Source organism: Cheilinus undulatus, linkage group 8 (assembly GCF_018320785.1).
Source record: "Cheilinus undulatus linkage group 8, ASM1832078v1, whole genome shotgun sequence".
NCBI lineage: Eukaryota > Metazoa > Chordata > Actinopteri > Labriformes > Labridae > Cheilinus > Cheilinus undulatus.
The window spans coordinates 32,048,487-32,275,640 of record NC_054872.1 but is presented as its reverse complement, the minus strand read 5'-3'; the positions used below and the strand labels follow the sequence as shown (position 1 = coordinate 32,275,640).

General features: G+C 39.4%; 13 protein-coding genes across 19 annotated transcripts; 7 read left to right on the top strand and 6 right to left on the bottom strand.

Moving 5' to 3' along the window:
• Positions 1 to 1,654: 1,654 nt before the first annotated feature.
• On the top strand, positions 1,655 to 11,034 carry si:ch1073-90m23.1 (rap1 GTPase-activating protein 2). Its single transcript, XM_041793144.1, has 19 exons — positions 1,655 to 2,026; positions 2,152 to 2,184; positions 2,313 to 2,403; positions 2,596 to 2,631; positions 2,719 to 2,766; positions 2,955 to 3,152; positions 5,023 to 5,120; positions 5,614 to 5,692; positions 6,878 to 6,931; positions 7,015 to 7,098; positions 7,195 to 7,295; positions 7,380 to 7,509; positions 7,598 to 7,759; positions 8,491 to 8,562; positions 9,883 to 9,969; positions 10,060 to 10,215; positions 10,300 to 10,383; positions 10,470 to 10,489; positions 10,564 to 11,034. Exons 1-19 carry the CDS (start codon positions 1,956 to 1,958, stop codon positions 10,652 to 10,654), a joined length of 1,695 nt encoding a protein of 564 aa, XP_041649078.1. The 5' UTR covers positions 1,655 to 1,955; the 3' UTR covers positions 10,655 to 11,034.
• A 2,274-nt stretch (positions 11,035 to 13,308) lies between these two features.
• On the top strand, positions 13,309 to 17,097 carry LOC121513408 (glutathione S-transferase kappa 1-like). Its single transcript, XM_041793150.1, has 7 exons — positions 13,309 to 13,766; positions 13,857 to 13,938; positions 15,697 to 15,825; positions 16,000 to 16,145; positions 16,233 to 16,349; positions 16,444 to 16,537; positions 16,822 to 17,097. Exons 1-7 carry the CDS (start codon positions 13,698 to 13,700, stop codon positions 16,869 to 16,871), a joined length of 687 nt encoding a protein of 228 aa, XP_041649084.1. The 5' UTR covers positions 13,309 to 13,697; the 3' UTR covers positions 16,872 to 17,097.
• A 6,044-nt stretch (positions 17,098 to 23,141) lies between these two features.
• styk1b (serine/threonine/tyrosine kinase 1b) lies at positions 23,142 to 30,147 on the top strand. The gene is made up of 10 exons (XM_041793146.1): positions 23,142 to 23,228; positions 24,070 to 24,125; positions 24,256 to 24,426; positions 25,781 to 26,113; positions 26,216 to 26,397; positions 26,520 to 26,594; positions 28,758 to 28,966; positions 29,120 to 29,160; positions 29,586 to 29,682; positions 29,793 to 30,147. Exons 2-10 carry the CDS (start codon positions 24,071 to 24,073, stop codon positions 29,983 to 29,985), a joined length of 1,356 nt encoding a protein of 451 aa, XP_041649080.1. The 5' UTR covers positions 23,142 to 23,228; position 24,070; the 3' UTR covers positions 29,986 to 30,147.
• A 1,241-nt stretch (positions 30,148 to 31,388) lies between these two features.
• phc1 (polyhomeotic homolog 1) lies at positions 31,389 to 40,593 on the bottom strand. Of its 2 annotated transcripts, none has more exons than XM_041794399.1 (14): positions 40,441 to 40,593; positions 39,453 to 39,574; positions 39,208 to 39,318; positions 38,311 to 38,388; positions 38,069 to 38,215; positions 37,780 to 37,944; positions 36,918 to 37,664; positions 35,759 to 35,894; positions 35,468 to 35,646; positions 33,734 to 33,797; positions 33,561 to 33,648; positions 33,223 to 33,388; positions 32,210 to 32,441; positions 31,389 to 32,128 (listed from the first exon to the last, which is right to left on the bottom strand). In XM_041794399.1, the coding sequence occupies exons 2-14, from the start codon at positions 39,567 to 39,569 to the stop codon at positions 31,977 to 31,979; spliced, it is 2,382 nt and encodes a 793-aa protein (XP_041650333.1). In that variant the 5' UTR covers positions 39,570 to 39,574; positions 40,441 to 40,593; the 3' UTR covers positions 31,389 to 31,976. The 2 variants fall into 2 exon arrangements, with proteins under 2 accessions (XP_041650333.1, XP_041650334.1); XM_041794400.1 differs by having other exon boundaries at positions 38,323 to 38,388; positions 40,441 to 40,592.
• Positions 40,594 to 44,767: 4,174 nt separating this feature from the next.
• Positions 44,768 to 51,522, bottom strand: m6pr (mannose-6-phosphate receptor (cation dependent)). Its single transcript, XM_041794083.1, has 7 exons — positions 51,220 to 51,522; positions 48,539 to 48,711; positions 48,235 to 48,404; positions 47,978 to 48,087; positions 46,010 to 46,140; positions 45,796 to 45,922; positions 44,768 to 45,705 (listed from the first exon to the last, which is right to left on the bottom strand). Exons 1-7 carry the CDS (start codon positions 51,223 to 51,225, stop codon positions 45,583 to 45,585), a joined length of 840 nt encoding a protein of 279 aa, XP_041650017.1. The 5' UTR covers positions 51,226 to 51,522; the 3' UTR covers positions 44,768 to 45,582.
• Positions 51,523 to 51,655: 133 nt separating this feature from the next.
• Positions 51,656 to 75,435, top strand: arhgef5 (Rho guanine nucleotide exchange factor (GEF) 5). Of its 3 annotated transcripts, none has more exons than XM_041793187.1 (16): positions 51,664 to 51,765; positions 56,202 to 56,835; positions 61,519 to 64,896; positions 65,399 to 65,447; positions 65,714 to 65,763; positions 66,896 to 67,260; positions 68,722 to 68,882; positions 69,208 to 69,360; positions 69,535 to 69,664; positions 69,757 to 69,831; positions 69,921 to 70,010; positions 71,693 to 71,835; positions 73,821 to 73,964; positions 74,058 to 74,128; positions 74,493 to 74,597; positions 74,724 to 75,435. In XM_041793187.1, exons 3-16 carry the CDS (start codon positions 61,539 to 61,541, stop codon positions 74,864 to 74,866), a joined length of 5,037 nt encoding a protein of 1,678 aa, XP_041649121.1. In that variant the 5' UTR covers positions 51,664 to 51,765; positions 56,202 to 56,835; positions 61,519 to 61,538; the 3' UTR covers positions 74,867 to 75,435. The 3 variants fall into 3 exon arrangements, 2 of the variants coding, with proteins under 2 accessions (XP_041649121.1, XP_041649122.1); XM_041793188.1 differs by having other exon boundaries at positions 51,665 to 51,765; positions 61,519 to 64,266; XR_005992203.1 differs by lacking the exons at positions 74,058 to 74,128; positions 74,493 to 74,597; positions 74,724 to 75,435 and having other exon boundaries at positions 51,656 to 51,765; positions 71,693 to 72,096; positions 73,821 to 73,951.
• Positions 75,436 to 75,819: 384 nt separating this feature from the next.
• Positions 75,820 to 79,505, top strand: zgc:92606 (uncharacterized protein LOC100000242 homolog). Its single transcript, XM_041792545.1, has 5 exons — positions 75,820 to 76,019; positions 77,151 to 77,240; positions 77,462 to 77,540; positions 78,594 to 78,712; positions 78,985 to 79,505. Exons 2-5 carry the CDS (start codon positions 77,151 to 77,153, stop codon positions 79,048 to 79,050), a joined length of 354 nt encoding a protein of 117 aa, XP_041648479.1. The 5' UTR covers positions 75,820 to 76,019; the 3' UTR covers positions 79,051 to 79,505.
• Positions 79,506 to 79,899: 394 nt separating this feature from the next.
• On the top strand, positions 79,900 to 89,623 carry si:dkey-26c10.5 (uncharacterized protein LOC563797 homolog). 2 transcript variants are annotated; one of them, XM_041792676.1, is made up of 7 exons: positions 79,900 to 80,095; positions 80,291 to 80,395; positions 84,780 to 84,884; positions 85,138 to 85,257; positions 86,755 to 86,906; positions 86,992 to 87,089; positions 88,974 to 89,623. In XM_041792676.1, the coding sequence occupies exons 1-7, from the start codon at positions 80,005 to 80,007 to the stop codon at positions 89,098 to 89,100; spliced, it is 798 nt and encodes a 265-aa protein (XP_041648610.1). In that variant the 5' UTR covers positions 79,900 to 80,004; the 3' UTR covers positions 89,101 to 89,623. The 2 variants fall into 2 exon arrangements, with proteins under 2 accessions (XP_041648610.1, XP_041648611.1); XM_041792677.1 differs by lacking the exons at positions 79,900 to 80,095; positions 80,291 to 80,395 and adding an exon at positions 84,504 to 84,690.
• Positions 89,624 to 89,728: 105 nt separating this feature from the next.
• On the bottom strand, positions 89,729 to 100,090 carry trpv6 (transient receptor potential cation channel, subfamily V, member 6). The gene is made up of 16 exons (XM_041794150.1): positions 99,960 to 100,090; positions 99,748 to 99,845; positions 99,422 to 99,544; positions 97,543 to 97,683; positions 97,257 to 97,355; positions 96,958 to 97,133; positions 96,692 to 96,838; positions 96,512 to 96,591; positions 96,291 to 96,426; positions 94,047 to 94,133; positions 93,888 to 93,964; positions 93,627 to 93,792; positions 91,886 to 91,952; positions 91,489 to 91,757; positions 91,297 to 91,403; positions 89,729 to 89,987 (listed from the first exon to the last, which is right to left on the bottom strand). The coding sequence occupies exons 1-16, from the start codon at positions 100,088 to 100,090 to the stop codon at positions 89,729 to 89,731; spliced, it is 2,163 nt and encodes a 720-aa protein (XP_041650084.1).
• Positions 100,091 to 106,387: 6,297 nt separating this feature from the next.
• On the bottom strand, positions 106,388 to 140,879 carry ephb6 (eph receptor B6). Its single transcript, XM_041794149.1, has 17 exons — positions 140,457 to 140,879; positions 138,198 to 138,367; positions 137,810 to 138,105; positions 115,111 to 115,266; positions 114,461 to 114,732; positions 113,936 to 114,017; positions 112,663 to 112,787; positions 112,410 to 112,572; positions 111,093 to 111,207; positions 110,960 to 111,015; positions 110,375 to 110,491; positions 110,042 to 110,289; positions 109,722 to 109,940; positions 109,470 to 109,619; positions 108,750 to 108,934; positions 108,480 to 108,638; positions 106,388 to 107,618 (listed from the first exon to the last, which is right to left on the bottom strand). The coding sequence occupies exons 1-17, from the start codon at positions 140,568 to 140,570 to the stop codon at positions 107,513 to 107,515; spliced, it is 2,733 nt and encodes a 910-aa protein (XP_041650083.1). The 5' UTR covers positions 140,571 to 140,879; the 3' UTR covers positions 106,388 to 107,512.
• A 35,170-nt stretch (positions 140,880 to 176,049) lies between these two features.
• Positions 176,050 to 192,444, bottom strand: slc2a3b (solute carrier family 2 member 3b). 2 transcript variants are annotated; one of them, XM_041793859.1, is made up of 11 exons: positions 192,220 to 192,444; positions 191,496 to 191,651; positions 186,395 to 186,499; positions 185,816 to 185,976; positions 183,642 to 183,882; positions 181,562 to 181,724; positions 181,248 to 181,435; positions 179,656 to 179,760; positions 178,532 to 178,633; positions 178,211 to 178,414; positions 176,050 to 178,123 (listed from the first exon to the last, which is right to left on the bottom strand). In XM_041793859.1, exons 2-11 carry the CDS (start codon positions 191,517 to 191,519, stop codon positions 177,863 to 177,865), a joined length of 1,554 nt encoding a protein of 517 aa, XP_041649793.1. In that variant the 5' UTR covers positions 191,520 to 191,651; positions 192,220 to 192,444; the 3' UTR covers positions 176,050 to 177,862. The 2 variants fall into 2 exon arrangements, with proteins under 2 accessions (XP_041649793.1, XP_041649794.1); XM_041793860.1 differs by lacking the exon at positions 192,220 to 192,444 and adding an exon at positions 191,793 to 191,841.
• Positions 192,445 to 203,476: 11,032 nt separating this feature from the next.
• On the bottom strand, positions 203,477 to 205,924 carry LOC121513788 (cytochrome c oxidase subunit 6B1). Its single transcript, XM_041793756.1, has 4 exons — positions 205,774 to 205,924; positions 205,096 to 205,234; positions 204,281 to 204,381; positions 203,477 to 203,782 (listed from the first exon to the last, which is right to left on the bottom strand). Exons 2-4 carry the CDS (start codon positions 205,199 to 205,201, stop codon positions 203,729 to 203,731), a joined length of 261 nt encoding a protein of 86 aa, XP_041649690.1. The 5' UTR covers positions 205,202 to 205,234; positions 205,774 to 205,924; the 3' UTR covers positions 203,477 to 203,728.
• A 4,642-nt stretch (positions 205,925 to 210,566) lies between these two features.
• On the top strand, positions 210,567 to 224,717 carry rasip1 (Ras interacting protein 1). 2 transcript variants are annotated; one of them, XM_041793524.1, is made up of 16 exons: positions 210,567 to 210,823; positions 211,522 to 211,643; positions 211,945 to 212,396; positions 212,569 to 212,829; positions 212,902 to 213,143; positions 213,221 to 213,385; positions 213,875 to 214,079; positions 214,177 to 214,475; positions 214,580 to 214,741; positions 219,287 to 219,327; positions 219,626 to 219,780; positions 219,925 to 220,037; positions 222,231 to 222,519; positions 222,888 to 223,051; positions 223,984 to 224,125; positions 224,224 to 224,717. In XM_041793524.1, exons 2-16 carry the CDS (start codon positions 211,522 to 211,524, stop codon positions 224,400 to 224,402), a joined length of 2,991 nt encoding a protein of 996 aa, XP_041649458.1. In that variant the 5' UTR covers positions 210,567 to 210,823; the 3' UTR covers positions 224,403 to 224,717. The 2 variants fall into 2 exon arrangements, with proteins under 2 accessions (XP_041649458.1, XP_041649457.1); XM_041793523.1 differs by having other exon boundaries at positions 210,567 to 210,827.
• Positions 224,718 to 227,154: the final 2,437 nt, after the last annotated feature.

Genomic DNA, 227,154 nt, shown 5'->3' with positions numbered 1-227,154 from the left:
AGCACTTTTAAACAAAATTTCTCTCTCAATTAAATAAAAACATAGTCAGCAAGGTGCATGCGTTTATGGATGTCTGATGTCCTCAGCCAGGCTCTCTGATAAAGCAGCAAAGAGATAAGAGATACAACTTTGCCCAACAGGGGTGCCAAACTCAACACAAACTCAAAGTAGCTCACAGTAGCTTTAAAGTTGTAGTGTGTAAAGTTGTAAAAAATTAGCAACATTTAACAGTCAGTTCTAGATTGTGATGCTCATTTTTTGGTGGAAATTGTGGCAACCAGTGAAATTTTAAAAAATGTGTTTGTGTTATTTGGTTCCTTTTTGGTCCCATAGAAACATGCAGAAGGCAAAAATCCATGAACAAAAGGCTTATTCTGAGTTCATAAAAAATTGTATTCAGTGATTAAACACTGATTCAGATAGACCTATGTACAAATACAATTAATTTTTACTTAATTTGATCCATCAAATGCTACTAGGCTAAATATGACACACCTTTAAAGTTTCCTTGTGAATAATTCATTAACTCAAAATTACATAAATTTAAAAGATAAATTTATATAGACCTACATTCCAGGCAAAATTATGAATTAAATATTAAATATTACATTTATACAGCTTATAGTTTGAAATGCAATTTTTTTAGTAGAAAATATGGATTAATGTGTAAGGTTATCACAGCTCATAACTATAAACAGATGCAAATTTCTAGCTATGAACTGCCCTAAATAGATGACTATTTAAGACTATCATCATACTCTTCATAGAACACATTGAAATGATAGAATGAGGAAGCTATCTTACAGACCTTGATGACAGTGATTTTGCTCTGATTCATTAATTATTTTTGACCTAAGCATTTACTCAAATAATCATTGAAGAAGGGGCACATCCATCCATCCATCCACCCATCCATCCATCCATCCATCCATCTTAAGTTTGGCTTAGCTCAAACTTAGAACCTAATTGAATTTATTTTTTGCTCATCAGGCAGTAATATGTACTATTTTGCAGAAATTTAAATACAAATTTAGAAAAAAAATCTATACACATGCACAGTTTTACACTCTGTACCTTTAAAAACATTTAGAGCCAACATCATTTTAGAATGCAGTATTATTGATCTCAAAGTGTACTTATCATTCTGAATCCATAAAATTTGTTGAAAAATTTCACTTTTGCCCCCTAAAAAGTCTAAAACTGTCTGTTATTTGTTACAAAACATAGATATGATAACAGTAAGATTTTAGTCCAAAAGTAAAAAGCAAGAAGTGGGTTTGTGATACAGATTTATAAATGAAAATGCCAACATTTTTCAGAATAATTACAATGTCAAATAGTATTTTTCACACTGCAGTTTTTTTTTACTTTTTAAAACAGAATGCACAGTTAATGAAACTGAGTAGACTTCCTGTGTTTATTTTTCTCAACCTCTCCTTTGCACTCTCCTACTTAGTTCCCTTTTTCTCACTCTCTCTTTCCCTCTCCTCGGGCCTATTTCACCCTCCCCTGCTGTCTCTCCTCACCCTCACTGTGTGCACTGTCAATAATTGATGATCTCACTAACTCAAAGGGTAACAGGTCCGGGAGAAAATGTCTCACCCGTTTCCTTATTTATTTACAAGTCTATCTTTAAGTTCAGTGAGCCTGAGAATCCATCACGGATGTTTATTTGAGCACAAGGATCGATGGCCATGAAGCAGTGTTCGTCTTTTTTTTCTTCACACCTTGTTGCAGCTGCTACACCTGCGACCAGGAGCGGGTTAATGCTGCCTGTGTGTTTGACAGCAGGACAGAGGGAGGAAAGGGAAGCTTAAATGAGTGAGAGGCAGGGGGCAGAGAGGAAGAGGAGGAGGAGTGACAGAATGATAGAGTGAATTAATTCAACCTTAGCCAGCCCTGATTGACTCGGTCACAAACTGGCATGTACAAACACTCAGAGTGATAGCAGAGACATGGAGGGAGAAAAGAGGAATGACACGTCCTTCTCCAGGAAGAGAAGTTTCACTTTCGGGGCATATGGAGGGTGAGTGAAGACTGACTGTTTTAAATTTGAACTGGCATTTAACAGCTGGCTAAAAAAAAGGAACATTTTTTTTATTTAATCATGTCTATGTAAGTTTATTTCTTTTTTAACTTCCTTGTTTACAGTGTAGACAACTTCACATGCGATGACGAGGCCAGGTGAATTTTTTCTCTTTTATTGCAAGCAGCATTCAAGCTTTGTCATGCAAAAAAAAAAAAAAAAAAAAAAAATTCAGCAAAAGTGATTCATTGCTCAGTCCTTGATGCATTTTAACCTGTTGCTGCAGACCTGAATCTGTAGAGGAAAACATCCTGGGCATCCTGGACTCTCCTGCAGCAGAAAGCAAGCCTTTCCTCTCTGCCAGCAGCAACCAGAGGGTGGTATTATTATCATAATCATATCCAGCATGCACCTAACCCCTTTGAGTTTAATTCAATATTCTTAATGCGTTTCAATATCCTGCCTCTGTGAGAAGTCAAGTTGTAGCTGAAGTGTGTGTCATGTTCCTCTTCTTCTTCCTCTCCGTCTAACATTTGTGTCTGGCCCCTGCTGCCTGTTGTTCGTATCAGGACACTGAGCTGTTTGAAATCATCGAAAAGCTGCAGGTGAGTTACACACGCATTGATCCGTAGTAGTGTGTGTATGTGTGTTAAGGTAGTTTCTTATCATCAATACTCCCCTTTGTCCATCAGGGCAGCAGAATCGATGAGCAGCGGTGTGAGTTCCCTCTTCCTCTGAAGGTTGGTCTTCAGTCTGAAAATTAAAAAAGAGATGTGGAGCTTACTTGTTTCGCAGGTTTGATTCTGTGTTTATGTATGTGTGTTGACATTGACCTTTCCCAGAGCACCATGACATTTGTTTCTCCGAAAACAGAAACTACACAAACATAACTGCTTCACCATCAGGTGCTCCTTTGTGTCTGTTTTAGTCTCCAATTTTAACAATAGGTGGAGACCTGCCGCTCATCCTGCCTTCAGAGTCAGGGGGTTACTGGATAGACCCCCCACTGGAGAAGCTTGCAGATGCGAGTCCCACCTCATCCCACTCAGGCCCTGATCCAGAGAGCTATGACATCATGGAGAGAGACGCAGAGGCCAGAATCTACCATGAGTTCTTCCGCTCACGAGTGAGGAAACTTTAGAAAACCTATATGTCACCCTGTGGTCACAGTGTTTGTCTAATCTTTTTACTGATCTCTGCATGTATCACTACAGGAATGACCAAACTTTGCCACATCAATGACCCCTATATGACAGTAGTCTTTGGGAGGGACCCTACCCCATGATAAATTTCATATATTCTTTGTTCCTTCCTTACATAATGATGGAAAATTTAAAAAATAAACACTCAACTTCTTAATATCTTGAGGATCTCAAGGCGGAGAGCATATATGGGCACATCATGGCCATTCTTACTTATAGCTGCCTATTGTTCTGTAAATGCTGGCTACACTGATGAAATGTAGATTCCCTGGTGGTTTTCTGTGGTTACTGCTCTCTGGCAGTTGAATTAAGTCCAGTCTGATCACCTAGCAGTCTTAACTTGTTTGGACATTTTCCATTTTAAGAGAAGGCAGGTAGCTACATTTCAGTGGCAGACTGACTTTCATGCATAACAGAGTAGAACACATTGCAGCTGCCAGAGTGGTACGTGTTAATTTTTTCAAGTGGAAAGATTAGCATAGCTAAAAAACACATACTGTAGATTTCAAAATGCACACTAAAATGTTATTGCCACAAATAATGTAACAGTTTATTCTTATTTTTGCTACATTTACTTCTCTCTTCCCTCAAAGTTTCCTAGTTCCCTATCAACCCCAAAAGGGCTCAGGTCCCATCCAACATTTTCTTTCGCTTATCTTCGGTTGGGTCTGAGGTGTTCCCAGCTCAGATGAGTTGTGTAATCTCTCCCAATAAGCCCTGGGTCCACCCCAGGGTCTCCTCCCAGTTGAATGTGGCCTGAAGACCCCCACAGCGAGGCATCCAGGAGCCATCCTAATCAGATGCCTGAACCACATCAGTATGAGGGAGCTGTGGCTCTACTTTTGATCTCCATCTGGATGTCCGAGATCCTCACCCTTTCTTCAAGGCTGAGCCCAGCCACCCTCCTGAGGAATCTAGTCTCAACCGCTTGAACTCATTCTTTCCGTCAATATCCAAAGTTCATAACCATAGGTGGGAGCTGGAATAAAGATCGACCGTTAAATTGAGAGCTTTGCCCTCCGACTCTGCCCCCTCTTCACCACAATTGTTCAGTACATCTGCAGTACTGCTGACATTGCACCAATCTGCCTGTCCATCTCCAAGTCCATTCTACCCTCACTTGTGACCAAGACCCCGAGATATTTGATCCCCTTCACTTGAGGCAAGGACTCACTCCCCACCAAGAGAGCCCAGTCCACCATTTTCCAGTAGAGAACCACGGCCTTTGGATTTGGAGGTGCTGATTCTCATCCAAACGGCTTTGCACTCAGTGACAAACCACTCCAAAGCCTGCTGGAGGTCCCTAGCAGAAGCCAACAGAACCGCATCATCTGCAACAAACAAATATGAAATTCTATGGTCCCCAACCAGAGACCCTCCTCCGCCCAACCGCGCCTCAAGATTCTGTCCATGAATACAGAATTGGAGATAAGTGGCATCCCTGGAGGAGGCACACATGCACTGGGAAAATGCTCGACTTTGTGCTTACGATATGGACACCGCTCTCACTTTGGTCATACAGAGACCTGATGGCTCACCATCTCAGCCTCAGGACCTCATATTCGAGCAGTACCCCCCACATGGTTTTGGACATTAAAGATCCCTAAGTTAAACTAAAAGTCTCCTTTCTGATGGTCTGGTTTATTTTGTAGCTCATATTGTGGCATTAATTTACATTCTAGTCTGTTTCATGACCAGATAATATCTCTTTAGAGGAGATTTAACTAAAAAACTAAAGAATGTATCATCTCTCCTAATGTGGAGTTTGTGTTTTATCATCTTTTCCCTTTGTAGTATCATCACTCATTCACAGCAGTGGATCCAGCTCTGGGGCCTCTGGTTCTGTCTGTGTGTTTGGAGGAAGAGGAGAACAAGCTGCGGGTTATACTGAGGTTGAGAGCTCCACCCATTTTAACCAACTATAGGACTATTTTCAATGCATTCCTATCTCTTAGGCTTCAATAGAATTGTTCCCTAAATTCAAAAAGTGTGTTACTTCTGTGTTATTTCACTAGGCCTTTGTTAGATTGTGTGCAATATCTAGATAGAGGGTGGTTATACGCACACCATGTGGGTGCAGGGCAATTAAACAACAGTGTTTCTTACAGTTGTCCTTCCTTCCCATGTGCAGTATAACAAAAAGTTTATTAGTTGTGTGGAGAAAGTTTCTCTGCTCAGCTCAACTCAGTTTCTGACATGTGCACTGCACAAGGATTTATGTGACCTACCAATCAATATTAAAGCCAGGTGTGGTTAAGTATGGTAATTTTATGTCTTATAACATGTTTAAATGGGAGTCAGTACATCTAATTTGCATGTTTTTGTGTGCTGAATCTGTTAATTTGAAACAATGCACATAGTCTGACTGTGTCTCTTCTCTCTCAGGATGAAGGAGTGCTCTCTACATGGAGTTTTCTCTGTCTCTCTTTTCCCCAACATCCCATCTGCTGTGGAATTAGCAAAGGTATGAACTACTTACTCTGGTAATTATATCTGGTCATAATTATTGAGTGGCTGATGATGTTGATGCTGATTGAGATTTACAGTTTGGGCCAAGGAGATTGCACTCTGTCATTTGTGTATCAATTTAGGTTAGTCCGACAACTATTAGGTTGTTGCATACAGTGCACTCAGAAAGTATTCGGATCCCCTTTACTTTTTTCGATTTTGTTATGTTGCATCCTGATGCTACAATTGTTCAAATTGATTTTTTGAAAGCTACACACTTTTCTATAGAAGGCCTCACAGCTAAAAAAGAATACCAGAGCAAAAACCAAGTCTAAAGAAACTGCCTACAGAGCTCCAATACAGCACTGTTGCAAGGTAGAGGTCTGGAGAAGGCTCTGAAAACATTGCTGCTGCACTAAATGTCCCCAAGGGTACTCCATAATTCTCAAATGTAACAGATTTGGCACAAGTAGTTCTCTTCCAAGAGGTGGTCACCTGGCCAAACAGAGCAACCGTGGGAGAGAGATGTGACAAAGAGCTCAATGGTCGCTCTAACTGAGCTCCTGAATTCCTGTGTGGAGATGGGACAAAGTTCCAGAAGGACAACCATCACTGCAGCCCTCCACTGATCTGAGTTTTATGGCAGGGGGGCTAAACAGAAGCCTCTCCTCAGTGCAAAGCACATTAAAGCCTGCCTGGAATTTGCAAAAAATAAAGCACCTGGAGAGACCTGAAAATGTTTTTCCATTGACAGTCCCCATCCAACCTGACTGAGCTTGAGGGGATCTGCAAAGAAGAAAGGCAGAAAAAAAACAGGTGTGCAAAGCTTGTTGTGTCAGTATTCGAAGAGACTTGAGGCTGTGATTGCTGCCAAAGGTGCTCCAACTAAGTACTGAGTAAAGGGTCTGAACACTTATGTCAAAGTGATAGTCTTGTTAATGTTTTTGTAGAATATTCTGCAATTCTGTTTTCACTTTTTTATTTCATAAACTACTGTAGCATCAGGCTTCAACATAAAAAATGCAAGGGGTCTAATAGATTTAGTGGATTAAAAGGGCAATGTTTCCTTCTGATACAAATCAAAATAGAAGACAAAAGTAGCTTAGAACAGATAGAATCAAGTAAGTTTCTTGGTAAATGTCACTATTTTAAAAGATGTTAAATGATTAGTGTTAAAGACATGTTTCTGAATTCTCTCTAGATGCTCTGCGACAGAGTGACTGTCTCAAAGTTTGAAGTGGTCGGCTACCTCAAGGTAATGCTCCCAAAATGAATCAAACATTAGACAGCTTCTTTTTAACAATTCCTATCAAACCTCTCTCACATTTAAACCCCCAGGCTCCAGATCTCATAACTGCATTTGACGAACATCGAGTGTCTCAGAATTTCAAGTTTGGCATTTTGTACCAAAAGGAGGGACAGGTAAAAGTACCGGTCGAGATAATGTTCTGCATTCAGATCTGCCCTTAAAGGTCAAATCATAGCCTTTCCTCTCAGACCGAATCCATCTGTCTGTAGTTAACTGAAGAGGACATACTGTGTAACAACGAGGAGAGTGACCAGTTCAAAGACTTCCTCTCTATTCTTGGAGAGACGATTCAGCTGCAAGGCTTTACCAGGTAAGCTCCATCATAGTGATGAAACCTGGAGGAGCATGCACTGTGTAGCATCACAGATTTCCCTTCCTCACTCCCTTTTCTCAGATTTAGAGGAGGACTGGACGTGTGTCACGGTCAGACGGGAAGTGAAGCCGTCTACACTTCCTTTCATGGAAGAGAAATCATGTTTCATGTCGCAACTAAGCTGCCATTCACCGAGGGTGACCCACAGCAGGTCAGACAGTGTGAGGTCTATTTTAAGAATCAGCTCAGAGACTTGTTTCTTAAGCAAACATTGACACACTTTTTGTCGTCCTGCACAGTTACAAAGGAAAAGACACATCGGGAATGACATTGTAGCTTTGGTCTACCAGCAGGGCCAGACTCCCTTTCTGTCTGATGTTATCAAGTCTCACTTCCTGCACTGTTTCGTGGTGGTCCGCAGGATTCAGAGGGAGGAGGAGACAGAAGAAACTGCTTACCAGGTGATTCCTACAGTCACATTCAAAAAGATGGTGCAGGAAATGGATTCATCTAAATGGGATGCAGCCCCTGTTGATATTAGTGATACTACCTCTGCTTTTCCCACTGGTCTGAGCCAAAATACCCCAAAACATTTTTGGTTTACAGTTGTAAATTTAATCAAGTAAATTAACTGTACAACATTGTCTAGATGAGTGGTTCTTAATTGGTCTAGCCTTAGGGCCCACCAACACTTCCTTAATGAGAAACCTAGACCCTAATTTAGGAAAATGTTCAACCACAAGTTTATCTTGGATTGATTTGATGAAAATTGTTAGAACATCACATATACCTATATAAAGAAACAAGCATGGTTGAAGACAGATCATTGTAGACACCCTAAACGGATGTGCATGCATACAGTTGATTTTACTCCGTTTCCCATCATGCCATGTAAATTCTTGTTGACTTCTAGAGATCCCAAGAAATTGACAGTCATTATGGGGAAACCAGCTTTGTTATAGATGATAAGATAGTTAAGTCAAAATCTTAAGAAAGGTGCCAATATTTACTTTTTATCAGAGGGAAATGGAAGAAAAAACATATGGATGTATGTCAACTTACAGCTTCTGTACATCAAAGTCATTTGCCAGATTTTTTTTCAGACACACATTTGAGACCCCCTAAAAACTTTCACTGGTATAGATCATTTAAGTTTTGTTAGTCAGGTTCTGATATTTTCATCTTTTCACAGGTGTCGGTCACAGCCAGAGAGGATGTTCCTCCCTTTGGTCCGGTCCTCCCTGATCCTCCCATCTTCACAGATGTAAGAATATATAAATAATGTCTAAACACTGTGTTTATTTTTCTGAGAAACTTTATTGAATATGTTACAACTACCAAACTAGATGTTTAACCTCCTTCTTATTTGTCATTCTGTCAGTCACTAATGCAGTCGTGCAGTTTTCTTCTATTCTCAGTAGCTGGTTATATTTAATAACACAGAAATAGTACCACTGTGATAACTTCAACCATGGCTCAATGTCATTAAGTCTCCCTCTGAGCCTTTGTCAGTGGTTTAGCATGTTCACTGAGGTCTGTGAAACTGGTTAATCTAAATGGAACTAATTGAATTAGTTACAGTGCCTGTGCTTTCCCTACTTTGTTGTCTGAATGTCTGCTGAGAGAAGGGACTGAAATAGCATACTTTCACACTAAACATACTAAATGTTACATCATATTGAGAATGTCATGTGTCTGAAGTTGCCAGATATACAGCGCATTCAGAAAGTATTTAGACCCTTTCACTTTTTTCAGTTTTATGTTGCAGCCTGATGCTACAGTCAATTTTGAAAATACAAAAATCTGAAATATAGTATTGACATAGTAATCAGACCTTTTGCAGCAACTCTTGAAATTTAGCTCACGTGCCTTCCATCTCTCTTGATCTTTGCTGAGATGTTTCTACACCTTGATTGGAGTCCACCTGTGGTCAATAAAATTGATTGGACATGATTTGGAAAGGCACACACCTCTCTATAGAAGGCCTCGCAGCTGACAATGCATGTCAGAGCAAAAACCAAACCATGAGGTCAATGGAACTACCTGCAGAGCTCAGAGACAAGATTGTTGCAAGGCACAGATCTGCAGAAGGCTACCAGAAAAATCTGCTGCACTGAAGGTTCCCAAGAACACAGTGGTCCCCAAAATTCTCAAATAGAAAAAGATTAGCAAAACCAGGACTCTTTCAAGGCCTTAGTAAGAGAGTAGCTGCTCCACTTCCTTAGTGTGTCACATTTTGGAAGAATATGTATTAATTAGTTAGTAAATGTTTAAAATGCTTTATTTTCTCCCTTTTTTAAGTAAATAAAGGCTTCAGATCTGCTGAGCATAAGTATGTAGTGCAGAGACAGAGCTTTAAAACCATCCTGGGTTTTTAGCTCTTTTCTGCAGCAGTCTTTGATCGTTATTTTATGGTTATTGCGTGTCTGAAATTCCCCCTCATCTTTGATCTTCCAACCACTAGACTTTTTTTATCACCCCATCTATGCAGCCATCAGCGTTTGTATCCACATCATGCTAACCTGAGTACAAATCATTTACTGAGATGATTACAGCACTTTGTTTCATCTGTCCTGTCTCTAAGCAATCCCTGCTGAGAGAATTCCTTCTGACCAAACTCATCAATGCAGAGATTTCCTGCTACAAAGCTCAACGCTTCAGCCGACTGGAGGTAGAGGAGAAACTTTGTTATATTCATGTTTTTATTTGTGGAAATACAGCTTTGTGGTCTGATTTCTCTCCTGTTTCTCCACTCTTGAAGCTTCGCACCCGTTCGTCACTCCTGGAAAGCTTACAGACCGAACTCTCTACTCGTTCCCACTGCATGATGGGAGATCCATCACTGTCTGCTCTCCCATCTTCTGAGGGCGTGCGAGGATTGACTGAGGGGAGTGGAGGATTCATTGAGAACTTTAAGGTAAATGTTCCCTCCCTTTCCAGTTCAAAACTTGTTTTATTAATTTGATTTACACATTTATTTTTCTTTATATTCCATCATTAGAGAGCCATTAGAGTGCGGAGCCACTCCTTTGAGACTCTCGGGGTTCCCAGAAAGAATGCCGTCAGTGCATCACAGAGGCCAAAGGTAAAGGTTTACAAGATTAACTAATCTTTTTGAAGGATGCTTATTGAAAAGTTTTTCTGATGTATCTGTTTGTACTACTTTCACAGACAGAGAAAGATGGAGACAGGTAAGACTCAGTGAAACAGATTTATCTTAAATTATATGAAAACTTTTAAGACATTCTTTTTTCTGTTTGTATAGTGACAAATCTCCAGGACCTCTACCTGCGTTGTCTGACACTTCAGGAGCAGCTGAACCCAAAGAGCAAACTAGTCCTCAAGAGGAGACATAAAAGAAAACTCTATTTTATAGATTTTAGAGGTTAATATACTTAAAGACATTCCTAACCTATATGGAAACTTCATTATTATCCCTGTCGATGGGTTTAATGTAAAGAGAACATAAAAGTAAAGAGTATTTCTCAGAGTATAATTATTTTACTGTCATAGCATTGATATTATTTACATAAATGAGGATCTGTAAAATGTCTTTTTGTGAAATATAAAACTGCCAGGAAAGATTCAAATGTTTACACCTTTGTGTTTTTAACCAATAAAATACTGCTTTATTAAGGAAATAAAGAGAGAAAATAGAGTTTTGAAGAAGCGATGAGAGTTGATTTAAAATGAGCACATATGTAGGAAAGTATTTCTGTAGCTTTGAAAATGTTTTATTTTTACCAAACAAGATTTAAAAAATAAAGTAATAACTTTCTAAATACAGATGTTATTCCTAATGTAAAAAGAAGCAGAAAAGATTTGGGAATTCCAGCATCCCAGCTGGTGGCTGAGAAGATCAGGAGAGGAGGGCGGAACTTTCCTCCAAGTGGAGGAGGCCCAACCAAACCTGGGGGCGGGTGCTTAGGCCCCTGGTGAGGTCACTACATGTAAAATCTGAGAACCACTTATTTCAGCACACATTTTCTGAAAGGTGGAGAAAAAGAGGGGGAGAGGGAATGGATTTTTCTGATACTTGAGGGGATTGTGGACAGGCCAGGGACACATATTTGTGTAAGAAAAGCCTGAAAAAGTGATTTTTGCATAATATGTCCCCTTTAACATGTTTTACTTGTAAATTTGTCCAAATATTCTGGATAGATAAATCAATTAAATTTTCTTTTTTCTATACCATATCCACAAATTGCCACTGTTATGTCAATGTATGTGTAAAAAAATGTACAAAGAAAATCAGTATTTAATAAATATGTTTAAATGAAAGCATAAACAGATGCAAACAAAATTATCAGCCCCCCCTTTGAAAATATAATTTTTAAAGTTTTTCTCAAGTGCTGTTTTAAAGAATCAAGGAATGTTTATCACAGCTTTTCCAAACGTCCTAGTTTTACTTTGGATGCATACATTATTTTACATTGCACACAGAAAAAAATTATTTCATAAAAACTAACAGGGTCAAATGCTAATAATTGATGCTGATATTCAGTTGGGTGTCTTTTTTGCTGGATAACAGCCTGCAGTCGTTTGTTCTACTTTTCAACAAGTCTCAGACACGTGTCCTGAGGAATCCCATCACATTCTTCTTCTTTGGTGAATCTCTTAAGCACCGCCAGATTTGATGGTCTTCTGCCATAGACCTTGGTCTTCAGTTCATTCCCACAGATTTTCAATGGGATTCAAGTCCCTCTGACCAGGCCAGTCTATAACACTCTCTTTGGTCTTCTGGAGAAGCTCTTCACCAGGATTGATGAATGTTTTGAGTTGCCGTGTTGGAAGACAAAGCTATGACAGAGACCCAGTTTTGCTGCTGACTGCTTGAGGTTTTCTTCCAGGATCTAATATCTTTTCTTCATGGTTCCTTCCACATTTACAAGATTTCTATTTCCAGGTGCACTGAAGAATCCTCGCAGTATTATACTCTCATCTCTGTGTTTCATTGTGGGGTCGGAATTCTTTGAGTTATACGCGTCTCTATGGCCAAAAAGCTCTAGTTTGGTCTCATCTGACCAAAGGACATGCTTCCAGTGTACATAATCTTTCTCGAGGTTGTTCTTGGCATACTTCAGTCTGATCTGAAAGTGTTTCTTCTGCAGAAGGGAAGTTTTTCTGGGTCTGTAACCTCACAGTCCATTCCTGTGCAGGGCTCTGGGGACTGCCTTCTTTTAGACTACAATTCTTGACTTGGCTAAGTCATTCATTAGTGTCTTGACAGTTGTTGCGGAGTCTTTAGACACATCTGTTGCTAGTTTTCTTTCCAGAGTCATTGAAATCTTTCTTTCCCACCTCTGCCAGGCTTGTTCTAGACTGTGGCTGTCTTTGAATTTCTTGATGATATTTCTCACTCCAGTTCTTGACTCTTGGAAATGCTGTGATAACTTTGTATATCCTTCCCCTGCTTTGTGAGCATCAACAACTCTTTCTCTCAAGTCTAAACTGCTTTATTTTGTTTTTGTCAGGATGCTTTCTCAAGTGACAGCTCAAACCCTTACTCAAGTTTGTATACTGTGTGTAAACTGGAAGATAACCCTCAGTTTAACTTGATTTTACAAGTTTCGAGCCATACAAAGTTAAATCAAATCATTGCAAAACACTGATTTGTGCTATGAATCAACAAAAAGTTAGATTATAAAGTGGGATAATCATTTTGAGCCTAGCAGTTCTGTAAAGTAAATTGATGTAAGGAAGCCTCAAAAATAAAACTAGACTGTTTGGAAAATGTGTGGCAAAAAAATCATTGCTCTGTTAACCAGCACTTGGGAAATATTTAAATATGAACTTTTTGTAGCAGGGCTAATAATTTTGTCCTCATATGTCAATTATTTGTTCAACATTTTGTTCCCTTTATTTTTAATGTACTGCCTTTTTCTCCAGTCCAACAGGCGGCGCCAATCCGCTCCGTCGCCTCGACAACGGCTTGTAGTCTCGATGAAAACACACGTAAACAGGCGTAGAAGAAGAGAGACGATTTCCACCGCGTTGTTCCAGATGAGGGCAGTAATGTTTCTGTCATTCCAGTTAGACATTTTGTTTTAACCTATCCATGCGTTTTATAGCTCTCGCTAGCTGTAGCTAACAAACAGCTACATCTATTTCTACATAAACATCAGAGATACCAGCAAGCTAGTCCGGTCATTTTAGCCAAACTGAACCAACAGAAATATTTCCAAGGTGAATTTTTGTTTAAAAATTACTTTGACTAATCATTGCATGAAGAAGCTCCACGGTCAGGTCGGTTGAACTTTGGCACACTGAACTGTGAACTCAGACGGCTCGCAGCTAAAGGAGAAACTCAGTTTGTTCACTCAATACTGGCCAGCGAGGTAAAAATCACATCTGGTTTTATTACCCCTACTTCAAAGCTGTGACCTTGCACTATTGAAAATGACATCTAAGAAAGTGGTCGAGCTCTTCTACGACGTGGTCTCTCCGTACTCTTGGCTGGGCTTTGAGGTCAGTTTAGTTTGATATTAATCGACCTAAATAGCACTGTCACAGGCTTTGATTATACTGAAACTTAACACGGCTCGTTTCTGTTCACAGGTCATGTGCAGATACAGAAATGTGTGGAATATGGAGCTCAAACTGCGCCCTGCTTTTCTGGGTGGCATCATGCAGGGATCAGGTAAATAAACAGGTGGAGAGTGCATTTCATTAAGTGCAATGTATTATTACCCTTGCTTTACAAGAGTATATCCATTCTCTTCTTCCCCAAATCTTTCTGTCCTGCACCATAAATCACAGACTAAAGCTGAGTATTTGCTTTCAAGTTAAAGTTGAATTACAGGTTCAGATTATGTAATTGAAGGTTAACAACTACAGCCCATACAGGAAGTATTCAGACCCCCCCCATCATTTTTTTGTTTTTCAGCTTGCCTCGTTGCAGCCTGATGCTACAAACATTTAAATTCATTTTCCTCATTAATCTACATTCAGTACCCCAAGTGAAAACAGAATTGTTTGTAAATGTACTAAAAAGAAAAAACTGAAACATCACAGACATAAGTAGTCCGACCCTTTACTCAGCACTTAGCTGAAGCACCTTTAGCAGTGATTACAGCTCTGAGTCTTTTTTAAATATGATCCAACAAGCTTTGCACACCTGGATTGGGCGATTTTCTGCTGTTCTTCTTTGCAAATCCTCTCATGGGAATTGGGACTGTTAATGGACCTACAGCACAAAACAGAGGAATCAGCACTCAAAATGGTCCCTTTAAGTAGTTTTAGTACTAGGCAAGGCAGTGGCCACAACAGACACATTTTGACTCGCGGTATGATTCAAAATGTCCAGAGATTCTCAACAGGGTTCAAGTCAGGGCTCTGGCTGGCACACTGTAAGAAATTCAGTGTTGTCCCAAAGACACTCCTGTGTTGTCTTAGCTGTGTGCTCAGGGTCATTGTCATGCAGGAAGGTGAATCTTCGGCCTAGTCTGAGATCTTGAGCACTGCGGAACAGGTTTTCATCAAGGATATCTCTGTACTTTGCTATATTCAGCTTTCCCTCAACCTGACCAGTCTTCCAATCCCTGCTGCTGAAGAACACCCCCACAGCATGATGCTGCCATGACCATGCTTTACAGTTAGGACGGTATTGGGCAGGGGATAAGTGGTGCCTGGTGTCCAGACGTAACATTTCATTAACAGTGCAATCTTGATTTCATTAGACCAGAGGATCTTGTTTCTCACAGTCTGAGAGTCTGTCAGATGCTTTTTTTTGCAAACTCCAAGCTAGCTTTCATGTGTTTTGCACTGAGGAGAGACTTCTATTCAGCCACTCTGCCATAGGCCCAGATCAGTGGCGAGCTGCAGTGATGGTTTTCATTTTGGAACTTTGTCCCATCTCCACACAGGATCTCTGGAGCTCAGTCTGACCGCCAGATTCAAAATGGGAGGAATCTGAGCTAAATTTCAAGTCTTTTGCAAAATCTCTGAATACCTATGCCAGTGTGATATTTTGCGTTTGTAAAAATGTCTTAATTTTTTTCGATTTTGCCAGGATAGGGTAATGAGTTTAGATTTATAAGAATAAAGATGAGTTTCTTCAAATGTAGCATCAGGCTGCAACATAACAAATTAAAAAAAGTGGTCTGGATTCACTGTATGAGTGGCAGTTGCGGGTCATGTTACAAGTGAGATTTTCAAAATATTTAATACTGGGATGCTTTTAGAAACATATCTGTGTGATCTAATAGCATGCAGGACTTTTCCAGCATTTTTTGGCAAATAATAAACGTTCTCAATAGTCAGAGCCTGGGACTCCTGATTTTTGCTGTTATCAAAAAAGTTTGTCTTTAAACTAGTTTAATTCCCAGGTTAGGTATTGTGATAATCCTAGTTATATGTCCACAACCATCTCATCATGCTCTTTTTTCTGTTATGACAGGCAACAAGCCCCCTGGTTTGGTTCCAAACAAGTTCATGTACATGACCCAGGATCTGGCCCGCTTGGCAGAGTATTTTAATGTTCCTTTACAGACTCCATCTGACCCTGCTGATGTCATGTTCAGAAAAGGTAAAATAGATGCAGCTTTATTAAGTCCAAAGGAAATTCTGTACTATTATTAGTTGGCCTGTTATCCCTCTTGTGACTGTTGCTTTGCACCACATAATTCTTTGTAGGGTTTTTTTTTATCAAGCAGAACAATAATGCACTGAGTTTCAGCTGTTGTCTTTGTTCCTTTTCTAGGCTCCTTATCTGCGATGCGTTTTGTGGCAGCAGTACAGGAGAAGGAGAAAGGTGGGGACAAGAAGGTGGAGCGGGTGTCCCGGGAGCTGTGGAGAAGGATCTGGAGTGAGGACAAAGACATCACCGAACCTGCATCACTGTCAGAGGTACAAACTTCTGCTGACGAGTGGAGAATATCAAGAAGCACTTTCCATTTTTGTCAGAGTGTTCATATTTCTATTTTTTCTGTGCAGGCGGCGAAGAAGGCTGGATTGTCTGAAAATGAGATTAAAGAAGTGCTAAGTATGTACACCTCGAAGGAGATCAAAGACAAGCTGAAAAACTCCTCAGAAGAAGCACTTAATTATGGGGTCAGTTTAGTTCAATTCTCCTTGTAGATTCAGATGAGACATTAAAAAAAATGAAAATAGATTAAAAACAATCTCTCCTTCTGCCTCTCCCCAGGCATTTGGCTTCCCCATGATTGTGTGCCACGTAGATGGAAAGCCAGAGATGTTTTTTGGATCTGACAGATTTGAGCTGATGGCCCACTGCATCGGTAAGTAAGCTGTCATAGCGTTATAATACACTGTTAAAAATAATTTTGACACAGTATAATGCAAATGCACTTTGAATAACACTAGGTAAGACAAAAATATAGGCTTAAACCTGTGTACTGTATATTTTAGCAGGCATAGTGGACAGATTTAGCTTGTTGCTGCAGCAAAAGTATTCAAAAAGTTTTCACTGCAAGTTTCAATGGTTTGCTCAGCATCTTTGTAGGAGTTGTAGCTAAAACTGTCTGAGATTGTCACCCCACACTCATTATGTTCTCTGTTTCAGGTGAAAAGTGGCTGGGACCTCAGCCTGACAAGTCAACTGCAAAACTGTGAGAGAGAGAAAGAGGGAGAGAGTCGCATTCACTGCTGGTGTGCTTTCAGATTGTTACATTTACATCACATATTAACAGTGTCTTTGACTTTCCTTAATTCTTACAATTTTCATATCAGTGCTGTGCCTTGTGAAACCATTCAGCATATTTTCAGTATAACAAAAAGCTGTGTAAATAGTGTAACATACCAATAATGCACCTAATAAAAGGAAGATTGATCACTTGCAGCTAATTCAGTTTGTCATTTTTCTGTTGAAATCAAAGACTTGAAAAGGATTGTTGTTGCATCACAATATTTGAGAGCTTATAGTTGCTCTAACTGGTGGAAGGAGTTAACTATTTATATTGAGGCTTTCTCAAACTTTGACCCAAAAATAAATATTGCACAAAGCCAGTGAGTCCAGTTAATCAGTCCTCTTGCACCTCCACGAGGGTGACTAAAGTCTTAATAATTATTTAAATGATGGCCAAGACAAGAAGAAAAAACTCTCAAGTTCTTCTCAGGATGAATTGTTAAACTTTACTTCATCATCTGCTCATCATTGCATATTTACTTTTGCTCAATACTGGAGCATGCTCAAACTCATTAGCTGTACCATGTTTATTGAATCTGACCAGATGTGCTATATGCTATAAATGTTGTGGAGTTCTTAAAGACCCTGTAAAGTGAAAAGGAATCTGTATTTAGGTTTGTTGTATGACAGGTCACTGTGTTATGAACCCCTAAATGTCAACTAAAACACCTCTAAGTTTATCAAATTAAGCTTCAAAATCATGAAAAACTAGAAAAGCACCTGGAGAGCGCAGACCTCTGCCATTAGCCCTATCTCCCAATAGTGAAGAATCCTTTGAAAAATTCCTGGATCCAGACGGCGATCTGGATCACTCCCAAAATCTAATCAGTTCTTCCTTATGCCATTTCTGACATTACCTGAAAATTTCATCAAAATCCGTCCAGAAATTTTTGAGTTATGTTGCTAACAAACCCTGCCGATCACATAACCTCCTTGGTGGAGGTAATGAGGCAGTAAAATCTGCTCCAGGATGGTGAGGGCATGTCTGTTGAATAAGCTGAAGCCACGCCCACTCAGGAGAAATACAAACCTCTCAGATTTCAAAAATGTTACCACTACCACTGTAGCTGATAGATTTGGCAAATTTACTTAAAAATGAACAAAAAACCCAGCATTTAACTGACCGTTTTCTTTCAATAAAGGAAGTGACATCAGCTAACAAAAGACTGTACTGAGATAAACTGCTCTGTGAGTTTATATTGTAGTGTTAGAGGGGCAGGGTCATTCCCTGCTGTGGGTGCATGACATCATGAGCTCACATATTGGCCCCACCCACATGAAACCAAGCCTGGAAAGAGGTGAAAAACTTCCTAACAGTCCAAATCCAGAAGTCACTCACATGTAGATTTCAGTGTTTTCACATGTTAACAGCGACCATAGTCTAGAGTGTTAAGACAAAAAATTTGGATTTCACTTCACAGGGTCTTTAAAGTGATCCCAAACATGTCCAAATCTGTTTTTACCCAGAGAAACTAATTGCTTTATTCAGGATAATTGTGAGTTTCATTAGGTCGGCTATCTTACACAGAAACCTGAAAAACAGCAGATAATGGTTCTTTGTGTGCCAAAAGAAGTCTCAACTGTTTGTTTTTCTATGTCATTAAACCATACATGGCAAATATTATGTGTAAGATTAAACTTGGTGTCTGTCTTACTCTAGAGTTCAGTGGACAATTTGGTTTTTTAAACAATGCAGACAATAAATCTCATGATCTCACACTACTCACAATCTCATTACCCTACATCTTTTGTCATGACTGGGAGCAGCAGATGTTTGACTTTGTTCCTTAAGGAGCAAATTTGAAAAAAAAAAAAAAAGTGTTAAATTAGGATGATAACCAAGCAAAGTTAAATCTACCTAATACTAGTTTGTTAGCTTTTTCTTTAAGCATGCTGATAAAAGCGTTTGACTCAAAACAACTCTGTTTTCATGTTTACTTTATCATATATATCATAACAACTATCATTTTCTCCACATTAGCTATTTAGGTGACCTTAAATTATGTCTGCAGAATAATGACAGTAATAAATTGACTATTTCACTGTCTTAACTCTCAAGGACAGGAGACTCAAGTCTTTCCTGTCCTGGATTCTTCCCACAGTCCAAATACATGCGCTACATTAGCTGCAGTGGAAACTTAATGGCCCATAGGTTTTAATGTTAGTTTGTATTTGGCTGACTTTCTGTTTGCTTTGTAGGTGTAACCCTCTTCTCCTCTTATGTGAGCCTGGATCTGTTTTGCTTCACTGAGTAACCACATGATGTGGGAAAAGGTAGAGGAAAGTTGGATATGGCAATATTGAAGCATACAAAGTTCATCAACCACTAATCATCTTCTTCAAAAGTCAGATTGGTAATGTGTGACAAGGGGTTCATTTTATTAAAAAAAAACACTGATGATCATACCATCCTTATCATGCATATAGTGTAATGAAACTGCATTACTTGGGACCAGTGTACAATAATAATAATAATAATAATAATAATAATGATTCTAATAAACAACATACCTAAAAACATAATTCGAAACCATGTCTTTTTCAACCCTTGTTTGAAACCCTGTCAGTTATTTTAATAACTTTTTCTGCATAATAAATACCTGTACATTTTATACTTTTACACACTTTGTATGTATTTCATTTCTGAGAAATATTTTTTAATGACTGCTGATGTACTTAAGTCATTTACAGGGTTTGTTATTTTTTAATTTAAATGAGAACAGTTGGATCTCCCAAAACTGCATTATTCTAACTGAAAGAACGTTATTGCTCCTTTTTTAGTTTTAGTTAAGCCCACGGCCTCCCATAATGGGGGATAAAGGGGAGAGCTTTCTGGGGCCCATGTAGGCCAGCAAAATCATGGGCTACTGTAAAGTTAAACTATGATATCCATATTAAACTTCTACCCTGAATAATAATCACTCTTGTCAAAGCAACAAAAATGAGTTTTATTTATTTATGCTGTGGTACAATATAGCCTTTTTCAAAATGTAAACCCCTTTTCTTAAAACTGAATTACCTTTTTTATTCATAATGTTAACAATGTGGATGGGCACAGTGAACTAAGCCTTTAGTAAAGGAATGTCAGACTTCATAGCTACACCAATATATGTACAAGCATCACAATGCCCAGAAATAAAGTAGAAAAAAACTGAGAGACAGATATTTTAAAAATTGTGAAAAAGTGGCAAATAAGGGCGTACAACAGCAAAAAAAAAAAAAAAAAAAAAAAAGGTAATGTAGGAAAATAGTTTTAAATTAAATGTGGGTGAAACTGGGTTAAAAGGGGCAGGAGGTGGTTAAAGGGTGGCCAAAGGGGGCAAAAGCAGCAAAAATGGGTAGAGTGGCTAAAATACTGAAAAGTAGGACTGGGTTCAAAAAAATCGATCCTCCGATTCAGATCGATTCTTTTTTTTTTTTTTAATACGATATCGATCCATAAAATCCAAAGATCGATCTTTTAAAATATGCCTTTTCCCTCTCCTGTCGGCTCCTCGCACTACCAGTTTCAGACTTACGTCACTCATGCAGTCTGAAAGTTGACCTGCAATCGCTTCTAAAAGCATTTAGACTCTGATTCAAGGTTTAAATCTAGCGCCCAATTATTGAAATTTTGGGTATCTGGGAGCGTTATTATTACAAGCTTGATATCTCTTCCTCAAATGGAAACCTCTGCTGGTGCAGCGCAAGCAGCCGAGCTCTGCAGGTGACTCGATGGAGAGAGCTTAAACTGCCACTACGGATCGGACAGACTCACACACAATGGTGATTGTCTGGGATACGTTCAAGAAGAGCGAACCCAAACTATTTTGTGAACCCACCGTACACGTCGCTCTGTACAGTGTGCTTTATTTTATGACCCCTATCCCCCCCCGTTTCACAGCTGTGCAAATTATGCACGGCCCCACCGTTTACCAAAGGATGAAGCGCTCAGCCATTTAGAGAGATATGGGTCATAAACTCACATCTCATGTAGATTTTCTATAAAGTTAGCATAATATAACATTTTCAACAACATAAAATGCACATAATATGATAGATAACATGATGTGTGATTTAATTAGAGTGTAGGTGTCTATAGTACACACCTCACAGACAGCAGACAGAAGTGTTTGATGGATGGAGGGACAGATCAACATTAGAGCACCACACTGTATGCACTATAAATGTGACTGTTACTACTACTACCACATTATAAGCTTCAGTGTAATTATACATCATTGACTTAATCAACTTAGTTAAAAATGATTTATCAGATATACTTTTTTTTTATTATTCATTTAACAACAAGAGTTTCAACTTGGACATGCAAAAAGTGACTTAACTGTAAAAACAAACATGGTGGAGCCTGGCAGCTCTGCTCCACTCAAGGAACCTCCAGACTTAAAAGAGGATATCAGACTGCATTTTGGATTTAACACTACAAATACAGAGGCAAACTGGACAAAAAAGACCATATCCAGGATGTGCCACATAGAGGTAAAATAGTGATGTAAATACTACTAGTTTAGGGTCAATTTTTAATGCAAACCCTGACCATTTTAATAATGTGCCTAGTTGGAACTTTCTTTGTACTATTTCCAACTTAAGTTCTCTGAGAATCTCTTACATGTAGAAGCAACATAGGATTTTTTTACTGAAATATCCCTACATGAATTGATATCGAATTGAGAATAGAATCAAGAATGGAATCGAACCAGGGCCTTGACAATCAGAATTGAAATGATTCAGGAAATCAGTGGCAATACCCAGCCCTACTGAAAAGTAACAAAATTGTTTTTAAGTAGCAAAAAAGGGTGAAAAGAGGCAAGAATGGGTTAAAGGTAGCAAAGGGGACTAATAGCAGTACAAATTTGGTTAAAGGGGCAAAACAGCAAAAATGGATAAAAGTAGCAAAACAGAGTGACAAGCAAAATTGATTCAAAGTGGCAAACAGAGGAAAAATAGGCAAGAATGGGTTAAAATGTCAATAAAAAGTGGCAAAAAATGTCTAAACCTGGGAAAAAGTGCAAAAGATGGGCAAACAGCAGAAAAAAAGGGTTAAAAGTGGCAAAAAGAAGTGGCAGATAAGGGTGTAACAGTGGAAAACATGGTTAAAGTGGGGACACAGTGGTAAAATAGGTTAAAAGGGGTTAGAAAGTGCTAAAGAAAAAGGTCAAATGGACAAAAGCAGCAAAAAAATGGGTACAAGGTGGCAAGAAAAAAGTGAAAAGCACCAAAAGTGGCAAAAAAAGGGAGAAAAGAGGCAAGAATAGGTTAAAGTGGCTAAAGGGGTTACAAGTGGTAAAAATTTGGTTAAGGGGAAAAGCTTTAAAACAGGTGAAATGAGGAGAAGAGACCAAACTGGGTTAAAGTGGGGAAAAAAAGTTGCAAGAAAGGTTAAAAAGTGGCAAAATGGTCTAAAGTTGGCACAAAAAAAAGTAGGGAAAAGGTGAAAAGTGGCCAAAAATGGTCACAAAGGGCTAAAAGTGTCAAAGAGACGTGGCTGAAACTCCATCATCAGAACCCAATAATAGCTCAAGACACTTCTCAGCTCCAAAATGAGCTAACTGTTAGCCAGTATGCTAACACTAATACTACTGATCAAACACTCACACACTGACATCATCAATAAATCACAACAGGAGAGAGGGCCAGTCTCTGGGTTTTCCGGGGAATCAGTCTTTCTGTGGGCAGGCCTGCTTAATCCTAAAGCCAGTAACTGGAAAGAAAATGAAGATAATTGTCTGCTAAACACTCTGGGTAATGCAGAGCCTGTCGTACAAGTTCCTGAGTGGTGAAGACCAAACACGTGGAACAAAAGACTGAGAACTAAAAATGACAAGGAGCTGCAGGACCAGTTTTCCAACACAAAGAGGAGAAAGGCAGGGCCACAGCTATCCTACATATGTCGACTTAAGAGAAAAGGGAGACTGTGCTAAAGAGAGAGGCAGGGCCGGACTGTAGATTACAGCAGGTAGAAATGTGATGTATCACCTCTTTAACTAAGAAGGAGGAAGAGGTAAACAGAGGAGGCGAGGGATAAGGTGTAGGTGTGGAGGGTGGAGTCTAAGGAAACACAGAAGGTGGAACATAGGCAAATAGAGCAGAGCAGTGATCCCCTGAGCCTGAACCAATCGGCTGAGAAAAACAAGACAATGAAGATCTGAAGAGCTCAGCTGAACCCGGACTCCATATTCAACAGGGAGGATGTATAAAAAGAATCTGAGAGTGTGAAGGAGGGAAACATGAGCCTATAACCACTGGATTTTATTTGGGATAAAAGACACAACTGAAGAGCTGAGGTGAGTATTTAAATACAACATATCTTTTCAATAACAGGTCATTTTAAAGCCAGGAATATTGTAATGGCTGATGTGGACTGAGCTAATAAATCCTCTATGAACAAGTCTGGATCTTGTTAGACTGATATTTATGACATGGATTTTATTAGTTTGACTATACGAGCTGGTGCTGTTTTGCTGGTATATATCTGCCCTTTGGGTGTGTAGTACAACACCAGTGATTAAGTGTGGAAAAAATGCAGATGAACAAGTTTAGTTGCCTTGTAAGGATAACCATGTGGTATGAGATTTTCCCAGCTACACAGTAGTGTCATATCTGTTCCTATATGGTGTATTTAAAAAAGATAATGATCAAAAGTAAAATCAAAGGCCTCTCAGTTAAAATGGGCCTTTATCTATTTATATACAGTATTAGCAAGTCTTGGTTTAAATGCTCATGCAGTGTTATTTCATCCTAACGTTGACCGTTGGTTTCAGATCTGTGCTGTATAATTCAAACAATTGTTTAAGGTGTTTTCCTTTATTCCAGTTTGTTGCAGGAACAGTCTGGGTCACCTTTAAGACATGTTGGGCTCTGTTCTCAGTTACATGTTCGCTCAGACACCTCTATACTGGATATCTTGTAAAGAGTCATGTTACTATTTGTAGATCCAGCCAAAGAGACTTAATAGGTTTCAGCACAGCCACTGTCACGTGAACTGTTGTTTTTAATCACCCACGTCGATTTGTTTCTGCACCACAAGGACTGGCATTAGAGCTGTCAGCATGACGTAAATGTTGAATGAGGAAGAGGACAGTTCCTGACTGCTTCTATAATGGTATTTCTTTTTGAATCCAACAGAATGTCTTCTCTATCAGATGCAGACTCTCTCTGTAAGCATGGAGATACAATCTGTGGTAAGAGGAATTTGTTCAAACCATCAGATGATTTATCAGATGTGCATTTAAGCTGACAAATGACACACCAGATGCTTAAGTCCAGTGTACCTCAGTCATTGATGTCAAGATTGTGTGTACCTGCGTGCAGAGATCCGTGTATACGAGCAGGAAGTGATCATCGTGCCCATCCTGCTGCTGTCCAGCTTCCTGATTACACTGGTCTTCATTTTCCTGCTGCGCTTCTGTCCAGAGAGAGTCGATCGGATCCGTCCGCAGGCAAAAAAGTTGACCAACAGGAGGGTGCTGCATGGAATTGATGGTAAGACTGAGGAAGACAAAAATGTCCGAATCGTGATTAAACCATCCACATAGAGGATTTATGAGTGTCAACAGACAACCAGGAAGTCCAGTGAATTTATTTTACTTGGATTTTTTTGTTATCCCTCAAAGGTTTCGTTGATAACTATTTGGATCTTAGGCTTGGTTTGCTGAGCTTTCTGTATATTATTTGCTATATTTGTTTGACACTTCCACCTCTATCCACTGTCCTCCTTTCTAAAATAAAAGGCATAAAAACCCCTCAGCTTTTAAAGGAACACATTGAATTTATCAAATAGACACAAGTGTCTTCTATGTGTGTGTTGTATAAAGAAACAAAAGTTTTCCACTTTTCGGAGAAAATTTAAAGAATAGTTTCACGTGTGCTGCCATTTTTGTGCAATCCACATCTGTTGGACAGTACTCACCTCAGTCTACATTACAGGCACTTCTTCCTTATTGTCCTCTTTGCTAAACTGCACTTGGTTTTAGGATTGAAAAGGTTTTAGAATGACACTAACCTGGCAACCACTTATAGACAGCGTTTGGGAAAGGGCAGAGCCTTTGAAAAAACTCGAAGGATGATTGGATGAACGTTCTGTCTGTCACATATTTACGGGCCAATCAGAGCAACAAAACACGTGACGTAGCCACTGTCATGCTGCGCCCCTCCATAAAGCTGCATAACGCAAACCATGGCGACTGTAGACATTCCAAAAGATGAGTGAAGAAGAACAATGCAACCAGACAACATCACTACCCAAAATGCACTGCACAAAAATGGGAACTATTTCTAAGATTTTCTCCAAAATGAGCGCTGGTTGGGTTCAGATGGTAGAGCAGGCACCCATACGCAGAGGATACAGTCCTCAGCGCACACGTTTCCTGTCTCTCTTCAGTTGAATGGAGGCAAATAAAACCTGCCAGGGATGTCAAGTAGATAAATAGATTGATGCCTTAAGAAGAAACAATATTATAGAATTATATAATGAAAGGCTGATTCTCGGTGAGCTTGCCAGATGTCTAGTCACCCCAGTCTTCCTTCAGGGTTTAGCTGTTCTACAAAATCTTTCCAAAGTAACTTTTTGTTGTCATGTTAGCTATAACATTTTAATCAACTGATTTGAACACAAATACCTGATAATAGACTCTAAAAGTGCTTTTCATTTATATACACAGCTTACTAAAAGAAAAGTAGTCTTCATTTGAGCCAAATTTACCATAAAACTTTGCTCCATGTTTCTACCCATCAACCAGTTCCAGTCCTAGTTAACCTTCTCTCATGTAAATACCCTCATAAATCTCTCCAGTAACACTTATTAATCTCTATGTCTTCCTCTCTCTTTGGCCCACAGCTCCACCTGGTATCAATGTCCTGGAACATGAAAGCATCGCTCTGGATGTACCCAGTTCCTACTCCACCTTTAACCCCCCACACACTTACCCCTCCAAAAACTTCTCCACTCCTGTGGTTGCATCCATAACACGACCCAGCCCCCCTCAGCAGACCTTCCAGCCCAGTTTTACTCCTGTCGTCCAGCCCAGAGAGCTGCCTCGTCAGAGGCTGCCAGAGTCCTTTAACCTGGTCTCCCCTCTGCCTGCTGCCTTCTCCCTGCGCTCTGACTCCTCTGTGTCCCTCTACAGGGCTCGCATGGAGAACAGGAACGTGGTGCTGCGAGTCCTGAATGGTGAGAAAGTTCAATTTGAAGGACGATAGTTGATTAAAGCTCTTCAGTGTGTCTTCTGATCTACTTTTCCTATCTTATTTTGTCTTGTACTTGCTGCTATAGACTCTGCTGATGCCACAGAAAGGCATAACTTCCTGGGCTTTGCATCCTTCTTGGCCCAGCTGGGACCTCATCCCTTCTTACCAGAGCTTCTTGGTGTGGTCTCACTTCGAGCTCCCCTGGTTACAGTAGTAGAAGAGCTGGAGAACAGAGACCTGCTCAGCTACCTGTGGCGATGCAGACAGGTATAATTTATGATAGTCAGACATAAAATCATCCATGTAAAGCAGAAAAAAGCATGCATTAGGGTCAAAAGAATAATTGTGTTATCATCACAATGGTGCATTAATTTGTGTTTTTTTCATAGGAGAATGTGAATCCACCATGTGAGATGACAGACAGAAAAATATTCACTATGGCCAAACAGGTGGCCTCAGCTCTGGTTAGTATGCTGATTAAGATGTCCTCATCTTTGTGGACAATGTTTTGCTTGATTTTCTGTTTATAGTTTCCCTCCATCATACTCAATCTGACACCAAAATACTTAGCACAGCATAAAATCAAATATTCTATCATGTTCATGAGCCATTTTCTTATTAATTTTGGTTTGTTTACAGCTGTGCTAGCAACTCTAGTTGCTGTTCTCTGCCGAAGTAGCAGCATGCTAACATCCAAATGCATCAATCTCACTCTGCTCACATGCTAACCTGGAGCCACAATGGTGCCTTCACACCACTCTTATGATACCATTGACATCGGAAGTCAAGTTTTACTGAACACTTCAAATTCATGACTTCACCAGATCCATTTAAGGCAGTGTGAGAATTCCAGTGTAGCTTCATAACGTTAGCTAGTCAGCAGTTCATACAAAAAAGACTGAAGCTGATAGAAATGTCATCATTTCTTTGTTTTCTTTGGTGATAAATTTAAAGGTAAACCAGAGATAGGAATATGTACATTTACTGGCTAAATATCCTGAAAGTCACCAAGATACTACAAAACTACAAAAATGAAACTTCAAGCAAGATCAAAATGGTGGAAAAAACAAAAGATCTAATAATAGCACACCTATTTTCTGTTTTTTTTTTTTTTGCCATTATTAACAGACAGGAATGTACTGGAATGACACTGAAAAGAGTTACAGGTTGGACTTGAACCCAGGCTGACCACATACATGGGCATTGGCCTAACCCCCAGTCCACCTGAGCCACATAAATAACTATTTTAACGAATAATTTGACTATTCTGCTGACCACAAATGAGACTGCTTTGCTACCTTTGAACAAACTCCATATACTCTAAATCGTTGGTTCTCAACTGGTAGGTTGAAACCAAAAGTGAGACGAGGAGCTGTTTTCTGTGGGTCGTGAATGTGTGCCTGGAAAAACAGTAGCAAAAAAGTCTACAAAGCCCGGATGCCCTAGGAGAACAGAGAGGTGTCTAACTGCAGACTGTAGCTCTCAGATACCCCCTCTTGGAAATACGCACTATAACTTTCAAAAAAATCAGATGAAACTTTTGGTTAGAATAAGGGTGAGAATACCAAAAATTAAAAACCTGACAGGTAAAAACCTGATTACTAAACTTTTAAGAATGCTGAGTAAACAGTTTCAAGCTCTCCATGAAAACATTCTAACGTAGCAAATGAAGCTTATGTAGCTACATAAAGCAGCCATGTAACTGACGTGGCTAAAGCTAGATGGATGGATGACGTGAGGCTGCAGATTTCTAACCACCACCTGGATGACCGTTTGCTGCTACAGAGGAGACTGCCAAACATAATTTCATTGTGTTTTTACAATGCAATGACAATAAACAAACATCTATCTATCTATCTATCTATCTATCGCTCATGGATATCTATATGAACAAAGTTACAAAGCCAACATTAGGGATGTGAGCTATGTAGCTGTGTTATCTATGTAGCTTATCTGGTTACGTTAGCCTTAGTTACTTTGCTAAATCTAACCTAGCCACATTGGCTTATGACGTAATGTTAACTATGTAGCTAGCATATCAATGTTAGCTTTAGCTAAAGATAAAGTGAGCTACTGTTCGTGTATCTCCACCTTAAAGAGGTCTGTACATAATCTAATCCTAGACCTGTTAACTTTTTCACTGTTTTATTCAAGAAAAGTTGCTTAGTTGAGTTAAAAAAAAAAAAAAGGCAAATAATGGCTCTTATTTTCTGACACAGACAGCATGAGTAAATTTTGGTTGTTTTCTTGAGATCTTAAATTTTTTTGTGTGTCAACAAAACTGGTTTTCCCTGATTCCACAACATCCCCTAAAATGTACTCTTTATCACGGCTAAATGGAGTAAAATAATACATGGATGCATGTTCTAATAGTTTTTGTAATGATGACCTTTGTAAAAGTGTAAGGTCTACAGTTCATTTTTCATTAAATATATTTGAGTGGTTAGAAATGTTTGTAACTGCTCCATATCACTGGATGTGTCCCATCATTAAGGATGCACTGTCTTTAATAATACTTGAAAAATAATCTACAGATTTATTTCTTGTTGGTGTACTCTGAACTGAAAATAACTGCACAGGGCCATGTGTGCAAACCTGCAATGAAACTTGTCTTTTTGCCCATGTAGGAGTTCCTTCACAGCAAAGACCTTCTTCACGGGAACATTCGCGCCCGCAGTGTTTTGGTCAGTAAAGAGTGCACGGCCAAGCTTTGGGGTCTGCATGGGGTCTACACAAGAAAAGATCAGGGAACCACTCAGAAAGACGATCCCAGCATGAAGAAATGGCAGGCACCGGAGCTGTTGGCCCGGAGACCTGCCAGTCAGAGCAGCGATGTGTGAGTTTTACTGTTTACTTCTCTGTTATAGCATTAGTGCAACTCTTAATACACAGATTGTGAAGATCTGATCTGTGATACACAGATTCATGTTATTCTGAGGGTATAGTATTGAGGACTAACCATCACCCTCATCTGTGTGTCTCTCTCTAGCTGGTCTTTTGGAATCTTACTTTATGAAATGGCAACACTGGGTAAGTTGAAGTTGGCCTCATAAAACCCTTCAAATGTACTTTACTAGGTGGCTTTAAGTCTATAAGAATGAGCCTAAAAATGATTTCCAAAATTTCCATTATAATTTACTATGAACCAGTTTAATTCAATGTCATTGGCTGGTAGTGCACACCTTAAAAAGCAATTTAAGATAAAATAGCAATGCTGGTTTATTGGGACGTTTGTAGTTTTGTGATGCAGCTGCAGCTTAACAATATTTTTTTAAGTGGGTGTGGCCAAAAATCAAACATGTTTATCTGGCTGTTTTATCAAGATAAATCCTTTCTTTTCAACTATAGTTGAACATATGTGCAGTCTAAAATAAACCTACATTGCCATTTAAACTGCATATACCATACCTTGATAGAGGGATTAGCTATGCATTCAAATACTTTTCTGTCTCTAGGTGAAGCTCCTTTTGCAGAAGTCTCCGTAAATGAACTCCTGCAGTTTCATCAAAGAGGAAAAAGTCTGAAAAAACCTCCAAACTGTTCGAACACATTGTAAGTTTTGCTACATGCTTCACACAACACACCGAGCAAATCCAGCACGAGTCATAGCCCATCTGGAAAAGTGCATGCTTTAAAGCGGACTTTCCCTTATTTTTTCTCAGACACTCCATCATTAAGAGCTGCTGCCAGTGGAAGGATCAGGATCGACCTTCTCTGGCCGAGGTGAGCCGCAAACTGCTGTCAGGAGAGAAGGGTGCGTCCGATAAAGTCCTGAAGGGGTCGGGGCCAGTTAACATAGAGCAGTACCTGCAGGAAGCCGGATATGGAGAAACTAACAGCTACACTGTTTTCTGATCCCTGCCAGTAGCAACAAATTAAAATATAAATTGCACTATTTTCACTGACAACCCAATAGGGCACTTTGACATAATCAGTATCTTTCAGGTGCAATAAGTGCTTCAGGCACTGAAAATATTCTTGATGTTTGTCATATAATCTGTTTCAGTTTCACCTAAGAACAACTCATTCCTTCATCAATTCTTTAATATTTGAGGGTCAGTTAAGAAGAAATGATAAGATATGTAAACTTGACGAATTTACAATTGCTGCATCCTGAACTTGTAGCCAATACTGTCAATATATGATGGTTTACAGCCTTATGCCAATATATGTCAAGATATAATGTATATATTTCACAGAAAGCCTAAGCAACTATGCATTCATGCATTTTTAAAACATTTTGCTGTGATTAATTTCTGTTTTTTTTTTTTTTAATCTCAGCTTAGTTTTTCATATCTCAACATAACAAAGCTGGTTTCCTTGTGATGACAGGATCAAGCTGAATTCACACAAAACAACTTGAACCTTGAGTCCATTTACAGTGCTTAACAAATTTATTAGACCACCACCCAAAGTAAGGTTTATGCCACAGCTGCCCTAAATTAACAGCATTGGTAATGACCAAAATCATTTTTTATATTTCTGCAATGGTTAATACACCAATATGTAGAAGCTCTTTAACCAAAATTGTATTTTTAATGCAAAAAGATAATTATTATTGTTATCCATGAATTTTCAAATTTACGGATTTACAAAAAAACTGAAAAAATAGTAAAGCAATAATTATTTCTTGATTAATATGTCAAATTATAGTTATTTATTTGCATTCCTGAACAGAAAAATGAGTTTTAGTGGTTGAATGTTATGTTTGATTAACTTCTGACTTCTCAGAGAAGCCCTGTGAGCCAGCTCAAATTTGGGTGAATTCAGTTTGAAATCCCTCATTCCTATTCAAAATGGTAAAACATGGAGAGCTCACTGAAAATGAAAGAGTCCGCATTAAAGCACTTCATGATGCTGGATGGTCTTTGAGACAATTATGACAGGTGGTCTAATAAATTTGTTAAGCACTGTATGTTTTTACAGATTTGAGGATATGAACTAATAAGTTAATCTCAACAAGGAAATTACTCTTTTTAGGGAAACTCAGAAAATAAAATGTATGAATGCAAATCTGCTTAGGGTTTCTGTAGTTTTTACCACTTTTGTATGATTCTAAATAAGCAGGCTTTTGGAAATGAAGGGCACACATCTGAATGTAAGCTGTATTAACTGTCTAATCTTTGAGCTCAGTTTATATTGGCAAAATTCTCTGAGAGAAAAATCAGTTAAAATTGATTACAAAAATGTGAATAAAAATATCACAAATCGACCACTGATTCCTCTTTTCCATCTGACACACAAGCAAGCACTGTTCCTTTAACAGGTACCTTTTTATTGGTAGTACTGCATACATACAGAGCACTTCCTCTTGGCCCTTAAAAGAGCAAACCCTTTGAAATACCTATTTTCAGGTAGTCAGGTTGGTTAAAGCTACTAAAACTATATCTTATCCATGAAAAAATAACTTTGATTGTAGTACAAAATGGAAAGGGTACAAAACTAAACCTTTAACGACTGGCAAAAGGATCTAAATTAGACACTAGGCTTTATGTGATTGGAGCCTGGATTGAACATCTACAGTAAAAGAACTGCTAAAAGACTGAAACATATCAAAGTTAAAGCACCATTTGAAATCCAGCAAGAAGGCAACTTTTTTTTTTATCCCAGCAAGTGAGCTGTCCTAGTCAGGACACCTAGCACCCTTTACTGCACACTTGCAGGTTTGCACAGTTTCACAGGAGTATATATGAAAAAATTCTCTACTCACATTAACAGATAAAAAGACTAACAAACACTACTGACATGGATACGAACAGAAAACGTATACATACAACATGTTTTTGCACATTCAATGTCCATAAAGTAAACTCATCTCAGTCTTTAAAACATCCTGCCCTCTTTCATCACTCACGCAGCGAGTTGATGGAGGCACAGATCTTTAGAGCGGGACCAAGCTTGATATTCATGGTGGAGATGAGATGATCCTCTCGCAGGAGCAGCAGAGCCTGCCCGTCTATTTCCTGCGACAAGAACTGAGCAGCCAGCTCTTCACAGCCTAGATGAAACCAGACAGAATAATACAATTAAAACACATTTTAAAAGGGTGTTAAACTGTTCTCCTTGACTGAACACTGACCTTGAAGTGAAGAGATAAACCTGCACACTTCTTCCACACTCCAATGAGCAGGAGTTGTTGAGAGGAAGTTAGCACCCTCTAGTGGAGCTGGACTCTCAGAGGGAGGAGCGCTGTGTCCATCTCTTGAGCAGGAGTGTGATGAGCTTGGGGACAGTGAAGGAGACTCATCTTCTTCCTCATCTTCTTCTCCATCAGTGGACACATCATCCGAGCGGCTGGACTCAGAGTGGCACTGCACCAACAGAAGAACATATTTAAAAGAAAGTATTCACAAAGACTCTAGAAATTAGGTGCATTTGTTGATAGAGCTAACAAATAAATAAAAAAGGTATAAAGTGGGTATTCAGAACTTTTTTCTTTTATTTATAAGCATTTTTTGGGCTTTGTGCCTTTATTCCAACAGGATAGGACAGTGGATAGAGTCAGAAACAGGGGAGAGAGAGAGAGAGAGAGAAGGGAATGATGTATGGAAAAGTAGCCAAAGGCCAAACTGGAACCCAAATACATAGGGCAGGGATATAATGGCTTCATGGCTGCCACACATTCAAGCATCAGTCTGATGAGCCAGCTATTCAAATCCTTAAAATCCTGTAGGGTCCTAAATATTCATTCACACACGACTGTCCCTTGGCAGCCAATGTCAAGTTCAACAGCATTTCTTTTGACCGTGCCTTTCCCCCCTGGTGATACGCCTGGAGACCACCGGCATTTTTTGAGCCCATGGAACACAAACAGCATGACCAGGGGCTCGTGGCAACCCTACTACCACCCGGACGCTCTTAACAAGCTGCTCTGTTACAGTTTCAACAGCAGCTGACCATCATTGCAGGCTGATGAATAAAAATATATGCAATGTTTTTAACCGACCAGTAATTCTGGTAGAAACTATTACATCATTCAGCCAACTAAATGAGCATGTAACTGAAAGGAACATGTGAGCCTTTTCAGGACTTGTAGACAATTACCAAAGTACAGAATGTAATCAGTTTCAACCCTTTAACCTCAAAACTTACCTTTACAGGTAGATGCCTGCTTGACATCTTATTGCAGGTAACAGCTGAGCCTCCCCTGCGAGAGTGGCCCCTTCTCCGTGCAGCGCTGTCAGCTGAAGGTGGTGTGACCCCTGCACCACTTCTCCCTCTGCTCGTCCTATAATGTTGACTGCAGCTCACATTATACCTGAGGATCCAGGAGCAAAGTAAGAGCTATACTTATGTCTAGTCACAGTATGTAGAATATTTACTGTAGATATTCCCTTACTGAGTGTGGTACCCAGAGCTCGATGTAGCAGCAGTGTTTTTTTGGTTTGAAAGAATGTGCTTTGAATGCAAAAACTTCAAGTTAATCTTACCTCTTAGCACAAGTGTTTGAACAGAACCTCTTTGATCCTTTGAACTGGCTGGCTGGGGCGAGGCTTGAACAGTACTCACACTTCAACACTGAAAAGGAAATGATAAAACCATGTCAGAAATGTGGAAAAGACTGAACATTTTTGTTAAATATGGAAGAGATTCCAGCACTTACATGGGGTACCATTCTCTGAGCGGCCAACCAGGGCAAAATCTCTGTCTTTGAGGAGTCCAGCAACCTGTCATATCAAACACAAGCCTGCGGTGAGAAATGTTTACACATATAAACATAAAAGCCAAGCGTCATTCAAATTAACTGTAAAATAAGTTTCAACACTGTGCAGGTGCAGCCTATTTCTGGGGTCTCCCAGAGGAAGAATGTATAAACTTGCTTTGTGAACATTTCTATTGTGTTCAGCAAAGTCCATAATGTGCAGCTTCTATGCAGCTATGTAGTCTTATACAGCCCAATCTGTTCTTACCACAAGGAGTTTGTACTCCTAAACTTGCTAAGCATATGGCTAGGCCAGGCAGATCCATCTTGCAAAGCTTTCCAGCTAATATGTTTGCACCCTGTTTTAGAGGGGACAGAACAATCAGCATCTTTTGAGGAAAAGAGTGTTTTAGTTTTACTGCAAGCTGGTAAACAATGGCTGCTGGTTGAATTGACAAGTTAAGATGTAGCTATAGTGGCAGTTTTTTTTTTAAATCAGAACTGGTTGCGTTTTACATTTAAAGAACCACATTGAAAGCTTTTCAGGGTAGGAAAGATGTTTTTGCTCTTCTCCTGACCAGAGTCATCATAAGTTTGATTCACAAGCTGGCTCCACTGATAGTGAACAACCACAGCAGCAGCTTGTTGCTCTGATTTGCCTGTAATAAATGTGACAGAATTTTCATCCAACCACCCTTCAAGATTCTGCTCTTCCAAAACACAGGCAATGGGTGAATGCCCAGGTGGATGTGACTCTCCTGTACTTTTCAATAGAATCCAGTCTTGCTGCCTGCAACCATCTCTGGAAAAAACTTGTCTCCTTTTGACAAGCTACAGACCAAGAAACACTATTGATGCCCTCCACATTTTTGTTTTTGTGTGTTTGACATAATGACAGTTCGGTGCAGCCTGGAAAAGCCTGTCTACATTGAGGAGTTACAATCAAAGAATATAATGTGATGGAAACACGAGTTCCTGGTAAAAAAAAATAAAACAAGTAATCAGCCTAATCTAGCCAGTGCAACATGTGGAAAACACCCTTATCTGCCTAGAGTCCCACTACCCACCTAGGTAAGTCACTCGTTTTTAACTGAGGAAACTTTTCAATCAAACCAGCACTCCAAAAGGTTTATTTATTTAACAGTGTATCACCATTTTCTTTAATATGTGATAATGACCCTAATAAAAGCGAAAAGCTGTGAAAAAAGAGAAAAAGGTCTGCATTGCTATCTTTCCCAACATGCTTTGTGCAGCAGAGTGGCTGCTTGCAATACCTAATGATTGGGGATAAGTTTTCAATTTCATCAGACGTGCTGTAGGTGATAGTGAGTGTATATTCACCGTAAGATTTCCTTTCTCAGCTTTTGATAGAGGTTTATGAACTGCACTGGTTTATAGAAAAGAAAGAAACCAGCTTTAAGGGTGGAAACGGTTTTGTAAGTGCATCTTATGCCTGATGGATTCACACTGCAGGTCAAAGAAATCTGATCTTTGGGTCAGGTTTAGGGCACTTTGATATGTGAATTAAGTGAAATGAATGGAGGAGTCTAATACAGGCCACTGACAAACAAAAAAAACCCTCATAATTGTACAAAAAAAGTCTGAATTGAGCATTTAGGCTTGCAGTGTGAATCAAGCCATAAACACTGAATTTCAGGGTTAAATGTTTATGTTATTATTGCAAGCCTCACTTACAGGGAAGGGCTCAGCTCCCTCCTGGATGACAAAGCCTTCAATGAGGTGTGTGAGAACTTGAGGTTTGACCACCGCATGAGGAAGTGGTGCTCTGTCCTTGTCCCCGTGCCCGCCTCTTAACAAAGGCAGAGGCAGGGACAGGGTGGGAGGAGATGTGAAGGCAACTGCTGCAGGAGGAGCTAGCAAGGATGGGACCAAGGGAAACATTGAGAATCGAACAGGACTTCAATACAATTTCAAGTACTTATTTAAGTAACTTATAAATGACTTTGACAGAGCAGTCTGACATACCGGAGTCCTTCGTTGGGGCAGGAGATAAAGGAGGAGCGCAGTCTTTCATAGGTGCAGCGTCTGAGGATTCAGTTGCCATCTCATTTGAAGCATCACAGTCAGATTTTCTTTTCAGAGAGCCAATGGCAGGCTTTATCTAATTATGTGTGGGGTATAAGATAGACAACATTGTTACAATTCCTAGTAGTAGTATGGGAGGTTGTCAGGCCTCTCTCCTATGGAGTCATCTACCAGTCAGGGTCAAATGAGCAGAAACCCTTTCTACTTTTAAGCGTCAGCGTAAAACTTTCCTTTTTGATACAGCTTTGTTATAGGATAGCTCAAGCTTGGATCAGCTTGAAAGCAGCTGCAGCTGAGTTATTCTCCAATAGGCTTAGACTGCCAGGAGACCTGTCTCTTCCCCTCTTGGTCTACAAATGTATCATAAAATTGCAGATCATTTACTTAGATCTTCATGTAACACTTAAGTTTTATACTAAACTCCCCATTCCATTTAAATGCACCCAATGACCTAACAGGGGAGAAAAGCAGTTAAAAAGTTGCTGCAAACCCCTACCTTTGTGGTCTGTGTTATGTATTCCATCACATTTGTGCAGCCTAGAAGTCGCTTGAAATATACAATGAATGGAGTGAATTTTCAATCACGTTAGATATTGTAAAGTGTACATGGAGTAATGGTGCTGTGGACTCAGCACTTAATACTGGTATATTGTATATCACTGGTATAGCAGTATAGGACACAGCCAACCTTTTAGATTAAAAAAAAGAAGAGATATTAAGAGGCAGCTTACACATAAGATTTTACTGTGCTTTTACCTCAAAGACTGGAATTGTAGCCATTTTGTTTGAGGTTTTCTCAGTTTGTCACTTTCCATTTCTCTTTTTGCAAGGCAAGCTGATTCGCAGCAGATTTCAACATGAATCTGCTTCTGTTCAAGTGTTTTTCCCCTTGCAACTGCTACTTTGCTAAATGCTACAACATGCTTTGCTCATGGTGTATTAAAGTTAGATCTTTCTAAATAATAGGACAAAGAGTATTTATCTTAAAGTGTCACTCAAACTAATTTGCTGTAATTGGTGCTATCAGAATAAAGATTATTAATTGGAAATACATATTTTTTATGGTAGCACTTAAACAAAGAAGTCTCAGCAATCTTACCATAACACTGTTGTTAACTGTGTTTATGTTCCCTCCAGCCGCACCCTCCTGAGCAGAGATGCTTCGTGCTTGTGCCAGAGCCACAACCTGTGCGCTCCCTGCTAAGCCCTGCCTCGCTCCCACAAGCTGCACTGGGATGTGGGGAGTGTTGTGCCCCCCAGCTGTGATCTGGCTGTTGCTCGGTGGTGCTGGGAGAATGGGAGGAGGGTGACGAGGAGGGAGCTGCACAGGTAGGCGGTGTCCCTGAGCTGTCTTGGGCTGGATTGGTACAGGGCCTTTGTCTGTGGTAGGGCTGGCTTGTTGCAGCGGCTGGACCACCAGAGTCTGTGTGTTTACGCTGGCTTTAGGGGTCACCGAGCCGATTGGGTAGCCCTGGGTGGAAGTGGGAACATTGGAGGTGGGCACCAGTATCACTGGAGCAGCAGAGGAGGACAGGAGGAGCTGGGAAAGAGGGAGTGCTTGATTGGCATTGGAGGAAGGAGCTACAGATGCAGCAGAAGTAACAGAAATGGCAGCTTGGTTTCCAGTCTTTACAGTCATAGTGTTAGCGTTGGATTGCTGATTGAAGTTGCCTTTGGACATTTGCTGTTGCTGTTGTGGTTGTACTTGCTGCTGCTGACCTGTCTGAGCAAAAGCCTGTTGCTGCTGACCAAGAGGAAAGCTGGCGACATCTTTCTGTTCTGGATGTTCTGACTTGACAGCAATAGCTCTTGGAGAAGAGGTGCAGTGTAGGGCCAGATTCTGTACCTTTAGAGAGGAGTTATGAAACATGTTACATACAAGGGGAGGTGGAGTGGAGTAGCGCTGCATTACTTTATGTAGCTCAAACTTAATATAACAGGTAAGGTAATGGCTCTCAAACCTGGTCATTGTCAGACTGATTACTGGTGTTGGTAGCAGTCATTTCATGTTGTTGTTGCTGCTGTTGGGGCTGTGTTTGGGCGACAGTTGCAACAGTAGCAGTTGCTGTACCACCTTGCATAAATATGAGCTGAGAGGCGAGAGGAGCCCTGAGAGAGCGGTTTACCTATGAGCCAAACAAGAGTGATGATTAAGTAAATATCGATATCAATGTGCACAAAAAATACTTGACCATAAATGGCAACTTTTTAAATACAGTTGAGGTTAAGTGTGCACTTTTTAATACTCACCCTAAGATACATCTGCCCTTGTCCTGCAGAGTTTCCACCAAGCAACACCGACTGGTTAAGAGCAGCCGTTGTTGCTGCAGAGGTTGCTGGGCCATGGGGACGAGGACTGGTCATGGTTCCTCCTGCAGATGTAGTGCTAAGGTTGACCTGGCAGGGAAAGGCAGAAAAAGTCAAAATTTTCATTCAACTTATCAACTGGTTTAAAAACTAGCGGTGCAATGCGTATCTATAAAAGTGATTACCATAAAACTTACAGTGGTGGTCGCCTGGGACATGCTGTTACTTGGGGTGTTGGATTGTCGACTAGCTGCAAGGGTGGCCTGGTTTAAAAAAAAGTCAAGAGAAATTATCAATCACCACTGGAATAATTAAACAAAATAGACATTGACAAAAGAACGGTGCATCCAGGACCACAGGGAAAATTAAATCCATATTAAAAGACTAAAGCCAGGTGTACACTGTGTAATGTTCAGACGATTCAGATTAAATTTTTAGTTGCAGGACTCACTTGGAAGTCAGGCCAACTTTCAGCCTAATCATGCAAAATTTGTCAAGCAGTGTAAAAGGGGAAGCAACAGCCACCCAAGGCTCAAGTAGCTACTCCCCAACAAATGGATTTCTGGCATGTCAAGTATTTTGGCCAAAAAACTGCTCGCACTTGAACAGTAAGAACCACAAAGAATCCCCAAATTTGGACCTTTCTTGGCAAACTGTCAGACAGCCTCATAAATCATCATGATAACAATAATGATAATGAGTCTTCTCTATAATAGAAGAAATAAATTAGCTCGATGCAGCCTTTTACCATATCATGCTAGGGGTGCTAACATTAGCATAATCTGTGAAAGTATCAAACTCTGCAAAAGCTTCCCCACAAAGCTGCTTTTGCCAAACCAGAACACAGGCAGGATGAGCAACATCAGATCTGGCAGAGTTCATGTGATTAAAATAAAATATTGTTAAAATAAATGCAGAAAACTAAGTTAAAAATGAAAACTTCAAAAGCTACAAACTTTAAGATCTCATAGTCTTGTATTAAGGCCTTTGTAAAAGCATTCAATTTCACTGAATTGATTTATCAATTTTAAATTCTTTCTGAGACCCCGTGGTCACCCTGTAATTCTGGACTTATATGTTACCTGTTGCACAGCAGCTAAGTTGTGGAGTTGAGCATTGCTGATCTGTTGCTGCAGCATTAGCTGCTGAAAGTACTGAGCGGCATTGGGCTGTCTTTGAAGTGCTTGAAGAGCCTAAAGAAACAAACCAGCACAGATGAAACCCAAACACACAATTATCAATGCATTAAGTTTGAGACTAAAGACAAAAAACTTTGAATGGGACAATAAATTCAAGATTTCAAAGACAAAGATATTTTTTAAAATACCTGTACAGCTTGTCTTTCATACAGAGACATGTGGGCTATTTGGGGCGTGCGGGTGTTCCCACTTGTTTGAGGATTTCCATTGTTGGTGCTGGGGTTCTGGTCTTCCCCTGCTTCCATGTTTTCTGTCAAAAGCAAAAAGCCACACAATAAAGTAACTATGACACTTATGTCATATTTATTGTAAAACATCTAAATGGTAAATATAGTGCTATGAGGGGTAGCCAAATATGAAACAAAGGACATGTCATTTGGGCCACACAGGTAAAAAAAAAAAAAAAAAAAAAAAATTAAGATGTGAAGAAATCACATGAAAACTAAAATCAACATTAGCTACAAAAACAGCATTACAATCAAACTGCTGCAAGATGCATGCATCAAATTATAAATGTCCAATGGACTGAATAACAGTGTGATTTCCAGGTTAAAACTGACGAAGTCAGCCCTGTCTGTCCAGTGCTCGGACTGTTAAAACATGGGTACAGAGGGTTGTTCGTACCAGGCGCCATAAATCAAGTTTGACTTACACCATCTGGCGTTAACTTTATCTGAACACGAGCTTTGCGTTTTCTCACTATGCAAATTATCACCAAAATGAGGATTTAGTTTTCATTTGCAGCCCAGCTGTCAACATGATAGATGAAAGCGAGAGTGGGAACAACATGGAGGAATCCCATAAAGCACTGAGTAAGAAAAAGGCTAGCAGAAGCTAACTACAATAGACTTTGCTAGTTAGCCTATCTTTACCTAACAAAGTCAAGAACCGATTAGAACTGATTTGTTTTTTTTGTCTAACTTAAAAAATACATAAACATGAAATACAAGTGGAATAAGCCGCATTATTAAAGTAAAACTAAGGTTACGTGTTACTTATAGAAAATAATCCATCGTTAAACACAGACAGGCTAACTCAATAGCATTTCTACAAGAAAGCTAGCAACAAGCTGGCTAACACCTTTCTCGGTGTTGCTCGGTGTGCTTATGTGTTTACCTGTCGTTGAGGATTGTATCTTTTTCGCTGTGCAAAGCGGTCAGTTTGATGATACGATGTGTTAATTTTTCATGCAAGAAATGGTAAAACCCCTTTCAGGGTTTGCCTCCAACAGAACCCCCGCCCCTTCGGAGTCGATGTTCTTCTTCGTCGTTCTCACGCTGGTAGATAAAATCCAACGATAATGAGCCCTGCTGCCATCTATTGTATCAGAGAGGGATTGCACAGTCTACTCTTATTTGGATTAAATAAGCTGCAGGTTTTTCCATTTACAGAAAGCTGACTGATATGCAGGGGTTCAAAGTAACTCATTTTGTTTACTCAAATTACTGTTAATGAGTAGTGTTTTAGTGTAATTTCCTTATTTGAGTACGTTTTCAAATCAGTGCTTTTACGTCTGCTTCAATAAATTTTAACCAGAGTGACTGTACTTTTTATTTGTGTTCAATACTTTTTCCACTTCTGTTGACTACACAGTACCACATAGCAAGAGAAGGATTCCACATCACATCCCAAACAGCTGTTGTAAACAGCAGAAACTTGAATGTTGATATCTCAGAGTTAAACATTTCTCAGTTGATTTTAACTCCCCGAGTAATTTAAAGTCCCATTGAAGTGAAATCTAAACATTGTGTCTAAACACACTAGATATATTTTGATAAGGTTGCTGTAAACATATGTAAACACTGAGATCTATGTGTGACTAATTTTTTTATTTAGACCATTAGAAAGTTGTTCACCTCTTTCCTGGCTTGATTTTATTTAAGCAGGGAAAATATAAGAGCCCATGACATCACAAGTCTTGATGGGGAATTACCTGGTTTACCCAGGATAATGAACAGATTTCTCAAGTTCTCGCATATAGTACTAAAATTAATTAATCACGCAAAATCAAGCATTGTTACCTCTTAGGGTTATCACAAAAGAACCAATAATTACTCAACATAATGGAAAAACAGTAAAATAAGAAGTATGGATGCGTGTCTACAAAGGGGTACTGAGGATAAAACATGGGAATAGACTTTTCCTATGTTAGCAACCCAAGTGCAGGCCTGCCTAAAGAAATGGCTGAGTCCCTGAAAGACCCAAGAACAAGACCAATTTGAAGGACCCTCGAGTTTTGTTTGATAATATCAACCTATGAATCAGCCTCCTGGCTAACATTTGCCTCCTCTGTCAGCTTCAGATCATCTTTGAAATAGAATAAGGTTAAGTTACTATTGTAGTCACATGCTCTATCCAGCTGCCTCCCTTTCTTCTCCTTTTCCAGCAACCCAACTTTGGTTCAGGTCCTGGCACAGCCTAACCTTGCAAAGCAGATGGACTCGCCCATTTCAGTGTTTCTTACTGGCAAATCCATCTGGCATGTCAGTTTAGGCACGGCTATAGAGTCCAAATTATGAGCCTAGTAGTATAAGTTACTTGGGCTAGCTTATCACGTCAACACAAAAAATAAGGTCCAAACAATTAACAAAGAGAGGGTTTATATTATGAAGTAGTTCATGTTCTCTAAAGCAACTGGAACATGCATCTTTTTAGAGTTAATAAGTAATGTTAGATATTTATGTGTATGAAAATATTACCACTACTTCAATTTAGAATGGACTTTGCTTTTGCAAACCTTCTTGGGTCCCAGAAAGCTTTCCCCCTTTTCCCTCCTTATTGGCAGCCTTGTTTGAATGTCAATACACGGCAGATACAAAAAAGGTTAGAGAGATCTACCATTCTTATGAGTTTTATGCAGGAAACTAGGGCTGGGCGATTAATCGAAAATTTGATTCAATCGTAATATGGCCTGCTGCAATTTTCAAATAGAAGAAGTTGCAATATTTCTTTTGCCTGAAATTTGAGTCAAAATACAGGTTTAAAACTTTTTGCAGCAGCAGCAGCAGAGATGTCATGCATTACATATGCAATCATTCAAAACCCCTATTTTAGAATAGTCTACAAAAATCCTTATTTTTATTTTTTCTAAACATTTTTCTGATTAAATATGAGGATGACGTAAAAATTATCATTCCCTTCAAAACAATAATTCATATCCTATTTGCAATACGAGTCAAAATCCTTACAATTAGATATTTTTTCAAGATTTTTAAGGCCTAGTTTTATCTAATACTGTGTTGCTTAAAATATAGAATGATTTAGTGTTTGTGTTTGTTGTAAAATACATAAGATGATGAACTTAAGGAATTATCACATATCAAATTGCAAATGCAGGGGAAGAAATTGCAATTAGATTATTTTCCCAAATCGTTCATCCCTACAGTAAACTCTGTACAACCCCCCCGGTTGAAGACCAGAAAAAAAAAACCATCAACAGTGAACATATCAAATAGTTAACATGCAAAGTGAGTCCAGTAGATTACCTTGATTTAAGTCAATTCTGTGGTGTACTGACAAGTGACACACTAATGTTTCATGCAGTGATGCTATGAACATATACTCAGAACCTGGCCAATAGGAGATAACTTGGCAAAGAAAGACTTAGGTACAGTTCTTTATGATACAGTCCACTAAAGTCAATGCCATCCCATCTTCATCCACAGTATTTTCCTTTTAGCTATCAAACCCCATGTGATCACAATCAGTGGGATATTGTGTAGCTGGAGGAGGCATGGGTTTCTTTTTGTGTTCTGATTGTTCCGATGTGTTTTGGCTTCAACTGTTTCCCTACACCCCCTGCATTCAAACATGTTCACGTTTGACTTAGAACTGTTCAAGTTCTTTCAATCAAGCATATTATCACATGTTGAGAGAAATTTTACTATAAAATATACTATACAGTAAATATGCGTGCCCTTTAGTGCTTACCAAGTTCAACACATACATGAATGTCTTTAACAGTTTATTACTGATGGAACCAAAAACAAACAGAAGGGTTTGTGGCTTGAAATAATCCTTGAACTTAACTTTTTATATCAATTCAGAGGTCATTTAATATTTTAAAACCCCCAAGCAAGCATTTCATATTGGTTGTGACAAAAGAAAAAAAACAGGAAATAGCTGTAATAAACACACAAATAACCGATGTAGGAACAACCAAGCAAACAAACTTAAGCACTCACATTGATTATAATGTTGTAACTTGTTTCATAACAAACTTGTAACATCAATTTTCCACCAGGAATGACAAAAACAGCTTTAATCCTTAGCTTTTACAATATTACATTTCTAATAATATGACAAAATGCTGTTTATTGTCTTCAGAACTATAACATTTACAACCGTGATATTAAGCAGGTGTTTAGAAAAACAAGTGCTCTTGTTGCTGCTCTAGCTTCTTAAAGAAACAAAGCATCAGGCATGATAGGGCCCAGGTATTTGGTCAAAGTAAAGTACAATATCCTCTTTAGACCAGGAGTTCTCAAACTTTTCCAAGCTAGAGACCCCTAGAGAAAATTTTCCAAGGACCCCCCCCCCCCCAACCCTCATAACTGCCATTTGTACCCCTAGATTTAGATTTTAGACTCTTCAACCTAAATACATGCTCTTGTCCAATTTAGAGTGGCTTCTACTTTTTGCAATCCTTTGAGCAGCCAAATAAGAAGCTCTCTGTGCTTTTCTGAGGTTGTGGTCGGATAAAAGTGGTAGGACACAGAACACATTTTGGTCTTCCGTTGCTGTTCTCAATAAAACCAAACTCGAAATAGCGGTCATCATATTTTCTCAGTTTAGCTGGTTTGGGCCTAGAATCACGTGATGAAGTGGACACACTTAAATATTTATTCATTGTTGCTAGCTGGACCAAGTGTGTCCTGAGCAAGGTGACTGATGGATGATGAGTGACAGATTTACATGATATGTCACAATCATATCTGAGTTTTTATCTGCTCAAAGCAAACTTATGTGGGAGTCATTGGTTTAGTATGGTTGTTTAATGGCACTGTGGTACCTTAATGTATTTATTTGATTTTGAATGACAAGGCATTATTTTAATAATTTACTTTTAATTATTTCATGAACCCCCAAGATGGGGATCGCGGACCCCCAGGGGTACCCAGACCCCAGTTTGAGAACCCCTGCTTTAGACTATGACTGTGGTAGTACCAAGAAATGCGTGTGGTTTGGTTGGTTTTAATGTATAGGCAGACAGATCTGATTTGACCCCCTATAATAACATTCACTAATAATAGTGGTGAACATTGCTTTATGCTGTGAATAGTCATTCATTCTATGAAAATACAAGTACATATTCTGAATATACTATACCAAATCTTTTTCCTTTTATAAATAAGAATAGCAGGAATTTATACACAAATCTCTTCAAATCGCCTCTGTTAAGTTGTAATTAGAGACAAAAATGAGGAATTTATAGGAATTTTAATTTTAGTTGTATGTTTTTATTCAGACACCATTTTTATGGTGTCCCACAAACATTTTTGGCCAAACTAATACAAATGGCTGTAAAGCAACAACTTTTGCACTCAGATTAGTTGCTATATCAAATAATTATAAGCTATATAAGCAGAAGCCTTTTCCCTATAATGTCGGAGAAGGACAAGCATCCAAACAAAAATATAAATTCAGTCAAACTGTGGGTTTTGAAGAGATTTGTACTAGTTTAGCAAAGCTGTAAGTACTTAGAATTAAACCTTAGCAAACTGTCTAACTTTCTGAAAAGAAAAAAAATTTGCGGCAAAATTATGCATCAAAAAACATATGTTTCGTAACCTGAACTTTCAGTGCACACAATCAGTATTTCAGGAAAACAAATCACTGCATCCCGCACCAACTTCAAACAATTATTAGCAATAAATCATGAAGTTCATATCATGAAAAATCCAGGCTCTTAACCTCTCCTTTTTCTGCAAGACTTAAATGGAATAAATGTCACTCTTTGCTGTCACTGGTTAATCTTGTATTAACATCAGCTGTTAGATGTTTGACATCAAACAGCTGAATGAGTTGCATGGAGGAGACAGGCCTGTCAGCCACAGAAATAACATCCTCTCCAAAGTGACAGGCAGATCACACAGTAGTAATTCTAGGCACAAGTCTGGAAAATACACAAAGTGTTGACAGGTCCTGACCTTTAACCGGCACAAGATAAACAAGACTTGTGTCTGACTTCATCTAACCTGTAAAAGAGAAAGCTGCGTCACACAGTGTCATATCTGTCCTGTTCCTGGCATATTGAGGTCACATTGGAAGTAAGTGGTCATCTCTCTCCTCTGGCTCTTCTTCTAGTGGCTCTGTGGACACGCCCCTGTAGGCAGGGGCTTCCTCCCGACTTCGCGACCGACACACAAAGTCACAGCCGTCCTTTAGGAAAGGAGAGAGGCATGTTTATTTACACAAACAGACACAGTCTTGATCTTTTAATCCATTATTCACCAACTTCAGCCAACTTACTGCTGTCAGGTTACCAACTTCTACCCAGAAAGCATAATTTGGAAACTGCTCCATCCCTTTGGCTCCAACAATCAGTCTCTGATAGAGGAAACCTCCAATGAGGTAGACAGCCACAATACAAACCCCACTGAAAGAAGAGAGAGTTAATGAGCACAGATCAATTCTAATATTTTAACATGACATTTTTAAGTTGTTACAGCCAGTCTTTCCATACATGATGAGTATTATGGAGCCAGGGCTGAGCTTCGATTCCAAAGGTGGGCACACTGCACTGGAGTCCAGCTCAAAAAGGTAGAAACAGCCTTGTTCCCTCTCCCTGTCCTCCAGCACGGACGCCAGCTGGCCCTGGAAGTGAGGCAGAGCAGTAGATAGTTAATAAACACAGTCCTGAACACTCTGCAGCAGACTCAGAGGCAGCATTTAAGTTTCTAAAGTCACAGCTCCTACATGGTTTAACTGTAAACAAAGACAAAAACAAGTAGGGTGGACATATGTCTGTCCCGTAAATTCACCCGTTATTCTGCAAGCTCTCTTGTCAAATGTCAACTTCTATCATTGCTTAGTTTGTGAATTTATGATAAGACTCTGTGAAGTTCCCGCACTGGTTCTGATTAGGAAGTAATTGACTTGGTCAAACTTCCTTGTGCAGATCAGCTGTTTTAAAATCAGATTGTGGGTGAAAATAAATAAAGACAATGTATATTTCAAGGTGATTTTTTGTATTTATTTTGGGTATATGATCATTAAAATCAATGATAATTTCACTAACTAAGAACTGTCTTTTATATGCGACTAACTCAGGCTAAATTGCAAAGACTTTGTATTTCTTATTATTGTAGTAATATATCCTTTAGTTATTTTAAGATACTTCTGAGTATTGTTAAGTGAGTATGTTTTGGTGATAGTGGGGGGCCTCATATCAGAGTCTGCTTAGGGCCTCACTTTGGCCAGGGGCAGTCCTGGATCAAATTGTCCTTCAATGAGTAGATTACCTCAGAATCTCTGTATCATGATAACATCAGTATCATGGACAAAAGTGTATTGTAGTGGGTAATACACTAGAGTCCTCTTTGTTGCGATTATTCTTGCTTCACTAAGTGCTACAAGTATCCTCCTTTTTGGTGCTGTGGAAATGGCCACCCTAGAAACAAGTCAACAAACGATCATGGGGGAAAAGATTAGCTGCAATGCTGTTTTGACATCAAACCTGACCAAATATGGAAAAGAAAGTCAAAAATTTTAAAGACAGTAAAGAGTTTGATGTGCAGCAATAAAGAATAAAGGGAAAGCTAATCATATGGAAGAGTGATGTATACAGCGCTGTAACAGTGCCCTATGATTTGTTAATGAAGGTAGGTAGGCTTTGTTCACTGAATGCATTTTAGTTGTGACATTTGCATCTCTTTCTAATCAGATGGACTTTCTTTGCAAACAAGACTTGCATGATTTTGTCAGCTCAGCGGATAGAATAAGAATCATGGCAAATGACTCAAAAAGTTACTAATGACAAATTGTTCCTCTACGGCTCTTTTACGCTATTCTAACCAAGGAAACAGCAAATTCATAAAATAAGAATCAATAAACAGAACTTGAATAAGAATGTAAGAAATTCAAATGATGACCAGTCCTGTCTTTAGATTACATCAAGGCTTTAAGTTCTGCATAATATACAGCTTCAAGAGACAGGCGTGCTAGGTTACCTTAGAGAGCCACTGAACCAGGCTCCTTTGGTATCAAATTTCCAATCCAATTATGGTCACTTCTGACTCAAAAAAACTAACAACGCAGCAGCCAAAGGCCTACTCAGGGCTCCACAATTGTAAAAAATGCATGAAGTTATGGTAGGTGTGTCTATTATAAACAGTTAACCTTGAAACTGATCTGTCAAGTAAAAAAGCTGACCTTGATTCCCTTACACAGTCTGATACCCAGAAGTACACTGCATTGACTGATAATGTGGATGCTAATTCCAGAAGGTAAGGAAGAATAAAACTGTGACAACTTCAGGGGTTGTAAAATCTGTGTCATCATAGCATCAACAGCAGGGCAGAGGTTGAAGAAGTGGAACTCAAGATGCTTTCCTGCTTATCTGATCACTTTAAATACAAGACCCTGCCAACACAGCCTCACAGCCCATTTCATTAGTCTAAATACTTAGGAAGGGGTCATCTGTGTTTTTTACCACATCCATGTTCCTGTTGCAAGAGATCATGATAATAGCTCTCCTGTTTTCCTTTGAGCAGTGGGCATCATATTTTTCGCCATCTCCGTAGATTAGCATCACCCAGTCAGCTGCAACAGCAGTAAAGAGTAAAGTCAGACAATGCAAAGACAATGTTGTTCTAAAAACATATACAACAAAAACCCCATGCTCAAAACCGAAAAGTAGACATTTTTCTGGGGGGAAATAGTATATTATGATATTCTCAAGGGACTTACTTCCACCATAGGCCTGTGTTGCATTGTAAGAGCCAATAATTTTTGGTTTCTTATCTTTGGTCTTGTCATCCAACTGAACAACCCCGGCTCCCGGAACACCCCATGCGTCCCCGCAAAACTGGAACACATATGTGTAAGTCTCAGGTTCCCCCGAGGTCTGCACTGTGAAGCTATAAACATGAGAACAAATCATAGTTAGAGGAACATTTGTTTAAAATGATCGTGCTAGTTTTACACAGTGAAGCAGAGTCGATTTACGTGTGATAACAAGCTACCTAAAAACATATGTCATGTCACTGCTTACTTCCTCTCTGCAAGTGGCTCTAATCGGTTGAGGACTTTCCGTTCTGACTCAGAGTCCTTGTACAGTTTACAATTCTTGGCGCTGTCGGTGGTGTAAACCCCACACCAACACAGGAGCAGCTGAACAGCCAGGGTCCACACCAGGAAAGACCCTTCACTGTGTCTGTTCATCAGCTGGTAAAAAATAAAATATAAGAATGATTATTGACATCCTGTATCTAGGACAAGACAAGTATATCATTTATCTCGAGAGGCTATGTTCAAATGCACATACTTGCTTTGCATTAGAGAAGGATAAAAGGCAAAATGTATAAACTGTCCACCAACAGAGTTCCTCTCTATGTGATTCATAGCAAAGCACTTTTTAAGTGGTGGTACTAGGGATGCATGATGTTGGATTTTCGCTCATATCTAATAAGCTGATACTTCTAAGCTCATTCAGGCCGATACGGAAAAGCTATACCACCATATACTGTAATCCTTTTGTTCTAAAGAAAACCAAATCTAACATGTCAAAGTATTGAAATTTTACTCATTTTGGACAGTCAGTCTGTTTTAGAAATTAAAAAAAAACAAACAAAAAAAAAAAAAAACAATTTTCTGCCACAACAAACATTAAGGTTTTCTGAGTCTGGAAAGAGACAGCATTTAATTCTATGATATATACAAGGCTTTTTTCAAATATTTGCACTCTGTTATGAAAACTGAAAGTAATTTCTTTAGACTACATGAACATTACATGCAAATATAGCACTAACAGTTGCAGTAAAGCTAAGCTTCATCTGCTTTTGCAACAGCTACAACACTGTTACAACCTGCAGACAGACTGTGAGCTCTGTAGAGCACCAAACAAAATAAATCTCTTTAAAGATAATGCTGGGTAAAATCACCTTATAGTTTTCATCTTAATATCCTCAAGAGGATTTCATATCACATTCTAAGGGTTTGTTCTGAGCTGGGTAAAAACAAAACATTGGCTTATTTTGGGTTCTTTGCAAAGTCTATGTTTTGTACTAGAAAAAAAATTGCAAGGTATCCTATATCTGAAAAATGTAGTTCCATTGGATTTTTTTTTAAGTTAACAGCCTTGTTAACAGTCCATTTAACAAAAACATTGTGTCTGCCTCATTTAGCAGGTTGAATTCTTTCTTTGTACATTATGCTTGCCTATCGTGTTTTGGCTTTTTTGCCTTCTTTTTATTATAACTGGTGTGCTGTCTTGGCCAGATCTTCCTTGACAGAAGAAATCTTAATCTTAAGGGAATGCCTAGTTAAACAACATTCTTCTCAAGTGTAAAAAAAAACAAAAAGCTGTAGTTAAGACCAAAAACTCCAGTCCTTTGAAAGGAATGAGCATGAAAACAAGGGACCATCAAATTTGATGGTGCATTCAGACATTCAGTCAATGCATCTGCCATACATGTCAGCATAAATCTTTAATATTTAACTAAATAGACTGTCATGTGCAGATAACAATATCATGCACACAATGTTAGGCATCCCTAAGTGATACTGTGAAAACCCTTCCTTTATGATAGGCCCATTAAGAAGTTGACAAGGGATTTATCATGTATCATTTAGCTTATCCTAAATCACAGATTCAATTTTATGATCCTTTAATTGGAAAAAAAAAAAGCCTCAACTTTTCCTAATCGTCAAACAGAGTATCAACCCGTTTCAGTTGAATTTATATATGTGTAGCATAATCCACATTAGGTACTGGAGACAATATTTTTCACACTCTTAAAAATCGAAGAAAAAAAATCCTCAGAAATATGCGCAACATGTCTTTTTGTCCATTGATGCTTTAATCTTGTTGATTTTGAAATAGTAGGCAAAGCAGGAAGTTTAGGATCTGTTTAAGTAAGGCTTTATTTTTACAAGGTTTCAGCACCTGTGCCTCAAGGGACCCTGCTTTACTGCTAATAAACCAGAAACAGGCTGGCTTTTCTATCATACATTGTTATAATACTGTACGGTCAAAAAGCACAACCTCTTCCACAACACACTGTTATCCATATGGCTATTTTTATCTAAAATCTAATAAGTCCTAAATTCGCTGGTAGGAATTTGGGTTGCATATCGCTTGTTTGCTACCAACTTCAGCGGATCTTCAGTGACGTGTTAATCGGCGACTTGTCGTCATAGTAACAACCATTTTTTCATATGGAAAAGTGTTCTAACGAACGCTATTTGATTTGTGTTTTCATTAGAGGCATATCCGTTTACCATTTTTTCTTGATGTTTGAAAGTTGAAAAAGTCACATTTGCTGGACAGTCTCCGTCTTTTGCATGTGAATAAACCAGACAACACAGACGCACTCGAGAAGTCGTCAGTCAACGCGGTCACTCCTTTAACCGTAACACATGGTCATCGCTCCCTTATCAGGAAACACCACTGGGAGGCGTGTAACTCTTGAGAAACACATGTATGAGCAGGAAACACTCAAATTAAAGAACACAGACGCAGAGGAAGGCGACCAGATAGTTATGTTACTTGATATAACTTTATAAAGTTACACATTTAAAGGTTTCACGAAACGAGGGGTTAAGGGTGTGCATGAAAAAGGTCTGTTCATCCCGTGCAAGAGGCAATGTGTTTTCACAAGGAAACAGTGGAAAATAAACCCAGAAAGAGTTAAACAAAACTCTGGTATATTTCTTGGCATATTGTGTGCTTACCTTCATGACTTCCTGTACTGTAAATGAGTGGAAACGCTTCTTTGTGAGTTACACTCTACCATACAAACTGACAGTTGCTTCCTCGAGCTAACGTCGCTTCCTTGTTGACTTAATCAGCAGTAAAGCTTCTACTTTGTTGTACGGTGACGTATAATCTACCTGCACGACGTCTGGAGTTTGGAAAAACTAACGTTAGCTGGACCTTTTTCTGTTCTTCATTTTAACCCACTTTTCCCAGAAAACAGTGTATCAAGTGGGAGCATCCAGCAAGGATAGCAGCAAGCTAAGGACAGCAGCGGAGTGCGGAAGTGAAACCAAACATAAACGCGCGCATGTGACAAATGCGCTAATATCGCGCGGCCAATGAGCGCGAGCTGAGTCCGATTACACCCTCGTCAGCTGACCAGGGAAAGTTTAGTTAAAATATAGAGAGCTCGAAAATTCATGGCGATATTCGGCTTTAAATGTGCTTCCTAAGCGTCCATGTGTCTACAAAACCCCACATGTCTTTAGTACAACTGGATTCACCCATCTACACCCATTCACGTAAGTGTCGTATTTCAAAAACGTTAAATTTATAACTTTAAGTTTTTCTTTAAACCTATTGCCACTTTTGGATTAGCAAACTGAATTTAAATAAAATCAAGGGAAATTGCTGCGTCTGTTTTTGTGGCCAAAAAAGTATGGATTATTGCAATTTTAGCAAAATACACTAAGGGTTATAACGCAGGCCGTAAAACCAAGAGTGGTCAATTGCAGATTTTTTGGGGGGGTTGTCAATGCTAACTTTTAAACGTATCAAATGGGGTAAACTTTACTCAAAATTGCTATAAAACTCCTGCACGCCGTCCATTGGTACTGTTTCCATACAGAAATATCGACAATGAATTTGTGCAATTTAGACAGCTTGGCCTAGCTAGCCAAGGGGCACTTAGTTATTTTTTCTTGGGCCAGTGGATCCTTTGAAGTTTCCCAATATTCAATCATTTGATTGGCTTTTACAAATTCTATAAATTAAATGATATATGATCCATATTAGAACATGAAGCTGGTGTTTGACTTTGTTGTCTTCATAGTTTCAGCTCAAGGTGGTAGTGTCATTCTAATTCTGTAAACAAACATTTTGACAAGAACTTATTAATGTGTTTTAGTGACCAAATTGAGACAGCACTGCTAATGAGAAACATATTGGCAACCAAAATAACAATGATGCCTGGATATATAATGCCCCAATGGATTACAACTGAAAATAGCAGTACCAATAACATTTCAGCCAGGGCCACACAGAGGTCCCTGAGATCTGATTGGCCTCCCCAGAATCTTGAAAATGATTGTCTGTTTGCCTTGTCAGCCATTAACAGGCTATATAGGCATACTCAATTACTAAAAGCACACCGACTGGTTTTACTGACTATAATTCCCTCAAAACGTGGTATATAAAAATGGCCCCACCATCCTTATCTATTTCTGTATTTGGCCCTCTGTGAAAAATGTTTGGACACCCCTGATCTAAGCTTTGAGAAAAAGTTGATGCCAGAGTTTTACCATGTTCATGTCTTAAGTTGAGTTAATGTATGCTAGCCATTGTCAGGTATGGCAGATAGCATGCAAACAATACATCAGATAATATGCAAACAATAAGCACACATTTCATGGCAGTCAATTCAGCAGGTATTGAGATATTTCACTATAAACCACATTTGTGGACCTTGTGGTAGAAATCAAGATGACTTTACCTAAAAAATGCTTTACATGCTTTTGACTTAGGATCTGACAGGGTATCCCTAAGTCAGTAGGCTTAATTGAAGTGCTGTGTTAATGGAAAAACATTAAACAATTACCAGGCCAACAGACAGACATTTCAATATATCCATGTCCCGTAGAGTACAACTATCATACTGCAGCACTTAATTGCATCAAATCATACTTCTTAAAGTTCCTTTATTTGTAAGTGTGTTGCATGTGGGTTTTGCACTATAGAGTGGTGGGCTATTGATATTTGATCTATACTTAAAGATACACCAGAAGTTTGTAAAACATTATAACTGGTTTTCAGTGTAAAGGAGCTAAAAATGATATGAAAAGCAGTTTAAAAAATGGTGAAATGGCTTAAACCTAAAGGTATAAGACACTGTTTCAGGTGTAACTCGTACATGTCTATATGATTAATTTCCTGTTGTTTGACTTTGGAGGATTTTATTGATGACACCGTAGTTAATCATTTGAAAGGCCTTGGTAAGGTCTTTTTATCACCCAAGGTATTTCATCATTACCCTCTCAGACTCCATTTTACAATCCTTTGCCTACAGTTATGACCTAATCTTCTCTTTTCCTGTAAAGTTTATCAGTGTAAAACAAACTCAAGCCCTAAAAAGTGTCCTCTAACTTAATACATCAAGAAGTAGTAGTCTTCATAGTTTTAACTGTGATTGAATCATCATTTCCAGCAATGTTAGAGATTGCACAAACTTTGAGGAAAAATGCATAATCTTAAAAAGTATGTGGTCTTGTGTAACTATGTGTAATATGAGAAAATCATTTAGTTTTGTATTTTTAGTCATATTTATCATATATTTGTTTATACTTTATTTTAGTAATTTCACATTCAGACCTTACAAAGTAGAGGATTTGAATATTCAGTTGACTATTTTGGCTTTAACAGCACTTTTCAAGAGTCTACAACAACACAGAGCTTGTGTCTTCACAGTCATGCTTTCCTCATGTTTTCAATTTATCAGGAATTTCAGTACAAACAACCTTTAACCTGCAAATAATCTGACCAGATTGACTAACCTGAAACAATGGCTGTTCTTTTTATCATGAATTGGTTTGTACTCTCCTAAAGGAATCACAAAGTGACAAGATTAAAGGTTAAAAAGACTTTTATTGATGTATTCAGCCAAACTGTTCTCATTAACTTCAGTACTTAATTTGTGTATGCAAAACATTTTAAGCCTTTTGTTTCCATATAACGACAGTTTTGTCTTTAGGGAAATAAGTTTGACTTGGTGGAAGAACACATATTCAATTGAAAATCACTCTCAACCCCCATAAAAAATAAGATAAAAAATAAGGAAACAACTATATTTTCAAACATTTCTGTCTCATCTTTAAACATTTTTATTTTAAATTTTTTATATTTTTGGATATTTTGGTCTACATATTTCTTTAAACATCCATCCTACCCAGGAAATCAGTGATTTGACTTCAGTAAGTAACTTAATGCCAATACTACCTGATTATTATTACACTCTAATTTAGTGGGAACTGTGAATTTGTATGCAGTTGATAAAGGATTGCATAACTGCAGATCATCCTCCACCTTCAGCCTTGCCTGGTACTTGCTTTTGATCATTGTTTGTGCCATAAACCTGCTCTTGCAGAAGCTGTCTTTAGTGTTTACGATGCTAAATGTCTCTGTTACCTTCAGAGACCAGAATTTCTTATACTTCCTGTTAAAACATCTGCCTAGTTTTGGTCACTAGACTTAGTGCTTTGTTTAAATATGACACTAGGGTTTACACAGCCTTACGCTGTCATTAGCTTGTACATCTTCTGCAAATTAAATTGGATGTTGAGCATCATCAGGACCAATGTCGGAAAATCCTAACTTTAATAGCTGACTCTTCAGTATAGTCTCTGTAGTGACTATAAATCTGTCCACAGCAGAAGGTGGAAAAGCAAATCATTTTTCTGGTTTATGGTTCCGTGCCTCCCCTTAACTCCTGTGGGGCCCCCCTACTTAAGAATCTACCTATATCACCTGGAAATATTGGCCGTCAGTGGAGTTTAAGGTTGGACCGACAGCCTACGTTAGCGGAAGTCTTTTTCTTTATTTATCATCACTCCTTACACTTTAATGTTTGTTTTAAGGGATGTAATGTGTTAATTTGTTCATCCTCAAAGTTTAGATTGTGTGTTTTAAGGATGTAAGTTTTAGGTCTGAACTACGTTTAGATATGGATTTTGGCTGAAATTATTTTGTAAATATCAGTATATGGGATATTGGTAAAAATCCAATATTGTGCACCCCGAAATGTGAATAAACAGATGGGAACAGAAAATAATCTATAATTTAGTCATGGAATCAGTGTAAATGTCTTAAAGTAAAATGAATGAGCCTTGTTATGGCACTGTTGCAAAAATCTGCACAGACCCAGAGTGGAAAATGTGTCTGCTTGTGTTCACACATGCAGCCTTTCTGAGAAATTTCTGCAAGTTTTCTGGAGTTCTGTGCAAGCATGAATAATGATTATGATATGTTACACTGACTTGCCAAGACAAGTGTCTTCTGACAGCTATTTTAATACATCACAACTTGATAGTTCATTTTAAAAAAGGCACAAAAATTATGAAGAGGTAATGAGAAACAACAGTCTGAAACTTCTATTGGAAAACTACTGTTTCAAACACATTATTGGCCCTGGAGTATATTCCTTATGTTTAGTTTAGTTGCAGCTTTTGATATCACAACTCAAAGTGTGTTGGGCTATTTTACAAATGCTCATATTAGAAACTGTAGAAATTGAAATAAAGAAACTGAATGATTGAAGGCAAATCAAGCAAAACCTAAACCTTCCAAGCTTTTCAGTGAAACAAGGGAACAAATGAGTGTGAAAGTGCCAGGACTTGTTTCTTATATCAAGTGGTGTTGATCTCATAGTCACAGTACTCTGACCTACAATCTTAAGTCTCCTCAGTCAACGTGGGAACGCTGTCATTGTTTTACAAATCACTCACTGATCACTCTTGTAATCACCCTCCCTCTGGTTTCCTGCTCTGCCATTGCTCAATCTTGTATTTCTAAAATCTCCAGCATGTTTGAGAGAGTTTGTGTTTTCCCTTCTTCCCCCTCTTTACTAGCTCTCGGGGGAATGTAGGAAAGTTTTTATAGGCTTCAGTAAGCTCTCCACTTCTTGCGTGTGCTCTAAAATCTTCCCTCTCTGTTTCCCCTCCCCCTACTCTTTCTTGTGTTATCACAGCTCTTACCTTACCTGGCTGTGTGCTGTGCAGACACACCCAGCTACTCCATGTCAACCAATCGCAGCCCAGAGACAGAGACACTAAGGAGGTGTATTTCCTGTGTTTCGTGAGAGAAGAATGGGACAGGAGAAAGGAGAGAGTTGTGTACTTCTTTTTTTGTGTTTTTGCCAGGGGGGGTCCACTCAGGCGATCATCATAGGGGAGGGAAAGGGACTTCAATAGTGGAGACTAAATACTTTAACGTGATTTATCTGCCGTCAGTTCCCTGTTCACCTACAGCGACTGAGAGGAGAAGACAGAGAGAAAGGAGGAGGGGAAAGATAAGTGTCAATCTGTTCAGACTTGTTTGGGAATTTGAGGAAGGAGGGGACGTGGGGAGAGACAGAGAGAGAGGCAGCAAGAGGGAAAGTAAGGAGCGAGCAGGCGTAAACATTAAATTTCACCACAAGAGTTTACACATTGTTAGAAAAAAGAACAAGGAAGTTTGGATTTGGTGGAAAAAGGAGGGCATTTGATGTGTCATGTAGACAATGTGATACAGGGGATGAATTCTTGTGTGTTGTGCAATCCCATGCTTCTGAACTGAACTGAACCAGGGGAAGACTGCAGATCTCCCCAGGACACTACATTCAGGTGAGTGGCTTTGTAACACCATTGTTGGATTTCTGATTAACACACAGGTTAGGTAGATTTCTTCTGGTTTGGACATAGATTAAGTCTCAGCTTAGTTGTGGTTTGCGTGTTACATGCCGTGCCTATGTGTCACAGGCCCTCGCTTTCTGAAAGGCTTCTTTTGGTATGTGGTGCTTTGCAGGTCTGTGCTGCATTCTTGTTGAACTGTAAAAGGGTGTCACCTTTTTCTCTGGCATGCATCTTATTTTTCTGCTATTAAGTTACTGTACGACCGGATCAACCTTTAATTTAAACTCTGCCTTTAGCTCCAAAGTTCAAGTGTAACAATGAAACAAATAAGACAATTAAAAGACTGAAAAACAAATTGAAAACACAGCAAAAATGTGACTGTGATATACACTCATTAGCTACAACAGTAAGGCCACAAATGCAATCCAGTGCAACATTTCCACCAAAATTGACTCTTACAAAACTTCAACATTTATGTGGAATTTGACAAAAAGGTAATAATTCTGCTTTAGGGGAATTATTGGTGGCGCACTAGAGCAGTGATTCTTCACTGGTGTAGCCTCAGGACCCACCAACACCATCACAACCCAAATATCAGAACATTTTCCACCACTCAGATCAATATAATGAGAAATGTTTCAGTTTGGACCTTCAGTGAGACAAAACACATGACACAAGGCAAACATGTTTGAAAAGCTCCTCATTACTGAGGCCCTTACAGGACATACATGCCATACATTTAATGTTGCTCCATTTCCCATGATAACATGGTCATTTTGGTTGTTTGCTAGAGCAGTTGTTGTCAACTTCTTGAGCTACAGAACCCACCATCAACTTCTCAAGGAGAATTGCAACCCAAATTTTGGTGATGTTTTGGTCAGTCAGATGTTTTTAGTAAAAAGTAGTAGAGTGTGGGCCCTAATACAGAACAAAAGACAGTGAAACAGGGAAAACATGCATGTTTTTAGAGAGTCTCATAGACTATTTGGCACAATTTTTTCCCTAGACATACCACCGCAACCCACTGAAAAAGGGCCTCATGACTAGGGCTGAATGATTTGCAAGAATAATTTAATTGTGATCCCCCCCCCCCCAAATATTGCAACTGCAGTTTAATACAGTTACACAGTTTAATATTCTTGGGTTAATCGTATGTATTTTTCAACAAATTCAAGCAATAAATAATTCCATAAATAAGACCATGTGTATTAAATACAATGAAATCATTTTAGAAGAAACTAATCCATAGTAGCATGAATCTGAATATGGGGATGCTACAAGCTTTAAGCTATAAAGGAGGCAGCTGGAGTGGGGGAGGTCAGGCTGGCTACCAGCTGATTACAGCTGGGGTTTGACTTTCATGAAGTAACACCAGGCTTCATCAGTTTTAGATAAAATGAGCTTACTGTTTTTGCTTGGATTGCAAATGTTGTGTCATTTGCTTTGTTTAAGGGCATTATCATTTTTATGTCACTTATTTTGATTAAGAAAAATGTACACAAACGCAAAAAGGAGGATTTTTGTGAACCACTGTCAAAAAAAAGGCACTTCAATGTTTGCATGATGTGCATAAAATCTCTGCCGCTGCAAAGAAAAAAAAAAAAGATTAATTAAACTGCTATTTGGACACATTTCAAGTTAAAGTAATATTGCTATTTCTGCAATTTGAAAATTTGAGCAGGCCATATTGCGATTTTAATCTAATTTTCCCAGCCCTACTCGTGACCCACCAGTTGAGAACCACTGTTTTAGAGATCTTGGGAGGAATTAACTCATTATCATGTACAAACAACATTGTTATCAGAAAAACGAGGATTTGAATGCTTTAGACTCTCGAGAAAACTCTTAAAATTACTTGTTATCATGGGAAAATAAAGTAAAATCAGTTGAATGGATTTATACCCAATAAGGGTTTTCATATGTCAGTGCTGCTCACCGAAACCAGTGCCATAACCCACTTCTGGGTCATGATTGACAATTATTGTACTACTCATTTACTACTCATGCATGTGGCTAAATATAGAGGCCAAAACATTAGGAAACCCTTGAATTAAACACACTCCAGTACAACAAAACAAACTTTCTTTGACTTTGGTGATAAATATAAAAAAAATATCCCCCCCTTTCCTGATCTTGTTCCTAAAACTATTTTCACTAATTAGCCAGCTGATGAAATGTAGTGCAACATTTCTACCAAAAATTCTACTTTAAAAGTCTTTTTTTTTTCCTCAATTTTTGTTGATAAAGTCCAAAAGGAGATAATTCTACTCAGGATTTATTTCTTAAGTCTTTAGAAAAATAAAAAAATACAATCATAACCTTCCTTTAACATATTTACAAAATCTTGACAACTATACACCATCAAGCATAACAGCATGACCCTATTTGCAATGTAATGCAATCCTATATAACAGTTTACCATAAATTCTACTTTGTCACAGCTTTTTATTTACAGATTTTGTTATCATGGTCAAAAAGATGATCAGAATTCTACTTTACACTTATTTGGATATTGTCTTGGGTGGTTGCGTGCCACACAAGTGTTTTGAATTAGAGGTGTTCTATTTTGCCCTTTCCATTAACGTTTAAAAGGAGAACAAAATATTAGGAACACCTTCAATGGTCAGTGTTCCAATAGCAGACAACCAGCTGCTAGGACATAAATAATGAAATAAAGTAGAATGATCACCTTTCAGACCATGGCAACAAAATCTTAGACTGTAGCCGCAATGTGAAAGTAGAATTTATGCTAAATATGCCATATTTCATTGCAAAAGTCTGCATAAGTGGTAATGTTGTTATGGCTGATCATTGTATGTAACTAATGTTACTGCTGTCTTTGATTATCCTTAGTAGCTAGCTGCAGTATTTCACCTCTATTATTTATCAGCTCTTGATTTGTTTTTTAATATCTAGTATTGATATTGTAGTGGGAGATAGTAGTATACTAGAGCAGGAGTTCACAAACTTTTCAGAATAGCAGTTCCAGAGACAGGGGACCCTCACTCTACCTGAGGGTGGGTGAGGCATAGTTGAACACAGTTGTGCACATTCAGGAATAGTCATGTGTGGACTTGGGTTTTAAGGATTTTTTAAACATTACTTTGATTTCAGCATTAAAAAAAATCAACAACCATGGTTTTGTTTTAAATTGAACTGCTTTCATTTATATGTTTTACAAAAATTAGTAAAATTTCAAATTTTAAAACCATTTGAAATATTCATTGGTTTTTGGAATGCATCTCATGACCCCCTCACAGTGTCTTGTGACCCCCACTTTGGGAACCGTTGTACTTTAGTGCATTTAAAATGAAGAAGTATTCCTAATATTTTTACCACCATATAAGCATATATAAGGGGAGCAAAATATAATATTAGGATGGTTGAGGCTTTGAGAAAGTTGAGCTATCTGTAAAATCAAACAATACTGATACCTGTTTTAACATGACTGCAAAAAAATAGAACTTTTAGGCATCCAGTATTGGGTGTTTTCTTGTTTTTAATCAGCAAAGATTGCAGGCAAACTCCTGAGCATTGTTTGAATTTGACACATACAGTACTGTGCAGAACTTTCAGGCATTAACGGCCTGGACCACTTTGTCAAGAAACACACATGGTTTGTGGTCCTAATTGTTTTTATCTCTTTATTAGCAGTTATTATTCTCTCTTATTGCTGTTATATATATCTGGCGGTGTGGCTGTTCTGGGACCCCCCTGCTTATCCACAAACCTGTGTAGAAAACATCAAGTAGGAACAGCAGATGTTCCTGCCTTTCCTGCGCCTATAAGAAAAGCCTGAGGCTTGGCAAGAAGCAACAGAAAACCCCAGGGCAGAGCAGGCATCAGTAACAACAGAATGACATTGATTAAGTCAGACATAGCATAAAGAACGAGCTGGGGTGGAGGAGTGTTGCAAAAAGCAGCTTGTAGAGGGAGTAGTAAAGCATAGCCAGGCTAGAGCAGTTTAAATATTGCAGCCTGAGTGACATTAGCCAATAGCATGCTTAGAGTGATCTGGCAGTCAGCTGATAAGGTCTTGTATGAGAACAGCTGATCTCACTTATATGGCAGCACTTGACTTCACTGCCTGCTTGAACTAACACTTAAGTAGATGTGGCGAACCCCGGTCTTGATCTGGATTGCAAGGGGCATGGGAACATAATCTGATGAAAAGTTCAACATTTTAAGGTGGAGTCAAAAGTGAATGTGACGAGTGAGCATGTCTTAGGGTACCATCTGGGTGGGTAGTAGGGTTTCCACAAGGCTGTGGCCCGATAATTTCCAGGGGTGAAAAGGCCTGGAAATAAGAGATTCCATCAAGCTTGACCTTGGCTGTCGGGCGACACACATGTCAACATGTGTCGTGCTTGACTCTGGTCACAAAATTCAAGTCAGTCTTTTTCTGTTCTATTGATCAATAAGAAAACAGAGTTTGCATAGTTTAAAAACATGGGGGTTTAAAAGTGTCAAAGTCCAGAATATTTGGACAAACTTTGGATAAAACTGTTGTATTATTGGCTTGCAGTAGCTTGCATGGGTGATCACAACCACATAGCAGATTGGTAAAAGGTTTTTGTTTGCAGACCCTTCTCATCCTGTCTAACTTGATTAAAAATGACTTTATTCCTTGTGTCTGATTTTAAAATGATTGAATTTGGCATTGGTGTCTTACAGGTGCTCCAAAATATGACACTATGGGGACCAAAAGGCCCAGCGGCAACCTCTTTGACACATTATCTAAAATAAACACATCAGACTGCAAGCTCCAGCCAGGTGGAAAAGTCTCCCGGGATCCAAGTCCCAGACCAGCGATGACCGCCCAGTCAGACCGAGATAGAGACCGTGAAGGGGACTGGAAGAGAGAGAGGGACATGGAGAAAATGAGAGACAAAGCAAGATATAAAGATGCAGACCCACGGGATAGATACTATGAAAGAGATCAGGCTCCTGTGCCCAGGCAGAGGGAGAGGGAAGGAGAAAGGGACAGGAGAGAGAGAGAAAGGAGACAAGATGACGACATGAGAGGACGCGGGAGGCCACTGTCCAATCTGGAGAAGGAGTCAGAAAAAGAGGTGGAGAGGGGGATGAAGAAAGGTGACACATTTCCAAGAACGAGAAAAAGCAGCCCAGAAGGTGGACGAAGAATGACGTCCGCCTCTGAGATGAAGGACAGAGTGGAAAGGAGGCCGAGAGAGAGACCGAAAAGACCAGAAGGAGACAACTGGGAGAGGGCATGGGAGAGAGAGAGGTACAGAGAGAGGGAAAGAGAGGATTTCCGAAACAGGGCAAGGGAAGAGGGACGGAGGCCTGTAGAGGGGGACAAACCACGACCAAGGGAGAGATTTCAAGAGCCGGACGCTGGTTTTCAAGACAGAAGGAGAGAGGGTGATACATATGAGAGAAGAGAAAGGGATGGAGGTAGAAGAAGAGAAAAGCCAAGGCCTGATATGGAAAAGAGAGATGCTAGGAGGCCTTCTCCAAGTAGAAGAATGGACAGAGACATTTACAATGACAGAAAGGGGAGAGAGACGGCCCAAAAGGAGGGTAAGAGGGATACCAGGAGTGAAGGAGACAGCGATGAGAGAGAGCGAAGGAGGGAGAGAGTGAGGGACAGAGAGAGGGAGGAGTTGACATATCAACAAAGCCGGAGCGAAGGGGACAATAAGGGCAGAACGGAGAGGGGCAGATACGAGGACGAGGACAGAAACAGATACAGAGACAGAGAGGCGGATCAGTCAAGGCGGAGGAAGGTGGAGAAAGAGAGGGAGAGGTACAGAGAGACAGAAAAGGAGAGAGAAAGATGGATGGAAGACAGATACAGGGAGTATGATCAGAGACGAAGCAGGGACACAAAGGAAAGAGAGGCAGATCCAGGTAAGAGAAACCGAGCCCAGAACGATACAGCTCCTAGGCCGCCTCCACGAGCCCAGAGCAGTGGTGAGTGGAGCAGCGACATGGACAGCAGTGAGGTCAGGCACAGAAGAGGCCGAGACAGTTACGAAGAGAGTGGAAGAGGGGGAGAAGATGAGAGAAAGTCAGAGAGAAGTCGAGGGGAGGCGACTGAGCAGAGAAGGATGTGGTTAGAGCCACAGAGGAGTAAGAATAGTAAGGAAGAACTTGTAGACAGAGAGCGGGAGAGGAGGATGGAGTGGGAAAAGGAGGGGCAAAGGGCAAAAGAGGAACCAGATAAGAGGCACAGAGGAAGGGATGAATACAGCAGAGAAAAAAAAAGGGAGTCAGAGGGTGTGAGCATAGACAGAGAGGAGGTGGAAGAATTCTGGAGAGAAGGAGATAAAGCAGGGAAGGAACGTCTGTCTGACAGCGATGGAGGGATAGAGGGAAGCTGGCGGAGAAGGGATGCAGAAGGAGAGAATGTAACTGATAACACAGAGGAGAGTGACAGAGAGGAAGAGGGTGGCAGCGATTACTGGCCACGTAGTGAAGGCAGCGAAGAAGGAGGAAGTGAAACAGGGTGGAAGCTAGACAGAGACAGAATGTTGTCAGGAGAGGACGGGTTTGTGACGGTGTCCAGTGGCGAGGATGACAGAGAGGAGGAAGAGTTTGAGGACTGTCAGGAATTCTGGGAAAGTGGACGGTCATATGATGAACACTCACCTGTTGCTTTCAAGGGGGAGGAGAGGGAAGAGACAGACGATGGAGGGAAAGAGAAGCAGCCGAAGTATGTCTTCTGTGTGATTGGGCAAACGCTGCCTCGGACACAAAAGAGGGACATGTCACCGTCACAAGTTGATGAGAAAGAGGGAGTGGAAAGACGTGAACCAAGTTTTAAAAGTAGTCATCGTTTTAGTGATGACAACACGCAGCAACCTCAGGATGACCTGGGAAGATCTGACCGGATCGCCAGTGAAACATCCGACAACGGACAAAGAGTGTCATCAGAGACTGGTGGAGTAACCAAGGGAAAAGTGGAGCATCCTTATGAGGAAATAGGAACATTTAAAAGAGACTCACAGACTGAAAGACTGCTCATAGAGTGGAGAGAGAAAAACAAAGGGGAAAACAGAGGGAACGAGAGTAATTCCCCACTTCCATCTAATCCCTACGCTGATGTTTTCTCCCAAGTGGATTTTGAGCAAATTCAACCCATCTTGGACGGGATTAAGTCTGGAGCGATGAGTCCTGAGGAGGTGGAGGCCATCCGGATTCGAATGAGCGGTGCGTGGAGCATGTCCGAGGAGCCAAAGCGGCATTCCCAAGCGCCTCACCTTAAATGGGCCAAAAATGTGGTGCGAGAGATCCTGGGACGCTCTGAGGATCAGGCTTTGGAGGAGCCGATCGCTGATGTAAAAGAAGAGGAGGTGGAAGAAGAGATGTCTGTTTTAAGGTCGGACCAGGAGCACTCAGAACCAGAGCAGGAGGAGGAGGTGGAGGAGGAGCTGTTGGAAGAGGAGGGATTGAGAGGTATGCGGCAGAACCGAGCCGACATGCATGCTGACCAGTTCTCGGCTATGCATGGTGACACATCTACATACACTCATGCTGACACATTGTTAGACTCAGAGGGGAAGGAGGATCGCAAAATGGACAAACAGACTGAAGAAAGGGCAGATGTAGTGGTGAAAATTAGCAGAGAGAAAGGGGATGAAGGTGAGCAATCAGAAATGGATGAAAGAGTACGCAAACAGAAGGAAGTAGAGATGTATTTATCTGTTAGCAACACGCTGTACAAGCCGAACAGCTGCCCCATTCTTACCTATGACACAGAGTCTGACCGCCTCTCTCCTAGAGCGGGTGAGGGGCAAGAAGTCGAGGAAAAAATGGGGGATAGTGAAGAAGAAAAGCAGGGAGTTGAAACTGAAGAAAGGGGTACAGCTGATGAGGTGGGACAGACCGGGGAGGGGGTAATTGTAGCAGACAGGAAAACAAACGGAGGGACGCTGACCAGCAGCTGCAGTTTTCGAGATTTGGGCCCTGAGGCCCGTTTTCGGAGACGTGGGATCCGTAAGACCACTGAAAGAAGAAAAGAAGAGCTTGTAGAAGAAGAGGAAGGTGTTGGAAGGGATCGCAGAACCAGAATATTCTCAACAACAGGTAAAGAGAGGGGACGGAGGAAGAAAACATCACTTTAATACTCAAATGTTGAATTCCACTCTAGCTTCTCTTCTTTATCTTCTAATAAAGTCAAGTGGTTTTGGTCTTGAGCACCTTCACAAAGAAAAAAAATTAAAATCAATCAGTACACCTCATTAGTATGCGTTTTTTCCCCAATCATGATGAATGAAAATCTTCCAGCTAATAAATCACTGTGTTGTGATTACAGGTAGTGGGAGGAGATAGTGTAGGTGGGGAGAACCAGAAACATGAGCTTAAAGGCTTGGCTTGATCCTGGTCTCGGACATAACACGAGACACAAGCTTAGGAAACACTGATTATACCTGGATTTATTGAATCTTATTTATTTTTTCTATTTATTTATTTACTATTTATTAATTTTTAAAAATTTATTTTAGAACTTAATTCAAACTTAACTGGAGTTTAGTGGTAGGCATGTTTTTGTATCATGTTGCGTCAAACAGATATTTTTATATTATAGATGATGATGAAGACGATCGGAGTAAAAGCTGGGGAGAAGTTGAGCTCAGGTGAGTGAAATCTTTTTATACATCACACAATACAACGTGTTTTGGCTGACATTGTTACCAGGTTAACATGAATCTGTTTTAACTGAGCATCCATGATTTTAAAAACTGTCATGGTGTAGTGGGATAATGCTGAAGAAGTTGCTAAAAGGTTTAGGATCAGAGTGGTTGTTTTCTTGATATTAATCTCCTAGAGAATTTATATTAACTAACTTTGGTACTTTTCACTGATGTATCTAATTGATTATTGTGACTCTTTTGTCCTCTAGGAATGTTTTGGACACAATTGACAGAAGAAAAAGGAACTCAAGGTTTTTCAGTGAGTAACTCCATTTAATCTTGCTTTTGTCATGCACTTTTCAAGATTTATTTTGGTGCTTTTCAGCCTTAACTTAGAGAAGACAAGATAGTGGATAGGGCAGGACACCAGAGAGAAAGAGTGACATGCAGGAAAGGGATCATGGGTCTGACTTGTGCCTGGGCTGCTTGCATGTTAAACCAGCTGTCACATTTTAAAAACAGAATGTTTTCAATTCATGTGACATTAGTTGCCATTTGAATTGTACATGTGTAATTTTTAATTGTGTAGTTTTACTTAAATATACATTGATTCATATTTCACTCCATAAATCACTTTTTTATGACTATACTTAGCATTTGCATTGATTTCGACATTATTTTTACATCTACATTGTATTTTATTTGCAATTTTCTTCTTTTTTGGTCCTTTTTAACCCCCATTTCTTATCAGCAGCCTAAAATAGACAGTGAAGGAAGGCATGGGTCATTGCAGTCATGAGTTAGATTTGTCTAGTTGAGCCACCATGAGGCTGTTAAATTAATTTCTGACTTTTAAAAGAAAGTGTTGTTTCAGTTCTAGTCTTAACCATGATTATTACTGAGGTATATACGTGACTTGCCTTCAGATCATATCTCCTTCAGCTGTTTCCAGGAAAATCATGACGCGGTTGAGAATTTCCCTTCAGTCTGCGTGATTCACCTGTGCGTCGACACAGCCTCAATAGCAGTTAATCTAAAATGTTTCCTCAAAGTTTAATGTAACACACAAATGAAAGGAAAAGGAGGTTTAACTGACAGCAAGCTCACGCCCGTAAAAAAGAAACTTAAAACAAGTTTTATGGCAATGAGCTCTTTGACCTGTGATTCATGTTGATATTGCGAGAAATGGGACAAGAGAGTCTGTGTATGTATTTGTGTGTCTGTGCAAGCCACAGACAGGTTTGTGCAAGCATTCATATCGTCAAACTTGAAGGAAAAACAGCTGCTGCTGCGACTTTGCATTCCGACAAGTACGTGTAAAAGGAATGTTAAGTACAAACAACTCTTGGTTAACACACTCTGTCTCTCTGCTCTGCTTTGCTTCCTGTTTGATTCACCCTTATTTTCATGGCTCTTAATTTTATTTTCTGCTGTCTGTGCTTTCCTCCCAGATGCTGCCCAGCTCTATCAGCAGTACAGCGAGGCCGCGCAGAACTTTGAGATCCTGCGTCAGGCCCGCTCATCCGATGTCATCTCAGTATGTGAGGACGCCCCGAGGTCCCCCATTCCCTCACCCCCTCCTGCACGCAGACCCCTACCTCCCCTGCCTACTGTCCGGCACCCACACTCCTTGTCCCACACAGGCTCTGTCACCAGTGCCAAAAGCTTGCCTCTCCCCGAGCCCCCGAGGAGGTCTTCCTCCCCACGTCTCTCCATCTCTCTCACACAGTCGGCCACATTGTGGAGGGAGCTGCCGGGTGTTAGAAACAGTACTGAGCTGGAGGAGCTCACAGAAGACCAGAGACGACTACAAGAGGTAGGAAAAGCAGCCTTCTGCACAAACAAAAGTCAATAAAACCATTTCATGGCAGAAATTCCAAATGCAGGCAGTGAGAAGGAGTTAGTCGCCCTTTTCCCCCTGAATTTTATTGAGAAAGGAATATTTTTAGTAAAAGAAATCTTGAAATCTGAATAAGAAGGCTTCATGATTCAACTCTTCAAAATCAGAATGCAAAAAGAAGGAAAAATGGAAGATTACTTGCAAATCAAGTCTGTGGCAGTCAAAAGTGAAAAGCTGTGGCACTCTCATGTATCAAAAAATGTGACTGCCATTTCTATCATTGACTTTGATTGCACGTAATGTGGATAGTCATCTTTTCTTTCTTTTGCATCCTGAAGAGCATCTTATCCTGGTTACAACATCCTAGACATTTTCGACTCCATGTAGCACTCACTCTCTTTTTTCTATATTCAAAATAAGAATTTTGAATTCGTGGCATTAAGAGACATTTCTGGAAAATCCTGCCATAACAAATCCTGAGAAAAATACTCTAATTTATTTCAGTCTTCATAATTGAATTATTTTTTGCACTTTACATCTTTTATCCAGCTTCTACTGAGGATTTTCATAGGGACAGGCCTATTGCCTATTAGCTCAGACTACAGGTGCAACTTTGTATGATGTTGGTTTACTTGCTTCAAAGCTGTCCCTATACAAATAAATACTAAATATACAGATAACCAATAAGTAAATACTCATTAAACATCCATTTTTTAATCTGACTTGCTCACATTGATGTATTTATGCACACTAAGTATTCAACTAAGGCAAAAAGTAGATATGTATGCTTTTCTTGGGTAGCATTTTTGCCTTAATGAAATTCAGGTGAATCCTTTGGCAAGTTAATGCATGACAGTTGTGTTTTATCTTTCCAGAAACTCTTTCCTGTGGCTCTGAGGTGCCTGAATTTTCTTCTAAAAATTATCAGTTGCAGTTTAAAGTGATTCACCTCCTCGTGCTTTTCTGCCACTAACTGTTTTGGCGTCATCTCACATCAGCAGATTTTCTGTTTCTTCTCCATTTCCTATTGATTTTCTGGAAATATTTTGACTCCCATGAATCATCCTGCAGCTGTTATTGCCTCACACTTACACTTACAAACTACATAAATTACATGACATATGCCCATGCTTGCCTCATCCAAGAATAACCCTACCATCAGCCCCACTTCTTTTCTTTGAAGGACAGTGTCTCAAAATGGAGGATTTATTGTGCTGACATCCTGCTTTTTTTTTTTTCCCTGACTGAAAGTGTTTGACAGACATGGCTGCATCTTCTTTGGAACTGCCTGTTGTGAAATCTGTTAGTCACATCCCTGCTAAAATGGCTCAAGGGGGATGAGAGGTGCCAAGCCTCTGATTATCTGCTCTTATTAACTGACTCATACGCAATTAATATTCTCACGTGCATCTCTCTGCTTTGTTTTTCTCTTTGAAGGTGAGGTTTGAGATGGTGACCTCAGAGGCCTCCTACTGCCGGAGTTTAGACATTGTTGTTGAACACTTTGTCAAGTGCAAACAGCTGGGGGCGCTGTTGACCACTCAGGACAGGAACTGGCTGTTTTCCCGGCTGGCTGATGTTCGTGCCATCAGTCACAGGTCAGACATGTTTCTCATTACTGAAGGCAACTTCTTCATAGTGAGCTTAGTCAGTATTTGGATACGTGCTTTAGAAGTGATTATCAAGCTGAAGAAAAGCATCAGAAATTGTAAATGGACAAATGTACTTGTATTAAGTCTTTATTTATTGACTTTTTTCCTCTCCAAAGTACTTGAAACATCTATTTTTTGTTTGCTACTGTCTCCCTGTAGCATTTTTTGTCTCTGTTTTGCCCTTGGTGTCCTAAGTGTCACCTTTTGACTTTTTTCAATGTTATTTCACCAATAAATGGCTCATAGATAATCATTGTGATTTCTTTTTTAGCTTTTTATCAAAGCTGGAGGAGCGGGTGGAATCAAACATCATGCATTTTACTGTGTGTGACATTATTGCTCGCCACTGTCAGCGTTTCAAAATGGTCTATGTGCCCTACCTCACCAACCAGTCCTATCAGGACGCCACCTACCAGAGACTCATGTAAGCCCCTTAGTATTGTTTTATATTTGTAGGAGAAGGGTCGTATCCCTTTTTTTATCATCGATAAAGAAAAGATCAAAGAAAATTCGGTTCAATAAATCTGATTTGAATCTGTTGTAAAGCCTGCTGTATGTTTTTAAATCTTTATACCCTAAATTTGTCTTTTTCTTTCAGGAATGAGAACCAAGGGTTCAAGCGGATTGTGGAGAAACTAGAGAGGAGTCCTGTCTGTCAGAGACTTCCCCTTCGATCCTTCCTTGTCCTTCCCTTTCAGAGGATCACAAGAATAAAGCTGCTGGTTCAAGTATGTGTGGCTAAAGTGTACTATTCACAATAGCAACACTGAGTCTTGTAACTCTGACCTCACTTTAACACATGTTCACTGATTGTTTGCAGAACATTGTGAAGAGAACGACTCCTGGTACTCCAGAGGCCACTCATGCCATTAAAGCTATGAAACTTCTAGAGAAGGTACATCAGCTTCTGCTTTACTTTAATAACACTAAAAATCTTCCAGGGTTGGTGATTAACCTTTTTTCTTTATTTATGTTCTCCTTTAGTTGATTCAGGAAAGTAATGACAGCATCACTCAGATGAAGAGCATTGAGTCCCTGGTTTCTCTCAGCGCTAAGGTGGACTTTGAGTGCAGGGTGAGTAGAGCGACGGTCGACCATGATTTGATGATATTATATTGAGCATTGTTTTAATTTTCTAACATTTAAATGTCCAAAGTTTAAGGATGAATTTTTTTAATCCAATTCCAACATTGTTGGTACCAACACATCCGGTAACTACTGTACCGAACGAAAGAGACAGGTTTTGGTGCCTCATTTCAGTAAGTTGCCACCCTGACATGATCCCCTACTACTCTAAAGGAAAGGCACGTATGTGCTCTTGTTGTATTACAGGAGAGCATGAATGTTTTAATTGTTTTGCTATCTAAAGCAAAATCTCAGCATCCCTGCTCTCCATGCATGTTCCTACCGAGAACACAGTCACACAGACTGACACATTTATTTCGTTGTTTATCTCTGATGCAACGCCTCTATGGGAAATCTACTTCATAAAGACGTTACATCTGTTTCCTTTACTTATACTGTATGTTTTGTTGGCATCTTTTTAAGATATTTACAATAAAGAGACTGTTTTTATTCACCTGCCAACTTTTAAATCTTATCCTTTCAAGAGTATCAATTCAGGCTCTGTTTTGACTCCAGCATCATTTAGAAAGTATCGATTTTCGTATCGATTTAGCACTGGTATTGGAAGAAATACAAACAATGCCCAACCCTATTAGAGTTCTAGGATTCTTGGACACTAAGAAATTCAACTAGCATTTTGTGCTGCCTTTGTATTTTGATAACTTGAGGCTATGGCACCAGTAAGGGATTAACTTAAAAATGTATTTATTGTTTATTTTAGATGAATTTTTACACTCTGTACTGGTCGATATATTGAAGCCCTGTCTGCTCTCAGGTTGTCAAAATAAGATTTGCACATAACTGAAATAATTCTGTAACGCTTGTGTAAAATTTATAGAAAGGTCTTTTGTTAAGAACACATGTGAAGGTCCATTTTGTTAGGATTTTGTTAAAAGTTAACAGTATAGTACGGCAGTGTATCACTCACATGGGCGGGGGGGGCTTGAAGGAAAAAAAGCTTGGGAACCCATCATTGCAGTCAATAACAGCAAGGATCATTTGCTCTATCTATTCTAGAGATGGCACAGAGCAACAGTAGCAGTGATGGGAAACAAGAAGGGATGCAGTATGCTCACTGAATGCAGCCAGAGGACAACACAACTTGATGTAGAGCTAAAGTAGCTAGATTATCGGCGATTGTTGAAGTAAAACTTCATATCAGATAATCTGCCTATTGCCAAATATTTCCCCCTGAATTTGGCATTTGTCAACGCCTAGTGTTCATTGTATGCTACTTACTGGATCTGAATTCTAATTTTGTTCATGTGTATATCATCCCTGTCATTAGACACTGTCCCTCCACTGATAAAATAAATCTAGAATAAATCTAGTTATAGTAGTCAATAGGTATATGATTTATCTACAGCCAAAATAGTGCAGAAACACAAGATCCATAAGTTTGCGTGTTTTTAAATATATTAAAAATGTATTTGTGTGAAAATATGCCAGATAAAGACTGAAAGAGATTTTAAAAACATTGTGTATGTTCTGTGATAATATGATGAAATTGCCTTTACTTTTGGTCCACTCACTCCCTCTCAGATACATAAAAACTTAATTGATGGAGCAGTTCAAGAATTAATTATTAATCTTATTGTCTTTTTTGTATTTTCTGTTTGTGTGTTTTTCAGACTCTTCCTCTGATCAGTCAGTCTCGGAGGCTGGTGCGAGAAGGGCCTGTCACTGAACTGATGGATTTCTCTCTGAAGGACACAGAGAGGAGCATTTACTTGCATCTTTTCACTGACTACCTGCTAGTTTCAATACAAAAAGAGTTGGTCAACAGAAAACTTTTTCCATTTTCAAAATAATCCATCCAATTTAACACAATGTACACTTCTCTCCAAAAATATAAGAACGGCAAGGCCACTTCCTTTATTTTTGCTGTAGACTGAAAACATTTGGGTTTGACATCAAAAGATGAATATGAGACAAGAGGTCGACATTTCAGCTTCTTATTTCCAGGTATTTACATCTGGATCTGATACACGACTTAGGAGATGGGACCTTCTATTTGAACCCACCCATTTTTCATGTGAGCAAAAGTATTGGAACATGTGACTGACAGGTGTGTTTTGTCGTCCAAGCGTGTCCTATTACATTGATTATTCACACAATGAATAGTGCTGAATGTTGGAACTCAGTTTTAGATTTGGGGTTTTCCTGTGCAGACTGCATTTATAGTTAGAGGTGTAAACAATATAAAAAAACAGAGAGCTGTCTATGGATGCAAAAGAAGCAACTGTGAAGCTGAGAGAAGATGGAAAATCAATCAGAGCCATTGAGCAAACATTGGCCATACCCAGTATAACCATTAGGAATGTCCTAGAGAAGAAAGAAACCACTGGTGTACTCAGTAACAGATGTAAATGGGTAGACCAAGAAAAACAGCATCAGTTGACAACAGAAACACTGTGAGCGCTGTAAAGAAAGACCCTAAAACAACGGTTAGTGACATCAGCAACAACCTCCAGAGGGCAGGAGTGGAGGTTTCACTCTACTGTTCACAGACGACTTCATGAACAAAAGTACAGAGACTACACCAGAAGATGCAAACCACTCATTAGCAAAAAGAGCGGGAAGACCAGGCTGGAATTTACCAAAATATACAGAGAAGGGCCTCAAAAATTTGGGACAAAGTTTTATGAACAGATGAGACAAAGATGAACCTTTACCAAAGTTATGGAAAGGCTAAAGTTTGTAGAAAGAAGGGGTCTGCTCATGATTCCAAACACAAGCTCATCTGTGGAACACAGTGGAGGTAATGTCATGGCTTGGGCTTGCATGGATTCTTCTGGGACGGGCTCATTAATCTTCACTGATGATGTAACACATGATTGCAGCAGAAATGAACTCAGAAGTCTACAGAAACATTTTGTGTTCCAATTTAAAATAAGATGCAACACACTGATTGGAAGATCCTTCATCATGCAGCACGATAATGACCCAAAACACACTGGCTAAACAACAAAAGAGTTCATCAGGGGCAAGAAGTGGAAGGTTTTAGACTGGCCAAGTCAGTCTTCAGATTTAAACCCTGTAGCACATGCATTTTGATTGCTACAAAGGAGACTGAAGGGAGTAACCCCCAAAACAAACAACTGAAAGAGGCTGTGGTGAAATCCTGGAAAAGCGTCACAAAAGAGGAATGCTAAAGTTTGGTGATGTCAGTGGGTCCCAGGCTTGATGCAGTTACTACAAGAAAAGGATCTGCAACCAAATATTAAGTCTTATTCATTTTTTAGGCCTTTTGTGCCTTTATTGGATAGAGGAGGACAGTGGATAGACTCAGAAACAGGGACAAGAGAGTGGGGAGAGACATGCAGCAAAGGGCCACAGGTCGCTCGCATACATGGGGCGTGACTTAAACCACTCCACCATCTGCGTGCCCCAGTCTTATTCACTTTAATCAATTTCAAGTCTATCTGTTCCAGTACTTTTCCTCACCTAAAAATGTGGTGTTCTGTTACAAATAAAGCTATCTTCTAAGTTGTGTATCAGATCCAGATGTAAATACCTGGAAATAAAAGCTGAAATGTTGGATCTCTTGTCTTGTATCCATCTTTTGATGTCAAACCCAAATGTTTTCAGTCTGCAGCAAAAGTAAAGGATTTGGGCCCACTGTTCCAATACTTTTGGAGGGGACTGTATATTACTACATCCTGTTTACCTCCATGTCCTTAGTCTGTTATCCTTCATCTTGTCTCCGCCCTGACTTCCTCCACCTCATTTATCTTCTCTGCTGCCTGTTTCTTTCAGAGGAGGACGTTTCACTGTGATTGACCACGCTCCTGTGTCAGAGCTGCGTGCAGAAAACTGTCGCGTTAAACTCCACTCCCTCCAGAAAAACCTGATCCGGCTTCACATGTCGAACAAAGCCCTGCTGCTAAGGACTGACACACAGTAAGTAACTGAGACGATGAAGGAGATAGGTTGAATCTCCCAGTGAATTAAGTTTGTTTATTATAAACCAATGCTTCCTTTTTCTCCCTTCAGGAGTGATAAGCTACGTTGGATATCAGCTCTTTCCAGGCCACATTCTGAAGTAGATTTTTCTGCTGCACAAGGTGAAATATTACAAACATAATTTTTCTTAAGAAGTGCTGCATGTTGACATGAAAGTCAAATGAGTGAACACTTCAGTTTTTAACTTTCAAATTCAGAGCCTTCAGTAAAACAGTGATTATTATATGTCTACTAGTCAAAAAATTGTTTTGTGGAGCATTCTATTTATACAGTATGTCATATCATATAGAAGTAATAAGGGGGCTATGGAGGGCGGCTGTCTGTTCTGATTATGTAAAAATTAGAGATAGTAGCTTAACATGTTTTAGTAACTTAATTCCCTAAGCATTATTTGATTTGTAATATTGAATCTAAAAGGTCTCAATGAGTTTTAAACCTGACCCCTCTGATCTTTGATCCTAACAGATTTTCCTCAGATGCAGTGCATTCGAGCCTTTGTTGCCCAGCAGCCTGATGAGTTGTCTTTGGAAAAAGCTGATGTCATTCTGGTGCACCAACAGAGCAGTGATCGTAAGACCTTTAAGCTACTTTTTCAGTTTTTCTGTGCAAAATTTGATGGTAGAACTGAGCTGGACCTGTTAATATTTGAAAAATAAGCACTGAGTAACACTGTGTTGTATTCTCCCTTCCTTCCAGATTGGGTAGAGGGGACCAGACTGTCTGATCGGCATCGTGGATGGGTGCCGGAGTCCCATTTGGACACAATAAGCAACTCTAGAGTCCGGCAACGCAACCTGTCAGATGCTCTAAAACTGACAACAGCCACAGCTGCCATTTGATCAGAACACTGAGAATGGGACTAAACAGAGATGTGAATGCATCAAAAAGGATATGACTCTCATTTTTATACTCCACACTGCTGGAAAAAAAGATGATGAACATTCAGTGCATCAAATGGGAATACCTGTTGTTGAATTGTTCACTGGAGAGCAGCAGCTGAAATGCAGTAAAAATGCATCTCACTGCAGCATTGGGACTGACTTGTTTCACTTGCTGAAACAATTAATTGCCATAGAGCAATGTGTGAACTGCTGAGGGCTGCCTGAAAGACACTAAGAACTTTGTGACTCTACTTAGTGTGTACTTTAACACATCAATTAACTGGTGTTTAAAGAAATTTAGTTTTAAAAGGGACTTCTCCTCTTCCAAGAAAGGTTGGCAAATGTATTATTATTTGTGTATACTGAACAGAAATGTTTAAATTTAGTGAATGGTGCATGTCTGATGAAGAGCTGACCAAGATGCAAAATATGCAAGACATTTTAAGATGTACAGATCTTACAAAGTGAGGACATTTCAGTAAATTCAGAATGGTGACAATAAAATCCTATTTTAAATATAAACTCCATACTAAGAGTGCTCTGTGACTTATTTCATACATATTCACGTTGCCTTTTGTGCAGAATGCATGTGATGAAGGCCTGTGTCTGATGGAGGTGTGTACAGAACAAAACAAACAGTACTGAAAATGAAAAAAAGCTCACGCTACGCACGTAGCCTGTATAAAGGCGTGACCCCGCCACGGCCTGGTCCAGTTTCCGACATCAACCATTGGTTGAATTTAGTGTCACTTTCATACACGGGGCGGAAACAAGTGTAAACTGACGCCACAGTTTATCCAATGAACGCACTGAAGCCCTGCCCTTTCTTCACTCTGGGTGGACAGATTTCGCTGTCAATCTATATACTCTTCTCTGATTGGTCACAGATGTTATGGGTGGGCGCTGCAGCATTTGTTGTTGTTTTCGTTCAGCAGTAGAACAGTCGACATCTTTGACATACATCGCATTCCCCAACAGTGTATCTTTAATTTTAGAAATAGTTAAGGGCACAGGGATTTCTTTTGGGAAACCAGAAGACTCAAGGGACCAGTGGAGTTTATTTGTTTTCGTTTGTCTCAAGTGAAACTTGTTTTTGTCATTTTTTTCTAAGGTATGTGAACGTATCGTCTTTGTATCCGTTAGCTACAGTTGTTAGCAATAGCTGCCGCTGTCGTTAGCTGGCATTACCGTTTGTTATGTACACACCTGGCAAAATCATAGATTCATGTTATTTCCAAATGTGTACACGTTTGAATTTAGTTTATCCATGGGTGTTCTTGTTGGTTCGGTCATTTTCGATAAACCAGCCCGAGGAGGATTGCGGTAGCTAGTCTTGGTGTTGTGAAATGTGACGTGGCTTCAGTCCACGATGACCCGAACAACAGTGAACTCCGACGCTGGTGTCTTGTGACCACATCTCTTTTTTTAAGTATACACAGAAACGAGAAATACGAAGAGGTCAGTCGTCGGGTGGCTGACCCTCAAAGAGATATTTTGTGGGCGAATTTGTGCATCAATAGTTTCACTTTGTTCACGCCGATAAAACTCTTTATTCCAGCAATAACGTGAATCATTCTTATCAGCTTTTATTATCAGTGGCATTGCTCTAGGAGTGTCTGGTCAGACAGTGTAAAATGTGGTTAAAATGTTACTTACAATCGATAATATACTTGAAAACTGTTCTTATATTCATATTTAAGGAAAACTATAAAGAAGTTATATTAATGTTAGAGTGCTGTATTAGGAGAATGGTTTTCATTTTGTGGTGATTTTTTTTTTCCAAAATATATACAATATTCAGTAAATGATTGCACTGTAATAGTGTACTCTCCTATATTCAATTTAAACAGATAATGGTTTTTCATTTTAATGTAAAGATGTAAAATGATCATTTAATTATGTCATAAAGTAGTCCAGCATTGATAAAGGTCCCTGCCAACCCTCGGTCAATACTACCAGATGTATTGAGATAATTTTACTTTGCTTAAGCACTACTGCAAAAACACATGACAAATGTATATTTTTATACCAACCAGCCCTCATTTAACCTTATCTGAACACTTGATGAAAAGATGCCTCCATCTCATGTCTCAATAAACACTGATGTGCTCACTGGGTGGTCAATATCTCTTGTTGACTGAATGCACTGGTTGGTGAAGTCAGCCAGTGCTCTTTCTCCTTTGTCTACTTGATAAATAATGCTATTGTGGGGGAACTTAATGTTATCTGTTGCTGTTGTCAGATGGGTAGTCAGTACCAGCGTTCAGTACCACTGGAGGTGAGGAGAGCAGAGGGAGAAAGAGTTCGGGCCAAGCATCCTGACAAGATACCGGTAAATATGATGATGAGATCAGATTTATATTTACTTTGGTGACTTTAAATTAATGAATCTTGTCACCATGCTCATATTGTTATTTAATTAGTAATTCTGTGTTGTCTATATAATGCCAAATAATTTCAGTTTTACATTTTTATGTGTCAACTGTTGTACATGGACACACACCACCTCTTGGTACATGATTACTCACTACTTTTGGTTTCTTTTTTAACCAGATAATTGTGGAGAGGGCCCCAAGGTCACGAGCTCCCGATTTGGACAAGAAGAAATATCTAGTGCCCTCAGATTTAACAGGTAAACACACACAAACAAACTTACTACATAATGACAACCACTGCTTCCATCTGTCAAATTACAATTAAATATAGAAGTCTTACCTGCTACCCATATGCCACAAATTTCTACATTCAGTCTCCCAGGACATTGAAAGTCAAAAGGAAGAGCAAATCTTTAAAATTTGAATGGCTCAATCACCGTTGTCTTATTGATGGTTGAAATAGCCTGACTGATTTGTTTTTGTAACCTGTACTCATACAGGGAAAAATGGTTGGTCAACCAAAATATAACATTAAGAAACAGTTTTCGGGTGCTGGTGTGGCCCACTTGGTGGAGTGGGTGCAAATGTAAACAAGCTATAACTCTCCATGCACTGGCACAAATAAGGGCAACCCCCCCCCCCCGAAAATCATAAACAACAGAAACAGTTTTGTAATGCAATCCTTAAGCATTTTGTTTTAATTATGGGGTTTTTAAAGTTTAAAATAAACTTGTTGGGGCCTGCTGCTGATAAAATGTTTAATTGTCAACAAATGTTACATTTCCTTACCAGGCAATACAGAAATGAGAAAATTTATGATTGACGTTAATACCTGATCTAAATTAAAGGGAAACAGAATGAAATTAAATTCAAAAATTAGCCTCTTTAAAGGGCTGACATTTTGATCCCGTTCTACAGGAAATGCTCAAATGACATTCCTTAGACCTGTGTTTGCCTGGTCATTGTCAAGACCTTGGACACTTAGTTGTATGCCATCAGTCATTGTTCATGTTTTTTATTCTACTCATGCGTTTCCTTCTTCAGCAAGTACAAACAACATACAGATTATCAGCTCTAAAAATGAGCATCAGAAACAGAAAGAGTTGTTTGTGGCTTTCGTGCATTCTTAGAAGTGTCTCGTTCTTTCTTTTTCTTAGTTTCTAATGCATCCGTTTTTTCTTTCTTTGAATGTCTCCAAAATGACCAGAGTGATAGTTAGACTTCACGGTTGGTTTTAACCTTCTTCAAATGAAATGAAACAAAAAACTTGACACTTGCTGACCATCACGTTGTCTACTTCTTCTTTTTAGTGGGCCAGCTGTGCTTTCTGATCCGTCAGCGTGTGTCTTTGAGACCAGAGGAAGCCCTCTTCTTCTTTGTCAACAATTCCCTCCCCCCATCCAGCTCCCCTCTCTCTGCTGTATATGAGGTAACTACAGCCCCTGTGTAAACCTGAGAATCCCATGTATTAAGTGCAAACATATTTACTGACATAAATGCAAAGTTTTAGTTTACATGCATGTGGTTTTCTTCACTTGTTGATAAAATACACCAAACATGTTTCCCACACAGCCAATCTGCTTCAAACGTTTTTGTAGCTAGAGTAATGTTGTAATTCAGTGGCTGTATCGGCCTATGTGCACAGAGGCATATGGTACTGGTTTTACTAAACTTCTTTTTCTTTGAATGGTTTTATTCCAGGAACATCACGAAGAGGACCTGTTTCTCTACATGACATACAGTAATGAGAGTGTGTACGGTGCCTGAGGGAGAACAAAAGACCAGAGAAAGAGAGAGTGAGCGTATGAGAAAAGAAAAAGTGAGACAGTCTGAGGAATAAAGTGTTAAGGCTGTTTGTAATGCTTCATGCCACTATTACTCTTTATATTAAATCTGATAAGTAACTACAGTGCAGTGCAGGTGGGAGAAAGGCTTTGCACAAGGCAGAGGGGTTTCTGGTAGGTTATCCTTTGACAGTATTTCAGGGTGAGTGTAATAAATGTAGTACCCTTATAGTGCACAACTTTTGTTGATTCCTTACTTGGTGAAAGAAGAAACAGAAAGCATGAAAACAAGATTTGTATGAGAAAGTTATTGAAATTATGTTGATGGGGCTCTCATTATCTTTCTCAGTCATCTGTATTTAATGCAAATAGTATTTTGTTTTTGTAAATTAATATCATAAACTTTTGTGGAAAATAAAGATGAAAATGCTAAAAATATTTCTCTTTGATTTTTTTCCCATCTTTTAGATACAGTGTATGTTAGCATATCCTTCAGGTCTTTTATAGTTAAGAGTTGGACATATGATTCACAATAGCTGTCATTTCAAAATATATTAGCAACCCAAGTAGGTTGACATTAAATTTACACACACTATGGCCTTCCCCTACAGCCACTGCTACTTCTACACTATAAAACAGATGTTTCAGCACAAACACAAAGACAGAAAGAGAAACATCTGTCTTTGTGTTTGTGCTGAAACAGATGTTTCAGCACAAACACAAAGACAGAAAGAGAAATCTTAGTGAGGAAGTGGTCATTTCTTGGTTCAACTAGTCAGGTTTTTTAGTCACTTGTAGGTGCCGGATCTCTGCAACCTTCCTTTGACTGCACCAGTGTCTGCACTAGTCTAGGTTACATAACTTCATTATCAGCCCATCGGGTCTGAATGAGAGACTTCCCTTGAAAATCGAAACTTAGAAACAAACGAGAAGAGTCATGGAGATGCATGACATCCCCGTCGAGGGAGAGAGAAAAGAAGAGCCTGAAGGAGCCAGTGAACCAGAGCTAAAGGAGGCTGAAGCTGAAGGTATTTTATCACCTTTAACTTCATGAAGGCTCTTTAGAGTACTTTAAAAAAATTAATAGCAAGTACTCCCAAAAGCTGAATTGATAACATGTAAAAATCATGATTATTTGTTTGTACTTTGATTCAAAATGGAATACAATTTTTAAAGGAAATGCTAGACATTCACGTCTATTTAGTGTGACTATTTCTGTCCAGTTCTAGTGGAAGAACAAGATCACGATTATGCTAAGCTGGCCAGTCCATCTGAGAATGTCTACTCTGAAGCATATTATGGATCCCCTCCTGTTAAAATTGGAGAAGGTAAAGTTTATTTAATTGCTGTCCTCTGGTAAATGCACAATAAAGGAGTCTTCTTTTAACTTTTGAAAATGATGACACTGCAGTTGCAAGTTACATGGAATGTGAAGTTAATGATTCATGACGTACATGTTGCACACTTTGTAGAAAAGAGGAAAGAAGTTAAAAATTGAAGCTGTTGCAGGAAATTTTGGGGAAAAAGCACGTTAATTACAGCATCGACTCAACGAATCTTAAGAAAGATTTAAGAAATAAACTCAGCAATAGATTCAATCGTTTTTCTTACTGTGGCAAAACAACAATCTAAAAAGCTGGCTGGTTTTAAGCCTGCTCTGTGTTTTGTAATTTATACAGAACATTTGGTTTTGAAAAGAATGAAATCAAGAAACACTTGAGTAACCGTCACAAAATAAGAGATACAAAAAATCTAGTTTAAGAAAGGGGAACTTAAGACAATGTTGACTCGTCATGGACAAGGCAAGAAAATGTGTCTACTTATTCTTTGTGGTGTAACTGAGAGTAAACTTAAAAGAAAACTACTGACCTACTTAAAGATGGGTTCAATTGGTATCAAGCAGTTGAATCAAGTTTATTCAACTCAAATTAACAAGTTGCAACTCCTGTTATCTCTATACAACTTATTAACTTGATTTGAATGGACTGAAATCAGTTACTCGTTACCAACTGAGGCACTTTTTGAAAATAATTCTGAGTGATAGGCATATCCAACAAACTTACAGCAAAAAATAAATAAATAAATAAATAAATAAATAAAATCAGTTTTCCTGCTTGTTCTGTCAAGTTTGTTTCCAGCTAAAAACTCCTCGCAGGAGCTTCTATTTTGGACCTAAATTTTAAAATTGCATCACAGTTAAGAGACACCCCGACAAAAGATGGAATTTTGTTTTGTTTTTTTTTCTTTGTCAAGCAACAAATATTATTTAGGCTTTGTAAACTTAGGAGTTAATATACTTAAGTTAAGTAAGGGTGTAAGTTAGTTTTTGTCAGACTAAAATAGATAAAAACTTACACTTGAGTTTTTAAAAGGTCATACATGCAGACAGTATGAAAAGTTAGTGTAGGGCAACTAAAACTAATGAAACAACTAAAACAAAAACTTTTTTTTTTTACCGAAACTACATAAAAACAGCTTTTTAAAAAACAAAACTAAAACTAACAAACTTTAATCTGTTTTAAGAAATAATAACTAAAATAAAATAAGATTAGAGACAAAATGTCCTTAGTTTTAATCTTTGACAGCAGCAGCCTGACTGACATGTACACTCAAGCCTGGGGAATGTAAATGCCCTGATTTGACCGGAGAAGACTTTACACAATAGTTAAATTTAGGTCTTGAGTTGTTTTTAAATACAAAATCCGGATAAAATATTTTAAATAAAAATTCGAAACAAAAAGTAAAAACAAAAAAGCGAATGAAAAATCCAAAACTATTATAGGCTTGGTGTAGGAAAAAAGTCTTAAACACAAAAAGGCTGATATCTGTTAATCCTCTTCAGTTATCCCTATTATTTCACCCTGTCATGATATAGAATGACAGCTGAATACGAGAGCACCATCATAAACATTTTCAGTGACACTAATGGTTGAAAAAGACATTAATACAACATCTGTAACCTTGCAAAGCTGGATCTGCCCTTTTCGGTGTTTCTTACTGGCAAATCCATCTTGCAAAGCTCCCCTCTCAACCATTAGGGCCCGGTTACAAAGTGACAGGACCAATCAGCGTCGAGGGACAGTAGCTTGGGGTGCGGCAGAGTCGTGATGTAAGCAAGCAGCGAGAAGAAGCCGGTATAATTATGGCGGAAGACATTAGCGTGGATGCTGCTACAGCATAAGTTTTATCAGAACTTGATGGCATTTCTTTGTTTAAAGAAAAACAAAGATGAGCATTGAGTTGTTTTCTTTTCAAAAAAGACAAAAGTCATTTACTGACACGTGTACAGTCGACATGTTTCGCGTTATGCAGCTCTCTATGGAGTTTACTCCTTGGTAGGGGCTATGACGTCACGTGCTTTGTTGCTCTGATTGGCTTTAAGCATGTGACAGACAGAACATTCATCCAATTACTCTCAGACGTTTTTTTGTTCAAAGGCTCTGCTCTTTCCCAAATGCCTTCTATTGAAGTTTTAGAGTCAGGTTACAACATCTATATTTCTAAGTAAATCAAACATTATTGACAGTAAATGGTTAAATGTTTTCATTTTCTTGAAATGGTTTTATTTTTTGTAATTGCTTGGAAACAAAACAATTTACCTACCTTTCCTCCTCGCTCATTAGAGTAACACACTCTCCCTGTAACTACACTGTTCAATATTAAAGGTACAGTGTGTAAAAATGGGACTATCAACATCTAACAGTCAATTCTGGAGTGTGATGCTCATTTCTCTGGTGATAACTGTGGGAACCAGTGAAGTTTAAAAAATCAATACATGCTTAACTGTTATTTGGTTCCTTCTATGGTGCCATAGAAACAGGCAAAATGCAAAAATCCAAGATGGCAACGTCCTTGGAGGGGACCCTACCTATGTATGAATAAAAGGCTTATTCTGAGTTAAAGGTGCAGTGTGTAATATTTAGCCTATTAGCATTTAGCAAAACAAGCTTGGTTAAAATGAAACATAACATTTATAAGTAGACTGATCTAAATTAGTGCTGACATCTGATAACACATTTTTTAAATTTATGTTTTAAATTAACTCAGAATAAGCCTTTTATTCATACATAGGGAGGGTCCCCTCCAAGGACGCTGCCATCTTGGATTTTTGCATTTTGCCTGTTTCTATGGCACCATAGAAGGAACCAAATAACAGTTAAGCATGTATTGATTTTTTAAACTTCACTGGTTCCCACAGTTATCACCAGAGAAATGAGCATCACACTCCAGAATTGACTGTTAAATGTTGATAGTCCCATTTTTACACATTGTACCTTTAATTTAAAACATAAATTTAAAAAATGTGTTATCAGATGTCAACACTTATTTAGATCAATCTACTTATAAATGTTATGTTTCATTTTAACCAAGCTTGTTTTGCTAAATGCTAATAGGCTAAATATTACACACTGCACCTTTAAGCTTTTGCCCTGTTTATTATGAGACATTCTTTAAAGTTTCTGTCACCCTTTACCAAACCAGTTTAGGACTGGTGCTGGAACAGAGCTGGAGAAGGTTTGCAGTCAGAGAGCTGGTTTTCTCTTGATGGAGCTGACAAGAAAGCCAAATCATTATGTGACTGTAAACATCAGCGCGCAGTCCTTTCAGAGGCCCTTTTGTCTTGCTGCCTCATTTGGACAATTTACAAAGAGGAAGCATGTAGAGGGTGAAAAGAATTGGTCCAAGCACAGAACCTTGAGGAACACCATATTAAACATTGGTGTATATGGAAGACATCATTAACTCGTACAAACTGAGATCAACCTGAAAGCTATGATTTAAACCATACTGATGTTGACACCTACCCTGCGTTACCATTTCCTAGCATCAAAAATAACAACAGAAAAACAATCAATCTTAATGCCAATAGTCTGATTTACTTTTAAAGGCCACAAGAGGATTTGTTATGAATGCTAGTCAGTTTCATTACCAGCCCAAAGCTTCTCACAGGACCTTCAACTAATTTTATGACTTTATTTGTATCCCACCAGCTAAGGTTCTAAAATACAGAAAACAGTGACACTGTCTAATAGAACTGCAGTGTTATTGATCTCATAGTACACCAGTTGTTTGTCACAAGGGAAAACTACTTTAGTAAGTTATTTAAAAACACTTCCAACCTTTTAGCACTTTATTCTGCGCTTTAATATTTAAAGTTTTCAGTCTGTACCAGTGATAAGATCACAGTCTTTGACCAGTGTTTGATACAAATACTCATCTTAAATGACCTTGATGAAGAAATCCTATCTGTTTTACATTGTATCGTCTGTAGGCACTCATTGTCTGTCATTCTCTCATTTTTAATCAGGAAGTTGAAGACAGATACAGGAAATGTTTTTTGAAGTTGAAGGACAAGTGGAGCACTGTGCTCCATGGATAATTTTAGGATTCTTGACGTCATGTTTCTATGGAAACAGGGCAAGAAGGGGGGCATCCTAAAAGGGCAGGCAGACTAGAAGAGGCAGATCAGACAGACGAAGCAGGACAGCTTAAAGTAGTTCCAGTACTCTTTTCTCCATGTACATCAAATTCTGTCGCAGTTATGGCGAGGATAAAAAAGACGAAGCCAAAGAAAATTTATCTTCTGAGTCCGCCTTATCTGTTGAACTGCAGGGGGAGAAAGGTAGGCCAGGGCAGCTTGTTTTCACCCAGGCTTGCTTGTTGTTGGTGTTGTGTGCAGCAACTGGTTTCACAGCTACTTTCCTTTTTTAGGGAAACAGACAGACGGAAATGTACGCCTGTACCGCATTGCGTGTGCTCTCCTCACCCTAATCTGCCTGGTGCTACTGCTGATCATCATCATTCTCTGTATGAAACGTGAGTGTCTGCAGCCATAGATGAGAACCATAAAAAAACAACCCACAGCTAACTGATTAAAGCAGCAGAGTACAGATGAAATACATATGGCAAATACACTGTATGTCAGACACACATAACAGTGTTGCAATATTATTGTTTTGCTTAAGCAAGCAACAGCATATTAACAATAGGAGTGTCTGGTTGCACTGTTGCAGCCTGCAGGCGCCATTCTTTCCTCTAACAGCTCCTCCCACTTGTCTCTGTTTTCTAGCCAAAGCTGGATCAACAGATTGCCCCAAGAGAGTGGAAACCACAGCACCAAGCGGGAGCAGTGTTTCAACTTGCACCTACGAACACTGCCAGGCTCTGTTCCCAAACGTTCAGCTCCAATGTGAGTATGAAAAACAAAAAAAAAAAGCACTTTCAGGCCAAGGATCAATAAAGTAGATGGCAATATCTCAATCATCAGCTTTTTGGTGTCAGTTCTGCTTTCCCGACTGCCAAAATTGTTACCAGACAGGCCACAGAGGAAGTTGGATCATGCTTGTGTGTGAAAAGAGCTCTTTAAATGAAACCGAAGCAATTTTCTAAGTTTGTTTTCCTTATAATTTGAGAGGATAACGCAATGAAAGAAACTTGACAGGTCTGAATCACAGACTGCAGAAAAGATTGGAAACATTTTGAGTAGCATCAGCCATTTGGCTGCTAAAGGGGGTGTTTGAAACCTATCTGCAGTTGCTGTTATAGCGAAAACTACCTTGAGATTACTTAAGATCAACTAAGAAACAGAAAATGAAGTGAAGCCGTTTTAAGCCTCCAAATACAGCCATGTATCTAATTATGCATATCTCATATCCTTGTTATAACAAATGGATGATTATTACAATTTTACCTCCAGTTCAAAGAGATGTATACAGAGATGAAATATTCCAACCAATAACATGCTGTAAACATGTTTGGTTCAGCTGTAAAAATTGGATTTTTACGGTGGCGTATTGCATTCACTTGAAAATAAAAAAAAAAGTTCTCCTGTTTTTACGACATAACCATCTCGTAAAAACAGAAATTCATTTATTTCTGACTTTCCTGTCTCGTAAAAACAGGAATTTATTTATTTTTCATCATTTATTTTTGACTTTCCTGTTTTAACGAGATACTATTTCATAAACACAGGAATTTATTTATATTTGACTTTCCTGTTTTTTACGAGATACTACCTCCTCTGTTACCATCAAGCATAAAGAGAACAGGTCAAGCGAACAGTTAGCTGACACAATTTGGCGTGAAACATGTAACTGTTAGCTAAAATACATTAAAAAGCCTACCTTACCTGTATTGACCCTGCACCCCTAATTACTGGCTGATAAATGCAACAACCAGTCATGCAAGAGAGTGTCAGGGGTAATCCTGTTTTTAAGAGATACTATCTCGCAAAAACAGGAAAATCAAAAATAAATTTAAAAATCCTGTTTTAATGAGATAGTTATGTCGTAAAAACAGGAGGATTTTTTTTTCAAGAGAATACAATACGCCACCGTAGATTTTAACACAATGAGTGTGACTTCTTGCATTTCAGCAGGAGGCCTCAAGTGGACACTTGAGGAACTGCAGTTTCTTGGACTTGCACATTAGCTTCAATCGGCCTGAATCAAACACCTAAACAGGGATCCCTTGCTCTTAACTCTTCAATCACAGCATTTCTAAAAGAGGAATGTTTGGGTTGCAGACAAGTTGCTCTGGCACAGATTGGTTGAATTCCACTAGTTTATCAATTTTGAATACTGCCATTTTAATTTACTTTAGCGGAACCAACTTAAATGTATTCCTTGTTATTTTTTGTAAAATTCTTGATATTTTTACAACTTCCAGTACTGTTTCTTCTGTCCAGATCTAGGCTGCCGCCAGTGTGCTGACGGATGGCTGACATTTGGACGATCGTGCTTTTTCGTGTCCACCTACAGGCTGAACTGGGAAGATAGCCAAAGGAACTGCAGTTCTAGAGGAGGAAATCTGGCTATCATCTCCAGCCCAGAGATCCAGGTAGGGATCACCTCCATCAAATGACCCGGAAGTAAAATCATTTATCATATTTCATAAATTTGAATGTCACTTTTGTCTTTTTAAGAACTATCTGACCCAGACGGGGAACGGGCTGTACTGGATGGGGCTGAGACAGAGAGGTCGCACATGGTCCTGGGTCAACAACTCTGCCCTGAAAAAGAGGTGATGGTTAAAAATTGCTCAAATTATTTCAAGTGATAGCGTATGTCTGTGTATTTGGGTTTATTTTATCAGTCATCTGTGTTCTTGTCCTTGCTCTCTTATTCATGTCTGTTCACTCATATCTGCAAGGTTGATATTTACATTTTTAAATGTCTGAATCAGGGCTGTTTATTGTTTTCTCTGGAAATGTTCCCAGTGTAAGAGGTGACAGATAAGATATTCATTCAACCCTGTTCCAAGCAGGGGTGGGAAGTAACTACTTCCATTTACTTAGATTACTGTAATCTAGTAGTTTTATTGTTTACTTGTACTTTTTTGAGTACATTTTGAAATCAGTACTTTTACCAGTACTTCTAGCTGAGCAAGTTCCAACCAGAGTAACTGTACTTTTACTTAAGTACAATACTCTTGTACTTTTTTCATCTTTGTAGTCTACACAGTAGCACACAGCAGGAGAATGATCCCACATCACATCCCATAATAGCTTTTGTGTAGTGAAATGGTCAAATGGTCTTCAACGTTGGTGTTATTTGACAGTCTCGATCCACAAGTGTTAGTACAACTCAGTAGATTCAATGAAACTAAGCTCCAGCCACTGCCATCTCAAATCTGGGGGGTTGTGTGGGCAGAGTTCCCCATCATGCCCTTGGGCAGAGTTTTTAGATGTGTTTTTTATGTGTTTAGTTGTGTTGATTTGTTGTACAGTGATCCCTGCTGGGGTTCTTAGGTCATGTTTTTAGTGGAATATTGTTGTTGCTGTTAGACACATTTGCACCATGCATGAAGTTATCCGCTGAGTTAAAGTTCCAGTCTGTGACATTTATTGTGTAAATTTTAACTCTACATGATATTAGTTAATATAGTCAATTTTGCTGTTTATTTAACTTTCTTGTAGAGATGTGACTTTAACCGAACAACCTGGTTGGATATCTATTCTCTTGTTGTTTGTGCCAGTAAGGACTGATTAATTTTACAATATAATTCCTAAGTAGCTACTCAGTACTTAAACTTTAAAATAAATATTTTTTACTTTTACTTGAGTAGGTTCATAGACCAGTAATTTTATGTCTACTTAAGTAAATTTAAACCAAAGTAACTGTACTTTTACTTGAGTACAATAGTTGTTCTTTTTCCACCTCCACCTGATTTCATGAGTATGCAATGCACCTATGCCATTTGACATTTTACTAAAAATTTCATACCTAGCTCATATTTCTTGTCTTAAAGATGTATGTTATGTATTTCATTTGATCAAATTTAATGTAAAAAAAGAGTAAAAAGCAGGTTATATTTTAGGCTGCTGTTTTTGTTTGACACCACAGAGTTGACCTGAAAATGTTTGACATCTAAGTGTACTTAAGGATCTCAAAGTGGTCATTTTTATTTTAGAGGAGCATTTTTAAAGCCTTAACCTAGTGCTTCAAAATAGAATAATTAATATTTTTTTCAAAGATCCTCCAAGAAAGTGTTTTTTGTAAGGAAACATTTCTTTCACTTCACTGAAACACTTAAATGTGAAACCCATCAAGAATCTTTGCAGAATATATTTGTCCAAATAGGAAAAAGAGAAGTTGTCTTTAGTGATGCCTTCCTCCCAGCAGTGGTTTCAGTCATTAAAAATAACTATGAAAAAAAGGGTGTCTTTTACATTATAATCTCAATAATGTTTGCAGGCCAAACAGAGACATTAGTCTTGGTACCAGTATGTTTTGTGACTAGCATTAACTCATAATTTGGCTTTTGTTAGCCCTGTGTGGTCACTTCTTTCCCAGAAATTTAGACAGTACCAGCCAAACAGCCAGTGTGTGGTGTAACAGTGGGTGTTTCACAATAATTTAAGTACATGTGTAAAAGCCATTTACCTTTTTTTTTGCTTGTTTGTAGTTACTGGGCAGATGCTACATCATCAGGAGACTGTGGGATACTCGACAGTGAAAAACCACTTGAGAAGAACTGGATCAAGGCATCCTGCCGAGCCACCACATACTTCATCTGTCAGCTGATGTCCTGAAAGTGTCCTTCTTTAAAACAGAATAATAACAGAAAGCTTTGCAAATATCAGCTTCTCTATAACAATCATCAATTCCTTCTTCCATTTCATACTTGAACCAGCAGCATATAGCAAAGGGGGGTGAAAACGTTATATTCAAATGCTTAAATAGCTGTTAAGACATCTTTTTTTTACTGTTTCCTTGTAGCATTATGTGGCCTTACTAAGAGAATATCTAAAATTATTATTGGAGAGTAAATGCACCGTTGACAGTACCTGTCTTTTACACTGTATGATTCCATCAACTGCTGTCTGACTGTTATTTATCACAAGTAAGGGCAAGCTGAGTTTTTTCAACACAGTTTTATTCTAATACTAAAATGCCTATAGTAAGTTTTATGTCTAAGTTTCACTTTACTTTAGCTTTGCACATATTACTGCTAAATATGTGGCTATAAAAATAACATGTTTTGAGTCATTCCCATGGCATAATACTGCAGGAATAATTGCACCATTGACAATAAAAAAAGAATAAAACATCTGAGTCCTTGTCTCGCAAGTTTCTTCTTTAAGTTTTTGAAGTTTTCATCAGCATGACTCAGAAAAATGAAGCCCTCAGAGGGCTCACTTAATGTCCAGGTAGTCTCTTTCACACATATTTAATGTCCTGATCTTCCTCTGCCTCTTCCATCTCCATCTCCAAACCAAGAGCACTGTGGCGGATCATCTGCCACCCTGTCAGCGACCTCCTCTTGTTATAACCCCCTCTGTTTTTAGGTCTGAGTTTGGGGGTCCCTGACATCGACCCTTTTGTTGCATCAGTCTTTTCCTCCTTTTCGTCCTCTTTGGAGAAAGCTTTGATGTAGCGCCGCATCTTCTGGAACATTGGGTCGTTTCTGTCCTCGACTCTGCAAATGTGACAGGGATACGATATTTGTGGAAATTACATTTGTAAGACTAAAACTAGACTTTTAAAGTTTCTGTATCCCTCAAAGTTGGACTAACACACCTCAATAATGCTGCTGAGGAACAATTTACTCCTCCATGTGCACTATAAATCAAACCAAAATCAGCCTAGGCATTCTGAGAGTGCTCCACAGTGAAATGGCAAATGTCAACTGTGTGCTATGAGAAGAAATAGACCAATCAAATAAGGTCGAATGGGAACTACCTGAAAGAGGCATACTGCCATCTACCATAGCAGAGTCAGAGATACATACTTCCAGCATTAATTCTCCCTGGTGCTTGTTAACTGGGACATGACGGAGTCCATTTAAATGGTCCTATTGAGTTATAACCATTGCTTGATTTATCTGTGCACATAAATGCACTGAAGCTGCAGAAGCAAAAAACTTCCTGTTTTTCAGTTTAAATTAGTCACTCTGTATAAATATAAACAACATGCCCTGGTTGCATCCTGTTCAGCCATAAATCAAACCAAAACATCACGGGACAGGGAATGATAGGTTGGCATCATTTAGAGTGAGAATATACGCAGAAGGGATGGCTTGTAGCAGGGCTGCCCTCAGATTTGGCTGGGCCCCTGATAAACTCAGAGAATGGGCCCCCAGTAGCATTGTTGTTAGTCTCCCAGCTAAAAGTTACTTAATTTTGGAACTAAATAGTGTGTAAAGCTAATATTGGGTTCTGATGTTGAAATTGTTTACTCGACCCACTTTTTAATCCTTTTACCCCAGTTTCTGCCCATTTTGACCACTTTGCCCATATCTGCCACTGTCATTCCAATTTTGCCTTTTTTTTGACATGTATTTAATTTTTTTTTACTGATGTCCCATCAGTCAACATAAAAGAGGCAAAGATTAAGACATATACAGCAAAGAAGGCCCCAGTATTTTGGTCTCAGATTCCTCTTTGATGATTGTTGTGCCATCCATTTACTCGTATAGTCCCTTCTCTATACAAATACCTTGGCACTGGGTATATGTAATCAACAACTGCAGGTTGATTATCAATCTCAGAAACTGGAAATAACTTCATTATTATCTTATGTCTACACTAGCTTTCCAAACCATGTGAAACAACATGTAAAAACTTGAATCAAACCAATTTTCACTGAACATAACCAGCATGTGTGGCAATCTCAGGATTTGAAGTCCTAAAATTGGATTCCCTGACAGAGAACAATGTTTTTTAGATGAAACTATATTTCTATAGCTCAAAGCTTCCTCTGTCCCTGTCACTGTAGTTACGTCATACCTTAAATACCAGCGCTCTGTCAGGCCATAGTTTAGCCCACAAACCCCGAGCCGAGGCCAAAGACAGCGAGGCAGCCGCCTCTCCAGCATTAAAGTTGTGGCCACCACCTGCAAACATCACTGCAGCTGTAACCATGACACAGTAACACACAGGGATGAGATGAGAAGGTGCTTCTATAGTGTTTCTCTTTACCTGAGTCCTCCAGAGCTCATCTCTCTCCTGAGCCACCCTCCAGTGTGTGTCGCTCATCATGGCTATGAGAAGATTCAACAGCAGGATGTAGGAGACAACAGAAAAGGCACAATGCAGCACATGGACGATTGGTGGGGTGGCAATAGTGTGGTCCACAGGCAAATCTATGAGGCCCACGCTTAGCTCAAACTGGGAGAAGAGGGTCACGGGGAATGAGCGGTATGCAGGGATGGACTCAGGCTCCTGGGTCATGTATACCATCCACAGTGCTGAGGGAAACATTCAAAAAAATATTCCAAACATAAAAAGTAAAGAACTATGTTATTTAAAACATATCTTCCCTTACAAATTTTGTGAGGGTTAAATATTTGTTATATGTTGCTCAGAATATACTCACAGGTGGAAAAACCAATGAGCACAATGAAACTCAGCCACATGAACTTTGTCAGGTCTCCAAATATAATCTAGGGGGAAATGAGACACAAAGTAGGTCAGCATGCAAACACAAATAGGGGAACCTCAAAACCCAGAACAGCAATTAAATACATCCACTTCCAAAACTTTTCAGCACAGGTGTGGATCAAGTTACTATGTCTACATGACTCATAAGCTCCCATTGACAATTTTAACTCAGAAGCTTTTTTTCTGTGTGTCACTCAGGGCAACTGAATGGTGCCAACATGCTTATATGATGCCAACTCTTTTTGGGGGCTCTCAGTACAAATGTAAGGTAAATATTGTCGATGTTATAATACATTGTAATGCTACAGAAATTGACAATTTTGGGTAGCACCTTAATTTTAGTAGGCCCCAGTTACCTAGTAATTTTATTTTAATACGTAGTATTTATCTAATAATTTCTCAAGAATAAGGTAATTACCTAGTAATAAGTTGGCATTTCATCAAGTAATAGCTCGTTAATATTAAGGAAGTATACCAGCAATAATGTTAAAGAATTACTTTTATCAAGTAATTCTTTCTAATATTGTTGCAATACTCTGGCAATTAGGTGGTATCTACCCAAACCCTAACCCTTCAACCTTAACCCTTTCCCTGACACTTGCAATACCCTGGCAGTTCTCTGTAATTAGGTGGTATACCAAGTAATTTCTTAGAAACATTCAATTAAAGTGTGTTCTTCCAGAATATTTTCAATTTTTAAGGTTAGGGTTAACAATTATTACTATAAACTGACTAGGTAATTAGGACCCACTCAAATAAAGTGTTACCCAATTTAGTTTTTATTACCCAAAGATTTAAAAGTGGTTTTAAATATCTTGTTATTCTGGGGATGAATTGTCTGTTGTTTTCAATAAGACAAAATACCCCAAATTTAATTATTAAATGTAATGAAGAAATATATAAAAGGAATTCTTTGCATTTTTAAAAGTAGATAATTAAAAGAGTAATATATATTTTTGTAGCTGACTTTAATCTTGAGTCCTTAAAAATCACGTTAAAACAGTATTTTGATCTATTGTATTCTTAATTTATAGTTATACCCAGGCGAAAATAAAAGCATTAAAACTTTCTTGATTTATGTAAAAAAAAAATCTCTATATAGTAAATGAACAGTGAATAAAACAATATATATATATATCTCCTTACCCTAATGATAACATCTGGTCAGTAGTGGCATGCTAACATTAGCAGTTGGCATACTGGTTTTTGGTATCTAACAGACTTCATAATTCTTATCGAAGGTAACGGTTTAAAAATCGTATTACTGAATTTGAGCGCCACCTATGAAAACAACGACATCATGTGAACAGGCACCATTGTTTTCAGAGAAGATTTTGGGCCTTTACAACTCTGGTAAGAAAACACTTTCTGCAACGATAACATGCAGAATGTTCAGAAACTATCAGCTTGTAATTTGTGTCATGTGTGTATTATGACGTTTTATCGTGTTATGTTTAGATATGGTAAACTGAATTTTATCAAGGGCGGATAACTGGCAGTTGAGTATGCTAGCTTTGCTCAAAGGACAGTGTTGTTTTTTTGGTGTGTGTGTGTGTGTGTAACCAGCTCTTACGTTAGTTTGGGATTTACAAGGAATCTTAAAATCATTAGTTCGGTTTCAGACTATCTTTTGGTGGTCATAAATCCATAACCACTGTGTCCGTGCTGAGTCTTACCTTCTGTATCATGATGACGTAAGGGCCGAGCATCTCAAAACCACGGGCGAAGAACATAACGTTACACCAGCCGAGGACTAAACACACCGCCATCACCACGGCCTCTCCCTGCACCCCACAGGTTCTGAACACACAGAGCAGCACCACCAAACAGGCGTAGCTAATGCTGGACAAATCAAATATCAAGACAAACGAAATGGGTTAGAATTTCCTCAGATATATATGACTTTATTATACTGCATTAAAAGGGGTTTTACTCACAGGATAACATGGAAGGGGCCTCCTAGAGCTGTCTGTCCAAAATAACGTTTTGCCCCAACTCTCAGTATGTCAGGAATCTGTCGGCGGAGGGGATTCATTTTAGGACGACAGTGAAAATGATAGTATGCAATTTGTAAGAGGCATGTTTCATAATTTCACCTCTAGCAGCAGGATGAGTAAAGCACCCAGGACACTGATGATCTCACCCACCAGCCGCAGGTTGTCCTCATATGTCAGGTAACTTTCCTGAGGCACACAAAGAGGAGATAAAGGTGTTGAAATATTGAAAGCATAATATAGTGAGTTAATGGTGTGCACCGTGTCCCATGCAAGGCAGGGCTACATACAGGGCTACAGTACATATGTGTACATACATATCGTGTCAGATTAGAAGTTTAAAGCTCCTGTGAAGAGTGTTAAAAATGGTTATGAAACAGAAATGAACTCTTGATACCACATCATGACTTGAAAGACAAACAATACCATCAGCATGAACACGGATTAATTCTAATGATGTTTCAAAATGCAGCCACAGGGTTTGAGCAGACAAGGTCAACTGCAGGCTGCCATACAACCCCCAAAGATTCTTGATGATGTATACATTTGAGTGTTTATAGAAACCAGTAAAGATTCTGTTTTGAAGAATATATTACATACTAATGTACAGGACAAGGCATGTAAAAGATAAACATTTCTGCTTTGTCCACAAGGGGCAACAAAATCAGCACAAATCAAAAATGACTACTATGAGCTTTAAGCTCTGACTACTTCCTCCGTTTATAGTGTTTTTGTGATACTTAAAAAAAATAACATTTTTTTGCTTACTGTGAATATATTTTTGAATTGCTAGCTTGCATAAACAGGGGCTCTCCTTTCCTGAAACATTTCATCTAAGGTTGCCTTAACCCTTTAAAGCCAGTTGTATCATATTTGATACACAATTTTGTGTCTTATCAACATGATCAATAATATCCTTAAAAACCTGTTGTATACAATCATATAAATGATAAAAATGCCATTCGATGAATTATCAGTTGCAAAAAATACCCAATGTGTCTAAAGTGTTACAATAAATATATATATGAAATTTTATTGCAGTCTTTTCTTCTGATTTCAGCAGTAGGTTAGGTAAACATCGCTTTTCCAAAAAAATGACAATTTTCTGGCTGTTATTTGAGGTAATGGATTAAGTTACTTCTTCATATTATATAAGTGTACAATATTTTTGTACACTAAAAAGGAAGAAACCAGGCACTTTGAGCATGAACACCATAAAAATGAGGAAGGAAATACTTGAATAGTCTTTATTATAATTGCCTAGTCATTTAAAAAGCCAATATATTTTGACCGTTGATGTCTTTGTAAACAAACATTTGCGATGTGGCCACATCCTTCCGTTTTCTGTTGAAACTGTCTACTTGGCTTTCTAAAAGTTTTTCACAGCCCTTCTACTTAACTGCACTGAGCAGCCGGTCATCACCCATTTTCCCGAAACCAGCTTTTCTCAAACTTCAGTTCACTTTGCTCCAACTTGAGATATGAAAATATGATGGGGCCCACTAAAACCGTACTTGTACAGCCGTAACAAGAGGTTCAAACATTTATATTTCGTTTTTCATATTTTTGTCACATAAACAGGAGATTTCAATGCCAATGCTTTGCATTCAGGTAGACTAACATCACTTGGAAAGTATTTGTGGGTTCACAAAGTACAATTAATGAGCCACTGCTATTCATTTTGTTTTAATCAGGCATCTCAAAGCCACTTAAATATTCGTTTTGTTATATGTATTTCTGAAAGCACACTTTTTGGTCCAGCAAACTCTTTGCTAGTAGCATAAATGTCTCTGAAGATACTTATAAATTCTCAAAATCTGGAAATAAGCGGCATAGTAGAACGTTTAACAAGTTTGTCACTAGTTAATCCAATGCCAGTTTAACTGTGACACCAGTTGTATACATCAGAAAAAATAAATGATACAAAGGTGATGAGTGAAAACTTCTGGCTGTGATCAAGTAATTTATGATCCTTTAAAAAGTTCTTTTTTTGTTTTGTTTTTTGTTTTGTGATTTTCAGCTATTGTAAATGACCTCATGTGGCCCACCTACAGTTCCTCTGGGGCCCATCAGTGGGCCCTGGCTCACACTTGGGGAAGCACTGCTCTGATCTAATATCTTTATTGGGCTTTTGTCAGTTTGTAAAGGTTTAAACAATTCACTGCTACTATTATGACTTTATAATAATACACATACTATTGAATTTGTCATTATTATTGGGAATAAGATTAATATACCAAAGTGAACCACAATTGTACTTTAACCATTCTAAACTATTGATAAACATTCAATTTAATGCTAAATCATGAAATATTACATTAATGTAAAGTCATTACTCTTACACACATTGAGTGTTTTCTGGACTCGTATGGTCTTGTCCATATCAGACTTCGTGTAGTTCTCCGGAGCGTCCTTTAGAGGGCGATATGCACAACACAGTGTGAAGGTCCCGATGTACAGGAGATACAGTAACATGAGCAGCCTAACAGAAGAAAGAGAGAGAAAAACACAGTTAAACAAAACCAGGTACACTAAAAGTTGCGATATGACTTAACTCTGGTTTTTACCTGAAGTAATGTTTTCCATACAAGTTCCATTTCAGACTGACCAGCTGCCTCACTGGGGTCACCTCTAGGATCCCTCTGGCCTGAAGAGCAAAAGAAAATTCATTTAAAGTTCTCCTCAGGTGTGTATTCACATCTTTATTTCTTTCTGTAGGCTCACCAGATTTCACCTTGTGTTGTTACCTCTCTTTGGTGACTGCCCACGATGAGCTCTAGCACTGACATGTCATCAGCCCACGAGTCAATCTCAGTCAAGTCGTATAGGTTAGAAGTCAGAGGGCCTAGACTCCACTGCACTACGCGTCTTTTATTAACCAAGTGCTGAAAAGCCTGAGAGAGACACAGGGAGCGGATCATGACAGTGAGGACAGAATTAGAGACACGGTCTGCTCCAACATTCATGCTGACTTTTCACCATGTGAGTCCCATCGTCCCCACCCTGCTCTCACCACAATGTTTCCCTCTTTAGCAGCCAGTTTGAAAGGTGTGAGGCCTCTGAAGTTTGGCACCATGTCGAGCGGCACTGAATGGTCCAGCTCTGCATCACGTGCCATAATCAGGTCGATGGCCTGGCATGCTATCGTCTTGTTGGGCTGCACAACTAAAATGTGAAGCACTGTGTTACCTAGGCAGAAAATAAGGTGGGAGAAAAGTTAATGTAGATAAGGGACCGTAATTATAAGAAAAGAAAAGACACATTTTGACTGATGTGATGATGTAAAAATGAAGACAAGGATGTATTTCCTACCACGGTAGTCCTGGACTCTGGTGCTGGCTCCTGCTTCGATCACCATTGAAATAATGTCCTCATTCCCCGCACATGCAGCGAAAGACAGGACATGCTCCCCTGATAACCAAATGTTCATTTTGAGACACACTGTTGGTTTTTGTCACTTACCATAAGATTGTGAATTATAATCATTTATCTGAAGCTCTGGTTTAAAATAACTTCCTCTCATTTTCCATCCACAGTCATTAGGAACAATCATGGCCTTGGAAACCCTCTATATTTTACTGTAATCACACTGACTCACCGTAGTATATGAGTCCTCCTATCCTCTTCCTGAAGTACAGACCAGTGACTCGAGGTGTGGCTACGTCACCCCCTCGACTGATCAGACGATGAACCAGGTTGATGTTCTGATTCACCACAGCGATGTGGAGAGGGGTAACACCTGGTCAGAGCAGGAAAGCAGCAAACATCAGCACACTGTATCTAACTCACCATTTTATGTTGCCAGTTAAATCTTATTTTAAGAGCTAAATGATTTATTTGACTGAGCTTAAAGCTCCTGTGAGGTGAGGAGCAAAGGGAAGTTCTCTGGATAAAAAGTTTTATTGAAGATGTATTTATGGGATTTGGTGCTCAGGTTCTCAGGTTTGAGATTCAGGTTTGAGGTTATTGGTAAAAACAAAAAAAAATTACGAGAGACCAAACTTTTTAAGGGATGCACAACATTTGATTTTTGGCAATATCCAATATGCTGCTATTTGTAAAATAAATTTAGCCGTTACCGACATTAATACCAATATTTCAGTGTTATTTAGACCTTAAACTGCAGACCCTAAAATAGACAATTTTAAGCTTTAGGAAGAACAATCAACAATTTTCAGTCCTTAAAACAATCTTTAGAGTGTAAGGAATGAGGATTAATAAAGGAAAAGACTTCCGCTGACATTGGTCCATTCTAAAACTTTACTAACTTGTTTGTTCTTACAGTGAATATTTACTGCTAACATAGGCATCTTTTATACCCAAAATATTTGTTGTAAATATCAGCAGTAGTTTTAATATCTGTTGATACAATAATTCACTTTTTAAGCCAATATCTGCAGATACTGAAATCACATCAGTAATGTCGTGCTTCCCTATTTGTTTTAGTTTTTTTAAGTTGTAAATTTATGATTAAAAAAAAAAAAAAAAATCAAAATTTATAAGTTCATCAGGTCGTAAGTTTTGGATAAAAACTTGAAATATTTTAGTTTAAAAAGGTGGCAAATTTACAGGACAGAAAACATAGATGTCTAGAGAAAATAAAGAAGTCCTGCACAGGGTTCCCATGGATCACTGCTAGGTCGTAGACTTGAATTCTGAAATTAAAGGCCAGAAAAAGTCTTATTTTTACTTGGGAGGGTCTTAGATATTAGATGATATTTTGGCCAAGACATGTTTTTATCCAATCCTTATTTTCTAGCCAAATTTATTTGTATGCTTGTTGCACATATACTAAAAAATATCGCTACAAGTTATATTGATAGAAATGAGCCACTTAAAGTGTGTTAAATCATTCAGTTGGGTTGTTTATGACCAAATAAAATCTTTGTTCTTTACCAATTGATGTTTTATTAAATGTGTATTAAATCAGAACGTTCAGCTCTGTCCTGTGTGCTGAAAAATCTCACTCATCTTTCATTTTGACCATTTGCTGTGCAAAAAGTGGTATTTATTCCTCTCAGTTCAAGTCTTAAAAAGTCTTGAATTTGATTCTAATACGTGTGTAGGAATCCTGCCTGCAGTTGAGAGCCTAATCAAATAACATCTTATATCATGACTGAGCCATAAGGAAATTCTTCTGTTAATCACTTTATCATTAGTGTCTGGATTTTGAAGAGACTTGCTATAAACTTGGGCTATTCGGCAGAAAACCACACACTGACAGCATCAGAGAGGCAACTATGTTACAACTACTGTTATGAGTTTGTTTTCTCATAAATGTATGACTTTTCAATGTGACATTTTCTAGTTTAAAAGGTCAAAATGTCTGACCTTTAAACTGAAACTGAGTTTGGTTTTTCATGGATTTACAGTCTCAAAAATGTTATAGAAATTAACAAATCCTCTTATGTTTTTTAATATTAAAAGTGGACCTAATACACATTCAAATATTTTTTTGTGTGTCTTTGTGTGTTAACCTTGAAAGAGCTCAGAAGTCATGGGCTCATTGATGAGTTCAGGAGCTCCGTCCATCAGAGCTTCAGCTGCATCCAGGTTATCGTTCATCACAGCAACATGAAGCGCCGTCTCCCCCAGAGCTCCTGAGGGACAAAATTATATTTACTTCACATGTTCAATCTAAAAAGGTCCTAACAGGATGTTGGCAGTGACTCAAAAAGAACATGACAGCAATTAACAAAAAACGTCAGCACTTCAAATGAAGTGCTGAACTTTTATATAGCTGACACAACATGGCCCTTAAAATAATAATACAGGGAAGTGTACAATCACAGCTCAGCCTCACCTCTCTCAAAGATATTAGTGGAGGCACAACTGAGAAGTTTTTTGATGCAGCCAACGCTGTTCTTTTTAGCCGCGTAGAAGAGAGGAATGTCATTTACACTGAGAGAAGAAGAACATATAATACTCAAGAAGATAATACTTTAAATTTAACAATACATGATCTGATTGATTGTGGAAAGGAGTCAAAAAATGTGTACTTTGTCCATGTCTTACTATTTGGTGTAGAGCAAAAACGTCTCATCCAACATCTCGTTCCATCCTTTCTTGTTCTGAAGGCGAAACCTCAGCTGGCTCCACCAGTGGTTGAGCTCACTGGGAGCAGATCTGGCCAGAGACGGAGACATGGACACCTGATGTCTGACTGGAAGGAACACAGGAGGGGAGGTGAGGTCCACACTGGAAGAAAGCAACACCAAGAAAGAGTGTAGAGGTAGGAGGCATTTTTGCCTTTAACATTTATTTTAAAGTTACTTTTATTTACGCTTTTAAGTAAAATACCACAAAAAAAACAAGTAAGAAAAAAGAGAGAACAGTGTCTGTGTCTTACCCTTAAAAAGTAAAAGTCCCACTCTTCAAGTCCTGCTCATATTTAGTCACAACACAAGGTCGGTATTGGAAATGTTACCTTTAAGATGTCCCTTTGGAGAAGTAAAATCCCAGCCGTGTCACCAATATATACATCTGAGCCATGAGGGAGGAGACCTGTGGAAGGGTTGAGAATGAATGGGCGGAGAGGACAGGTAGGACAGAGAGAGTGACGCTTTAATGAGCAGTTAGACGCTCACCGCAGGTCAGGAATCCCACAGAGAAAGTTACACTTTAAAGATTCAGCTCACCGTCAGATCAGGAACTCCTTTATCATGCTGATCTGAAATTATTGCCTGTATTCAGTCACCTAAAAAAGTGGAGAGACGATAGTCCAGTCCCTAGTCCCAGTATACCTCTGCTATCACCAGGCTGGTCTGCATTCCTCTAACCACCACCAAAACCTGCATGGCCACTATGAAATATCTGCAGCATCATGACAGTTAACACATTGCGGTCATTGTTTCTGGTGAACCATGGGGGAAACCTGTTTGTAAATTGCAAGATTGTAAATCTGGACCCTTGTTTGAATTTTAGGCCTGATATCAAAGCTTAACAAGCCAGGCTGCATCAGGCATTTGTGCTATTAAAAAGGGAAAGTTGTAGGGGTTTCACTGAGGTTAAATATGGAGTAAATTAGGCCTGCACTGCATCTTGTCTACATATGCATACAGAGCTTGTATCACTCACATTGATCTGTATTTTCTAATCCTGAAGCAGATAGTCTGAGCTGCACTATTTCTGTCATTCTGGCCTCATTTCTCTGGTAAACTGGGATTATTTTGCGATGTGAAAATGGACATGATGTAGGATTTTCCAGCATGTTGCATCTTGTACACGTAACTGGTTTCATTCACAATGATTTAACATGTTGAGAACCATTGATGTGTCAACAGGAATGCTCCAAAACATGATAATTACCACATAACAAAGACCATAATGATCATTTGTAGGTCAGCAACATCATGACGATTTCCTCTGAAGGCAGAAAACAAAGATAATAGCACTCCTAATTGTGCTTTTGAAAGTCCTTGGCCTTTCTTCCAGAATTAGAATTACGCATTTTAAACCAAGTTAATCTTAATCTCAAATTTTATTTCCACTTCTAAATGAATTGTCTATAAACTGCTGAATCAGTCGACATATACAAATCTCTGGTTATGTTGTGTATCTGTGTTTTTCTGTAGCATTTATAGGCTGTGACTAACAGGCTGGTCAGCCACATGATAAACATGGTTTAAGCAGACTATATAGGAGGCCCTGCTAATGGATGGAGATGTGGCAGTCATTCAGTACTGTGGAGATAATAGCTGTTTACCAGACTCAGAGCACTGTCTTTAAGAAGGGTCATAAAGACTAGTGGCTTCCACTCTGTTAATGTCTTTATTGAGAAACAATAACACCGTAAAAACATGATTCTGTGGTCTGCCCGCCTTCTGTTTCTGAAAAGCAGTTCTTAAAAATGACAATGTTAACAGCAAACAATTATTACTGACACCTCTGCACCGGTCACAGGTGCTATTATTCAGAGTGACTGAACACACGAGAGTTCAGTTTCCATCACTGAAACAAAAGCGTCACATAATCTTATAAATTCAGATTCAACACAAAGTCATCTTTGATTACTCGTAAAAATTTAAACAGGGATATTTGTTGTAGTATCATCTAGAAGTCTAAATTTATACTTAATACATATTTTTCAAGCAAAATTCTATATCATCTGAATTTTTTGCCATTGTCACTTTGCTGTAATGTAATGTAATGTAATGTAATGCTTCTGCTTCTGCAATATTTTTAATCTGTTCCAGAGGAAAAGAGCATATGACCCCATTCACGCTGACCTTCACTGCCTACCAGTCACTTTCAGAAACTGTTTAACATTTTTATTGGTTATTTTTAAAGCCTTACATGGCCAGGCACCCTCTTATATTTCTGATCTTTTAACTTTAAGTAGAGTTTGAGATCCTCCAGCAAGAACTTTATGCTTGTTCCTGAATTTAGACTGGTGACTAAAAATGATCTTACCTTCACTGTTCAAGCCCAAAAGCTTTGTAATCCCAAACACTGTGTCCAGTTTTAAATTATCACTAAATAACTTTGTGCCTTCTATTAACCATTCACTTTTAAACGTTTCATCTCCTGTTGGTATTTGAACATCTCATTGTTCACATCTGTGCCTTTTTACTTGATGTATTTAGATTGTCTCTCCTTTGGGCATCTAGTAACTGGTTTTGAAAGGCCTTTTGTAGATAATTATAATAACTATATTATTAGTATGACTGTATAGAAGATGCTATCAGCATTGAAAGGCATAATAGTCCTTAAGGTCTTAGTAAGAGCATCCAACTGCAGATAGAATACAAGGTATGGCTATTAAATAATGAGACTGCTCACAGTCACACTGAGTGTTAGGTATTCATGCAAAACTACTATATGTTTCCAGTAAGTGACATCTTTGGTTCACTCCTAGCTACCGATCGAAGCGCAATGCATTAACGTCAAATTTATTGGTGAAATTGAACAAAACAGCAGCTGACTTTTTTGGTAAAATAACAGAGTTGTATGGAGAACACTGCATGCTACATGCACGTGTGTTTGAGTGGCACAAAAGATTTTGTGAAGGTAGAGAGGATGTTCAAGATGATGAACGTTTTGGGTGCTCATGCCCCTCCAAAACTTCTGAAAACATTCAACAATTTGATCAAATTATTTCAAATGATGGACGACTCAGTATAAGAATGGTAGCAGAAATAGCCTCCTTTGATAAAGAGTCAGTTCAGCAAATTTTGCATGAACATTTGAACATGACAAAAGTGTGAGCCAAAGTTGTCCCAAAAATTCTGAGTCACAATCAAAGGAAAGAAACACATGCAAATTTGTGGAGACATTTTGGGACAAATTAAAGAAAACCAAAATTTTTTAGGAGTGATTACATGCGATGAAACTTGGATCTTACAATATGATCCTGAGACAAATCATCGTCACCAAAGATGAAGAAAGCACTACAAAGTAAGTCCAAATTCAAGGCCATGTTGATGGTTTTCTTTGACATTAAGGGTATATCTTTGGAGGAGTGGGTTCCAGATGGCTCAATGGTGAATCAGCACCATCACAAACAGATTCTAGAAAAACTGAGAGAAAAAGTCAGAAGAAAGAGACCACAGTTGTGGAAAAATAGTTTCATTTTTCATCAAGACAACATGCCAGCTCACACTCTTGTTAAAGCAGTTTCTGGCCCAAAAACAAATCAATGATTGATCACCCTCCCTATTCACCTGATCTAACACTGTGTGACTTTTCCCTTGTCCTAATTTCAAATTTGTGCTCAAAGAAACATTTTTTGAGTTTGTGTCACAAGTTAAAAAGAGAAGGACAGAGCTTCTGAGACAACTGTCTGAAGAAGACCTACTGCCCCCCTTTGATCAGTGGAAGTAAAGTATGTGAAACTGCTTTTCTGTTGATCAACTACTACAGTAGTTGTTAAGTTTTTATTATCTGGTAGTTTCTGAAGATGAAGGTGGTGATTACATTATAATAAATTGGCATTTTACCATGTAAAAACTTGGAAATATGGTCTATTAAGGAAGTATTTACCTAATAATAATGTAGTAATTATCAAACAATTGTTTTTAAATTGTGGCAGTTCTCTGGTATTTAGGTTGTATTTTACCCTAATATTAAACCAAAAAATTACATATAATTATTTAGAAAGGACTCACTTTAATGTAGTTGGCCAAAATAAAGGAATTTACCTGGGAATTATCAAGCGACTTATATAGAAACATTATAATCTTATGTCAGAGAAATTACTTGGTAAAATTAATACAATTACTACTATGTAAATACTTCCCTAAAATTACTGAGTTATTACTTGATAAAATACCAACTTATTACAAAGCAATTACCTTATTCTTATCCTTATTCCTATTAAATTACTAGGTAATTTGGACCCACTAAAATAAAGTGCTACCTTTTTTCCAGAATTATACTGTAGATTTCTGATAATACTAATGAATTTTAGATTTATAAGAAGCCCCAATGTACTGAAGTAGTACAATATTTATCACAGGAAAGGGCTGGGAGTACCTTTTAAAAATGCCCTTTTAATGTTATAGTTATAATTGTATAATTTTTAAGAGAAATATTAATTTGATTTATAGATAGCCTCAAATTATCTGAAGTAAAAGTACAACTTTGAAAAAAATAATTCATTATAATGTAAGCAGCACTTTAATGTAGCTAATTATGTGTGGCTAATTTTGGCAAGTTCATGTGATTAAAGCCACAGTACTGTGGGTTTAATTACATTTTGATACAAAATGCACTGAAACTAAAAAGTTTGTAATACTAGCTTTCACTAAATCTTACAGGTGACATTGTATTATTTGACTCTGAAATGTAGTGGAAAAAAAGTACGTCATAACTAGGTCTTGTCTGCTATTCCTGTACATTGCACTTATGTTGGACAGTACCTGAGCAGATAAGACTAGCTGGTTTCCTCCAAACACTGGATACATATTTTCAGTGGTTGGAAACATCATGACCTGGACTATTATTTTAAATAAGGATTCAAACTCAGTCTGACCGCTCCATGTATAAATGTACAATGACATTATCAGACAGTGTGACCTCTTATTACATTTAATGTCTGATACAGTTAAATAGAAGACAATGCCAGCTGCCACAGACTGTCAGCGTAATATGGGGGTTTGTGTAGGCATCTTACTATCATTCCGATCTGCTCTGATATCAGCAGGAGAGGGACATGTGGGAAACCGGTGTCTGTCCTGTGACTGCTGCTGATCCCAGCAGATCATAAAGTCTGATTTGACTCAAACCTGCTGATCTGTGGAAGCACAGACCCATTTAACTCACTATCTGATACTGTGAAGGTGATACAAGTTCATGGAGGTGAATATATACAGCTTTTTTTTTTCATCCAGGCGCTTGGTGCTTAGAGTAGCAGAGTTTTCATGCACAGTTATTCTCCCTATAGAGTAAAAGAGGATTAAAAGATGGTAGTTATGTCCTGACTGTAACATCTCAGCATCCATGAATTTGATTGTCATGAAGATTAATTGTGGTTAAAAATGTGTATCACTTGACTGCCATACTTTTAATCTTTCCATTTCAGCCTGTGATTTTTAACAATAGTGGGACAGAGGGGGGAAAGACATGCAACAACAACCGTGGGTTGAGGACTACAGCCAATGTAAATGGGCCTCTGTTCTGACCACTGATCTAAACTGGGCGCTGCAATGCCTTTTAAAAAGGACTGTCAAAAGATTAGAATTTGTCAATCATAAATAAATTCCGAATTGTTTTGAAATTATTCTCCCCTTTTCAACAGATTTTGAAATTCCACTATTTTGCATTTAAAGGGGTTTTTGTTTTGTTTTGTGCTGTATTAAACTGGGGGTTACTTACCTACAGTCTGGATAAAGACTGGAGTTAAAAAAAAGAACATTTGAGAACATTAAAGATCTTGGCATGATCTTAACCACAGAAAAATGAACATTTTTATGGCTTGAAAAGGAAATAAGGAAACAATTATAAGGTAAATTTCTGATATCATAAGGTGCAGATAACTTTTGCCTTGTTCACTGAGCTGTCTGTGATTTTTTTTTAAAGGGAAATAAGACATGAGGGAGCAGTGGGGAACTTAATTAACATCACTGTGACTACAGTGAGATGTTGCTATGGCTTAACTATAGTGTGCTGAAGGGATGTTAAAGCATGCAATAAAAAAACTAAGCATCACTCATGGACCTTAGTTAACTGCAATTAATGCATTAATGCTGACATCCCTATTTTTTTCCACAAAAATGTTGAACAAAAAGAAAAAAAAATGTGTGTTACAGGTAAAAGTGTAGTACAAAGGAAGCTAAGGCAGTATTTTAAATAAAATCATATTTATTTTACAAATTTTCACAAATATGAAGAAGTGGTGAACACTCATACAAATAAACAACTAATAATGTGTGTAGCCTGACACACCTGTCTCAAACTCAAGCACACATCCATACACCCACTCACACACCATTCACACCATCCTGTACAGCATTTACCTGATGTACACACGAACAAAGCCACAAAGCTTTGTTTACAGCACACACACACGTTACAGACACACAGGAACATACTTAAAAAGCATTTCTCCTCCTTCCTTCAAGTGTTAATCAGATCAGATTTTGTCCATCTTTCTCATTTCACACATTCACAAAGATTCAATGACTCAGTGTTTTTACTCTTGTAGTCAAACAATAAAGAGGTGAAGTGTGAAATGTACACATAAAGGTGGGTGCTGTTCACTTCTTTCTTCATCACTGATGAACGTTTGTGTTTGCAGCTGAGGTGATGTTGGTATTGTTGCAGCACATGAGCTCTGCTGTCACCCAGAGCCAGAGTGAGTTGAATAAATGGCTGATACGTCTTTTGAGGAGGGAAAAACATGGCTTACATTTTAAGTTTGTTTTCTGATTTACAGAATTTTGTGGAATACTAACAAACTACACGTTTCTGAGCTCACCATTCAGCATTAGCTGCTTGGCAGTACTCTTCCCCTTTTTTTTTGCTAACAAGTTTAAGCATTTGGCTTTTAAAGTCTGGAGGAAGTGATATAACTTTACAAACAAGTCAAAAAATTGTAGAAAAAGGCTTTGATTGTCTTCACGCAATTCTTTGTGTGGAGATTTCTCCATAAGAATAAAAAAGAAACATTTTTATAGTTTTTCTTGTAGTCACTGAGGGTGGGGACAATATAAAAGTTTGATGGAGGGACAGTTGTGGAAGAGGAGGTGAGAGGTAGGACTAAAGATGAGTGAGGAGAGAAGAAGGCAGACAACAATAAAGTGAATTTTTTAGAGATAAAAAAATCAAGAAATCTTCAAAGTCCTCCTCCTCCTCCTCCTTAGCAAATCCCTACCCTCACTTAGACCAGGACTGCAGCTCCCATAGTGCATCACTTCTCTGTGACTGGCAGGTAGTCTGGTCTGTTCCTTTTCACTCCTTCTGGTTGTTATGTGTCGGGTTTTTTAGATGAAAAAAAAAACAAACAAAAAGACAGACTGGTTTGGTTTAAAATGTGCTCCCTCATAAGTGCGTGTTTGAGAAACCAGACACAAGCAGATGAATGTGAAAACCATAGAAGTCCACGGCATTGGGTGAAACGTGGGTGGATTTCACACCTCCACCTGTCCCTGCGACAGATAGGCTCTGAGCTGCTGGGCTGCACTGACAATCTTCCTCTGATGTCCCAGCAGGTTCACCCCGAGGTTCTGGACGTCACTGAAGAGAGGACAGATGAACCCAGGTTAGTTTAGCACTCCACTCAGGCATGTTGACTAGGATCTGTATAACCTATGAATCAAAGTGTTTTTAAAGAGAAATCAGTCAAGTACTGATGTTTTATCTTCTGATTTCTGTTTTACTATTCTATTGGATAATGTATCTCACATATAAAGGCATCTCTGTTGATGTTGAGGGTGCTACCACCTTTGTGTATTCTTCACTAATTTAGTGTATTTTAAAGTCTGATATAGAGACAGCCGTTGCAAATTGGCCAAGGCTACACATGTTGTGATATCTGGCAGTGGTTTGCTTACAGAGAAACACAAAATTATGAGCCTCCCATGAAACATTTCACTGTTTAAAAGTATTTCCCAAGTTCTCTTAAACAGAGCAAGGAATTTTGACCAGGGTCCCCTTTAGAACTGACCTTTTATTTGTTTAGTCATAACGCAAATCACTGTTGTGCAATCATTAAATTTAACTCTGTAGATCAAATTTGAAAAGACATTTTTGTGGGACATTTTGAGCTGGAAAAATGAAAATAGTGTAATACATTATATTCCAGCTGGTTGTCCATTATCCATGATACAACATACTGTAATTAAACATTTTTTCAAGTTTGTTACTTTCAGGAAATCACATCCAAGATAAAAAAAAATCCAGTAATTTTTTCATACAAAAGAAACCTGGTTTAAATATAAAGCACTAGGAGGGGAAGATGTCAGTCTAAAACTCTTCATGTGCTTTGAAAAGGTTTGATGAATCTAGAAAATCCTCTTATTGTCATGTACTGTAATGGACAAGAGCGACTGCAGTCTATTCCTGAGCTCTATTACAGTAAAAAATGTCTTCACTTACTCCATGGTGAGCCTGCTCACTCTGTCTAAAGAGTCCAGGTTCGCCTGTTCGAACTCATCCTGATACCTCTCCATCCTCAGAGCCTTCAGCCAATCACTGACTGTTGCCACTGCTGATAAGTCTGTGGGGGTGGGACTGAGCAGTGGCTGGGAGCAGCTTCTGTATGGTGGAAATGTAAAAAATAAAATCGTGAGACTCTATAAGCATGGCAGATTGTTCATCACCTGCTGATCTGACACGTTCTGCACGAACAGGAAGCAGCAGCCTCACCGTGTTGGCTCCGCCTTCAGGGAGGCAGGGTGTCTGATGAGCCTGTCCAAAGAGGACAGGACTGAGTCGAAGCCTGGCCGGTCCCCTCGGTCTCCCTGCCAGCACTGAAGCATCAGAGAGTGGAGGGCAGCAGGGCAGTTATGGGGGGCAGGAAGACGATACTGGTCTGCTACTGCCTTCATCACCTGCAGAGATAAAAGCGAAATTACAGGTATAGCAGTGAAGCAGATGGCATTAGAAGTCTGTTATTGCCTGACATTAAAGGTCATGGACCACCAATGGGCTGTTAGAGCGACTCAGAAAATTATTCAAATGTAGTCTGCCTGGTACTTTGTCATCATTTAAATGAGTATGTTAAAGAAGAGGGGGCAGGGAGAGGGCACACATAATAAAAAATTCCCAGTGAGACAGATTTTTTACTTTCTACAAGAATTAAATGGCAAATTTTTGATTTGGTACACCTTTTTTAATCTGAAGTCTAACAGCTACTTTGCAGGTATGATTCTTTGTGTTTTAGATGGTGTTTACTACTTTGTCTTTCAATGCAGTGTCAAATATGTGTCTAGGCAGATGTAAACAGTGCACATTGTAGTTTGTATTTGGTGCTTTAACTCATTTAAATGACATTTTATTACTCTCTAGTAATTTAACGTGAGTGCATTTCCATCACTAATTCATTATGACTTCCTGTTCTCAGGCTTCAGTCTCCTATATATTCACCTCCTGATTGCTCATGTCCCAGTACGGACGCTCTCCATATGACATCACTTCCCACATGAGTATCCCAAAGCTCCAGACATCACTTGCTGAACTGAACTTGCGATGCTGAAAGGCTTCTGGTGCTGTCCACCGCACAGGAATCTTACTGCCCTGATGGACAAAGGCAGACAGTAAATCACTGAGTTATGCTAAAATGAAACCACAAATCAGGAGTGTTCAAGAACCACAGAGGCTCAGGTTTCCAGTGCATACCAGTGAGGCAGTGTAAGTGGGTATGTTGTGGTCCAAGCCCCTCATGAGACGAGACAGGCCGAAGTCGGACACTTTACAAACCAGGTTGGAGTTAACCAGCACATTTCTTGCTGCCAGGTCTCTGTGGACGAAATTTCTCTCCGAGAGGTAACGCATCCCTGCACCGATTCCCCGTAACATCCCGACAAGCTGCAGGACGCTGAACTGGCCCTCGTTCTCCTGAAAGACGGCAGGAATCGAGAATGAATGAGGAGGGGTTAAGAGTGAAATAAATGTGTGCAACCCTTGACATCAGTAAAAAAAAAAGTTGATCATCTCACCCTGAGGAAGGCATCCAGTGGCCCATTCTCCATGAACTCAGTAATGATCCTCTCTGGAGGGCTTCGAGTGATCACGCCCTCCAACTTCAGCACGTTCGGATGATCAAACTGTCCCAGAACTCCTGCTTCGCTCAGAAACATCCCCCTCTCTCTGTCTGAAGCCCCCCAGCGTAAAGTCTTCACCGCCACCAGCACCTCCCTGCGCCCCAGTGGACGGTAGCGTCCCCGAGAAACTTCGCCAAACTGAGCTGCAAGAGGAGAAGTAAATTAGACTGATATTTAATATCACCTGACTACAATAACATTTAAGAGACCGGCAGAAACCAGACCTACCTGCACCAATCACCTCCTCAATTTTAAGATGAGCGGGATCAATCTCACGGGCAAACTCTTTGACAGCCTCGCTGGGGTCCTCATAGGTTGAGGGGTCCACATAGTACTTAACTCCACCTGGAAATAAAGACATTTTTAAAAACTAAGTTTGGCTTTTTCTCTACTTTTGACATTTAAACACATTTTGCCATGAAACTAGGTCAGGATGATCTTTTACTGCAGAATAGAGAGACCACCCCCTAAATCATGACAGATACAAAGATACAGGATTGTATTTATAAGGATGAATATTAGCTTATAACTATATGAAAAGCTAGATTTCAAGAAGGTCAGCGCTGCCTCCTTAGATTAGATTGCCTCCTATTTAGGAGAAATAATAAAAGTGCTTATTTTTGGGAAAACTCTATGAAACAGAACCAACATTTTTTCAAAGTTCATTAAGCACATGCTTTGTTTAAATTGTTGCTGTAATTTCTTTACCCTTATTGTACGGCATTAACCCTAAAATTGAAAGAAGTAATGATTTTAACTTAACTGAATCTAAATAAAATAAAGTTATATTTAATCAGATATTGTGATGCTCACCTCGGTTGCTGATGTACCTCTGAAGTCTGTCACTGTATGGGCTCTCCCTTCTCTTACTGTAAAAATATAAAAACATTTGAAAAGGTACGAGCAGAGAAATATGTATAATATGCAAACAGAAAATTTATCTCACCTGCGAAACACCACCACAACCACGATGGCTGCCACTACCAGGAGAAAAGCTGCACCACCCATGACGGAGCCAACCAGCAGAGGAAGTCTATTCTGGATCTGCTGCGAATGCTCCTCTGTGAGGAAGACAGAGGGGAAAACATGAACTAGAGTTGCTTATTACATCCACTACCACTGAAAATAGATTTTTTTTCATGTCTTTTTTGTCATTAAACAATAAACCAATCTTTTGTAGTTTCACCTGGGGCTGCAGTTGAACTAAACAGAACAGACCTCAGTTTGCTTTGAGACTGTTCACTTTAAAGGAAATCTACAGAGAGTTACAGGTAAGAAGTATTTATAGTGAGTGAGTTTACAAGCTTATTAGCATCCATTTTTTAATTCTTACTCAGCTTTTGATCTTATTCAGGTTATGATGATTACATAAACACTAGAGACTAGGCTATTTATATCATTTTATAAACTCTGATAACTGCAATCTACTTTATGAAAAAATTGTGAGCAACCTTAACTTTTCTTACCATGTTTGACAAAAATCTCTGTACCAACGAAAAATGATGAGAAACCCGGATAAAGTATTTACACATTACGGTATTGTGATGCTGGATTCAGATATGTTAGCATGCACAGCAGTTGCACTTTAAAGATTATCTATAAATACCATAGATTGTACCGAGCTGGATGGATTACGTGGATGTCTGTATAAAGAAGGTTGTGCAGTATATTTATGGAGCTCTGCAGAAGTTCATTTCTCACCACTTGTTCTCTTTTCCCATTCTTTCTCTTTTCCTGCTCTGGTGATCAGCTGATCATGGGTGTTCTCTCTCTTAAATACTAAGCTAATCAGATTTTGCCACAACCTTATTTAATCAATCATCATGCACTCATATTTTAAATCTGTTGTCTTCCACAGTCAGCCTGATGTTTCAGTGCAGACGCTGCACACCTCCTCCACCCCAGCCACCTCCATTCAGTTCATCAGCATCTAGTCCAGATCCTCACAGGTCTTCTGCTAATCTCATCCTGTATACCTCAGTCTCCTCCTCTGAGGCACCTCATTTTTGTCCTGGCCCAGCTTTTCAGAACTCTACTTCTCATCTCTGCAGTACTCTTGCTTTCCTTGTATTTCTCTGCATTTCTCTAAAAAATGTAACATTTATAACTTTAACATCATGTTGTGAAGGAGTTGTTTAGTCTCGTACATCATCATTTTCCCCATGACATCAAGACTCGTGCTGTCAGTGCAGTTCTGCTGTGTGCTAATTACTATAATAGACTTTGATAGATTCACTGGAATCAAAGGAAATGAGTGTCGTACCCAGTGGCAGTGTGGTGAAGTAGATGGTGTCACTGTAGGGGCCGAAGCCTCGCTCGTTTCGAGCTCTGATCTGAAAGGCGTAGATGGAGCCGGGGATTAGAGAGCTGACGGTCACTGTGTTGGTCTCACTGTAAACGGTCACTGCACTGTCCACATCTGAACCCTGAAGGAAACACCAGAAGGACGTGGCGGTCACTTTTGTTACGTGGAACTGCTTTGTGCAGCATGTTTATAATGTGTTTGCTAAGTTTACCTTGTCAAAGTATCTAAGCTGGTACTCCAGGATGTCTCCATTGGGTCTGTCTGGCTGTGGCCACGAGAGAGTGATGGAGTCAGGTGCCCGGCTCAGCTGATGCATCATGGGAACTGTACTGGGAACTGAGAGAGACAACAGTATTTTAGCTGTGTTGTGATGTAGCTGATGCTGTGTAAAACTGAACAAGCTGTTATAACAAGCACCAGCACATCTCGTTAAAGCCCTGCAATACCACACAACAGCTCAACCACTCAGGTCAGTTAACAAGTTACCTTTGGAGGTCACAAGATCAAATTTCAAAAACTGAGGGGATTGAATTTATGGATGTTTAACTTTTTGAAGGAAATCATTTAAAAATATATTACCTATATAACCTGCTTCTTCATGTTTCTCTCCACTTTCCTTTCTCTGCCACCAGTATGCATGCATACTGCTGTGATGTAATCGAGCATCTCCTCCAATTTAGTATTTTTCCTTATTAAAATAACTGCGTATGACAATGAGAGTCACAGAGTGTTTTTATCATTGTATTTGAGCGAAAAGGTTGAAATTACCTTGCTTGTCTCTAATTTATCAACAGAACCACAGTGAACTATGTGGACATCAGTAAAAATTCAGACCAGTAGTTACAGTCATGATGAATCAGTAAAGTTATCATGCAGTGGTTACAACCACTAGGGGGCACTATTACAGAACATGTGAAGTGTATTTAGAGGAGCATAGCAAAGTTTTTACAGAGCTCCACGTAGGATCTCTCTTTACAATCACTGTGCTCCGTCTCTTATCCATTTAATAAGAACTTTCTGGCATTCCTTCATTTGAATCAATAATCTCTGAAAGCAGACAAGGTATTTTTCAGCTAATTAAGCCTCATGAGGAGTTTTCATCAATCTTGATCAGCTACTTGGAAAACTGTATAACGGTGTACTTTGTCTGCACAATGCCCCATTCTCTTCTCCTCTCTCCCCACTCTTCTGCTCTCATCTCCCTCTCTGTCTGTCTTTTTGTCTGCCCATCTCTCATTTGTCCCTTTCTTCCTCCACAGTGACCATGATCAGATCTGACAGGATATTGTAACCTCGAGCAACCTCCTGCTCAGAGAACAGGAGCAGAAAAAGATGGAGCAGAGGCAGACAGAGAGAGAGAAAGGAAGAGAAGAGAGAGAGAGAGAGCCCAGACACACATACACACAGTATCTACCCAAACATCATCCTCAGATCATCTCCTCTCTTTTATCTCATCTTTTTCATCCTCTTTGTCTGGCACTCACCTGACTGGCTTGTAGTGAAATTGATGCTCGCGTATCGAGCCGGAAAAGGGCTCAAAGCTGACACCTCATTCATGGCTTGCACCTGTGGATAACAAGAAACACACAGATGTGACATTTGAAGCTTTTTTGTCTATTTACTTTCATGACTAGGAGAAACAAACCCTGATGAACACAGCTGTAATGGCCAGTCAACAAACACGGGTAAATGGGGAATATCTGCACACTATAAATAAGAAATAAGCTATGATTTAGTTGAGCTACCAGGAGATGAATAATAAATGTTAGTGTGTATTTGCTGATGTGGAGCTTATGGGATAATAACAGCAAAGATGACCTATCTCTGCTGCTGCAAAAATGTTGCCTCCCTGGCAAATTCCTTAAAAAAAAAACTTTTTTGGCACATTTATCAGGTCTAAAGAAATGGCCAATAAAAGACATTCAAAGTATTTCAAAGCATAGTTTCAGACTATTTCCAGATTGATATCAGAGAGTTTTGCACCTTTATGGGACAGTTTTCCACAGTACCTGTATGAGATAAGTGACTCTGGTCAGCAGGTTGTTGAGGGTGACCTTGGTTTGTTTCAGGTTAGTCTGGGTGGGACTGAATGTGACGCCTTCCCCACACCAGGAGCACAACGCCGGGTTGGTGATGATAGCTGAGGGGCAGATGCGACACACCACCCCATACCACACCTCGCTGCGGCCTCCCATGTCAACGGGAGGGCGCCATCTTAAGGAAACGCCACCATCGCCGCTTTCATACTCCCAGGACAGAGAGACAGGCGCAGACGGAGGAGCTGTCATAAAAAAAGGAAGAGAGAGAAGCAGGGAGGGGGGGCATTCATAATGTAAGCATGAGACACTTGGATGGAAGCATCTGCTAAAAAGTTTAAGATATGAGAGGAAGCATGCTGGCAAAGACATTTAACTGAGTAAAGTAATGGAGGAACAAAAGTTGGCAGTGAAGCAATTTAAGCAAAACACGCTGAGAAACAAAATACTTGGCAGTTTTTTCTACTGCTGGGATGAACATTTTATTACATTGTGTGAAAAAAGAGAGGGTGGATTCTAATCACTGACTGGTTTTTGTTCTCACAGTCTGAGCAGTGACAAATAAAGCCTGTTCAGCACCTTTCAGACACCAAGGCAGGAACAAATAAACAGACAAAGCTCACTTGTGCAGGCAGAGGAGTTGGCATCACTGGCTGCTCGGTAAAAGCCGCTGCGACATTCACACACTTTGGATCCCTCCTGGCTGGTTCTGCTGTTGGGGGGACACACGGAACAGGGGACAGGGCCCGAAACAGACTTGAAGTAACCAACTGGACAAGCTGCAGAGAGAGGAGGGAAGAGATACAGGGAGGGATAAGCTTCATTTTTGGTTTATCAGTCATTAAAGACAAGACGCTATGTTTGGCAGACACCAAACACTGCACAGTACCACAAACACACCATCCCCACTGTGAAGCATCATGCTGTGGGTATGCTTCTTAGCAGCCTGCCCTGGAAGGCTGTTAAAAGTAAAGGGTAAAATGAATGCAGCAAAATATAAGGAAATCCTGGAGGACAATATTATTTAGTCTGCAAGAGCACTATGGCTTGGGAGAAGATTTATTTTCCACTTAAACAATGACCGATGCATACAGCGAAAGCTACACAGAAATGGTTTAAAGACAACAAGATAAATGTTTAAGAGTGGCCGAGTCAAAGCCCAAACCTCAATCCAATACAGAGTTTGTTGCTGGACTTGAAAAAGGCTGTCCATGCCCAAACCCTGGGCAACCTGACAGAGCTTGAGCAGTTTTGCAAAGCAGAATGGAGTAAAATTGCGGTGTCCAGACGTTCAAGCCTGATTGAGACCTATCCACAAAGACTCAGCGCTGTGATTGCAGCCAAAGGTGCTTCAACTAAATACTGACTTGAAGGGAGAATATTTATGCCATCACTTATTTTACCTTACATATTTTTATTCAATAGACATTAGAGTGTAGAAATCTGTTTTTACTTTGACATTAAAGTTTTTTTGGGTAAAATTTTTGGCAAAAAGGACAAACTATATTGACCATGATAAGTTTATAAAATCAATAAGAAGGTAAAACATCCAAGGGGTGAATAGTTTTCACAGGCACTGTATCTTTGCTGGAGAGAAGGACTTAGAGGAGATTTTGACTGACAAGGGTCAAAGGCAGTTTTGGCTTTTTAAACCAAGACACGACAGGATCGTATGATAAATGGGCCCAAAACATTTTATAAATGTGGTGTTTGAAAGAAAAATGATACACTACAAACAGAGAAGGATATCATTCAAACTGAAAGCAGTCAACATGGTAAAATCATCTTTAATTAAACTGAAAGCTCTTTTCTGCTGTATCAGACCGCATAAACCTTTCACAATCTCAGCTGACTGAACAGCAGAGGGCCATGTAAATTCTTTAAACTTTCAGTTTTCTGTGTGAAGCACAGTTTACCTCCAGTTGACCAAACACCAGGGACTATTTTTAGTAAAGCATCAATCTCATAGCGGTTTGTTGTTTGTTGTTGGTTTTGTCCAGCTCAGTAATTTCCTTGTGTTTACAGAGGAAGCGGTTTGTGTTAGCAGACAGCAGAAAAACAATCACACACAAACACACACAAGTTCAAAGGGCCACAGTGACCCTATGGCTGAGTTTTCTTAATGAGTAGTTCAACAACTTGGAAAATACACATTTTCATTTATCCTAAGTTGAACAGTAAGACCCATTTCACTGTCAGGTTTGTCCATTTTTACTTAATATCCAGCAGTTGATTAGCTTGACCAGACATTTTGATTACAGCTGGCATGCATGTGGACCCCCCCCCCAATCCAAACTGCCACATCAGATGATAGGAAAAATGGGAGTGTAACAAGGCAAACTTGCCTGACCACTATCAGTCAACTTTATTTTTAGGCCTTTTCTTCACTTCAGAGCAGTGGTTTTCAAAGCTAATTTGCTCACGGCACACCCAATATCAAGCCACAAATTGCAAAGCACACCATATTTATATCTAAGCATAGTATCCACTGTAAAACAGTGCACTATTAGTTTAGTTGTTATTTATTTGTAGTCAAATGTATAGACTTACAAATGGCCAAGGAACACCTCCATTTGTCTCGAGTCACACCAGTGCTGTGCCACACTATTTGAGAACCACTGCTTTAGTGGACAGCCTTATTGTATCTACTGTAAGCTAACAAGTTGCTAACTGTAACTGTATTTATTACTTACAGCAATGACAGTGGAGTCTAACTATTTCTTTCTGTTTACAGCGGTTTCAGCTTTACTCTAAGCATGACAGGTTAGCATTCCTAACCTTGGTGCAGTAATGACAGAATAATACCAGCTAAAATATGCTAATGCTGGCTAAGTCACAGAATATGCAGCGCGTCCCAAATGGCATACTTTTGTACTAATTACTAAACATTTTAAGTACATAAATGCAAGTGTCCAAGAATTAAGTGTGGAATGATGGACTCTTTGTATGACGTGGCAGATGTTGTACTGTTAGCAAGCTAGCTAACATTGGCATCCGCTAGCTAGCTAGCTAACATGTTATTAGCAACAACATTAGATTTCAATCAAGAAAACAGCTACAAGGCAAAACTTAGTTCTTTTTTTCCCCAAGCAAATAATTTCTACATTAAATACAAGGTACATAAATCTAATAGTAAGTGAAAATATCCATCAAATTTGGATTATAGACATTAGACAATTAATTGCCTAATGTCTGTGTAATACTTGCTATTTAAAAATAAATAAAAGAAAACAGAGGCAGTTAAAACATTGCCACTTCCTGTTAGTGCAAAACAGCAGCGTGCGATTTGAGACAAATAACTTGCTGCGATTAAATGCTGTGCTGCATTTAAGTGTATTGTATTACAGTACACAAATGGAAGTATGCGATTTGAGACATACTAATGGTTATAGGAGCATGGAGAGTATCCTTTAGTGAGTTTTCTACTAATACTGTCCTGGGGGAAACATTTTATGAGCTTAGAAAAAAAAGTAAAAACTCCACAGTTTGTCAGTCAGTATGAACTCACACCCAGTAGCTTATTTGTTTAGCTTAAAAAAGACTAAAACAGAGAAAACCTAGCTTTGGTACAGCCTGTTATTTTTGTACTATAGTTTAAGTAATGATAGAACCAACCAAGCTAACAAATGCTAGCTGTAGTTTCATATCCAGCATACAAAGATTAGATTTCTATTTCCTTGCTTCAATATGTTTCAAAACTTTGCACGCTCTAAAGTTCATGATTAACTCTGGTAACGGCAGAATGATGGCAGCTAAAGTCAGTAAAGCTAGCTAAGGCCTGGGCCTATGGTTCTTTTTTAACTGTTATTGTTTTAAGCTGTAGAAAAAAAATCACTAATGTGAATCGAAGTCCAGTACTGATTTATCAGTACATGTGTCAACCAATCTCAAGGGAGTTAGCATTTTTACAAAGAGTTAGCTTCCTTCAATAAGTAGCAAGCAATGAATATGCTGCATTTTGCACACACTGTCCTTTTTCAGTCATCCACAGGGGAAATGCTAACATACAAAGCCACATTAAAACCAGCAAAACTATTTTGAGGTTTTAAAATATACTGAGGCTGATCTTGCATTGCTATTTTAGCCTAACCTTTCTTACAAAAAAGGAGAGGAAATGAGCTCATTAAGCCACTATCTGTCATTTTAACACTTTGTTTACATGCAGATATTTGAATAAATTTCAAGCTTTAGAAGAAGGCTCACCTCTTTCACTTGTTTCCTGTTTAAAGCTAAAGCTAACCAGTTGCTGGCTATGGCTTTATATCTTACTTACAGGAAGGTGTGTTGTTGCACTTTTCTTTTCTCTTAGCATGGAAGCTCATATTCAACCTGTGGCACAGCAGTGATGAAAATGATACGAGCTAAGGTAAACTCATGCTGGCTGAAAAACCGGATAATAATAACTGTACAAAAACATGCTGGTGTACCTTTTTGTGGGAGTGACATGCTGTCAATGTCTTGAGAAAATCTTCTGTGAGCTGAACCGTTCTTTTTAGCTTTTTGACAGTGTATTTTTTATTTAGTTTATCCACCAGTCTTAAAAATTTATTGAGCTTAGAGCACAACTTTGACATTTTGGAAAATGCGCTTATTCACTCTCTGCCAGAGAGCTATAAAGCCAGGCTGTTTCTTCCTGTTTCTAATCTGTATGCTAAGCTCAGCCAACAAGCTCCTTGCTTTAGCCTTACATTAAATGGATAAAAATAAGAGTGGTATCAATCCTGTCATCTAATTCCCCACCGCTCGAAGCGAATAAGTGCGTTTTCCAAAAATGTGAAACTAATCCTCTAATAAGTTTGAGAATTCTCTGAACTCAAATGAAAATGTAGCACTTCAGTTCATCTCTCAGCAGAACTTAAAGGTCACAGGACAGTGACAGTGTGTAGAATTACTTAATAATGAGCAGGAAATAGAGCACAAACCCAGCTGGGATCATATTGATACATTATTAATAAATGCAGAATTTCCCTGAAATCAAAAAAGTTCAAAGCAGAAGTATCTCTCGCTCTCTCTCCCTCACACACAACATTAAAAATACTTTTTGCAGCTGCAGGCTGTTATCCTGAGCTGATGTCTTTTATGGCGGAAAATCTGTGAAATGTGCCAATTCTTAATGTCACCAGCAGGACAGCTGAGCTCTAAAGTCAAAGTAACACACATTCATATCATGCTGCTGGCTGTAGGGGCCTCTAGTGCTCATCCTGACTGTAAGATCATTGAGTGTACAGCCATCGGGCTGGTCTGCTGCCATTTCACACAGTTTGTGTGGAGGCCAGCTAAAGGTTGAATTTATAATAGAGTCTATGTGTGAGTACGCTGTCATGTAGAGAGAACAGGAAGTTTTACCATTAGGTAAAAGTCAACAATTACCTGAGGCCTTTCAAAACATTAAATAGCACAACATTACAGAGGGACAAGTGTTCAAACATTTTTAGGCCTTTTTTTCCCGAGACAGCATGAAAACTTGGTCATTGTTCGAAATTCCTAATCATCTTGAAAAAAACAGCTTTGTGATCCAGAAAATAAGATAAATGAGTTGAATGAGTTGAGAAAAAACTGAAATATACTTATCATCACAAGAAAACCTAAAGAAATGTATAGATGCTCTGTTTCTCCACTTGGAGTTTTATTCCTCATTAACTTTTTGCTGCATATTTTTTTTTTCCCACCACAAATTTGTGACCCACTGGAAACAGTTTTGAGACACACCTTTGGGTCCTGACCCACCAGTTGAGAACCACTGCTCTAGAGGAGTCTGGTACTGTGCTAAGAGGCTAGCTAAGCCCCATTAACATATTAAAAATCCTCATTTTGTCACAAACATGCATTTGATTGAAACAATGATCACTGAACAAATTTCCCTCCTACATCCTTTGTTATTTGGGCACGCAAGATTCTGTTCAGTGACACAGCAGAAAAAAGAAACAAAGAGCAAGAAGAAAAAACGTGTGCGTTGTTGCTTTAGTCGCAGCTGCGGTAAGTTTGCTAGCTACCTGATGATAAAAAATAAAGTGATGGCTTCACAGAAATATCCTTCTATATCTTGAGCACTTGCACTGATGTACTTAAAATGATATCTTTCGATTTCTACACTGACATTAGAGTGAAATTAGAGCCAGAGTTTTATTGACAGCCAATACCAGTGCATGTTAAATTGAGGGTCATGACCACTGGCTTAATGGATGTGGCTCTCCTGATCCTCCTCAGCTGGATCAGGAGAGGAGGGAGGAACTTTCTTCCAATTGGGGAGGGCCAACCGAACCTGGGGGAGGTGACAGCTCCCCACATGACATCATGAGGGGGAAAATCTGAGAGCGGCTTGTTTCAGCACACATTTTCTGAAAGGTGGAGAAAGAGAAAGGGGGAGGGAATGGTGTTTTTCTGGTACTTGAGGGGATTATGGACAGGCCAGGAGCACATCTTTTTGTTAGAAAAGCCTGAAAAAGTGATTTTTGCACAATATGTCCCCTTTGATACATTTTTAAAAAGTCACTTTGACCAAATGAAGAGTCTTGTAGGAGCCACACAACCAGCTTTACTGAGCTGAGCCAAATGAGCTGGATCACTTCAAAGAGACGCATTTCCCATCACAACTAGAGAGGCTGGAGGTTGGTGAGAAGAACATCAGCTGAGGAAACACAGGTAAGATCATTTTATGCAAACTGTACTGAAACAAACCGGACCACTTTGTGGAAATGGACCATACATGAACGTCATGTGACACTGCTTACCAAGGCTTTATACAGAGGCTTTTGTAATTCCTATCTTCTGCTGTTTCTCTGAGTTTTTTAAACAAAAAAAAAAAGTTCAAATGTAGCTAATACATTTGGGACATAAAAGTAGCTTAAAAATCAAATATGTTTTTATTTTTTGCATTTTGAACTCTTGGCATAGTCATAAACCCTAATGGTTGTGTTCTCAATGTAGAAATCCCTACTTGCTCCCAATGGGTGTTCCCCACTGCTGGGTGCCATCATCTAGAAAGAACCTAATAATATTTCAGATTTCGATGTCCTGTAGTTCTCTGGCTTTGTTACCTGTAAAGAAACGCTGCACAATATTTTGTTCACTCGCTATGATTGTCTTTTGCTAAATGTTTAAATGTGCCCCTGTGGAGAGAGTAAGTTTTTATACAGTGAGAATATCTTGTACCTGTGAGGATGTAAATAACGCCCTTTGTAACACCTTTCAAACTTGAAATGAGAGTTAAGGGAGGATATGTGTGTCCTTTATGGTCAGCGGGAGTGAACCCCTCACCTTATTTATATAACCTTGTCAACAACATGCTTCCTGCTTCAGGTTTGACATGTTCTATTTACTGTCAGTGTGCGTGTCTGCTCAGGATGGAGCATGTGTGTATTCTCCATGGTATCGCAGCAGCGTAGGAGTAGAAGATAAAAAGCATAAGAAGTGTAAAAATAAACAGATAAAAGGTTTTTTGTGTTCTCACTCGTCTCTTAAGAGCCGACTTTGCTTTCAAACAGGTGTGAAGAGTGGAAAAAAGGAGGAGAGGAGAGGAGTAGAGGGATGTAGAGAGATCACAGAGGGAGAATAAATTTGGATAAGTGAACATGGAGGTGGGAGGTCTCAGAGACACGGGATGAACAGTGGGATTATGTATATGAGTACCAGATGATGGGTGGAAGAAGAGGGAGCGGAGGGAATGAGGAGGAGAATATGCTGCTTCCTCCATCTTTAATGTTCCTGCCGCACATTACCAGACGTGTTCTCTTACGGCTCTGACACGAAACATGACTTTGCTACAAAGCCCCTCGCAGCCATTACAGGCTACAGCAGCAAACCCCCTCAACCTCCCCCTCCCTCTCCACAATCCTCATCCACCACATTACAGCAGCCAATGACAGTGCAAGCCCTCTGCCCTCTCAGTTGATCTGCCCATCATCCGCCCCGCCGGCTGTATCCATCCACCCATCTTTCACTCCGTCTCCTCACCATAAAGTAGACACTTCATGGTCATTATGTACAGAGACATGGCTTTCATCAGTTACACAGTTCATACACAGGGGAGAGGAGGGAGGTGAAGTACAGAGGAGTCACAGAAAGGGGAGGGTGATAAACAGACAGATGGAGATGGAAGTTAATTAAATTAACAACCTCAAAGAAGTGATGCAAATTAAATGAACTGACTCATTAGAAAAGGTATCCTGTAGTTTAACAGCTCTTTCAAATATTCAGTCTTTCAGTATGTTTTTAAAAAAGGGTTTTCAGTGATTCTGTCAGTTTACATTCTGTATAGAGTCACAAAATAAGTAAAAGGAAAATACAAGGAAAAAGAGGATGCCATATTTAACACAAACAGCAGCAACCTCCATCGTTGAAAATGGAGCCAAAGTGGAGGTGCAAAAAAAACTGCACTTCCTCAAGTGTCCACTAGAGGCTGGCCACAGAAGCACCAGGATTGAGATACACACCCCATGTTAAAATACCAGTTTTTACAGCAGAAATAAATGTGTTTACAGCCAGCTTCAAGTGATTTTAATCAGAATAGGTTATGTCAATATAGGCACACACTGTATACATTCTTTTATAACTTTTTTTTTTAATAAATAAAGATATTGAGTTGCACATAATCATAACTGTGTTATGTAGCTGCAAGCCAGCACTGTCTGTCTGTCAGGTTTAGACCTGCCTCTACTCATCCTCTTTGTCTGTTATAGGTTGATCTAAAGTTACTCTGAGACAGAGTTTTTTAGTTAACACAGCGACCACTGCATATAGGCTTCAAAAGCCCCCTTCATTTGCCAAATGGCTGATGTGATTCAGACGTTGTCCAATTCTGTACAGTCCATGATAATATCCAGCAGGTAACTGGCCTGACTTTGCCAAGGAAGAAACCAAACAGATAGCCAGCTTGTTTAACCATTATCTATCTATCTATTCTTGCACTGTAAAACCAAACAAGTTACAAATGCTCAATTTTTTGTTGTTGTAACTGATTACCTAAAAGTTTTCAAGTAGTGAAAATAACTTTTTTGAGTATGGCCCAAGTTAAAATATATAATCTTCACGCTTCTCCTTCACTCTAGTTTTCCCATTTGTCTTCAATTTTAAACAATCATGCCTCTAAACTCAGAAAAATATAGAGCTGAAAAAGCTATTTTGGATTTTTTGATCGAACATAACTAATTTTTGAGAGGGGTCTGGCTGCAGACCGTTCTTTTCTGACAGCCACTCTCACAGATCGTTCATCTGAGACACCGTGTATCTCAGAAAGGAAGTGTCATAATTTGCCAGTATTTGTAGTTTTAGATTTCTACTAAAAATTCAAACATTATAGACTAAGAAACATTTAATAAATACAACACAGAAAAAGGCCAAAGGCCTAATTTAGGATTAAATTATGTAAAGACTCCTTTAAGAAAGAGATACAGGAACAGTGACTTGCTTTATATGCTGGCTACATAATTAACAGTAGTAAATAAGCCAATGTAGCTAAGTTAGCTTCACGACATAATATTTAGCAAATGTAGCTAAAGCTAACATAGCTGCATAGCCAACATACATACATAGCTACTTTGTGAGCTTAGCTTTAGCTACGTTAGTTATGTTGCTTCGTTAGCTACACAGATAACGTAGATAAGTAGCTTATCTTTAGCTAAATTAGCTCCATTATCTATGTAGCTTATGCAGCTAATGAGACATGTAAGCTACGCTGGCTGTGTCAGAATGTTTTCATGGAGGACAAACTTTGTTCCTGTGAGATGTACAGCATCTCAGATGGACGGTCTGTGAGAGTGGTCATCAGAAATGAATGTTCTACATTCAGGCTGTCATAATATTTTTTTCAACAACCTTTCACTGTTAATAAAATACATTTGTTACAACTACAATACAACTGTTATTAAAATACATTTGAACCTTTTTCAGTTTTTGTTTGTTTTGTTTTTTAACAAGAATATATTTTTAGGTAAGATGGATGGTTATTATAAAAAAGATTTTGTGCCAAGCTCAGTGAGACGGAAACAAGCACTTTTACTGTCCTTTATGTGTATAATTATTATAGTGAAAAAAAAAAATCATTGGATTCTGATTTTTTAAAAACAATTTCATGCACCATTTGTTTCTACTTGCATATTAACTTTCTTTTATTTTTCTGTCTCTTCCACTTCTCAGTAAAATCTGACATCAAGTATCTTATCTGCCTTTACTCACCTCTTTCTTTAAGTATTAAACTTAAGCAGGGTAAAATTCTGGCCGTTATACATAGAAGATATAAATTCTCTTAAAAATAATCAATGAAATTATTCTTAAGAGTGAAAAGTAAAAATAATTCTCATCAACAAATGCTGCAGATTAAATCTGCATGTGCCAAAACACCCTGTTGTCAATATTATTGTGATTTTTCTGAACTGAAAGGCACAGAAAGGTAGATAGTTTTAAAACATACTCTTTATATTTAAAGAAATTATACTAATGTTCTGCTATGTTCATAAAACTGCACTTATAAACGGTATACTTTCCAAATATTTTGCTTTGACTGTATCTGATGCTTTGGCATTATTCAAGAAATGTGATGCCAATAAACCCTTTGAATTAAAATGAATTGGATTTAAAATTGGCAAACAGAAAGTGACATGAAGAGAAGGATTAGCTTGGCAAAGGCTTCACAGAAAAAGAAATTAATTCATGTAAATAGAACAAAAACATATAATTGAATATTAAATGCTTTTGCTAAAGATATAAAGAGGAAAAAACAACTGGACGGTGATGAGTAATTTGAGGTTAACATAATACGTTGGTATGTAGATGGCTGACCCAATTTCTCTCCTCTTCTCTTCCTCTTGTTTCATGCACTCATTCCCTCTTTTGGCTCCCAGCGTAATCTCTCCCTCTCTCTTTCTCTCTCTCTTTCTATTACTCACACACACGCACGCACACACACACACAATAACACACGAGCTCAGTCACAGATGCGACCACACAACAAGAGAGATGGGTGCACATGGTTCAAACTGTAAAGTGTTTTTTTTCTGCATCCTCCATCCTGATTTTTCTCCACATGCCAGCCCTCACAAACAAACATCCAATCATATGTGCCCTAATTTTATCTTTCCATTTCTGTTCCGACAGCAGACGGACATATGTGAACAAGAGTAATCCTCTTGTAGCTTTTCTCATAAGAACAAACAGCTTTTTTACTACAGAAAGAACAAGAGTGGACCCTTCTTAACAGTGAATGATTCCCTTTTCTGTGCAAAAAGTCGTTTGAACAGTAGATTTGACACAGATCCTACAAATAATCAATGTTTATGAAATCTCAATGAAAGATAAAACTCTGAGGGCTGAAGCTTCGACTGGATGCTCAGTAAAGAGGTTTCTAGAACCTACTTTTTGTAAAGCAAACAGCTTTGTTAAAAGAGCACTATGTGAATTATTGTTGATTTAAGGTTAGGTTTCTCAAAAATACGTTTAAATTTGGCTCATTGGAAAATTACCTAAACAACACAGGTGCTCTTACTTTCTCTGAACTTTTTTTTTTTTTTAGCTTTTTTAAAATGTAAAGCATTTAGTTTTGTGCAGCATTTATCCTCTTTTGGCCCTGTTTTGCCTACTTAGGAAGCAGAAATACTAAAAACTTACAGCTAAAACATACTTATACAGGGCAGCTGCTTAAGGAGGAGTATGAAAAATTGAGTTTAACTCAGTGGACTAATTTAAATCCTAGAGGAGCTACAGAGTTTAAGGCTCATCACCTGAAGAGCCTGAATCCAATGTTATACCAAATTTGCTATTATTAAAGTACAATTATAGCTGCAGCATGCAGTTTGTACAGAAGTAGAGAGCCCTGTTATCTGGAGGTTATGACTTTTGGAAGCTTAATATAAAGAGCCTGATATCTTGTGATAATGAGATAATTAGCCTGTTAACACAAGAAAGTTAAAGGTTGGTTCCTCTAATTATGTTTGACATATATCAGGGCATCTTCACAATTATAGCAACTTAATTCAGATGAAATCCACAGACTAGGATTTTGAATTGGTGACAAACAAATCTGTTCAGTGATGAATCCCTCTGACATGAAAGTGATCTTAAATACTGAAATCAGAACCAACACTCATTTTTTATTTGACTGGAGTTGTTCTGCCATCAAGAACAGTATTTCCCAAACTTTTTCCTTTAACCCCTTCCTATTTGTATCTAAGAGAAGCCAAGCTCCTTAGTAATCAATTTGCACCTATTGCTGTTATCTATGTTTGGCGGTGTGGCTGTTCTGGGAACCCCCCCTGCCCTTCATGAGCCTACGTGGAAGGGCATAACTTTTTTAAAAGGGCATAACTTTTTTAAAAAGACTTCTTTGTGAGCTTTTATTGTCTTTACAAGGAGAGAGCAGGAAGGTGGATGGAGTAGGCAACAGGAATGTGACAGTGGGGAAAGACATGCTGTGACTGGCTGAGGATCGGAGTCAAAATAAGGGCTGATGCCATAACTTGGCACAACAGACTGTATGAGTCAGCAACATCACCCATTGGTTTCTAAAGCACTCCTTTGTGACCTCTTGTTGTTGGTTAACATAATGGAAATGCTATTTGAAAGTTTCTTTGAGACAACATAGAAATAGGGAAAGAGCTGAGGCTGAGGCAGCCCAAGCCTCCTGTAACAAACAGCTTTAATGCACCCACCCATCAGTCACATCAGCCACCTCGCCTCTATCAGCATTTCTCAACCTTTTTTCTGTCAAGGCCTTCAGAAATTTGAAAAATCTCTAGTCACCCCAAACAAAATGTACTGTTTAAAATATTCTACATCCTTATGACTGTCGAGGGATTCATTTAGCACTAACATTAAAAACACATATCCCTTAAACAATCTGTTAAAACAATTAAAATACCTTTATTTTGACAGATTGGTGGTGTTGGAGTTCCCAAACTTTTCAGCTTGCAATCCCCAAAATGACAGTGACAAAGACCAGGGACCCCCACTGTCCCTAAAAGCAATGTGCGTTCAAAAAACAGTCATGTGCAGATTTCAATTTTAAGGATTATTTAACATTACTCTGATTTTAGCATTAAAACTCACCAAATGACCATGTCTGTATTTTTAAACTGAACTAATTCTATGTATATATTTCAACAAAATTGGTAAAATATACAATTTAAAACCAATAAGAAATATTCTTTAATTTTTGGAAGGCTTCTTTGCAACCGCCACTTTAGGAAGCACTGGTGTAGACCTTAAAAACACACTTTTGGCACACCTGCAAAACAACGCTGATGTGATAACAGGAAAAGGGCATATGAGACTACTTTGATAAACTACGCTGAGATAATTAATATTCTGCACATTCATGGTAGTTCTTGGTTGATTCAAAGCATTTTGAAAGGCAACCCTGACTATACTAGAACCCCCCCCCACCCCCCACCCTGGTTGACCATGTCCTATATTTAATAACCTATCCTTTAAATAACATAAACTGGGAGCTATGAGAAAAATCACCTCCCAAAATGAGCTACATAGGCTAAAGTCCCACTGCAGGCCTTAATGCTCAATTAAGGGATGCTCCTAGACATCTTTTTCCCCATTCAGCTAGACGTCCATCTAAATTGTGTTTAACTGAGTAGACAAAAGAGAAGAAAATCCTTAGAAAACAGTCAAATTCCTCACAGGACCACTGTGTTAGTGGATCTGACGTGAGCCTGATATACTCTGTACAGCGTGGCTAACATTATCAGCTAGCTCTGTCAGCCTTCGCTCCTCTTTGCAGATTATTATTTGTGGCCTCGACAGCCTACATACCATTTTATTTCCATTTATCACCTATAAAACTGTCATGAAACGCTGTTCCTACACGCTTATAGCTAAGCTTCTCATGTTTACATCCGGTGAAGTGCCAGGGTAAACCTCAGACAGGAAGGCGGTTAACTGAAGCTATAGCGGCTCCTAGTGGCAGGAGGTTCATCACGTTTTAAAAGAATATTAGAGATTGGGAGTTTAAGCCTGTGTTTATGAAAAATTATTGGTTATTAGTTTAACCGACTCATAAATCTTGCACAGACTAATTTGATAATAGAATTTAACAGTTTAATCACTCGCAGCCCTATCTCAAGTTTGATCTTTTGCTGAAATATGATTTTTTGGTTCGGCTGTTCACACTGCCCCCGCGACCCCAAACAGGATAAGCGGTGTAGAAAACCGATGGATGGATGTTCACACTGCAGTAAAATTCCATGTATCTGATTTAGAAGCACATTGACCTAAATCTGGCATGAAAAGACCAGATCCAGACTTTAGCTATGTGACTCACCTATGAGCCAAAAAACCCCAGAAAAATCAGATATGAGTCACTTTTAACTGCAGTGTGAACTTAGCCTTAGACCAACTATGCTTGTTTTTTTAACCAGGCTGTAAACATGTAAATGTAGACTCAACTTGAACATGTGTTTGTTTTACTTCAGGGTTTTTTTTTTGCAGCCTGCATCAAGTTGACATTTGAGGAACTGCATCGGCTTCATTCTTCAACACTGGAGGTAACTCACTTGCCAAGTACACAGAACATGTTACTCAACCACTGAGCTAATCTGGTGTCTCAGAGTCACTGCTTGAGGCAAAAATGTATCAACACACTGAAATAATTTTTCCAAAGGTGCAACATGCTCTCCAGTACAGACAGTGTCAGACTATGATGATCCAGACAAGTCAGATGATGTAGCTGGGTGTGATCAGGTTCATTTATCCTCATTACTTGGCTCCACCCCAACAACAACAACATCTATAAAGCCAACAAGTCGATAGTGCATCTCATTGATCATTTCACTCAACTGTGTTTTGCTCAAAGTTTGACCTTTATTAATAGACTGGAAAGGCAACTAAATGTCAACAGTGCCGATATGTTTGCAATTGACATATCAACTCGAGGATTATTAATGAAAAAAGAAGGTTAAACTTTGATTATTTCATATAAGAGCCAAATGAGAACAGTTAGTTTAGTTGTGTTGTCTGCTGTGAGGTAGATATTCAGACTGTCTGGTGAAAAGTGTTTCGTTTTAGGACCAGAGTACAGTCACCCATCACACTCAGAATAATATCACACTTGCAGTCTTCCTTCTCCGGCCAAATGTTCGTGTTTTCTCTCCACAACAAGCCTCGGGATGCCTGGTGGTTGTGTTTGTGCTCTGAGTGCTCTGGGTGATAAATCAGGACAATCTGACAAGTCCCTGACAGACACACGTCACACAAAAATGCTCACATGGGTTCAAATTAAATTAAAGCCCATTTCAGCATTCAGCATTAATCTCCTGTCCCAAATCCTCGACAGTGGCTGCATGGGGCTTACAGTTTGGAAGGAATCAAATGTAGTCCGAGCCAGCATGGACCAGCTCACCCGGAGAGCCCAGAAACTTAAAGAGTGCTTCATGTTTGGTTGAACAGGTGCATTTGTGTCTCATGCTCAGTCATGTTTCTGCCCATGCCCTCCAACTCTCTGTCTCCCCTGTGGGAGGAAAATGTCAAAGAGGAAAGAAGCCCTTCTGCTGTTTGTCTAGAAAAAATAAAATAACAGCAGACGGCTGCTGTTTGTCGTCCGCCCCTGTCCTTATCATTATTCAAAGGACCGAAGACGGGGCCCACACTGAGCTTTGAATGCCAGCGATCATGTAGAAGCTGGATGCTCTCTGTTATGAACAGCTTTGTAAATAATTGAGGTTTGTTCTTTTAATGTCTGTCTGCCAAAATGCTGCCTGCGTTTCTCGAAGTGTTTGATGTCTCACTTTGCTAATTAATTTATCATCAGTCCAAATGGTGCCATGTTGTTTGGTGAAGTCTAAATTATTAGAATAATTACACATCAAGTACATGAACAGGAAGCTGTGAAGTTTTACTCACTTCTTCCTCTCAAGTGTTGCTGCCATATCAGAGATTCATTTCACTGCAGACTAATGTGATCTGTTGATTGCACAGTGGGTAAACATCACAATAAAAACACTTTAATGCTACTGTAAAATATTTTAGTCAGGTCAAAGTGATCTAGTTAGCTTTAGCTAGTTACTGGTAGCTAGCACCAAGATAAACTGTTACTTTCTCTAAGTGTTGTAGGGCAGTAAAAGGTAGTCATATGAACAGTGCAGACCAAGAATTTGATCAGGACTGTGAGCCTGAACTGATGAAAATATCTAGAAACCAGACTAGTAATCATGGGATCTGACTTTAACCATTTATCTAGCTAATCGTGCACATCCCTATTGGTCTACTCCCTCATTTTCACATGTCTGCTGTCTTTTTGAAAAATATGGCTTTCTCCTCTACCTATTATTTCATGGTGTCATGTGCAGTTTCGTCGCTTTCCACATCCCATCAGCCTCAGATGACATCTACAGCCATCATCCAATCAACCCCAGTCTTAGCAGCTGATCAGCCTTAACTCTCATCAGCCTCAGATGACACATCAAAACCACCAGTGTCTGATGTCCAGAGGAGGACAGACCCTGCTGCCACTCAGGACAGACACTGTTCCCCGTTGTGGAAGACCAATTAACAATAACTCAGTATCACATCTATGAAAAATAAATTTTTCTTTGATTCATATTTTAGTCTCTGCTGACTGACTTATTTTTAGAAATCTGTCTGGATCAAACCGTTGGCCGTCAGAGAGAAAAATCTTCATTTCAGTTATCTATAGCCAACCGCACAGAAGGCACTGATAGTGGTAGGTCCTTTTGGACAAATGCATCAAATTTAACATTAAATGAATGGAGCATGAAAGCAGTTTGCAAGTTCACTCCTGCACATTATTTTATCTGTTAAGTCTTAAGTCCGTGCCAGATTAATCTACTTCCACAACTTAAGAAATTCATTATGGATGCCCATGGACCTCTTAAATCCTAAAATAGAAAGCTATTAAAGCTGAGTGTAGTTAAAGGCAGTAATTTAGCACTGAAATTCATTTTCACATGAGACTAGGAGGAGGGGGGAGTCCCTTATTTGTCGCTAAAAATGATGTCTTGCTTGAGGGGCTAAAGCTGTGCTGGTTGTAGTATTCTCGCTTGGGTTTTAAACAGCATTCACTTACACTGCAGTGATTTACTTAAGCAGCAAAAAGGTTGAAAAAAAATAGAAGAAAGTATGAGTATTTCAATAAACACTGAAAGGGTGCTGAGTTGTATGCTAAGAGGAAAGATGTGGGCTGCGAGGACTTGAAGTAAAAGAAAATAAATGCCAGTCAACTTTTCAATATTTTTTTTCTTTCTCAGAAGTATAAAAGAGCAGAAAAACAATGAACAATTTTCAGAATGCTGTCTTAATTATGGCTTTCCAGTTCTGCATAAATTAAGCACAGAGCAGAATTTTCTTTCTGTGAACTCTCATTAAGTCCATGGTGTCAAACAAGAACGAAATGTCCAAGTTAAGAAAAGTTCAGTGCTCTACTTTCTGGTAAAAACTAGGATCGGCTACTGTTAATAATCCTCCGCGACTGCACCGCCAGTCAACCATCTGCCTCTTTCTTCCACAGTCCCAGGGAGCCGGCGAGGACAACAATGTGATGATGCCACCGTACATCATTAGTCAGTGAAGTGATCAACAAAACACAATCATACGAAACAAAAAAGTCTGAGCAGCGTGGGCATGCAGCTCTGCATTCATAGACAGTCAGCGGAAGCCTGTGAGCAGTTTCAAGGGCTGATTTGTCAGTAAATATCAATCAAACGCGGACAAACATGAGTGGGCGGGCCAAGTGCAGATGTAAAGTATGAACACATTACACAGCTGACTTGGCAGGACTGGGGGATTAATTGAGCTGGAGTTAGTTAGACTTTAAGGGAGATTGAGCAATTATGTCCACAGAAATTCTTTGTAGACTTTTTTTCGCCTGCAATCCTGCAATTTTCATCCTAAAGCATATACAGACTACACACGTCAGCTCAACAGTTAGATACACACAAAGAGAAACACACTTCAATCCACTCTTTTTCCTTCTCACGCTCAGATTTTGTGCCTGCTCAGTTCTTAAAGTCATTAACCGGCATCCTCCCATCTCTCTCTCCCTCCACCTCTCTCTGTTTCCCCTCCTCTCCGCCTCTCTCCCCCTGCGGTTCCTGTCACTTGTTCACAGACGAGTGGCCATTACATCGCCATGACCTAAATGTGTCACATCCCTCCCACTATGACTCTCTCTCCCTCTCTTTTCCTCTCTCTCTCCTCCTTCTCCTTTTCTCTCTCTCTTTATATCTCTTCCTGTCTGTCTGGGCATCCATCAAATTTTTTGCTCCTTTTTTTTCTTTCTCACCCCCCCATTTACACCCACTTTAAGAGGGGGAAACGCTTTTGACCGGTTTTATGCAAATGTTGACCCCGCTGCTTCTTCCCTCCGATCCTAAGCAGCTCTGTATCACAGCATGTGCGTCTATGAAACTCATGACAGACGATATGTGCAAATGTTGCATCACTACAAATCCCCAAATCCTCTGCTTTGATACGATACTGCCTCTCTTCTTTTTATCTCATCCCTTTCTGACCTGTCTGCCCTCCTTTCCCCCGGCTCTCTTCATCAAACACAGCTGTGTAACAGAGCGATAGAAGCCTCGCTCTGTATTGATCCAGACGCTGGGAATCTGAGGAAAATCCAAAAAGAAGTGAGCTGATAGGACGACTAGACCGGCCTATTATTTGAAAAATAAGGGTAATTCTCACGAAACAAATTAAATCATATATAGAGGCTGTGATCTGCTAGAACAAGCCAACAATTTAGAAAAAAAACAACAAATCAAAGATTCAGTTGTTAGATTTAGATGAAATGATCATTATTACATTGCATCCACAATTATTTTAACAGACCTTCAGTTCTCATTTACTGCATTTTTTACATTCCTGTGAAGATTTTCATATTGTTTTCTGACTTTTTTGATTTTCTGAGGTCGGTAACTGTTTCATTTATATAAAGTAATTTATTTATTTAAATGGTAAAAGATGTTTAATAATGTGTTAATAACACATTAACTTCAATTCGTTTTAACGCCACTATTTTTTTGTCCCACAATTAACACACACATTCTGTATGACCCTTGACTCATCCCGTAGTTTGCGAGATCAGGAAACAGCCTTTGTGTTGTTGTTAGCAAGCGAGCAGAAATGGATAGAGGTCAGGGACTTTTGAATGCAACTTCAACTTTAAGACCATGCCAAGTAAGTTATTTGCCCTTACTGTCAATGTGAACTGAGTTACCCGGAGTTCGTAGGGTCTTAAATACCCCGTACCACTTGCTGGCCAAGCACACTGCTAATGCAGAGAGCTGCCCCCCTAGCCAGACACGGGCCATGCTGGATTGTTTACAACGATGACCCTCAGACAACTCTGCAAGCATCAAACTTTCATCAGTGGTTGCTAAATGAGTGGCTATAGATTGTAGGAAGATGAGGCTCTTTTAGACATAATTTGCATTCAACAGTTGCACTGATGAACTTTCTTCGACAGTCATTATTGTAAGTAAAATACGAAAAGGCTCTCTTCTTCATGTCTGCTTTTTTGTACCATCCTGTTTTGAGCCCTCTTGGTGTAAAGGGATGTTTCTGTGGGTCTTTATTTCCCCCATGTGAGGTTGAAATTCTCTGCTTTATGTGTGAAGGGTCCAGGGAATAAACTTTATTGGTTTAAAACTTAACTGACCATGTGCTTTATGAACATGTGTGATGATGAGATCCACTATTATGTGTTTAGCTGCTGAGAACAGAGGAGTTAACTTTTAGAAGTTTGAAGTTGGATGCTACATTGAGGTATTATTTAATTATGTTACATTAAGGTTGGTATCTCCATCTGTTGTGGTTTGTTGGGCTTGAGTTTGCCATGTTACGCTCTCAGAATATTTTTGGAGTGTTCAGTATCTTTGAGCGTTATCTTGAAAATTTATTGGACATTATCCGTCATTGTTTTGGGTTGTTGCCATGAACAAACATTTGCATAAAAAAAGCATTTTTGTCCACTCATGTGTTGATAAAGGTATTTAAATCTTGAGAAATATTCCTGTTTGATACATTTAGAACAGATAAGAGTAATGCAATTAGTTTGCAATGAATCACGAGTTAACTCTGAAAGTTGTGAGAATAATCCCAATTAACAGTTTTAATTATGTCTTTGAATTTACAGTAAAAGTAGAAGACCTCATGTCTTAAACCTGCTGCTTCTGTTGTTTTTAAAGCTCCCATGAAGAACGTTTGGCTTGTGTTGATGCAATAATGCATCTTTTCTCTGCTGATATTGCCTGTAGTAAATGCAGTGCTTTTTTAATGATACATCATGTTTTCTTTGAAGCTCATACGTGTCACTCCGAGTGAACTTTTTAAGTGGAAATGTAAACTAGATAACCTGACACGCCAGATGGATTTGTTTCACACATTCATCTGGGAAAGCTTCAATAGGAAACATTTGGGAAAAGGCAGAGGCTGTCACATCTCTACGGGCCAATAAGAGCAACAAAACATAGCCGCTATCGAGCTGCGGGTGCACAGCTACCGAGGAATAACGCGAAACATGGCGACTATAGACATGTAAGTACTCAACTTTTGTTTTTTGAAAAATTTTTGAAAAGAAGACAATTCACTGCTGTTCTTTGTTCTTCTTTAAACAAAGAAATGTCATCAAATTCAGACAAAACTTGCGCTTTAGCAGCATTCACGCAAAGCTCTCCCGCCATAATTTCCGGCCTCTTGTTGCTGCTTGTTTACGTCACGACTCTGCCGCGCCTGAAAGTACTTCCCCTCGTCGCTGATTGGTCCTGTCAATTTCTAACCAGGCCCATATGGTTCAGATGGGAGCTTTGCAAGATGGATTCACCAGTGAAAAACAAGGAAACGGGTGTATCCATCTGCTTTGCAAGGTTATAAACTAGTTTGATTTTAAGAATCTCCTTGGCTTACACCTACCCCATTCTGGGTCAGTTTTTGTAGTTTGGAGGCCATATGAGGCCTCCCATCCTTTTGTAAAATACCTTAAAAGCAAAATATTTTGAAGCATATTTTTTTCAAGTTACAAAGCCAGAGAAGTACAGGAAAAACCCAAAGATGAATAAAAATAGCCAATAGTACTTCATCAGCTGTTAGAAGAGCATCATGACTCAAACTCATCACAGTGAATTATTCTAACATGTCTCGAGGCCAGGTGTTACTCATGAAAAATAATAAAATATGCTCTCTCCTGTGTAACACTTGCTCTTCAGCTACAAATCATGTATTCTTTTATCGTGTCATTTTACCACACAGTAATCCAACAATTCATTGTTTCGGTCCAGGTTCTTAAACACTTAATAACCAAATTAAAGGCTTTTCAGGACCTTTTCTATGACCTAAGCTGGCAGTAAATAATACGATTTTTTGTCTGGCAAACGGTCAAAAAGAAGGTAATTTGAGATTTCTCAGAACATTGGACAGATCTGAATTATCTGGTTTAATGCACTGTTAATAAATATCAATTGATAAGGACAGAAATTTTTGGTCATAATCACCCAAATTTGAGATTCCTGGCACATTTAATGTCTCTGTATATTATATGCATTATAGTGATATTTATCATAACTTGTGCAACTGGGATATGCTTTAAAAGTAAAGATTAAACTGAATAGATGTAGGTAGAAAAAAGATTGGATCAAGACACATCAGAGTCAAAATGCTCTCTAAAATATTAAATCTCTCCCAAGTAAAAACAAGACTTTCTAAGATTTCTGTGGCCTTAAATTTAAAACATCCAAATGAAGACGTTTTAAGGATCTGCAGGAACCCTGCAAACTATAGTTTACTGATATGAAGACATTTGAAGGTGTCTTAAAGAGGCTTGAAGCTTGCTGATGGGGCCCGAGGTCCTTCCTCAGGGATTGTTTTGGAAAATCAATTTTGATGCTATTTTATTCTCTCAGCCCTTATTTGTAATATTAGACACAGACAGGCATCTTAGATTAGGAAAGACTGTATCTTGAGGCCCCTTGGAGCAAGAGACCCCAGTTGCCTGTCTAATGGTGAAACCCCCTGTGACCCCATGTCACCAGTTTAAGACATTATAGACATAGAAATATTAAAACTTTTCATAAACTGCTTTATCTCTGTAGCTAATATAAAATCTTGCAAAGCAAATAGATTTGTCATTGAGCAAATCCATCTTGAAAAACTCAAATCAGCAACGTTTGTGCTGAGCTGAACATGGGCCTGATAAATCAGTGTCATTTAAGGAAAAGTAAAGTAAAGTAAAGTAGAGATTACTATGGGCTGTTAGCAATGGCTGCCTCCAGTGTAACGGTTCAATCAAATAAAGCAATAGTATAGCGGAAGAAGAGATGTTTCTGTTTCCTCCCTACCTTTTTTGGCATAAGTTTGCCAACAGCTTCTCTTAGCAGACATGTTTTTGCATGTCTCCTGATCTGGAGCGGTGCATGCCTACTACCTCATTTTGTCTTACCACTCTGATTGGCCCGTCATGACTGTGAGAGATATTCGTCAAATCACCTTCTGAGAATTTATTTAAAAGTCCTGCCTTTCCCGTTTTTGTATGGGAGGTTTTCCAGCTAGATTATTTCATCTAGATCCTTTGCATGGATATAAAACAATCTATGTGGTGTGTCAGATAAGCTAATATAATATCTTAATCACAACTTTTTTTTAATATGGCTTTCTCTCCACCAGTTTATTCTTGACATCGTTGCTTGTGATCTTACACCTCCCCATCACCACAAGTCCATCAGCCTCAGGCAATCACGCATGGACTTTAGAAAAAACTAACAATATACACAACCCTGACAAGAGCAGGTTAAAATAAGGTCAAAGAAACAAGCAACAAGCTTGTCAGATGGCTAGTGTGTATGGACAAAGTGAAGAACTACAGTGTTGTTCAGGATAAGGTTGGATGCTCACATTGAATATGACAAGTTTCATATTTGTTCGAAAGTGCTTGAATCTGAGTTTATTTGTGGCAGCCCCAGGCCCACATTTGTGGCTGACACAGCTGTTTTCACAGCTGTGACAGCTTGTAAATTCAAGCTGAGTTTTGTAAAATAACAAGAAGGATTTCTCCACTTAAGTGTAAGACTATAAAGTTTTAATAGTCAGCCTGTATCGCTCTGTGACAAAGCATTATAGACATGGAGCTGCACATGAAACGGACAGGCCTAAAGGAAAGACATTATCTAGTTTCATTATTTGGAGTGTAGGAGCCAGTGTTGTTGGAGGCTGCTGCTCTTTTTTAATATATCTCTCACACGTCATCTGAATTTATGGAAGTGCATTACTAAATTGCTGTACAGCTTTGATGGTACACATGGAAAATTAAATGGACTTGATGCAGAGATTATCCACCTCCACGGGAGGCAGGTGATCACATGTCCTTAGACTCACCCAGGCAGGCGGATCCATTGAGGTTCTGCTCATAGCCTTCATCACAGACACATCCTCCCACAGGAACCATCCACTCGCCTTCAGCGTTGCAGTGCATACGAGGGGGCGGGCCTCCCTGTGCTTTACTGTTAGGGACACATGTTCCATTCACAGGGACTAAGGCGGTCGGCTCGGCCCCTGAGGGGGTCGGAGGGTAGGATGCTAAGTAGAGGCTGGTGGCTGGACAGCGGCGATAGAAGATCGAGACTCCCATTAGGGAAACACAGGCTCCACTGTCGACGATTGCCAAGACGAATCTGAAGCGAAAGTTAAATGTTAATATTAGGACTCTTGAGAAAAATTAAATCCTTAAAAGTAGGGCTGAATGACTTAGAGCAGTGATGATTACCCGTTACGTGTGAGAGGAGCAAAGCTGCGTGTCTTGATATTGATTCGTTTGTATCTGTTGGGTTGATACTGGTGAGGTGAGCTGGGCTCCACCTTAGAGAAACTCTTATCAGCTGCAATGGTGTCGATCTTCACCCAGCCCTCTCTGGTCTCCTTCTCCGCGGTGGACGGCTGCAGGAAGGCAAAAGACATTAGAGAGAAAGATCATACGTGACCAAGAAAGAAAAATCCCATGGGGTGAATAAACAAACAAGAGAAAACTGATGGGTGTTAAAACAAGCAGGCTGATGAGAATGGATGGAAAACTGAAATGAAATGAGAAAAAGGGAAAGATGAAAGAGAAGCTGTAGTTTTCCCAAGCATACATAATCTAAAATAGTTCTGTGCAGGGACTACAGATTGACTATGATGTATGCATGGCCCAGCAGGGGATCATGCTCAAGCTTCGCAAAGACTTAGCGCTGCAGTGCTTTCTTCTCTGCTGTGATTGTCCTCTGATACCTCATCAGAGTTTAATTTGCATTTTTAAACATTTCACATCCCTTAGGAGAGGTGCGTTCATCTATGCAAACACTGCACCCCTCCTTCCTTCCCTCCCTCTGTGGCAGCGACAGCACATGTAGCCCAGGCCTCAGTGGCTCAAAATGTCCCCGAAAAAGGAGAATTACAGCTAAAACCCATTAATAAATAAAATATATGTGGAGAGCCAGTGCCAGTGACTAAAAACATGTTAACTGCTTCACTGATAACACATGAGGTTCTCAGAATTTCAAGCATAAGTGTAAAAAGATCACTTCAGCTTTTTTTCTTCCATAAATTTGTAATTAGAGGGACTGAAGTGACAATGCTAGAAAACAGTGAGGCAACATTTATGTGCTATACAACACTGTGCGCAAACAAGACTTTTGATGTGAACAGCTTCTGTAAGATCTTAGTACAACAGTAATCAGAGGAATTATGTAATTACTCCTTGTCTTAGGATGATAAGATGTTTTTCTGACTTTGTGAAACATGAGTGGCACATCAGTGAAAATCTACTTTTCTCTGATGTCATTATGATTCTGTCTGATGGCTGTGTGATAAACAGGCTGAAAAGTGAAAATGACACTAATCTTTGTCAAACTTTGTTGTAATCATATGCACTAAAATCAACAAAGCTTATTGGTTGCTTAACATTTAAATTGTTATTTATCTATTTTTCATTTTATGTCGGTGAGAATGTTTTAATTTCTAAGATATATTTTTGGCCGTTTTATGCCTTTATTCAGAGAAGAGGACAGAGTGGGGAGAGACATGTGTGACTGTGTCTGTCACAGCTAGATGCTACTCTAACCAAATCTTTCATTGTGTTTCTCTTTGCATGAGCCTGGGTTCTGTTAGCAGTTTCTTTATTAACCACTAAAACCAAATAAATGCTTAAACTTATTCTTTAATCTAAAGGGTTGAATAGCTCATGAACATTTTTGTTGTCTGCAAGGCTATAATGCAACAACTAGCAACAGCTACACTTTATGGACAAAAGTATTTGGCCACACTTGGTTATTATTGAATTCAGGTTTTTCAGTCAGATCTGTTGCCACAGGTGTATAAAATCAAGCACCTAACCATGCAGTCTCCATTTGCTGCTCCATTTGTGATACTGTGATGGATGCCACCTTTGCAATAAGACAGTTTGTGAAATTTCAGCCCTGCTGGTTATTCCACAGCCAACTGTAAGTGATTTTACTATAAAGTGGAAGCATCTAGGAACAACAGCAACTCAGCCACAAAGTGCATGTCCTAATAAAATCACAGGGTCAATGACTGCTAGGGTGCATAGTGCATAGAAGTTGCTGATTCCATCGCTGACATTTTGGACAATGCTATACTTCCAAATTTGTGGCAGCAGTTTGGGGAAAACCCATTTCTATTCCAGTATGACTGTGGCCCAGTGCACAAAGCAAGAACCATAAAGTCATGGTTTGATGAGTTCAGTGTGGAAGAGCTTGATCGGCCCACACAGAGCTCTGATCTCAACCCCATCAAGCCCTTTTGGGATGAACTGGAACAGAGATCATCAATGACCTGACCTCATAAATGCTCTGCAGAATGAATGGGCTCACATTACAACATGAAAACTCAAAACTCTTTTGAATAGCCCTCCAAGAAGAGTGGAGACTGTTATAGCCACAACAGGAGGGCCAACTTCATATTTAAGTATTTGAATACAATGTCTTTAAAGGCTCTGTTAGTGTAATGGTCAAGTGTTGCTATGCCTCACCTCAGCCACCCAGGTCCGTTCCAGCTCTCTCTGGGAGTCGGCCTGTTTGTAGAACAGGGTGAGCGTCTCTCTGCAGGAGGGTGACGGCGTTCGCAGGCTGGCGCAGTCACGCATGGAGAATCGTAACGTGACAAATACCCTCGGAGCAGAATGACGGTACAGGAAGGGCGTAGCCAGCCAGTTGTCTTGCAGACGGGGATTTTGGTTGACATTACAGACCTCAAAGGTTCTTATGAGCTTTCCTCGATCATCCAGGACACTGACCTCGTCCCACTGAGAAAAACAAATAATGTTTTACTTTAAGTCTGCAGAAAAGAACAGGATCTTGAGCAGAAGCTCCAAAAGTAAGCACTTAAGAAACAGCCAAGTATATTAACAGTGTGGTATTAACAGACAACAACGCTATGTTGTTTAACATCTTTATCTTTGGTTAAATCAGGTTCTTCTTTTGTTCTTATGTAACACAGACATAGGCACACTCATTAGTATTGCATCCATGTGTGAAACCACTTCTTCGATGACCCCAGTAATGTAGGTCATTTCTGCGTCCTTGTCATCCACAACAGACTTTCCACTGATTAATTAGGTTGTCGATGTTTAGACCAGTAGTTAATTAAACCACTTGAACCATTCATTTGGACCACAACACATATCAAGGGTCGCAGACAAACCAGTAATGATCCAGAGAGCGTTTCTGTTGAGATATACATTTCTCACTTCTACTGATATCTAAACATTTAGATCAGTGGTTCTCACCTGGTGTGTTGGGACACAAAAGTGTGTTGTAAAGCTTTTTCAAATATGATTAAAGGAAGGCCTAAGTGGACGTACATCTTTATATTTATTTTACTCAGTTTTCCAATAATCACAGGTTAATTTTAGTCATTTTTAATATTTCTCCTGTTCTATCTTTTCAAGATAATGAGGTAACTCCCTGAAATCGATAAAAAATTACCAACAATCACACATTTTTATAAGAAAATAAAGTGGAATAAAATGTAGACATGCATGTCTTGTCAGGGTTTCCAAAATGATGCCCTTGTTTGGGCAGTGGCAGGAGCTCAGTCTGTATGAACTTGTGTCAAAGGATCCCACTTCAGTCCTGGTTTGAACCAAAGTATGGCATCAGTCAGGTTGCTGGAGAAGTGCAATTCTTGAGTACTGCTTAGGAGCCCTTGAGCAAGGTGCCAACTGCCTGAGTTCGTTTTCACATGCAGCCCTAACGCTGACATCTCTTCATTACTGTATGACCAGAGCATTTAGTTTGTGCTGTGCTTTATAAATCTTTTACAGACTGATAAAGTTTGTTTTCTTCTTCTTCTGAAACATTTTTGTTTTATCCTGCCTCTTTTCTTAGGCACAAGTTTTGTCCCAGATTCTCCAATCTGCAACATTTCTTACCAACTAAATTTGAGTGCTTGAACCCTTCTCAGAAATTTGGGTTGCCATTTCTCATTCAGCAGGTGGTTTTGGTTCCTGAAGCTAGACCAGCTTAGAATTGGTAATTTCAATCATTTTAACTGTATGTGTCCCGTCCAGTGGAGATCAATGGCATCCAATTTCTGGTGCAAAAGTCTATATTCATTTCAGTGAGTCTGCAAGGCTGTGCTTGGAGCTAAATGCTTATGTCAGCAGGGTCACATTGATCATATTGAGTGTCTCTGTTTAGCTTGTTAGCATGCGCTCTTTTTCAAATAGACGCTAAAATTGAATATAGCCATTAAGTTTCCAGGTATTGGTCATAATATATATATATATATATATATATATATATATATATATATATATATATATATGTATATATATATATATATATATATATATATAATACAGTGCTTAACAAATTTATTAGACCACCTGTCATATTTGTCTCAGAGACCATCCAGCATCATGAAGTGCTTTAATGCGGACTCTTTCATTTTCAGTGAGCTCTCCACGTTTTACCATTTTTGAACAGGAATGAGGAGTTTCAAACTGAATTCACCTTTTTATACCCAAATTTGAGCCGGCTCACTGGGCTTCTCTGAGAAGTCAGAAATTAATCAAGCATTACATTCAACCACTAAAACTAATTTTTCTGTTCAGGAATGCAAGTAAATAACTATAATTTGCCATATCTATCAAGAAATATTAATGTGCTTTACTATTTTTTCCTTTTTTTTTTTGTAAATCAGTAAATTTGGAAATTCATGGATAACAATAATAACTATATTTTAGCATTAAAAATATCATTTGTGTTAAAGAGCTTTTACATATTGGTGTATTAACCATTGCAGAAAAATAAAAAATGATTTTGATAATTACCAATGCTGTTAATTTAGGGCAGCTGTGGCATAAACCTTACTTTGGGTGGTGGTCTGATAAATTTATAATAGGTGATAAAATTATATATAATAATTCCATCCATTTCATGGGACTGTCACATTCTTCCATATATTTTCTAGATCATTTAACCCATTCAGGTTAATGGGGGGACTGGAGCCGTAACTGTCAATAAGCAGGGCTGTACGTTAACTTTTTTTGCCCATAGCGCTGGTGCACCAGAGGTTGACAATCTTGTAGCACAGAACAAAAACCTGTAGCACAATATATAAAATGTTTGTTACATCTCTAAAACCAACATGTAACCTAAATATATGCTTAGTAAGTGAATGTACTTGAAAAACAAAACCAAAACAGCCTAAAATACATCTCTCATTAATGTCTACCAAAGAAAAACAGCCAATCACAGAGAAAAGAGATGCTGATAGTTCATCTTTACATTCAGACACAAAACAAGAGCTAACTGCAGGAAGCTGACTGACTTTATAGAAGTGTTGGTGCTTGAAGGTGATCATAGCAGTGTGATTTAGAAATCAGACTTCAAAATCAGACAAAGGAGCAAATGAGCTCAGTTTGTGCTACTATTTGCTGCTAGAATCCTTTTGTTTGTGTTCATCACATTTTTTTTTACTTTTGGCAGGACCGACAGACAGCTAAAGTCTTTTTCTGTGTTCATCCTTGTTACTTAAACTTTAGTGTGTTCTAGAGACTGAAGTATGTTTCTTTGTTCGTCCTTAAACTGTGTTTCAAGGACCGAAGTGTTAGGTCTAAACTACATTTATATATTGGTATTATATCAGTTAAACTGAATTTTTAAATATCCCCATATAATATAAACTAATATAAACCAACTTGTGTTCATCTGTAAGGTGAGTCACAACAGGCTGTTTATTGGCTGGATTCTGATGATTTCTGCCAATTATTGAGGAAAAATGTGAACAAACTGCTGCGCTGTGGAAAGAAGTTTAGTTTTTACGATGATGTCATAAAGCTGATACGGCGCTCTGTTCCGTATCCGAGCGCGGTTGCATTCACATCTCATCCGAACCGTGCGAGAGTCCACTTGAATCGCGCCCGAGACCACCTCCCCAAGTAGGCCAGGGCCCGGTACCCAGGCGTGGTTCGTTTGCATTCACACTACCCAAATGAACCGGACTTTGGACTCAAGGGCACTCGGATCCGGGACTGGGCCCGTAGTGTGAAAGCCACCCTAAAGCCTGATAACTTCAGCTCATCTTGCCTGGACTTTTTGTCTCAACAAGACTAGGTAAAAACCTAGTATATGGCTGACCGCAACTATCTGGGATGCCTGTTGAAATGCCTGATTGAAATGTGTGTTCTGGCAGAGTGATTTTGTCATGATTGTTAGTAGTTGTAGGTTAGTAGTTGTAGATGTTAGTAGGGCACATATTAACCTCTGAAGGGGGATTCACAGTTTGCATGCAGTTGCTGAGCATGCTACACACGCATAGGCTAAATTACATGCAAACACACATGCACAAACAGGATCCCCACAGACATGCACAATGGAGAGACGGAGTGATGGCCTTGCTCTTGCTGAAGCACTGCCAGGAGCTGTTGTGGGTTCAGCGCCTTGCTCAAGGGCACTTCAACAGAACTCGGACAGACCAAAGCAGGCCAAACCACTCTCTGATTCCTAGCCTGAGTCCTTACAGACTGAGCTACTGCCACCTCCTGTTTGTGGAATACAAACAGAGAATATATCTGACAGCATTAGCCACTAGCGGCAGGAAGTGTTGAAAAATGGATTATAAAATGGATAAAAAGACGGGAGTTACTTAACTTTGCAAAGCAGATGGATTCGCCTGTTTCTGTGTTTCTCACTGGCAAATCCATCTTGCAAAGCTCCCATCTGAACAGAGTGGGCCCTGTGAGAGAGTGACAGGACCAATCAGGAGTAAAAGGAAGTACTTCTGGGCATGGCAGAGTTGTGACGTAGGCAAGCAGTGACAGTAGGCCAATGCAATTATGGCAGAAAAGATTAGCGTGGATGCTGCTATAGCGTCAGCTTTATCAGTTTTATTGAAGACATTTCTTCGTTAAAAGAAAAACAAAGAACAGCATTTTCTTTGCAAAAACGACAAAAGTCATGTACTGGTGTGTCTACAGTCGCTGTGATTCACTTAATGCAGTTTTCTATGGAGTTTACTCCTCTATAGCGGCGCTCTACGCCACTTTTTATTGTTGCTCTGACTGGCCTGTAAAGATGGGACAGACAGAACGTTCATCCAATCACCCTCTGAGTTTTTTTTTTTTTTCAAAAGCTCTGCCCTCTCCCAAACACCATCTATGGGAGTTACTGATGTGGATTTAATCTTTAAAACATTCTGTAAGAACTACGAGGACATGGATAAAGTCATCAGAACTGCACAACAGAGGGCTTGGAGTTCATATTTTCTCCCTCATGTTAAACTCATCAATGAAACCAAAATGCTGGTTTACTGTATCGTAAATACACCATATGGAGTGCTGTTTTTTTCCACAGAGTCCTCATTTTGAAACAAGAAGTAAACAGTGGAGATGGATGACTCTGAGCAGCACTGGTCTCTCCTTCACATTTTTTGTCATTGCCGCATTTGTTACACCTGTTGGCTTATAGTCATGGCATCAGCGTAATAGGTTGGTGCCTCTTTTGGGGATATTTTGGCTGCAGCTTTGTGCACTGGAAGGTGGCAGAAACATGCTGCCATTATCATGCACAGTCAGAGGTTCAGCCAGACAGAAACAAAAAAGATGATGTTGCTCTTCTCCCTGTAATATACTGTAATACATAATTTATCAAAAAATATGTATTACAGTACAAAAATGTTTTCATTCCCTTGTTATGGCATTTACAGTGACTTGTTATGAGCATGTGGCAGCTGCTGAACACTTTAGTGTCTGTCTTGAAGAAGCTGTTGTGTAATGAAATGAGAACATTTATTTATAACTGAGGTGAATCTTAATTGTAGATGCACAAATAGGTTTGGAAGTGCTTTTATCTTCAAGGTGGGAGAAAACTGCAGCACAGACACATGGCTGTGAATGAGACTGTCACTTGAGCCAAAATGTAAATGTGTGGCAGGGTTTAGTTTCACTCATTATACAGTACGGAGCCTCTGAGGATGAAAAGGCTCTGATTTAAGCCTGTGTAGCCCTGAGTGACAAGCAGGGCTTTTTCTGTTGTAACACAGAGGAATTATGTATTCAACCTCATCATCATTATTCTCAATACAACAATGGCAAGAGGACAAAAGGTCCCGACACCCTATCAGGGGGCTTATAGCATGTGTGTCAGTGTGTTTATGTATGTTCTCTGCATGCTTGTGTGTCCCTCTACAGCCTGCATGAAGAAAATAATCCTTATCACCCATGAGAGAGTGCATTCATATTTTGGTCCAACTGGAATAATGATAAGATCAGCATGGAGATAAAAATTGTCTGAGCTGCTGTCATTCTAATGGAGTGGAAGGACAGTTTTTCTCTCCCCTCAGGCTGTGATTCACTCTCTGTCAGACGTGAGAACAAGCGGGGGAGATGGAGGGGGCAACAGGGAGCACATGGTGGGACGGAGAGATGCTGCTGGGAAGAAAAAAAACGGTAAATAGTAAGCAGTGTGGTTTTGCGCGAGGTGGCTGCTGGACTTTCGTAGCCGCTGGTGTCTGTTTGAGACTTTTGCAGGCAGTTTGGTCCAGTATGTTTGTTTTCTGACGCCAAACCTGAAACTACTCGGCTCATTTCTCTGTTTCTTCTCCCTCCATTATATAGAAAGAGGGCAGACTGGGGGATGGAAGGGGGGATGAAGCGTTGGAAAGAAAGAAAGAAGGAGAAAAAAAAACAGGGACAACTCATCTTCGTGATTTAATTTGAACCGAAATGCCAGAGAGCCAGAGAGCAATCTCTCCAGTGACAGAGGGCAGGGAGGGGAAGGGACTTCCATACACATGCACATGCACACACACAAACCCAAAGAAGCTGAGAAAGGCACACACAGACACCCCAAGACATATGCATGCACACTCACACACAAAGCAAACACACAATGGAAGAATAGCGAGTGGGAACAAGGGGAAAGGGAGAAAAAACGCAGCAGACTACAGTAAGAAGTCTGGTTTGACACCGAAGGGAAATATAAGGGGGCAGAGTAGAGACAGAGTTGGGGATAAAAGCGAGAATATGAAGCAGAGACCCAGTGGCTCCGGGTCTGTGAAGGGCAAAGGAAAGAAAGATTAAACAAGGAGAGAGAGGCAGAGACAAAGAAGCAGAGGAGCTTCTCGTCGGTACATTAAAGAGGAAGGAGAGACGATGAGAGAGCATGAAGAAGCAGGAAGAGAGTGCAGAAAAGAAAATCCTGAGAGCCTGGAGCAAGAGAAAAGATGGGATGTGGAGAGAAAAGTGAGGAAAGGGTTAAAAAAAGAAGACACACACACTCTCGCTCTCTTTTTTTTCCCCCTCTCGTGGTCTGTCTTTCTACTTCTCTCAGCTTGTTGCCCCAGGTCAAATAACCATATCTCCATCTCAGAAGCATTTCTCATCCAATACCATAATATGGAAAGAAAAAAATCATGCAAATGCTTGACTTGCTTTAGAACACACACTCTCACACACACTCTCACTGACACAAATGCATGACCTCTTGTCAGCAGCAGCCATCATGGTCACAAATTCCTTCACACGCAGACTTGGCCTCCATTAATCAGACATCATGTTTGATTACTGGAGGCCAGCTGTGGCGATAATGACATAAAGCTAAAGTTCAGTGTAATATGAGATAAAAGGCTCCATGTTAGCATGTTTATGTGTGTCCATGATGTTAGTTGGAGGCTACTGCCTTACTATTTTCTTCTTGTTTCAGCTGCCAACTTATACAACTCTAGTAATAACTGCTTTTGATTGTTGGCCTGCTCATTTGACCAAAGCCAGAGGCAAAGGAAACATTGACATTCTTTGTAATACTTCATTCACAGTGAAAATAAGAAGAAATGTCACACTGACAAACAGGCCTGCAGGATATGAGAAAAATATGATATGATATGAAGCAAGCAAAATAAGCAAAAATAATAGACTTCACATAATAACTCACAGTTTTAGGTTTATTGCCATTCCCTGTGTTTATACGTCAACCCTGCTAACAACATGTACTTCCTGAACTAATGCCAAAAGAACTTTTAGCCACAGTAATGTGAGGATAGCTGATAGTTAGCATTAGCTTCATCTGACTTCGCAAAAACGGTGTGAAAGCACAGTCACTATAGCCAAGACTCCAACCAGTGGTGGTGGGAGACTGAAATGTAATCCTATCTATTATATTTAAGGTTGCTTGTCAAATATTTGTGGAGATTTTTTAAGATTTGTGACCAAAGCTGGTAAAAACTCCTGCAAGTCGTTCGAGGTCATTTTTGAGTTTTCTTTTTTTTACACATTATGAAAGCATAGATTCCAAGCTTTCTACTTGTGTATCATACACCTTAATCTGAGGATATTTCACAAAGATATGCTCATTTGAATGTTAACTTCTAGTTCCTGTTTGTTCTGAGAAAACCAGGCTCAAAGTTTCAGGATTTCTACCTTCAGGCAGGCCGGGTGATGGGTGTGAACATTAGAGCCACATTTACATAAAGTCCACCCAAACCAAGCTTCTGAATCCACCTTCATCAAACTTTCACTGTCGAGTGATCCTGAAGTTTTCCCAAGTCTGTTGATAATTCTTGCTGTTTCTTCATCGTCTCTTCTACTTTTCTTCGCTGCAGGGTGCATCTTGAGGCTTGCTGATAAAGGTGATAACTAGAAACAGCTGTAGTTACGTGCCGACGGGGGTTGGAGTTTGAGCCATGCGGTATTTGTTATTGTCCATCTCAATGGGCGAAACTGGGGACAACAGCAGGCTGAGTGGCCAATTATCACCCAGCAGTTTCGCTTTCCCCTCCCCTCAATCTCCCTGCTGAAACTACAAAAAGAGGGCATTTTTAAACACAAAATTAACGCTTTTAAATATCACATTTGTGTTACTTTTTCATCGAATGAGTAGTTTAAATGTCGGACTTGCATAAAATGAGAAAAAACGAAAAATGATCATTTTGAAGAAAACGACTTTGTGTCCATTTTTCTCAACCACAGGAATGCCGACTTGCAGGAACTTAATCTGGCTTCGGTCATATTTTATCTTTTGGGCTTTCATGCCTTTAGTCTCAGTACAACAACTGTTGCCTGGGTTCTTCCCCAGTCCAAGCTTTATGGGAGAGTAGCAAAGAGAAAGCTACTGTTGAAGAAAACTCATTAAACCTTGACTAGAGGTCACCAAAAGGCATGTGGGAGACTCCATGGTCAAGTGGAAGAAAGCTCTTTGACTGATGAGACCAAAATGGAGCTTTTTGGCAAGATGCTATGTTTTGCTGACACCCAAACACTGTCCATCATCACAAGCACACCATTCCCACTCTGAAGCACAGTAATAGCAGCATCATGCCGTGGGGATGCTTCTCAGCAGCAAGCCCTTGGAGGCTTGTAAAAGTATAGGTTAAAGGCGCGCCAGTAGTCGAGTGGTTAAGGCGTACGCCATATACGCAGGCGACCTAGGATCGAATACGGCCCATGGCACTATTTCCTGCATGTCTCTCCCCTGTTTCTGACTCTATCCACTGTCCTATCAAATAAAGGCCAAAAACAAATCTTTAAAAAAAAAGTAGAGGTTAAAATAAATGCTGCAAAATATGGGGAAGAAAGGAGGATAATCTTTTTCAGTCTGCAAGAGAAGCACGGTGTGGGAGAAGAGTTATTTTCTAGCAAGACAATGACCCAATGCAGACTGAGAAAGATGACCAGAAATGGAAGAAATAAAGACAACAAGGTGAATATTCTGGAGCGCACTCAAAAACATGAACTAAAGGAACTTATTTTATAAAAATGTATTATGTTCTGTCGATTTAAAATATATCCATTTGTTGGGTTAAAATATCTTTTAACCAAGTCAATGCAAATTTGTCACTTGTCCCCTTAAAATATAATTATGGGTTTTGTTTACATTAAGAATTTAAGTCATCTCAAAATGGGCTGAAATACTTCTAGGCAAACATTTGTTTGTTACATTGACAAGATGGTATCATGTAGTTCTACATCATTAATCCACATCCTAAGGTTGAACTTGATTATATTATGTTGATTTAGCATAAAATGCAAGAACTTAGCATTTCAATATCACGTATTGACTACTGTAACTCATTACTGGCAGGCCTACCTGCATGCACAGTTATACCTCTGCAGTTGATCCAGAACGCAGCAGCACGTCTGGTCTTCAACCAACCCAAGAGAGCTCATGTCACGCCTCTTTTAATCTCTCTACACTGGCTTCCAGTTGCAGCTCGCATTAAATTCAAAACTCTAATCATTGCTTACAAAGCAGTAACTAAAACTGCTCCTGTTTACCTGGAGTCCCTCATCCAGGTCTACACCCCTTCTCGCCCACTACGCTCAGCCAGCGAAAGGCGCCTGGTACTTCCAGCACATCATGCTCCTAAGTCACTAGCTCGACTCTTCTCCTCTGTTGTCCCTAAATGGTGGAATGAATTACCCAACTCCATTCGATCTACAGACTCCCTGTCTACTTTCAAGAGAAGGCTAAAGACCCAGCTCTTCAGAGAACACTTTGCACTTAGCTAGGCAATTCTCTACTGTTGTCCCCAGTAGTAGATTGAGTCTCAGCCAGACTATTCTCCACTGCTGCCCCCAGTGGTTGAATGAGTTTCCCAACTATAGTTAGCTCGCACTGTCCTGCTCTACTTCTGGGATTTCTTTGCCCAGCTCTTTGGGAATGATCCAGCACTTGGTACTTGGTAAATAGTTGTTGTGAAGTCTAATGAATGGCGATTAGTGATCCCACATTTTCCTTGATTCATTGTTGCTGTCTAATAACAAAAAAAAAAAAACATAAAAACAACAAAAAAAAAAAAACCAAACAAAAAAAAAACAAACTACATAAACAACGTATATTTTAGGTACTCTGCCTTAAACTCTACACGGCAGCACTTGCGTCCAATTGGACCTGAAGCACTTGATGGCACTTACTGATGTTGTTTCTTCTTGTCTAGATCATTGCTTGTGTTGTTCTTGCTCTCAAATGTACGTCGCTTTGGAGAAAAGCGTCTGCTAAATGACATTGTAACATTGTAACATTGTAACATTGGGTTTCCTTAGCTCGTGTTTCAGGTGAATTGTTGCTTTGTTGTTGTTGATGTTAAATACTTCTGCACCATGAGTGTAATTGTCAGCTAAATTGGTCACTTGGAGTTTTTATTAGGAATTGTTCTGGATGGAATTTGCAAGACAGATGACAAGTATATATTACGTATACTTATGTTAATTGCATAAAAAAAGATAACAGTGCACTGGAAAGACACAAAACCTCCAACAGTGGCCCAGTGGAGACAGAGACTCAAACACATCTACACAATGGAAAAGATGAAGATGGACATTTTTATGGAACTGTGTCAAAACCTACTTGAATGTGTAAAGAATATGGGTTGTTGCAAATGAGTAAGATAACTACCAAAGAAAGCGCTATTACATTATAATCTGCTGGAAATGTCTGTCACCATGTAAATGTCACAATATTTTCATCCTATTTCTATTTATCAGCGTCTTTTCTTCTGTTTATCTTCTCTTTGTCTTTTGTTGGGGAACATAGTCCTATGTCAAGCTGTATTTTGTTAAATGCTTAAAGTGTAAAACAAAAAGTAAAAAAAAAAAAAAGGTCACTTGGAGACTGTGGCTGTCTATGTTTCATAATAAGAAATAGGCAGTAGACTTTGGACACAGGATATGTTACAGTTCTGTGCCTGTGTTATTACTCCATGGTTGCCATAAAACACCTCACAGTGTTGTAGTTTAGTTGTTGTTGTAATGTGTCATTTAGCAGACACTTCTGTTCAAATGGATTTACATCTGGGTCAGGTGCTCCCGGCGTTAAGGACCTTGCCCAAGGGCCCACACCGGACACTCTAGCTCTGACTGGGATTTAAACCCCCACTCTCCCATACAGTCAACAATGTAAACCACTGGCCTATACAGCTGCCTTAATGTGATGCAGTAATCTTTGAAAGGTAAGTAGGTGAATTAAAAATACCTCAGATTTTTACCCACCTAAGTTAAATGCATTATGTTGTCCCAACACAAACTGGTTTTGTTGGCTGAATGTAATTAAATTATGGAACTTTTTCCACCTAATATAAATATTGCAAGAAATAATTGTGCTGAGTCATCAACATAGTATGCAGGCCCAACGCAACTGTTGGGTCAACATAACAGTTTTACATTTGCTCAGCACATTTATTTCTTGTGAGAAAAAGCGTTTAAAAAAAGTTAATTTTATTAATTTTACTAATGATTTTATTAATTTAAGCAAACAAGTTTTTTTGAGTGTGGCCGAGTCAAAGCCCAGACCTTAATCCAGATGAGAATTGTGCTGGACCTGAAAAGGGCTGTTCGTGCCTGATCCCTGTGCAACCTGACAGAGCTTGAGCAATTTAGCAAAGAAGAATGGAGTAAAACTGCAGTGTCCAGATGTGCAAGTCTGAAAAAATTCACCTTCCCTCTGCTCCTTGAGTCAGCTTCTGTTTATCTCACAGAAACCTGTATTCATTTCAGTCTGTTTTATTTTCAACTACAAATGGTCATGATTACATTACATTAGTTTCCCCCACTGACCATCATGTCTACATGTATTATTAATCTTAATGTGGCTTGTTGTCATTTCATGCTCTGTTTGATGCTCTACATTTATATGTCAGAGGTTTTGCTTATATTCTCCATATATGGAGTCTTACAATAATATTGTTCTGCTCTTGTAGAGTAATTGAGGTTGGAAATTCCTCCAAAGCAACATGTACAAGGAGTGACCAAAAGTTTCTCACATAGTTTGACTGATTATTCCAGCAATGATGACAATGACGACACTGTGTGTGTGGGGGTGTGTGTGGGTGTGTGGGTGTGGGTGTGTGTGTAATTATGAGCCATATTAGAACTGAGCCACAATCACTCACAGATGAATGAATTTAACTGACCCAGGAGTTGACCCTGGCACAGTCACGCAAGTGTAGGCACACATATACATGCACTCACACATGTAACCCCACGCACACACATATTTGTACAGCTCAAGGCGATACGACACCCTTCAATAAGAAGCAGCTGAAGAATGGGAGGTCTGCAGTTCAATCACAGTAATCTCCTCTCAGATGAAGACCCACAGCAGAGCCAACAGAAAAAAAAAAAACATTTTAAACCTCAAGGTTGTCTTAAAGACAAGGCGAGACCTTGTTGTAATCCCTGCCACATGGCAACGGCTCCATCAATCAATTTCAGACACAAAACACTCAACAAAATGATAACCCTGGCCTTTATCCATAAATAAACAAATCTATAACCTTGTTCCAGATCTTCACTGTGACATCTGAAAATCCCTGTGATTTTCTGCAGTGATGAGATATCCACAGCAAATACAGCTGAGGAAATTTTAAAGAAGTCTGCTGTTTATTTCAATTTTTTCATCAATACCAAAGGTAGTAAAATGGGTACTTCACGACTGATGCTTCCTCCTCTTGATTAGAAAAAAAGTGCAAATGTGGTGAGAAATGCATTTGTGCTGGTCCTATTCTAATCAGACTTGTAGAGCTTGTGTGAGCAGACACAACAACATCCAGACTGAAGGATAGTGACACCATAAATATAAATGTATGTGTGGCACCCTGGCTCAGAAATGTATATAAATGTTCATGATTATGTTTTATTATCTAACATTATGGGTAATTATGATTGGCTGAGAATCACAGAGCAGATGAATTCTATTTCCCTAGTTGTTCCTTAAACACATATTTTGTGTAATAAAAGTATTATGATAATTACACACAGGAACCTCATCCATAATTAACCCATTATACCAACATGCTCATTATAACCATCTTACTAAATCTCTGCCACAAAGTCTGCTTAACCTTTACTGTAGCTCTAGTCATAGTGTTGCAAAAGAATATTTCCATGGTTACTGTTTTGGATAATTTCATATATTCTCAATGAGACAGACACAATTATTGTTGTAATTTTCAATTCCAGTGATACCGTAAGGAATGGAAACCTGTGATTTTCTTTGTGGAAAAAGTGATGGATATAAACTTTCACAGAATGTTGTGTCCTAACGATGGAAGAAAATTTAATTCTTCATAGTAATCAAAAATCAAGATTGAAGATTTTCTTCTAAAATAAGCAAAATGCAGCTCTCTCCAGTTTGGACTCACGCTAAAGAAAACTGATACAGCACACATGAGACACTAGGCTGGTTCACATTGCTGACATTACAGGAGAGATAATCCTGGTCAGGGCTCAGTGAGTATCCAGTGTGGGCCCTTGGGGAAAGTCCTAACGCCAGGAACACCCGTCCCAGATGTACATCACTTTGGACAAAACCGTCTGGTGTTTGTAACATTGTAACTAGACAACTCAGCCAGACCGTGAAACCACACACTTGCTGTTTGTAGGATTTAACAGAGGCAATGTCCACAGACTCAAATCTCACATGATCTAATGTGACTTCAGAAGAAAAACAAATATCGAACATATAGCCTTAGTTCAGGCAGGCCACAGTCAAGCGCTGCTAGAATTGAAATCAGCTGATCTCATGCAAGCCCTCATCAGCTGACAGCCAGCTGATTTGCTCTGAGCACGCCATTGGCTAATTGTTCTCATGCTTCCTTATTTAACCTGCTCTTGCTTGGTCGCTGTCTCTGCAAACTGCTTTTGCAACCCTCCTCCACCCCAGCTCCTCTTTCGTTCTGCTTACAACTTAATCAGTGTCATTCTGTTGTTATTGAGGCCTTCTCTGCTCTGGGTTTTTTGCATCTTCTCTCCCTGCGTTATACTTTCCTTATCGCCAAGAGCAGGAATGTATGGTGATCCTGATGATGCTTTCCAGACAGGCTTGTGGGAGGGCAGGGGGATCCCAGAACAGCCACAAATATGAAAAACAGCAACAAGTGGTAATTAATAGCTGCTAATAAAGAAATATTTATAGCTGAAAATCGTGTGTTTCTTGACAAAGTGGTCCTGATTTAAATGGAGGATGATCAATGTCATTGGCTTCACTGTGGTATGATGTGCACAAGGTGTTATGGAAGCACTCTTATTGTTTCCATAATTCCACAAGCTATTCATCCTTTTCAAAACACAACTTGGCTCAGGGTGCAGTTGTGTTTTGTTTGCTGTAAATGTGTTTATTTGCTGTTGTGGGGATTCTATATGAGGCAACCTGACCCGAAATTGTAATTATCACCCATTTGATATTTACTATGTGAGATTAGAGAGGCTAAGTCTGAAGCTGTAAAATCGCCTTGTTGACACCACACACTTGAGATTTATTTGGAAAATACATGGTTGCCACACACCTCAAATCAGGCCATACCCCTTCAGTATGGTGGGGGAATGGGGCAATCAGGCCCCAAATCATCTAGTGTGTATCCAACCTCACGCCGCAGAGCCCTACAAACAATGTGATCATAACTTTTTACCTTAAACCACGTGTAACAACATGTGTGCAACACATCTGAGCGGCCTCCCAACAAGAATGCTTTAAAGCTCCGACAGCTGTGAGTCGCATCGAGTTTAAAGACTCACCCCTGTGTCTGGATAGGTGGTCCAGCCCAGCTCGGAGGTAGACTCTGTTGTGTCCAGCAGCATCACTGAGAGAAGGCAAAGAAAGAAAGAGAGAGATAAGGAGTGAGATTACAGTCAAGACGAGCCACTTTCAGTTAATGCTATTGATCTGTACTAAAGAATTAAACTCAAACAGATGAGAAGTGACTGTGAAACTGAATTTCTAATCATGAGTTCCCAAGGCATGGATCACAGGCTGATTCTGATAGAGTTGAAACAAATGTTGAAGTTGAGGAGAACTTTTTTAAGTAGGAGATTTTACAATCAAAGAGGCATGGGTAGTTAAAAGCAGGTCTACTGCTGGGAGAGCAGGTCCAGGTTTTGTCCACATTTCTCTTTGATTTTCTCCCGCATGCAATAAAATGAGGAAGGGCTCCAGCTGTGTGCATCCGTCAAACCCAATTACTCACTTTGAGTCATGATGTGCTTTGGCACAACTTTCTAGTTTCAGAAAAAAATCATCTGATTGACCTGATGGGGTACTGTGATTAAAGGTCACATTTTCTAACTTTTTAAAGGCCACAGCAGTCAGTGTCACATGTCGTCCAATCCGAGCCAGCTGATGTGTGCAAGGAGAAGCTTCTCAGTGTCCATACGTCCAACGATGGTTTCATTTTGCTTTCTTTTAATGCACACACATCTACTCGTTTTAAATGATGCAAGGTAAATGCACGAGGACGGGGTATGACTTTTATGATGGAGTGTTATTTCGCATAATTTGCTTTAAGGTTTAAGTGCTTTAAAAAGCAAGCTGGCAAAGAAATCACTCACACAGACACACACACTCGCGCCGGGTGACTTTAATGCTGAGTGCTGCGTGCTGACACATGGCAGCTTCCCACACAAAACTGAAGCCCTTGAATTTTCCATTAGTATTCCTAACAGTGGTGGCTGCCGTTTCTTCAGTCTGGCACAGCTTGTGTTCATTTCAGTCAAGGAGACTCCGATTGAATCACGCCAAAGTTTGACGCACACAGAAGAGAAACAAACATACAACTTCAGGTTTAGGATGCTCGCACAGATGGAGCTGTGACAGAAAATCACACACTGCCAGATTTCATCAAATGCAGCTCGAACACCTAAAGAGCTATGCAGGTAGATACCTCGCTATGTTTGCAAAAATAAATAATTCTCTCATTTTTGTCATACAACTTTTATACTTTTGTTTCTATTTCATGTCACACAACAAGTCACCAGAGAGCAGGAGGCTTCTTTTCTCTCTGACAACTGCACAAAGAGACATTATACTCACAATCACCACACACAGGAGGATGGGATTTGAAAAGGTATCTTGTCTCACCAGTGGCCTGGCTCATTTTTTATTTCTCAGGTGTACAGGCCTGATTCCCTTCCCTGTCTCAAATCAAACAAAAAATAAGAAACTGATATCATTCATGGCTTGTATCCACCCCAAGCTCCCTGTTCTCAGACTGCCATGTAAACAGATTTTTTTTAAGGATTATACTCACAGATGGAGACCCTGCAAATCTGCCCTGCAATCCTTCATTTCCCATCTTTTTCTACCCCCCTTCCTATCTGCTTCACCCAATAGCCGGTCTGGCCGTCAATCTTACCAAATTCACACATTTTCCGTGGAAGTCCTCCAGGATTTGGAGTGATATGTATTGTATCAAGAAAAGAAATATAAACTCACTGTGACAGTAAAGAATTATGAGTAGCCACAGACATCAGAATAAATAGTTTTTAGTGCTGCGTATGTCTGGACAGACCGGCTGCTGAAACCTCAGAGCTGATCAGGATAAAAATCAGCCACAGTCAGGGGACTAAATCCACCAGGCCAGGATGTCCAAAGCCTTTCAGAAGAATGATGATTTTCCATTAGGGACACACCTTTACTGCATTGTTCAATGATGCAACAGCAGAAACACTCAGATCGCAGCATATTAGATGAAAAATAGTGCTGTCTAACACAAGCATAGTCCTGCAATAAACCTTCAAGAAAGTTATGGTTAATTTCCTTGGAACTGTTAGAGGAAAGTTTTTGGTAAAGACACCCAAACATATATTTCTTCTCTATAACAATTCTGCAAACTAAACTTTAGTATTTGCTTACATTGAATACCACTCTAAAATTAGCATGATTAAAACAACGTGCATGACCCTCACTGACTAATATCAAACGTTTGTCTGGGAAATGTAACTCAAGATATAGTACAGTACAATATCATACAATACATTACAATAGGTGATACGGTGTGACACAATACAGCACAATATAAGATATGATACGACACAATACAATCCATACGTTACGATACAATATCATACAACATATATTATACAATAAAACAATGTGATATGATATAATATGAGATGAGAATCCTTATAGTATGGCACAACAGATAGGGTACAGTACAGTATAATATACGGGATGATGACTGAAAGCTCTATTGACAAATAGGGCTGTTGCAGTTCCTTTTGCTGAGTACCAGAGAAGAGGAAGAAGTGAAGGAAGAATAACATAATTAAGACTGTGCAGGAGGCAATGAATTACAATAAGGGCCAATCCCATTTCTACCCTTTAACCCTTCCCCTTTAGCTACCCCTTCTCCTTGCCCCATGAAACAGAGTTGTAAGGGGTAGGGGTTAAAGGTTTACTCTGGGCATTTTTGTGCCTCCATTTGATAGAGGAGGACAGTGGATAGAGCCAGAAACAGGGACGAGAGCAGGGAAGAGACATGCAGCAAAGGGCCCCAGGCCGGACTCAAACCCGGGCAGCCCGCGCACACGGGGCGCACCCCAACCACTTGGCCACCTGCGCCCCCAGTTCCTCCTCTTTTATCTCCTGAGTACGTTCCAAAGTTGTAAAGGGATGCTACAGTGTAGCAGCATTAGTTAGCAGCACTGTTCACATGGCCAAAAAAAATCAGCTAAGCTGGCCCGAGCATACTGCAAAATAACAACACAGGCAGACATAATTTATACTAAAGTTGAGGGCAGGCTGCAGTATGAACAGTTTTAATATTCAGTAGCTTCTGAGATTATCAACCACAATACAACATGGTGTTAAGGCCTTTTCTACTGCAGTTTTTTTTTTTGGCATTGCTGCTTGACATGTTGATGGATGTAAACACTAAAAACCTGCATATTCTGTTGCCAAATTTATAAAAATTAATTTACATTTGGCAACACATTTGAATAGAAACCCCTCTGATGGCTGGAAAAAACCTGTTTCTGTGGGTTTTTGTTACATGACATGGATGACCTAAAACTAGTTTAATCGATTGCTTGACTGATGAACTTACTCTCACCCGATACCATGCAAGAGACCGTGTCTGAGGCTGATATAACCCTATCAACTACTGCAGTTTTCAGAGGATGTATTTCATTGTAATGCATTACACAGTCAGGTTTTTCTTTTGTTAAATCAAACCTTGTGGTATAAATGGGCTGGACAATGAAATAAACTTACAACAAAAAGTAAGAAACTTTTTGTTTGTAAGATCATTTCTTTGTTGTAAAGTATTTCTTGGCAATACATCTTATACTGTTGGTGGTAGTCCCTGATAAACCCCGCTCTGTTGGGGCAAGAGTTGCCATCTTGGAGGATAGAATTCAGTCCAAGACTGTGGAGATATAGCACTCTGCCTCTGGTCACAGAATCTCATCTCGATATCACTCTGCATTGAGATTCCCTCCAATGATGACCAGCCTCGTTTTCACAGTGAGGGAGAGATCGCACCACAATGTAACGGCACATCACCACCTCCACTACTCTATCGATGCAGCAGTTAGCACAGCATTCTCTGCTTCTTCTCCTAACTTTGACCCTATGATCCAACAGCTGTAGGCAGAATCTGAACATAACATCCCTCCTCATGGTTAGATTGTCAGCACCTGGGATAACAAGAAGCTTAAAACAAGACCAACAGTAAAATAAGCTCTTTGGCATTGAGAAGATCTGGCTAATTTTTCACAGGCACAACCCACAAACTCAGCTCTGCTGCTCATCCCCCTAATGCATGTTCCTTACAAATGTGGCACCATTTAAAAGGGAAATAAACAGGCTCTCCAACAGTATCAGATATATTGCCTTGAAGCATTGTTACATTAAGGAAATAATCTACCAATCACAAATGTCCATAATTTTTGTGCTAACTTTAAATTCATCTGATAGCATGTGAGATGATGTCAAAACAGTAAATTAATTTCTTTCCAAGCTCTGTCTTCATAAGAATCCTGTCACTATTTCAACACAACTGAACATCTCCATACAAATTTGACACGAAGAATCACACACAATTCTGACCTAATTAAGTATAAACCTCTTTATATCAGATGAGACCACATGCACAGTTTCTGCCAATGTGTCATTCCAAATTCAATTAACCCTCTGCTCCAGGGCACGTTCATGCATAAATAAAATATAAATTATTTATAATGAACTATTTAGGCATTAATATTTATGCCTCCACTATTTAACTTCTTGTTCTGCAGCCTTGGGGGAGCACGGGTCCTCACGTCGCCTGGGCTCTCTCCCTGACAAACCTGAACACGAGGATTACATCGAGGGCCATTCAAACAGCTTCATGCATGTCTCATTGCGTGACATTAGCATGTTGAATAATTCACCAGGACATCCTCAGAAGAGGAAGCATTGAGTGCGGAGTTACACACACCTTCCAAGGATTAGCCCCATCATGGCTGGATGTTGTGTGCGGGACAAAGATGAACAAAAGAGAGAGAGGGGTCCACTTGGCAGTTAAAAGCCCCTTTATTTAACTCTGAGACGACAGCATCTCTGTTACTCGTCCATCTACCAGCTCAAGACACTCAAAGTTTTGTCCGCGACAGTTTGAAGAAGTGCTGAGTCTGCAATCTGGACCTGAGTGCTGTTAATGCATGCTGTCTAACTGCCCCTAGCTGGTCTTTTACTCACTCTGTTTCTTTACCTCCACCCTGTCCCTTGTCCCTCTCTGCGTTTGTGTATTATTCATTTAAAAAGTGACATCTCTGTATGTTGAATAAGGAGATACTCTGCTCTATTATTGATGCTAGACCTGCTGTTTGTTTGGAAAGAGCTTTGAAACTAAAAGGGGGAGACAATGGGATAAAAAGGGCAGGAATGAGAGGAGGAGAGGATTGTTTGTGCATATGAATGTGCTCTTTTTTTGCAGTGGCGTGGGTGTAGATGCTCTTTTCTGTTGTGCAGAAGGTGACCTGCATTAGTTCACGGCTGTCCCCTCTGCCACTCGAGTGTTTCACTTCAGCTGAGTGACCCTCTCTCTCTGTACCCGACACTTTGCCTTTCAGTGTGGCCATGCATACGCCGACACTCTCCAGTGCTAAGTGTAGTGCCGTTGTTCGTGTCACGCTTCTTTGACGCCAGATGTAGGCTCCTTTTCCAGGCGATGGAGCCTTCACAGGCAAATTTCTGTGTTAATATTAACGTAGGCTGGAGGGGTGTGAGTGCATGAGCATGTAATATGCCTTAACACCAGAATAAATGTACCTGCAAAGAGTGCAAAGTGTCACTGAGCCCACGGGTAACAAGGAGTAACATGCGCACATTTTCACAGAAAATTCCCACAGTGTCTGCAAGCATTTTCAGCCGAAGCCCAGTTGTGTTTTTATCTTTTGTCCACTCAAATACAGCCATTCTTTTTATGCTCCAGATTCTCCCGCCCACAGACAGTCAGTCAAGGACAGGCCTACACCGAACCATCATTACGCAAAACCACAGCGAGAGAGTGATACGCCAAGACTCAGAGGGAGCAGGAGGAGGGCGGAGGAGAGGGGAAGAAGGGGGATTAACGCGATTCCAGAAATAAGCATGCACATGTCAAAGGGAGTTGTCACAAAAAAAATTCTAGTATGCTGAAGCTGAATGAAAGTGCAGCTGCAACAAACACTACATAAGCCAGGCTGGATGACAGGCAGCAACAGGCACAGGTAGGAGGACACCACACAGAACCTGACTCCTCTCTGAGACGCTTGATTAAAGTAAGTCTTTTGGGGTATTTGTCTGAAGGGTGGTTATGGGTGACTTCATCTTGAAGGAATAGTTCAAAATTTATGGTTAAACACTTTAAGATTGAGTAATATAAAAGTTGCTATTAGGGCATATTCTCAGGCCTTGTCCTGATACTCAAAGGCAAAGGGAAGGTCTGAATGTCACAAAGAGGGGATATTGGTATTTGGTGGAATCCAGTGGGCATTTCTGAGAATAGGACAAGACTGCAAAGACAGAAAAACACGAAGGATCCCAATCTAGAGCCAGTCTGTGATTTGGCCAGAGAGAGCTGCAGAAATATGCATCATGTAGCCGATGCAGATGGATATATTTTACTATAGGGATATATATTTTTTACTATAGGGTTTTTGGGTTATTGCCATAAATTAGCCCTGTGGGGGAAAAAAATGACACTTGCATTTTTTTCCATCAAGAGAGTCCTCCTAAATAAACAGTACTTTCAGTTTTTAAGCATTAACCCAATCACTACAAGAAAAAAGCTAATGTTAGGCAATAAAAGAACTACACAGATGACTGACTTTAACATCGCCACAGCCAAGCTTCCAACTTTTATTTCATCCCTTACCTCTTCTATAAAGAGGACGGCAAACTAATAAGTGTGAATCAGAGGTTTAGACCATAACAGGTCAGGTATGGGGGCATATGCTGGTTTGACACTTTGCCATGTCAAACTTGGTCCTGTACTGCTTTGGCCTCCCGATGACCATGCTCCAGGCCTGCATCAGGCCCATGCCCCATCTCTCCAGGTATCCTCCCAGCTGCCCCCTCCGTGACGCACCGGCGTCTGGACCAGCTGCCTTTAAAAGCACAGCTGCCAGCAGCTGACCCTTCCCATCCCGGCTCTCCTGAGCACGTCAGCATTAAACACACAGTCTTGCCAATGATGACCCAAAAATGCGCCAAAAATAAGTTATCAAAAAGGAGTCCAGTCAGCACTTTTGGCCTTCAGCCAACATCAAGTCCTCATTAAGAGTTTAGTTGGACAGGAAGGATCAAAGACCAAAAGACTCTGACTATTGTCCACATCCTCAGACACAGGGAACGCCACACCCTCTTGCTAACTGAACCCATCGCCGCATGCATGAGTGGTCGACCTCGGCCCTGCAATCAGGGGATCAATGGATTATACTGCAAAGGTAGGTAAACTGCTTCACAACTTCCTACTCTCAGCATTCACACAGATTTGATGGCAGCATCCAAGGCATCCCCAAAACACACCAAGTGAAAGGCAGACAGATGAGTGTTCATATTTGGTATGATGACATTTAATCATTATTAAAGTCATAATCATTAAAGTACAGTATGTCCAGCTTTATTTAATTTCATTCAATAAACTTTTAAAATATTGTAGTAATATCTTACCTGAGGCATCTATCCAAAAACTAAAAAAATCCCATAGCTCTCAAGACAATGTAACCGGACGTGTCAAAAAGCTAAGATCCATCCATCAGTCTTCTTCAGCTTATCTGAGGTCAGGTCACAGAAGCAGCAAGCAAAATAAATCAACCAGACATCTCTCTTCCCAACGTTTCCAGTTCCTCCTGAGGGATTCCAAGGCAGATTTGACATGTAATCTATCTCTCTCTCTAGCAAGTTCTGGGTTTTGCCTGGGCTCTCCTCCCAATTGGATGTGCCGTGATGTGGAAGACCTCCACAAAGGAGGCAACCAGGAGGCAAACTGATCAGATGTCTAAACCCCCTTGATTGGCTCTTTTTGATGTGAAGGAGCAGAGGCTCTACTTTGGGATTCCTCAGAATGTAACCCTCTCCCTAAGGCTGAGCCCAGAAAGCCCTCCACTCCTGAGGAACCTAATTTTGACTGCTTGAACCTGCAATTTCACTCTTTCATTCATTGCCATAGGTGAGGGTTGGAACATAGATTGACTGGTAATTCAAACTCTTTCCTCCCTCTTCACCACAACAGTACAGTACAGTGCCTGCAAAACTGCTGATGCTGAACCAGTCCACCTGCCAATCTCATGGTCTCTTCTATCCCAACCCGGGAAGAAGACCCCAAGATACTTGACCTCCTTCACTTGGGGCAAAGACAAACTGGGAACAATCCTCCGTTTTATTGGCAGAGGACCATGGCCTCAGACTTGTGCCTACTCACGCAATGAGACATGCAAGAAGCCACTTTGCACTCAGCTGTAAACCGTCCCAGTGCCTGCTGCAGGTCCCCAGCCGAGGAAGCCAGCAGAACCACATCATCTGCAAACAGCAGAGACGAAATTCTGAGGTCCTTGAACCAGAAACCCTCCTCCCCCTGACTGCACCTTGAAAATCATAAACAGAATCAGGGACAAGGGGGGAGCCCTGGCAGAGACAAACATTCAGCGGGAAGTTGGGAACATTTCCGACTTTGTGCTGAGAATGCAGGCACAATTCTCACTTTGATTATACAGGGACCTGATGGCCTGCCGCAGTGGCCCCTTAACGCTGATTGGTCCTGTCACTTCCTAACCGGGCCCAAACGGTTCAGATGGGAGCTTTGCAAGATGGATTTGCCAGTGAGAAATACAGAAATGGGTGAATCCATCTGCTTGGTAAGGCTATCTATCTCCTGTATTACCCTTTAAATAGATTAAAGATAAAGCCTAACAGATTTTGAGACAGTCTGTCCTGAGTGCATCCATGATAGTCCTCTAAGTTGTGTACAGAAAGGTGACAGAACTGGAGGTGTAAGAATTTAAAAAGAGAAAAGAAAAGTTCAAACCCAGCTTACTTTCACACCGTTGCATGCCCAGTAAATCACACTGTAAAGCTGGTGTGAAATCAGAACATTTGTTTTGGAGGGTTTTGGTGTTGAGACATAACAAAATACAAGAAAGCTGTAATGGAAATTTGGTATTTAGAGCTGTTCGATCTTTAATGAGAAGTTCTGATGGAGGGCACTGGCATCTGGGGAGAAAGAGGTCAATTACATTGGCAAACTGGTTAACAGAAAGCTGCCACCTGCAGCCGCTTAGCATAAAGTCTGATAAAGGTGTACAACTTGCCTTGCTTGAAGCAGAAGTAACAACAGCACCAATGAAACTCAAAATTTGGCAAACTATGTGCCATTTGTTGAATCTCTTAGAAACAAAGATGTCCAAATAAACCATTTGCAAATTTGTGTAGGGTTAATATTGAATATTTCTTGATGGAACAGTTTCGACAAAGCATAGCTATATGAGTGGGTTTGCAGTAGGGATGCTCCTAGCAACACATCACTGTTGAATAAATGCATTTTTTACAATATATATTTTTGAGGCTTTTTATTCCCTCATTGATAGTGGAGGATGGTGAATAGAATCGCAAACAAGGTTGAGAGAGTGGGGTAGGAAGATGCAGGAAAGGAGCCACAGGGCGAGATTCAACCTGGGCTACCTGAAGCCTCTCAGGACTGATTTGCCATCAGTTAACTGTTTACACAAGGCCAAAATAGCAACAGTGTAGAAACAGCTATTTTCTAGAGTCACAGCTCTGTTGTTAGTGTGTGTGTGAGCTAGAGCCCGACCGATTGATCGGCAGGCTGATTATAGCGTATCACAGATTAATCAACATCGGCCAATATGTAGCCGATATATTAACCCTTAGAGCTCACGTGGCACGGATCTGTGAAAGCTCTCTGTTGTGCCTTTCTAATCATGTCTTCCAAACATTCGTAGCTCTTACAGAACATTTTCGAGTGAGCCCTGAACTTGGCTGACTTTCTGGAGTCTCTGAGGACAGTGTTGTCCTATACAACAATACGTGACACAGTTTATAAAGATGTTGATAACTTTTGAACCAAAAGTCATAGAAACTAACTCTTTCTTTCCTCTGAAAGCTGACCATTTTGCCGCTTGTTTGCTACCATCCATGTCTCTGTAGCTCTACAGGACGCCGTTGTAGCGAGCCCTGGAACTTTGGTGACTTTTCGGGGTGTTAAATCCACAGCGTTACATCGAAAATAAGTATCTTTTTATCCATTTTTAATCCATTTTTGATCATGTACTTTGACTTTCTTCAGCGGGCAGCCATATTTGTTGACATGCAAAGCATTGTGGGAGTTGTAGTCGACCAGTTGCATCTCTACTGCTTGGAGGAGTAGAGACACAGGAGTCGAGAATAAACAATGACAAATGCAACTCTTAATTCATATTTCCATCATTATCTAATAAAAGACTATTATACAGCGTTTTAAAGTCGTCTAAGTTGCATCTTTGTGAAATAAACAAAGATAGTATAAATATAAGAATTTGTGTTTGTGTACAGTATATATCCTGTGTATATCAATGTTCTTATTAATATATATATATTGATTATTGGCCAATATATCGGATATCGACCGATAAATCGGATATCGGCTTTTTTTTAGCCCCCAGTATCAGTGTCGGCATCAGCCCCTAAAATCCCATATGGGTCGAGCTCTAGTGTGAGCCCAAGGGCCCTTTGAAATAGCTTACTAGGGCCCATTGTTACAGCCTAATGCCACTCTGCACATCTCTGGTTTAAAGGTCTGGTTTGTGAATTTGGCATAAGAACCAGGCAAGCTGTTTGTCTTTAATTTTCAGCCTTTATGCAAAGTGTGGCTGTAAATTTAAATTACTGTGGTATGACATCTCTCATCTACATCTTCATGTATGAAATCCAAATGTTTTCAGAAGTGTGGAGCCATTTATTTACCCTGTTAGGGTATTCCAACACTTTCCACTTCTTTGATCAGAGGAAACATGATTTCATAACAGTTCAGACACGCCATGGAAGAAAGATTTGGACCTACAGTAACTGGAGTTTTCTTAAAAGAAGCAGTCATGGCAGTTTTTAATGAGACTGACCCAATAAATGTGTTGGCCAAAAATCCTGTGGAAAATAATCCTCAATGGTGCTGAAGCAGAGCAGTTTGTCCCTCCTTCTGCTTAATTGTTCACTGGAGGAAAATAATGTGTGCAGAGTGGAAGTATGAAAAATAAAAGAGGTGTATTCAAAGAAATTTAGATTTACAATCAAAAACAGACACTGCAAAGAATCTAACCCCAGCTATGTCCAGCTTCAACAGCCATTTAGTGAGGAGGAATGCAAAGAGATCAGTTTTCTGCTCTTCCATTGAGTCATTTCTAAATGTTGAAGCCTTCAACAATCACTCTCACCCTGTTCACTCGCTGCCAACAAGCAAACTGCCAAGTGTGGCTTTAATATGAAACTCAACCCTACAAACTACATTCCACACTGTCACAGCAGTCCATACCACACGTTCATCCTTCACTTACATTTTGGCTCTGACTTATTGCCTGTCTGCACAGGCGCATTATCAACAGCGCTCCCCTCCACGTCGCTGAATGACTCAAAGCAGAGTCCTGGCCCGCAGCCGCCTCAGGGCGTCAACCTATCGTACCACAAATGGCAGATATGTGATTCATTTGAGGAAAAGTGGCCTAATGTCATTACTGTGCTCTCAACAGCTAGAGAAAATTATCCCACTTTTGAATATCACATGTGAAAACGCTGCTAAAAATAACGCCTGGTCAGAGTTAAGTGTTGCCATGTCAATGATGGGGATGCTGCTTCCTCCTCTTCCCTCAGGAGCATTATTTCTGTCTCTCTGCAGAGTGGTGCACATGCAGGCTGGATAAGCTTTCAGGGCTGTTAGTGGCATCCGTCCTGCTGTGACAAGCATGCCGTTTGTTTTCTTATCACACTTTCTGTAATTTATCTTGTCCTGAAAGGGCGGATTATTACACCCAGGGTAACGACAGTAATCTGTCTAATTAAAATCCTGTTGGAGACAGACACCGCTGATGACAGGAGAGAGGGTCAACGGCCTTAATTTGAGACAGCGGCCCCAAGTTTATAGGAGCTGGTGTGTCAGATGGTGTCATATGAGTGAATTTAACATCCTGTCAGTCACCTCAGTACTTCAAGTAAACCTTCAGGGGATTACTTCTAACTTTTACTTTAGTGGAATTCAGACCAGTCATTACACTTTGATCCTTCCTGGATCAAATAGTGCCATTCCTGAATTAGAATGCCATTATACAATTATCAAATTAAGCAACAAAAAACTGCAAAAAAAAAAAAAAAAAAAAAAAAAAAAGGCCAGATTTGATTTGATATGATAAAGTTTTTCCATTAAACAATATGTCCAACAGACGGTATCAACCTGGGTGTTTTTCAGCTGTAAAAGTTGTGCTTTGTAGATATTTTCTTCCCAGTTATTATGCCTTCCCTGACTTTTGCTAATGAGGAAAAAGTAAAATAACAAAGACACCAAACATAAACTAATTACAGAAACTGTCACAAACTTCATGATTAATGTAGAGCAATGCATAATGTTACAAGCTCATCGGGCAGAATTTAACTTAAAGAAAAATGATGCACTCACATTATCAGTCTGTACTATAGTCAAGCGTGTCTGACTCCCAAAGTCCAGTTTGCTGAACAAGTGTGAGTGCTCTGTACCCTGCTTGAGCACAGGACATGTCCTTGGCCTCTGCATGAATGAAAGATGTTTGCTTTGGCATGGTAAGGATGCTCATAAATGCACACAAGCATGTGTGCAATGTGGACATAACTGATATGACCATTCCTGGAGACTATTATTTTAAACAGTGATTGAGTTTGAGAGGGCCATTTTGGCCAAAACAACTCAGAATAAAGCACTAAGTCAATAAAGATGCTGTCTGGGTTGTTCTCCATTCTTCTGAGTCTGAACATGCTTCTTGTAAACAATGCCACACAAGTTGTGTTTACATAGAAGTGATGACATAGAAAAAGTAACCATGCTCAGAACCACTTATACCTGGAGCAGTGTGAGTGCAGTAAGCCAGGGACCGGGTAGCACAGTATTCATGCATTGTCATGCTACAGGGCAACTGGGCCACTGGACATAGTATAAATTTTATTAGATTTTATTTTTAAGAAAAAAACTTTATAAACTCTTTGAATAAAATATAAATAATTATAAGTACATACATATTCACCCACTCCAAGTCAGTATTTAGTAGAGGCACCTTTGGCTGCCATCACAGCACTGAGTCTGTGTGGGTAGGTCTCAATCAGGCTTGCATATCTGGACACTGCAAATTTACTCCATTCTTCTTTGCAAAACTGCTCAAGCTCTGTCAGATTGTGCAGAGATCAGGTGTGAACGGCCCTTTTCAAGTCCAGCCACAATTTCTCTATTGGACTGAAGTCTGGGCTTTGACTCGGCTACTCCAGAACATTCACCTTGTCATCTATAAACCATTTCTGTGTAGCTTTGGCGGTATGCTTCGGGTCATTGTCTTGCTGGAAAATAAGTCTTCCATAAAGCTGTAGTTCTCTCACAGACTGAATGAGATTGTCTTTTAGGATTTTTCTAGATTTTCCCACATTCATTTTACCCTCTAACTTTACAAATCTTCCAAGGCTGGCTGCCAAGAAGCATCCCCATGGCATGATGCTGCCACCACTGTGCTTCACAATGAGGATGGTGTGTTTGTGTAGATGTGCAGTGTTTGGTGTCTGCCTAACACAGCGTCTTGTCTGACGGCCAAAAAGCACCATTTTGGTCAAACCAAAGAACTTTCTTTTACTTGACCATGGAGTCTCCCACATGCCTTTTGGTGAGTCAAGACTTAAAATAAGTTTTCTTCAACAGTGGCTTTTCTTAAGAGTGGAAATAATAGGAATCACATACTTAATCACTGCAAGTTGGTGCCACTTTCCCTCTTATTGTGCTTTTTCTTTTAACTTCTTTCCATTATCTAACAGTGTTTTGCTGTGTTCTATTTTTTACTCCGATGTCAGCTTCTTTCCTAGCCAGTCATCTTGCAGCCATGCTTCCCTCATTCATGTCATAAGTACCACTTTGAGAAGCCATGAAGTAGTGATAATTTTGGACAAACTGACAGAGAAATCTGTGTTGAGCTCCTTCCTTCTGTTTTATCTGAAATATTTAGCACATGTGATTTTAAATGGTATCACACAAGTAAAGATGATGTTATATAATCCTACCTGTATTTTATCCTGCCTCCAGTGTACAGACTACAGCCTGTATCTTTAGGTCTAAATCAGGTCGAGTATCCTTTTCCAGTTGTGACATAAGTTTCACTAATGATACATGGTTCATTTCCACACAGTTCAGTGAGCATTGCTGCAGCTCTGCTCATCCATGACGAGGAGAGCTGGAGGGGCATCAGGTGTGCCTCCTGCCACAGCCTCCACTTCAGCCAGTGTGTGTTCATCCAAAGTGAACACGCAATCCTCGACAGAGATCCAACAATTTTGGAGTGAGGCATGTGGTGTCACATCAACACAGTGCATCAACAATGCATGTGGGCGAATTTGTCAACACTTACAAAGGCAGTATGTGAGTGATGAATCAAACACCCTGCCACTCACACGCTTTTCAGACAAACTGAGCTTTTATACTCATGACTGCAGGAAATTAAGGATTAAAGTCACCCTTTTTATGGCTTCAGATGTATAAAACAGACAGTTATAGGTGCAATATCATATTTCAGAAGCAGGTTAAACCTTAGAGACAGGCAGTAAGCACATCAGTTAGCCACTCGGTCCAGACAAACAAATAATACTGTGATCAAAGCTGAGGCAGACAACAAATCCCTCCTCCGTGACATAACTAGATGTTTCAATTCATGTGGATTTGTATGAAAGTCCATGCTATTGGGTTAATACAGTATTACAGGAGCTCTATTTCAATTACACAAACAGAGTCAGTAGGCCAGCAACACCGTGCAGTCTCCCTCTCTCCCTCTCCGTCGTCCTGTCTCATCTCAGTCCAGGCCATCTGTTACAGACGCAGCTCTAATAATGAGGCATGAGGTCGACATATACGTTACCTCTGTTAAAGAATATATTCTCACACACACACGCACCTCGCTTGTAAACTAAAGCCAAAGGGAGATGAGCGGGAACAGGTGCAGCTCTTTCTGACGTGGTGCAGCCGGAGCCTTTGGAAGTAATTGCGTGCTGACTGCTGGAGCCCTGTAAAGTGTTTGGGACAGGATGTGGGAGCTGGAGCTATGTATAGGCAGACGCTAAAGCATGAATGCACCTATAAGAGTACACATGCTCATGTAGAGATACACACACGGTTTGAGTCATCAAATTATCACCAGGTTTCTGAAGTCAGCCCACTCTGAACTAACACCTTTCATAGACAGTATTACTGACTCCCCTACTTTTAATCGTACTTAGAGATGCTCCTATCAAACTTTTTCTTTTCCGATACTAATACAGACAATTGAGAACTGGCCTATAATTGGTACCCCTTTAATACTAGTGTGATTTAAAATATTCAGTATTGATGGAAAATATTTAAAGCGGACATATTGATAGCTTTGATTTGCAACAGTCTCAGATTGCTCAAAAATGTTAGAACTATTATCAGCAACATCGCATTCTGGTATCTGCACCAGTATTGATACTGATATTAATGTCACTACATTTTAGGGTTGTTATGACACCAAAATACAAACTTTGATCCAATACAGGTACAAATCAATCATTTGGTATAAGCAGAGGGGCAACACTGAATCAATAAAATTGATAATAATTGATTATTAAAAGTGTTGACTAATTTATTTAGCAAGGAGAAATGCTGATTAACAAATATTTTCCCATGACAGAGAGGAGGTGTTAGCAATCTAAAAATTAGGGATGCGGGGTATTGGATTTTTGCCTATACCAGATTATGCTGTTGTTTCCAAATCTATTTTAGCAGCTAGCTAGGAGAGTTGTAGTGGACTTCAATGAGTGGGTGAATCTACCTGTGACAAATTCTCAGATGAAGTGGAACTGTATTTAACACAGAATCATGTCATGTAGAAAGGTATGGATCATTACAGCTGATCGTGAAAGCACCATCTCACTTCCCTGTAGCTGAGTGTTCATGTTTGAGGCGTTCTGGCTAATCAGCGGCTGAAGTGTGGGAAAAGATATCAATGAGAGAACAACTGTACTGAACCATCCACAGTTGACGCATTTTTATTTCTCCAGGACTACTCCAAATAAACTACCATGGTTGGATTTTACTGTTTTTGTGTTGGTTACAGTTGAGATCATCAGTTATAAGGAGGACAACAATGGGACACCTGATGGTAAGACTAAATTTTTAGTTATAATGCAAAGTTTTACCATGGTGTCTATTTGATAGAGCACGGGTTAGTGATTTGTTTGGACATTTTGTTGGTGTTGATATTTGGCTGTTGTATGTAACTTAGCTAATGTAGCAGCTAATGTATTAATGGCTAATTCAGAGCTTACACTGCTAATGCGATGCTAGGTGCTTATACAACAACTTAAACAATGTCAAACCTAAAATAATGCCTCTCTGCAGTCATTTCCAAAGCCTAGTCATGAGTAATAAATGTTGAGCAGGCTGTAATAACAGGATAACAATGACTCTAGTTTACCGTATGGCTCATTTTATTACAGTGTTGAACTTGGGAAAGTGTTCATAAATAAAAATGTGTCCCCAGGCCATTTAAGCACAGGCATGAAGCTGTATTGAACTGTTTCTGTTTCTGTTTTATTTGTGTTAAATGCAGGTTATTAGTTACATATGGTTGTCTAAAGCAAATGTCAGGTAGTTGTTCTAAATGGACAGAATTCTTGTGGAATGCCCGTCATTTTGGCCAGTTAACACAACTGTGTTAGTACTAGTACCGGTGTAGGCATGGGTACTTATTGGTACGAGGATAAGTATCGCTACTGAGATTGGTACTGGCAACAGGATTGGTGCTTTTATTGGCATGGGTAAAAGTATTGATACTGTTTTTTATAACCTAATCAAAACAAGTCTGAAATTTTAACTCATAATTAACAATTGGAGAGCACAACAATAGAGACATATACATTTAAGACACATTGATAACAGTGCTGGAAAGAGGGGGGTCTTGGGGGAGGGCAAGGGTCTGGCTGTCACATCCATGAGATTATGAGTGACTGGGGGGGGGACAAATAAATAGTCACAGAAAAAAAGGGTTATGCAACTTATTATTCATTTGTCCCCAGCCTTATTTCCATATTCTTTTGTTTGCGGGAGCTTGTTAGGCCACGGCACGCACCTGGCATTTCCAAGCCAGCAAAGTCCTATCTGTTTTGCAGAACACAAGCATCAACACATACCCTCAGCTTAATCTAGACACAATATAAGAACACAAAACAAACCCAAACACACTCACAAGGATGTATTTTCAAAGGGAGATAGGTGGCAATTATTCAGCGGGTCCCAAGCCTGAGCGCAGCCCAGAAATTTGGAACATATCAGACTTTTTCTAAGGTGTTTCTGCAGCTTTATGTGGCACCGTTTTACATGTTTTAAAAGTGTCCAGCATTCCCAGAGAGCAGCTCCAGAAGCATACCAAGAGTCCATCCTTCACTTGTGGACTCATTACGAGCACATGATGGGATAGGAGCACTGTGCAAACTCTTCATCCCGCTCACACCCACTAAGCACACACACGCACAGGCTCAGGGTTTAATGTGAATAGTATAAAAAGTTAATTTCTTACCTTCCTCAGCTGAATTAGGCTGGAAAAACAGACAGAGAGACAAAACGACACTCCACATCTCCACTACAGAATGACACTGACAGAGAGAGAGAGGGAGGGAGAGAGCATGAAAGAGGGAGATAGAGTGAGTGTGTGAACGAGCAGGAGAGAGAGGGAGAGGGGGGCGAGAGAGGGGGGTGGAGTCTGTTTGCTTCTTTTATCCTGGTGAGGAGAGAGAGAGAGCGAGGATGGGGGGTGGATGAATGAATGGATGAGGGAAGGAGAAAAATATTTACAGAGCTGCACATACAACAAGTACACTGCCAACTGAGGAAGTAAACAAAACACTGTTGTCACAGCGACGGGTGAGAAGAAATCAGAAAGAGTGAGAGGAAGAGAGTGGGAGAGTTTTCTTTTTTTATGGCAGAAACAAAGCCAGAGGAAGCAAGACAAAGTCATCAGTGCAGAGTGACAGTAGGAGAGTGAGGTGGAAAAATTAATAAACAAGTATAACTTGTCTCAACAACTGTCTAGACATGCCTAACTACAGCTCTCTTCTTATTCCTCACTTACATTTTATGAAGGCCGTCTGGCACACCAATGGCGTCCCTCACATGTCTGGACACTGTGCTAACTCGCCTTTTTCAAGCTGTGGCATGTAAGTGTGCCCAACTTCCTTTGAGCTCTACCTTTTATGGAAAATGAATGGAATTTAACACATTTTTGGATGCTCGCCATCCTTCATGTGGTTTGAGCTTCCTCTACATCATAACACCCCCCTCACTACCTCCTGCCCCTCCACTTCCTCCTCCTGTCTCACCTCGCTCCTCTGTCTCTCATCATTGCTCATCCAGACAGCATCTTAAGGCACTAATGCTCACACGAACAAACTCACAGAGCTGAATAGCCCTCTGGCCCATGAATGCCACTCGCTGGTCAGACTACGGTACTGCAGCTTGTTGATGGGCTTTCATGCCCCAGTTCACTGCATGAGGAAGACCTCAGTAGACTCTTGCAGGGAGATGCTGCAGCCTCTTGGCTTGACATAGTTATAAGATGGCCCCATTCCCAGCCAGCCAGGGGCCCTTTACCCAGGGCTCTTCACTCTGAGGGGCTGAGGGGCAGGAAGTGATATGGAGAGAGAAATGGATCAGGGTCCTCGAGTCATTAAAAGTGCAATTAAAACTTACTAATCCATTTTCTCCCTATTTTTAAGCAAGAATTAGTCCACTGTGCCAGCCTTAATGGCATATTCGTCTTTATGCTTAAAAAAAGATTATTTTTGGGGCTCTTTTACCTTTATTCAGATAGAGAAAGAAGAGAAACAGGAAACATGAGTAGAGAGCATGGGGAAGACACCAAACAGCGCTGAGACACAGAATCGATCCCATGACCAGTGCGTTGAGGACCACAGCCTTTGTAAATGTGCACCCACCCATTTATATTCAAAGTTTAATTCCTGTTCATTGAGAGCTAAGCTAACCAGAGTAAAATTTGTTGTTGTGTAAGCATAATTGGCCAATAAAGCTGATTTTTGACAACCCCTTTGAATAAAGTAGTACAGCCTATCTCACATTTGTATCACTCTTCATGAAAATCTTTCCCATAGAAAATTAAAGTGAAGCTGTTTAAGAAGCATGGTGTACATCACTTCATCTTACACCAACCCCCCTACAGTGGTTATTGGGACAAAAAACACTTAAGACAAGAAAAATCAACCTCATTTTAATGGTCTCATTTGTTTAAGTAAATCATAAATCAGGATTGAATTCCCTCTGATTTTTATTCAGCAAAAAACTTCTGACAGGAACTTTAAAGACTAATATAGGCCTCTTATTACCACTATTCAGTTTATTGCTGAGCTGCTGATTTCTTTTTTCCTATCTTTGGTCCTCTTTCTATCACGCTGCTTTTCCACGTACAAATATTGCTTTTTGAACAAATAAAATGTGTTAAACGTAGAAAAACGTTAGAATTTAAATAGTAAAAATAAATAAATAAATAAATAAATAAAAATAACACAAAAACAAAGTTCACATGTTCGTTATTAGTACTTACTCTTTTCAATGTCTGCCATGAATAAATGTCAATAAATTCTTCTCATTCTCACAACTCAGTGTTTGCTTCAGATTAAAACTAGCTCCCTGATAACTGTACTACTATGCAACAGGAACTCCTACTAGCGCCAATTTGACATATTAGCGCCAAAATTAACAGAACTTCAGTAATAAGCTACCTTACTCCAGTGAAACGGCGCACTTCCTGTTTTTATCTCCTAAAGCATAATGGGTAATTTAGAATGAAACAGTTTGCTTAATATGAGTATATTCTTTAAAAAGCAATTAAAGCAGTTTAACAAACTTACATAAATTAGAATCTGGTTTGAAATTGCTTCTCGTCAGAAATTAAGATAATTTGTCTCAACTCATTAATATGATTTTTGGTCTCAATTTTGTGAAATTTTGCTTAATTAAAAACAGAATTTAGCAATATTTAGACCAGTGACTAATACTTGGACATATCCTTTGTAAATGAAGAAAAAAATATATATATAACTATATATTTATATATCATCTTCCTGAAACATCTGTCAAGCCAGATAAAGCCTGCTCATTTTGGGCCAACACCCCTGGTATAAAACATTAATGTTACACCGTCAAGTCCCTTGGCATTGTGTCTTTTGCAGAACAGTCTAAAGAAAAGATCATCTGTTTATTCTGTCTATTCAACAAAAGAAAAATAAAAGGAACGAAACGAGGAACGAAAAGAGCCATTTCTTTGTAAAAGACATCACTGATATCAGAGTGCAACCCAAATGCTGTAGCAGAAGAAGCGAACGGAATTATGTTTTTTAAACTCGTGGCTTTATTTCAGTGTCCCAGGATGACTCTACAGTGCAACAGTGAAGCTGAGGTTTTGCTGCAGTGCAGAAAGGGGAATTAGTAGCCCCAGTGCAGAAGTGGGAGCCAAACCAAATACTGGACAAATCTCTAATACTGTCACTCTCACAGACTCCAGCTACATTAAACATATATAACCAAATTTGCTTTAACTTATGGCTGTAGAGACAGAAAAACAGGCTGCTTTAGGTCTTAATTGATCACACAATTCCTTAAAAGATGGCACATTTTATTTCCTTTTTAGTTTCTCAAAGACAGTGTCACTCATGTTATTACAGCAGGTGAACTTAAAACATCATGATAGAAAAAAACAGTAAAGGTCATGTCTTCTCTGACTCTCCCACACACTCAGCCAGTGTCACGTCTCACTTCTGTCTACTGTGACATCACTATGGCAAGAGTGCAAGAAAAATCAGCAAAGAGCAGAATAACCAAAATAAGGCGCACACCAGAAACACATACAATATATTTACAAGAAACAATCACACACACGCAGCATTAGCAATCACTTAAAGTAGTCTGACTGCAGAAGTGCAAATGAGAGAACTGCAAAGCTTGAATATTGAAAAGTGCTTCCTTATGAGTGCAACAACATCCAGAGGAAGATACAGATGTACAAACACTGGCGTAATACTTAAAAGCATGTAAACTGTGGTGTAATAGTTGATCATGCGGCAGTAAGAGAAGATTTTACAATATATACACATGATCCAAATAATTAGAAACAAATACATGCATATGAAAAGACATTTTGTGCGTTAACAATGAAAGCATACACAATTCATATAGTGTTACTATTCCACATGGATATCTTTTTAGACTGACATTTATGCAGTTATGTTATTATCAGTAGATAAAGGAGTGTTTCATACATCCCTCAAGCGACTGTCAAACACTGGCAAGCATCTTTGATTTGATGAGGCACTATCTTATAGATTGCAAGATATTTATTTAAAAAGTACTGCTTTGTACTGATGTCAAAACAGGTTCAGTGACAGGGTTGAAGCGATGCATTTTCTATGCTGTAACAGTCAGAAGTAGAGTGTACAGTGTAATACAACTACCTGAGTTTCTGTGTTGAACTGCTGTAATAGTACTATATTCAGTAGTTTTCTTTTAAATAATATGGCTGTACCCTATTAAAAAAATCATAAAAACAAGAGGTGAGGTTGTGTTTTCAGGAGCAGAAAGCCTAAAACAATACTGTTAAGGCTAGGCAGTGCTACCTACAGTAAATCTCTCATCAACAACATAACGAATGTAGACAGTACCAGTTTACAAACTGTCCTCGTAACTCATTTATCATCATAAATGCTGCTGAATTAATTTAAAAAAAACACAAACACACAACCATAAAACGCAAACATGCTCTTCTCTCATGGGACGCCATGATACAGGATGAGAATAAATATTTCTCCTCTTCTACATGCTTAAATATATTCATGTTAAATCGGCAGCACCTCCTCTTCACCATGTAAGGAATAATGGCTCCCTCCCCCTTAGCAGCAAGGCACATCAGACAGGCACACAGGACGGCGAGTCAGGTTTTTTTTGGGTCAAACTACCAAGGCTCCAAAACCGGCTTTTCAGGCTTGACCTCAATACATAAACCCCCCCCCCCCAAATCCTGCAACCTTTAAACACTGGGGGTAGCTGAGGACCTGGGGACTTAACACTGAACATATGTTGATCCTCTTATATGGCAGTTTGCGAGGAGCTGGCTCCAGGAATGTCAACAAATATTAAGTACTAGTAATTCAGTTAAGTTTGACCCATGTTTTAAGTAGGATTACTGAGAATTTTTAAGCATTTTGTAACAGGGCAACCTTTTAAAAATACTTTATATAATTTAAAAGACATTCTTAAAACCTATATTAAAAAAACTACAATCTGTTAATACACTGAGTCGACCTTTTCTAAACAACCACACTTTTCTTGCATCATTTGTGAGATACAAAACAGCACTCCTTACAGTTTCTACATGCTTGGACCCTGTTGTCTGCGTTGTACACTTATTTATTTCTTCCTCACTCATTGCTTCTCTGGAGGAAGATCCACCATGGGAACCTTTTCTGTCGGGGACATGGGTGCAGCATCTTTATTCTCCGGCAGACTGACCACCATAGCCTCAGGGTCCGGGGATGTGGCAGCTTTCCCAGCACTGGAAGCAAATCCCTGAGCAATGTCGTCAAAGGTCCTTCCTTTGGTCTCAGGCACTCGCAGAAAGGTGAAGATGAAGAATATGATAAGGAGAACCATGAAAATAATGAAGACATAAGGGCCGCACAGTTCCTGAGAGAAGAAGGTAAAGAGAGTTGTGAGCGATGAGAACTTAATACTGCAGTTAATCTGAAGACTGTAGTGAAAATGTTTTGGTACCTCCAGTTTAGGGAAACCAAGCCCCACAAGGAAGTTAGCGGTCCAGTTTGAGAAACCAGAGACAGCCATAGCTGCAGGCCTGGGCCCCTGGGAGAAAAGCTCAGCCACAATGAACCATGGGATGGGACCAGGACCCATCTCAAAACTGGCAACGAAGCCAAACACAGCCACTATGGCCAAGTAGCTCAGGCCTGGTGTGGCCTTCTGCTCAGAGAGAAAAACAAAAAGATTGAGGATGTAATGAGGTGGAAATTGGGACACTTTTTATTCTGGTTAGCAAATATCTCACAGGATGGGAGGAATCAGTCAACCATCACTCACCACCAAAGACAGAGAGATGGTCATGAGGAGGGCACAGACAGCCATTCCAGCCAAGCCAATCAGGTGCAACGTCCTGCGCCCAGCTCGTTCAACCAGGAAGAGCTGAAGTTGAAAGAGAAAATGATAATTGATAATCCAATAGTTATACAACCAGCATTGTACTGAGAAACAAAAGAGTATAGAGGGTATGCATATGACATCACAGGCAGCGCGAGTCTCTGATGGTCCAGCCACTGAGCGGCAGAAAGCACAAACTGATGATAGGGATCAGATCAGTAGGGTGTAACCAGTAAGCAGCGTTATTTCCACTAAAAACGGTCGTATTTTAATTACTCATGAACATAACATCGTAATGATGTTCACTGTGGTCAGAACAGATCTTCAGCTCATGAAATATGTTTATGGAAATGTTCTGCACTGTAATGACACATTAATAAAGCCACAAGATGAAGCTGGGCTATTACAGTAGATACAAAAAGTATTCAGTTAATGATGAATATAAACTAAACCCCGCTCTATTCTCCTTCCTTTTACCTTAAAGGAAGATTAATTTTATCAGATAAACCAGACAGTAAAATAATATCCAAGGTGACAGGCACTTAATGACAGTGGATTAGGATTTATATCTGTACATATAGTCCTGCAATGTCCGATTAGCACATCTGGTTTGATAGGGAAAGACAAAAAAAAAACCCAACCCTGTCAGGTCCATAATTTTCTTTGATCACAGATTAAATAAAGTAGCTTTTGTAAATTAAAAAGATTTCTAGCTTTGTATTAGAAAATAAAATTGATGTTAATTCAGTTTCACATTCACCACTGATGAACCAGGCTCATGTGTGCCTTCATGCTCTGCTGTGTTTTTAAAATCAGGTCCATATAATGTCAGAACACTTGATTTGTAACCATATATCAATGTCAATGGTCCACAGTGTCTTTAGTAAAAGGTATGGATCTCTGTTGAGTCCAAATATCTCTTATTCAAGCAGATATCGGTCTGTCTTTCCTCTGTTTCCCATAATGAAGACTACAGTGTTTCAGACTATTCTGCCACTCAGCCCAAGTGAGCAGTCGCTCGCACACTGGAAGTGATGTCAGTGCATACCCTCTGTTCAGACACTTACAGAGACGACGGTAAACACAGTGTTGACGACTCCAGCTCCTATGGTAGCATAGATGGGCTGAGTTACACCAGCTGTGGCAAATATACCTGTAGAGTAGTAGAAGACCTGACCAAAAAAAAAAACAAAAACAAAAAAAAGTTAGTAATGAAACAAGACAACATACAAAAATTGTAAATTATACCAAGCATTCTGGCAGTATGAGAAAAACTGGGCATACACTGTGCGATTTCAAGCCAACCATATGACAGTCGTGGCAGAACGTCAGCTCATACTGAGCGTCTGAATCACTTATGATGCATGACCATTGCGGAGTTTCCTGTTTACAAGTCTCAAACACTGAGGATGAAATGTTTCCTGTCATATCCTCTCTCTCTCTATCCCGCTATCTCTCTCTATCCCACACACAAACAGCATTACCATCCATGTCAGCTGCAGGTGTGCGGGTAGGAATATTTCCAGCTCGTGCATTTCCTTTATCATAGTGGGGGCATCAGAAAGTCATTCCAGCTGTTGTCATGGTAATTCAGGATGTTGTCTGACAGTTTATAAAGGAAAACAATTACCTAAAGTTGTTTATTTTGCTTGCGTTTCTGCTCTCAATGTGAAGTGCCTTGAGTTGTACAACCAAAATATCAAACATGCCAGAAATCTATCCAACTGGCCAGGAGCAGCTTGTGGGGTCATAGTCAGGCCGTGGTCAGTCGTCGTACACCCCTACGTTTGTCGTATGTATACAGAATGACAAATGATGCCTGATCTAACTGAAAGTCGAGCCCAATTCAAATGAGTCGTGTGAGTCAAAATTCGTGGCTGAATCAGACAAAAATCACAGTGTAAACCCGGCATACGCTCTGTATGAGCTAGTGAGAAGTAGTATTTCCTAGCCTTTTTGTTTGGTGCTGGATTGGTGGAGTTAAGTAGATTTTTCAAGCTGTTAAGCTAGAGAAAAGATACTGAGAATGTGTAACTGTTCCTATAAGTGATGAGAGAAGATTTAAGCTATGATTTTGTTTGATGCTGTGGGCTTTAAAAAAGCTAACTAAGCTAAGCTAAGTCTCTTTGCTTGAAGCTAAATCGCTCTGCCATATTGAAAAACCATCATCAGTTGCAGCCTTAATCTTTTGGAATCATTACACAAAAAAAGTTTAGAAGTTGCTTTGTGTACAAGCTGCTGTGTTGGTTGTTTGTTCATCTCATGATTGTTAATTTGACTGTCAGGGTTCAATCGATGCTGCAGTCTTTAGCTTCAGGCCACAGCAGCTTAAATGTGATTGTTAGGTCAGATGCAGAAACGGCTAACACATTTAGTCAGCTGGGTTACATGACCTCATTAACGAAATACCTATTAAACACCACTGTGTTGTCTCTGCATTGACCCTCTGAGACCTAACTTATTCCGCTCAATCTAACACTGCCTGCAGCGATGATGCAGCTCTTGTCATGTGCTTGTCAGAAACATTTGTATCCTTTGAAGTGAATGCTCCTTTAAAGATTTATGAGATGACAAGTTTGAAGATTGCCTTCTCACTTTAAGATGGCTGACACTTGCTAATTAAATCACTTAATCTGCTCCATTATATATATGAACTCACAGCATTGATGCCAGACAGCTGCTGAGAGAGCTGCAGGATGATGGCGATAATGATGGGCTGACGATAATTCTGGGAGCGGAAGAGTTCAAGGATGGTTACTTTCTTTTCCATGGCCATTTTCATCCCTTCCTCCTTCATCTCTTGAATGTCATCGCTCACATCTTCACAGCCTCGCAAACGCACCAAAGCTACAGGATAAATAAATGAAGAGGAGACTGTTTGAACAAAACTGAAACCATGCTAGTCTTGATTTAGCCTTTTTAAATGCAGATACTTCCATCTTGTTGGCATTTTATAAACGGTAAGACACTAACCTTTTCGGGCCTCTTCCTCCTGGTTAAGGATGATCAGCAGGTATCGGGGGCTTTCAGGGCAGAAGGGCAGCAAGATGGTCTGCAGCACAGCGGGCAGGATGGTCAGAGCGAGCAATAATGGCCACAGAGTGTCTGAACCAAGCAGAGACTCCAGACCGAAGATCTAAAACACACAAAGAGTAGGTTTCAATTAATCAGGCTTGAATTTTCTCTTTTTATCTGTAACACAACCAGGAGGCAGCAGTTTAAGTATGTCTCATCATGACGAGTCCTGCACCTCTTCTTTTGTAAACTTCAGCCATCTAACATTTCCAAGAATGACGTTTCTACTTTGTTGTACTTTCCTTAACTAAAGGTTAATTATGAAAAATGCCCTTTGGATTCAACCCTGTGGACAACCACGCTGGCAATGTAACCCATTACAACATACATATGCGATGTAATGTTCTGGTGATGTTAAATACCAGAAGCTATATCATTAATAATGAGTAAACTTACCAATCTTATATTGCTTGGAAGCACACATTAGCATAATGCAATGCTGGATATTCTGTAATTTTTCACAACTAGTGTAAGAAGCAACTTAAAACTGAACTTACTTGCTGGTCTAGTAAGGCTGGCCACACACTAGAGAATTTTTAGATATTTGTGGCACAGTACTAGATTGCCTTGCATTCTACTTGAAGGAAAATGATTATTTTGTGTCATAAGGTAACTTTAAATCTGAGCCAGCAAAAATTGTATGTTGAGTCCCCCAAGGCTCTATCCTGGGGTCACTTCTGTTTCACATCTGCATTGCTAAAACGGTTAAAATTGTTTAGCAAATTAGCTGGTGCAGGATTTATGAGTCAGTTAAATTAATTTTCCATCATTTTTATAAGCCCATCTGATTCACAAGACAACTTTGCCACATTTGAGACAACACAGCTGTCTGTATTAACGATTTCTCACAGAGAAAAGTCCCCACACATGAGCTTGCACAGAAACTCACATGATCAAACATGACTTATTAAGAAAAACAAGGGGTGCAGATGGCCTTGTGGTTTAAGGCGCGCCCATGTACGCGGGCAGCCAGGTTGTAAATCCGGCCTGTGGCTCTCCTGCAAGTCTCTAGTCCCTTGTTTCTGGCTCTATCCACTGTCCTCCTCTGTCAATAAAGGCATGAAAAGCCACAAAATAAAAAAATCTTAATAAGAAAAACAAGCATGGGGGATGATTGAAATCCTCAGCTGGCTTTCCTGGCGTTTGTTACAGTTGCAGCAAAATTAAAAAATTAAAAAAATTTGTAACCACATTATTAATGCTTATGTTTGTTAGCAGTAAAAGTGTGAAATATCTGGTTGGTGACGCCTCTCTCATGGGTTTTTTGTGGGTATTCTGTTGGAGGCAGTCTGACCTAGAATGCTAAATTGGAGTGTGTTAAATTTGGCCCAAAGTCTGGCTTACATTTGTGAGGTGTGTAGCCTGCTTAAGGCAGATCAGAATGTATAACACATCTCATTTATCCTTTATTTTAAAACAAGCACTTTGTTGATGCACAGTGTGATGAAAGCTAAATTTAGACAACATCACCTTTTTAGCTTTTTTTCCCCCAGTTTTAGAGATTGTCCTTATACACGATACTGCAGTTTTGCCTTAATTGGAATCAGTGAAATATAAAAAGTCCAGTAAAATTGCTGGGTTATTTCTGTTTTGTGTATTTGCAATTTTGGGGAGATGAGATAATTAGTCAAAATTTATGAGAAAAAGTACAACTCTCATTTTCATAGAATAAAGGAGTGTATAAAATACTCAAAATACTCTACTGCTCTACAAATCTATACTTGCAAATACTACAAAAGCATGCTTGTACAATTACGTTTTTATAGTAGGGTCATGTGCATTTACTTACAATGTCTGTATCCACTAAGGATAGTTTTAACAAAGTAAAGTTGCTCACAAAAGTACAAAATTCTTTTAGCTAAGCTGCAATCTTGAACCCATGTATCACTAAAGAAACCCACATCTTCTGCTCCACCCAATATAAAGAGACACTGGTACCACAACCACAGAAAAAAATCCTCACACCCAAGTGTCATACCTGTGCCACAAGGATGCCAATCACCACACCCAGCTGATGCAGCGTCCCAAAGGCTCCTCTGACGGCGGTGGGAGTGATCTCGCCAACGTACATGGGGGTCAGACCAGTGCACAAACCACAGAACACGCCAATAATCAACCGACCAACAATGACGATTTCAAATGATCGACTCACAACCGACAGCCCCATCAGACCGCCACCGAGGAGAGCCAGGATGTTGGCCAGCAGCATCGATTTACGCCTGGAGAGGAGAGAGGGGAAAAAGTCAGTGAGAGGGAAGCCAACTTTTAAAGACTTGCTATTGTTAGTTATCAATATTAAAGTTATTATTATGATTAATTTTCAGATTATTTTTTCATAATGATGTGTTGTTAAAGAATATTAAACAATATGAAAATAGCAAATAAAAGCCTGTTATAAAACCTCCTGCCTTTGAGATGACATTGACATTTTGTTCAAAATTAAAAGTATTTCATTTGTAATCAGATCTACAAGAAAAATGTCCTATAAATCCAAATGATGGAGAGTCTTAATGTCTTGATCTACTTGATTGTCAAATACTTGTGGGTTTTATTAAATGTTTCTCTTTAAATTACTTTTTCATGACTATTGTGTATGACAATTGTGACAATATGACAATTAAAGCATTCTTCTTCTCCTCTAAGTCTCCAAACTTTTTACTATTTTTCTTGATAAATGTAAGACATGACTCATCAAATGCCACCCTTTTAAAAGTCCACCATGTAGCCATCACCAGGAAGAGTTTTTATGCTCCTAAACTGTGGAATTTACCTTTTTAAGATTTATTTTTGGGCTTTTTACACCTGTTTTATAAAGGAGATCAGTTGATAGAGCCAAACACAGAGAGAAGAGAGCACAATGTAAAACTGAACAAGATGAAAATACTCAAAATGTGTTGAAACTAATTACATCGAGTTTTGTAGTTAGTATAAATACATTTTTTGAGTGTGATACAACTTAAAATATAAAAATTACACAGAAATCCCTGAAGAGTTAGTAGAACTCAAAACATTAGAGGCAACTGACTATGTAAAAAATTTAAGTAATACTCAATGAAAAAACAGTATTTGTTTAGAAGCAGATACTAAGCTATTTTAAGCTAAAGGAATTCTGGGAAACTCTGCAGATTAAAGGATGGCTGTCAAATAATTTTAATAAAATGACAAAAAAGTACTTAGAATGATTGAGTACTCTCTCCTTAAAACTAAAAATGTGTGTTCTATCAACTAATAAAAATAGAGATGAAATAGCAGCTTTGGATTTTTAAGTTTACACAATCCTATTTCTTTTAACAGCCATTAACTACTGGGTCATACAGTCTAGGGAATGACAAAGACAGGAGCAAAGGATCAGACTGGAACACGACCCGCCCACATACATGAGCCATGGCCATCTGTGCACCTCTGGGTATTTTCTTATGGATCAATTAAAGACCTTTCTATTTAATTTCATTTAATTGGATTTCATTTTCAGCAATGGTCATTTTTTAAAATTTCTTTTACATAAGGCTTATCTCTGCTCCTTTTTTGTTTTATTTAACTTTGATAAAACAGTTTATGAAATTACTCCATAATTTTATTACATTTTATTGTACTAATCTGATATATTTATTTCATCTGTTTTTTATATTTAAAAAAACTATTTAAGTCCCTCCCTTTTTCCCTGTTTATTTCGGAATTTTACCAAGTGTTGTCAATTTCTTATCCTGATATTTACAATCTGTTCTTCCTCTATGAAACACATTTACCCTTTTATGTACAGAAAGTGCTCTATAGATAAAGTTGATTTGAGTTTTTTTAACTGAAGTTGTTGAAAGATTGTAGTCATTTATAGTCTATAGAAGTTCCCATAAGAGGCTCCTCAAAATGGCCGGTCTAAGTTCAAGTCAACCTGCGGCTCCTGCCTGTCCCCTTGATTTTCTACTCCATTCACTGTCCTATCCAATTAAAGGTAAAAGACCCAAAATAAATCTTAAAAAGGTCATCATGCTAGTTTTAAAACACAAAATAACACAGAGAAGCCTATTTGACTCTTCACTGATAAAAGTTGCCTTCAGGAAAAGGAAATTGACCTCATCATTCTTGAAAGCTCTTGGTTGATTTACTGAATGCAGTACATCACCACAGCCTTCTATCTACTCCTGATATTTTTACCTGCCAAATTTGTTAACCATTGCTCCAACAGAGAAGGACCCGATCATTCCTCCCACACTGAAGATGGCGACGGCAAAACTCCACACCATGGTGTTTGTTCCCTGGGTGAAGGGCTCCCCGTACCGCTCCATGGACACATTCTGAAAAAACCTGCGCAGTTTCTGCAAAACCATCAAGAAGAGTATCAGGATTAGAGGTGTCTCTTTAGAGAGATCATTGTGTGATTTAAGACAAAGAAATAAAAGAATCCTGCAGATGTCACAGAGCTCATGCTTGATGTGTTTTTGGGGAATTCTTGACACTTCCACAAGGTGGCAGTGTAGCTTTTAGGACTGCAGAGAAATATCTAACACAACAACTGTGGTCTGAGCTTTGAAACTAACACTTGTGAAGAATAAGTCAACGGTGTGATATTTTCAAAATGGCATTCAGAACAACTCCTTGCAACTCTTATTAATCAAGGGCTTATGTCCACCCCTTGACAGGTTTCCCAATGTCATTGTGCATTCAAATATTACACACCATTTACAAGACATCCTCTGTGTGGCAAGCATGTTGCAATCCCATGTAAATACACACCTGCTCTGGTGCATTGATGACCCCAGTGTTGTATCCAAACTGCAGAGAGCCGATGACAGCCGTTGAAACACAGTAGAGAAGGTAAAAAGTCACCTTCTTCTTTGGCTGTTAGGAGACAAAAACACAGAGATTTGGTAAATTAAAATGAGCGGATGGGCTTTATGTACAATCATGCCCTCAGTGAGTGTGCTGGATATGGCCTGTTCCTGCCTCTACAAAGCTCCTGTTGTTTATAGTGACACTGGTAACTCCACACAATGAGCCTTTCTACATCTGCCCTCCCCTCCCTGGTTTTCAGCTTCTCGGCAGCACTGCTGTGAGGGAGCGAGGTGTTACAACATCGCTCTGGCTCCGTGATTTGAAGCTTGGAGGTATTTCTCAGCTAAGCAGCTAAAGATGCACTGAGAAAATAAGACTGAATCCTATTGTGAGCATTTCTCCCTGCTGCTTTCAGAATTAAAGTTGGCTTAGCTCATTATAACAAGCTAATACAGTGGACATTAATCTCTCATACGGTGGGGTCTGCAGGAGGGGAGAAATTTGCAATATGTTAAGCATCCAGCTAGACAGAACTGAGCAGTGTAATTGGTTTAAATGAGGTTAGACTTTCAAGTTAATCATGTGTTGGCTTTTTGCCAAAAAATGGAAATCCCCAATCAAAGTATCAGTTTGATGTAGCTGCTAACCCAGTGACTGCGCCTCTTTGAATTTACTGTAATATGTCCACTTTCTAAGAACTGATTGTTTACATGGAGAGTCCAATGGTCAACAGCTAATGTCTAAAAAGCGTTCATTAACGAAGGCAAAGCCATTTTAATCGTCCAGTTAAATCCTTGAATTTTTTCAAATCTGCCCCAGCATGAACCCTGACCCGGCTATTTGTTAGCAAACAATTTAAAATACCCACAAATATGTTGTTGCCACATTTAGTCGAAAGTTGAGTTTGCCCACATATCTGAATATATAATTTCATATCTGTAGATATAAAAAGAGAAATCCCTCTACCAGCATCACACAACAGCAACACTATCCAATTAAGGCCATTATTTTGAAATTCTAGGCCAGTTCAAATAGACCAGAGGTGTCCAAAATATGCCCGAGGGCCAAATATGGCCTGCGGTCCACTTTTGATCGGCCCGCAGCAAATTTTAAAAACAAAAGGAAATAGGGCCCCACATGAAGCTCTTGCTTACGGGTGTTGCACTTCTTAGTTTCAGCACAACGTGGTGCTAGGTGGCACAAGGTGCTACCATGCTTTCTGTAAACAAATATTTTGATAGGAAGAAATTAATGATCTGTTTTTGTAATTTGTGACTAAGCTAGGATAATACTGTACACCGTAAACATATTTGCAACCAAAATTATAACGATATCTTGATTTGTAATGACCTGTTTGATTAAGCAAACAGCAGCACCAATAGCATTCCACGGCTGGTTCCAGTGGTTGCCAGGGCCAATCTGGGCCCCCTGAAATCTAATTGGCCCCCCCAAAATCCTTAAATTGATTAGCTATTTGCCTGGCCAACCCACATTAGACTGGTTATAATAACTGTAATATCCTTAAGGTGTGGTATATGAAAGTGGCCCCACCATTCTTATATATTAAATATATATTCTTATATCTTATATCTTATATATTAAAGTTTGGACACCCCTGGAAAACACCATTCCTACAGAGTCCAACACCATTCCTCCAGAGCCCAACTTTCTGTTCTTTCCTCCTTAAACTGATCAATTTCGCTCTTACTCCCTTCAAAAAAAGGAGTGTTTTTAGAACATGGAATTCTATTTTGGTCCATTAAGTTAAAATACAAAATGATCCCATGAGTCAGAATGAGATAACAGATAACGATGACAGAATTTTTTGTTACAAAAACATAGAGATAATCAGCTGTAATCAAGCTACAGTTTGTTTCCAAGGAGGACATCATGCCCTTGTCCCATTTAAAACAGTTCTTCTCTGGTGCCACAGTCACGTGAACTCTATGTGACAGTGGCATTGACGCAGGAAGTGCTGCAAACACGATAAAATGATAATGTAAGGGAAACACAAAGTGCATGATAAAAGGAAGAGTGAAAAAATTACCACAGAATAGAGAAAGAAGAGATCAAAAAATTTAGACTGGATTAACAAAAACTAATTGTCTCAGTTATTGCCTGTGTAATATCATGCAGGGCTACAGTGGTAGATGGTTATCACAATGGGGCTGTTTTGCCAAAATAAATGTGAAATGCTAGATTAGTTCCCACTTTATTTTAGACCAAAAACTTTGTTGGTGAGTTTGTGTTTTCTCCAGGGTTGATGAGCAAAAACACTTTAAAGTTGGAAGTACGGTGTTTGTTTACATTTCAAAGGACTGCAGATCTTCTTCAAGTAAATTTTAGCATGCCATAGCCAAACATTATCATATAACATTATTCAAACAGAAGATTGTGGCCAGAGAAAATTCAGAGGTAACTGTGGAAAATGACAAGCCACTGTGGCTGGTGAGTATAAACATTAATGTTAAGCTCTGGTCTCATGAATGTCATATTTGATTTGTCATCCTAAGATTATGTCATGTAATCAAATCTCAGGGTGTTAAACATGCAGCTTTGTCTGGGGTGAGGTCAGGTTTAGTCAAGAGGAGATTAAATGATGAGAAATGACATGTGAATGTGTTGTAATGTTATGCACTAGCATGTGAACTTGTTTGTTGAATCTGCAGAGACCTGCTGGTATTGAGTAAGAGTGTAGCATTGTTAAATACCCTAATAAGGGAGGAGACGACTGAGTTAGAAGCATGAGGTGGGTGCACAGACATGCATGCATTTTAGCACATCTGAAGCCTGTGTAAAGTAAAATGGTGTGGCACAATTCTTTCATATAGAATAGTGAGATATAAAAGATATACACTATTAATCTGAAGTTTGGTTTTTACACTCTGTTCAAACAGGATCCTATGAACATGTGCCAATGGAGTGAGGGCTACTGCCCACGTAGAGGGAAGCAGCGTCTTGCTCAAGGGCACCTCAGTAGTTCTCAGGAATGATCTGGCAACTTTCCAGTTTACAGACTTATTTCCACACTTGATCTGACAGAGACTTGACCCAGCAGCTAGAGATGCATCGATCTGATATCAATGTTTAAAATACCAATTTAACAGATTTTCTGAACAGGTCATATTTTCAACACTAGTTTTGATGTAAGAAACCTAGTATGTCCCCATTTTTATTGTGTCTGACCACAACGCCTGATCAAAGTTTGTCCAACAGGTGAAATCTTGTTTGTGAATCAGTAGATTTAGTAAATTTTGCCTGCATGACATTTTTAAAAGTCCATTGATAAAATTTGAATTCGTGCAAAAAAGCAAACTTTTAGGAAAGACAGTCCTCGAAATTGTGTCCATATGAAGTTAGATACAGTTAAAGAAGAGCTGCTTGGCGGTTCTAGTGTTAAACTGATTGGGCACAACAGAGAAACATCGGCTATTGATATCTGTTCATGCTACATGATTAGCTGATGGACGGTTTTAGTCAACAGGGTAGATATCGACCTATAACTGTTAAACCAATGCATCACTGCATCCCTAATGGTGACTCTGATTCCAAACCTGAGGCCTTACAGACTGAGTTACTGCCACCCCCCTGGTTTTATCATGTATCAGTAATGGGAGATACTATGTGAAATAGTTGTAATCACAACATAACCAATATTTTGACTCACTAATGCTTGGAAATTCATACGTAATACATTCAAATGCACTAAGCTGAGTTTTAAGAGTCTAGACAACATGGACATTTGAGCAAACACAAATCCACCACAGCTACGAAACTAAATGTAAAATGTATTATGCAATCTGTCTGAAAGGCCCAAAACAGCTAATGAATGGATCCTGTGGTAAGATGATTTTGTTGCTTCTGTTTCCAAGGTCTGACTTGGACTTTAAACCTCACCTTCTGTGCTGTTAATGAGATCTTTTCCTGTGGTAATAGACTGGTTTGTTTGTCCAATAATATATAAAAGTGAGTAAATATTTCAAATGGTTCCTGGTCATCCTCCCTCTGATTTTGCAGAAGAATGACTCTGCTATCTTGTTTTCCCCCTAATATCTCAGATGAGTTTTAGTTCTGCCCCCCCCCATGTTTCAGTAGTGTTATTCTTTTCTTAAACTGACTACTAATCGAATGGATTTGGGCAGAAACCACTGTAAACAGATTTATCTACAAAGCCTGGGAGAAAAGGCAGAATACAATTATTGAAACCAAAATGAGAAAAGGTGGATGCAGCCTTCTAATGACTTAAACTGAATTAGATTGTTGGACTACTGCAGCTGTATTTCTGCTGTCATGTCAAGCTATAAGGGTTGGGTACATACAGGAAGTATAAATAAAATACAATTCTTGTCAGTGCAGGAGCACTAAAAGGATTTTGACAACTATTTCTTGATTGGCTTATATTCGGTGTAACTTTGTGTAGTTGCATCAGCACAGATGATGCTAAATGTCACAAAGAAAAATGAAGCAACACCTTGCACTGGGTTTCGCCACAGGAACAGTTTGAAAATGCATGCAGTAGGAGGACAGTTTTCACCCACAACAGATATGAAATAGATAATCAAATTCACCATTTGACTTGTTACTCTTATGTTGCAGCCTGTTATCACTAGCAGCACACCTTTTTTCTCTGTAATGTATACGTGTGTTAAGTCATATAGCCCTTGCCTTACTCAGTCTTTTCATCATGTTACTATTTCCTCATCTCTCCTCTCTATGCAGCACACAAATAAAAGCAAGAAGCTTGCACAGGCTCAAGTTCAAACTTGCCCCCCTGCAGCCCTATCTCCTACTCTTTCTCTCTTAGTCACCTCCTTAAGCACTCATCTCCCACCATCAGCTCCTGCCCTTCCCAGAGAGGAAAAATACAGAATTGCCATTCTGTGGTGTGCAAATGGGCACACTCTCATTCATTAGGAGGTGTCCAGCCCAAGACTAAGGCTCAGGATAAAATAAACATTGGCAAATGGCTGACACAATTTCCTCAGGAAACAGAGAAACACAACAGGATCCAGTGTTAGGTATTTGACACAATAACACAAATTTAAAACATATTCATATTTACCTTATCATCCTCCATTCGCTCCATCCTAGTGGCTCCAAAGATTAATCTGATATTCAAAAGCAGAAGGAAACAGTAGCAACTGAAGCCGTGTAAGACTGAACTGTCTGTTAGTCTTTATGGTGACACACCTCTGAAGGAAAATGTCAGCGGGACAACCTTGAAAATAAACAAGCACAAGAGCAGAGTGTTAGAATCTTGTAGCACACATTTACATCTTCTTGAATAAGAGCTAAGCCAGAAAATAAGACTCATGTAGGTAAAGCCCTCATACCAGTAAAGACTATAAAGCATACAGACCTTTTGTACTTGGATGTTGTAGAGGACTCTAGCTGCTCAAACACTTTTCTCAACTCACCAAATTCAACAGGAGGCAGTGCCCAAAAATGACATCAGACCCCTCCCTCTGCTTCCGAAATCACCCTCCTCTTTTTGCTCTCACCAATTATGAATTCAATAGAGAACAGTGATGTAAATCCCCCTTTCAAAATAAATTACTGTCGCTGTGCTTATTGTTATCAAAACAAAGTGTAAAACAGCCTCTAAATTGGTTGCAGAGACTTGAGTAACCCACAGTGTGTGGTGGAGCTGTAGGTGGTGCTGGGAATTTTACTTTTAAACGTTAAAATAGGTGCAAGTAGCTGCTTTAATATCAATAATGCTAAAAAGGCTCCAGGCAACAAAATAGCTTGAAACCCCCGGTGAAAATAAAAAAAAGTTTGTTTACCCTTATGTATGATGCGCGTGCTTGTATCCTGTACACCAGTCTGGTTCCCTCTTGTCGTCAAAGTTAATGTTAAGCCTTCCTCCGCATCTCCGTGCTATTATAATGAGTGGTACAACTTTACCGGCACGTTCTCCTCTCTTACTCATGATTGGAAGCTCCCCAGTGCGTAAGGAGACGTCAAATCTCTCAGGCCGAGTCACTTCGGTTTCACTCGTCTGCTGTCGTAATGTTTGTGGTATCTGCGCAGGAGCGTTTCCGCTCAGCTGAAGGAGGAGGAGTAGGAGGAGGAGGGCGGCGTGCTCCGGCGCGCGTAAAGTACAGTACGGACCAGAGACGAAGAACAAACGGTTCCGGTGAAAGAAGTCTCTGTGCTGCGGCTGGCCCGTCGGCTGGCCACCGGGGGCGCGAGAACAAAAGGCAATGTGCACGTAGCTCCGATACAAAGCCTGGTCATGCAGAAATCATGAGACCGGCTCAGTGGGTGGCAAACAAACGGGAAGCCCTACTAATTCTTCATCAACTATGTCTAATCTTCACAGCCCACATAAATCCAGGCCAGGAATTTGACAGGTTTTCCAGAAATACGAGAGGCCCAGGACTGTTTTTAAATCCACTTAAGCAGGCTGAGATGCTGTTTGTTATGATTCTTGAGGCAACTTTTGACATTTTTGATGAATTTTGATTGACAGGTGTTGCGTAGTTTTAGTCTAGTTACACAAGATTTGGGCTAAGAGTTAGCATTTTTTTTCTGTTTCTATTATTTTAAAAAATGTGTACCGAGAAAAATTTACACTTAAACATATGTAAGGATTTAATTTTATCACCTTCTTCGTGGAGCAAGGAAGAAATAGGCTATAGGATAACAACAAACAAACACAATTTCTGATCATAATCATTTAAAACGTGTAAATCCCAAAATAGACCAATAGCTACGGCCATGACCTCTGTACCCATGTAACAGAGAATAACACTTCCACTTTAAAGCTACTGTTGGGAGAAGTAACCTGAGTGCACTAGTGCTACACCAGCCGTGTTGTAATGCATTAAACAAGACACTGTCAAGAATTATGGAATAGTAAACTTAAAATTTATGAGGTAGTTGTATGATCGGTTGGCCAGCGGTGATCATAAAATCTGCTCCTCTTTTCCTTTTGTTTAAATATTTATTTTTGGAAAGACAATGGATAGAGTCAGAAACAAGGATAAGAGAGTGGGGAAGAGACATGTGGGAAAGGAGCCGCAGACTGGACTTGAACTGCTAATGCACATGGGGCACGACCTAAATACATCGGTGCCCAAAAATCTGCTCTTCTTTGCTTGTTAATTTCATAAGGATCCTTACTATCTGACTTCGTTGAAGACAGTTTGTAATTACCAAAGGCACATTTTTTGGTAAACTTAATATCTTACTAGTCTTGCATGTCTTTGTATATAACTCAGGGTGGGCCACATTTCATTTTTAACACAAGAGCAAAGAGCCACACTGAAAGCTTGTTGTGGTTGAGAGGAGTTTTTGCACTTATCATGACTGGCTTCGGCATGAGTTATATCCACCAATAAACTCCCCCATTCATAAACTACGGCAATGCCTGCCTGATGAGTAGGGCTACTTCGGTAGATGCGCATGCCTACCTAATTTTTGCTTATTGCTCTGACTGGCTGGTAAAGACTATGACAGAAAAAAACATTTGTCCAATCACCTTTCAAGTTTTTTTTGAAGTCTTGCCCTTCCCAAACGCTTTGTATCGTAGGTTTCCTAGATAAATATGAAATATATCCTGTGCAATGGATTTATGAAACTGTCAACTAATGGATGTTTAGTTAGACTTCATTAAGTTTTTCTGCCTCTACTCTTATAGTCTTATTTGGAATTATTTCCTAGAATGCTGAAAAACACATTTGTCAACAGAGCTGTCAATCGGGATGTTGCATCCGCTCTTTCATTTTAGCTGATTAAAACAAACTCCTGAGAAACTTTAGCATAAATAAACAAAATAACTATCATGCCAGAAAATATATCGTACAGTATGATTCATCTCCAGGGATGCCTTAACATCAAAACAAGGTTAATTTACTTAACCATATAATTGCATTTTCATGTAATCTACAAATATGAGCATACGTTTTAGGCATGTAGTGTACTAAGGATTCATCACAGGGCCCTACATGCCACAACCAGGGGCTGGAGAGAGTGGGGCGGGCGGCTTGAGTCAAGCTCAACACGTCTGACACTCAGCAGCCAAGGTCAAGTTCAACAGCATTTCTTTTGTCCAGACCTTTTCACCCCTGGTGTTACACCCAGAGACCACCAGTGTTTTTGGGGCCCTGGAACATTAACAGCATGACCAGGGGCTTGAAGTAACCCCACCAGCTCCGACGATACTCTAGGCCCTCAGGTAAGTTGCCCTCAGGCAGCTTACTCACAGCATCTTTGTCATACTTCAGCCTTTAATGTTTTTTGAAGTTACACACAGTACTGTTTAAAGTATAAAGTTACACTTCATCAGAAGTTGACCTTAAATAGGTCATCGGTTTGCATATTTCATCAGAAGTGAGACAACTCACCCCTATCTGACAGGAAACAGTCACTCTTGTGCAACATTGGTGTTGTCACAGTGACTACATTTAAAATGTTTGCTAAGGATGCACACCTGCTTCCCTTTCTGTGCGGATTACTCTCATGTGGAAATCCTTTTTCCCATTCAGAGATAATACAACTGTCTTATACTTGAGCAAATAAAAAGGGGAACTAAGTAAGAGAGAAAGCGTTGTGCTTATGTTCAGGTTCAGTGCTTACAACATTTTTACTCACAAACTTTTCTACACATCTCTGTCTCAAGCATCCCATGTGGATCCTGTGAGTCGTTGCCAAGGAAACCAATTAGACAGCATCCCCTCTGGTAACCTGGTCTGAATGAGCAAATCAAATTATGAGACATCTGCAAACACAGATACACATAATGAAAAAGAGAGAGATATACAGATAAAAAGAGGGGAAGGAAGTGGAGAAAGGTAGACGTGCACTCGTCAATATCCTTAATGTCTCTCACACACACAACAAACCACTTCCTGCAATGTCTCAAAAAAAGTTCAGTGCAATGTAAATGTGGGTACCGAGGACAGTCGCCAGTAAGAGCACACAAATATGTGAATTTATAAATGTTGGTATATAAGTTACTTCAACAGACTTTACAGGCTGGTATCATACTGTAGGGTTAAGTCAATAAGAAGAGGCTGTTTCTCTTACTGTGACCAGAGCAGTGCACAAAAAGTAAGTATCTTTTAGAGTTTGACCTTTAAATACAAATGCCAACTACCTGCAAGTTTATAGTATATTAAGTCCAACAAATGTGTAAGAAAGACAAAAAAATAACAAGCACAGGTAGAAGGATTCAAACTGGGGTACAGATGGTCTAGCAGTGACTCCTTTCCTGCCAGTCATTCCCCACTGTGTGATCCCTGTTTGCAACTCTATCCCCTGTTTCTGTCCCTAACAAACCACTGTTAATTTTTTTGAAAAAGGCACAAATATAAAAATAAATAAAACTGAAAAAAGTATATGAAAAAATTCAGATTTAAATATGTCCAAGCTCTTGTATGGTATTTTTCTAGTGCATGATTCATACAAGTCTATGTTCATTGATAGTATAGCTGCAAGATTTGCAAAGGTGCAAGCAATGCTGACTGGGGATGACCAGAAGTATAAAATATTAAGACTGTGAAGTGGTCATTTTAGTAACTCTGTGACTGTTGGGTGGTCATTTTAGTTACTATGACTGTTGGGTGGTCATTTTAGTAACTCTGACTGTTGGGGGGTCATTTTAGTAACTCTGACTGTTGGGTGGTCATTTTAGTAACTCTGTGACTATTGGGTGGTCATTTTAGTAACTTTGTGACTGTTGGGTGGTCATTTTAGGAACTCTGTGACTGTTGGGTGGTCATTTCAGTAACTCTGTGACTATTGGGTGGTCATTTTAGTAACTCTGACTGTTGGGTGGTCATTTTTGTAACTCTGTGACTATTGGGTGGTCATTTTAGTCACTATGACTGTTGGGTGGTCATTTTAGTAACTCTGACTGTTAGGTGGTCATTTTAGTAACTCTGTTACTGTTGGGTGGTCATTTTAGTAACTCTGTGACTGTTGGGTGGTCATTTTAGTAACTCTGACTGTTGGGTGGTCATTTTAGTAACTCTGTAACTGTTGGGTGGTCATTTTAGTAACTCTGACTGTTGGGTGGTCATTTTAGTAACTCTGACTGTTGGGTGGTCATTTTAGTAACTCTGTGACTGTTGGGTGGTCATTTTAGTAACTCTGACGGTTGGGTGGTCATTTTAGTAACTCTGAGACTGTTGGGTGGTCATTTTAGTAACTTTGTGACTGTTGGGTGGTCATTTTAGTAACTCTGACTGTTGGGTGGTCATTTTAGTAACTTTGACTGTTGGGTGGTCATTTTAGTAAGTCTGTGACTGTTGGGTGGTCATTTTAGTAACTCTGACTGTTGGGTGGTCATTTTTGTAACTCTGTGACTGTTGGGTGGTCATTTTTGTAACTCTGACTGTTGGGTGGTCATTTTAGTAACTTTGTGACTGTTGGGTGGTCATTTTAGTAACTTTGTGACTGTTGGGTGGTAATTTTAGAAACTCTGACTGTTGGGTGGTCATTTTACTAACTCTGTGACTGTTGGGTGGTCATTTTACTAACTCTGTGACTGTTGGGTGGTCATTTTAGTAACTCTGAGAGTGTTGTGTGGTCATTTTATTAAGTCTGTCCCTGTGGGGTGGTCATTTAGTAACTCTGACTGTTGGGTGGTCATTTTTGTAACTCTGTGACTGTTGGGTGGTCATTTTAATAACTCTGTGACTGTTGGGTGGTCATTTTAGTAACTCTGACTGTTGGGTGGTCATTTTAGTAACTTTGTGACTGTTGGGTGGTCATTTTAGTAACTCTGACTGTTGGGTGGTCATTTTAGTAACTTTGTGACTGTTGGGTGGTCATTTTAGTAATTTTGTGACTGTTGGGTGGTCATTTTAGTAACTCTGACTGTTGGGTGGTCATTTTAGTAACTCTGTAACTGTTGGGTGGTCATTTTAGTAACTCTGACTGTTGGGTGGTCATTTTAGTAACTTTGTGACTGTTGGGTGGTCATTTTAGTAACTCTGACTGTTGGGTGGTCATTTTAGTAACTCTGTGACTGTTGGGTGGTCATTTTAGTAACTGACTGTTGGGTGGTCATTTTAGTAACTCTGACTGTTGGGTGGTCATTTTTGTAACTCTGTGACTATTGGGTGGTCATTTTAGTCACTATGACTGTTGGGTGGTCATTTTAGTAACTCTGACTGTTAGGTGGTCATTTTAGTAACTCTGTTACTGTTGGGTGGTCATTTTAGTAACTCTGTGACTGTTGGGTGGTCATTTTAGTAACTCTGACTGTTGGGTGGTCATTTTAGTAACTCTGTAACTGTTGGGTGGTCATTTTAGTAACTCTGACTGTTGGGTGGTCATTTTAGTAACTCTGACTGTTGGGTGGTCATTTTAGTAACTCTGTGACTGTTGGGTGGTCATTTTAGTAACTCTGACGGTTGGGTGGTCATTTTAGTAACTCTGAGACTGTTGGGTGGTCATTTTAGTAACTTTGTGACTGTTGGGTGGTCATTTTAGTAACTCTGACTGTTGGGTGGTCATTTTAGTAACTTTGACTGTTGGGTGGTCATTTTAGTAAGTCTGTGACTGTTGGGTGGTCATTTTAGTAACTCTGACTGTTGGGTGGTCATTTTTGTAACTCTGTGACTGTTGGGTGGTCATTTTTGTAACTCTGACTGTTGGGTGGTCATTTTAGTAACTTTGTGACTGTTGGGTGGTCATTTTAGTAACTTTGTGACTGTTGGGTGGTAATTTTAGAAACTCTGACTGTTGGGTGGTCATTTTACTAACTCTGTGACTGTTGGGTGGTCATTTTACTAACTCTGTGACTGTTGGGTGGTCATTTTAGTAACTCTGTGACTGTTGGGTGGTCATTTTAGTAACTCTGTGACTGTTGGGTGGTCATTTTTGTAACTCTGACTGTTGGGTGGTCATTTTAGTAACTCTGTGACTGTTGGGTGGTCATTTTAATAACTCTGTGACTGTTGGGTGGTCATTTTAGTAACTCTGACTGTTGGGTGGTCATTTTAGTAACTTTGTGACTGTTGGGTGGTCATTTTAGTAACTCTGACTGTTGGGTGGTCATTTTAGTAACTTTGTGACTGTTGGGTGGTCATTTTAGTAATTTTGTGACTGTTGGGTGGTCATTTTAGTAACTCTGACTGTTGGGTGGTCATTTTAGTAACTCTGTAACTGTTGGGTGGTCATTTTAGTAACTCTGACTGTTGGGTGGTCATTTTAGTAACTCTGACTGTTGGGTGGTCATTTTAGTAACTCTGTGACTGTTGGGTGGTCATTTTAGTAACTCTGACGGTTGGGTGGTCATTTTAGTAACTCTGAGACTGTTGGGTGGTCATTTTAGTAACTTTGTGACTGTTGGGTGGTCATTTTAGTAACTCTGACTGTTGGGTGGTCATTTTAGTAACTCTGTGACTGTTGGGTGGTCATTTTAGTAACTGACTGTTGGGTGGTCATTTTAGTAACTCTGACTGTTGGGTAGTCATTTTAGTAACTCTGTGACTCTTGGTGGTCATTTTAGTAACTCTGTGTGTGTTGGGTGGTCATTTTAGTTACTATGACTGTTGGGTGGTCATTGTAGTTACTGTGACTGTTGGGTGGTCATTTTAGTAACTCTGACTGTTGGGTGGTCATTTTAGTAACTCTGTGACTGTTGGGTGGTCATTTTAGTAACTTTGTGACTGTTAGGTGGTCATTTTAGTAACTCTGACTGTTGGGTGGTCATTTTAGAAACTTTGTGACTGTTGGGTGGTCATTTTAGTAATTCTATGATTGTTGGGTGGTCATTTTAGTAACTCTGTGACTGTTGGGTGGTCATTTTAGTAACTCTGACTGTTGGGTGGTCATTTTTGTAACTCTGTGACTATTGGGTGGTCATTTTAGTCACTATGACTGTTGGGTGGTCATTTTAATAACTCTGACTGTTAGGTGGTCATTTTAGTAACTCTGTTACTGTTGGGTGGTCATTTTAGTAACTCTGTGACTGTTGGGTGGTCATTTTAGTAACTCTGACTGTTGGGTGGTCATTTTAGTAACTCTGTAACTGTTGGGTGGTCATTTTAGTAACTCTGACTGTTGGGTGGTCATTTTAGTAACTCTGACTGTTGGGTGGTCATTTTAGTAACTTTGTGACTGTTGGGTGGTCATTTTAGTAACTTTGTGACTGTTGGGTGGTCATTTTAGTAACTCTGACTGTTGGGTGGTCATTTTAGTAACTTTGTGACTGTTGGGTGGTAGTTTTAGTAATTTAACGACTGTTGGGTGGTCATTTTAGTAACTCTGACTGTTGGGTAGTCATTTTAGTAACTCTGTGACTCTTGGTGGTCATTTTAGTAACTCTGTGACTGTTGGGGGGTCATTTTAGTAACTATGACTGTTGGGTGGTCATTGTAGTTACTGTGACTGTTGGGTGGTCATTTTAGTAACTCTGACTGTTGGGTGGTCATTTTAGTAACTCTGTGACTGTTGGGTGGTCATTTTAGTAACTTTGTGACTGTTGGGTGGTCATTTTAGTAACTCTGACTGTTGGGTGGTCATTTTAGAAACTTTGTGACTGTTGGGTGGTCATTTTAGTAATTCTATGATTGTTGGGTGGTCATTTTAGTAACTCTGTGACTGTTGGGGGGTTATTTTAGTAACTCTGTGACTGTTGGGTGGTCATTTTAGTAACTCTGACTGTTGGGTGGTCATTTTAGTAACTCTGACTGTTGGGTAGTCATTTTAGTAACTTTGTGACTGTTGGTGGTCATTTTAGTAACTCTGTGACTGTTGGGTGGTCATTTTAGTTACTCTGACTGTTGGGTGGTCATTTTAGTAACTCTGACTGTTGGGTGGTCATTTTAGTAATTCTATGATTGTTGGGTGGTCATTTTAGTAACTCTGACTGTTGGTTAGTCATTTTAGTAACTTTTTGACTGTTGGTGGTCATTTTAGTAACTCTGTGACTGTTGGGTGGTCATTTTAGTAACTATGACTGTTGGGTGGTCATTTTTAGTTACTCTGACTGTTGGGTGGTCATTTTAGTAACTCTGTGACTGTTGGGTGGTCATTTTTGTAACTCTGTGACTGTTGGGTGGTCATTTTAGTTACTATGACTGTTGGGTGGTCATTTTACTAACTCTGTGACTGTTGGGTGGTCATTTTAGTAACTCTGACTGTTTGGTGGTGATTTTAGTAACTCTGTGACTGTTGGGTGGTCATTTTAGTAACTTTGTGACTGTTGGGTGGTCATTTTAGTAACTCTGACTGTTGGGTGGTCATTTTAGTAACTCTGACTGTTGGGTGGTCATTTTAGAAACTCTGACTGTTGGGTGGTCATTTTAGTAACTGACTGTTGGGTGGTCATTTTAGTAACTCTGTGACTGTTGGGTGGTCATTAGAGTAACTCTGTGACTGTTGGGTGGTCATTTTAGTAACTCTGACTGTTGGGGGGTCATTTTAGTAACTCTGACTGTTGGGTGGTCATTTTAGTAACTCTGACTGTTGGGTGGTCATTTTAGTAACTCTGTGACGGTTGGGTGGTCATTTTAGTAACTCTGTGACTGTTGGGTGGTCATTTTAGTAACTCTGACTGTTGGGTGGTCATTTTAGTTACTATGACTGTTGGGTGGTCATTTTAGTAACTCTGTGACTGTTGGGTGGTCATTTTAGTAACTTTGTGACTGTTGGGTGGTCATTTTAGTAACTCTGACTGTTGGGTGGTGATTTTAGTAACTCTGACTGTTGGGTGGTCATTTTAGTAACTCTGACTGTTGGGTGGTCATTTTAGTACCTGACTGTTGGGTGGTCATTTTAGTAACTCTGTGACTGTTGGGTGGTCATTTTAGTAACTCTGTGACTGTTGGGTGGTCATTTTAGTAACTCTGACGGTTGGGTGGTCATTTTAGTAACTCTGACTGTTGGGTGGTGATTTTAGTAACTCTGATTGTTGGGTGGTCATTTTAGTAACTCTGACTGTTGGGTGGTGATTTTAGTAACTCTGACTGTTGGGTGGTCATTTTAGTAACTCTGACATTTGGGTGGTCATTTTAGTAACTCTGATGGTTGGGTGGTCATTTTAGTAACTCCGACTGTTGGGTGGTCATTTTAGTAACTCTGACTGTTGGGTGGTCATTTTAGTAACTCTGACTGTTGGGTGGTCATTTTAGTAACTCTGACATTTGGGTGGTCATTTTAGTAACTCTGATGGTTGGGTGGTCATTTTAGTAACTCTGACTGTTGGGTGGTCATTTTAGTTACTCTGACTGTTGGGTGGTCATTTTAGTAACTGACTGTTGGGTGGTCATTTTAGTAACTCTGTGACTGTTGGGTGGTCATTAGAGTAACTCTGTGACTGTTGTCATTTCATCAGTGTTACTCTGTAACTGTTTAACATTCGTAAGAGGACCGCCTATATAATTAAACTATTTCTGTGTCCAGTTGTTATGTTGTCCAACGCCCTTTAAACTCTGACAGAGGGGAGGAGTCTAAACAATTTGTGTTTGGGATGTGCAATGATGTTACCCTTACAATTCTTGACCCTAAACTGGTACAAGTCATAGATTGAGGGGAGGTTGGTACAAATAGTTAACTTTGCAGACTGTTCCTGTCCTGTTTGATGGCAGATCAAAACCAGATGGAGATGAAAGTGCAGAGAACAGAAACATTATTTATTGAGTATAAAAAAAACAATGAATGTTTGATTGATTCCTACCAGTTAGAGCTGTATTGAATTATACCAAGCACAGCATTAAATAAAATCATATTTATGCATTTCCAAATATTCTGCATATTGAGCCTATTTGAATATTACATTTATATATGATGATCTTGTTTATAATAGGGTTATAATGTGATCTACTTCGAATAGCTACTGGATTTTGCCCATTTATATTTGATGCTGCAGTGCCATCTTGTGCTTATCCTTTGTCATTGACTCCTGCTGACATAATAAGCCCAATCTAAATATATATGGAAAAAAGACATTTGTGATATCCTACATCTACATTAGCTGGCAAAATTTAATAGTTTTCTTTTACTTACCTTATGTTCCAGACCATTTTCTTTTTAAATTTAAGCACCACAGCTGAGATAGAACTCAAGTAACAACAAGCAAACCTTAGAGGTTTTATTTGCTCTTCAAATCCTGTCACGTAAGAGAACACACCTTTTTCTGCAAGTTTGAACAAACCTCGGGATGTGCTGAGATGATAATAATCACATAGAGGTTACATATGTGCCATGGAGATTTACGTGCCAATATCTAATTAAAGCACAGACTGTAACACAATGCATTCCCTGAGCAGATTTACAAAAATCTCATAATTTTAGATGCTGATGCACATGAAGCTGCTGTATCAGACTATCACTGGACCCATGTCCACCTTGGTAAATGTTTTCATTTGAGATATAACTGCGCCACCCTGTGGTCATAATGAAGTATTGCACAATGACATGCTTTTGTTTTGTGTGCCCTCACTGCCACCCTCTAGAATAACTTTTAGCTGCCTCACAATGCAGACCTGAGGGGATTAAAGAGAGAGCCAGAGTAATACTTGTAGAGATTACAGCGCATACATCTCTTCTATCATTACAGCAGTTAAAACAGATGGACTTGTTCAGTAGACAGCTCACACCCTTAAGTGTGCAAATCTGAACTATGTCCCCCATAGTTATGAAAAAACCCTGCCTGCAGTCTAAGGCTTTGTCCACATGTAGGCGGGTATTTTTTCCCAAACTGCGGTTTTTCTGTACGTTTTGACCTTTCATATACACACAAATGGTGTTTTAGGTCACTAAAAACACACCTTTTTAAAAAGCCCTTTAGACAACACCCGGTTTGGCTTGGTGGGAAAACTTTTAAAATGAAAAGGTCATCGCAGAGGAACAGAGAGGGAATTTTCATGTCAAGGACATTGTTTCTGTCTGAGTGAGCTGGACCTGTTTATAGAAACAAATACTGCCTTACCACCGCCGTTGACAAGGCGTGCTCCTTACAGCTTGTAAAAGTGTTTTTTTACAAAGATGAGAACAAAGCATGTGTGGATTTTGAAAACGTGGGAGGACCTGTTTTTATGAATACTTGCCTACAAACTTTACAATAAAACAACATCCTTCTAGTTAAATCCAAACTGTATTTATTGATTAACACCAAAAGTAGTATACAATTGACACGGGAAACAAACTTCTGACCTTAGCATGAAGGTTAAAAAGTTGTGCGTGTTTATAATTTAAGTAAATACCAATAACATCAATAATGATTTAATGATGTGAAAGCTGTTTGGAGATGTCCTTAGGCACACAGCGGAGGTAAAAGTGTACGTAACATAATGTCCATGAGTGGACGGTCCTGATCAACACAAGTCTGCAATTTCAGACCTTTCCAGGGAAACTTCCGGTCTCTATCTGCTCATCCCATTTGGAAACCTGTGAGACACAAAAGACAATATTAGTCCTGTCCAAGAATAAATGCGTTCTGAAATTTCATTTATCCTTGACCTAGGGGAAAGTTTGTGTCAAAAACAGTCTCACAGCTGATGACAATGGCCTTAAAAATGTCAAGACAATCAAAAGGTTGCACAACTTACTCACCTACTCTACTTCTCCTTAGCTTTCAATGCAAGATATGCAAATACAGACTATTTGTCATATAAATGTGATGGAAGAGGACAAAGCATCATCTTTATTTCTATTGTCATACGCTGCTACTCTTAGTCTCACACTATAGGTTCCTACATGAAAAAACAATCAGCACACAATGAGAGTAAAAAAGGATAAATAAATAAATAAATGAGAGCACAAACAGGAAATCATAGAGCCAATATGATCTAGCACCTACAGCAAAGCATAGACATTAAGTGTCCATGGTCCATTCCCCTAATTAGGTAACGGATCATACTAAGGGACTGCAATGTTAAATCTTACCCAGCTCATGGGGCAGAGGCTGTTGTAAACCCTCTGGTACCATTCGCAGGGAGTTGTATCCTGGTCTCTGGCTGACAGGGCCTTGTTGCACCTGTGGAAGTCTGGAAAAAATAAATAAATCAATAAATACGATGCTTCAAAGTTACTCATGTGTCACGTCTGAATCAAAAAAGGAATACGTCTAAGAGATCTGAGGACAATAATGACAAGTATGAGAATGTCCAGCTTTGACTACTGAAATGTACAGCCAGAGCTTATCTCAGACCTTCAGATTGTGAGTTTTATCAGCAAAATATTCAAGTCTCAACATGCAACAGAGAGCAGTTGCTATGAGGACACTGTTATCATTACTTCTTTGATAATCTTTGATGACATATGGATACATCAAGTACAGATTTATCTAAAAAACATAAGAATTTTCATCAATCCAATGTCATGTTAAGGTCATATGCCATATACATGTAGTCCAAAAAATAACAGTCTATTGATCTATAAGGTTCTCTCAGATGTTAACTCTCTCACAAGGCCCATGAAAAAGTATTGCATTAAATAATGGATTAAAATATCTACCATGTTTTTAAATCATACAACAGAGAAGCTAAACCGTGAATGTTAATGAGTGTATCACAGGAAGTAACGTGTTAAACTGTGTTGTGAGTTAATCATTTGACTCTCAGTTTGTGGCTTTAGAATCATAAATATTCGGCGAGTTCACACTAAAAACACAATGCCAAGTTCTGGAAAGTTGTTGATATTTTTTGTCTGTAATAGTTGTATACGGATTTATAGACAAATATGGACGTATTTGTCCTCACCCAGGTAGTTCTGGAAACAGTTTCGGGTCTGGTTGGTGTTGGGGAATCGGGCGTCAAAGGGAGCCGTCCTGTAGGTCTTGATCTTCTCCTCAATATTCTCAGCCATTTTCACGACCTTCAAATAAAAGCCTTGGTGACACTGAAACAGACACAGACTGAGTTATTGCACAGTTGTAACACGTTAATAAAACACGTTTAATTTCAGCTTACTATAGCACAGTTGGTGTCTCCTCGAATGGATTAATACTAGCCAAACTAAAAATAGCACTGCCATCGACTTATTTTAAACTTTGTTTACACTTTAAGAGCCTGAAAATATCGCTGAATTGAACCTGCGAAGCGTATAATCTTACTGCCTGGCTATAACGTCAAGTTTTCTCACACATACACATTATTAGAACTGTGACACGACAGTACGCTCTTCACCAGTTAGCACAGTTTACATTAGCCTAGCAAAGTTAGCACAGTTTACATTAGCCTAGCAAAGTTAGGAGTCCAGCAGCTAAAGCTAGCCGCTAGCTCGCTAACACTTTCACTAAGAAACATTAGATAGCTGACACATTTGAGAACATCTGCTCTTTGACAGAATGTAAACGTTGAAGAAAAACACTGACCTAGAGGAATGGGACGATAAGTTTGTAAAAAGAACTGAAATGTTAGAGGAAACGGACAACTCACCTTGGGGCGCTTGTTGATGTGTCCTCGTTCCTAGCTTGAAAGATGTCCTTCCCGGAGCCGCAAAGGGTTCTGGGATGTCTGTTGGAAGCAGTTTTACTGATGTAAACTGACCTACAGCTGGAAACTGTAGGATGCCTTTGTTCTGCTTTTATGTTTCGCGTGAAATGCAGGGGTAGGAAGAGTACACAACTTGAGGGAAAGAAAATATACTCCAGGTCAAATATTACTTAATCACAGGTGGAAGTAGCCCGGTCAAATTATTTCCCGAGTTAGAGTACCAGAGTACTTGCTTTTAAAAGAACAAAATAGAAGCACTAGAACCCAATGTTTGATAATTTGCTGTTTTTTTCTTCTACAATTTTGTTTTTAACAATGACAAATTCTAGCAATTTTCTGCACCAAGATTATCAAAGTTAAATAAAACTAATGAAATATCTACTAAATTGTAATAATCACCTTTTTTACTCAAAATTATATATATATATATATATATATATATATATATATATATATATATATATATATATATATATATTGTGTGTGTGTGTGCTTACAAAACTAACTAAATAAACAAAAAACAGAATAAGAATAAAATAGACTAAGATTTAGTCTTGGACACAGTATACATATTGACATGTACATCAAGCCTGCAGGATGTAAAATGGCTTGATTTGATTGAAGGAGACTTCACAGACACAAATTTTAGGTCTTGAGTTGAACCAAACATCAAAACTAGTGAGTCAGCTAAGGAAAGAAGAGGAGCCTATATAAATACATCTAAAAATTGTGTGATGTTTACTTTTTTTAGCCCCTTTAGGTCTGGTGCCTAACAAATCTCCAATATTAAGGGTTACTACACATGTTTGAAAATCTAATTTAGAAACCTTTTAAGACTTCTGTGTACAGCAAACAGTCAAAAGTCATGTGAGATTTCTTGGTACAGCAGACCAGGACTGAATTTTCTGATTTAATGCACCCTTTATGAAATGCCATATGGTATAGGGAAAAGACATTTTTGGGTCATAAACACCAAATCTGGTGATTTCTGGCATATTTGATGTCTCTGTTCTATCACTATTCCGTGTGTTGATATTCATCATAATATGTTTCCAGGTGTGGTAACCACATACTAAGCAGTTTTGTTATAGAAAACAAAAATTACAGATGTAAATACCTGAATATAAAAGCTGAAATATTGATCTCTTGTCTCATATTCATCTTTTGATGTCAAACCCAAAAGTTTTCAATCTACAGCAAAAATAAAGGAATTGGGCCCACTGTTCCAATACTTTTGGAGGGGAGGGTAACTCAAGATTTAACAAGGGGGCAATTACTTTTTCCACACAGGGTCAGATTGATTTGAAAACTTTTCCCCTTAATAAATAAAATTATCATTTAGAAATTGCATTTTGTATTTACTGGGGTTGTCTTTGTGAGATACTAAAACTGTTTTGATGATCCGAAACATTTAAGTGTGATAAATATGCAACAAAACATGAATCAGGAAGGAGGCACATACTTTTTCACAGCACTGTACAGTGTAAGGTGAGGCTGAATGGCACACAGCGTCCTCCACATGGGGCAGTTGGAAAAGGCACATTTCAAACTGGCTGACATAACTGAATACCAACATGGTTTCATGTTTCATCCATTAAAAATACAGCTTAAATTTCAGCCACTAGTAAAAACAAACAGTTATTTGACCAAGTAAAATGGCTTTGTATGGATGTAACCTTAGTGCGCTCCTTGTTCAGATTTTTTGCCTTACATGGCTAGATGGCACACTGAGCTTCCCTCTCTCTCTCTCTGTATGCATTCATATCATAGTACTGCATAACAAGTGCTGCAAGTCTTTATGTTCTAGTTCTGTCTCCGTAGGTTCTTCTCCCCCTGTGCCATAGACTCATTTGGATCATTGGTGCAGGTGACCTGCTGATTTGCACCCACCTGACTCCAACTACTACACTTATTACTTTTTTATTATGACTATTAATTATGATAACAATTATTACAACTACTATAATATCTCAAAACTTAAAGTTAATTTAGGAACTGTTCAACTTGCATTGCTATTACCACTTTTATTTATTTTATACATGTTTCTCTTCGCTACCATTATTTTTTGCTAATACTAGTATTAAAGTGATCATTGCTTCATCTTTTAACATCATTCTTGATTCTTTAATCGTTACTCGGACAGCTTGATTGAATCTAAAAGCCATACTACTATACTGCTATATTTATCACTAATAGTCCTCTCTATTTTATTAATGTCCTAGCTGCTAATACTAATATTTCATGTTGTTTTCTATCAATCACAGTTGTTCCTGCTAATTTTTCACATATTGCTGCCACAGTCAGTAAAATTATAGGGATTTCCTACAAAATGGGAGATAAATTTATGATCAAAACTGACATAAATTTGTCATTCATTTGTTGTTTCTCTTGTCCCTCTACTCTTCCTGCTTCTCTCCCACCCATATCCCTTCTTCTAGCACTTTCCATCCCCAGTGCAGCTTTGGTGAAGGGCTGTCAACATGAGTCTGGTCTGCTTGATATTCCTACCCTTTAATAGCAGGGTTTATGTGTCCACTAGAACGGTGCTAAATTCTTTTTATTTCCTATTTCGGTTTATTTCATTCAATAAAACAAAACAAAACAATTCAAATCAAACATAAAATCTTCCACTTTGAAGGAAAAGGAGCAGAATGGAAAATAATCTTCTAATCTGCCCCATTTTCACAAAACATTAATTAACAAATCATATACATGTGTGATAAAGAAATCTTTATTAGGACAAACAAGCTGCAGGCCAAGACAGCTGCGCAAATCCTAATACCAATTCATAAATTAGAATTCCAATTGCAAATGGATGGAGAAAACCTCTGGCTGTGTTTTAATGCTGGACTCTGGAGTAGATGAACCCCTCAGACACCTGGACAACCACAGGAAGTTGCCCCTTTTCTCATCAGTGTCATACAGGTATGTAGCTTTAAACTGGCTAAAATCCTGCCAGTATTTTTTTTAAACCTCATAATCATTCACAAAGCGCTCATCATGACCTTTTCCATCACTGCCTCACTGTCCCCTCCTCCAAAACAGATTTCCACACCTCAATTACAATTAGGCGAGTGTTTTTACACAAACGCTTATGCAATTTAAAATGACAGAGGGCGCCCAGATACATTTAAAATCAATAAAACTTTGACTTAGTTTGATTTGACTTTATCTAAATATCAACACACATCAAACCATGAGATGACGAATGCCCATGTCTCCTTCATGTTTATTTGGCGCTAAACTTCAGTCAGCTCTAAGGATGAATAGATATGTTGCCAGCTTTTCTCCGGACATTTTACTTTCAGACTTCTCAATTTGGGCTGCACGGTGGAGTAGGGGTCAGAGCTGTTGCCTCACAGCAAGAAGGTTCCTTGGTTGCTTATTGGTCAGGATCTTTCTGTGCAGACATTGCATGTCAACCCATGCATGCGTGGGTTCTCTCTGGCTTCCTCTCACCACCAAAGACATGGTTGTTTGTCTCTGTATGCCAGCCCTGTGATTGACCTACAACCAGTCCAAGGTGTACCCTGCCTCTCACCCAGTGACAACCCCCACGCAACCCCAAAACGGGATAAGCGGTGTAGAAAATGGATGGATGGACTTTTCAATTAGTGTTTCAGTGTACATCCTGCCATTCTCACGTGTATCATTCAGGGCCACGGGGGAACATAATTTGGCGAGAGGTGGGGTACATGTTGGAAAGATCGCCAGGCAAACTCAGGTCTGGCATACAGAGACAAACTAGCACAAATCCTCTCACACCTAAGGGCAATTTAGTATAGCCAGTTAACCTAAACTGCTAATTTTTGGTCTGTGGGGATAACTTGCAGACCTTACACAGAAAGGCCATATTTCAAACCAGGAACCTTCTTACTGTGAGGCAACAAGTCTAAACCCTGCACCACCATGCAGGCCATGATTTTTCACTGCAAACTTGTTCAGTTTCAAATGAAAGTGCATTCATACACACATTTGCTGGTTTGCAGATTTTAATGATGAAAACTTTACATTTAAAGTCAAGTGTACAGAAAAGAGAAGCAGGCCAGGCTGAAATAAAATTTGGCAGGTACAGAAGGAAGGCGGTGGCCTATGCAGTAGTAGGCTTATTTTGTTGAGCCAGGGGTGGGCCTTCAGGTTATTTGTTGAAAATGGGTCAAGGGTCACTGACCTGTCTTGATGTATCAGACTTGGAAATTAGATATTAAAGGATTTAACCCCCATCTGGGACCAAGTAACGGTGTCTTTTCTCACTGCATCACCATTTTCCTGTTGAAGACAAGGTCAAAGATCACAGGTGTCACTTTTGCTCCCTCAAGCTTCCTGTCTCTCAGCGTGGGTTTCCTTCATCCTCTTTCCAGCAAAACTTCAAACAACAAAAACAATTCAGTGTATAATTCATAGTTACACGGTCACATTCTTGTTAATCTTTTGCACCTATTAAACCTGTTTGAGCTAATTAAAGTCTAAGGTTAAAATAGGGACATGACATGTCTAGATAATCAAGATAGAGCAAAATAAAAATACTGCTTTGTGGTTTACAGAAACGATATTCACAACAAGGTCTAAAAAAGTCAAATTCGTGCATGTATAAATTCACTCCTCTCTGTTTTCCACCAATCTCTCTCCTTCTCTCTCACTCAGTCAGGATATAGGTGTTGTCCACTGCAAAAGGAAGGAAATTCTGTCACTTAGAACAATGGGCCTGTTTCTCTATCTATAGACCCACAGAGGCAAAGAGCTAAAGGACGAGAGGGAGCAGACCTTGATCATTTAGACAGAAAAGGTGTTTTAGTAACAAAGGCTGAAGTAATGGATATTAAGAATTAAATACTGTTACGTAGATGTACAACAAGTTTAGGGGTAAAAAATGGACTTTCATGACAGGAAAAAGGAAACCTAAAAGCTTATAAGGGAACTCTGAGCTACATTTTTTGCACGTTGATTTGAAGGAAAACTATCGGCAAAATATACGAAAGGATCAGAATCAATTGTGGGTAAGCGTTTTTAAAATACAATTTCTTGATTCTTATTAACTTCATAGTTATCAACAAAACATAAAGATAGAGATATTCATCAAAAAGACAGTCACAGCTATCATGACAGCAGAATTAAGGAGAGGAAAGTAACATTGAAATATCACAAGATACAGTTTTGTCAAGAATCATATTGCAAAATGGCACAGTTTTCCTGAGATATACAAACTTTTTAGACTGCCATATCAAATCTGTAATAGAATGAAGATGCAAGACAATCCTTAATTTTGATGTAAAATTATCCCTAAGTAGCACTTAAAATAGGACAATATGACTTTTAGAGGCTTTAGAGAGGGTATTTCCCCATCATCACAGTGGCTGGGCCTTAGCCCTCCAAAAGATGCTTCCTGTTTAGAGATGGGAAATTCACACTTTGATTATAGGAGGCTGATGTGGGTGTTTTTTTGGGTTATTCCTCTATGTTTGTTTTCACCATGTTGACAACCTGCTGCAGGCTTCCTGTTGATATATTTTGATGGTGACATCATGCCATTGTTTTATTGTTTCAAACCTGACATTGCTGACACAAATTCCTCACTACAGGAGGTAGATTAAGCAGATAGGAACCCCGGCAAATGTAGTTACTGAAAAACTTAGTAGATCATTGAAAAGGAAAGCCACAGTTGTTTCTAATATCTGTTTGTTTCCCTACAAGATGGAGGGGTCTGGCAGTCCACGCTTCAGAAAGCTCCATTTCCCTGTGGGTCTTTGGATCAACTCGCCAAGGAAACACTTTGCCAAGCTAGGGGGTCGCTGGCCGAGCGCTGTCTCCGTCAAGTCAGTCTGAAGTTCTCTAAAATGGTTCTTTTGCTTCTCAGTTTATGAAGCTTGCGTGCCAGTTCTTGTTGAGGGCAGAATTCAGTGACTGATAAGTGCTGTTTAGAGAAAAGTTTATGTACTGATGGCATCTTATCTTGCTACAGCTGTCATTAGTATCCTTTCAGCCCTGTAACCTCTCCCTGTTTTATTTTTGTCCTTGTTTGTCCGTGTTTTGTCAGTCATAATTCACAGCTGACTGGTCCCTTCCTTTCTCCTTCCTCTCTCCCCCATCTGTCTTCCCCTCCTCTGTTGTTCCTAGGTCGACCACCAGTTCTGACGCAGCCTCCCTCCACGAGGCCCCCTCTGCTCCTTCCTCTTCCCTTTCTACCTCCACTCCCTCGCTGGCTTCCCCTGCCCCATCCCCATCCCCATCCCCGGCCTTCCTCAGGCCTCGGCCTGCTGGGCCCCAGTCCCGAACCAAGCGCCTCTCTCATCTCTTCTTGCGAGGGCGCTCCAACAGCGACCGCGATAGGGCGGTGGGGGAGAAGGAGAGAGAAGTCTGGGCTCATTCGGCCGCTACGTCTTCCCATCATTACCTCCCCCCTGCCTCTTCCTCTGCCCCAGGCCTGATCAAGATCTACGGGGATGCCCTCTCCAGTGGGGCTAACTATCGCTCCCTGCTGGCCAATATTCATTCTACAGCTAGGCAGCTCATCGCCCAGGTCATTACTCGGTACACTGAGAGGGAGAGGGAGGAGACAGATGACGCAGGTATGAGATTCTCTCTCATTTGAACCTCTGCTGTGACCTATTACAGGGATTATTTGCTTACATTTTGTTAACCAGTTTGGAAATGACCTAATATAAAAATAAACTTCAGTTTTATGGAAAAATAATTACACCCTCTCCCCACCTCATCCCCCTTTCCTCCATTACCTTCCAGTTCTCCAGAAACACAGCCCGGAGGACTTCCTGTTGTGTGATGTAATTGGAAAGCCCATCCCGCAGCCAGATGGAGCTATCAAATGGGAGACAGAGTGCCGGAGAAGTGTTGCCCCATGGGAATGTCCTCTGTTGTTGGTGGACATGTGGCGGCCTAAAGATGGATTTGAGCGGCGCTTTGAAATCCAAAGAAAGGAGGACTATGAGAGAGAAGAGCTGGAGAGGGAGAAGGAACGTGAGAGGGAGGGAGAGAACTATCAAGGTAAGTTCAGGAATCAACAGTATTTTTTAAACATTTCTTAGGAGTATGTTGACTTTATCGTCTGGGCAACAGGTGTGCGCTGGCGGCGCAGCAGGATGTCTTCAGGGGGAGGACCAGAGGAGAGCGAGCGAGGTCATCGAGGAAGAAACACAGAGCTCAGGAGGAGCATCAGTGACATGAACCTGAGTCTGCGACGTCGCCAAGGCAATCACGTCAGCAAAGACCAACGTGGCCCTGGCAGCCGGCCTAACAACAACGCAGGGGTGCAGGACAGGAAGAACATCGTAAGCATGATCAACCCACTGCCGGGAGAGGTAAAAACAAGGATATGAAGAGATTATCATTTGAATTTAGTGTATTTTTGGGACCTAACTCTGCTGTCTTGACCCAGATTCGAGCTTCAAAAGCTGAAGCAAAAGTTGGCTGGACAAACCAGCCAACAGAGGACGAGAGGGATTACTCCAGCTGTGACCTGGAAGTGATGTCACAAAGTTTAATCCTTCCACCCACGGACCGACCCTACTTCCTGTTGCTGCAGGGCTACGACCAGAGCAAGGCAAGACATGCTTGCAGATGATATCACAAAATAAACAGTCAAAAGCATAACCCACACACTAAACCACTATTTTAAACACAGACAAAAAGAGGCGCACATAGATATTTACATGGTTCACAATGATGTGCACATATGCGAACTAACAGGCACACACCCTGCACATGACATCATACCTGCATGTCTGTAATCGCCACATACCATCAGGGTTTCCATCCTTCCACTAGCCTCTCCCATTCAGCATCCTGCACAAAACAGCCCCAGAGCTTCACAATGCCTCAACAATTAACCCGACGATAGCGGCGAACCCCTCTGTGTACATCACTTCATCTCACACAATGACCTCACACAGGTCTCCATTGTCGTAAACTGTGACACACTTCATTCCTTATCGGCCGCCCTCTGTTCAACCTAACATCTCTGAGATGGAAGATTGATGTAAACCGTAACACTTTTAAGATAACAGACCTCCCTGACTTTTCTTCTTCTCAGGATTTTGTTTTGTACATCATGGCGGGACACATGCATGTGTTTGGAAGAAAGCCCACAATGAGGGAGAGAGAGAAGGACAGAGAGAGGGAGAGGAAGGGGAAAAGGCCTCTGAAGGTGGACACGTTCCTTTCTGCACCCGACCTCTTGACCAGACATCTACTAGTCAGGAGAGACTCAGCTGTTCCTGATACACCCGCTGGACAAGGTACAAAAGAAGTCACCAAATCACATCATACCATATCCAGGCTGCACCTGCTGTTAAAGTCTATCATGATGTTTTTGTTTTTGTTTTTGTTTTGTAGCTTTGATGCGACCTTTCAGAGGGGGTGCAGTGACACATAATGGAGTGGCCCTCTACAGGGAAACCGTCCTAAAGCCTGGGGATGTGATTGGTCTGGGGAATCACTTCCTTTTCCTCTACCGTGACCCCCGTGTGACTCCAGCTCCACCTCTGGCATTGACCCTACCATGGCAGTCTGATGTCTCCACCACCTGCTGCCCTTCAGGGTTGGTAGACAGGCAGGAGGCACTGAGGACATACCTGGGATCTACAGAGGCGGTTCTAAAGTTCCACCCTCGTCATACAGATTCACTGTTACAGGTGAGACACGAGGAGGAAGTTTCACTCTCTAAATAACCATCCTTAGGTTCAATGTCAAAGAAAAATGCCCTAACACTGAGCATATCCCCTTATTTTTCTGTTAGGAGATTATCTCCAAAAATTCCTCACCAGACTCTGGAGGTGGACCTTTAGCTCCTGCATATCTCCTGTCTATCATGATTGATCATGCCTCCAAACACCTGGACCCTGCTCTCACACCTCAGATTCTGCTCAAGTCAGCAAATCTAATCAAAGAAATAGTCTGGGTGAGTAAATAATTCATTTTGTGGCATTTCTCTCCTATTAGCTTTTAAAAACAGCATAAAACTGACAAATAAATACTTGAAAAAAACTGTATACTAGCATGCTTGCAATAATTATGCTACCACATTGATATTAGGCAGGTCTAATATTAACAGTATTTCCCATTCTAGTTTGCAGAGGTGTCAAAAGTATTTACATTCATTACTCAGGTAGAAGTATAGACACTAGGGTTTAAAAAGACTTCTGTAGAAGTTGAAGTATAAACTCAAATTTTTTACTCAAGTAGAAGTTTAAAAGAACTGGTTTCAAAACTACTTCAAGTACAAAAGTAAAAGAAATGTAAGGGGGAAAAATGCCATTAAGGACAAAGCTTAGGCTGTGCCACAGGGGCCTATAGTGCACTACCCCACCTCCCCCAAAACCATTTTTGTAAAGGCCATAATGACTATAATGTTATGTTAAAATATTAATGTTGAAAAATTTGGGATGCACCTGTTTTAGCCGCATTTATGCCCATTGAAAATGAATGCATTTTAGTACAATGCAAATACATTCAAGAACCATATATGTGTTCTACCAACCTCCTCGCTGCTGCTTGGTTGGGACATTTCGCTCCAGTTCTCTTGAGTCTCTGCCACAGACATCTTTGTACTAGGCTACATACGTCTGCTATTTCCTTGCTGGAGCGTGACGTGATTTATAAATAAAGTTATTATTATTGTGTTGTGCACAGGTGTGATGAATCGCATACAAACCAATAGGGTGTTGGAATGGTATTATGTTTATACTTCTAATCCACCCACAATCAAATTCACTCTATCCAGATGGTGCAATTTATCTGGATAGGTTTTTGGGGTTTTTTATTTGTGTTTCTTTGTACAATGACAAGCTGGAATGAAAACAAGCTGAAATGACATAGGAGTAACGAGGCTATCTTTAAAATGTAAGGAGTAGAAGTAAAAAGTAGGCTGAAAAATAATGACTCCAGTAAAGTATAGATACCCAAAATTTCTACTTAAGTAAGGTAACGAAGTATTTGTACTTAGTTACTTGACACCTCTGCTAGTTTGAAGTGATAGCATGACTGCATTCATTATTTAGCATAAAATGCAACTGAAGCTTCAAGAAATCTTAACATTTTTGCAGACATTTGGTTGCAAATCAAAGTTTCTGACATTAGTATATTGATATGAGCCGTCAAAACTCACTTCCTACTCTCCAGAGTGACCATGCACCCATCTGGGCCCTGAGAATGTCTACAAAGTAGATTAGAAAACACTGGGAGCAACTCCATTAAATGCAATTTACAACATGTTTTCTGTTCTCAAAGGGCAAAGGAGTGTAAAACAAGAGCTTTGTGTCTTTAGGATGAAGCTGAATAGGTATACAGTCATAAAATATGGGAGCAGTGTTGTGTTCCTGGTGGGTGTAAGTTAGCATTAGCTCTTGGACAACAGGATCTGTCATCCGGCTGCCGTTAGCAGATTGTTCACACACTGACAAACATAATAGCAGCGTTTTAAAAGTTAAGATTCAGCTGGGGTACACTCTAAACCAGAATTAGTTGACATTACTAAGAAGCACGAGTAAACCGATTGCCTTATAGCACTTTAGTTTTTACACAAGCTGATACTAAAGAGGTCAAGTTGTATTAACATAGCACCTTAATTTCATGCAGTAGGCATATTAAGTGTATATTTGTAGTCTTTACTAAAAAATTATTAGTTCACATAACTGAAGTCGAAGTTGTATGAAATAACAATGCTAAGTTTAACTTACATAAAAATATATGAAATTAGAAAAGCACTCAGAGAGCGCAGACCTCTGCCATTAGCCCTATCTTCCAATAGGGAAGAATCCTTTAAAAACATTCCTGGATCCAGACGGTGATCCGATCACTCCCGAAATCTAATTCGCTGATTACTCCCTCCCTGGTGGGGTGGAGACACAGTGAGGCAAAGTGTTAGCTTTGCTACATGTGGACTGTCACGGTGGAAGCGTTGCTTGCCGGTGCCAACAGATACACTGACAGTCTCACCCATGTTTTTTTTTTAAACTTTGAAATAGGCCCTTCCCACTCTTAAAAACTAAACATACTAAGTTATCTCAGCTTAACATGATCATTTCATTGCATCTTTCAGCTGAATAATACAAATGGCTAATTTGATTTAGTAATGTCAACATTTTTTTGACATGAAAGGATAATAAATGATTGCTCAACAGTTTAATTAGAAACAAAATCCGGGTTTACAGTGTAATGTGGTTAATATGTAAGACTGAAGAGTAAAAGGTTGATCAAAAATTCTGTTGTGTTTACTCACTTTAAAATCCAAAACAGCTATTTCACCTCTATTTTTGAGTTGATAGAACTAATTCTTAGTTTTTAGTTAACAGTACTCAAACAATTAAGCATTTTTTGTCACTGTACTTAAATTATTTAACTATCGTCCCTTAATCTGCATAGTTTTCCCAGCATGCATCTGGGCATTGAACACTTTTGCACCACAAGTGAAGTTACCAAGTGAGTTAAGTAGGTCCTGCTCCTCCTGCGTAGCAGTGTTAATGTTGAGCGGATGGCATGGAAACCCTATGAGTCAAGATTAAACAGTTAAAGGCTACAGGCTATGTTAACTAATAATTCCAATATAGCTATTTCAGCTCCAGTTTTCTGAGTTGACAGAGCACATTCTTACTTTTACAGTACTCGATCTCTTTAAGTGTTTTTGTCACTGTGCTCAAATTGTTTGAAAAACATCCCTTAATATTCAGACTTTCCCCAGAATGCCTTTAGGAATTGCACACTCTTGCACCATGAATGAAGTCACTGACTCAGTTGGAGATGTTCTGTCTGAACTGAAAAAGGAAATCATGGACCCATGTAAAAAAAAAAAAAGCTTCAATTTCTCACAAGCAATTGATTCAAGTTTATGCAACTCAAATTAACAAGTTGTATGAGGTTAACTAGCAACATGAATAAACTTAAATCAGTTGCTTGTAACAAGTTGAAGCAATTATTTTTTAAAGTAAGTCCATTGATTTTTTTTTTCAGTGTGTGGAGAGCAACCATAATTTGGGCTCCTCATAACTGTCAAACTGTTCCGTTTTCTTAGCCTAAGAATTGAAATCCCTAAAGACCCCATCGTACGCATTTACCACCACTCATTTAGATGGAATATTTTCACCCACAAAAGGGCAGGACTGGCAAAGTTTGGGCAAAGTATCTAGATGGATCGCATTTGTCAACTGATGGCTGTTAAAGCTCCTGTGAGGAATTTTCAGTTTTGAGGTGTAAGAGCTGGTCGCCTGGACAAATTGACAGATTAGGGAAGAAGGGCCGTAGTAAATGAGGTGACAAAGAACCTGATGGTCACTCTGACTGATCCCCAGAGATCTTGTGTGGAGATGGGACAAAGGTCCAGAAGGACAACCATCACTGCAGCCCTCCACTGATCTTTGCTTAGGGCAGAGTGGCTGGATGGAACTCTCACTTCAGTTCAAAACACATGACAGCCTGCTTGGCTTTCACTTGGTGCAAAAAAATCAAAAATTTAGTTTTCACTTTATCATTATTGGGCACTGATGTAGATTAATGAGAATATATTTTATTAACTGTAGCATCAGGCTGCAACATAGTAAAATTTAAAGGGGGGGGAATACTTTCTGAATGCTCTGTATGTGTGTAAGTGGTGTTTTCTGAAGAAAAAATAATCCTGCTTTCTCTTAATGGTATAGTATTACATTTATTGTACATCTTTGTGGTGACGAATGTAAACAAAGACTGTTTTGGCAGGGAGCTGGGACTCACCTTGTCTGACACCTACCCTGCGGCAGGATTTTCAGACATTAAAAGTAATGAAATAGAAATGATCAATCTTGTCATCAATGACAATTTTTTTTGCTTTTGAAGGTCATGCATCTGTATAAATTTCATTCTGTTTCCTAACCAGCTGAAAACTCCTCATAAGGATTGAATAAAAGAGATTGGGTATGGTGGATACTATTAACTACAGGGGGAAAGAAATGTCTGAACAATCTGGAAGACAATCCAAAAGCCACCATGAATGTAAATTCATCCAGTACCACGGAATTACTGGTATCACTGCCAATGTCCCTTTCAAACAGGCTGGCTTACAAAAAAACCCCTTAAATTCCAAAACATGCTACCTACTGTAGCTATAATGTCCTATAGTTAAGTGGGGTTAAGAATTAGGTCAGTCTGTGGAGCAAGGAAATTTGGACCATGAACCTTTTCATGAAAATATGGCTGTAACCACATTTAAAAAGCATGACAGAAAAACATCAGCAAGGCAGATTTGGATGGCAACTTTCAGTCAAACAGGAAAACCAGACAACTAGACAGACATGTGCCCTTCATTGTGGCCTGCTAGCTTGTGGACAGGAGTGAGGATGAGCTGATGTCACCGCCCTCCTGCTGGAAAATGTGCTGTAATTGTCCTGGCTGCAGGGCAAGACTCTGCTCCCCCTCATCCACCCCCACACTAAGCTGAGATGTCTCTCCTCTCTTCTGTCTCCAACTCTATTTACAGGATAACATTAAGGAATTCGGGGATAAGCATCCCACGCAAAAGTAAGATCATTTTTGTTCGACGTCATGTTTCCTCTGTTTGGAGATTGCCTGCAGAGTGATTCATGATACATTTGTGCCTGTGCTGTTATGTCTTTGGTAAATTTTTGTAGTATGAAGGAAGCATTGCAAAACTGATGTGGAAAAGTGGATCAAATATAGTTGAGTAACAATACCTCAGTCCATTTTTACTCACAGTATGGTGTATTTCCCTTGTAAAGCACAAACAAAATACTGACAGGGGAATGCTCACAAAACTTTTACAGCTTAAATAACTTTGGCATTACATAAATGTCTCCAGCTCTACAGAGCAGGAAGGTGAGATAGGCACACCAAATGTCCAAAAACTATCATCGGACCTTCGACCACTCATGTTCTGGATGTCGAATGCCACCGAACTCCTGAACTTCTTCCAGGTTAAAGTGGAGGCCATGGAAAAAGAGTGGGAGTTTGAAGGTGAGAGAGATTTCTAGATGATCAGTCATTAATTTTAGGAATAAAGAAGTATAAATAATAATTTTAAGTGGCTTTGAGCAAAGAAATATCACACAACTCTGGTAAAGTTGAAATCAAAAGATGACTCTAATATGTTCTTTAAAGCCCCGGGGGACCCGGTCTTAACAGCTGACATGGACACCTGCTCAGAAGCTCTGGCTCAGCTGGATGATGTCATTATGCACACCTTTCAACAGTGTGTGTATCACCTCACCAAGGTAAAGTACAAAAGAAGACATAACAGCTACATGCAGATCTTCTACACACCAACCATCACTCTTTGCAAGAAAGTATACATAAAAGAACTCCACACTTTAACATTGTCTATAAGTGGCACCAGATGTCAATCAAAATGCAAATTTAAAAAGCCACTGCAAATTAAACCTCGTAAAGAGGCATTAAAATGTCCTTTTTGTACTCTTATTACATTGTTTTCTGTTTTCCAAGATGTTTCTGAAGCATTCTCACAACCACCAACTATTTATTTTAATTTTTTCCAGCTGTGAGCAGCTCCTGAGTTTCCTTTGAACTTTGCATCCTTGGAGGCATCAACACAACATTTAAAAAAAAATGACTGTATTCAGTATACCATCAAAATCTAACATGCTTATTTCAGTCACTTTTTCATTGTTGGAAAACAAATGTCACTCAGTACGTTTACATGCAGTCAGACAAAGCTGAATTATTGTGTTAGACAAAAACTGAACTTTTAAAATGCATGCAAACATGCTGAAATCACACTAAATCCATTTTAAAAAGTCAGACTAAGGGCTCATTTATGCTTTACATATATGAAAATAGATGTGTGGGATTTAAACTCAACCGTCATTGCCCTCATACTGGCATGCTTCTGTTATGTTGGAGTGGACACTGAAAAACTGAACCACTAGAGGTCACTGTTTCTCACAAAGCTACACTTTCTTCCCATAGACATGAAAGACAGTGCTCAGCTATGCTCTTGTATTCCTCTTTGTGCTTGGGTGAGCTAACATCAGCGATATGTTTGCATTTTGTAACGACTCACTCAATATTTGGAAAAAATCTTTCCTCAAGAAACTTTATTAAGTTTTGCCTTTTTTCAAAGGATTCGTGTTCATTTTATGTTGGTACTCTGAGGTGAACTGATGGCCACATTGTTCAACACTGCCTCACAGTTAGCGGTGATGTCGCAACGTTTGGTCTGTATCCATAAGCTCGGACAGAACAGAATGGCAGACAGCAGAATGGTCTGTCCATCGCTGTATGTTGAGGTTGTTATACACATTAAACTTGGAGAGAAAAAATGCATTTGACATCATTGCTGTGCTTCATAGTAATTATACAGACACAAGCAGGCATTGTTTGACATGTTACCTGGACTGTTCTTTAGTGTAGGAGCAAACAAAGGTGATGACTGGAATCAGACTGAGCTGTTGTCTGTCACATATCTCTCTGCTATGCCAACAGTGGCATCAGTTTTGCCTTGTGTGTGGATTACAACTCATATACATTTAAAGTGGCGACAGTGTAGCAAAAATCCTTTCTGTGTCAGAAATTTTACCACTAATGATACTGGTTTACAGCCCATCGTGAGGGTGTTTTCAAAATACACAAGGCTGTAAAGGTTGTCCATGTCATCTCTGTTCAACACAGCAGAGTAAACAGGAAGAAAGACCACAGTAGCTAACTGAAATAGGGCAGATTGCTATCTACTACTGAATTGATTCCGTGCATGCAAACTGACTATCTAAAAGTAGATTTTTAAGCTTGCTGAAGTCAGAATTAAGAGACAGCTGATATTCACTGGAAGTCATAACTTTTACATTTTTTTCAGGCATTTTGTTACAATGTCACTTAGCAGGCATTTATTTTTCAAAGTGCCACAAAGTGCCTCAAGTCCAGTCAATGACAGGTGCTACCATGCAATGCTTTAGGCAATGCAAATGGTGTATTTTTTGTTCTATTAAACCTATAAACAGAGTTTGTCCAGAGAGGAGGCTAGTGAGGAGCAGAGTGTCTATAGCCACGTTAACAGAGAATTTGAAGAACTCATTACGTGACGTCATGGCAACAGAAAACTAAAAAGAGAAATAGATTAAGTGGTGTCACACCCAAATTTGCTGTGGAGCATTTGTGAGTATGTTCTAAGTCCACTGTATTGCCTTTGTGTGTTGGAGGCATTGGAACCTGTTTGAGGTAAAACATTTTGATAGACTATATACAGTAATACTTAAAATATCTAAGTCTTAACCATAACAGCTGATGGAACAACTAGCATTGCCATCCCGCACAGCTCTCCATGATCTGCTTTTATCTTTGTTATCTTAATCCATCCAGTTTAATTTCCACGTTCCACATAAATCATTCACACAATACTTCTTCAGTTTTAAACTATCAAGAAAAATTAACTTTTGTCCTTTCTGTCCACAAAGACCCTCTACTCACTCCTCCCAGCCCTCCTGGACACTAACCCATTCTCCAGCGAGGAGAAAGAGAAGGATGGTGCTCGTGATGGAGAGGAAGAGGAGAAAAGTGGTGGGGAAGGAGAGGTGGATGACGTGCCTGCCTTACCCCCTAAAGTTGCTGGACTGGTTGAGGTGTATCGCTGTTCCCTGATGCTGTCGCGGGAGGCTTGTTTATCCCCACCGCTCACCTCCCAAACGTTTGGCTACCTCTTCTTCTTCACCAACACCTCCTTGCTCAACACTCTGCTGGAGAGAGGTGAGGAGGGAACATGTCTCAGTTTTCTTGAACAGTATTGAATGAATACATTATTTAGACAGCAACGACTACTTCTTCAAATTGTCGTAGTTTGGTGAATGTATTTCTACAGTACTTAAAAAACCATGAGTTGACCCAAAGTATTTTCAGTTAATTTAGGTTGTTTAATATACATTAGCATGGGTGCGCTTAAAGGAAAAAGCAGCTATCGGTCAGAAGGAATGCTAACTAGCGAACAGTTAGCTAGGTAGTAAGAATGCAGACACCAATCTCTGAATAATTTGACCTTCAACTTTTCTATATAGTTTAACATTTAACAACATTTTAACATAACTCTAACATGCCTATTTCCATTCTTCTTTATTTAGATGGGCTGTTTTCATGGTCCAGAGCAGTCCAAATCCGTACGAACTTGGACCTTGTTCTGGACTGGCTACAGGGGGCAGGATTAGGAGACATAGCCTCAGAGTTTATGAAGAAGCTGTCAGTCACAGTGAACTTCCTGTGTATTCCCAAGACAAGACTTATCCAGGTATGTGAACATTTTTTATTTTTATTTTTTTATTTTATTTATATAAAGAGAAAGCCACTGTTGAAGACAACTCAGATTAAATCTGGACTAGGGTTCACCAAAAGGCATGTGGGAGACTCCATAGTCTTTTTTGGTCTGATGAGACCAAAATGGGGTTTTTGGCCATCAAACAAGATGTATGTTTAGTGTGTTTGTGCACATCGCAACAAACACATCATCCCCACTGTGAAGCATGGTGGCGGCAGCATCATACTGTGGGGATGCTTCTTGGAAGCCAGCCCTGGAAGGCTTGTAAAGGTAGAGGAAAAAATGAAAGTGCCAAAATCTAGGGAAATCCTGGAGGGAAATCTTTTTCAGTCTGCGAGTGAACTACAGCTTGGGAGATTTATTTTCTAGCAAGAAAATGACCCCAAAACATATGGCGCAATACAAAGAAATCACTGAAAGACAACAATGTGAATGCTCTGGGGTGGCTGAGTCAAAGCCTAGACCTCAATGCAATACAGAATTTATGGCTGGACCTGAAAAGGACTGTCCATGCCAGATCCCTGTGCAACTGGACAGAGCTTGGTCTTTTTTACATAGCAAAATGGAGTAAAATTGCATTCTCCAGATATGCATGCCTGAGTGAAACCTATCCACACGGACACCTTGCTGTGTATGCAGCCAAAGGTGCACCTACTAAATACTGACTTGAAGGGGTGAATATTTATGCAGTAACTTGTTTTACATTACATATATTTACTTAAATGACATTACTTTGTAATAGAGGTTTTATTTGTATTTTTTTTTTTGTCAAAAAAGCCAAATTATATTGAGCATGACTGACTTATTTAAAAAAATAAAAGGGTAAACCATCCAAGGGGTGAATACTTTTTATAGCACTATAACACGTTTCCCTTGTTTTAATGTGATAATGTCTCTTCTTGAAGTCGTCTTGGACCAGTCTACAGGAAGAACATGTCTTATTAAGCCCCTCCCAGTTGCACCACCTGCTTACCCATTACAAGCTGGGTCCAACCAGAGCCCCTCCAGCATCTTGGGCCCCTCCGCCAGGAACAGAGCTGTGTGGAGGTAAAACATTTAATCTCAGTAATCAATATGCCTGGATATTAATTATTAAGCCAGGAACTTTTAAGTTCAACCTTTTCTTTTTGTTGTTGATCTTGTAGATATCTTCGAGAGCTTCCTGGATCACCCTCCTTTAATTCTGCCCAACGAAACTCCACGCCTTGACCTCTCCCAGCCAATCCCCAGTCCTGAGCTTCAAAAGGAGGTAACACGTCTTCGCACCTTCTTGTGGGGACTGGACCAGGATGAGCTCCCAGCCAATCAGAGGACTCGGCTTTGAAGAAGCCCATATTCATCTGTTAGGATATCTTGTAAAACAAAAGAATAGCATTAGAAGAACAAACCAACGGCACACTGTGTTTGGCATTTTGTCTGGTTGTTCTTTTATAGCATTTCCATATCAATTCATTTATTCACTTAGATATTTTCAAGTAAAAGAAAGGTATTTGTTTTGGTATGTCTTAGTGGATTTATTTTAAAGCAGGGAGTAAAGCCCTGTGTCTAGGTCACACAGCGTTAAGCTTTACGTGACTGTTTGACTTGGCTTTCATGTATGTTTTTTTAACTTCTTGTTTCCAATAAAACACTGAATTCTAGTCTCAAAGACCTGCAGAGTGTGTTTGATCTTTGACAAGCTGGTTCCCCACAGCAGGGCCCCCTGGGCTTGGCACACACCACAACTTCAACACCAAAGCAATAATCCACAAGATGGCGATGCAGGACTCATTCCCCTCTGACGTTTAATGATGAGTGTGCAGGTAGAATTGCTTGACTAAGGAGGTGATCATACAACTTAAAGTTCAATCTGCTCTGATGAAAACCCTCTCATTTCCTGTGCTATTGGGCTTTTTTACAAAGGGGCATGACTCAAGGGAGAAAATCAGACTGTGATGATCATACACAAGGGTCACCTTTACCAAGGTAAGCCGTCATGGGGGGGTGGGGGGTGGGGGGGGGGGTTTAATTTCCCTTTTGTAAATGTGACACACTAAGAGGTCTGACTGGAAGGTTCCCATTGAACTTAAACGTGGTTCAATCTCCTTGCCTCATAAAATGTCCAGCTCATTATGCACACATTAGCAAAGTGGCTGTCATGAGCAGACAGCAGACAGGTGATATCATCAACAGTGAATGACACAGATTTGTAATATTAAGTCTAGTCATGCCAGACGTCTTTAGAAAACAGTTCACCACTTTTTTGTTTTGAGAGTGAAGCTCTATGACGTCTATACAAACTCCAAGTTATCATGCTCCTCCCTTGGCCATCGGCCAAATGGCTTCCTTTGTTACGGTCAGCTTCTTGGATGAAATCCTTTACGGTAAAAAGCTCAGAAAAACATAATTCCCATGAAAGACCCCTGCTTACATCATCACTGTTCCCTCCGTTTCTGTCTCCCCGATTTCTTACAGTACTGACATCAAAAAACATGCCATTGAGAAAGACCACTTATAGATTATGAATCATGAGAAGAGGCTCCTTGTGGTTACATTTATCAATTAAGTGATTGTAATCACACTCATTTGAAATTCATTGTGGTGTATGAGTGAGAGTGAGACTGTGTTTGTGTGCTAATTTCAACTTTCCAGTAATGCCAAACAGATGTAGACTAGGTTTATAATTAAACACAGATGGGCTTCAGACTGGTATAGGGCCATGCTGATTGTGCGATATTACAGTAGTCTGTGAGACAAAACGGTGACCAATATGTGAGCACTATTAAGTAACATGTAAGGTTTAGTAAGCATGTGACACACACAGGCTATTCTGTGATCATCATCATGGCAGAGACAAAGCCATGATGGCCTTGGGGAGAGCTTTCTGGGGCCAAACTGGGGGCCCGTGGAGGTCAGCAAAATCAAGGTCCACTGTGAAGTTAAGCTGTGATAACAAAATTTTATTTTTGACCTGATTATTAACCACTTTTATCAAAGCAATAAAACATTGGAAAAACAAAAAAATGCATTACAAAAGGGTTAAAAAATGGCAGAAATTGTCTAACAGAAAGTGGTATAGAGTGGACACGGAGAAGCAAAAAAGGGATGAAAAGGTGAAAACTGTTAAAGATGATAATGGGTGGGAAAATTATGAAAAGCAGTTAAAAAGTGGCAAAAATTGGTTGAAAGAGGCAAAACAAGATAATAGCTTCAGAAATGGATCAAGATAGGTAAAAATGAGTGGCAACATTGTGAAAAGTAGTTAAAAAGTGGCAAAAATGGACTAACAGGGGCAAAAGTGGGTTGAGAGAGGCAAAAATAAAATAACAGCTCCAGAAGTGTATGAAGATAGACAAAAATGGGTAGCAACAATGTGAAAAGCGGTTAAAAAGCGCCAAAAATGGACTAACGGGCAAAAATAGGTTTAGAGAGGCAAAAATGAGAAAACAGCTGCAGAAATGAATCAAGATAGGCAAATATGGATGGCAACATTGTGAAAAGAGGTTAAAAAGTGGCAAAAAATTGGTTGAAAGAGCCAAGTCAGGATAAAAGTGGAAGAAAAGGATTAAGATAGGCAAAAAAGGACCACCAAATTGTGAAAAGCATTTAAAGAGAAACAAAATGACCTTTTTATTGGTAAAGTTAAGATTGTGTATCGACACACTGAACTAAACCATCTGAAAAGTAATGTTAGACCTCAAAGATGACTTCCATTTCCATGAAGTGCACAAACGTCAGAATGCCAGAAAATAAAACAGGACAAACTGAGACAATTTTTATGGAAAATAGTTACATAATTGTGTATAGAGGAATAAAATAGGTGAAAAGTAACCACAAAAGTGGCAAAAAGTGCCCATAAAGCAGCAAAAGCATTCGAATTTGGTAAAAAGAAGTGTAAATCATGGGGAAAAGAGTGGCAAAAATGATTGACAAGCAACTTAAATGGGCAAAAAGTGGCAAAAATCTGATGTTTAATGTCAAAAAGAGTTTTATAAAATGGGAGTAAAGTGGCATAAGAGTAGAAAAAATGGCAAAAGAGTGGCAATGTAGGGTGAAAAAATAGCAAAAATTGATTTAAAGTAGGGAGCACAGTGGGT

Bases quoted from the DNA above. Each gene is read 5' to 3' on its own strand.
- si:ch1073-90m23.1 (XM_041793144.1), top strand. From the start codon at position 1,956: ATGGAGGGAGAAAAGAGGAATGACACGTCCTTCTCCAGGAAGAGAAGT. The intron at 2,404-2,595 runs GTGGTATTATTA...TGTTCGTATCAG, and splicing joins CTGCCAGCAGCAACCAGAGG to GACACTGAGCTGTTTGAAAT. The intron at 10,490-10,563 runs GTAAGACTCAGT...CTGTTTGTATAG, and splicing joins ACAGAGAAAGATGGAGACAG to TGACAAATCTCCAGGACCTC.
- LOC121513408 (XM_041793150.1), top strand. From the start codon at position 13,698: ATGACATCTAAGAAAGTGGTCGAGCTCTTCTACGACGTGGTCTCTCCG. The intron at 13,939-15,696 runs GTAAATAAACAG...CTGTTATGACAG, and splicing joins TGGCATCATGCAGGGATCAG to GCAACAAGCCCCCTGGTTTG. The intron at 16,146-16,232 runs GTACAAACTTCT...TTTTCTGTGCAG, and splicing joins AACCTGCATCACTGTCAGAG to GCGGCGAAGAAGGCTGGATT.
- styk1b (XM_041793146.1), top strand. From the start codon at position 24,071: ATGTCTTCTCTATCAGATGCAGACTCTCTCTGTAAGCATGGAGATACA. The intron at 24,427-25,780 runs GTAAGACTGAGG...TTTGGCCCACAG, and splicing joins GGTGCTGCATGGAATTGATG to CTCCACCTGGTATCAATGTC. The intron at 26,114-26,215 runs GTGAGAAAGTTC...TTGCTGCTATAG, and splicing joins GGTGCTGCGAGTCCTGAATG to ACTCTGCTGATGCCACAGAA.
- phc1 (XM_041794399.1), bottom strand. From the start codon at position 39,569: ATGGAAGCAGGGGAAGACCAGAACCCCAGCACCAACAATGGAAATCCT. The intron at 32,442-33,222 runs GTAAGTTTTGAG...CTGTTGGTGCAG, and splicing joins GCAGGCATCTACCTGTAAAG to TGCCACTCTGAGTCCAGCCG. The intron at 32,129-32,209 runs GTCAGTGTTCAG...GGTTTCATCTAG, and splicing joins GTTTATCTCTTCACTTCAAG to GCTGTGAAGAGCTGGCTGCT.
- m6pr (XM_041794083.1), bottom strand. The intron at 45,923-46,009 runs GTATGGAAAGAC...CTCTTCTTTCAG, and splicing joins GGCTCCATAATACTCATCAT to TGGGGTTTGTATTGTGGCTG. The intron at 45,706-45,795 runs GTAAGTTGGCTG...CCTTTCCTAAAG, and splicing joins AAGTTGGTAACCTGACAGCA to GACGGCTGTGACTTTGTGTG.
- arhgef5 (XM_041793187.1), top strand. From the start codon at position 61,539: ATGGGGACCAAAAGGCCCAGCGGCAACCTCTTTGACACATTATCTAAA. The intron at 64,897-65,398 runs GTAAAGAGAGGG...TTTATATTATAG, and splicing joins CAGAATATTCTCAACAACAG to ATGATGATGAAGACGATCGG. The intron at 69,665-69,756 runs GTATGTGTGGCT...GATTGTTTGCAG, and splicing joins GAATAAAGCTGCTGGTTCAA to AACATTGTGAAGAGAACGAC.
- zgc:92606 (XM_041792545.1), top strand. From the start codon at position 77,151: ATGGGTAGTCAGTACCAGCGTTCAGTACCACTGGAGGTGAGGAGAGCA. The intron at 77,541-78,593 runs GTAAACACACAC...TCTTCTTTTTAG, and splicing joins AGTGCCCTCAGATTTAACAG to TGGGCCAGCTGTGCTTTCTG. The intron at 78,713-78,984 runs GTAACTACAGCC...GTTTTATTCCAG, and splicing joins CTCTCTCTGCTGTATATGAG to GAACATCACGAAGAGGACCT.
- si:dkey-26c10.5 (XM_041792676.1), top strand. From the start codon at position 80,005: ATGGAGATGCATGACATCCCCGTCGAGGGAGAGAGAAAAGAAGAGCCT. The intron at 85,258-86,754 runs GTGAGTATGAAA...TCTTCTGTCCAG, and splicing joins CCCAAACGTTCAGCTCCAAT to ATCTAGGCTGCCGCCAGTGT. The intron at 87,090-88,973 runs GTGATGGTTAAA...GCTTGTTTGTAG, and splicing joins AACTCTGCCCTGAAAAAGAG to TTACTGGGCAGATGCTACAT.
- trpv6 (XM_041794150.1), bottom strand. From the start codon at position 100,090: ATGTCTCCGTCTCTGGCCAGATCTGCTCCCAGTGAGCTCAACCACTGG. The intron at 97,684-99,421 runs GTTAACACACAA...TGCTCTGACCAG, and splicing joins GACTTCTGAGCTCTTTCAAG to GTGTTACCCCTCTCCACATC. The intron at 96,427-96,511 runs GTAAAAACCAGA...TTCTTCTGTTAG, and splicing joins TATGGAAAACATTACTTCAG to GCTGCTCATGTTACTGTATC.
- ephb6 (XM_041794149.1), bottom strand. From the start codon at position 140,570: ATGCGTGACTGCGCCAGCCTGCGAACGCCGTCACCCTCCTGCAGAGAG. The intron at 112,573-112,662 runs GTAAACTTAGCA...TGTTTCCTTCAG, and splicing joins AGCTTAGATACTTTGACAAG to GGTTCAGATGTGGACAGTGC. The intron at 108,935-109,469 runs GTGAATATATAG...TTATCTCTGCAG, and splicing joins GGGACATGAGCAATCAGGAG to GTGATGAAGGCAGTAGCAGA.
- slc2a3b (XM_041793859.1), bottom strand. From the start codon at position 191,519: ATGGAGCGAATGGAGGATGATAAG. The intron at 185,977-186,394 runs GTGTGTATTTAC...ATGGTTTTGCAG, and splicing joins TCATCAATGCACCAGAGCAG to AAACTGCGCAGGTTTTTTCA. The intron at 179,761-181,247 runs GTGAGTTCATAT...TTTTTTGGTCAG, and splicing joins AGCTGTCTGGCATCAATGCT to GTCTTCTACTACTCTACAGG.
- LOC121513788 (XM_041793756.1), bottom strand. From the start codon at position 205,201: ATGGCTGAGAATATTGAGGAGAAGATCAAGACCTACAGGACGGCTCCC. The intron at 204,382-205,095 runs GTGAGGACAAAT...TATTTTTTCCAG, and splicing joins CTGTTTCCAGAACTACCTGG to ACTTCCACAGGTGCAACAAG. The intron at 203,783-204,280 runs GTAAGATTTAAC...TGTGTCTCACAG, and splicing joins GCCTCTGCCCCATGAGCTGG to GTTTCCAAATGGGATGAGCA.
- rasip1 (XM_041793524.1), top strand. From the start codon at position 211,522: ATGGAGGGGTCTGGCAGTCCACGCTTCAGAAAGCTCCATTTCCCTGTG. The intron at 214,080-214,176 runs GTACAAAAGAAG...TTTGTTTTGTAG, and splicing joins TGATACACCCGCTGGACAAG to CTTTGATGCGACCTTTCAGA. The intron at 223,052-223,983 runs GTATGTGAACAT...CTCTTCTTGAAG, and splicing joins CCAAGACAAGACTTATCCAG to TCGTCTTGGACCAGTCTACA.